Source organism: Aotus nancymaae, unplaced genomic scaffold (assembly GCF_030222135.1).
Source record: "Aotus nancymaae isolate 86718 unplaced genomic scaffold, 86718_ANA_hifiasm-v0.15.2.pri h1tg000022l_1, whole genome shotgun sequence".
Classification (NCBI taxonomy): Eukaryota; Metazoa; Chordata; class Mammalia; order Primates; family Aotidae; genus Aotus; species Aotus nancymaae.
In genome coordinates, this window is record NW_026988435.1 from 20,699,595 (window position 1) to 20,987,952 (window position 288,358).

The window sequence follows — 288,358 nt, forward strand, 5'->3', positions numbered from 1 at the left end:
TCCTAGGGCTCCTATAACAAAGCACCAGAAGTCAGCTGATTTAAAACAACAGAAATCTGTTCTTTCACAGATCTTGAGACTGCAGCCTGAAACCAAGGAGTTGGCAAAACCATGCTGCCTCTGAAGCTCCTGGGGAGAACACTTCCTTGCCTCTTACAAATCCTGGCAAGCTCAGGTGTCCCTCAACCAAAAGATGGCCTACCAGGAGGGTCATTTGACTAGAAACGCATGTTCACAGGGGTCTTAAGCATTCATTTATCTATTTTCCAAAGTAATAGCATAAAATCACGGGATTGAAAGAACATGTATGTCTCATAACTTTCAATTTGTAACCTACTTACCAGATCATACCATCTATAGTGAACAGTCAATTAATAGTTTCTATAAATTCTGAAGTTAACTTGTAAACAGTAAATTATATTTTCATCTTGAAAGGATTAATCTGTTTAATGTCAATGGGTAAGATAGACTAGAATTTTACTAGCAGTATTTTTTTAAATACCTTAATTTTTTAATATAAGTGTCAAAACAAAAATAAAAATAAGTGGCCTGTGCCTCTTCAAAATTCTAAAAAATATAAGGATTTACAAGGTTTTTGTTTCTGAGTCTGGTTTATTGGGGAGTGTGTGACAGGTAGCCTTTAGGATGGTATCACTTATGAACCTATGAACCTTGCCTCCTGGAATTCACCCATTGTGTGTAATCCCTTCCCCTTGAGTGTAGGCTGGACTTCTTAACTTGCTTCCAAGAAGAAATTAGGACAAATGTGATGGGATATCACTCCTAAGATTAAGTTTTAAGAGACTATGGCTTCCATACTGTTTGTTCTCTTGTGCTGTCTTTCAGATCATTTGCTCTGTACATGCTCCTGAAGATACTCATGTGGTTAGGGAACTCAGAATCTGATTCCCCCTCAAGTTGAGCCGTCAGATGAGACTGCAGCCCCAGTCAAGAGCCTGGCTGCAATCTAATGAAAACTCGAGCCATGCCCTGGATCTCTGAGACACAAAAGATGATAATAAATGTTTATTGTTTTAAGCTTTTGAACCACTAAATTGTGGAGGAATTTGTTATGCAGCCACAGATGACTAATAATGGGGAAGGGGAAAGGCCAAGGATTCTGTTATAATACAATCATTCTAATTGAGATCATGTGCTTAAGAATCAGTTTTTCCAATAACTTAAAAACATTTTATTCAAGTAATATATTACTTTTGCTGGATGAAAAATTTCAAATACCAAAGAGATGTAAAGAGTAAAATTCAATCTCAAATCTCCTTTCATTCTACATCCGTCTCTTGAGTTAATCAAACAGTTATTTTCCCATTTTCTCTCCATTTACATTTTCATATATGATTTTTTATTTCACAGTAATGACATGGAATAGTCTACAAAGTTTTTTTTAAATTAATCTGTCCTGAAGACCTTCCCACAGATGTACACAGATATCTAATTTTATTATTTTAACTTCTGTTGAAATCAGTAACATATTTATAACACAATTTTATTTCATCTACCTGTGCTGATATATATTTGGGTTATTTCTAATATTTTACTCTGACCAAAACTGTTGCAATTAATAGACTTGTACTTATCATTTTGTGCTCATGAACTAGGTATTTCTAAGACAGACTTGTAGATGTAGAATTTCAAAGGACATGGCAGTTTTTGATAGGTATCTCAAATTATCCTTTTTAGCACAATAACAATTTACATTGTCACAGCAATGTATTAGAATACTGGGTTTTCCCACACCTATGTCAATACTAGATTTTTAAAAATTTTTTGAGCACGTTCCACCCACTTCTACCCCACAGATGAATGACATATTTTACATTTCTTCTAATTTTCATAATTTAGTTATGAAATGGTTTAGATCTTTAAATCACCTGGGATTTTTTCAGTGATGTTTAATTGACCTATAGACTGAGTTTGGAGAATATTATAACAATAACAAGGAAACTCTTAAAATCTGAAAATAGCTAATATTGTCAGTGGACTCTAAATTAATCCATTGAATGTAAACCTGTTGAATTCCTCATTTCCTTCTTATCAGAATATCCTGCAGTTCTTCTACTATATAGTTTGTAATCTATAAATATTGACCGAATTGAATTGATTAAATTGCCTGTGGGGTTTTGGACAACTGATTAGATAATAGAGTGAAATGATAACTAGAAACCTAGTCTACAATCTAAGTACTGTTTGATAGTACTTATTGTTAGAGAATACATTTCAAACTTAGAATATTTAGGATACTAAATAGTTTCCAGTTGCCTTTTCATTCTCTGATTAGTTCACAGTTTTATCAATGTATGAAGTTGCTGTTTCTTTCACTAAAATGAGTGTCATGATGAGGCAGTATTATATTTCTATATTAACAGTAGCGTTTGTGTTTCAGTTGTGTTTTCAGAAAGTTATGATAGAATCATTCTGATTCTTTTGTAATGCCTTAGCTTATTTGTGAGTAAAGGCAAGTACAGGAAAGATGGCCGAATCCAAACTGCTGTCCATTAAGTGAACTTATATATGGAAGAAAAGTATTACTTTAGCTACGACCATAATGTTCTTTCATAAAATGGCCTAAAGACAATGGCAGTTGCCTGATGGAGCAGCTTTCTGTATAAGAGGACTGCTTAACTAGAACTTATATGCAGTATTTAATGTGTAGAGTTGCATTTTGAATCCAAGAACTTCACTCCCCTTCCATGGCTACTGCTGATTCAAGCTACTACCACTTCCTCCTTGAACTTATGCAATATTTTGACTGATATCCCTACATCTTCTCTTGTTCAATTAGAATTCATTTTTACATGTCACCAGAGTAACATTACATTCCTGTTCAAAACCTTCCTGTGACTTACAATTGAGCTTAAAATTGAAATGTACATGATCTGACCACAACCTCTTTCTGCTGCTTTTGCCCCCCTGGCCCTCTTTCTGTTTTTCTGGTAGATACAGCAATATGGATTCTGTCTTGGGTTCTCTGCATTCGTGGTCTCCTCTGCTCTTCTACCATCTCTTTTCCAGGCATGCTCCTTCCCATCATTCAGATCTCAACCCAAAGGTCTCCTTTCCAGATCTGCCTTCTCTGTAACTGTCTCAACACACCTTTGTATTGTCTTCATAATATTTACCACTATCTGCCATTATCTTGTTAGTTTATGTGTCTTCTTTCTTCCTAATGAAAATAAAAACTCCATGAGTATAAGGATATTTGTCTCTAGAAGACTGTCTGGTGTAAAGGAGAAACTCAATAAATATTTGTTTCATAAAATTAATCTTCAAAATTGGTATCATTTTTCTTCTTTTGGATAGGAACTGTTACTTTTGGTGAAACTCTGAAGTCTCATAAAGTGTCTCTTGACTGTAGACTAATAAACAATTTCTTTCAGGCTAAGCTGGAAGTCATTAGATTTGAGTTTAAATTGTTTAATGCTTATATTTTAATTTTTTTTAATTAAAAAAGGTAAAATTCTATTTTGAGACTTTAGTAAAAACATCAAAACGTGTGCCTTGTGTTCAAATCCAAGTATAATTGAAATGTTATTATTCTAGTGTTATGAAGTATGTAGATATTATTTTCCTTTAAGCATTTACATAACGCAGATTCTGATCATTGTTGGATTTGCCAACAACACTTAATTGAAAGAAGGAAGTGGCAAAAGGCTATGTCTTGCTTCACTGCAATGAAATCATATCTATCATTCTATTGTTAAAACACTGAGCAGGCAGTCAGGTCTAATTCCTGGAAATAACATGAGTCAGATTCTAAACATGCACTGATTGCATATTCTCCACTGTAATCATAGGATCAGACACGAATGAAAACTATGTACAAACCCCTCTCTGGTCACTTGAGCACTGGACAGTCAACAGGAGCTCTTCACTGGGTTCAGCTTCCCAGCTAGGTCTATATCTATACCCCCAGCACCTGGCATAGTACATGGTAATGAAAATAAAATGAACAAATAATATAGGTGAAAACTGATCAAACTACTATTATCACTCATCAATGAATGAGAAAGATTTGCTCTAAAACTTTATTTCCAAGCCAGGCATTTTTCTTTTTTTTTAATTATACTTTAAGTTCTGGGATACATGTGCAGAACACGCAGGTTTGTTATATAGGTACACGTGCCATGGTGGTTTGCTGCATCCATCAGCCGTCATCTGGGCTAGGCATTTTTCTATGAGAAAATAAGTCCCTGATTCTAATGTTAGCTATGTTAGCCCATTTAAAAGCAAATTTTATGTTCATTTTTCATCAATATTTATTAATTTTTTTTCTGTGCTAGGCAATATGGATATAATGGTGGAAAAACAAACATAGAACCTGTCTTCAGGGAACATATGGTCATCTAGAGTCACAAACATGATCACACAATCACCCAATCATATATCAATAATTATGAATGTGATAAGTACATTTAAAGAAGCTATGGGAGTATATGGCAATAATATATGAGTTAGTCTGAGGGGTCAAAAAAGGTTTTGATGAGAAGGTGACTTTTGAGTTGAGATCGGAAGAATGATTAAGAATTAAATAAACTGAGAAGTTTGAAGAGAGTTGTATTTATGGAGAGAAAAGAGCATGAACACAGACCTGAGGTGGGAGGGAGAATGGAGGTTGAAAGAACTGACAGACCAGCAGCGTGGCTGGATGGAGATGAAGAAAAGAAGGGCAGAGACTGGCACAGATGAGACTGGAGAAGTGAGCAGGAGATAGATCACGGGGACAGTGAGCATTGTAGGCATCGTTAAAGGGCCATTGGTATATTTTAAGTCTAGGTAATAGGATCAAATTTGTTGTACTGTTGCTCCTGCAACACGCTGAATATGAAACCTAGTCAAATGCAAAGCTTTCATTAAAGACTTGGAACCTCCCTCAGGTACGTCAGTGATGGAAAAGGGAGCAAGCTAATGACATCTGACCTCTTAATCCTACCTTATACTAGTACACAGATGACCAAGCTAGTAGAAACCTATTTTGAAATATATGCTTGATGTACACACTTAGGGCAACACAGAGTTTGCCATGATTACAGAGTTATTGGAGTAGAATTATACCATCACCGATTGTAAGTAAAATTTATAATCTTAGAATCTTGCCACAAAAAGTGTTTTAATTTTAAATAATAATTTTAAATAATTTTCCATTTGCTATACAAACTGAAACTTTGTGAGCATGTATTTTTAATACATTTATTTTATTGATGTATAGAATTCAAGCATTAGATTCTACTATGACCCTGAAGTTCTCCTATGACTTTGCTACTTGAAATATGGTCCAGGTACCAGTAGCATCAGCAGCAACTAGAAGCTTATTAGAAAGTTGAAATCTCAGTTCCCATCCAAACTAACTGAATTAGAATCTGCATTTCTAAAAGATCTCTAGATGACTTGTTTGCACATTAAAGCTTGAAAGGAATTGCCCTAGAACTTTATTCTACCTCTTTAGAATAGGAACTTGATCCTACAATCTCTATTTGAAAAATTGAAAAAGTATAGTTTAATGCTGTTTTTGTTCAATCTCATTGCACATAATATCTTTGCATTTTCAAGTATGTAGCTATTTAACACTAAGTTACAAGAGTCAAATTGAAAGAGTTTGGCAAATCAACGTTTTAAAAAATTTTCTATTTCTCAAATTTGTCCTCTCCCATCCCTTCAATGGGTACATATTTATACATTCTTATTTAAAATACACAGTGTGGTAAACACCAACATATATGTAGTGTCTTCCTGGAAGAATGTTATTTTTAGACTCATTCATTGAACAGGGTATTTATGATAGAAACAAAAAATGTTGTCATAAATGCAGCAAAAGGATTGGGCATGAAATAACTATTTTTCCTTAATCTTAGGGACAAATGGCTATTTTTAAAACAAAGTTTGTTATTATTTTTTTTAATTTGCCAAAAGAAAGTTCCAGAGCTTAGGTTTGAGCAGATTTTGAATGAACAGAAATATTTCACGTCATATAATTTTTGAAAATGGATTTGCTGTTTGGGTCCTTATATCAGTATTCTATTTGCTGCTATAAAAATTATTATAACTTACCAACTTCAAGTAACAGAAGTTTATTATCTTACAGTCTGGAAGTTAGCAGTCCAACATGGGTCTCAGTGGATTAAAATCAAGGTGTCAGGAAGGCTGTGTTGCTTTTTGGAGGCTCTAAGGGAGAATTCATTTTCTTACCTTTTCCAGCTTCTAGAGACCACCATCATTCTTTGGCTTTTGGCCCCTTCCACTTTCAAAGCCAGCAACGGCAGGTTCAATCTTTCTTACATTGCATCACTCTGACATGAGCACTGATGCCTCCCTCTTTACTTTTAAAGACTCTTGAGACTTTATTGGATTATTGAATCCACTTCAATAATCTAAAATAACATTCCTAGCTAAAGGTCAGCTGATTAGCAGCCTTAATTCCATTTGCAACCTTAATTCTCCTTTGTCATATAGCGTATTCACAGGTTCTGAGGATTTGACCATGGACATCTTTGGGGGCCATTATTCTGCCTACCATAATCCTTGTAAGAAGGAGTGGGTGCCAGGGAATGTGGGGAAAGTAGAGAAAGAATTCTCATGAGTGATAAGGAGAAGGAAGCTTCTGCAAAAGGTGGCACGCTGTGTTCACAGAAGAAAGACACCAGTGAGAGTTTCTCTGTAGTAGGAATTGATTGTCAATGAGACTGCAAACTGATTTTTATCATGGTTCTTAATAAATGGATGATTCTTGTTCTGCACATTTCTGTAGTTCTCCATCAAGCCCTAACATCTAGTACAAAATCTGTTATTTAGGGTGACTTTTTAGAAAGAAGGAAGAAGATGGGAGACTATGTTTTTCAAGCCTGGAGGAAAGCCAGGTTCAGAGAGAACAACAGCTGCAGAGTGAAGATTATTAGAAGGGATTGTAAATCAAGTCAGAAGCAGAAATTCCCAGCAAAAGAGAGAGGAAGGGAGATCACTCCATTCCCATGCTCCAACACTGATAGGAGTTCAGAGGAGGTTGACATTTTATTTGAACTAAGCAGAAGTGATCATTAATTAGATAGATACAGATGGAGTTCCATGTATGGTTTGGGCTCTGAGATAAAAAGGCAAGTAAGATATATTGCTGCCTTCAAAGTGCTTGCAGTCTAGAGGAGACTGAGAAGTAAATGCCTATTATAGGACAAAGTTTGCATACAGCAATGCACAGGGAGCTTCTGGGAGCCTGGGGAGAATTTTCTAAAGCGATTGTGCATGCCAAGGAATGCTTTCCAGAGATGAGGTCTGAGTCTGTATGGAAGTATGACTGCTGCATCAGGGATCTTTTTCCCTGCTTGAGTCTTTTTATCTTTCCCTTTCTTCTTCCCCTTTCTTTTCTTTATTCAGACAAGCTCTCTAAGGTTCCTCATTTTTAATAGTTTTGTAATCCCCCTCCCAGTTCCACGTGTCCATTCTGTGGCTGCTTCCGCTCTGATTCTTTCCCCGCCAGACTTCTTGAAAGGACTATCCACACTCATTTTTTCTAAATTCTACTATCTTGTTTACCTCCATTCCACAGCTGGCTGGGTTCCAAATGCTGTCTGCAAACCTGCCTAAGAATGCTTTCTCCAAAGTTAACAACAACTTTTTTGTTGAAACGAAAGAGGCATTTTTCAGTTCTTAGTATTGTGAACTCTCTGACACATCTGACACTGCTGCTAACCCTCTTCTGGAAATACTCTTCCTTTCTCTTCTGGGACGACAAGATTCTGATCTCCTCCCACTTTCCTGGCCAAGCCTTAATCTCTTTATCTGCTGCCTCCTCCTCTAGCCCACCAATAAGAATTAATTTTCTAATGTACATTCACATGTTTTTGCTTGGCCTGAATGTTTGTGTAAACCCAAAATTCATATGTTGACACTTAGGCCCCAATGTGATGATATAAGGAGATAAGGCTTTTGGGAGATGATTACATTATGAGAACTTCATCCTCATGAATGAGATTAGTACTCATGCAAAACAGGCTTGAGAAAGACTGGTCACCCCTCTGCCATGTGAGGATGCAATGAGAAGGCACCATCTATGAAACAGAGTGAGCTCTCCCCAGACACCAAATCTATTGATGCCTTGATCTTGGATTTCTCAGTCTCCAGAACTGTGAGTGATAAATTTCTGTTGTTTATAAATTACTCAGTCTATGGCATTTCCTTATAGCAGCTCTAATGGACTAAGTCATTTTTTTATTTGAAAGGGTATTCAATAAAATGGATACTTTATTTTTAAAAATTGAAATGTGCTATAATTCACTCTAATAAGATTCAACCTATACAAGTTTGCCTCAAATATACAACTACTACTTTTGAGGGCTGTCACTGCCGTTACAAAAATAAAAGAAGTCTACAGAGATAATAAATAGCTTTGTTATAAGGAATAGGGTATGAGGAAATATGATGGCTTATGCTGATTTCCAGCTACATTTTCTTTCAGACATTTCTGCTGTTTTGTGAAAGCAAATACGCCAACTTGATTTGAAGTTTTGTTCAAGAAAAGTGTGGCAACAGAACAATGTAAAGAGCAAAGGGTAGAAAATAATTATGGTTATGAACTTCACTTTAAAGGACTTAAAGTGGCATGAAAATATCAAAAGTAATAAGCTAACAATGTTTAAACACAGTTCCCACACAATGGGTTTTTTTTTTCTTTTAGTTTTGTTTCTAATTAGTGGCCACTTTTCAGAAGAAAAAAATTAAATTTTCAACATCAAATAAACTACCGTCCCTACTTCCACTCAAACTACTGACACTGATTTTTTTTTTCTAAATAGAAAATACTCTATTTAAAAAGTCAGTAGTATTTTTCTGGTGTTCAGAAATATTTCATTACTTACAAGCCTCTACCCCGCAAAGAGTGGTTTTGAAATAATAGTTCATTTTCTTAAGAAAAATAAAGTGCTTATACAGAGCTAGCCATAACAAATATCTAAAAATTAAACAGGTTTCATCTTCAGGACCATTGGTACTCCAGATTGCTTTGCACAAGAACACAGTGTGAATGAATAGTGACCCTGGGGATGGGCAATGCAGCAATGCTCTGATGGTTATAGAGTTATTCCACATATACTATAAAAACTTGACTCCTAGACTCACATCTTATTAGTGGAGACGTTATAGTCAAAATGGTATATTAGTACCCTTAGTAATATTAAGTACACTTTGACTTAAAGTCTACAGAAATGTAGCAATCACACTAAAGATGAATGGTACTCTGTCTAACTGGTGTATTCCCTCCAAAATGTGTCAGTAAGTTACATTTATTTTGTAAAAGTTTTCATCTGTTAAATGTTCCAGATAAACACAAACTTTATGAAAACATTGGCTAACTCTTTTGGTATTTGATGAGTTATATCTTAAGATATTTTGTAAGTATGAATTTTTTTTATGTCTGACTCAAACAAGACTTCTCTTTCGAAATTTACACTAGTGTCAAATTTTATTAGGTTGGTTCAAAAACAGTTGAGGTAATGAAATTGAAAGTAATGGCAAAAACCGTAACTACTTTTGCACCAACCGAACAGTTGAGGGCTTGGTTCTGGGGTCAACTTGTAATGTGAATAATTACATACAGTCAACATTGTCTTTGAAAATCCCCTACATTGCTTGTAAAATACAGTTTGTGGTATTTCTAAACCATATTTTAATGTAATCTACCATCTCTAAGAGTCCAATACAACCAGTCTTTCACTCAGCCTTGCACTAGGCTTTGTTCCTTCTGGAACAGATATTATAATGTGCTTAAGTTTAGGACCACATTGAAAGAAAAAACATGTATATTCAAATACTAGAATCACAACTCAATGGGGAAAGTGCTTATACCATGAGAGGCCTTTAAGAACTATTGAAGAACAAATGGATAAAGTCATCCAAACTGTTCTTTCTTTCTTTCTTATTTTCTTTCTGTCTTATTTTCTTTTTTGGGGATATAAACTGTAATTGGACAACTACTAGTTTTCTTCCCAAAACAAAGCCAAAAATGAGAACAAAAAACTATATTCGTGTATAGCAACTATATTGGTACAGCTTCACAAATTCTCAAAGAAGGGTCTTATATTTAATGAACAAGAAATATTTTCAAAATTGGAAATTATTCTCATTTAAAGAGAAAGTTTCTCACTTTCCCATGAATTTCATCATGAAAGAGTGTGCTTTCCTACACAAATACTATACATATAGTCATGTGAATATTCATATTCATAAATGGCAAATTATTGATGACTATTTTGCTTCATATTCATATCACTATTTTGCTGCTTCATATATGAAGCAAAATAGTCTTAAATAATTTGGCATTGCTGTTTATACTTACACCAAAATATTTTTTTCATTATCCATCATTGCCGTAATATAGAGACTGCAGATTCTAGGAAGCAAAGATTTTTTTCTGAAACCAATCTTCAGTCAAAGGAATATAAACATGGCATGAGGCTAAATTTGTGGATCTAGTGTATAAGAGAGTGAGCACCTAGGAAAAGTTATCTACTATTCAATGGAAGAAATAAAGACCTCCAAAGGTTGCTTTTTGGTTGTATAATAGTCTGTGCATTGCATAGATGTGCAATATTAATTTAGGTGGACAAAAATTCCTTTTGTCCCTTCACTATTTCCTATATCTATCCCTTCCCACACCAAAATAAGTTAGTTGGCTATTATTTAGGGCTACTTAATACTATTTACTTTTACTAAGTTATGAAGATTGAGCCCATATCGTCGTAGATGGTCCAGGGAACAGTTAGTATAATACACTCACTGATGTGTTTTGTGAGGGGAAAACACAAGTCTCTCCGGAAATCCTGATGCAGTTGACCTTTCTTTAGTGTCTTTCCTGGGGGAGATGCTCGAATGTGGTTTATGCACACTTTTGCCTCATTAGCTCCTCCACTGCCTCTTCTACCCACTCCTCCACTAGTTTCTAGGATTAGTCCATTTAGCATTTCCATAAATGTTCCTGGTGTTGGCTAATTTGTACCAGTCGTTGAGGAATCTCTTGACCTTTTGAAGTAGCAATACTGGAAGCAGGGACAGATTCTGTTAAGTGATGTATCTTATGTATTGAAACTTAGGCTGATTCCATCAGAATTCAAGAGCAGCTCCTCTAGAAGTTGCTGCTATAGTTGCTGCAGCTGTAGCCTCTGCTGAATATGGAGAAGTCCAGTACCAGCCACTTAAGGGGGTTCAACTATAGCCTTTCTTTCTATTTTTCCAGGACTTCCTATTAAAAGATATCTTGCAGACAAGCCACAGTCTGGGAGAAGACATATGCAAAATACACATGGGATAAAGGACTTGCACCCAAAGTATACAAAGAATTCTTTAAACTCAGCAATAAGAAAATAGACAATGCAATTAAAAAGTAGGCTAAAAATCTGAACAGACTTTTCACCAGAGAAGATGTGCGGCTGGCAAATAAGCCTATGAAAAGGTGCTCCACATCATATGTTCTTAGGAATTGCAAACTAAAACAACTAAATACAACTACACACCTGTTAGAATGGCAAAAATGCAAAAACACTGATAAAATCAAACGTAGGCAAGGGTCTCTCCTTCATTGCTTGTGGGAATGCAAAATGGCACTTTGAAAGACAATTTGGTGGTCTCTTACAAAGCTAAACTTTAGTGTTGCCATACAATTCAGCAATAGTGCTCCTAAGTATATGGCCCAATAAATTGAAAACTTATATTCACACAAGAACTTGCACATAGATACTTAGAGCAGCTTTTTTTTCATAATTGACAAAAATTGTAAACTATCAAGATGCCCCTCAATAGTTGAATGGACAAACAAACTGATATGTCAGTAAAATGGAGTATTATTCAGTGATAAAAAGAAATGAGTTATCAAGCCACAAAAAGATATGAAGAACCTCGAAAGCCTATTGCTAAGTGAAAAAAAAAAAAAAAAGCCAGTTGGAAAGGCTACATGTTGTATGATTCCAATTATATGACATTCTGGAAAAGACAAAACCACAGAAACGGTAAAAATATCAGTGTTTGCCAGAGGGAGGGAGTTGAGGGAGGAATAAATAGATGGAGCATAGAAGATTTTCAGGGCAGTGAAACTAATCTAATGGTGACTATATGACATTATGCATTTGTTAAAACCCACAGAACCGTACAACATCAAAAGTGAACCCTAACTACAGACTTTAGTTAATGTAATGGATGTATCAATATTGTTTCATAAATAGCAACAGATATACCAAACCAGTGTAAGACGTTAACAATAGGGGAAACTGCTATAGTGGGGAGCAGAGGTATATGGGAACTCGCTGTATTCTGCTCAATAACTCTGTAAACCTAAAAACTCTAAAAAATGAAGTCTGTTAGTGATGAAATAATTTTTAGATATGTGGTAAAGAAAAAAAAAAGATAATTTACTGTTCTGCCAGGGTTGTTGAAACTAGTTTTGAGAGCTGTAATTATTTGTTCCTGTTCACAGCATATTGACAGGATCTCATTTCCATATTTTTATAAGGTCGATCTGTCATTAACGTTCTTGATGCATCTTCAAAAAGGTTTTTCATAGAAAAATCTCCTAATATGCTGTCAGTTGATGTTGGGCTACTAGTCACTGATGTCCCCACTGACTTTTCTGCAAGTTTCTCTTGTTTAGTTGCACTACGAAGTGCAGGTCCAGAAGATACTGTCTTTGATGCTGGAGTGAAGGGTACAGGCACACAAGTGGCAAGCAAAGCAGAGACGGCTGGGACTTGAGCTACAGCTGCTGTTGTGGCGGAAACAGCTACGGCAACAGTGGCAGGATTCAATCACTGAGTTGTAGATGGGGCTGGTGCTGCTACTGCCTTGGGATATCATCATAACCATCACAAAGCTTTTTTTTTATTAATATCATGTTCTTTGAAGGCAGTATCATCATTAGAATTTTGTGTGAAGCAATTTATTTTTGTCCCACTACCTAAAATGCATTATTCACCTTCACTTATTTTACTACAAAACTACAACCAACCCCAAAGGGTTTAGTCTCCTGCATTAAGCTGAATTTTGGAACCCAGGCCCTACCTGAGCCTGGAGCCCACAGTACATATCACATCCTCAGAGCCAGACTTTTACTCCTGTTACTTCTGCCTGGGGTTCTTACAGTCTACCAGGATAGAACTCAAGAGAGATTACCAAACATAACAGAAAGGAAAGTTTATTTCAACTTGTGCACAAGGGAGCCAGCACCAAGAAAGAAAGAGGAAAGCGCTTCTCCCAAGTGTAGTGTGTGGGTTAGTTTTATAGGGTCTTTGAATACGGAAGAGTTACGTCATGGCATGTATAGGAGGGGGTTTTCTAGTGGTTTCACAGGGGCTCAACATGCTTCTTCATATGTTTTATGTAACATTCACAATTTAAATGTCTACCACTTGTATGAATTTTAGTATTAAAAGGAGGAAGGGATAAGTTCAGGTTGGAGTTGAAGTCTTACCAAGCATACAAGGCTCCAGGAAGTCCCTAGTCCCCAGTCCCCTGAAATGGAAGCTGTTGGTTAATAGATTCTTGGGTCTTTCATTACTGATTAGCTGGGAGTTTAGATATGATAGAGCTGCAGTGAGGGACTTTTGCCTTTTTTCTCCAGACCATCTTAAAATAGGGAATCAACCAACCTGCCTGTCTCACCCCCTACTGCCATGTCACAGCACATTGTCCAGGCCTCTAGAACTCTCTTCTTTCCTAAGGAAGTCAAATTATCTCCGTTTGCAGATGACATGATTGTATATTTAGAAAACCCCATTGTTTCAGCCCCAAATCTCCTTAAGCTGATAAGCAACTTCAGCAAAGTCTCAGGATACAAAATTAATGTGCAAAATCACAAGCATTCCTATACACCAATAATAGACAAACAGAGCACCAAATCATTAGTGAACTCTCATTCACAGTTGCTACAAAGATAATAAAATACCTAGGAACACAACTTCCAAAGGATGTGAAGGACCACTTCAGGGAGAACTACAAACCACTGCTCAAGGAAATAAGAGAGGGCACAAACAATGGAAAAACATTCCATGCTCATGGATCGGAATAATCAATATTATGAAAATGGCCACAATGCCCAAAGTAATTTATAGATTTTAATGTTATCCCCATCAAGCTACCTATGACCCTCTTCACAGAATTAGATAAAAACTACTTTAAATTTCATATGGAACCAAAAAGAGCCCATATAGCCAAGACAATCTTAAGCAAAAAGAACAAAGCTGGAGGCATCATGCTACTTGACTTCAACTATACTACAAGGCTACAGTAACCCAAACAGCATGGTACTGGTACCAAAACAGATATATAGAACAATGGAACAGAACAGAGGCCTCAGAAATAATACCACATGTCTACAACCATCTGATCTTTGACAAACCTGACAAAAATAAGCAATGGGGAAAGGATTACCTATTTAATAAATGGTGTTGGGAAAACTGGCTAGCCATATGCAGAAAACTGAAACTGGACCCCTTCCTTACACTTTATCCAAAAATTAACTCACAATGAATTAAAGACTTAAAGGTAAGACCTAAAACCATAAAAAACCCTAGAAGAAAACCTAGGCAATACCATTAAGGACATAGGAAAGGGCAAAGATTTCATGACTAAAACACCAAAAGTAATGGCAACAAAAACCAAAATTGACAAATTGGATCTAATTAGACTAAAGAACTTCTGCACAGGAGGAAAAAAAAAAAAAAAACCCTAGCATCAGAGTAAACAGGCCACCTACAGAATAGGAGAAAAATTTTGCAATGTATCCATCTAACAAAGGGCTAATATCCAGAAGCTACAAAGAGCTTAAACAAATTTACAAGAAAAAAAACCAACTTCATCAAAAAGTGGGTGAAGGATATGAACAGACACGTCTCAAAAGAAGACATTTATGCAGCCAATCAGCATATGAAAAAAGGCTCATCATCACTGGTCATTAGAGAAATGCAAATCAAAACTACAATGAGATACCATCTCACGCCAGTTTGAATGGCAATCATTAAAAAGTCAGGAAGCAACAGATGCTAGAGAGATGTGGAGAAATAGGAACACTTTTACACTGTTGGTGGGAGTGTACATTAGTTCAACCATTGTGGAAGACAGTGTGGCAATTCCTCAAGGACCTAGAACCAGAAATAACATTTGGCCCAGCAATCCCATTACTAGGTATACACACAAAGGATTATAAATCATTTTACTATAAAGACACATGCACATGTATGTTTATTGCAGCACTGTTGATAATAGCAAAGACTTGGAACCAACCCAAATGTTCATCAATGATAGACTGGATGAAAAAAAATGTGACACATATACACCATGGAATACTATGCAGCCATAAAAAATGAGTTCATGTCCTTTGCAGGGACATAGATGAAGCTGGAAACCATCATTCTGAGCAAAGTAACACAAGAACAGAAAACCAAATATCGCATGTTCTCACTTATAAGTGGAAGTTGAGCAATGAGAACACATGGACACAGGGAGGAGAATACCACACACTGGGACCTGTCGGGGTGGGGGTGGGGGGATGGGGATGGATTGCATTAGGAGAAATACCTAATGTAGATAACGGGTTGATGGGTAGAGCAAACCACCGTGGCACGCATATACCTATGTAACAATCCTGTACAGTCTTCACCTGTACCCCAGAAATTAAAGTATCAGAATAAAAAAAAAGAAAGCTCTTCTCTCCTAGACCCACTGCTACACCCTGCCCAAATTATCTTTTAAATGACTAAATAAAATCAGTATGTTTTCCACTAGTATGAATTCTCAGCACCCTAAAATAAATGTTAAAGAGGTACAGTTCATACTTAGAAAATTATATGATGCTGCATTTTTAAAAATAATTTTTAACTCTTATTTTTTAATCCCCTTTTGCTTTTCAGAATTTATGATCTAGTACCTGGCCATAGTAACATTCAAATGTGTTAATGGAGGGGCTTATGGAGGAATAGATTTAATCAAGAGTTCAATTCTGGAAAATGTATATATGTCTGAGGTGCTTATAGATGTATTAGTCCGCTCTTATGCTGCTAATAAAGACATACCTGAGACACTTATCTTTCCTTCCACCATGTGAAGGAAATGTTTACTTCCTTTCTGTCATGATTCTAAGTTTCCTGAGGCCTCCCCAGCTATGCTGAACTGTGAGTCAATTAAACCTCTTTCCTTCACCAGAACCTTATCCCAGTTGGTGGGAAGGAATTCTTCCTACTCCACCTGCTTCAGGATTGCTGTTTTACATAAAGAGTGGATAAGGTGAGGGAGTCTGAGGGGGAGACATAGTCCACAGGGGTAGGAGCTTCAAGGAAACAGATTGCAGCCAAGAGAGGGAGTAGAAGGCCATGAGTGGGAGAAACTATACTGCTGGAGAAACACCAGTAAAGGTCACAGTCCAAGAACAAAGGCCCACTGAAACACTGAAATTTAATCAAAAGGTTATAGAATGCTCCCCACTCTGCCATACCACACCACACTGCTGTTGTTTAAATATTTGTCTCCTGCAAAACTCTTGATGAAATTTAAGGCCCAATGTGGCAGTATTGAGATGTGGGGCCTTCAAGAAGTGATTGGGTCATAAGGGCACTGTCCTCATGAATGGCTGAATTCATTAATGAATGAATGGATTAATGGGTTATCATGGGAGTGGCACTGGTGGCTTTATAAGAAGAGGAAGAGAGATCTGAATGAGCACACTTGGCCAGTCCCCTTGCCATGAGTTGGCTTGTGCCATCCTGGGATTCTGCAGAGAGTCCCCACCAAAAAGAAGGTCTTCATCAGATGCAGCCCCTTGACATCAGACTTCTCAGCTTCCATAACAATAAGAAATACCTTTCTTTTCTTTATAAATAACCCAGTAATCTGTTAAAAGCAACACAAAACAGACTAAGACACACACCAACAAAGCTAAAGTGTGATGGTGGACTACACCTGAAAGAGCCACAAGGAGCAGACTCTCTCTGAGGAGGCATACTTAGGAGATCCTGAGAAGCAAAACAAAAACAAGGACACTAGAAGAATTTAAGTCTTTTAACACTTATAGCTATAGTAAACATTAAACACCACCAAGCTAAAGTAAATTTCCACACTAAAGGCCTATTTTTCCTCAATTCATATAACTCATATGTATCATTTGCACCTATCAGTACAAAATTACAAGGTCTGATGATAAAGCAAGAAAAAACAATTTGAAGAGATAAAGCAAGCATTAGAACCAGACCCAGATATGACACAGATTTTTGAATTATCAGATAGGGAATTCTGAATAATTATGATTAATGTGTTAAGAAGTACTAACGGAAAAAGACAACATGCAAAAATAGATGACTAATGTATGCAAAGATAGAAAAGCTAAGAAAGAATCAAAAGGAAATACAAGAAATCAAAAACACTGTAAGCAGATATGATGAATAATGAGTTATGCACTCATCAGTACACTTGACTTGGCCATGGAAAGAATCAGTGGACTTGAAGATAGGTCAATAAAAATAAAGAATCTAAGAACTAGAAGAGACATTGAAAGTTGTCTACCATATCTATTCATTTAACTACTGGTTTAAACACACATTCTCTTTCCTGATGGGATGCCAATTATGTCAATAACCATCTAATTCTTGTTTTAAAAATTATTGCAAACAGAAGCATGTGATTTTAACCTGACTATCATAGATAAAACAACTTTAGCCATTCAAATACCATTTGGCCATTACTGAGCAATGTAACATACCAGTTATATACAATTATAATTTAATTAGAAAAATTAAAGAGATTCTACATTTTCCCCACTATTTGTACAATATCTTGGCCAATTTTTTAACATCTTGTATGGTGATTTTTTTACTAAATGCCCTATATTTTTCACACTGTACCCTTCACACTTAGCTATTGCTGCCTTGACACTTTCTGGAACTAAGGATAAGCTGTCAAACATTGTAACTAAGAGTGCTTATTTATGGCCTTGCTTCCTTGAACTCAGTATTTAGCTTCACTTCAGTCAGTGTCAATTTCAGTTCAGCTGTTCATGTTTGAGTATTTAGGTTACTTGCTTCCAAATACTCGTGACACTGAACTACTGGAGGTCAAGTTACTGCTAAATGGACTTTTTTGTATATTATAATAGCAGAGGAATATTATAGCAGTTTCTTAAGATTATTAGCTTTTCCTACTTTCACAGACTATAACTGGTATTTAAGCTTATATTCATATACCCCATGCCCATAACTCTCATTTATATATGTGATTCTGTGCTGTTACAGAGAGGGCTAAGAAGAGGTGGCTCAGGCCTTTAAGACATAATCAGACTATATCTGTGAAAGAAAAATCTCACATAAATAGCTTTGAAAATGATAGATAAAAATGTCTCAAACACACACACACACTCCCACTTTCTCGCTCTCTTTCTCTCTCTCTCTCTCACTCATGAGATTTCAGAGGACTGAGATAACATATCCAATAAAAGTTAGCAGCAGAGGCTTCTGATCGTAAAGGACTGCAAAGGTTTTTGACAGGAAGACCTGACTGAGTGGAGGCACATTCCTGGCAGAGGGACACTGTGATGGAAGGAAGGCAAGCCAATACACTTCACAAAGACTTTTTTGAACAACATCAAAAAGAAAAACCCAGAAGAGAATACTACAGGAAATTGTAGAAAATAAGATGAGACAGGGGATCAGGGTCCCATATTTAAAAGACATCAAACTTACATTTTAGGGTGCTGTCATTTTAAAGTGTTTCTAAAATACTGTAGTTTTCATATTATCTAAATATCCAGAAACTTAAACCTATGGTCCTGTTTCCCAGTGATATAGTTTTCCTGTGTTCCCACCCAAATCTCATCTTGAATTCCCAGGTGTTGTGGGAGGTGATTGAATCATGGGGTGGGTCTTTCCTGTGCTGTTCTTGGGATAGTGAATAAGTCTCACAAGATATGATGGTTCTAAAAAGGGGGAGTTTCCCTACACAACTCTCTTCTCTTGTCTGCTGCCATGTGAGACGTGGCTTTCATCTTCCTCCATGATTGTGAGGCCTCCTCACCCACGTGGAACTGTAAGCCCAATACACTTCTTTCTTTTTTCAAATTGCCCGGTCTTAGGTATGTCTTTATCAGCAGCATGAGAACAGACTAATACACCCAGCTTAGAAAGTAAACACTATTAATGCAGTTGAAATCTCCTGTGTTTTCTTCCATAATTATAAATAATTTCTCCCTTACCAGAGATAATTATTATCCTATATTTGGCATTTATTATTCTTAGGCATTTCTTAATACTCAAGTGCATGGATATTACTTAGATAATAAATAGATGCTTATGTTCCAAAACAAAACAAATATTCCAAGTTAAAAAAAAAATTATGAAGTTTAATAGAAAAGACATGGAATCAACCTACATGCCCAACAATGACAGACTGGATAAAGAAAATGTGGCACATATAAACTATAGAATACTATGCAGCCATTAAAAAGAATGAAATCTTGTCCTTTGCAATAACATGAATGCAGCTGGAGGCCATTATCCTAAGCAAATTAACACAGTAATTGAAAACTAAATACCACATGTTCTGACTTATAATAAGTAGTAGCTAAACACTGGCTACATATGGACATAAAGATGTAAATAATGGGCACTGGCGACTACTAGAAGAGTGAGTGGTGGGGAGAAAGGGCTGAAAAACTACCTACTGGGTACTATTCTTACTATGCAGATGATAGGATCATTCATACTCCAAACCTCAGCATCACACAATATACCTGTGTAACAAACTGGACATGTACCATTTGAATCTAAAGTAAAAGTTGGAATTATAAAATATATACAGATTTGGCTGGGTGCGGTGGCTTATGCCTGTAATCCCAACACTTTGGGAGCCCAAGGCAGGTGGATCACTTGAGGTCAGGAGTTCGAGACCAGCCTGGCCAACATGGTGAAACTTTGTCTATACCAAAAATACAAAAATAGCTGGGCATGGTGACACAGGTCTATAATCCCAACTACTCCAGAGGCTGAGGCACAGGAATCGCTTGAACATGGGAGGCGAAGGTTGCAGTGAGCCAAGATTGCACCACTGCACTCCAGTCTGGGCAACAGATTGAGACTCCATCGTAAAAAAAAAATATATATATATATATATATATATATATATAGAGAGAGAGAGAGAGAGAGAGAGAGAGAGAGAGAGAGAAGTTTTGAAGAGAATAAACATGGCATAATGAAAAAAACAAGGTGTTTCAAGAAGTTGAGCCTAGTTGTAACATACAGTACAGAAAGTTTTTGTATCATCTAGGAGTATTTGGACTAGCATGTAAAATTGGACCTAGAGAGAAAAGGATGGATATCAAAAAATGGAAAAGAAATTTTAGTGTCTTAAATATAGAGAATGAGGAAGCAGGATGAGTCAAACCAAGATACTAGGCTTTGTCCCCGAGGGATTAAAATAACAAAGTGGTGTTGACAGATTCAGATTCAATGAGTCACAGTGGAAGGACTGGTTTCCAGGAGTAGAGATTGTTGTGGAATTTGGCCCTGTTGACCATTCCCTCATCGCTGAAGCACTCTCCTCCCTAGCCTTCTGCCACCCCTCTCTTTTGACTTTATTCCTACCTCTCCCATTGTTCTAAGTCTTCTTTATGGTCTTCAATTTGTATCTAATTTTTCTTACAGCTAATACTCTCCTGGATTGACTCATTCATTTCCAGGGCCTTAATACACAAATGCCAATGACTTACAAATTCTTATGGCCAGCATGTAAAGGCTCCTCAGCTCCATATTGCATTTCTAATTGCCTATGGGTATTTATCCCCACAGCCACTTTTAACATGCCCAAAATTAGTTTTACACCATCTTATTCCCTTCTAATTTTATCCATCCCTTTTATTCTTACTTATTTCTCCTCCTTTATTCTCTATCTCTGCAAATGTTCCCCAAGTTTTATCTCCTTACCAAAGCTAGAAAACTGGGAAACATCCTTACACTTCTCCCTGAACAGAGCTGTGCCCACTATTTGATGCCCTGACTTGCCAAATCTCGCCAAATCAGCCTCCTTAATTGTGCTTATATTGTTTTCCACTTCCCAGCTGCCTCCACTGTCTTAATCTCAGGTGGTTTTAAATCTCTTCTGTGGCCTTACTCTGTAAACTTTTCTTTCCACCCCTGGTCTTGTCCAATTCCTTCTCTCTGCCTCTCTTCTACTATGAGTGATTTTCTTAAATATAAATTTGATCATTCCCTGTTCTTAGGTGGAGGGGAAATTAGGACTCCTTATTACCTTCTACAGAAGCTTTTCATCTTGTTTTTTTTAAATCCTAATTAGTACTCTACAGAGTTAACTCAAAGACAACCAATGATACCAAGTTAGACGCTGAATGACAAATAAATTCTTTGGTGAGACATAAAAGAGTTGAGTTCAAAAGCACAGACCCTTTTTCCTCCTCTCATTTTGCTGCCAGGAAATTCATTCAGCAAATATTTATTGAGTATCCACCATGTGCCAGACACTCTTCTCAGTGCTACTCTATATAAATTCTACTAATTCTTATAAAAACCCATGGATTTCAGTAATATTATTATTTCGATTTTACAGATGGAGAACTGAGGCATATAGATGTTAAATTATTCAAGGTCCCCAGCTCAGTGAAGTCCAGAACCGGGATGTGAACCCAGATAATCTGACTCTAGAATTTTGCTACTCAAAGTAGAATGGATTCTACAGAAATACACACCCTGTGCTCCTACCCTAGACTTAATCATTATGTAAATTGTTGCGAGATTTCCAGATGATGTGTGCATTCATTCATGTTTGAACAGCTTTGCCTTCGAGTCTGGGTTCTAACCACTATGTCAACCCCACATAACAGTAGTTGACTTGTTTTTTCTCCTTCAGACATGTGGGTTGGCTCTCCTTTTTTTTTTTTTTTTTTTGAGGTGGAGTGTCGCTCTTGTTACCCAGGCTGGAGTGCAATGGCGCGATCTCGGCTCACCGCAACCTCCGCCTCCTGGGTTCAGGCAATTCTCCTGCCTCAGTCTCCTGAGTAGCTGGGATTACAGGCGCGGACCACCATGCCCAGCTAATTTTTGTATTTTTAGTAGAGACGGGGTTTCACCTGACCAGGATGGTCTCGATCTCTTGACCTCGTGATCCACCCGCCTCGGCCTCCCAAAGTGCTGGGATTATAGGCGTGAGCCACCGCGCCCGGCCTGGCTCTCCTTTTTATGTACCTGTCAAACACAAAATAACAAGCCTTAAAACCTTGCCCCTGATCCTTTTGCAGTTCATGATGATTGGGTGTTCACACACATAAATGAAATGTGCCAGCCTCAAACCTTCTGACATCGGCACATGACTCTCCTGGGACCTCTGAAGTGAGGTCCCAGCAGGTGAGCTGCGCCTCCCGACCACTCCCTCCACTTATATGACTGCTTCATCATTTGTCTTGGATCTAGCATCTATGTCTCTGAACACAGAATACATTAAGTATCTGGAACTTTTCTGGTTAGAAGAAATATGAACCTATATCTCTAAGAGTTATTATTATTGATGCAAGTCAATTTTATAGGTCCTGAAGAGGAACTAGTGCACCAATGTTCAAAATGACTTCTGGTCAGTGATGGTTGTTCAAACACACACACACACATACACACACACACACACACACACACACACAGTGGGGGTGGGGGAGTCACTGTGTTACCCAGGCTGGAATATGCAGTGCCTATTCACAGATGTGATCATAGCTCACTGCACCCTGGGACCCCTAGCCTCAAGTGATCCTCTTGCCTCAGCCTCCCAAGCAGCTGGGACTCCAGGCACACACCACCATCCCTGGCTCAAACACTTGATATTAGTCTAATATTTGTACCCAGACAGGCTAGATGGGGGATGAAACCAGCTATGACTTCTAGTCTATGTAATAGGGAATGTTGAGAATCAGATACCATTACAACCCTAGCTGATAACACAATCAGCCATCACAGTCTTTTTTTTTTTTTTTTTTTGAGATGGAGTTTCGCTCTTGTTACCCAGGCTGGAGTGCAATGGCGCCATCTGGGCTCACCGCAACCTCCGCCTCCTGGGTTCAGGCAATTCTCCTACCTCAGCCTCCTGAGTAGCTGGGATTACAGGCATGCGCCACCATGCCCGGCTAATTTTTTTTTTTTTAGTAGAGACGGGTTTCACCACGTTGACCAGGATGGTCTCGATCTCTTGACCTCGTGATCCACCCGCCTTGGCCTCCCAAAGTGCTGGGATTACAGGCGTGAGCCACCGCGCCCAGCCCAGCCATCACAGTCTTAACAGTGACTTAAGGTAATACATATCTTCTAAGTTAATATGGGAGAGAGGTGAGTTTCAGGGTAAACTGTAAACCATTTATCCTTATGAGACTCACTTGTGGAGACTTCTAGACCAGCCTCCACCGTGGCTCTTCACTCACATGGAAGTTGTCTCCAGCACTTTGTAAAGTCTCCCATAAAACATGTGAAACTCCATCAAATAGTAATAAGAAATGGATGGTTTACAGAAGATTTTGCAGAGAGAGGGAGAAGACGCCATATCACACACCACACAGCAGAAATTTCAGCAAAATCCTCATTAGACATAAGGATTCTTAAATGTTTTTCTTTCCCGAACACTTTATTCCCAATCTAAATAGCTTTTCTTCCTTTTTCTTTCTTTCCTCCTTTCCTTTGTCACTCAGTATCTAACAAACTGCAATACTGTTACCAGCATCAATTTTAATGCTAAGCTTAAATAATGTAAGCAAAGCATAAACTGTAGAGTTCAAAACGGTAATAAATCTCCTAGCAGGTTTCACTACCCATCACACCCACCCAACCTCATTCTCAGGATCCTGTAAAACGAAAGCAGGTCTCTTCTAGGTGGGGATAGAGATAAGTATTGTTAATAACTGTTTCCTCATCCTGCCACATTCTCCTCAGTGCTGGCACTTCTTCGTATTTTCTATAGAACTAAGAATAAAAGCTTTTATTCTGGTGGCTAAGGGCTGAATGGACAATGCTATCCTCAACATTCAAAAAGCAAGGTGCCTGCTTTTTGGATGAGTGTATGTACTTATTAACGTGATAAGCATTTAAAATAGGTCTTTTTCTTTTCTTTTCTTTTTTTAAAGATGGGGTTTCACCATGATGGTCAGGCTGGTCTTGAACTCCTGACCTCAGGTGATCCACCCACCTCAGCCTCCCAAAGTGCTAGGATTACAGGCGTGAGCCACCGCGCCTGGCTTTAAAATAGGTCTTTAAGTTGTGTATATTTATAGGCCACATGTCATATTTTGATATACACATATAATGTGTAATGACCAAATCAGGGTAATTGGGAGATCCACCACCTTAATCATTGATCTTTTCTTTGTGCTGGGAATAATCCGTATCTACTACACTAGTTATTTTGAAATACGCAAAGAATTATTGTTAACCACAGTCTCCCCGTTGTGCTGCTAAACGCTAGATCTTATTTCTACTATCTCACTGTAATTTTGTACCTATTAACCAGCTTCTCTTTATCTCCCCTTCCCGCTGCCTTTCTGAGTTTCATTCTACTCTCTACCTTTGTAAGATGAATTTATTTTAGCCTCCGACATATGAGTGAGAACATGTGATATTTGTCTTTCTGTGCCCAGCTTATTTCACTTAATGCAATGCCCTCCAGTTCCATCCATGTTGTTTTAAATGACAGGATTTCCATTCTTTTTCATGGCTGAATAATATTTAATTGTGTATATGTACCACATTTTCTATACCCATTCATTTGTTGATGGACACATAGGTTGATTCCATATCTTGGCTAATGTGAATAGTGCTGGAATAAACATGGGAGTGTGGATATCTGTTTGATACATTGATTTCCTTTCTTTTGGATATACGCTCAGCAATGGATCATATGGTACTTCTAATTTTACTTTTTTGAGGAAACTCCATGCTGTTTGCCACAGTGGTTGCACTAATTTATGTTCCAACCAACAATGTACAAGCATTCTCCTGTCTCCACATCACCAATATCTGCTTTTTGTTTGTAATAACAGTCATTTTAACTGGGTTAAAATGATATCTCATTGTGGTTTTCATTTGCATGTCCCTGGTAAAAGCCATTTTAACTCCGGTGATAATTTAATTGATGAAAGATTAATAACCAGAATATATGAGAAACTCAACTCAACAGCAAAAAAAAAGGACTCTACATAATTCAATTTAAAAATAGCAGAAGATCCGAATACACGCATTTCTCTAAAGAAGACTTAGAAGTGGCCAATGAGTATATGAAAAATTGCTACACAACATCACTAATCATCAAAAAAGAAAATCAGAGCCTATATATATTTTTAAATATTGGATTTCCACGATGTTTCTTAGAAAATGGAGTTCCAATTTTAAAAGTAGTTTTCAAAATATTGAAAACATATAATAGACAATATAAAGTCTTATGAACTCAACCTTCTTTGCATGGTGCCACATGCTTACCCAAGGTTCCAGGTTCCAAGTTATCTGGCCTCTTCTATCCTTCCTAGCTTTTGCTCCCACTATGCTTTCCTTACTCCCACCGTTACAGTTTTTTTGCCATTTTAGTTTGAAAATGACTATTCAAATGACTATCTTTTCAAAGATTCAAAGTTTATTTACTTTCATCAGGCACTAGCTTAAGTTCTCGAGTAAGTGAATAGTACATTTAAAAAAAGAGTAGGTATTAATAAAACAGTCCTTGCTGTGATAAAGCATATTGTTTACTAAAGCTAAAACACACACGAATCATATTGAGATAAGTGAGATTATCCCACCATTCCCTGATGATCCCTCCCAGCACTCTTAAGGTTCCCACAAGGCACATGATACTTCAAACTTCTGTGCCTTTGCTTGTGCTGTTCTCTTCATTCCCCTTGGGAGCACTCACTTACACAGTTTGAGTAACTTGTCACAGCTTGTGTTGTTTCCTTGGGAGCACTCACTCAGGCAGTTTGAGTAATTTGTAACAACTTGTGTTGTTGCCAGCTATAAAGACTTTACTGATAGCCATTGAAATTGATCACATCTGTGTTTGTTACCCTGCATATCAAAGCTATAAAGACTTTACTGATCTCCATTGAAATTGATCACAACTGTGTTTGTTACTAATCTCACTTATCTCAGTATGATTCATGTGTGTTTTATCTTTAGTAAACAATATGCTTTATCATAGCACGGACTGTTTTATTAATATCTACTCTTTTTTTTAAATGTACTATTCACTTACTCGAGAACTTAAGCTAGTGCTTGATGAAAGTAAATACTTTGAATCTTTGAAAAGATAGTCATTTGAATAGTCATTTTCAAACTAAAATGGCAAAAAAAACTGTAATGAAAGAAAAATCGTGTAGATATGTAATCTGCATTAAGGCATACTCTGTTTAAGAAGAGTCAGTATGTCATGCATCTTTTAAAAAAATTATTGTATTCTATCCTTAAAGTGTCTTGGGTAGGCATGTGGCATTAATAGTTTAGTCAGAACTAGTGACAACTCTGTCTCACAATAATAAGGGATAAAGATGTGATTTTTGGCCAGGCACAGTAGCTCATGCTTGTAATACGAATACTTTGGGAGAACAAGGTGGGGGATCATGTGAAGTCAGGAGTCGAGATGAGCCTGGGCAACATAGTGAGAACCTGTCTGTACAAAAAAAAATAGCCACACATGGTGGTGGGCACCGGTAGTTTCAGCTATTCAGAAGGCTGAGGTGGGAGGATTATTTGAGCTCAGCAATTGGAGGTTATAGTGAACTCTCATCATGACATTGCATTTCAGCTTTGGGCAACAGAGCAAGACTTTGTCTCCAAAAAAGGGGAAAAAAAGGAAAAGGAAAAAAGTTGCAATTTTCAACTACTTCATAAAGTCTGAGATGAATCTTAATTTTTTTAACATTTTCATTCCTAAAAATATCTGCTCTGTTGAACAACAGAATTGTTTCTAATTAAGAAGAACTCTAGCCAAGTACAATGGCTCATGCCTGTAATCACAACACTTTGGGGGACTAAAGTAAAAGGATTGTTTAAGCCCAGGAGTTCGAGACCAGCCTGGGTAACAAGGTGAGACCCTGTCTCTACAAAAAATAAAAAATTAGCTAGGCATGATGATGCATGCCTGTGGTCTCAGCTACTTCGGAGGCTGAGGCAGGAGGATCACTTGAACCTAGGAGGTTGAGGACGCAGTGAGCTATGATTGCACCACTGCACTCCAGTCTGGGCAACAGAGTGAGGCCCTGTCTTAAAAAAAAACAAAAAACAAACATATACTTCCATCCACAGTTTCTGCTTTTAAAGAAAATAAGCTTATTTCCCCACTTTCAAAGTGTTTACAATATTGTTGTATATATGACACATGATATTTAGCTGGCAACTGAAATCTAGAAGTGTCATCAGTCATCATTTCTAACGTAGCATCAATACATTTCCACTTATGCAATGGAAATCAATGTAAACTTTAAAAATATAGTTGGCATGCCTTGGGAATTTTCATAGGCAATAGGAAAGATTTATAAATTAGTTCCCATGCTAAAAAGTAGAACATAAATTTATGTGTGAATGTATGTCAATAAAATGGAATGCCTCACAGCACAAGAATATTGTGAAAAATCATCACTATTTTTTAAAAATGAGCATACTTTGAGGATTAGGGCAATAAATAAATGCAGACCAGACCACTTATACTCTGAAATCAGCATAGACTTGAATTAAAACTTTGAAATGGTTAAAGTTCTTTCTGAATTGTACTGAAATAGGAGAATTCTATTTCTAGCCCTGTGATTTATTCATATTCATTCTATGACTCATGTTATGATTAAATTTGGGGCACTGGCTGAATATACACATTAGATAGAAAGAAAAGAGAAAACGTGTTTATTACCATAAGAATAGAATTAATAAAAAAACAAAGATGTGGACAAATGAGCAACTATTAGTATGACACTTGATCCAAAATATAAAAGGTAATTATTAAACTTTGGAAACCCAAAGAATATACAGTTTGAAATGCAAACTTTATGTCAGAAGAGAACAAAACCCAAAAAATCTAAAAATGTTTTTAATCTCCAAAAAGAGAATATTTCCTATGTATGTTTCACTTGTATTTCACAACCATTTAGTCAAAAATGAGAAATGTTACTATTAAGTTTGCACTTAATTGAATTCATAAATAAAATTATATAAAATTCCCTAGACTTTTAGGTATCAGTATCAAGTGCATATATTTTATTTCTGGCTTTGAGAACATTCTTAAGTGTAACTTTTTTGTCATTAAGTTTTCTTTCTTGCTTGTTTCCAATGAGAATAGCAATATTGCAACCAAGAAACCAATTTCAATTTGTTTTAGTGCATGTGTAGAATCAGAGAAGTTTCTATTTAATATTTAAACACATTAATTAATATTTAAATAGCACAGTACTTGTGCTGGGTAAATTCTAACTAAAGTAAAATGGAAACTAGTTTGTTCTTCCCAGGTTTATAACCGTAAGTTGCTGACACTCAGTTATGAGGCTTTGATGTGTGCGTGCATGTGTGCGTGTGTGTATGCGTGTGTGTGTGTGTGTGTGTGTGTGTGATCATTTTCAGTCTATTCAATGTAATTTCCAAATTAATCTTCCACCAAGTTGAATGGGCAATTAAACTGGTTGAAACATTAAATGACTGTTAAACTCTTAACTGTGTGCTCTTGAACAAAACAAAATTTTTAAAAGGAAAGTAACATGTTTTTCCAAATGCAAGTTCACAGCTGTTGGTATATAAATATGCCTTTTCTTTTGCTTATCTAGATAATAGATTAATACTTGTCTTAAGAAGTATACAGTTTAGAATCTTTAGAGTAGATATATTTCCAAACAAATCCCTTTACAATTTTTTTTTTTTTGAGGTGGAGTCTTGCTCTGTTGCCCAGGCTAGCATGCAGTGGCATGAACTTGGCTCACTGCAACCTCCGCCTCCCGGGATCAAGCGATTCTCCTGCCTCAGCTTCCTGAGTAACTGGGATTATAGGCGCCTGCCACCGTACCTGGCTAATTTTTGTATTTTTAGTAGAGACAGGGTTTCACCATCTTGGCCACGCTGGTCTCAAACTCCTGACCTCGTGATTCACCCGCCTCTTCCTCCCAAAGTGCTGGGATTACAGGAGTACATGACAAATATCAAAAGTGGAGGGAATTAGGAGGCTAAAATTTTATGAAGGATGGTCATTGTCTAGGCCCTTAAGGTTTGTTGATAGAAAAAATTTCCTGATGTACTAAGCAGTCCCATAAGGACTCTGTACTTTAAATGACCGAAAGAATTGTAAACTTAGACTGGTAGGTAAATTTGGTAGGTAAGGATAAAAAGAATTTGGATTTGATGGAATCTTTTTAAAGCAGTCTGGTTCTAGCATGGAACTAACTCTAAAGAATATTGGAAGAGGCTAATATATGTGGAATATTTTTCCAGTGTCTTCAATTTATCGAAACACTTTGAGAGCGTTTTTAAAGTCATGGAATAATCGCCAATGTATGTTATTAAATGAAAATACAGCAAGGTAAAGACTAGAGAGTATATGATGCTTTTTTTCCCCTCTGGTTTCTATATACTTGTATATGCACAGAATATGTCTCCAAGGATAGAAAAGAAACTTGCAAGTATAATTGGCAGTGGGGAAGAAAACAAGGGAATTGAATGAAAGAAATATTTTCATCTGTATATCCTTTTGAAATTTTGCAATTTATCTCTTTATGCATGTATTATCTATTTTAAAAATCTACACAGATGCCAGGGACCTAGCTCTACTGAGTCAGAATCTCTGGGATCTGGCTGAGGCACTTGTATTTGTAGGAGCTGTAACTCCCATTTGGCACTTACTTCCTTATTTTAGGGGATATCTACATGAGAGCATAAATTTTATCCCATCAACTAGACAAGCACATGGTGGAAAATGGGGATCTTATGCTCCTGTTAACAAGGGTAGTGCAGAGGTTTAACTATGATTCTTCTATTGCCTTCCATTATAGTGAAAAGGGTTTTGGAAATAAATTTCAACATACTAGGATTATGAGATCATTAAAATGTTTCACTTTTGATTGCCCCAGGCCAACTGTCAGTAAGTGCCAACAATATGATGTTCACACCAACTCTTATTTTTTCAAGGGCATAATAATGGCTTAATTAAACTCTAGATACCTAAAAGACAGAATAAAATCCAAAGCTAAAACTGCAGTCCTTGGGGATGTATGGTCATCAGATACAGAAGTCACATTACATTGCAGACAGGTTCCCTATCTCTAGGATGATAGATGTAGGGCAACCCAATGGTTCTTAGACGTCTCATATGTCATCGTGTCTCCAGAAAACATAGGTTTTGCAAGGAATCCATGAAGATCTTGTGTCTCACTATTTTCTTTTGTATACAGTGCTGCAATTCAGACCCTTTCCAGCCTCATGGCCAACCTATATTGTACACAGCTGGAGCTGGCTTTTCTTGGTTCTGTTTCTGTCTCCCTTCACTTGGTACATACACATTACTTAAATGTTCTTTAAATGAATAAATTAATGGATGAATCCCTTTTTGTGGTTCCCTGGGTCTTTTTATGTTCAATTCTTCTGCTAACAAACTGTCCTTCCAACCTTTTAATTTTACTCCTTCCTCTAACTGACCCCAAGTGGTGAGCAACTTGTTACCAGCTAACCAGCCATGTTTGAGTTGTAACTCGCAAGTTTTAGCATTGTGTAGCCCAGTGAAAGTTCACTCCCTTGGATTTAGAGGTTCATGTGTGCTATTCAAATTAATGTGTCTTCCTTCATGTTTAATCATAAAGACATTTTTCTTTGGGGTGCTATCACCTGTCATTTGGCAATTATTAAGACATTCTCAACATGCATTTCTCATAAAACGTATAAAATTAGAGGTACTACAAAATACAACTGCATGATACATTCTGTTACTTAGGAAAAACTAGGTCAGTCAGGCTTCATTGTTTTAAATGACAAAAATCAATTCTGCCTTTAAGAAAGAAGTGCATTGGAAACCTACCTGGCAGCTAACAGAATAAAACAAAAATGGATGAATAAATTGGCTTGGGAAAAAAACTCCAGACAAATAGATGACCTTTAGCAGCCAATGCAGTGTGTTTTACATTCTTGGCTAGACACTGGACAGCACTCATGAAGCCCTCAACACCGCCACGATGCTACTACCCCTCACCGCCATTCCAACAACCGGAATGAATTATAACCCTCTGTGTTTCTTTGCCTCACTAAGTAAAGATTCAGTGGGCCTTGGGGGGCTTTGAGAGAGTTCATTGAAGGGATCAGAGAGAGCAAGTATCTAGAATTTTTTGTTTCTTTGGTAGTAGATGGAGCTCTACCTCTCACCAAAAGTCACATAATGGCCAATTGCCCAAACATGGGGTTCAGAGAATAGGCTACCCCACACACAACCCCTGATACATCCTCTACAAAGTGCAGGCACCTTCTAGAAATAGACTTATTTTGATGGTATTGTGGGAAGAAAACATGCAGTAGATAAGAGTTTCTAGGAAGACTTGAAATAAAGCAGATATATCTAGAACATCAGAACGAGATTGTTTAATGGCCAAGTATAGGGTCACTTTTGGCAATGGTTACATAAAGAAGGAGATAACAAGATATATGCACAGCTGTGGATAATTCTGTTTAAGTGGAATGCGAATTCTGCAATGTTCAGGAAGTATGATTGTCATTCTTAAGGCATTTTCTTCAATGTCTCCTATTTCCTGGCTTGACTTTTGCAGAGACTCTCACATGCACATAATTAATTCAAAATAATACAATAGGCTCATGATCATTTAGTCTAAGTTTCTGTGGACTAAAAGCAAGCAAAGGTGAAGTGAAGGTCAAATTTTTAGTACCTTTCTTCTACAGGCTGGGAACTGAGGCTCGTGCTGACTATTAATTCTACTTCATTCTTTATCTACCTGAGGATTATGTCAGATAATACCTTCTCTGTGAAACCTTGACTTATTTTTCTACACTGGGCCCATTTCTCTTTTCTATGAATTTCAGTAATTTTATAAAATAATTTTGTTTATGAATGTTTCATATTTCATTGTCTATATTCTGATTCTCTCAGAAAATTATGATCTATGTGAAAGACTGTATTATTTAGGCAAAGTTAGACATTTCCTAATCCTGGTTTCCTTATTACTTTGTCCATTATGACATTGTTTCTTTAGCTGATTTCCCACAAGCCTGTATGCTCCTGGGGATAGAAATAGGTTACTTTAACCACAATGAGATACCATCTCACAGTAGTTAGCATGAGTATTATTAGAAAGTCAGAAAATAACAGATGCTGGTGAGGCTATGGAGAAAAGGGGACAGTTATACACTGTAAGTGGGAGTGTAAGTTAGTTCAACCATTATGGAAAGCAGTGTGGGTTTTCCTCAAAGAGCTGAAAACAGCACTACCATTCAACCCAGCAATCCCATTACTGGGTATATACTCAGGAGATATAAATTATTCTACCATAAAGACATATGGACACGAATGTTCATTGCAACACCATTCACAATAGCAATGACATGGAATCAACCTACATGTTCATCAATGACAGACTAGATTTTAAAAATGTGGTACATGTGCCCCGTGGAATATTATGCAGCCATAAAAAAGAGCATCATGTCTTGCAGGAACATGGATGGAGATGGAGGCCATTATCCTCTGCCAACTAATGCAGGAACAGAAAACCAAATACCGTATGTTCACACTTATAACAGGGAGCTAAATTATCAGAATTCGTGAACACAAAGAAGGAAATGACAGACACTGGGTGTTGTTACTTGAGGGTGGAGGCTGGAAGGAAGGAGAGGAGAAGAAAAAGTAACTGTTAGGTATTAGGCTTACTACCTGGGTGATAAAATAATATGTACAACAAACTCCTGTGACATGAGTTTACCTACATAACAAACCTGCACACGTACTCATGAATCTAAAATAAAAGGTAAAAAAAGAAATGTAGTAGGTTTTTTGTCTTTGTCCATGGTACTGAAAATTGAAAGAGCCAATAGGAAGAGACCATTTGTTTATTGTAAGTGAACTTGACTAATCCAAGATGTGGACAAAATTTCCATTTACTTGGCAAAATTATTATATTTTTGGAATTCCTATGAAACTTATGTGTTATTTTGTTTTTTAAGTTAATCCTAACGTGCCATGTGAAAAAGAGAGTTACATCACTTACTCTTGAAAGATGGAAACATAAATAAATTTAAAGATTGAATGCAAGCCCTTACTATAAGAATGCATGCCATTCTGATTTATTATTACTCTCCTAACAAAGATCTGCAGAAGGGAGCAGTATTTATAAATAAATACCATGGTGTACCTTTTCCAATTCACTTCAAATAATGATGGTAAATGAAACACTGTTGCAAAATCCATTACTATCATTTAAGTCAGCGAATGCCAGAAATAAGACACCGAACTAGGAATCAAAAGTCCTGGGTTCTTTATTCTTTATACTCAATAAATATTCGCTGAAGCATTATGATAGATATAAGTTTTAACACAACCAAATGCTTGCTGTGTGATATTGGCAAATGACTCAACTACTCTAAGACTAGGTTTCTGCATTTGGAGAATGGAGAGTATGCCCTTCCTTGTCTCATAGCATGGTTAGTGAGAGTCAGATGAGACACACTGTATGTTGAAGTAATTTATATATGGTAAAGCGCTAAAGATATTATATTAGTTATAATAAATTATTATAATCGCTCAGTGCAAAAATAATGGCCATTCCCTTTAATGGTAAAAACCACAATTACTTTTGCACCAACCTAATATGTAATATAGTTATTGCTATAGTTCGAATATTTGACCCTTCATAACCCTGTGTTGAAATTTTATCCCCAGTGTTGGAGATAAGGCCTAGTGGGAAGTGTTTGGGTCATGGGGCAGGGTGGGGGAGAGTTGGATCCTTCATGCATGTATTGGTGCCATTCTCATGCCAATGAGTAAGTACTTCCTCTATTAGTTCCCCTTAAAATTGGTTTTAAAAGAAGCGTGGCACCTCTCTGCCCTCTCTCCTGGTTTTCCCCTCTCACCGTGTGATTTCTGCATAGTTGGCTCCCTTTCTCCTTTCATCATTAGTGGAAGCAGACTAAAGTCCTCACCAGAAGCAGATACTGGTGTTACGCTTCTTGTACAGCCTGCATAACCATGAGCTAAATAAACCACTTTTCTTTATAAATTATCCAGCCTCAGTTATTCCTTTATAGCAACATAAACAGACTAAGACAACTATAGTATATTAGTGCCATAACATTGTATTTATTAAAAAGCACTATGGTTTTCTATCAGAGCCAATTCCTAACTTTCACAATTTCATTACTTCCAAAATAGTATAATAACTCATAGCAATATCATACATTTGAATTGTCCTTTACCATTTTCAGAGTACTTGCAAATAATTCATCTTTGAATCTACCAAGATTAAAAAGTGAAACAGACCCATCTTACATGCAACGATACACAAAGACTCAAAACAAAGAGAAGGAGGAAGATTTACCAACCAAACAGAGAGTAAAAATAAACAAATAAATAAAAAGCAGGAGATGCAATTCTCGCCTCTGGTAAAATAGACTTTAAAGCAACAAAGATCAAAAGAGGCAAAGAAGGACATTACATAATGGCAAAAGTATCAATGTAACAAGAAGAGCTAACGATTCTATAGATCAACGAGACAGAAAATTAACAAGGACATCCAGGACTTGAACTCAGACCGGAACAAGTAAACTTAATAAACATTTATAGAACTCTCCACTTCAAACACACAAAACATACATTACCACCTCACACCTATTCCAAAAGTGACTACATAATTGGAAGTAAATCACTTCTCAGTAATCGCATAGCATTTCATAGGTTTGAATGAAATATTGGTTGGCTGCTTGTTTGTTATTTTCTTCCCTTATTCCTTCCTGTCTACATCATTAAGTATAATTATTGGTATAGAAGAGGTTTTCAATACCCATTACTAAACTGCATTCTAGCCTGGGCAAGAAAGCAATACTCCCATTCTCTCTCTCTCTTTCTCTTCCTTTTTCTTCCTCTTCTTCATTCTCTTTTTTTCTTTCTTTCTTTCTTCCTTAAAAAAAAAAAAGTGAAACAACATTCTTTGCTTTATTTCTTCATGCACATATTTCAGGATTATATTTTCTATATAGCTACATAATTATTTCTAACCTAGAGCTCAACTAGCTTTTGAATGGTACTTGTATAAAGATGAAATTTTGATCCAATGTATTTCTACTCCAGTTTCTTGAAGGCTCACTATAATGATAAATGAAACCTGAGAGACATAAAGAGCTGTCAGATCAGTTTTATTTCTAGTTCTTGCAAAATGTCCAATGACAACAGAAGTGTATAGCAGTGGCTCTCAACTTTTTTGGTTTTAAGACTGTTTTATACTTTTAAAATTTATTGAGTACCACAATGAGATTTCATGTCTGTAGGTTATATCTATTATTATTTATTGACTTTCTAAAAGATGTATTTATTACTTTATTTTAAAATAACAAGATACCTATCATAATATAAATAATGTCATTAAAATAACACATTTTCCAAAACAAACAAAAAATAGCTAGAAGCATGACAGTGTTGTTTTTAATTTCTGCATCTAAAACACCTGTTAAATTAAGGCCTGGTTTAACAGAAGATAATGAAATCATCTAATCTGCCTTCACTGTAAATCTGATACCATACGTTGTTTGAGTTGAAGTATATGAAAAATATCTAGCCTCACACAGATACATGGTCGAAAGCAGTTGTATCTTGCCAACTCTCTGAAAAGGTTTTGGCTACTTCCACAAATTCATCAACCAAATTTTAGAATGGCTGCTCTCTGAGTCCATTTGTGTTGCTATAAAATAATGCCTGAGGCTGAGTAATTTATAAAGAAAAAAGGTTAATTGGCTCATGGTTCTGCAGGATGTACAAGAAGGCTGATGCCAACATCTGCTTCCTGTCATGGCAGAAGGGGCAGGGGGGCTGGCATGGACAGGTCACATATGGCAGAGGAAGGAAGCAGGAGAGGAGGAGGTACCAGGCTCTTTTTAACAATCAGCTATTGTGGGAACTAAGAGTGAGAACTCACTCACTCCCTGGAGAATATCCCCAAGCCATTCATGAGGATCTGCTGCCATGACCCAAACACCTCCCATCAGGCTCCCTCTTTAATACTGGGGATCAAATTTTAACAGACCTGGTGGAGGTAAAAGAAACCATATCCAAACCATAGTAATTCAACTCTGGCACCCCAAATTTCATGTCCTATTTACATTGCAATATATAATCATCCTACCCCTGAAGTCTTAACTTGTTGCAACATCAACTCCAAAGTCCAAAGCTCATCTAACACTCAAGGTGAGTTCCTTATTGCTATGAGCTTATAAAATCAAAGACACATGATTTACTTCCAACATACAATGGTGGTACAGACATTCCATTCTAAAAGGGAGAAATCAGTCAAAAAAAAGTGGTAACAGGCCCCATGCTAAGTCTGGAGCCCAGCAAGACAAATACTAAATCTTAAAGTTCCAAAATAATCCATGACCCCACGTCTTGCAACCTGGGCACACTGGTGTAAGGGGTGGGCTCCCGAGGCCTTGGATGGAGACTTGGTGGTTGCAATCATGGGTTGGAGTCCAGTGACTGAGGCTTTTCCAGGCTGAGGTTGTATGTCACCGGTGATACTATAATTCTGGGTTTGGGGAGTGGTGGCCCTGATCCTACTGCTCCACTAGGCATTGCCTGAATACAGGTTCTCTGTGGGGCCTCCAACCCACATTTTTTGCTAGGCATTGCCTTAGCAGAGGCTCTCTACAGTGGCTCCACCTCTGCAGCAGACTTCTGCCTGGGCACTCAGGCTTTCCAACACATCCTCTGAAACCTAGCTGCCAAGCCTCCATCATGCTTGCATTTTCTATGCCTGCTAACTTACCAACACAAAGCAACCAAGGCTCATGGCTTGTGCCTTCCAGAGTGGCTTCTCAAGTAATATCTGGAACCCCTTGAATCTTGGCTGAAGCTGTAGCAGCCAGAGTGCCAGGAGCAGCATGTTGAGGCAGCAGAGGGTAGCAACACTCTCAGCCTGTCCCCAGAAGCCATTCTGTTCTCCTAGGCCTCTGGGCCTGCTGGGCCTGGGAAAGGAAGGGTGGCCTCAAAGATTTTGCAAACACCTTTGGGGCCTTTTCCCCATTGCCTTTACTATTGGCAGCTGGCTCTCTTTTATACCTGTTAATTTCTCTAGCAAGCTGTTGCTTCACATCAATTTTGGATTTCTCTCCTGAAAATTCTCTTTCCTTCTATACCACATGGCCAGGCTGTGCATTTTCCAAATTGTTACACTCTGCTTCTCTTTTAGTCATAAATCCCAACTTTAGTTCATTCCTTTACTCTCATATCTGATCATAAACTGTTAAAATCAGCTGTGCCACTTCTTTAACGCTTTGCTTAAAAGTTTCTTTTGCCAGATTCCTTAAGGTTATCATTCTTAAGTTCAGCCTTCCACAAAACTCTAGGGCATGGACACAATGCAGCCTAATTCTTTGCTACTGTGTAACAATGATGACCTTTGCTCCAGTTCCCAGTAAGTTTCTCATTTCCATATGAGACCTAGTTAGCCTAAACTTCACTATTCATATCTCTAACAGCATTTTGGTCATGACCACTTAACCAGTTTCTAAGAAGTCCCAAACTTTCCCTCATCATCCTGTATTATTCTGAGCTTCCAAACTTTTCCATTCTCTGTTCTTTACCCAGTTCTAACGCCACTTCCACATTTTCCAGTATCTTTATAGCAACATCTCTCTCCTTGGTACCAATTTTCTATCTTAGCCCATTCGTGTTGCTATAAAGGAATACTGAGATTGGATAATTCACAAAGAAAAAAGGTTTATTTGGCTCATGTTTTTGCAGGCTGTATGGGAAGCATGGTGCCAGCATCTGCTTCTGATGAGGGCCTCAGGAAGTTGCCAATCATGGTGGAAGGAGAAGGGGAGCCAGTGCGATAGATCAAGTGGCAAGAGACAAGCAACAGGAAGGTGCCAGACTCTTTTTAACAATCTGTTCTTATGGCAACTAAGAGTGGGAACTCACTTACTCCCAAGAGAATGACACCAAGCCATTTATAATGGATCTGCCCTCACCATCCAAAAACCTCCCACCAGGCCCTATCTTCAACACTGGGGATCAAATTTCAACATGAGACTTGGTGAGGGCCAAAGAAACTGTATTTAAACCATTGCAGCTTGTTTGCAGTGTAGGGGATATAAGTGCAAAAACTTTCAAGTCACACAAAACTCCTACTTTGGTTCAAGCTGGTTTAACAGGTTTGGATTGTGTGCCCTAGGTCTATTTACTTTAACTATAAACCACAGCTTCTGTTTCTGTAGAAAAAGTGTAATAACTCCAACTTTATTGGATTATTATAAAAACTAAATGATAAGTATGAAGTGCCTAGCACAGGTACTGGCACATAGCAAGTATACGAAAAATAGTATCTGTCCCTAAATGTATCACAGTTTCCCATATTTCCCTCAAAATAGAAGGCCTGGAATAGCCATCTCAACTCACCTAGAGTAAGACCAACCTTAGAGAGAAGGTTCTGAAATTAAAACTCATGGGATCTAGTTTTAAAATATTCTATTATATTTTCATATATACAGGATTTATTTCAGTCAGCATTCCCATATATTTAATGGTATTTATAATACCGTAGTCCAACCTGAAAGCTATGGTAGATTTGAACAGAATTATTCAATGAATCTTAACATTAAAGAAATTTCATGAGTTGTTCTTGATGACAAACAGACCAAAGTAATAAGCTGAGGCAGTGGTAGATTATTATATTCATATCCCATTTTATGAATTGATATTAAATATACTGAACATGCTGAAAATGTTTTCTTAAAGCCTAGAAAGTAGTTATTTTGAGGAAGGAGACCCAAGTATCTAAGATCACCTCCCCCTTGACTTCCACGCTGTATTTCAATAGAAGAAAAGGTGGCCGACTGGTGCCTCCTAAATAACCTTCCTATAGATAGAAGGCATAGTATGGGAAAATCTCTCCAGAAGGCATTGTTTTTACTTAAACAAGATCAAACTCCCACCCCACTCCTCCTCCATTGAATTGACCAAGACTCTTTCACATGTAATTTCTAAAACTGTAAACCCAAGACCCTTTCACATGTAATTTCTAAGGCTGTAAACCCAAGACCCTTTCACGGATAACATCTAGAGCTGTAAGCCTATATAAACGCAGAGCTTCTCTGTTAGAGGAGCTTGGCTGTTAAACAAACATGTCTCCTTGCTCCCGGCCGAAATAAATAACCTCTTCCTTCCTAGTTCAGTGTCTGAGAGTTCTGTTTCTTACGGCCACTCCTGCTTCATCTTATTTCAAATTATTTCACATTATAAATTCATTTCAAATTAATTCAAATTAAAAATTCATTTCAAATTATAAATGAATTATTCATTTCAAACTAAAATTTATTTCAATTATACTTAGTGAGCACCCATGCTACTAAATGTCATGCAGAATCCAAAAGTGACAGTATTTCTGCCTAACGTTTAAGTTTTTTTCTTTTCTTTCTATTTGCTAATAGCATGGTTTGCCTAGAAATACATTTTTGATTTCCCATGCCTCTGATATGTATTTTTAAAAAATTAAAGACATTGACACCTGAGCTTTGTGTCTTTTCTACTATCCAAGAGAGAATACAAGTAAGTACCAAGAGTCTGAAACTAAAGTAGCTGCCTAGGAATTACTAAGCACATTCTTTTGTAGGTGATCTGATATTTTGAATTGTAAGAAATATCACTGGAATAGTACCCTCTTAGACTGGCAAATTTTTGACCTGACCTCATTTAACACTGCTTTTCTTGTCTTGTCTTCTAGACTTAGAACATTCAATCCCAACTAATTTTTCTTGGTGCTCAGCTAACAGTTTTAACTTCTCAACTTATAAGTCACAAGGAAGTCCTAATAAAACAGCAAGAATGTGCTGACATTTATTTAATACCTTGTGCCTTAAAGTATTCTAGGAACTTTACATGTACTAAATCATTTAGTCATCAAAATAAACATATGTTATCATTTTCATTTTATAGATGATGGAACTGACACAGAGAAAATAGGTCAGGAAGAGTTATGTCAGAAAAACAGAATACTCCAGGTAGTGTTGGGGCTGAGAAAACAACACCCCAAAATATGGCACTTGGACATGCTGAACTGAAGAAGCCTCCATGTCTCTCTGACCACTCCCTTCCCCTATCTCTCATTCTCTGTGTCTTCCAAGGCACAGAATGAAGTTGTTCTCTGAAGTCTCCTTCTCTCTCTAAAGTACAGACCCACCTAAGAAAAAAAAAAAAAACCCTCTGAACCCTTCTCTGAGTTTTCATTAACTGAACTCGTATCATAGAAAGACAGACTGAAGTTTGTCAGCACACTTGAAAAGACATGTCACAAGCTGTTGTCTTCTCTGTGGGCCCAACAGGCTTTAAACTGGCCATTGTATGTCCTCTAAGTTCACTGACTTCCTCTAAAAATCATTTTCTATCCCCTTAAAAATATCTACACTTCCCAAACTCCCTTTTCACTTAGAACAAGCATATATAACCCGCTGGACCTTATACGATTGGGAAGTAATCACTGTGATTTTCCCCTGTGCATACTAATACAAATTTGTATGCGTTTTCTTTTATTAATTTGATTTTTGTAGGTTAATTTTCAGCCAACCTTCCAAAGATGAAGGGGAAGTTTTCCCATTACCCCTACAGTGGTTAAAACAAGGAATATTTATCCAAAGAATTTGTTATACAGGCAATGAGGAGCTGAAAAGTCGAACAAGGGCAGTGAGTTAAGCCAGAGTTTTGCAACATCAAGAAGGCATTACTACCCTTAATTTGGAGGGAGGATGTGAGGATGCGCAGTTTCTAAATATACAGAAGGCTTAAGTAACTTGCTCAAGATGATAGAACTAACGGTTCCTGGGTTGTTCTTCAGGATCATGTGCTCTGAACATGGGAGAGAGGTCTTGGAAAATGACATTAGTCACCTTCTGACATGTGGTTTCCTCTGCCTATATATATCATAGGATAATTTTAGGGAAATGTGTGCCTACCAATATGGAAGGAGAGACTTTGCCTTTTGAGTATAGGTGAATAGACAAGAAGTGATGAGAAAAGGTCTGAGGCTTCCAATACTGGCAGAAAATGTATGCAGGTACTATCCTTTTATTTTTTTAATGCATCTCTCACCAATCTAAGAAGTTACAGGATGGGGCATGAAAAAATATATTTGAAGGCACAGATGTATGAAGCATAGGATTAAGTAAAACAGATTGAATATGACTGTTATGGGCTGAATTTTCTCTCTCTAAAACTCATACGTTGAAGTCCTAACCCCTAGCACCTCAGCATGAAATTATATCTGAAGACAAAAATCTTGAAAGGGGTTATTAAGTTAAAATGATGCCAGCTGGGTGGGGCTGAAATCAAATATGACTTAGGTCCTCAGCAGAAGATGAAGAGGCACTGTGGGCACACACAGACCATGGAAAGAGGCAGCGAGAGGGTGGCCATCTGCAAGGCAAATAGAGAAGCTGCAGGAGAAATCAATCCTGCTGGCACCTTAATCTTGAGCTCCCAGTCTCCAGAGCTGTGAAAAAATAATTTCTGTATTTTAAGACACCCAATCTGTGGTATTTTGTTATGGCAGCACAACTAATACAATACCAAAGAAGCAACTCGAGAAATCCTCAGAAGGTGAGACACTAATGAGGGCCAGAGGAACTAATAATGACACACTTTGTCATATAGAACAATATGGCTGGGCTGCCAGGACCACAAAGCTATCCTCTTGGAATGAGAAGTTAGGGTTAGATGTGCACTGCGAAAGCACTCATAAATTTGTTTTCTCTCCTTCATGGTTGCCCACTTAATTCAATAAGTATTTTATTGTGCATGTATTATTAGGCATATAGTACTCTTATGGGTTCAAATCTATGAACACCCTGTTGCTAAATAGTACCATTATGACATCATAGAAACCTCCTCTTTAAATGATTGATTATTGTTTTTTCTTTTCTTTTCTTTTTTTTGTTTTGGGAGAGTCTTGTTCTATCGCCCAGGCTGGAGTGTAGTGACACATCTTGGCTCACTGCAACCTCCGACTCCTGGGTTCCAGCAATTCTCCCTGCCTCAGGCTCCCGAGTAGCTGGGATTACAGGCACTTGCCCCCACATCTGGCTAATTTTTGTATTTTTTAGTAGAGAGGGGGTTTTGTCATCTTGATCTCAGGTGATCCGCCTGCCTCCCAAAGTGGGATTACAGATGTAAGCCACCACACCCAGCCTACTTATTATTTTCTTATTGGGGGAAATAAAATTATACCAGAATGTCAACACATCTAAAGGAGGAAAATTATTCAGATCCTCATTATAGTAGATTTAAGACCACTCTTTTGTAATGGAAATTGTCTAAATCTGCTCCATGAATTCAACAGTTCTCTGCTGAATATCCTATAGTTGGGCATAGTGGTGCATGTGTGTAATCCCAGGTAGCTATTTCAGAGGCTGAGGCAGGAGGATCTCGTGAGCCCAGGAGCTCAACACCAGTTGCGGGGGAAGAAAAGAAAAGCCCTACAAATGTGTTTTAGCAATACGGTAAACTTTTGGCATCCAGAAATGGATTTTTAAACCCTCTCTAAAGAAACAAGGTAGAAGAATACCAGCTTTTTTGGTTGACATACAAAATACAATAATGAATATTGCTAGAAACAACATTTTGATCCAAAATAGAAAAATAGTCTTGGGGTTTGTGTTAGTCTATTTTATGCTGCTACAACATAGTACCTACGAATGGGTAATTGATAATGAACAGAAATTGGTTGGCTCACCGTTCTGGAGGCAGAGAAGGTCAAAATGGAGGGGCTGGCATCTGGTGAAGGAATGCCTTCTTGCTCTATCACTGCATGGTGGAAAAGCTAAGAGAAGGGGACAGGAGAGAGGGAAGGAAAGACAAAGAGAAAGCGTCAAGAGGGAGCCAAACTAGTCCTTTTATAAGGAAGCCACTCTTTTGATAGTGACTGCCCACTTGTGATAGCACCATTAATTAATTCATGAGGGCAGAGCTCTCGTAGCTTAATTACCTCTTATTAGGCCCCACCTCCCCACATTGTTGCATTGGGGATTAAGTTTCCATCACATGCTTTTTGGGGGATTCATTCAAACCATAGCAGTGTTACACACAAAATATTTCATATTATATGAAATATGTCACTCACCATTTTTACCTGAATGTCAACAATATGGAGTAAGGCAGCAGTTTAGAAGTTATTAAATAATATCTCGAGAACATATAATTCCAACAAACATGCATACTAAAGCTGACTCATACAATATAACTGTCATAGGACAAATTTTAAAAATGAATTAGGAAATCCCAGCGATGGGTTTTGTGTGCCAATTTATCTCAATTTCTCAAATTTCCATTCTCTAATTATTCATTCCAATCATAAGCTTTCCAAAAAGGAATGCCTATGAGGAAACTTGAAATTTTCTTCTTAACGTTCTTCAATACAACAGTTAAAAATATTTAAAGAAGTGCTGAGTAAGTAGAAAACAATCGGAAGTAAGCTGAAAATGAATGGTCTCAGTGGGCAAATACGCTTACCTTATAAAAGCTCTATTGGTGATCATCTATTAGGTTCTAGTAAGATCATTTCTAAAATTTTATTTTTGGTATGGAACTAAAAAATTTAACTCAGAGAGATGTATCGACAAATTCTTAAAATTAAAGTTTAGTATTTGGCAATATACCCCCCTAAATTTTTAGGTTAAATTTAATTTTCTTAAACTCAATTGTATGAGCCAGATTTCTTAAAAAAAAAAAAAAAAAAAACCAAACCAAAACCCTATAATATGGAGAAACATGAAGTTAGTATATAAACAAGGAAAAGAAGAAACTTTGGTCTATAAATTAGGAAAAATGGGTTCTAATAAGCTTTCTTTGACAGGTCACCCTCCTTGGGTTTCAGAGTTATAAAAGAAGGGATACATGGGATTAGAGCTGTGACAGTATTCTTACATTTCTGTTTCCAACCGTTTCATGATTTTTTAAAGTCTGCAATTTGTTAAAAATAAAATGTGTCAACAAATATGAAGATTCAAGGAAAAGATGACAACAGGTGGTTCAAGATATCCAAGCTGCAGATCAAAAGTGGTTGTAAAGTGAATAGAACTGTTAAAAAGCCTTAAGAGCTACTATAATCCATGATTATTAAATAACACCAGTGCTATTTCAATTATCATTTAGCAAGTGTTGGAAATAGATGTTGGAAATAGATACTGAGTGCTGCAAAGAAAAATTAGCACTGAGATAAAGGATCTTTCAGCAACGCAATTTTTACTTCTCAGATTGCAAGAAGGGTACATTAGCTAGCCATTGTGCCATGACAGTACAATGAACAAAGGAAAACACACAAATTTATCCCTTACACATTTGGGGTCATCCTTACTCCTGTGTCTGATCTCTGTTGGCTGGAGCCAGACCTCACAATCTAAACTAAAACTCGATTGGCTAATAACTTAAAACTTTTCTAAACAGGTAAAAGCAGTGGAGAGCTGGGACATGCCTGCGAGTGCGTCCAGCACAGATATCTTGGTCAAAGTACAAGGACAAAGAATGTACTACTGCCTATAAGCATGGCATGTCTAACAGCTGCATAAGATAGGGCTTAACAAAGTTATTAGCACACTTATTCTTTAAAAAGAAAGGAAACTTTAAAAAGGAACTTTTCTACTATACACACCAAGCTTGCTCTCCTTGTCATTGGATTAAAAATTATACCTGGATTTTCAAGTGTATTCTATTTGTGACAATATGCATTGATAATTTCTCTCTTCACACTGCTCCACTCTCACCTCAGTCCCCAGATTAGCTCCTGGAACTTGAGATATTTTTGCCGCTAGAGATTGCTTTCTTAACGATAGGTTTTCCTTACAATTCCATGTATAGTCAAGTATTCCATGCACCGTAGTTAATTGTTTGTTTAATTTGGCAACTGGGATATTAGAATTGTGTATTATCTAGGCAGTGATATTTTTGTAAGGTTGTTTGCTGCATAGATCCTATTTCATTTATATTTAGTCTTGGGAAAATAAACTTCATTTTTTCCAGAGCCCAGCAGTGACTGACACATATTCAAATGAATGAAGTAGATATATGTCCATATTCATTTATGTAATGATTAGTTAAGGAGAAAAGTACTTCCCACAATAAAGATTTCTGGCAGCCCTTTGCTTACTTGACTTTTCCCTTCAGGCAAGTTCACCGCTTGTGAAATTCCTAGAAAGGCGAGGAAGAGAACGCGTGACATAGAAAGGGGCCGGAGTTCGGGACCCTGTGTAGTTTTGGGACGTTATGCACATGCAGGGAAATGTTTGCTTTGGAGGCTTTGCGCAAGCTAGGGATCCGACAAGCCCTGGGCACAGGGAGGAACGCTGTCCTCCCCTCCGGCCTCCAGCCGAGCTTCGCGGAGCCCAGCGCCGGCGTCACGCAACCTGCCGCAGGGGCGGCTCCCGGGCCCAGCAGCCAGGCGCGCCCTCGCCCCATCCGGGAACGCCGGGCCCGCGCTGGGAGGGGTGGGGCTCCACGGTGGGTCACAATGTAGGGTTAGGGCGGCCGGCGGGCGGGGCTCTGCGGGGGAGGAGCCGCCGGGCGGGGGCGGGGACGAGGACGACGCGTGGGGGAGGGGAGGGGAGGGAGGAGGACTCGCGGAGGGAGGAGGACAGCGCCATTCCGGGCGCCGCTCCCTCCGTCCCCTCTCTCCCTTCCCTGCAGCGGCCCGTGAGCCGCCGGCCAAGGAGCGCGCGAACGTGTGACGCTGCCCGGCTGGCTCGCGCCCTTCTGCGCCCCGGCGTCCGCCGCCCGCTCATGGCCCCGGCCGCCGCAGACGAGCAGCGCTGAGGCGGGCCGCGTGGAGACGTGGGGCGGCCGCCGTGGCCCTCGCAGTCGGCGCTTCGCCGCTTGCCCGCGCTGCCCGCTCACCCCGGCCGCCATCGGCTTCGCGCCTGGCTGGCGGGGGCGCTGTCCTCCCCTGCCGTCCGCGCCGCTCCCTGGAGCTCGGCGGAGCGCGGCAGCCAGGGCGGGCGGAGGCGCGAGGAGCCGGGCGCCGCTGCCGCCGCCGCCGCGGGGGCCATGACCGTGGAGCAGAACGTGCTGCAGCAGAGCGCGGCGCAGAAGGTGAGGCGAGCCCGCGAGCCGGCGGGCCCCACTCCTCCTTCCGACGGGCTGTCCTCTCCCGCCGCGGCCGGGCTCCCGGGCCTCGCCGCCGCCGCCGTCCCCGGCTTCCTCCCCCGTCACCCCCGGCCCCTGCCCACCGCCTCGGGGGCGTCGCGCCCGGTGCCCAGCTGCGTGTGGAAGGCAGAGTGTAGTTTGCGGGCTTGAGTCCACTTCTTCTACTGATTGTTTTCCCGTAGCAGACGGTGCCAGGTATTGAGAGCGACCCTCACATTCCTACAGTGCTCTTAGTGGCTTCTTAATGAAACTTTATTCTCTCCCCTTAAATAAAAAAGAATAGCCGGTTGTCATCCTTTCTGAACCCATTTGTCTTTCTAAGGTGGTAGTGTTCCAGGCCTGCTATTTTGCAAAAACGGTCTCCACCAAAATCGAATCACCTGCCTTGCGGGGCAGGCGTGTTGACCAGGTGAACTCTATTTGGAAGTAGGTGGTTTGCTTGGTTTCTTTTCCTTTTAAGGTTTCCTTTTCCTCCTCTTCTTTTTATTTTTTTTCAATGTAGAAACTGTCCCTAAGGGAGGAAACCTTTCTGGCTATGTTATTCCAGGAATCTTTTGTCCCCTAAGTTTGACCTTGTTCCTTCCTTCACCCTTTACTCTTGCATCAGTCACACATTTAAATGGTCACTCACTAAAGAAAACAGTAAAAATTGTGAAGCTTTGTATCTTTAAAGTGAATCGTGAGAGATCATTCTACTGTTTTAGATTTTGCTTTCAGAATCTTAAGTGCACTATCATGGCTTGCCCCATATTCTGAAGAGTAGTTGGCCATGACTTAATATCTTTTTTTAATGTTTCATTTGCGTGAAAAGCATTTTGGGCAAAAGGGCGAGCCTTGCCTTAGTCTTGTTGGAATTACGGGGATAATTAGTGTTTACCGTGATCAACCACCTGAGTTGTGTTTGGTTTATCTGGGTGAGTAATGAATGCCCCACCCTGTTGGAGTTTTGGTGTGGTAATATCCTACCTGTGCTTGACTTGAGAATTAAGACTTACTGTTCTCACATGGGCTGTCTACATACAGCCTGCTACATTTTTGCTTTGAGATTATTTTTAGAATTGTATGATACGGCTTTAAAGTAATTGAAGATACTCAAGAAGTTTGGAAAGCAAGGATAGTGCATTGTTATTTTAGGCAGGTTGGGAAAGTTGTTTTGAGACTTGTATGTCAGTTGATATTACAGATAAAGTTAGACGGATATTGCACACTGCATTTTATTTACAGTGAAATAATTCAAGACAATACTGAGGGTTTAAAAGAATTTACTTCCTAATCTTCCCTATTCTCTTTTGAATACCTTCAAGTTTAGTTTTTAAAGACTTACGGCTTAGGAAAGATTACATGTTCATATGAATACCAAGCAATATTTAATGTGTTTGGTACCATTTGTTTACAGTTGTCTTCAATGTTGGATATTAAAGTCTGTTTAAAAGTGAGAAATGTAAATTTTTCACATCTAAGTTAGAACAGGGAAGAACTTTGTAAGTTTGTGAATTTTTTTTTTCAATTGATTTTGTCTAAACTGCATTGAATGACTATGCAGACTCTATTGCATGGTTCAGAGGTTATACATAAAATTGTAGAATCAAGAATCAAGTTAACGAAAGAGTGATCTTGCCTGTCAAGTCCAAGTTCCTAGTTTAATGAATCCCCTCCCCACACAAAGGGAGTAGTAGTTAATTCAAAATACTATCATTTAGTACGGGTGTGTTTTAGATCATTTATTTTACTGTTATTGGAGAATTCTTTTAGCGAAACTTTTAATGATATTTAGATTGTTTTACAAAAGAAACACTTAAATGTGTTCGCTTTCCATATTAATACACAATTACTTTGTTACTCATATTAGAACTATTTGAAAATATTTACATGGATATAAATAAGCCATGTACCTCAATCAGTTGAGAGATTTAAATCCATCAAGCTAGTAACCAGGAAGTGAACTTAAAGCTGGTAACTAGGAAGTGAACTTCACACTTAGAAGAAACAAAAGTGAAACTCTGTTTTTACTTAGACACTTTATGGGTTATCTGTAAAAGGAGAGGTGTGTAGTGTATATTGCAGAGCGAACATTTTAGCCAGTTTTTTTCTCACCTTAAAAAATTGTACATATGTGTTTTTAAATTTTAAGTTAATAGCTATATTCTGGTGGTCCGAATGGTTTCCTATATTTTCAAGATTTTTTAAAACTATTATTTTGCAGGTGGATGTAGTTTTGTTGTTGTTGTTTGCAGCATCACACCGCACAGAACTTTCATGGGTTTTTTGTTCACCTACGGAATTCATCGGTCATTGTCACAATGTAGTTTGATGAGGCAAGGGGCCACCTTTTCCTTTTGATGTGTTCTTTGCCTGATTGCTGGAGTTTGGCCAACAGGGACTTATGTAGTAAAACTGTAGAAAGCTGCTTTTCTGAGGTTTAGATGTTTCAGGTGAGGTGCAGTTGGCAGCAGATTAGCTAAATCCTGTAATAATTTTGGTCTTGGACATGTGTCTTCAGTCTTTGTGCTTCATATTTACCTAGGTTCAGGAGCCTTAGATCTAAGAAATTTGATACACAGATTCAAGTTCCAAATGAGGATCCTTCCCTCCCCCCTCCCATCTATCTAACCAGATGAACCAAGTGAGGATTCTTTAGGGTAGTATTAGTAGGAGGTTTGCTCCCAGGGACCAAATTAATTTACAGAGTTAAATGAACAGGATACTACTGACAGTAAATGCGTCCTTCTGAGTTGAATACAAATATTGTTTCACTCTAGGGCTTAGAACAGTTCTTTACACATAGTAGGACTCAGCAAATATTTGATGAAGTGAGTGAATGGTTTCCAAAAGGAACATAGGTACAGTACTTAGTTTTCCTAACTGAATCTTGAAATTTAAAAATTAAGAAATGATGAGGCTGGGTGGGTGTGGTGGCTCATGCTTGTAATCCTAGCACTTTGGAAGGCTGAGGTGGGAGGATCCCTTGAAGCCAGGAGTTCAAAACCAGCCTGGGCAACAACATGACAACCTTTCTGTTAAAAAAAAATAATGAAAGCTTGAAAAACTGCTCATGCTAAGAGAATAGGCAGTGTAGTGAAAAGACAGGATATGGGATAGATCTCAACTACCGTGACCTTGGGCAAGTCATTAAGTACCGCTGAAGGTTCTTTTAATGCCTTAACATTAGCATGATGAGATATGAGCAACTTCTTTAGATTGTTTAATGGTCCTAAGCAAGTGTTCGGTATAGGGAGCATAAAAGAGAAAGTATAGGATGTAGGCAGAGCAATCTCAAGGTCTACAGTCCACTTTCACTTAATCCTGGAAAGATGAGGGTCAGGTGGGAAGGTTGTCACAGATTAAGCAACTTCACAGTTAAAACTTGAAAAACAATACAGACTGGATTCAGTGTAAATTTCCTAGTTAAAATAACATGTATTTTCCAATTTAGGATCATCTTAAGTTTATAAAACAATACCATACAGCATTTGGTAGTTAACAGTACTTAAGTCACTTTAAATGTTACATAAAGGGGATATTCTTTATTAGGAATCAGTTTATCTTATTAGTCTAAGTCTTGATTTGGGCACAGAAATAGGATTCCAGCTGCTTATTCCTTTTCTTATTCTTTCCCTTGCACCTAATTTTGACTTGTATACTCACATTGTATCCAGCCTTTTAAATGAATTCACATCATTTCTAATATTATTTTGATTTTCTTCAATATTATATATACAGTCCATATCCTTTACAAATACTTAATATTCTGACGTCTTTCTTGTCATTATTTATATGACTTGTTACTTTAAGATTACAGAATGCTACTATAATTTGTTTCTGTTATATATTGTTTCCTTATGATATGAAAATTTACTTACATTCCTAAGTTTTATAAATGTTTAAAACTAGATTTAAATGTTGACTATCATGTCTTTTTTTGCAATGAATGATGTGATATTTTATATGTCATAATACAAGAACCATTTGTATGTAAGATATATGAATATTTACTATATAATCTGTGTAAGGCACTGTGCTAAGTCTTCTTACAAACCTTTTTCATTTAATCCTCCCAACCACCTTATGAAGTGAGTACTATTTTTTTCCCATCTTATTGAAGCTGAGGAAACAGTATTGGAGAACTAAAGCTGTATTTCATCTCTGGCATGTATTAAGGGTCAGATTTAAACTCAAAAGTCATATGATGGACAACTCCCTGCTCTTAACTGCAATGCCATATCGGTTTGGCTGTCCTTGAATTTCTGATAAAACCCCTTTTGGTAATGTTGCTGTGCTATTTTAATATATTTCTATATGTAATATAATAAATTTAAACCTAGAATTTGGTATACAGTTGGTCTTCTGTATCCGCAGGTTCTGAATCCATAAATTCAACCAACTGTAGATTGAAAATATTCTGGAAAAAAATAAAGCATTGTTGCATCTGTACTGAACATGTACAGTCTTATTTTGGCCATTATTCCCTAAACAATACAGTATAACAACTATTTATGTAGCATTTACACTGTGTTAGTTATTACAAGTAATCTAGAAATGATTTAAAGTATATTGGAGGATGTGTGGATGTGTAAGTTACATGGAAATACTACATCATTTTATATAAGGGACTTGAACATTCAAAGATTTTGGCATCTTTGGGGGTCCTGGAACCAGTCCTCCTTGGATTCTTTAATGAGATTAGTTATAAGGTTTGCTGTGTCCATGAGGGCTATTAATATAAGGTTAGCTCATAAAATGATTAGGAGGCTTTCTGTGTTTTCCTGTGCTTTTGGAATTGTTTAGGATTAGGTAGAGTCATTCAAAATTGATAGTCTATAGTCCTTTTCGATTTGAAAAATTAGATATTGTTCAACTGAAGTACATGTTACTTTGAAGATTTGGTGAATGTGATTATATCAGGGCTGAGCTGCTCATTTACAGCAAATTTTAGGCAAAGTTTCCAAATTTTGCTCGTTGTCTTTTACATTTTCTGTGTTTTTTAGGGTCAAATTTTAAAAGTTTTATAGTTTGAGAAAATTTTAAATTTCATTGAGGTTTCTGTATGTATCGGTCTAAAATTTTCTCCTAATTCTGTGCACGTGTATATAGACATGCCAATTTTTTTAATTCCCTGTTTGTTTTGTTTTCAGTAGTGTTTGCCAGATGCTGATCTTATTTCTTTGGTCTTTCCAAAATTTAGTCCTTTATTTTTTTCTAATTTATTAATTTTTACTTTTCATCTTTAATTTTAGATTTCTACTCTTTCTGGTGTTTATTGTTCTTTTTATAGCCTGAATTCAACATTTACATGAATTTATCATATTTAATAATGAAAAACGTTTTGAGCTGTGAATTTTCATCTATTTTCTTTTGGATTTAACTTCCTTTTCCTTTCATTATTTAAAAGTTTTTTAAAAGTTTGCTTTCCAAGATGATATTTTTGAAGTATTCTTTTAATGGTTGATATTTAGTTTCATTGCACTGCGTTTGAAGACTCTGCAACAACAACCTATATATGATATATAAAATTTCTTTTGTTAACCTTGCTTTATTGAAAAATTAATGCTCTCTCGTAGTGAATTGATATGCCATCTTTGTCATATACAAAAGTTTAATGCAAAATGTTTTTTTCCCGTTTCCTTGACTCACTCTTTTTCATCAATCATTTTGTGAATATCATCCTGTCTTTATAGTTGTTGCTTTAGAATAATCTCTCATACTGGAAAAGACAGTTCTTTGCCTTTGTTCCTTTTTTCTGGAGGTGACAGTTTTCCTTAGAAATTTTAGCATAATCATACCAAGTTTTTTCAAATCATCTGGCTTTTTGATTAATTTCATTGAATCTGTGGATCAAATTTGGGATTATTAACATCTTTATGATACAGGATGAGCAGGATATACTTCTGTTTTTATTAGGTCATGTTTAATATCTCTTTCATGGTTTATAATTTAGCATGAAATTCTTATACATCTTTTGTTTTAGGTAGTTGATAATTTCTGCTAACTGTTATATGGTGGTGCTTTTAAAAATTTGTTATTAGTGTATTCAAATGCAGTGGTCTTTTGTATATTAATTTTACATTTAGCCACCTTGCTAAATGTTTCTTATACCTTTTCCAGAGACAATTTTGCACTTTCTGTGTAAAAGATCATATCATGATTAAACAATACATTTTACTTATATATAATATTTTCAATTTTTGTGCCCGTACTTTCATTTTTTTCTGTACTATCAAATACTTCCATTAAACATTGATTAGAAGTGATAATGAGTATTTTGTTGTTGTTGTTGCTGATTTAAAAAGGCAGTCACCACTTTTGTACCTCATGCATTTCTGAAATATTTACATGTATTAGTTGTGCAGACTTAGAAAATAGGGTCTGTTTACAAGATACTGTAGTATTTTCAGTTGTGATGCTTGCATGTACTTTTTCTTTGGGTCCTGGTGACCTTTGGTTAAGCTTTCACTCTAAGTATCCTGGCTGTGGTGGGGGAAGGGTGCTGGAAGTTTGTCAGTCTCTTCTCTGTCATCCTATGTTCTGTGAAGTCAGGTAGGGGACTTTTTTTTTCTTTTAATTTGTGGCCCTTGTTTTCTTCTTCAGGGGCTACTCCACAATCATTGATTTCTGCCCTGATGTGCTTAGAGTAAGGGTGGTTACAGGGTCTTTCTTCCCCTGGCACTGAGCATAATTTTACTCTCTAATGTCATTGAATTACTTTAAGCACTGACCTGCAGCAGTGGCCTGCCATTTTCCTATAAATGTAATCATTGATTTTTATAATGTATGAAGGACCAAATTTGCCTTTTGAAATTGAGTTTAGGAATGGCGCTAAGTAATGTGGGCACGTAGATGATGTGAAAGTTGAGTTTATAAAAGGATGATGCCTTGCATTTATTTTGACAAACTTTAATTTCCAAGAACATCATCCTTGTCATGACATCTTGTTTTATGTATATGATAAGTAATTTTTCAGTTTTTTCTTTTTTGCCTCTTGATTAACTCTGCTTCAGTACAGACCATCTGCTTATTTTTAGTTTTTGGTTCTCTGAACTGCTAGATATTTTAAATGTCTAGCAATATTTTCCTTGTTTCCTTAGTCTTGTTACTATAGGTTTAGATCAGAGTTTTTTGTAGTATAGTTTTTGTGGACCGTCTTAATTATCTGTAGTGCTTGCTAAAAGTACAGATTTCTTTGCCTCACCGTAGACTATTGTTTCAAGACACTGAGGGTTGGGCTAAAGCATGCTTTCTAAGAATCTCAGATTATTATTCTGTACTTAATGTTTGAGGATCACTGGTCGAAGTTAATTAGTATTCTTAAGGATAAAAGTGTCTTTAGCACTGTGTAAATTGACTGCAGGGGTCCTTTAGGGATTGAATTATCACAATACACCAAATTTAATACGGAAGCAGAGTCTTTTAACACACATTGATTCTTTTGTTTCAGGTGTTTCTCTCTATTAGCGCCAGCAACATGTTTCATTGTAGAGGAGCTGTCTCCTCCCACAGGCTTTTCTGGTCAACATGTCTATGGAAACCCAAAGCCTCAGGTGGCTAGGTGGGAACTTATTTGCCCCTCTTACTCGTGGGGGGCAAATAAGTTGTTGAATCGATGCATTAGGAGTTGGAAAATGATTGTATGTGCTAAAATTGTAATCTTCCTGTCTCTTTATGGCTGTTTTTGTTTTCTTTTTGTGTGTATTTGCGTATGAATAATTACTGAAGGATTTTTTTTTGGAGGCTAACTATAGCATATGAAAACTTACGTACAACTTAGATAAATATATTAAGATTATTATACTTAGTACCATTCTAGACATGAAATAGAATATCTTATTTTCCTGAAAGTTTCTTTTGTTCCTCATTTATACTGTCCCTCTTTTCTACGCACCGCCCCCCTCAGCTGCCATATTGACTTTTTTCAAGTTAATGTTATTGTGGTATGATATACACTGAAAGTGTATAATTTGATGAATTTGGCCATACAGAACATTTCTGTCACTCCAGAAGAGGAAGAGGAATTTGTCCTGTGTCACCTTTCTCATTCATTATCAACATCTTCATTATTGCAGGCAACTGTTGATCTGATTTTTATGACTATAGATTAGTTTTGGCTATTCTGGGTCTTCACATAAATAGACTTGTTTATACAATTTTTTTTTTTTTTTGGCCTCTGGGTGCTTTTGCTCAGTAAAATGCTTTTGAGATTCAGCCATGTTTTATTGCATGTATAAGTTTGTTTCTTTTTACTGCAGAGTAATATATTCTCACATCTGTGTATTCACATACCTTTTGATGTGCTTTTTTATGTATATATAATGTTACGTGTACATCTGTAAGCTGGTTTTTGAGTAGACTTATTTCTGTTTCTCTTGGGTAAATGCATAGGTGTATAATTGTTATAATACTAAATTGTTACCGAAATTGATTGTACATTCCCATTAGCAACATAGGAGAATTTCAGGTTGTCTACATTTTTGTCGACACCTGGCATTGTTAATCTTTTATGTTTTAGCCATTTATTGTTACCTCATTCTGGTAGCAATGTATACTTCCCTAATGACTAATGATTTTGGACATCTTTCATGTTCTTGCTGGCCAGTTTAGGATGATTTTTTTTAACATTGCTTCTTATACATTATCCAGTTTTAACACCCTTATATATTACCAGTCGCAATAGCTACAATTCTTCCAAGTCTTAAAATGATAAAAATGTCAGAGATGTGGCTAAAGGTAAAACACTCCAGTACTAAGTGCTAATACATTCACAAAACAAATTGAGATTGCACAATTTTATGTTTTTTTTGGTTAAACACCTGTTAAAACGGTACATTGCTGAAAAATGGGAACTCATTTCCTCATCATACCTCAAAGTAAATATTAAATTTATCTCTTTAAAAATTAATTACACACATAAATGAGAAATCTTCATGAAGCATATTTTGTTACACAGGGTACAAAAATAATTTCACATATTAGTTGGTTTGGAAGTTTGAAAAGAACATGGAGGAGCAGTTGCAGGGGTGGGATGAACTGTGGTGAAGCAAGTAAATTGGGCAGAAAGATACCTTTAAGAAAATGTTTTTTTTTATAGTTTTTGGTCTGTCTGAAGACAGGGAAGAAGAGGAATCTGAATTGGAAAAAACCCACTATATATGTTGGGTTTTTGTTGTTGCTGTTCAGTCTGGAAGTGGGTGGTGTGTGGTGAGGGCATTAGGTCATCAGGGCAGAATTGGCTGCAGAGCTGAGAGCTACGTCCTCACTGAAGTGGGATAGATGTTTTGGGGAGGGGTATGCAGAGAGGAGCCAGGAATGATGTACCATTAATGGCCAGGACCTGTTGCTATGGTAACACCAATGTGCAAACCAACTGTGCATTCACATATACAAAAGTTTTGTGTATTCATGCCAGAATACATGCATAATTAAGTGTCTCAGCTCCTTAAGGTGGAGCTGCAGAAACATTGGCTTGAAGGTCTGGGGTTTTCTGTTTTCATGCGAGGCCTCTGGGCTGGTGTCTCATCAAGAAGGCCCTGAAGTTTTCCTATGGGGTTTTGGAGAAAGGCTTTGGAGCAGGGCCGGGCTGAGAAAGAGGATGGAAAGAAAGGAAACAAGAAATGATCCACTACCTCAGGTTTTGAAATCCTCAATTTTGGGAGGAAAGAAGTGACACAAGATTTTCTCGGTGCCACATTGCCAGCCGGAAACCTGAAAAGCCAGCAGGGCCTCTGCCCGGGTTTTGCTTGCACCCATTGGGCTCCTTCAGCTTGCTTGGCCCAGCAGGCTGCTCTGGGCTGATCCCCAGCCCACATTCAATGACCACTGCTACTCCCCACGTGCTCACCCCACGGAATGACCAGGCACACCACATGTGGCTTCCACAGCTGGGCTCCAGCGTTCAGGCAAGGGGAATACAATGGAACTCAAAAACTCAGAGACACCAGCAACCATGGAACTCCAAGGAGGTGTCGTAGCTTCTGCCTGGGCAGTCCTGAGGTCCGAGCCACCAGGGAATGCCACAGCTGTCTCTCGTTCCTGCTGCTCACAGCTCAGTGAATGGAGGTGTGTTAGAGCTTGTTTGTTCCCACTGCTTGTGACTTGGTGAACGGGGGGTGTGTTACAGCTCTAGCTTGGGAAGTTCTGAGGTCTGGGTCCCCAGTGGGGTTGCAGCTTGTCACTCCCATAGTCCAGCAAATGGAGGTGTATCACAGCTCTTTTCATGCCCACCGGCCTCAGCTCCACGAGCCGGCCAGAAGCGCGTTATAGCTGTTTTTGTTTCCGCTGTTCTGCGAGTTCTGGATTCTTGTCCCGCGACCAAGAACAATGAGGTATGCAGACACCAGTGAATGAGCAAGGCAGAGGAGAATTTTATCGAGCAACAGACAGACTCTTGACAATGAGAGGGGATGTGAAGTGGTTAGCCCTCATTGTGAGAGGGGCCCCGAAAGCTGGTGCTGTCTGTGTCACTGAGTCCAGGGTTTTTACAGGGTTGGAATGAGGAGATGTGGGCTGTAGGTAGCCTTGGAAAAAGCAACGTTCATTTGGTTTAAAAGCATTATTCAGAAAGAACCCATTGGGAAAGAGTAGGCAAAAAGAATAGAAGTTATCACTCTAGTCATGGACTCTATCTGTGTCTAGAACCGGCAGCTCGGTTTTCAGGCTTTAAACTGTCTTTGGTTTGAAGGTCGGGTTTCACCAGGGACTTGTCCCCGCCTGCCTAGGACTTTGTCTTCTGCAGCTATCAGAAGCAGCTCTGCACAGGCCTCTTGGGGTCAGTGGTTACTCTTTTTGCCAGTTTTGGTAGTATCATGCAGATTCACAGAGCTGGCTTCTGGGCTTCTTCCCAAGTGAGTCAGGAATTGAAGTCACATAAAACAGTGGAACTTATAGAACTGAAAGTATTTCCATTCTTGCTGGGTGGCAGAAGTAGGAGAGCACCAGTGCACTTGAGCATGTGGAACTGCAGCCCAGTTGCTGAAAGCAGCATATAAGATGACCCTGGTGAGCTGTGCAGTTTCTGTGGTGTAAAGTGGGTAGGGGATCCAGACCTTTGGGGTTACAGAGATCAGAGCTGCTCCCTCAGGTCATGGAGTCCTGTGCTAGGTAGGAGGTGTGGTCCTAGGACTGTGTGAACGTTGGTGGGGTTTGCTGTTGCCATTAGCTTGTTTTTGTCCATCTTGTTGTTGGCTTAGGCAAAACTTAGGGTCTGCAGGGTTTTTTTTTTTTTTTGAGATGGAGGTCTCACACTGTCATCCAGGCTGGAGTGCAGTGGTATAATCTGGCTCACTGTGAACTCTGCTTCCCTGGTTCAAGCGATTGTCATGCCTGAGCCTTCCACGTATTTGGGACTACAAGTGCATACTACCAGGCGTGGCTCATTTTTATGATGGGGTTTTGCCATGTTGGCCAGGCTGGTTTTGAACTCCTGTCTTCAAGTGATCGTACTATCTTGGCCTTCTAGGGTCTGCAGTGTTTTGAGATGGAGTTTTGCTCTTGTTGCCCAGGCTGGAGTGCAGTGGTGCGATCTCGGTTCACTGCAGCCCCCACCTCCTGGGTTCAAGTGATTCTCTTGCCTCAACATCCTGAGTAGTTGAGACTACAGTTGCCCACCACCACACCTGGCTAATTTTTGTAGTTTTAGTAGAGATGGGGTTTCGCCATGTTGTCCAGGTGAGTCTCGAACTCCTGACCTCAGGTAATCTGCTTGCTTTGGCCTCCCAAAGTGCTGGGATTACAGGTATGAGCCACCACACCGGGCTGGGTCTGCAGTTTTTGGATGAAAGTAAATGCTTTTCCAACCATTTATTGCATGAGCAGAAGAGTGAGTAGAATTCTCTATCTGAAGCTGGAGGGCTGACTAACCACTTTAGGGCCACTGCCCCTGCCCCACCTCCACCTTCTCCCTCTTTTTCTCTTCCCTCCTATTCTCCTCTCCCTTCCCACTCCTCCTTTTCCTGAGTGCTGATGCTGTTCTGCCTTAAGCTTCTAAGCAGGGAGGGAGGGGGAGTCTTTTACAGTGGGGGAGAGGAAGGTGTGGGAGCCAGGCAGGGGATATTGCAGGAGTGCTAATAGGAACCCAGGGCCTCTGTCTTTTTCTTATTGACCATTTTTATGTCTTCGTTTTAACATGTTAAGATGATTTATCAATTTCTTAGTTGGATTATTGTATTGCTATTGAGTTGTAGGAATTCTTCACATATTGGGTATCTTTTGTCATGTATATGGAATTTACAAGTATTTTCTCCCAGTGTGTGGCTTGTATTTGCATTTTCTTAGGTTTCTTTGAAGCTGAAATATTTTAATATTGATTGTTTAATTTACTTTTATGGTTACTACTTTTTTCTTGAACCTTAGTTTTTAAACCTTTTTTTCTCCCTGTGTTTTGTTGTAGAAGTTTTGTCATTTAGGTTTGTGATCCATTTGGAATTCATTTCTGTGTGCTCTCTGATGTGTAAGAGTCAAGGCTCATTTGTTGCATGTGGATATCTAGTTGTTCCAGCACCTACTTTTGAAAAGCTGTCCTTTCATCACTGAATTATAATTGGTATCTTTATGGAAAATTAATTGACTGTATCGGAGTGGGTTTATTTTTGAACTCTGTTCCTTTCTATCCTAATGCTGTGCCATACCGTCTTGATTACTGTGGCTTTGGAATGTGTCTTGAGGTGGGTAAATGTTAATTCTTCAACTTTGTTCTTGTTAGAAATTTGTTTTGGCTATTCTAGATCTTTTTGCATTTCCAAATACAATTCTGAAGCACTTACACAGTTGGACAAAGAGCCTGCTGGGATTTTTGAATGGTATTATGTTGGATATATATATTAATTCTGACTGTTTGGACATCTTAACAGTATTTTATCCTTTCAATCCAAGAACACTTACGTTTCTCCATTTACTTAGGTTTTATTTTTCCAACGTTTTCGTTTAAAGGTCTTTGTATATCTTTTGTTAGAGTTGACATTTTTTGATACTATTATAAATGATATTTTTTAGTTTTATATTCAATTGTTTTTTGCTGGTATATAGAGTATGGTAGATTTTTCTGTGTGAAGCTTTTATCTGTGACTTTGCTAAATTCAGTTATTCTAATAACTTTCTTACTTTATTTACCACCTTTATTCATTTTAAAAATTGTACTCTTTGAAGTCTTCTGTAATATGTTTAATAGAAGTGGTAATGACAGACATCTTTGTCTTGTTCCCAATTTTATGTGGAAAGCATTCAGTCTACTATGATTTTAGTTGTTGCACTTCTTATTGTAGATGCCTTATATAAGGTTGAGAAAGTTTCCATCTATTTCTGGATATCTAATATTTTGGTAAAAATGTGTTATAGTTCATTTATACTTCTAGATACACTACAGCTTAACCATTCTACAGTTAAACTGGTTATCTTTTTATATATTTATGGTCCATTGTGACTTTTTTCTGTGAAATTGACGTTTGTTTCTCTTGCCTGTTTTTTCTTTTGGGCTGTTTTTCTTTATGATTTGAGGTAGCTCTTTATAGTTTAGATACTACTTTTGTTTTTCTATTTACAATAGTCTGCCTTTACCCTCGTGGAATATGTTTCAAGACACTGAATGCTTGAAACTGTGGCTAGTATTGAACCATATATATAGTGTATTTTGAAAGAGACTACATTCATATAACATACTGCATATATTTTCAAAGCACTTGAAATAGTATACTATATATAGTATGGTTCAATACTATATAGTATAGTTTTTTCCATATATATACCTACCTGTGATAAAGTTTAGTTTATAAATTAGGCACTATATATATAGTACATACAGGTTTTTTCCCTATATATACCTACCTGTGATAAAGTTTAATTTATAAATTAGGTACAGTAAGAGACTAACAACAACTAGTAATGAAATAGAACAAGTATGATAATATACTATAATGTTATGCGAATGTAGTCTTTTTCAAAATACCTGATAACTGAGATGGCTACTGAGTACTAAGTGGGTAGTATACACAGTGTGGATATGTTGGACAAAGGGAAGATTCATGTGTGGGTGACATGGAGTGAGATTTCATTATGCACAGAACTCAGTCACAGTAGTGCACAATTTAAAAAATTGATTCTGGAATTTTTTATTTAATGTTTTTAGACTGCAGTTGACCACTGGTAACTGAAACTTTAAAAAGTGAAACAAGAGATAAGGGGAAACTACTGTGTATGTGTTGCAAGTATTTTCTGTTTTCATGATGTCTTTTTATTCTCTTTATGTTCTTTCATGAATAGAAATTTTTAGTTTTAATTTAGTTTCATATATAGTTTCCTTTGTTATTTGAATTTCCATGTCCTGTTTCATAAAAATAGTCTCAATTGTTGCCTTCTAAGTATTTTCTTATTTTGTCATTCAGCATTTAAGTTTCATTCCACTTGGGTTTGATTTGTGCAAGTTTTTAAGTAGATGTCCAAATTTGTTTTTCCCCTCTGAAGAACCAGTGACTTAACTAAACAGTTTCTCCTTCCCATTAATACTCTACCTGACAATAGTATATATATATTTTTAAATTCTTGAGTTGGGACCATTTTAAAGAAAAATAGGTGTCAGGAACTCTCTCCCTTGAATTAAAAAATATATTTTTGAGACAGAGTCTTGCTCTGTTGCCCAGGCTGGAGTGCAGTGGCATAATCATAGCTTGCTTCAGCCTCAAACTCCTGGGCCCATGCTATCCTCCCACCTCAGCCTCCCAAGTAGCTGGGACTATAGTTCTTTTGTAGAGATATGGGAGTCTCACTCTGTTTACCAGGTTGATCTTGAACTCCTAGTGTTAAGCCTTTCACGTTGGCCTTCCGAAACATTGGCATCACAGGCATGAGCCACTGTGCTCAGCCAAATTAAAATATTTTTATTATAGTTTTACTGAAACTTGTTTAAACATAAACTAGGCATAAATTTATTTCATTCTGTTGGATAGCTCTTATGTAATAAGATGAAAAACCAACTGGTAACTTAGATGTAACCAAAACTACATAACTGGGGAAATTCAGATAACAAGGTTAACTTAATTTGACAGATGGCAGTGTTTTGCAGAAGCTAATTTGGCATTTGTGACTTCAACTAAGGAAATTAGTATATGTATTTCAGGATATTGTAATATGTTATTAAGCTTTTGGGAGTAAACTTTATTTCTGTTGTCATCCATACTGCATTTCTGACTTGATACCTAAATAATAATATTGTAGAGTGAATGGTGTTCTTGGCCTCAGCCTTTTTATTGTAAAACTGTAACAGGTATGCTCCTGAGTTTTTTTTTTTAAAGCTATAGCTTGGTAAATGCTGATATTTCCATGTTGAACTGAACAGGTTGTATGATTTAGTATAGAGCAGGATACACTTGTTGTGAATAACAGGTAAGAATTGTAGCTTACTTTTAAGTTAGTGGCAAATAATTATCAGAAATTGTGAGCACTTTACCTCATGTACATATTTGAGTGCCTGGGCAATCAACAGAGGGACATACTGCTGTGCAGTGTGATAACTGCTTTTGTAGACATTGTGAAATAGTATTATTATACTGAAGTAATAATTGTATTATTGCTTTATTGCTACCTGCCCCCTCCTTCTCAGAGTTGTTACACTTTGTTGTGGTGAAGATTTTAAACCTTTTTAACTGTGTTGCCAAAAATTTTAGTATTTGAAAGTTTATTACAAACACAAACATTGAGAATTTTTGAGTAAGCAGTAGCAAGTAGGCATAGCTATTGGGCAAGAATTCTGTGAGCTCTCTGGCTTTTGCGGTGTGAACTTTAAGTACTTATGTTTAAATGATTTACATATGGGATATGCTAGAATTTAGCTACTAATATGTGTTTCCGCTTATCTGTGGGAATTTTCCAAGGTTTGTCTTTGATTTTCTGATTTCTTTGCAAGCTTCATCTTTGAGAGATTGTCTAATTTCCGAGTCTCATATTTTCATTCCTATCAAGCACATGTAATAAAAGTAAATGTCATGTTACATCTTAACATAAATTCTAGTTTAAGGTTTTCAATTGCATGTCTACATTTCTGCTTAGACAGACATCACACAGTATCATGCCCGTTCATTTATTTATTCTTTGTTTTAAGCAGATTGAGAAATAAATAATATACAACTTGAGCTAGGAGTGCATAGATGATATTGGAAGTTAAAGTATCTGTAGGTAGAACTAAGAGGATATAAGAAGACTAGGAAAGATCTTATAAAGGATATAGTAGCTGAAATAAACTGTTGAAGATTTGTAGGCAGGTCGAAGTGTTATTCCACGTAAAGAGAAGTCTGTGAGCAAGGACAAATAAACCTTAAATGATTTAGTGCCTTCTGTTCTCTACACGTGGCTTTATTTGGCTGTGTGATATAATAATATTTGGTCTCTTCCCCTTGTTCCTGGCATGGAGCCATAAAGCCTTTGGGATTTGCTATTTAGTCTGTACCAGTCAGATGACTGGCATGGGTCTGGGGTTTCTGGGGAGGAGAGGCTATATAGCTTCAGCTTCAGGATGGGTGCTCTTAGCCACAAAAACTAACCACTGTAGTTAGAGGGTGAGAAATTTCAACCCCTCTCCAACATCCAGGGAGGAAAGAGGGGCTGCAGATTGAGTTCATTCACCAATGGCCAATGATTTAATCAGTTATACCTTAATGAAATCTCCAGTGCCTTATATATTATATGCTTTTTTTTTCTTTGAGACGGAGTCTCACTCTGTTGCCCAGGCTGGAGGGTAGTGGCACAATCTCAGCTCACTGTAAACTCCATCCCCTGGGTTCAAGCAATTCTCCTGTCTCAGTCTCCTGAGTAGCTGGGACTATAGGTGCACACCACCACACCTGGATAATTTTTGTATTTTTAGTAGAGATGGAGTTTCACCATATGGGTCAGCCTGGTCTCAATCTGACCTCAGGTGATTCCCCGCCTGGGCCTCAAAAAGTGCTGGAATTACAGGCATGAGCTACCATGCCCTGTCCCTTATATGTTTTTAATAAGTGTTCAGTAAATAGTTCTAAGATAGAGCTCAGCATATATAGTTAACTTTTTCCCCTAATTGTTTTTATGTTTTTTTCTCTTAAAAATATAGAATTACATTTTAATATACTGTTAGTACACAAAAATTACTTTCAAGGAAGTTGTATTGGGATCCAATGAGGACAAAGAAAGGACAAAAATTAGAACAAAGAAGATTTGGTATAAAGAAATATTGACTAGGGACAGATTATTGGCTGCTAAAGGGTAAACGGAACTCTAAGAATAAAGGAAGAAATAAATTTGGGAGAGGCCCTCTGGAAGCCCCAAGACTCTGAGAGGCTTGGTTCTTGTTGGAGAGGTTGTGAATGAAGCCCACTGGATGGTAGAGCACTTTGCAGAAGTGCTGCAGCTTGGGGTGTTCCTGCCAGTAGCTCTTTTGAAGTGGTGTAGAGCATGTACTTTGTTTCCAAGAGACCATAGGACATGTTATATAAGTAATTAGTGTGATCAAAACCTGTATTTGCTTTAAGGAATTGTGACAAATAGAACTGCTGGGAATTATATAGTATTCCAGTTTCAGAGTTCTCCTTAGAGCACGTTTATTTTGTTTCATTAGTATAAGGAGTTTATTTTTGGATTATAAATTAATTATGCAAACTTAATTACAGAAACTAGAGATAAAGATATAATTGGACAAGAGAGCTATAATAGGAATCTGATTATTCACATAAAAAACAAGTTACATACATATTTGAAACTGCAGACATGGTGATTCAAGGATATGATTTGATTCATAAAAGTTTTGTTTACCTACTTATTTTCCAGAATATAGGCACTCTAATTTAAAAACAGACTGCGTTCCAAAAGATTTTGCAAGTTGGGTTTTTGGAACTGAAAATACATGTTCCCATAGAAACCATGTTTTCTGGTATTGGGTTCTTACTTGGAAATGTATTTAACTCTGTATGAACTTAGCTTATGTTGCTGTATAACAATGCTTTATGGGAGAATTGCATTTAGAGTTTCTACTCATGATGGATTTCTTTTATCTAATTAATTGGGGTGGGGAATATTCTTTTAATTTTATTTAAAAAAAAATTTTTTTTATTATTATCTTTTGAGATGGAGTTTCACTCTTGTTGCCCAGGCTGGAGTACAGTGGCTTGACATCAGCTCACTGCAACCTCTGCCTCCCGGGTTCAAACGATTCTCCTGCCTCAGCCTCCCAAGTAGCTGGGATTAGAGGCATGCACCACTACGCCCGGTTAATTTTTTTATTTTTAGAAGAGATGGGGTTTCACCATGTTGGTCAGGCTGGTCTCAGACTCCTGACCTGAGGTGATCTGCCCACCTCAGCCTCCCAAAGTGCTGGGATTACAGGTGTGAGCCACTGCGTCTGGCCAGAGGCGGAATACTCTTCAAGGTCATAACATGATGCAGATATAATTGAAAGGTTGGGTGACAGGTTGGAAGAAGGACTCTGCGGCAAGGGAGGATGGAAACCACCATTTATCTAGGACTAGCTATATCCATTGTTCTTTGCTAGTTGTTTCTCATAAAGTATCATATTTATTTATTTCTTGATTACATGGATGCTTAATGTTTTAGCTCTGGAGTTCTATAAAAAGTAAGGAAGAGATTTTTAAAATTTAGAATTCATGGCATTTTTAAGATTTATATCTTCAGATTTATATGCCCATAGAGATACATGAATATTTTAACGCTAAAGTGCTGTTAATCCAAAAAGATTGAGAAAAGCTTCACTGTGACGGTAGGATATGCAGAATACCTGAACCATTTGTTATTCCCCAAATACTTGAAAACCAGGATTTGTTGTCTAGTGAGTAGTGAACTACTTTTCAAGAGAATGCAGATTTTGATCAATAGGAGTTTTACTACTTGTCACAAATAAGTAGAATACTGGGGGTATTCTTTAGAGCATTGTCTCTTCAAGGGAAAGTGGCAGGAAGGTTTTATAGAGTAACAGATGGGGAGAGGGTGTGACATCACTTGTAGAGGAGGGGTCCCAGTGGTGTAGATGCAGTGAGTCACTATGCTAGCAGGTAGGTCACATGTTATGGTAATGAAACTATAGTTCCCCCCAGAGTGGTTACTTTAGCATGATAATGAGGAAAGTTCACTCAGGTTCATCTGTAAGTTGCTAGGGTCTGTCAGGAGTTGACTCCAACTGACTAGGTGAGCTCATTCCCCACAGGGTTTGGGAAAAAACAGGTTGTAAGGCAGGATGCTATAAACAGGCCAGTTACTCAAGTTGATTAAATTCCTATAGTCCCTGGGGACCCTCCTTGTCTGCTTACACCTTCATGGGACTGTTATATAGATTATTTGCAATTAGGAATTTCAATAATAATATACTTTATACCAAACTTTAAGTGAGATTGACAGGACCAGAACTAGGAAATTCTAGATGGAATGTAGGAGGGAGTGGGCCTGACTTATGTATGCTTCTTGCATTTGGAAGAATTAGACAGTTTGCTTATTAGTGTGCTTCTTGTTCCTGTGTGGGAGGAAAAAAATGGCTTCTTTTTACCTTTCTATGTTCTTTGGCTGGACTAGAAATTAAATTGACATGAGGCAGATTAACAGGAGAAAAACCATTTTAATTACATAGGTACTTACAGGAGTCCCACAAAATGAGAGACTTGAAGGGTCACATGATTGAAGCTTATGTAGCATCTGGAGCTACAAAAAAGGATAGGGGTTTGGGGCTTCTGGGAGGGGCGGCAACACATGTTATGAGAGGGTGAGGGGAGGAAATGTATGGTGAATGAAGGGTCTCTGTGCAGATAAAAAGTCTCTCAACAATAAAAGTTGTTGCAGCCCTTTCTGATACAGATACTTTTTCTAACGTAGATTTCCCATAAAGATTTTTTTTAACAAAAGGACAGTTTTTCAAGGCTACTCTTGTGTCCACAGTTTCTCAAAATAACTACCTCAAAATATGCCAAATAAGTATATTTTGGGGTGGCATATTCTAGTCTCCTACAGTCTTATTTGGGGGTGTGTGTGTCCTGCGCCCCAGCATTCCCATCTCCAATAATTAGTCTCTCTTGTCTGTGGATAAGCTTGTCTTGTGATATGACTTGTTCCAGCTCACATCTGCAGGCTCTGCTGTATTCATTTATTCAATCAATATTGATTGAGTGCTTTCCATGTGCCAGGCATTATATGTACGTACCAGGAGTACAGTGATGAACAAATTAATCCTCTCATTGATATCTTTGAAATGATTACCATTTGGTGCCTAGCAGTGCTTTAGTACACATGCTTCTGTTGTCTTTGGGTTTTACCTTCTTATGATTAATCGTAGTATATTATAATTTGTGATGAGTCTAACAGAAGGCACCTACATGTGTAAAGATCTTTGCATCATGAAGGAGAATGATATTTCCTAGACCCTGAATGAAAGAGAGGGAAGAGGAATGCCAGGGGGAAAGCAGTGCAAGGTAATGCTGGGTGTGAGGTAGGGACTCTAGGAAGCAGAGGCCCTTTAAGGTATGAGAAAGGCTGTCCTATAGGAAAATTCCTCAGACAAGTCATAGAATATTACATTTGAAGGGAAATGAAAGATTAGGTTTACAGATAAACAAGAAAAACATTACTCAGGATATTTTTTTCTTCATTGTTTTTTAGGTATGTAGAGGCAGGTTTGGACTTACAAACATGAAGGATGTGTTACGTACTTCAAATTCTTGGACAGTGAATTTTAGAGGTTTCTTATGATAAGAGAACATGAGCTATAGCAGTTTAGTGTTACTGGGTAGATGCAAAAACAGATGTGTGTGTGGTTGCTCACTTTAAAGACAGTAGAATGAATTAATCCTGTCATTGACAGGTAACTTTGAAATGCTTTCCATTTGGTGCTTAGCAGCGCATGTAATTCTGCAGTTTAAGAATGTCTTTGGAGTTTCTATCAGGCTATTTTTTCCCTCTATTAGAAAATTTGGAAGATTTTTTTAGAGGTCATTCTAAAAGTTGCCTCCCCCGTCCGCCCCACCCCCAAGGATGGAAACCTTTGACTTTCTTTTCCTGAACCAAGTTTCATTTATATTTGGAAATTTAGCTAAAGGAGCCAGGGACTGACTTAATGAGTCACCCACTGCTTAACACAATTTTTTTCTCCCTTGTAGTCAGTGGTGCTTTAGTTTTCTTCTACAATTTTCTAAGTATTTTACATCAACATAATAGTGGATTTTTGCACTGAGTTTTCATTTTTTATTGAATCTTTAATCTCCAATGTTAGATATGCTAGAGTTGAGAAAATATGGCAAGTACATGGAGTTTGAAATGCCTCGTTTCAATCCTCTCTGCACTTACTAATGTCTTGAAGTCTCTATCAGCTATACGATGAGAGGAACCTCCCAGAGGGTGTGTGTATGTATGTGTGTATTAAATGAGATTATGTATTGGAAACATTGAAAACAGTCTAGTATAGGGAAGTTTAGACTTTCCCTATGAAAGTTTGATTGAGTGCTGAAATAAACTGACAGTAAACAGATTAACAAGATAAAGTGCATAAAAATTTATTGACATGCAAACATGGGTGGGGGCTATAAAAAAACAGACTCTAAAAAGGGCCAGATGGGTGAAGCCTAAATCCCCACTTCATAAAGGGAGAAGTGGAGGATGCAGGCAATTTTAGAGGAAGAGTAATGATTTCAAGGGGAGTTGAGTGTGCCTGAAGAGCAGGCAATGACCCAGTACAAAATTCTTCTGGGCTTTGGGAGAAATGGTGACATTTTTTGAGAGGTGAGGGGCAGAACTATACTACAAACAAAAGTTGCCTTTATTATATAAAGTCTCTGAGGTAACGAATAGCCCTTAGAAGAATAGTCAGAAGAATAGTCAAAAAAATAGGTGAAAAGTCTGTGTGGGAATGGTATGCCCAGGGGCATGGCAATTTTTAGTTTTCTCTCCTGCTATAGGAATTAATCTTCTCTGGTTTATATAGATTCCAGGGAATTATCCAAGACAATTTGATTCCTTCTGGATGAACATCCCTTAGTCAGATAAGGGAATTTCAGAGAAAACTTCTCCCTGTGCTTTGGAAGGGAAAGCGGGGAGGCAGGAGAATGTCAGAGACAGACTTTGGTTCTGAGTCTTATTTCTGAGTCCTTTCAATTGCTTTTGTTCAAAGCACTCAGCAAGCCAGAACACCATACTTTGGGGCATTGTTTTCTTAACCTCACATTGGAATATAGCAAGAGTATAATAAATTGTATTTTCTTTCCTTGTCTTGGCCCGGTGATCCTTTTTTTTTTTTGCATCCTCAAAACGTTATACTGATGTTAAATATGCTCTCTGTACTGAAACTGATTAAAAAAAAAAAACAACCAGCATTTAATGTGGTCACCTGAGAAGGGAAAGAATATCTGTGAAACTCTCAGATTTTTAATGTATATTGAAATTACCAATATTTCCTTATACCTGAAGTGCATAGTACTATATTTTGCACATAGTAGACACTTAAGGATGTTATTGTACAGTAAAAATAACAAGGAATCTAAAGTCCCGTGTGTAATCTTGACTTCTTTGCTTATTGACTTTTGTGATGTTTGCAAGTGACTGAATCTCTTTGGACATTGCATCTTGCTCTTCTGGTTTATCCGTGGGAACAGGTTGAATCCATCTCCCTGTACGTTACTAGATTAAAAATCCCTATAAGGAGCATCTCAGAGCTCAGAAAAGGAGTCGAGTCTAGATATGGAAATGGATTGAATTGGAACCACCTTAGATTTGGAATTGCTGGTCAAGAAGAGGACCATATTTCGGACATTTCCAGTTGGGGATCAGAGTGTACCACAGATCACAAGTTTCGTAAATGGGAAGGTACAAACCTTGAAAAACACACTAGGGTCTTAATCACAACAAAAATGGCAACAAAAACTCCACATAATTGCAGGAAATGAAGGTGCAGATTTTCAAATACAGGAAAAACACAACTGGATGATGCCAGTAACAAAGGGAGAAAACTTTACAAATGAGGTGGCTTCTCTAATTTAAACTTAGAATTTTTCTCATTGCTCACTTCTTCCCATTTCTTTCTACCTAGGTTTAGCTAAGAAAATTCTTTCACCTTTTTTTTTCTTTTCCACCTAGCCACCTCCTCCATCCCCAGTTCTATTTATTGTTTCATTTTCAGTCACGATTTATAAAAACTATGCTAGAGATATACCTGATTTTTTTTCTAGGATATTTGCTTGACTTTGTATTAAAAGATAAAACAGCAAAATAACAATTTCAAAGACCTTGCTCTTCTCCGTAAGATACTCAGTATTCTTATTACACTTTATCAAACCACCGTAACAAACCACCTCAAAACCCAGTGGCATACCAAAATATTGTCACTCACACTTACAGATTTGTTGGTTGGCTGGGGTGGCTTTCTTCACATGAACCTCATTCTTCTTAGGCAAGTGGGCTACCAAGTCATGTTCTTCTTAAGTAGGTTGCAGAAGTTCAGCAGGGTAAGCCCAGCCATGCAGGTATGTTTCTTGTCTGCTTGCATGCTGGCTGCTAGCATGCCATTGGTCAAAGCCCATCATCCATACCACAGGGAAATACATCATGTCTCTAGGGGAGGAAGTGAAAAGTGGCAAAGAGTATGGATACAGAGATGGGAGAATTGGGAGTCTAGCATAGGCAGTGTAATCTTTTCTGGGATTTATATCTGTGTTCACATTTTACCTTGTAGTCATTAATTTATATATATACTATTTTGTATTCTGCTTTAGCTTAATACGATTTTCTAAGGATAACTTCTGTATGGATTATATATTTTTCACCTAAGAATAGTTGTATGTTTAACTCAGACTCTGCTTCTAAGTTGATCTGCATCAGAATCATTTGAAGGGCTTATTAAAATGCAGATTCTTAGACCTTAACCCAGACCGGTCTCTCTGGAATCAGTCTTTGGGGATGAGGCCTGGGTATCTTCATTATTAACAAACTCATGAAGCCATCCTTCTATACATTAAAGTTTGAGAACTACTTTCTTAGTGGAAGAAGATACATATTTATATTAGTCTGTTCTGTGCTATAAGAACATACCTGAGACTGAGTGATACAGTTATACTTTGTGTCCCCATCCAAATCTCATCTTCAGTTGTAGTTCCCATAATCCCCGGTGTGTTGTGGGAGGGACCAGGTGGAAATAACTGAATCATTGGGGCGGTTTCCCCAATCCTGTTCTCATGTTAATGAATAAGTGTCACAAGATGTGATGATTTTATAACAAGTGGTTCCCCTGAAGATGCTCTCTTGCCTGCTACCATGTAAGATGTGCCTTTGCCCCTCCTTCACTTTCTGCCATGATTGTGAGGCTTCGCCCACCAAGTAGAACCCTGAGTCCATTAAATCTCTTTCCTTTGTAAATTACCCAGTGTATTAGTCTGCTCTCATGCTGCTAACAAAGACATAACCGAGACTGGGTAATTCATAAAGAAACATAAGTTTAATGGACTCACAGTTTCATATGGCTGCAGAGGCCTTGCAATCATGGCAGAAGGGAAAGGAGAAGCAAAGGCACATCTTACACAGTGGCAGGCAAGACAGTGTGTGCAGGGGAACTGCTCTTTATAGGACCACCAGATCTCATAATCACTTGCTATCACAAGAACAGCATGGGAAAAACCCGCCCCCATGATTCACTTATCTACTACCAGGTCCCTCCCACGACACATGAGGATTAAGGGAGCTACAACTCAGTCTGAGATTTTGTTGGGGACACAGCCATTTTTTGATTTTTATAATTAATGGCCATCAGCACTTGTACAAATGACTAATTTCCTTGGGTACTCAGTAATTTTTTTCTGAGCCATGATTGAATCATTTTCAGTTGAGGAAAATAATACTTTATGTGTGAAAACAGGTATGGAGTGCTGGTAGCAGTGAGATTACAGGCTTATAAAAATAAGGATTTTACAGTAACTAAATGAAGACATTGAATAAAGATAATTTCTGTAAAATTTTTATCCCTTTAATTCATAATATTGGGTATTGCATAACTTAGTCATGATTCCATTGCTAGTTATTGATAATTTTCTAAATGAAAGTAGTATAAGCCAAAAAGTATCTAAGACAAGTATCAATCAATTTAGAAAGTTTATTTTGCCAGGGTTAAATATGTGACCATGACACAGCCCCAGGAGGTCCTGACAACATTTGCCCAAGGTGGTTGGGGTACAGCTTACTTTTATACATTTTAAGGAGCCATAGCAGTCAATTTGTAAGATTCACATTGGTTCAACCTGGAAGGGTGGGACAACTTAAAGTGGGGTCTCGGGGTGGCTTCCAGGTCATAGGTAGATTTAAACATATTCTGACTGGCAACTGGCTGAGTTATTAATAGAAAGGACTGTCTGGGTTAAGATAAAGCGTTGTGGAGATCTACGTTTTTTATCATGGAAATGAAGCCTCCAAGTAGCAGGCTTTAGAGAGAATAGACTGAAAATATTTCTTACTGGACTTAAGGTCTGTGTTTATGTTAATGCTGGAGAGGTATAATGAGGCATGTTCACCCCCACTTACAGTCATGGCCTGAACCAGTCTTTCAGGTTAAATTTTAGAGTGTCTTGAAGTTCATTCAGATGGTAGGGGGTTGGTGCAGGACAGGGAGGGGGCTTCAAATTTTATTTTTGGTTTTCGGTATAAAAATTAATAGGTTTAAAGAGAATTTTAGTTTTCTCATTGCAGGTCTGTAAATTTGGCAGTTCTTTTATTCAACATTTTGATACTTCCTGGTATTTTATATGTCTCTGTGTACTTTATTATGTATTGTTAGTCTTCATTATCCCAGCTCTGTAAAAATATTTTTATGGAAGTGAAAGTTCTTCGATGGTGTGGCAGACACTGACAATGCCTGTCCAGTAAACATGCTTTTCTTTTTGATAATATAACCTGATTTCATTTTCACGGGCAGCCTTTGCCTATCCAAAAAATGCATTTCCCAGTCTCCTTTGCAGCTGTGATTTGCCACGCAACTGTTTTGTGCTTTTTGAGGCTTTTATAAGTGGAAGTTTGTAAGTGGGGCTTGTTAAAGGAGTCCCATTCATTTGGCAGACACCTTTTGTCCTTTGCCCTTCCCTTTATCCTACCTAGAACTTGGACAGACAGGATAGTGGAGGTGGAGACCATGGAGTGACAGACATATTCTGATGAATGTTCTACATAAAGACTTCATGCTGGGTGTCCTTACTAGGTCTGGAGTGCCCATTGTGTCTTCTAAGTTAGAAAAGAAAGACACTCCAGAGTGTTGGAGCTGCAGTTTAGTTGGGAATCTGTTAAACGTAGCTGAATGTAGTTTCTACCTAATACATATGGTTTCTGTAAAAGATACTTAGGTTGCATTAGCTTAAACCTTTCATATAATTTGTTTAGGACTTCTTAGACTTTTTAGACTTCTAAAAATATATATTTTACAGTATTTAAATTGTCAAGCATGTTTTGAAATGCACAATTTACAATTTGATGTCAACAAAGCTGAATACAGAACATTTAGAAACTTTTTATTTTGAAATTTCAAATTTAAAAGTGCAAACTTAGTACTTAGAACTTTGTAACTTTTTTTCTCCCCAAAGCATTTGATAGTAAGTTGCAGGCATCATGCCCCTTTACCACTTAAATTCTTCAGGATGTATTTCCTAATAAAAAAGATACTCTCTGGAGTTACTGTACTGGAGTTATCAAATTCCAGAATTTAATATTAATAAAATGTCATTACTAAGCTGTCCATATTCATATTTATCCAGTTGTTCCAACAATATTCTGTATAACATTTGGTATGGGCTACAGTCAGCTCCCCATTTGGCTGACATGCTTTTTTAGTCACCTTTAATGTGGAGACTCTACCTGTTTTTCAAAGCGTAGCCATATTTGAAGATAATGGAGTAATTATTTTTCACAGTATCCCTCAGTTTGGGTTTGTGTGATGCTTCCTTAAGATTAGATTTAGGTTGTGCATTTTCGGCAGGGCTATATCATAGATTATAGAGTATCAGGAGGCACGCACTGCCATTTTATCCCATTATTGGTAATACTAACTTTGATCTCTTGGTTAAGGTGGTGACTCTCAGGTTTTGCATTATTGTTACAGTAGATAGCTAGTCAGACATGAGCAAGGCAGGAGAGGGCCTCCCCACCAGGAATGTCAGGCAACCATCAGGCGATGGTCAGGCTGTTATTAACAGTCTCTCTAAAATAATAATTGGTCACAGCTGGTGCCAGCCAGTCTCCCAGTAGATAGAAACACCTGAGGCCAGGCGTGGTGGCTCATGCCTGTAATCCCAGCACTTTGGGAGGCTGAGGCGGGCAGATCACCTGAGGTCAGGAGGTTGAGACCAGCCTGAACAATATGGTGAAACCCTGTCTCTACCAAAAATTAGAATATTAGCTGGGCATGGTGGTGGGCGCCTGTAGTTCCAGCTGCTTGGGAAGCTGAGACAGGAGAATTGCTTGACCCTGGGAGGTTGAGGTTTCAGTGAACGAGATCGTGCCTCTGCACTGCATTCACTCCAGCCTGGATGACAGAGTGAGAATCCATCTCCAAAAAAAAAAAAAAAAAACCCCAAAGCAAAACAACTGAAACTGGTGATCAGCAGCTTCCTGATAAGATCCCAGGATTTGGGTGAATGGGCTCAAGCATATATGCACTAAGAGGCAAAATGGTGGAGTTTAATTGACATATGCTCTTCCTCTAGGAACACCCAACTGGTAAGGGAGAAATGCCTCAAATGAGCATGTGCACGATTTCAGTAAACACACTGTGCATGCAGCCCCTCCCCAGTACTGGCAGGCCACTGTGCCTGTGGACAGCCCACCCCATGGGAAGAATTAGGGGAGAAGAAACGAAACCCTGGAAGTATGCCAGTGTATAAAACCTCAAGTCAAAGGTCAAACTGTTCACTTGATCTTTAAAGTTGCCTACTTGGTCCTCTTCCAAGTGTATTTTACTTCGTTTCATTCCTGCTCTAAAGCTTTTTAATACACTTTCACTCCTGCTCTAAAAACTTGCCTTGGTCTCTCACTCTGCCTTATGCCTCTTGGTCAAATTCGTATGGGTTCGCTGCTGTTAACACAATAAAGTTATTCTTTCTCCCTTTATAATTTATAGGAATAGAATTTAAAGTGATGTAAATATTCTGTTCCTGATCAAACTTTCATTCAGTAGTTTTAGTATCCATTGAAGATTCCTGACTGAATTGTTATTGAGATAAATGTAAAACATCTTTTTAAAAAAAATTTCAGTAGATCCTAATCTATTCTATTGATTAGATTTGCTTCTCCTATGCTATCCATTGTGATTTCTGTATTTCATGATACTGTTTTTTAGTGTTGGGAAATTTAAGAAATACAGAGATGTGAGGAGGAAGTTGGTTTTTATTTAGAGGCCATCAGGGGAGAGTTTGATAGTGAAATTCTATCTCTCTACCTCTTTTTCAAAACCTCCAGTGCAATGTAATATGTAATCACTTATATAGGCCAATAGCATATAAAGAACTGAAGCAAATGGGGACAAAAGATCTATTCAGTTTATAATCTTTTATGACAGATTGGACAGTGAAATGATCCTCTTTTTTAAGTAGATCTGAGGATCTCCATGGTATAATTATGTCCTACCCAAAGCATGTCTTTTTCAAAGGTGTTTCTCTCCTTGTGCTTAACCATCATGGATATGACTGCTTTTCTTGTTAGGTGGCATAAATGAGGGGGTGAAGAATAGGATGAAAACTGCTAATTCAGTAAGACTTCTTGGGGAGTAATGTAGGGAAGTTACCTTTCAAAACATGAGAATGACATAAGGGTTCTCCACAGCATGATTCATTCTTTCTAGAAGGAGGAAGTTGTTTGGTGTTTCTTAAGTTCATTTTCCTTTTTTAACCTAGTTTATTCTGTTTGTTTGTTGGTTTGTTCGGAAAACCAGAGGTCATTTGTTTTCTTTTCCTTGTATGTTTTCAGAGTTGAGAATATAATGATTTTGGTTTTTTCCTCCCTCTAGCACCAGCAGACATTTTTGAATCAACTGAGAGAAATTACTGGGATTAATGATACCCAGATACTACAGCAAGCCTTGAAGGTATGGCCTCTGTTTTATGATATACAGTTTGTGGTATATGCTTATCTCTAGTATGTGTTATATTTGATAGTCGAAGTTTTTTATTTTTTATTTTTATTAAACCATATGGTAGTTTTAGAGATATGGGAATGGACTTTTGTAAAGTAAAATCCTCAATTAACTTATTGCAGTTTTGAGCAGTTTTTAGCAGTCTGATGTCCACAATACCTTAGAGTGACAGATAGTGTCTTTCTATATATGAAATGCTTTTTGTGCAGAATGGTTTTACTTTTAAGAGCTATGATTTTAGAGTTTAAATGAGGGTGCAAGGTGGGGTGTATTAGAGGAAGAGGTGTAAGAGAAGGGGAAAACAGAAAATTAATAAAAGGCCTAAAGTTTACATTTTTCTTCTCCTGAGAAGCAGAAATATAAATATGCACCTATTTAGCTAATTACACCCTAAGTTAAAAACATTCAATTTCAAACTCTTCACTATAGGCAACAACTAAAATGCATCATTTTGGTCATATCTTAGTTGTACCTTCATTTTCACACAGACATCCAAATGAGTCATATCACATGTATACTCACTTTGAAAAAGAGTGAATGAAAGCTATTTAAGAAATAGAACTGTACAGTATTTTAAGCTTATTTGAATATTACCACTATAGGCTAAACATAATACAGCATTTTTGCCATTACAGTCATATACACAGCTCCAATCCTTTGGAACTTGGTTTCAAGCCGGAAGTTTTTTATCTGTTTTTAGAAATATCTATTAGGTGATTGTAATAAAAGTCATTATAATAATAATTAGTACTGATTAAACTTTTAGTACTACCAGGCAGTATTTTAAGTACTTTATGTGGGCTAGCTCATCCTAATAACAACTCTATGAGATAAGTATTAGTTTCATCCCCCTTTTGAAAAGATGAGGCAACAGAGAAGTTGAGGTAACTTGCCCGAGATCACACAGCCCGTATGTGGAAAAGCTTGGAATAGAAACCAAGGCAGCCTGATCCCAAGGTGGCAGACTTAATTTATGCTTCTTTTACTAGAAGCTTTGCTTCACCTTATTCCCCCATCAGGAATATCATGAACTAGTAGTTAGTATTAGAGCTTTTATGCAGGATGTGTATGAAGCCACTCTAAGGATTTGGAGAGGATGCAGAAGTGTTCTACCTCAATTTTTATGATTATGACATTTAGATAATTGCTAGTCTTTTTTTGTTCTGATAAATACCATCACTAAATTCCATGTCTGTTTTCAGAAACTACCTTTTTCATATATATTACTGAGTGTGAGGCCATAGCCTATCACCTTGCCAGGATAAATTTGGGGAATTCGCTTTTTTTTTTAAACTTAGGAAATATATAGCTCCAATTAAGTCTTATCTTCATTTCCTGTGATGTAAGTTGTGTGTGCATAGGTTTTTTTTTTTAATTTTTAATTTTAATTTTTCCAAAATTTTTGTTTCAGTTACCAGTAGCTTTGGGAAAAGAGTGTATTTAAACCTTAGTTGTTGACCATTATAAATTTCTAAGATGTTTCATCATGAGTTGACTGTCTTAGTAATAAACTGACAAGAAGTCTCCTTTTGGGCACCATCCATGACATCATTGATTAATTTCAGTACTTTTAATTTGAGAACATATTTTAGCTCTAAAAAGTAAATGAACTTAAATTTGTGTAAATTCTTGCTGTGTTAGTTTTTTTTTAATTATTATATGAGAAACATATTTCTTGGCATATGGTACGTGCTCAATAAATGTTAGCCATCATTGAGATTTATAATTGGTTTACTTATTTAACAATAGCATATCTTACATTTTGGATGAGTCACTTAGGAATCTTCTAATGCTCATGACAGATAGCATACTTGAAAGCGGTGGTACTTCTGAAACTGCACTCTTACTTCTCTCATCACTGACTGCCAGAATTGGAATTAGGGTAGGTTTTGGGGACTTTGTTCTGCCAGCTGCTCAGTCCTTAAATTTTGGAATCATCCTGATCCTACTGTCATGTCCCACATTTAATATGATAGCAATAATATTGGACTCTCTTCTGCCCTTTCTCTCCTGTAGTCTATTCTTAATATATAGTCAGAGTGAACCTTTTAAAATGTCATACTATGTCATTCCTTTCCAGAACACTCCACTGGCTTCTTATTACACCCGTGTGCATGTCTAAGTTCTTAGGAAACCTACAGAGCCTTTTATGTTCTGGTTTTCTGTTACAAAGATAGCTTCGTTAAGAATATCTGGGTTTCCTGTGTTGTTTCAGGTAATTGTCTTAGCTAGCGTTTTTTGGTTGTCAACCAAAAATATAAAGATGTAACTGGGCAACTCCCTTTTCATTTTGCTGTTTTAAAAATTCTTTTTCTGGCATCTGCTATCTTCTAAATGAACTTTAGAATCATTTTATTCAGGTGTGCTTTTGATGAGAACTATGTAAAATGTGTATATTTGGGTAGGATTGTCATCTGGACAGTATTGAGTATTTCTGTCTAGAGTTCTGTGTGTCTCTCCATATTATCAAGGCCTTCAGTACGTTTTGCCATTTTCTTCCTACGAGTCCTTGACTTTTGCTTGTTTGCCCCTAAGAATGTATCCAGCATCCATATTAAAAGGAGTATCTTTTATTGTCCTTGTTTGTAGAAGTATTATTTTAAATACTTATTTTGCACTCTTTCATATGGCAAGTTCCAGAAGACATTTTTCAGTTTTTTTGTTCAAGAGTATAAGTTTGTGATTGACTTTTATTAAGCAGATAGGAAAGTAATGAAAGACTAAGAAATTAGAGATGGATTTTTACATTGTATCAGTTTTAATTAGTTAAAAGGGTATTACTGTTGATATAGTATACTTTATGATGCATTTACACTATAAAATTAGAATCACATATAGATTATTTTCAAATCTAAAGCAGTTTTGTTCTAGAGTATTAGTTATGGAGAATATTGTATAAATTTTTTGAGAATGTATAAAATTATTTCAAAACAATTGATATTCCTTTCTTGATATTTGAAGGATAGTAATGGAAACTTGGAATTAGCAGTGGCTTTCCTTACTGCGAAGAATGCTAAGACCCCTCAGCAGGAGGAGACAACTTACTACCAAACAGCACTTCCTGGCAATGATAGATACATCAGTGTGGGAAGCCAAGCAGATACAAGTAAGTTTTCTTTCCTTTCTTATTATTTTAATAGAAATATACTGACAAATTTTCCTTGGTGTAATATATTAAGTTTGCTTAACCAAAGGTAAAGAACCAAAAAAGAACTCTATTAACCTTAGTTCTTTTTAGTATAGTTGAAAGGAGCATATATTATCTTTTTCAGATTATAAGGAAAAGATTTTATCTAAGTTATATAGTTTTTTCATAGAGCATTTCATATAGTATTTATTGTTTTGAAATATGGAATAGCTGCAGATATATTCATAAAAGGAAGAACTAGAATTTTTAATGGGGACAGTTACTTTGTAGATTTTAAGTGTTGGTAGAGGTTTTAGTATTACTTTTGAAGTTAAAATATTATTTCTAATTAGTGATAGGTTTACCATTTAATAAAATTTTCCTTCCCTTTCCCCCTGCTTGCAAATAAAGCTTTGGTGAAGAAGTTTATTATTGTGTAACAAAATTGCCTTTCATCTCAAAAAAGAAAACTAGGGAAAAGCATTATTTTGGAGATACACACAAATACATACATGTGGAAGATCGTATGTGGGACTTAAATTTTTCTTCATAATATGAATACTTGTGTAGCACACAGTTTTTCAAAATATGTTCAGTTACCGTCATATCTCATAGATTAATAATTGTGCTACATAAAAAATAGTTATTTTTATACATTATGGATTTGCAAAGTTTGATTATTAACATATTTGGAGAGAATTTCTTATTTTGTTTATAGACGTTCTCAAAGTTAGGAAGCAACCCGTAAAGAACTCATTTACATAGAGGCTTATTAATGCTTATTGATAAAATATTTTAATTTCTAGTTTTCAGGATACACAGATGATCTTGTATCAGAGGAAACTAGAATATTTCTATCTCAGTTAATAGGTGATGGGATAATTTTTGTTGCATACATATGACAGACCCGTTTAATGTTTAAGTTCAAGGCAAACTGTGACTTGGCCCCCATCCACATTTTTAGCCTCATTTTTCACTGTTTTTCTCCTGTCATTCAATACTATGATAATACAGAATGGCTTGAAGTTCTCATATACTCAGTGCTATTTAATTTCTCTGTCTTTACCTGTGCTGTTCCTTCTGTTCGAATGCACTCCGGCCTTTTCCTCCCTAGCCTAATAAATTCTGGTGTTGAAAGATTTAGCTAAAGAGCTGCTTGCTGGAGAATGCTTTTCCTGGCCTCTAGCTAAGACCAAGTGCTTTTCCAGCATCCAGGACATGCTTCTGTCTTAATGAGTACTCTGTTATTTTGGAATTATTTGCTTGAACAATATTGGTGCTCAAAAAATGTTCATTGAGTTATTTTTGATAATATCTGCAGTAAAGCTCTTTGAAAGATAATGAAGTTGAGAAGTTTGTTGCAAAAAGTTGAAAGAGAAGTGGTATAAATATCAGAAAAATGAGTAAGAATAATATTTCAGATCTTTCAAAATTCTAAAACTCGAGGGGAAGAAGAAACTAGATAGGTGATAAAAAGGAAAAGGATAATTTTTGCTAAAAGGCTCCTGGTTTAAGTTATACAAATAGGAAATTGACTAAACAGAGATCATTGTTGTTGTGAACTCTTAATATAGGTGTTATACTTGGTGACGTATATTTACAGAAAAGAGGAAAATTAAGATTATATGTGTCATACACAAGATATTTGCTGTGCAAAGTGAGAAAATATTGCATAAGACTGTTTAAGATTTTAGAAAGGAAACAGTGAAAATGTTATGGATAGGTTCCCTTAGGGAGAAGGCAACCTAATTTCAGAAGGCATTTGTTGATAATTTCAGTGTCGCATTTGTTGATAATTAAAACTTAATTTTGTTTGTGGATCTCTTGACAAATATTCACAAAGTAATTTTATTTTCCACTTGAAATAGAAGGTCGAGAAATGAAGTTTCTGATGTCATCTCAACTGATTGTCATATTGAGTAACTTGCATGCTGTTGTGGCTTCTTTATCCATAAAATATATAGTACATAATATGTGTTAAGTGCTTTCCTTCTAACCAGGATGCTAATTGGGATAGTGTGTCCTTAAAGTTGGTTTGAGATTATTGACAGCAAACTGTTGTAGGAATTTAATGTGGTGATTGTACTATGATAGTGTCAAACTGGAAAAAAATTAGATGATGGAATAACAGTAATACTTTTCCATTAAACATTTGTGCCAGTAATGCAGTAATACAGTGTTACATGGTTTAAAACTGAGAAAGTGAGAAGATGTCATGCATTTCAGCAGATACTAAAAAAATACTCTTTAAAAATGACTGTGCAGTTACTGTTGAGAAGAAATGAAGTTGTGTGTTTTTAATTCTTGGAAGATGTGGTAAAACTTACATGTGGGACAGAAAGAGAAAATAATTATAAATGGATATATATTCAAATGCAGGCCTCTATTGGGGAAAAACAAAAAAGAAACTACCTAAGTGCTGTAGAAATGAAGAATAGACCAGAGTGTGAGAATTTTCAAGGGATTGTTATAGATATAAAAACCCTTTTGAGCACTTTGCCCATTTTTTATGAAATACATTTTTACTTAAAAGTTGACCACAGGCCAGGCATGTTGGCTCATGCTTGTGATCCCAGCACTTTGGGAGGCCGAGGCAGGCGGATTGCTTGGGGTCAGGAGTTCGAGACTAGCTTGGCCAACATAGTAAAACCCTGTCTTTACTAAAAATACAAAAAAAAATTAGCCTGGTGTGGTGGTTTGCACCTGTAATCCCAGCTACTTAGGAGGCTGAGGCAGGGGAATTGCTTGAACCAGGGAGGTGGAGGTTGCAGTGAGCCGCGATCATGCCACTGCACTCCAGCCTGGGTGACAGAACGAGACTGTCTCAAAAATAAATAAATAAATAAATAAAACAATAAAAAGTTGACCACAGTTTCACTTAATTCTTTCAAATATGGCAGGGATTTTTATTTTCAGTTATTTCCATTCTTCTTTTCTGGTATAAAATCTCTTAAAACCAGGGTTCAAGCATAAGCAAAGTCATGCTAACTTTAAGTGTATCATCTGTTGGTTGCAGTGCTGACAAAACATCTGTCTTCTGAAATAAAATCTCTAATACCAAATACTTTATACCCCTTTGTTGGTACTAGCTAGAATATCACTGTTTACAATGGACTGTTTCTTTTAGAAGGAATGAAACTTTTTTTTTTCTGACTAGAAAAATTTAGTTTTTAAACTAATATCACATGGAAGTTATCTTTGGCGCATATGGAGAAATTTTTGTTTATGCATGCCTGGTATATCAGAGGCTAAAGTAAAGTATGTCACTTGATTTGAAAAACACATTTGTGAGCCTTCTTTTAATATTGAAAAAGTAAATATATTTTCAATAGTAGGACAAATCATATGCCTTTTGTGTGTATTTTTACCTTTCACTTTTAAGAGATAAAGGAGACATATCAAGGAAAACTTGTGCCCTGCATGATAAAGAGTTTAGAAGTCATAAGGCTGATGTCTTTGTATTACTTCATTACATTCCATACTGTAATGCTATTGAATTCTGGGAAAAAGCCCAAATCATTTGTACTATAATAAGCAATAATTCTAGTTAACTTTTTGTTACTTGGATCTCCTGTCTAGATAGAATATTATAGTTTATCAAATGAGTGCCTCTTGTCCCTGGCTTAAATTGAGAATAAAATTGTTTTGGAGTTTGGTTGTCAAAAACACAAATGAAAAACGAGACTAGGACACAATGCCAGATATTGAGCATTATAGGTCTGATTAATAGGCAGAGGAGAGATTCCGCCAAGTTTTTGTGTCGTGGCAAACTCTGTCATAGACATGACCATACAGGGCTTTTGCCCAATTTGAAACCTAATAGAAATACTCTTTATTTCAAGACCATTAAATTCTTTGGAACTTTTTTAAAACAGAAAAAAACAGTATATGCTTCCCAGAACAAGATGTGCTACAATTGGGCAATCAAAATATGGATCCAAAGATAAGAGGGATTTGGGTAGGTAATTTTAACACAGAAAGTAATGCCACATATTGACTTAAGTTTTAGAGAAACTGGTGTAAGATTTGGAATGAGTGTTAGGTGGTAAGACTTCAAAAATTTATAATCCGTGTTTCTTTTTTCTAAAACACCTTGAATTATTTGGAAAGCTTGCATAGAAAGGAAAAAATTTGAGGTTCTGTTCTAGAATTCTAGTTATGTCCATCTTGCTTGGCCACATTAATAGTGATTTAAACTGTGATAAATAGATACAATTCTGAATGTGCTTTTATACTTAACGATAATTCACTTACGCTAAACAGTTTAGAATTTTATTAATTGAACATTGATACTTTTCCCATGGCCCAAGTAACTTCATTTAGAAAAAAAATTAATGCAATAAAACTTGAATCTCTTTTGCCCTAGGAATTTCTGATATGTAAAACTATTTTGACAGCTCACAAAAAGTCAAGATGAAGCTTAAAAAATGAGATGCTAAATGATGTGAAAATTAGTTCCAACTGATAGGTGCAATTAGGTGCTTCAGATTGATTAGATGCATTTCATTAGATGTGAACTATAGAATGAGTCATATAACTTGATGAATTTTCTTTAGTTTTGGGTTGGAATGATAGCTATGGATCTTTGCACTGTTGTTGACTAATATGGGATATTAATTTTACTTTTTTTCACAATCAAAATGGAAAAAGTAGTAGAATTAATGATAAAACTCTGGGATGAGTCCCTTACTACTCATTTTCCTTACTTGCCAATGCTGCCGCTGTGATTTTAGCAGCTATTATTAAAAACAGAACTAGACCATTTAAAGCTGAGCTGTTTGATACAGTTGCCACTAGTCACACGTGGCAATTAAAATGAAATAATAATGAAATTTAGTTTCTTAGTTGCACTTTAAATGCTTAGTTCTAGTGGCTACCATGTTATCAGTGCAAATAATGGTGTATTTCCATAAGAGAAAGTTCTAATTTACAACACTGTGTTAGAGAATCTGAATTTAACAGTGAGAAAATTGGAAAAATAGGAACATCTGAAGGAAGTTGAGAGCAAGGGAGAATGGGGGAGTGGAGTGGGAAACAATTTACTTTGTTTATGTCTTCTGGCTTTTTTAACAGTTCTTTCAACCTGATTCCTTACTATGCTGTTTACTCTTTCACTTACTAGAGAAAATTTTGAATAGATAGAGAATATGTTCTCATCTTCTAATTAGGAAGATGACTCACTAATTTTTATCTGTATTCCATAGTCTAGGTGTTCATCTTTATTTCTTTAACAAATATTTATTGATTGTGTAATATGTGTCAAGTATTCTCAGTCATGCAGAGTCTTTGTTTACATAGAGGGAAGACAGACAGTATACAATAAACAGTGTCAGATAGTAATAAGTAGTTCATGCTGAGCAGCGTACCTGGGCACAGACAAAAAAGATGATGGGGGTGTGCTTGTCGACTTGGCATAGGATAATATGTGATTTCAGGTAGTGTGGAAGAGCTCACATTTGTACAGATACCTGAGTGAAGTGTGAGCATGAACTCTGTGGCTCTCTGAAAGCTGTGCATCCAGGCCAGGGCCTGATGCAGCAGTGTGTTGGCCCTGGAGATAAGTAGTGAGGACACAGCCTTGTTGAAGCTGAGTGAGTGAGGGTAAGAATGGCAGTATTCTAGTTTCTGATCTCTTGCTGCACATCCTGATGTTCATATTTGTCTTTCTTTCTTAAGGGTATTTCTGTTCTTCTGGTGGTCCAGGTTTTTTTTTTTTCTTTTAATAGCTCTTCTACCAGTATCCCAAAACAACCATTTGGTTTGTAGATCTGTCAGTTTTTGTATGTAGATTTTTCCCTTCAGTTGCTCTGTTCCTGCTACATATTCTTATTTCAACTCTTCTCAAACTCTTCACTATCAAACAGTTTTTTCTGCTTATGTTACTCTCTTACTTAGAAATCTTTGCTGACAGTAAATATAAACTTGGATTTTTTTAAAAAAAAATTTCCCCTATGTTTAGCCTGTGTAGATATTTTTCTTCTGAATTCAAAATCTTTACATATGTAATAGTTTAAATGGATAATGGGCCAACTAGGCTTTTGTGAACTTGCTTAGAAGTCTTAGGTTCAAGTAAGATTCACTTACATAATTCACGTTCCCATTTAATATATTTTCACGGGAAAGTGAATTATGAGTTATGAACAATGCATGTATTATGTTTGAAGGCTTAATTCATTGATAAGTTGATGAGTAGCATGTATTTTGGAGTTAGCAGAGAAATGTTTAGTAGTTGGTAGTTTTACTCAAATGGTATTTTATTGAAAGTGAAAGATTTAGTAGGATGAGTGTTACGTTTTGGTATGTATTTCTGACTTTACAGGAAAAGTGTTTTAATTTGGACTTTCTTAAAAATGTAGATTACTGCTTAGATGCATTTGTAATATGTGATTTCATACAGTGGGACGCAGCTAACTCTTCCCATGTGTGTGCTACTGAATTGTGTTCATGCTAATGCTAGAGGAAGGGTTAGTTAAAAGGAATGTTTTTAGTGTTTACCAAGGTCTTGCCTTGACACAGATAAGAGAATATTAATAATGCTCTGGCATTGAGATGAAAGTTTTACAAAGGCTAACTTTTTATAACTGACTTTTACCAGTTAGAAGTTATTTACAGCCAAGCTTATTCTGTTTTTGTAAGCATATGAGAATATCTGAGCGCTAATTTTTATTACAAAATTGATAATTCATTGCATGTTTTAAACAAACCATTATTCCACTAAGTCCAGAAAAAGAAGACATTGGGTTTAACTACTCTGTTGAAATAACATTTTACTTTTTTAATATTTGGTCTTAAAAATCATATGAATTTGGTATGTTAAGTATCTTTCAGGATTTCTTTTGATATGTGAGGTGTCTTTCAGGATTGCATGTGAAGACTATATGTGAAGTATCTTTTAGGATTGAGCTATTTTTCAGGATTGTCATATTCTAAAATACCCTGTGAAAAGAAGTAGCTTTATGGAGTAATAGGAAGATCATGGAGAAAACTGTTACATTTACAATGAAATTAAAATAATAAATAAACCTCCTCATTGCTTAAAGGAAAAAGTCCAGGCTTTTCAGTTAAAGACTGTTAGTCTCTGGTCTCAACCAACTTTTCCAGCATTAAAGATTACTATTCCTCTTACCAGGGATTGGAGGCTTAAATTCCCAGCTATGGTACAGTTGTGCCTATATTCTGAACCCCTCAGCTATTGGAGATGCTAGGAGAGGCTGGAGTAGCTTGAGCCATTTAGTGTGGCCATTCTGCCACAAGCAGCTTTATCCTGTTACACCCATGTAAGGTACAAGATATAAAGATTCCAGGGTAAGGAAGGTAATATGAATGTGTGTGGCTGGCCAAGGTGGGGGTGGGGGCAAAATGGAGAGTGAATATTCTATCTAAAGAGCTGCTACTACTGCTGCTACACTCTGGCTTTGCCACGATGATTATTGCCATGCAGAAATCATGTAATCATGTCTTCTGATTTTTTTTTTCTCCTAGAGAATGAGGGAAGAAATACTCATTGTACATATACAATCTCCTGATCTTTTTCTTTTGCTGTTTCTTCAGAAATTTTAAAACCACATTGTAAAAAACAAAACCATTTTCAAATATGATTTGTTTCATAAAAAGCATTTATGTCTAAGAACATGAAGTAGATGGTGATTCTTGTTAGTTTTGCTCTCAGTACCCCTTTACACTCATAAAAATTATTGAGGACCTCAGAGCTTTCGTGTACATAAAATAATCTATATTAGAAATTAAAACTGAGAAAAGCTTAGGCTATTCATATTAAAATATCAATCTGTTATGTTTACATAAATAACTTTTTATGAAAAATACATTTTCTGAAACAAAATTGTGAGAAGAGTACATTGCTTTTCATCGTTGCAAGTCTGTCATGTTAGAGGAGAGCTAGCATCTCCAATGTGCCTCTGAAGGTTTGCATTCTATTGTACTAAGTTGTTTTGGTTGAAGTTTGTTAAGAAAATCTGGCTTAACACAGATAATTTAGAAGAGAGAGGAGTATTTTAACTGATCAATCAGATTATAATGGGTATTCTTTTTTTTTTTTTTTTTTTTTTTGGAGACAGAGTCTCTGCCAACCAGGCTGGAGTGCAGTGACATGATCTCGGCTCACTGCAACCTCTACCTCCTGCCTTTAAGCAATTCTTCTGCTTCAGCCTCCTTAGTAGCTGGGACTACAGGCGCATGTTACCACGCCTGGCTAATTTTTTGTATTTTTAGTGGAGAAGGGGTTTCACCATGTTGGCCAGGCTGGTCAATCTCGAACTCTGACCTTGTGATCCTCCTGCCTTGGCCTCCCAAAGTGCTGGGATTACAGGCATCAGCTAACTCACCTGGCCAATAATGGATATTCCTTTTAATGCTATACCCAAACTTAACAAATGGTAATTTCTTAGAAATTAGTTGCAATGTGGAATTTAAAATCACATCATTATTCTATGGTGGTATCAATGACCTTTTCATATTATGTTGCATTAAAATCCATTAATGTTTCCTGCTTCTTGAATGGATCTTTTAGTCATGGATGATTTTGTAACACTGCATTGGTAATTTGAAGATACTTCTTTTTAAATGCTTGAAGAATATATACTGTAAGAAAAAGTTGCATTTGTTACTATCACCACTCATAGACAAGCCTTTAAGTATTGAGAAGATATCAAGCTCACAGAGATAGAAACAAGTTTTTCAAAGTTTAGATTTTTGCTTGAAAATTCTATATTAATCATTGGCAACATATACATTTGTTTTTCTTAAAGCGACAGCCTCACTTTTTTTTTTTTAAGACAACATCTAAATTTCAGAGTCTGAATAATTCTAGTTTGTAGTTTGTTCTTTTAAATAAAAATTGCATTCCATGGGAAAAAATCAGTATAGCTTGTAACTCATTTTGCACTAGTGTATTTTCTTTAGCAACAACATATTTTGGATATAGGGCAGAAGTACTTCTTATGTTAGAATTAAACACAAATCAAGGTTTGAGATTTAATAAAATTAGGTTTAGTCTTTTCTTCAAGAACGTAATTGTAAAAGAAACTGGCTTGGCCTCTTTAAAACAGTGAGTGTGTGTATTTGTAGCTAATACAATGAATTACACAACTTAGTGCTGCTGCCTTGATTTGTGCTAAGATGCAGCAGTTTTATTCACTATTGTTTTGCATCATTGGTGCAAATGTGACTATGGTACAAAAGGCAAATAATATCTCAGTATTATTACATTTTTAATTTAAGGACCGTCTCTTTTTTCAGAGGGGCCCTGGGGCCCCCAAGGATCAATGGACTATATTTGAAGAACTGCTAGGAAGGCAGAAAGACCACTTTGGATTTAAGAGTTAGAATTAAATTTTGAAGCCTATGTACCATTCTCTCTTCTTAAGATGTGCTTCATTTCTCAGAACTTCAGTTATCTCATTTATAAAATAGGTTGGAGGAGGGGAACCCATCTTGTTCCTTTGCTTTTTGTTGCTTGAATTACAATTGATAAATTAGGAAAAGCTGTAAGTGTAAGTGGTTGCTACTTTTAAATTAGTTTCAGCTGTAGCACATTCGTTTTACTTGTCATGGTACAGTAAACATTCTAGATGTTTTCAAATAAGGAATTTAATACAAGGGATTAGGTTCTTTGAAAAATCACTGGAAGGACTGGAGGAAAGCTCTAGCTCAGCCTTGTGAAATGACTACCACATCATTGCAGGAGTGCTGGTCAGGGAAGCTGCTACTTCTGTCACAATTAGGAAAGCTGCCTCTAGGACTGCTGAGTTCAAGAACATACTTCATAGTTGTAGCCCAGGAAACAGGAAGCCAGAATTAGGTAATTGCCAGTGAGCTCTGTCTGGATATTGGAATGCAAAGTCTAGTTGCCACTTCTGTTCCATCTCTTGACATTCCTAAAGCTGGAAATTGGAGCCTGGAATACTGCTGTGGAACAACTTAAATCTTTTCAAGCACATTAGAGAAAACAGCCAAAGGCAGCAGAATAATGCCCCCCACCTTCTGCCTTCCAAATCTCATGTTAGTGCATCCTAATGGATGTAGCCTAAATTTCATCCAAAACCCTAACTGCCAGGGAATAAAGAAGATAATTTTTTTGTTTGTTTTTTAAAAGAACTGTTTAGTTACTATAGTTGAAGAAAAGAAACTTAGAATGAGATAATGGAATCTGACTGCCAGTCACATATCTAAAACCTGTTTTTCTGCTTCTCTGTGACTCTCAAATTGTTTCCGCTTTTCATTATCCTGTCTTATCTAAATTTTGGCCATTTTAATAACTGAGATAGCTTTCATTTTTATGAGGCATTTTATACCTTTTTAGTCCTTGCTGCTGCTTCATCAGTATTTACGCTCAACTGTTCAGTTCCAGGTTACACTCATCTTTAGCTGTGGTCTGGGTGGACTTGGATTTTGTAGCCGTACTTATAAAACCTTTGGCCTGCTGTTGTCTGTAAAGTGATTGACCATTTCAATTTCTGTGCTACATAAATCTTTCACATTTTACTTGCTTGAATTTTTTGGGGCCCTACTTATTAATACATTTTTGTGAGGTTTTATTATACTCTCTAAAGACATTTTAAAAAACACCACCACTTCCTTCCATGATCGGCTATTCTTTTTAATATTTTACATCTCCTTACAGGCTACTGTTGGGAGGACGTGTGGATAAAAATAGAAGCAGACTCTGGAAACCATCAATATACATTACTTTTTTTTCATTAAATATATAATATGGTTTTCTGGCATCTATATAAAACTGTTTAGCCAGATGGTAAAATAAAGACACCTTATCTTCCATCCTCTATCCTGTTTTTTTTCCTCTTCTAAAATTGTATGATTACAAAAGAAAATATTTTTAACATGTCTAAAATACACCAGCCTGGGCAACAAGCAAAACCTCCTATTTATAAAAGATTAAAAAGAAAATCAGCCAAGTGGTGCATGCCTGTAGTCCTAGCTACTCTGGAGGTTAGGGTGGGAGGATCACTGGAGCTCAGGAGTTTGAGATTGCGGTGAGCTATGATCATGACACTGCCCTCCAGCCTGGGTGACAGAGTGAAACCTTGTCTCTAAAAAATAAAGAAAATTTAAATTACACGTAAGTAAAATGAAGGCAAAACATGTCCAAAATACAAATAAGCATAATCCCAACCATGCAAAGATAATAACAGATAGTTTCTCTTTCTGATCATATTGTTTTATAACCTGTTACCACTTTGTTACTTAACAATATACTGTGGTTTCTATCATTGTTTAAATGTTAATGGGAATATTTATCATTGGCATCTTCTGGGTTAAGGAAATTTACCAATGTATTTTGGGAAATTGGATTAAAAGCCTTTCTGAAGGCGGTATTAGTTGTAACTTTTATTCTTTGGGAAAAAGAATTAATACACATAGCATCATTAATACTCAAAAGCATCTTTTTTTAGTAGAGGGCTAGTTTCATTCACTTGTATCTTCATTTTTGTGAAATGAGAATCTTGTTTTAAATGAAAAGGATTGCATGCTTATTAAAGAATTCAGATATATTTTAAATAGAAAGTGAAAGATCCTTATACTTCCTCCTCCAATAACTCCTTTCCTCAGGGTTAACCACTGTTAATAGTTTGGCACATTCTTCCAGAATTTAAAAAACGTATACATCTGTGGTCAGTTTCTGAAACATCGATTTTTGAGGGCTCGTTGTTAATTATTATAATTTGATAATGTCTAGACAGTAGTAGTAGAGACAGAATGTAATGTGTATATGATTGGGTTAACCTCAGAAAGCAGAAATGTAAATGTTTAATTGCGTTGATTTCAACTTTTGTTGATAAACTGTTCTCAGCAGTCTTTCTGCTTATTAGCTTTTAATAAGAGACCTCATAGTAAATACACAGATTCTTTTGCAGTGAAATATATTTCTGCTTACTGCTTTAGGTATATTTTATTGAAAAGAACATTGAGTTACCGAGTATAACCAGTTAAAAATGCGTTTCCATTTATTTTTAGATAGGCTTTTAGAAATATAAAATTAGTTGAAACTGACTGGTTTAAAGAGTTTATTGGGTATAAAATCTCCATAATAAGAATTACCTTTCATTTTGTTTTACTTTTAATTTTGAGAAAGATAGTTTTGCTTTTCAGATGTGATTGATCTCACTGGAGATGATAAAGATGATCTTCAGAGAGCAATTGCCTTGAGTTTGGCCGAATCAAACAGGGCATTCAGGGAGACTGGAATAACTGATGAGGAACAAGCCATTAGCAGGTAAAAACATAATTTGTATAAAGCAGATATAAGTACTTTTAAAAATAGAATTGGCTTGAATTAATTTTAATAGGTAATAAGATATACTTTGTTACTCTAAACTAGTTGTATCCTATGTATTTTTAAATTTTATGTAACCAAAAGCTTCATATTTAGTTTTGATTGCAATTGGGTTTAGATTTTATAAGATTTTGGGATGGTGTTATGAAGGATTACATTTAGGTGCATATTTTAATATTTTTTTCATTTTTTTCTTCTCCTAATCTCTTTTGGATACGCTGTCCAATTTACAACAATTTATAGCAAGGGTCAGCATCCTTTTTTTGTAAAGTGCTAATAGTAAATATTTTTGGCTTTATTGGCTATAGGGTTTCTGTTACAGCTATTAAGCTCTGGTGTTGTAATGCAAAAGCAGCCATAGCTAATACATAAAATAACGAGCTTGGCTGTGTCCTAATAAATCTTGATTTATAAAGACAGCCAGCCAGTTGGATTTGTCCCCTTGGCTGTGCTTTGCAGACATCTGATCTATAGTATGGTCAGATGTTTATATATATTTTTCAAAGAAATAGGCAGGGCTCCAGGATGTGTGCTAGAATGCAGTTTTTTATTTAATAACCAAAACGTTTTAGTTTGAAACAGTTTGATTCATCTAAGGACTAAATAAACACATTTGATTTTTATAATAGCTCTAAAAAATGTTGATTTTAAAAAGCCATGACATTATAACTAACTGTAATCCTCTAAACAACTATTTGAAGGCAGTGGTAACTCTGTTACTAAAGAAGAAATTTAGCTTGTAAGAGGTCAAATGCTTTTTCTAAAGGTACACAACTCAGATGTATCTTACGACTATAATTTTTTTCCCTGTAACATAGTTCTTTGGTAGCAGAATGTACCAGATTTCTCAGGTATTTCTCTTGGCACAATATCAATAGGATATTTCTTTTCAAATAATCAGAGATTTCTGTATGATAGGAAATGTCTTAAAATGCTGTTTAGCAAAGGCACATAATTTTTTTTCTTAGTGAGACTGTTAATGTCTCTCAGTGTTACTTTGGAAACTACTTTGTAAGACATTATATCATGTAAAGACTTAATTAAAATCTGTTGTCCCCCTCATTAGTTGTGGCTAATATTTATTGCCAGGTATTTTAAATGAAAACCAAAAAAAAAAAAAAAAAAAACCATAGTTAGGCTTATTTTCTGAAGTATTTGAGAAATTATATGAATTGGGCTTTTTCTTTTTCTTTTTAAAACATGTATTGCAATGCATAATTATCTTGAATAATTATAAAACTTACAGTACTTAAACTTTGAGAAATATTTTAAATACAAAACACGTGAGTTGGATTTCAAATGTAAGGGGCATAATGATTTATGTGAAAAGGGTTATAAAAAGAATGTATACTTGATACAAATATTACTTTTAAAATTATGTTTTTTATATGAGCATATGAATATAAAATATCTGTGAGCTGATATACCCAGTTAGTATCAATAGTTTGATTGTTTTCTAATTAAAACAACATGTACTAATTATATAATAAAAGTAAAATACAAAAGTATGAAGACTCTTCCTAATTTGATATTCAGCTCAGTGTATATGTTATATATTGTTTTGGATAGTTGTTTTTATCCAAATTGGCAAAAGAAAAGATCTTCAGATAATGCTTTTTTTTTCATTCTAGGTCTTTTACGTTTTAATATAATTTAAAAATAGTAAATATTATTGTAGATGACATAGAGATTTGTCATAGTGTAACATGCCATAAAATTATGCTCTCTAGAAGTAAAAGAGTCATTTTAATTATGTGTAAATTCAGTAACCCTCAATGAACAAAGGAGTATTCAATGCGAAATATGCATTGAATAAACACGTATGTAAATCATGTTGTATTAGAAAAAGAGAATGTGGAGAGTTCTAGCTAAACATTATCAGCGATACATTTGCTCTTATGGGTTTATTAAGGTATAGAACTCTAAATTCAAAAGAGAAAATGATGCATTTTAAAGGAAGACATTTATGTATTATGCTTCAAAGTAAATTAACTCCTTCTTCATTACTGAAGTTCATATAGGGAAAATCTTTGCAAATAAAATTCCAAAATTATTTGCTTATTATATTTTAGAAGACATAATTTAATGTGAAGTTACACATTTAGAATACAACCTTGGCCGGGCGCGGTGGCTCAAGCCTGTAATCCCAGCACTTTGGGAGGCCGAGGCGGGTGGATCACGAGGTCAAGAGATCGAGACCATCTTGGTCAACATGGTGAAACCCCGTCTCTACTAATACAAAAAATTAGCTGGGCACGGTGGCGCGTGCCTGTAATCCCAGCTACTCAGGAGGCTGAGGCAGGAGAATTGCCTGAACCCAGGAGGCGGAGATTGCGGTGAGCCGAGATCGCGCCATTGCGCTCCAGCCTGGGTATCAAGAGCGAAACTCCGTCTCAAAAAAAAAAAAAAAAAAAAGAATACAACCTTGTGTGTATTAGATGACATAAAGCCTATCTTTTTACATCTTAGAATCCTGTGTTTAGGCATTTCTAAAGTTCACGGTTGAAATTTCTTAAGAACATTTTGAAAGTATTTCTTAATATACTTTTTACTGTCAGAATTGGCTGTATTTATTTTCTCTTGATTATCGTTGCCAGGACACAAGTGGAGTCTGGAGAGTTGAAATTTGTTAATAAACTACATTGTGACTGGTGTCTGTCTATGGCATATTTATTGTGAAAATGTCTTGCCTCATGAAATAACATTGGAGTGCCTCATTAGAAGATAGTGCTAAGTTTTCTAGCTAAAATTGTTACTAAGAACATTCACCTTCAACTATTTGAAGAAATGGTAGACTACAGAGTCTCTTTTTTCTTTATTACATCTGTGTTGCAGCTAGTTATTTCTCGTTATCTTCAGCTTGGAGTTGCCATTGGGGAAAGAAAGAAGGATCGTGTCCAGGAATAGTCAGGATGGAATTCTGAATTTTTAAAGTAGCTCTGTATAACTCCTTTTTTTAAAAATCCTTATCATTACTGCGGAAGCAGCTGTGAAGGGGAACTGCCTAAAGATGGTACGTGAAACAGGAGTGGATGAGGGAGGCAGATTTAGAAATCTTTTAAAATTGATATTTGAGGAGGATTTCAGTGCTCAATATACCAGATACTTGTGGATGCTAAGGAGCATGGAAGGGCCATCGAATAACCATCATTCCATTTTTGAGTGGCTTTTATGATAGAAGGTGCATTATGTCAGATTATAGATGGTCTGGAGAAGTAAGACATATGACATCGATTAGTTTTAAGGGCCACAGGGTTGTGGCTGTCAGTGACTGATGAACAGCAACAGTGTAACTTGAAAAAGTATCAGCAACAGTGAGGTACCACTGATATCCTCAGGAAGAGGGATCAACTGGTCAGTGTAGTCTGTCTGTCCATGTGGCAGGAGTCACATCCCATGCAATGTGAGCTCCCTTACTGCAAGATACACAAGTCAACTTTTGATAGGAGTCACATGTCTGACAAGTAGTGGTAGCCTCTGTATTAGAAACAGAGTTTCTTAATTTGTACTTTGTATATGATTCCATTGTGGGTATCATAATTGTGGATGTGATTCCATTTTTGGTATCATGATTGTGGATATGATGGTGATCTGGGTGGTGCAAACTTGATCAAAAGCTTTATTCTGTTCATCTCATTGAAGAATACATTAGAGCTCTCATACATCACAGTGGCTAAAACTAAAAAGACTGATGGGAAGTGATGTCAGCAGATGGCTGACTAGAGTTGCTTGGCACTCATCCCCCTCACAAAAAGGAACCAAAACAACAGGTAAGTTTATTTTGTCTGGAGTGACTGAGGAAATGGACTGGAGAGCACCCGGGGAACAGCAAAGTCCCCATGGAGCATAGAGTCAAGAATTGCTCCATAGGGAGGAGAGCAAAGCATCCTGCCTCTGCCATACTATCTCCCCTACCAGGATTGAATCAGAGCCAGGGGGTTCCTCTTCTTACAGGAAGAAGGTAACCTGGGAATCATCAGTCCTCATCGCCACCACAGATGCCAGCAGTCATTGCTGCAGGAGAGTTCCCCAGTCCTCACAGGCCCCAAGTCCAGCATAAACAGTTGCTGAAAGCACATGTGGCTGCATTCCCCCAGAGCAGGAACCCCTTTGACACCCCTTACCCCTGTGACCCAAGCAGCTAAAGAATGGTGCAACTGTGAAACCAAGCCCATATCTGGAGTGCATTCTGACTTGGAGGCCAGTAGCCACCCTGAATCCCAGAGGCATTGCCTTCATTCCACAAAGTTCACACAAGTGCCTCTAGTACTAGTACTGTGGCTACTTGGAGCCTAGGCTCAAAGGCACTACTGGGACCCTGATACCTAAACCCACAAGGCTCGCTATTACCCAGGGAAGCAGGTAGGCCTGCATGGCAGGGCAGCCCCATGCAGCCACCAGGCTAGTGTACACTTGTCCCTGGCTCAGTAGCTGGCCTGAAAGTGGCCCAGCCCTAAGGGAGAGAATAGCATACAACCAGTGGGCCTGCATGAACTTGCTCCCAGCTTGAACATCTGGCCCAGAGGTTGTCTGCCTGTACTTACCACTGGAGGATTCTGCACAGTCGCTGGGCCACAATTGCCTGCCCTTAGTCCAATAGCTGGCTTGGAGGCAGTCTGTCCACAGCTCAACCCTACATCACCAGTCATGCACAGCCTCCAGTCCCACATGCATCTATCCCTGGCCTGACAGCCAGCCCAGCAGTAACCCTGACATGAGAGACTATCCTACAACTTTCTGGCCTGCTACATCAGCATGTGACTGGCCAGAAACCAGCCTGGCACCCCCAACTCTGGAAAAACCATGCCATCACAATCATGGGCTCCTGCATACCAGATAAGATAATTACAGACATCGCAGGTGAGGATTCCAGCTGAAGAATCTGCATGGAGACCACACTGCTGACTTCACCCTGAACCAAAGCCAACAAACCATTTCCAGTCAGCACCCTAGGACACATCAACAGGAAAAAACCTCTGCCTATGAAAGCTGCTCTTTAAAATGGGAAAAAGCAGTTGTCCATTAGATGCACAGAAACCAACATAGAGACAGAAGAATCGTGAAAAAGCAAGGAAACCTGGCACCCTCAAACCTGGTGTCCAAACCTGGCACCACAATATATCTTCAGTAAAAGAATCCAAGGAATATGAAATGCATGAAAAATAATTCAAAATGATAATATTAAATTCTTGAGTTGAAAGAGAATACAAAAATTTAATGAAATTAAGAAAACAGTTCATGAACTGAGTAAGAAATTGGACAAAGAGATATATATTACAGAAAGGAGCCAAACAGAAATCTTGGAGCTTGAGGAATTCAGTGACTGAAATTAAAAAAATAAATACAATTGAGAGCCATAGTAATAGACTAGAACAAGCTGAGTAATGCATTTCTGAATGTGAAGACAGATCTCTTCAAATAAAACAGTCAGAGGAAGAAAAAAAATAACAGAATGAAGAAATAGGACTTACCAGACACCATTAAGCAAACCTAAATTCATATGGGAGTTCCAGAGAAAGAAGAAGAAAGGCATAGACCACCCATTTGGTTAAATAAGTTGTTTGTGTCTTTCTTCACTTCTTGGGAGAAAGTCTTGGCAAGTTATGGACATCTAGGAATGCAAAGAGATCCCCAGTAAAATTCAGCCCCCCAGAATCCTCTCAAAGGCACATAATTCTAAAAGCTATAAGACACGAACATTGGGTCACATATACAGGAATTCCCATTAGACTATCAGTAGATTTCTCAGCAGAAAACTGTATAAGACAGGAGGGAGTGGGATGACATATTCACAGAGCTGGGAAAAAAAACCAAAACTGTCAACCAAGAATATATCTGGCAATGCTATGCTTAAGAAATGAAAAAGAAAGAAAGACCTTCCCAGACAAGCAAAAGGTGATAGAATTCATTACCACTAGACTGGTCTTAGACAACACTTAAAGGAAGTAATAGGAAACGAAAGAATGATTAATATAATGAAAACGTGAAAATACAAAACTCATCAGTATAGGTAAATCCATAATCATATTCAGAATACCCCGGTGCTATAATGGTGCTGTGTAATTCCTTCAGTCCTCTAGTATGATGGTTTAAAATTAAAAAGATCAGAAACATCAACAGCTACAATTAGTGGCTAAGGAACACATAAAAGATAAAGATGTAAATTATAGCAATCAAAACAAATTGTGGTGGAGTAGGGAAGTGAGAAAAAGTCTAGATTATTTTTGTGTGACCAAAGTTAAGTTGTTATTAGCTTAAAACAGTGTTGTAACTATAAAACTATAAAACTCTTTTTTTTTTTTTTTTAAAGACGGGGTTTCACCATGTTGGCCAGGCTGGTCTTGAACTCCCGACCTCAGGTGATCCGCCCGCCTTGGCCTCCAAAGTGCTTGGATTACAAGTGTGAACTACCACGCCTGTGGTAACCACAAGAAAAATTATAGTAGATAGACAAACGAGAAAGGAAACAAAGCTTAGCATTGTAGAAAACCACAGAACCCCATTAGTAAACAAGAGGGGAAGAAGCAAACAAAGGATCTTCAAAATAATGAGAAAACAAAATAGCATGAGTGAATTATTACCTATCAATAGTAACCTTGAATGTAAGTGGATTAAATTCCACAATTAAAAAAAATATAGAGCAGCTGGATGGATTAAAAAAAGACCCAACTCTATGTTGCCTGTAAGAGACACACCTCATCATTAAATATAAACACAGAGTGAAAGTGAAGGGATGGACAAAGATATTCCATGAAGATGCAAACCAGAAATGAGCAGAAGTAGCCATACTTGTAGATACAGTAGACTTTAAAAAACTGTAAAAAGAGACAAAGTCATTGTGTAATAATAAAAGGATCAGTTCACCAAGAAGTAAAACTAAATATATGAGCACCAAACACCAGAGCATCCAAATATATAAAGCAAATATTATTAGATTTAAAGGGGGAAATAGACTACAATACAACGATAGGAACTTCAGCCATCCCCCTTTTAACAGTAGACAAATGATCTAGAAATATGAGACTTAAACTACACCATAGACATTTATGAAACATTTTCTCTCAAGCTACAGAATACACATTCTTCTCAACTGCACATGGAGTATTGTCCAGTCAAGAACATACGTTAGAGATGGTATCAAGTATTTTACTGGATCACAACTGTATAAAACTAAAAATCAACAACAGGAAAAACTTTATAAACCAACAATTACATGGAAGTTAATATGCACCTTAATAACCATAGGGTCAGTGAAGAAATTAAAAGCGTAATTAGAAAGTTTCCTGGGACAAAGGAGCATGGAAGCATATTATACCAAAACCAGTGGGACACAGTGAAACCTGTTTTAAGTGAGAAGTTCATGGCAATGAATGCCTGCATCAGAAACAAATATTTCTAATAAACAGCTTAACTGTGCAACTCAACAAACTTGGAAAGGAAGAACAAGCTAAACCCAAAATTGGTAGGATGGAAATAATAAAGCTTAGAGCAGAAGTAAACAAATAGAGACTAAAAAAGCAATTCAAAAGATCATTGAAGTATTTTTTTGGAAAGATAAGCAGACTCAACAAACCTTTAGCTAGACTAAGGGGGAAAAAAAAGCCTGAAATAAATAAAACTAGACATGAAAAGTGAAATATTACAAATGATCAGAATTAGAGGATCACAAGAGACTATTATGAACAACTGTGTACTAGCAAATTCTAGAATATAGAAGAAATGGATAAATTCTTGAACACAACCTACCAAGATTAAATTGAGAAGAAATGGAAAATCTGAGCAGACCATAATGAGTAAGAGAAATAAATATTCAAGTCTGACATAAAAAAGCCCAGTTTCTGATGGCTACATTGCTGAAGTCTATCAAACATTTAAAGAACAACTAATATTCTCAAACTATTCCACAAAATTGAAGAGGAGGGAATACTTCCAAATTCATTTTATTAAGCCAGCATTACCCTTATTCAAAACTAGACAAGGACACAACAAAAAGGAAACTACAGGCCAGTATCCCTGATGTACCTCAATTCAGAAATTCTCAACAAGATTCTAGCAAACCAAATGCAACAGCATATTAAAACATCACCCACTGTGATCAAGTGAGATTCATCCCAGAGATGCAGGGATTTTCCAACATACACAAATCAATAAATGTGATACATCACATTAACAGAGAACAAAAACCATGTATTTTCAGTAGATATCGAAAAAGCACATTTCAAAGTTTAACATCCCTTCATGATAAAAACTCTCAAAATAGATATAGAAAGTATGTACCTCAACACAATAAAGCCCATAGTTGACAAACCGACAACTGGTCATATACTGAATGGGGAAGAAATGAAAGCTTTTCCTAAGATCAGGAACCTAACAGAGATGCACACTTTGACCAGTCTTATTCAACATAGTACTGGAAGTCTTAGAGCAGTTAGGCAAGAAAAAGAAATAAAAGACATCCAAAATGGAAAGGAGAAAGTAAAATTGTCTCTGCAGATGATACGATATTAAATATAGAAAACCCTAAAGAGTTCACCAAAAAACTACTAGAACTAATAAATAAGTTCAGTAAAGTTGTAGGACACAAATTAACATAACAAATCAGCACTTCTATATGTTAATGTGATTTATTTGAAAAATTAAAAAAAAATTCCATTTGCAATAGCTACAAAAAATCAAGATACCTAAGAATAAGCTTAACCAATGAGATAACAGATCTATACACTGAAAACTATAAAACATTGAGGAAAGAAAGAGAAGACACAAACAAATGGAAATATATATATATGTTCATGGATTAGAAGAACTAATATTACTAGAATGGCCATACTACCTAACGTCATCTCCAGATTTAATGCAGTCCATATCAAAATTCAGTGACCCTTCAGAGAATTAGAAAAGACAATCCTAAAAATTCATATGAAACCACAAAAGTGCCCAAATAGCCAAAGCAGGCCTGAGCAGAAAGAATAAAAGCTGGAGGCATCATTACCTGACTTCCAAATATATTGCTAGAATATAGTAATGAAAAAAATGATATTGGTATAAAAACAGACACATAGACCAGTGGAACAGAATAGAGAGCCCAGAAATGGACACACCTACAGCCAACTGATTTTTGACAAAAACTATTCAAGACCTGGGATAAATCTAAGATACAAGAACTTCCATGAAGAAAGTGATTAAATATTATTAAGACATGTTAAAGAATACATAAATATTTGGAAACATGCAGTTTCATGAATTGGAAGACTGACATTGTCAAACTGGTCAGTTCTTCTTAAATTGTTTTGTGGTTTAGTTTGATCCCAATTAAAATACCCTTAGTTTTGTTTTTGCTTTTTATGAAACAGATGTTTCATTCCTTTCTTTTTTTTCTTCCGGTTGATCTGTATAGCTTAAAGTATATGCATGTTTTTCAGTGAGTGTAATACTTCCTAAAAAGGAGCTTAGGTGAGCTAAAGTGGGATATTTTTAACATCATTGCTATTGGGAGTTTAACAACACAAAACAAGATAAAATAATAGCACCCTCTCACCTCCCCCAAAGAAAACCACTGTGTAATAAAATTTAATGAAAACATAAACATCTACCATATGTAAGTGCTTTAAACATTAAGTGTAGTGTATGGAAGGAAAAGAGGCAGCAAGACATTTTGTCGTCTTTTTGTATTGCTTAATGCCAAGGTCATGACCAATGTTGAGAAGATAAAGCAAAGTGACAGGTCAGGCTGGGTTTTGGTTTGTGGCTTATGAGTTTACCCTTCAACATGCCACATTTTGTTATAGCCTATATCTGAGCTCTCTGAGATTTGCTTGTATTTTATTTTATTTTGTTTTATTTTTATTATTATTTTTACCTCTACCAGTGGGTAATACCTGGATTTTAGCTATTGCATGCCTTATACTTAAGAGCTTGGGTAGCATCATTGCTAAGGCCAGGGGAGGAACGCTTATGCAGGATTTTGCTTTACAAAAGTTTGGATTTACGGCGCCAGTACTAGATTATATAAAGGGATCAGGTGTAGCAATAGAGCAGTATATGGGCTAGAAGTTGTTTTTTGCAATCAGTCAATTCATAACCAACCAAGTCAATAACCAACCAAGAAGTAGCAGCATGTAATATCTTAATCGTCCATTTACTTTAAAAACTTGTTTTGCCCCCATTTATAATGTTTGCTCTAGAGGTAAGGCAGATTATTGTTTCTACTTTCAGACACTGATTGGAGACACTGGTTGGTATTTTTGGTGCAATGATAAGTGTTTTTATAAAGATCTTTAGGAACCAAGTGGAGATGGTAGGAGGAGACCTACTGAAGCATTTTAAAACTCTGGTGATAAAATTGTGTTTAAATTCAGGGAATCACGAAATTATGGCATTCCCCTTTTACCTGCCATCTTTTTTAGCACCATAATTCTACCATGTGGTATGGTTAGGGTGTATTATAATAAATCTATTTCTTTAAAACCCATACTTTTGTTAAAATGAATGATGATATCTACCATATGACTGAATTGAGCTACTTAGGAAATGGTTATTATCTTTAAGTCTTAGGTGACTTTGAGGAGCAATGAGCAATTATATGCATCTCTGAAACCTTAGTCAAAGTTGTTAAAGTTTGTACCTCATTTGACCGCTGTAAAGAAAGTTATATAGGAGTGCCGGGAAGATGTCGCCTTGGTTTGTATTCCTAACTTTCTTGCCTTTCTAACTTCCTTTATGGAATAGCAAGCAGGTTGCTTGCTCCTAGAAAGTACCTTTGAGGCCACACATTCTTGCAAGTCCTGTGTGGGGAGAGAGGAGGCAAAGGAACTAAAAAGCTTACATTATCTCAATATATTAACGTGATATTTACATTACATATTTTGTATGTAAACATAGGAATCAAGTGGTGTATATTTTTTGCTAGAGCAGAAGAGGGGCATAAAGCAATTGAGTATACTTAAAACATTTTGAAAGACCTTCTGGGATTTAGTAATCTTAGCCTAGATCTGGAATATAAAAAATATACTCAGGGTATATTGTGCAGAAGTCAGATGTCCTAAAATTTTCTGTAACTAATTTATATTTGAGTCATTTCCCGCTTACTATGATACGTATGATCTGCTCTGTTGCCATTACTAAGAAGGATTTGTTTCTTGTTATATAATGATTGATATTTATCTGCTATAGATACAGGATTACATCTGGTTCTTTTAGACTTTTGACCAGTTTATATTTTAGAATATGCTGTAGAATTCTCTTTTTAAATAATTATTGTCTACCTGCCATGGTACTAGTCAATTACTGAGTACCTCTTCTATCTCTTACATAGCATCACTGGTACTAAATTTCTTTATGGTATTGTTTTTATCTACCTTTCTCAGAACTTATTCCATGTGTTAGTCTATTTATTTTTGATTACCAAGATATGAATGTTTGCTCTATCTAAACTTATACATGTATATTACAAAAGGAAAAAAATTTCCAAATGAGAATACTACCATTTAAAAAAGTCAATAAAAAGTTAAATATGCCCTCTATATGTCAGTCTTTTGTATTACTTTTTATATACTGTGCCATTAACCTTTCTTTTTTGAGCATAAACTAGTCTTGTACAAATTCATTTTGTTCTGCTTATTATTATTGTATTCTGCTGAACTGCAAAATTTAACTGTTAGAAGGTCTTTAGGACCTCCTGGATCTCCACTAGGAGAGTCAAGTTGACTCTCTTTATCTCTTTCTTGTATTTTTGAAAGCTTGCTTTCTGGTAACAGTAGAATGTTAGAGATATTCCCTGGTTTTCTGCCCCAATTCATCTAACCAACTATCTTTCAGAGAGTTCTGGTATCTTTTAGGGAAAAACACCTGGAGTCTGGGGTTGCCTGTGAGAGTTCATTTTTGGGCAGAGAGTATTGCTGCCTAGTTGGGTCACTCTTTAATGTGACAGAAGTGTAAACTGTTTACTTTTAACCACGAGTTTACATTTTAACATATCGTGTTGTTACCCATTTTTTTAAGAAATGTGTGGTTTTATTGATTTCCAAAGATTGACTTCTGTAGTCACATGGTATGTTTTAAGTAATGATACTTTAGATTTAATTGTATCTAATGTCTTGTGATAAATACTGTTGTTAAGGATAAAGGAATATTATTTTGACATTAATTTGACAGGATAAAATCTTTAGGGTAAAAATGGTATAGAATGAATGAGATTTCCTTGACGAACCAAAAAGTTGAAAAAAACTATATCTTTGCTGAGATTCTGGTAATTAACACAAACTGGGCTAAGATACCTGAATGTTATTTATGCTGAGTTAGAATAGTAAGTAACAGGTTTTTTTTTTTGTTGTTGTTGTTTTTTAGCTGAAGCCAAGTAGCAGGTAACACATTTCTTGAGCAGGCAAAATGCTTGGTTAGATCATATTTGGGAACCAGGGTTTTTCAGTTATGATTATATGTTGTTGCATGCTAAGGAGCAAGAAACATCTTTAAGCAAAGTAATGTTACTTTTGCTGTGTTTAGATACACTTAAGATATTCTGTAGGTGAGATTATTTTGGAAAGATTAATCTTTTGTTATTCTAATATGTGTTCTAACATTTCATTAATTTTTTCCAAAGGTGAACTTTTGGGCAAAGCAGTGAACATACCAGTTTTATTTTCCTTTATTTGGCTGTCATAGAGACATAGATTTCAAGAATTGAAAGGAATCATTAAGTTTAACTCCCTTAACTATTTTTTTTGTAGAAGGGGAACTAAGTGGTTGGTGGCAAAAGTGCAACGTGTTCAGTTTTTAATGTTTTCTTGATTCAGAGTGATTGTTATAAATAGTAGTCATTATGTTATATTGTAAATAAGTACTTTAATAGTTATTTCTCAGAAAATTCATCTAGGTGCTATATTCTTGGTACTAAATATCTTTTTGTTGAAATGTAATTTACTGTACTTTGTATTATATAGCTACTATTTTATGGTTGAAATTTCATTTTAGGAAGAGTACACTTCTCTATGTATTGGCATTGACACTGCTAAAACTAAGCTCTATTTGAATAAAGCTAGTATTAAATATTACTTCTTCAAATACATTATTCAGATCTTATGTAATGAAAGTAGAATGTGTGGTATGCTATTGCCTGGGATATACCGTTATATAATGCAATATATTTTTTTCCCACCATTGCTTAAGAGTTCTTGAAGCCAGCATAGCAGAGAATAAAGCATGTTTGAAGAGGACACCTACAGAAGTTTGGAGGGATTCTCGAAACCCTTATGATAGAAAAAGGCAGGACAAAACTCCTGTTGGGCTGAAGAATGTTGGCAATACTTGTTGGTTTAGTGCTGTTATCCAGGTAAGGATCTTTTTTTATTCAGTTCTTATTTGATATATATGATAGCAATGGAAAGTGGGTTGGTTGTGTTTAAGCTGTGTATTTTAAACGTAAGTACAGAGAAGTTTTTAATATACTCTTTTGTCTAATGAACTAGCTTGGGGATTTCAGTATCCTTCCATCATGCTTTGTTTTTAAAGTATGTATTTTTAACAGTATATCATTACTTATGCCTTTCACTTATTTGGAATCAATGTATCCTCTCTTTTTGCTTTTAGGAATTGTTGGGTGAAAATATTTTTGTGTATATTTCTCTGCAAATTTATGGAAGCATTGTAACCAAGTTTGAAATCAGAAGTGGCTTTTTGTGGGTCAGATCAGATTTATTTGTATATACTAGACAATGTAATTTATAAAATTATAGACATTTAATATTTTTAACAAGAAGGGACATTTGAGGTTCGTATAGATTTACAAATAATTCTCAGTTTGCATATGAAATGGTGTGAATAAAAATTGATAAATCAAGAATAACACATTATCTTTTTACTAAGAAATCCCTTAATGTTATGTTTCTTGATCTGCTTATTTAAAATAAGAGAAATTTGTATGTGTAGATATCCATCTTCTCAATTTGAAACATTTTTATGTGTTAACAACTATTATCAAAACTCTGTCATTCTCAGTTGATATTGTTATTCATCAGATTGCAAAACTTTAAAATTTATGAATAATATGTCCTTAATTTTTATTATTTTTAGGAAAATTAATATTTTGTGTTTATTTTTGTAAGAGAGTTGAATTATAGCTTCTTATTTCATGTTCCTGATGAATGCTTTTTACTTCATTGGACATGCATGCTATTTTTTATATTCGAAATATATCTTCATTTTGTAACTCTCCAATCCTGTGTGTATGACAGCTTAAACTTTCGTAAGATATTAAGGCAACTAATAGGTTATTCGGCTCATTATCTACAAGTTAATTGTTTTTGCTAGTTAATCTGTAATTTTAACTTTTTTTATACTTCAATGCTATAGTTTTCACCTTTTTCTTTGTTTTTGCTTCTGGTGGATACTACTATATAATTTGATTTCCTTTGTTTTCTAGATTTACCTCACTCTTTAATAGGATGTTGTGCATGCTAATAAGTAATATTCGATGTTACTGGATTTTCCAGGACATTAAGATGCTAAGAAATCTTAACATCTTAACATAAATCTATAGTAGTATCTTTGCTTCTAGCCTTGATTATGCATTCTTTATTTACTTATATGCCAAAAATAATATCTAAAATTTTGATACATTAGAGTTTCTTAGATCATCTTATCACCTATTAAGAGATCTATTTGTTAAGAAGGTTTGTACATGTTATAATTTAGACATCATTTTAAAATGTGAATTATAGTTTTAAAGTTCTTAACCGAGTATTCATGAACATGTTTTGCTGCCTGTTTTGGGTCAAGTAGATGCTGTCTCAGCACTATTATGGCAGATAAATGAGGGTCATTGATTAGAAGCTTTTCTTAGAAAAGTATAAGAAGAAAGAAAGTATTTGTAAATAATATTTGTTGGTTAGAATAGTCGGTTTTTATTTCTCCATCCTGTATTTGTGGGGAAGATCTGTTTGAAATGATAATATTGGTATAGGGATAATGACCTTTTGTTTTAATAAGATAAACTTCTTTCAGCAGCTCAGTTTAAATTTGATACAGTTACAGTCTATTTCTACCCAAAGGTTGCTGATCTTAGCTTTTCTTTTTAGCTTAGATTTGTTTTTTGTTTTTTGTTTTTTTTTGAGGTAGAGGGAATGGGCTAGAAAAAAGTGTCTTTCAAATAAATGCCTAGCTTATTTAAAAACTAGTTAATAGTTTTAAAGTTTAGTGGCTGCTTAGCTCTTAACATAGGCAAGTATAAAAGGGTTTGGGTTATTTATTTTTTCTTTTGGTGAAATCTAAACATCTAGGAGAAGTAACCTATAAGCTTAAAAATTCAGGTTATAATGGCCTAATAAGATACTAACTTTTGAGGGAGTGGAAAACATTAAGCATCAGATTGTAGAAAATGGTAGGTGACAGAAGCATTTGTCTAGAGATCACCTGAAGTTTTATTTTTTATGGTAATTTTAAAGTCTATTAAACTATTTTAAGTAGCTTTTAATTTTTATCTTTAGTAGAGTCTTTTAAAAGATTTTCCACCATTATTGCTTAACTCCTAGATATAAACAGAGATATAATACTTTGCCAACTTTATGAAAAGTTGGGCCAAAAGTATACCTTCGTGTTGGAGGTTTTATTGTTTTCCAGAGTGAGTTGGAACTTATTCTAATTGTTAGGTAAATTTACTTAGTTGATAGGGCATCTGGAAGGAACAGGCAGCATGAATTATTTGAACTCTTATCTCCCATTAGGTCTTTGTTATTAGTGAGAATCTAATCAAACTTCATTTTGTAAGTGCTTTTCAAAATTGACATATTAGCTTTGGAGTGAATAAAAGGATGCTTATTTTCAGTGTATCAGTCAAAAACGCTCTTTAGGCAGTAAAAAGTGAAGAAAAATGACTGGTGCGGTGGCTCATGCCTGTAATCCCAGCACTTTGGGAGGCCAAGGTGGGCAGATCCCGGGGTCAGAAGTTCAAGACCAGCCTGGCCAGCATGATGAAACCCTGTCACTACTAAAAACCGAAAAAATTAGCCTGGTGTGGTGGTGCACACCTTAGTCTTGTCTACTCAGGAGTCTGAGGCAGGAGAATTTCTTGAACCCAGCAGGTGGAGGTTGCAGTGAGCCAAGATCACACCACTGCACTCCAGCCTGGGCGACAGAGCAAGACTCCATCTAAAAAATAAATAAATAAATAAAAGAAAAACAGTTTTAGTCAACAGAAGCTGAAATAATTCTTCACCAGCAGACCCACACCAAAGGAAGATCTGTGTCCAAGAATAAGGAAAATATTCTACAATGAGCTCAGAGAATAGAAGTGGTATTGAGATTCTTCTAAAATGCCATTCTCTTTCCTCTTTAAGTTCCTCAAAAGAGTAGTTCATGGTTTGTCTCCCCTACTTACAGTAGTCCCCCTTATCTTTGATTTCACTTGCTACTCTTTCAGTTACCTGCTGTTAATTGTGGCTAAAAATATTAGAGTACTGAGAGAAGGAAAGGGAGACCATATTCATGTAACAACTTTTACTACAGTATGTTTTTACAATTGATCTGTTTTGTTATTCATTATTGTTAATCTCATATTGTGCCCAATTTATAAATTAAACTTTATCGTAGTTTTGCAGGGAAAAAAAAACATAATACATATGGGTTTCAGTACTATCTGCAATTTCAGGTATTTACAGGAGGTCTTGGAATGTATCTTTCTTGGATAAGAGGACACTACTCTATGCCGCATTTTCCCATTATTTAATGCCTCTGTTCTTCCTCTACCACTCAACTGAAAACATGACTTCCCAGTTGCCAAATCCAAAGGTTATTTCCCTGTCCTTACTTTATTGGAAGAATGTGGCAGCCTGTCATAATACTGCTCACCTTGTTCTCCTTGAAATGTGCCAGCTATTCTTTGATGTACAGCAGAATCCTTTGTGGAAATTTGTATCTTTATTGAGTCTCCTGACATTGCTTTTTTTTTTCTTTTTTTGAGATGGAGTCTTGCTCTTGTTGCCCAGGCTGGAGTGCAATGACGCCATCTCAGCTCACTGCAACCTCTGCCTGCTGGGTTCGAGCAATTCTCCTGCCTCAGTCTCCCGACTAGGTAGGATTACAGATGTATATCACCACAGCAGGCTAATTTTTGTATTTTTAGTAGAGATAAGGTTTCACCATGTTGACCAGGCTGGTCTTGAACTCGACCTCATGATCCACCTGCCTCGGCCTCCCAAAGTGCTGGGGTTAGAGGCGTAGGCCAGCACCCCTGGCCTGACATTGCTATTTTTTAAAGCTCCACAATTTATTATTCCAATATACAAGTATGTTTGAAAGCCCTTGCTTTCTCCATTCCTTTTTCTTCTGTGATTTCCCTTAGTATTCTTTTCTCTTTCTCAAAACTCTGTTTTTTTTCTGTGACTTTTAAATGGTGCTTTCTCCCCAAGGTTCTGATCTTGGGCAACTGTTAATGTATTCATATCCCTTCTGGTTTATTACATCTACTCTCATTGTTTTAACCAGCAGTTACAAGACTATAATCCCCACAAGGGCAGAGACTGCTTTCTTAGTATCTGGTATATAGTAGGTGCCCTATAAATATTTATTAAATGAATGAATAAATTATTTTATGTGCTTATATTGTTTAGTAAATCTTTCTAGATCACAAGATAAAATATTTTCTACAGTTTCTGTTACCAGCTTTATGGTTTTACCTTTCGTTTTAGGTTGTTAATTGATCTCTGTAATCTGGCTCTATTTCTTTATATGTAGTTTTCTCAGTACCCAACTCTTGATCAAAACCTTGTTTCCCCATTGATTTGTGGTGCCACCTTTATCTTCTGTCAATTTGGATGACTCATCTTTTCTTTTTTTTTTTTTTTGAGACGGAGTCTTGCTCTGTCTGTCAGGCTGGAGTGGAGTGGAGTGCCATGCCATGATCTTGGCTCACTGCATTCCGCCTCCTGGGTTCAAGCGATTCTTCTGCCCCAGCTTCCTGAGTAGCTGGGACTACAGGCACGCACTACCTTGCCTGCCTAATTTTTGTATTTTTAATAGAGATAGGGTGTCACTATATTGGCCAGGCTGGTCTTGAGCTCCTGACCTTGTGATCCACAAGCCTTGGCCTCCCAAAATGCTGGGATTACAGACATGAGCCACCGAGCCTGGCCAGCTGACTCATTTTTCTAAGCTTTAATACATTTTCACTTCCTGTATAGTAATTTTCAAACTTTATAAACTGTAACCCAAGAAAGGAATATGCTGTATATTATAAAACATTGTACATGTCATGTTTGTAAAATATCTACAATTAAAATTTTGCAAGAAAATACTCTGAATTTACTGAGTATGATACATTGTGATATTTTCCATTGTATTTTATCTAATTTTAAACAAATGTTCAGCATGATGATAGTAAATGGTTGCAAACTACAGTTCCAAAGACATACTCTAGGAAGCCTTTCCATGAGTATCCTTCGTGTGCTCTCATTACATTCATGTGTAATCATTGTCACTATATTGTGAAGTCATTTTTCTATTATAATTGTATGTCTGTCTCCTTTCTAAGTTTATTTCCTTGAACATAGAGATAATATGTAATTTCTTTGTTTCTCTATCACCTAGGATCTGATGAATAAATTTATTTATACTCTATTTTCTGGAATTAATGATACATCTAGATAATTCATGGTAAACATAGCATGTTTGAAAAGTTTTAGAGTTGACATTTGCTTACCCTTAATTTTGAGGAAACTGCTTAAGTGCATATAAAAAGAGCTTTTAATAATGAGTAGTATTTTTAAAAAGTTGTCCAAATATAATCTTGTGCAGTATCAATTATCAAGAATAGTATGTCAAATACAAGAAATTTGACTTTTTCTTAGAAATGTGTCCATTTTGTGCTAGTTGCAACGATTCTGTGTGTAAGTAGTACACAGTTGTCAAAATTAAATCTCTAAGACTAGTCATTTTTACCTTCTGTTAATGGAATTTTCCCTCAGGTTATCTTAAATTGTTGTTCTTTTTCAGTCATTATTCAATCTTTTGGAATTTAGAAGATTAGTTCTGAATTATAAACCTCCATCAAATGCTCAAGATTTACCCCGAAACCAAAAGGTAAAATTTTATTTTTTTAGCAGTATCTATACTCGATATGTTCTCTTATATGTGATTGCTTTTTGGGCATTTATTTGGCTCATCAAATCTGAAACTATCAATTTGAATGTCAATTCATTAATCTCAGTTACGATAGCAACTACCTATCCTTCATTAATATAAATACGATTTTTTTTTTTACTTGTCTCAGTAATATGCCAGTTTTTGGTGTCACTTTAGTAATTTTTTTTTTTTTTTTTGACTATCGAGTTTCAGTAAACTTTATAGGCTACAATTTACAATTAAGGTCTTTCCTCAGTTGTCTCCTGAAAAGTTTTGGGGAAATCAGAATTTCTTTTCAGTTGATTGTCTTGTGGAGCCCTTTAAAAAATGAGTTTTGCATTCTTGTCTTTGGAGTACAAATCTGTACCTTCCATTTTGGAGGTAATATCATAGATAGGTAATATAAAGTGACAACACACATACCAGGGCCAGATTGCCTGGGTTCTAGCTATGGACCTAGAGCAAGTTACTTGATTTCTCTGTGTTCCAATTCCTATCTGTAAAGTGTAAATAATAATAGTAATTATTTCATAGAGTTGCTGTGAGCATTAAATGAGGTAAAACATGTAAGGGACTTAAAAGTGCTTGGTACATAGTTAAGTTCTAGGTGTCAGCTGTTGTCAGTTAAACAATAAGAAGTTTTTAAATACTTAATTTAAAAAGGACAAATTTGCACACAGAATTTATACCGAATGAAAAAAAATTATGGAGAGGATGTAGTTGAGTGTAGGGGTTTAGTGATTGATCTTTTCATAAACAATCTGTAGTCCTAAAGTGGACTTGTTGCAAAGACAGCGAAGTTAGTTTTAGGTTTCAGGTAACTGCTGAACTTTTTGTGACCTGTTTTTAGTAGGAGTGATAAATTATTATGTTCTCCTTTTAGCATTTAATTTTTAAAACCACTTATTCTGTAAACTGTGAAACATTTGTAATGCACACTAGTGGGAAGATAACTTGATTTATAACCAGTTTTTCAGGTTATAATCTCTGGACTGTAAAGTGTCAGGCTGATAACCCATTTTCAAAAAGGGAGTCAGGATCGCCTGACAACCTCTTATGCCTCGAGAGAAATTAAGGAAAATCATCATGGTTTTTATATGGAACTTTTGAAGTATTGCTTTCTGTCATTGCAACTTGTGAATATCACAGTTCTTCTCTCTTCTCATATCTCAATTAAAGTATATGTATAATTTGTATGAAATTGTTTAGAATTATCATTTCTAGTTATGTATGTATGTTTATGTGTCTTGACCATTTATGCTCCCAGATTTTAATGTTTTGCAGAGCTTTAATTTCTTCTTCACAGAGTTGAATGAGACCATGTTAGTTTGTAATCTTATTTTTAAAATAATTGTTATATCCATGCTTATATATCAGAACTAGTTGTGAATACTAGAGAAATGTATAATTCCAATCTGCAGCACCTTTCTAGAGAAGTTTGTTTCTTGCAATGGGTCATCCTCTCCATGTATTCTTAAGTAAATAAAAGAATTTCTCATTTCTGTTCTGAGACAATTACTTAGAATACTGTGCAATTTTATATGATTATTCCACAAATGTTAACTCTTCTTTAATTTAGTATATTGACAGCAGTACATGCTGTACCTTGACATCTTTGAAGCAAATGTGGAATTTATAGGTAGTTACCAGCCACTGAATGGTCCTGTATTCACTTGAGATGGTAACAGAAGGTTTTATAAAAAGGTATCAGTGTAACTTGTCACTTATTTAATAATGAATTCATCTCCAACTCATGACATATCTACAGCTACATTCAGTTTGAACACTTCTGTGTTAAGATGCAGAATACATTTGGGATTACTTTGATCCATTCACAGAGATGCCATTTGTATGCACTTTTAAACAGGATTTTTTTTGCTGTCAGAATTTGCCACAAATACTACATACATACTGAGTGAGAGAAAGAAATGAATTATTTGTAATTAGTTTGTATTTTAGGTAGACTTGGCTATTGCTTGTAGAAATTGAAAGTAATTTTAGACACTCATAGTTATTTAATTGTTTGTAATTTCAGTGTCTAGGAGAATTGTGAGGTGCCTGGAAATATAATAATAGATCCTCAATGTAATCATACCCTCTCTTCTCACACATATACTTTTGACTTAAAATGTTACAAACTGATGGCAAAACATATTAAATGTTGAGAAAACAAAGATGTACATGTATAATATTTAGTGGAAATCATATAAACAGCTAAAGCCTTATTAATTGGAAGGTTAATTATTTAAAGTCTTGATTTAGGGCAAATATTTCAAGATAAATAATTATCTCACTTAGTGAACGTCATCAGAAGGAAATGGGTTTAGTTGAGTACCATACTGTATTCCTGCAACAAATACCTGAAGGAATTTTGAATTTTGCAAATAAAAGAGGCATTCTGAGATTTCTGCCATTAGTCATGAAGCAGTAACAGGAACTGGATTTGCAAGTCTCAGTACATTTTAAAGGATTCAAAACATACAAAATATCTTTTCTGACTAAAATGGTAGAAATCAAAGTAGAAATCAACAACAGAAAGATATACAGAAAATCCCCAGATAGTTGGAAATGAAGTAATTCATCTCTAAATACCCCAAGGGACAAAGAACAAATCAAATGAGAAATTTCAGAATATTCTGAATGGAATGAAAATTAAAACATGACAGCAAAATTAGAGGGATGAAGCTAAAAACAGTGATTGGGGAAGATATACAAACCAGACATCTTACTAGAGAAGAAGAATGGTTTTCAGTTAATGATAGCAGCTTGTATATCAAGACATTAGAGAATTAAGAGCACATTAATCTCAAAGCAGAAGTAAGGAAATAATAAAGGTAATAGAAATCCATGAACTAAGTATCAGAAAAACAATAGAGAAAAATTATGGAACCAAAAGCTGCTTCTTGAGACGATTGGTGAAATTGATGAACTTCTAGGTAGACTAAGCAAGAAGGAAGAGGGAAGACATATTACAAATATAAGGAGTGAAAAAGGGAAACATCACTACATATTCTGTAGATAGTAAAAGGAGAAGAGTGAAATATTAAAAACAACAGATAAATATCTTGAAAGTCATAAGCTATCAAAGCTCACTGATGAAGAAATAGATAACCTGTGGTAGCCCTACATTATATTAAAGGAACTGGAACCCATCCACCAAAAATTCAACAGCTAGTTTTACTTGTGAATTATATTAAGCATTTAAAGAACAAATAATAACAATTTCCTGTAAATTTGTACAGATACTTGAAGAAGTAAAACTTCTCAACTCAGCATTACCCTTAAACTAAAAGTAGGAAAATATATTTGAAGAAAAGAAAACCACACACCAATATTTTTCAAGAATATGGAAGCAAAAAGTTGTAGCAAATTTTTGAGAAATTAAATCCTGCAATCATATATAAAGGATAATACCTCATAGAGAAGTGGGGCTTATCCAGGAATACAAAATTGGTTTAGTTTTCAAAAATAAATAGGTATAATTCACCATATCAATAGAATAAAAGAGAAAAACCATATTATCATCTCCGTAGATGAAGAAAAATGATTTGACAGAAAGCTATAATCTCATTTATGGTAAAATCTTCTCGAAACTAGGAAACAATATATTTTTCAAATATATTTCTCAGCAGAATCCCCCTTATTTCCAAAAATTATTACTTCCAACGTTGTTACTGGGAAGGTCTCAAAAAACTGCGTTGACTTAGATGCGGTGATAAAGGGATGAATCTCAGGAAATTAAAGGTAGTTTTGGAAGTAATTTTATGGATTAAAACTCATGGTTTTTGTACTTTTAAAACCTATTTCTGTAAGGCAGTATTTGGAAGCAGTTTTATTCCCTCTTACCTATTAGGACTCTTTTTTGGAATGTATTCTAGAAGCAGTTCATTCTATGTAGATTATATTATTCTGGAGAGCAACTATATAAATATACACCCCCATCCCAGACCCCTAGAATTTGACCCTAGAATTGTACAAATGTGTTGAGAATGCCAACTATGTAAATTTGAAATAAAATTATCGTATTTAAATAGTACATTTAAATTTCATATGTTAAGATTGTTATTATAAGAACTAAATATTATAAGGATTGCTTGCCTGGTTTGTTGTCATAAAACATTTCACTAAGTTATGTGAGTTAAGTTATTTTTTAAACTTTCCTTCTTGTTTTAAAATAGTGATTGATAGTGTAGGTTGTTTTAATTTTTTTCTGGAGATTTTGCCTTAATGAACCAGTAAGAATTGAATGCCTACTTTGTGTAGTAAAAAGTTGTGGAAGAGATATGGAAATTCTTGTCTTTGAGGATCTTGTACTCTGATTGAGAAACAAAAATAAGATTTCAAAGGAATATTTGGAGGAGGATATATTAGTCTCCTGTTAGGATCTGGTCTAATTATTAATAAATTTAAATGTAATTATGATTGAATTATGTTTAATATAATGTTTATAGCTATTAAAATAGATATAAAATAAATGAGTATAAATAATTTTGTAAGTAATTTTTAGTAAATACATAAACATATAAATAATTACTATTTGTTAAATTTCTAATAATAGGGCAAGGTTCTAATATTAGTCTAATAATTAAGATTGTCAGGCCACAGTGATGGTGATTCATTGCTCACTGAAAGGCATTTATTTCAGTAGATGTGGAATTTGAAGGGATCGTTGACTTGGAGGAGTCTGGAAAGGCTCCATGGAAGAGTAGAGATTTTTGCTTAAATGGGTTTATTGAGATAAAGCACTTAGAACAGTACCTGGCATGTAGTGAACACTCATTGAATGTTGCCTGTTATTATTGCTCTCAGCAGCAGCAGCTGGGCCTTGCTGAATGGCAAGTATTATAATAAACAGGCTTGAATGAGGAAGATATTCTTGGCTGAGTAATGACATGATTTGCTGTGAATATGTGGCATTCATGCTGAAATTGTGAGCCTATACTAGGTCTTCTGCTGTTTATGTGCTTGACTTCTTTGAGGCTCTTAGATTTAGATGGCACCAACACTCTTCTTTCAGTTATGATAGAGTGCTAATTCATCCCTAATCTATATTGGCTAGTTTAATTTTTGGTTACTGTTAAAATGAATATCTATTTACTAGTAAAAATTTTTTAATCTTCAGTTAAGTTTTTTTTTTCTTCCTTCAATAGGAACATCGGAATTTGCCTTTTATGCGTGAGCTGAGGTATCTATTTGCGCTTCTTGTTGGTACCAAAAGGAAATATGTTGATCCATCAAGAGCAGTTGAAATTCTTAAGGATGCTTTCAAATCGAATGACTCACAGCAGGTAGTTTTGTTGTGCTTGTTTATAAACCATTTGTATTTTATTTAATCTGAGCAACCATTAAGCAGCTTTCACAGGAATATGAGACTATTTAAGACGCACGATTCTGCTTTATTAAAAATAACCTGGAACCGTTTAAAACATTTGGAGACTTACTTTTAAGAGGAAAGTGATCTTGAAGGTGTTAAAGTAAACAAATTTTTAATTTATATTATGATTAAAATGAAAACAATGGATAAAATTAAGATTATTTACAAATACATAATTAAACATCTTCACAAATGTGTGATAACCCAGATAACCCAGGATCATTATTGTACACATGCTTTTTGATATTCCTGTGTTTGCTGGCAGGGAGTAGTTTTCCTTAATGACCCAGAAATGGTTTTTGAAAGACATTGTCTTTGTTATGTTGCTTTCATTTTTTGTACTTTATATAGTGTATTGTGGTAGATTTTTAACCATTACCTTAAAAGAATATTGGGAATTTTCCTATAAAAATACAAAATATCTATAAATAAACCAACATTTTCACATATAATTGGAAAAGTTGGAGAAATTAAAGAAGGAAAGCAGAGGAACAAATACAGTTGCAAAGAATAGTAAGTGTTCAAAAAGATGACAGCAAACACATAATGGGCAGAAGTTTCAAAAAGCCACTAAGCTTGCCCTGTCATTTTTTTAAAGTACTTACTTAGATGTGTCTCTGTTTTGTAGATGTATGGAGAGGGAGTTTGGAAGAGGAAAATCTGAGATTCTGTCACCATCTTCCTTGTGCTTTTTCTTTCTGTTTTTAATTTACCTTGTATGACAAATGTAAATAAACCAAAAGGTCACTGACATCAGAGTTTTTTTAATATGTTGTTTTCATTTAAAAAAAATTTATAACAATGCTCCAGTGCTAACACAATTAAAAAGAAATAAAAATAATTCTACAATTGATCCCAAACTACCATTTTAGAGCATTCGGCTTTCCTTCTGGTTCTAAATGTGTTTTACTTTTTCTTTTCTTCTTTAGTATGCATACTGTCTTTTCCAGTGACTGAGTATACAATTAAATTTTTAAAAAATTACTTCTGTTCTCTGACTTATCTTTTCTTCTGGATGGCCTTTTCCTTGTCTTTTTCTTGGTTTCTTTTTTCTTTTCTAGAAATTCATAGTGATTTTGGGGTATCTTTTCACATTTAAAGATGAGGCAGTATAAACTTCATTTGGAGCCATGTTTGTACATAGGTGGGCTTTTCAGTTTGAGTTAGAGTTGAAATGGTTACAACTGGGCAAGACTGTTAAGGCCACAGTATGAATGCTTTTGCTTCAGATAGGCAGTGTAGACTAACTTTGGAAATTAGTGATTCTTTTTCTTTAGAAGCCTTTTAAAGTAGATGTATATCAATTAAGGTTGATAAGTTTGATTCTCCTTTGTTCCCTAAACACTTGAGTCTGAAGTCTACACTGGTAATTTAGTGAATCCGTAAATGAGGTAAGCATCATGATTTCTTTAAAAGTGAATTTATATTTTCATTGTATCTTCTTCCTAAATATTTCAAATATATCATATTTTGAAGTACACAAGAGTCTTGGGATACCCTTTGGTATGTGATACTGTTAGTTTTTTCTCTTTCTTTTTTTTGAGACATGGTTTTGTTTTGTCACTCAGGCTGAAATACAGTGGTATGACAATGGCTTACTGCAGCATCAACCTCCTGGGCCCATGCCTCAGCCTCCGAAGTAGCTGAGACCACAGGCGCATGCCACTGCACCTGGCAAATTATTTTATTTTTATTAAGATAGGATCTCCCTACGTTGCCCAGCCTGGTTTCAAACTCCTGGACTCAAACTATCCTCCTACTTTAGCCTCCCAAAGTGCTAGGATTATAGACATGAGCCACTGCACCTGGCCCTGATCAATACTGTCAATTTTAATCATACCTTTAATTGTTTCAGCTTAAAACTAAAATGCAGTGAAGACCTCATTATTTTTTTTTCTCTTGGTGGATGCAGGTAGAATTTTTATTTTATAAATGTTAATTTCGGATTGATTTCTAAAAAAAGGGATTAACTTCTGAAAAATATTGTGATTGCTAGGAAACTTTTTTGTTTTTTGTTAGATATAACCTTTAGGTGAATTAAAGTTATACAAAAGTATCAAAAGTTGTTTTAAGGAGTTACAGTAGTTCCTAAGGACGGTTGTTAACGAATTACCACAAACTGAGTGGTTAAAAACAAGAGATTGGGCCGGGCGCGGTGGCTCACGCCTGTAATCCCAGCACTTTGGGAGGCCGAGGCGGGTGGATCACGAGGTCAAGAGATCGAGACCATCCTGGTCAACATGGTGAAACCCGTCTCTACTAATAGAAAAATTAGCTGGGCATGGTGGCGCGTGCCTGTAATCCCAGCTACTCAGGAGGCTGAGGCAGGAGAATTGCCTGAACCCAGGAGGCGGAGGTTGCGGTGAGCTGAGATTGCGCCATTGCACTCCAGCCTGGGTAACGAGCCAAACTCAGTCTCAAATAAAAAAAAAAAAACAAAACGAGATTATTTTCTCATGGTCTGAGAGGCCAAAGGTCCAGAATAAAGGTATTGGCAGGGCCATACTTTCTCCAGTGGCTCTAGGGGAGAATCCTTCTTTGCTTCCACCATACTCTGATGGCTGCTGGTGTTGCTTGGCTTGAGGCAGCATAGCTCCAATCTCTGTCTCCCTCTTGATATGGCTTGCCCTCATGTGTCTGTCTGTCTTCTGGTTTTCCTGTTTCTTTTAAGAACATTCACCATTGGATTTAAGCCCATCCCTAATCCAGGCTGATCTCATCTCATGATGCTTACCTTAATTATATTGACAAAGACCATTATTCCAAATGGTGTCACATTTTGAGGGACTAGGTTGACATATATTTTTGTGGGCTACTATTCAGCCCACTACAGATGTTATGAATGTTTACAGTTGGATTCTTGTGTTGAGTTTAGTCCTGTTTAACTCTACAGCTTTGGAGCAATTTGCTTAAGCTTCCCAGACCTTAGTTTCAACATTTTTTTAAGGTTAATAAGTTGGCCTACATGCTCTTTAAAAAACTTCTGGCTGAAAAAATATACAGTAGTAAGTTTGTTTTATATTTGGGGCTATTTTGTAAGTAAGGGCAGAATGCTTATTACTGATTGATCTGTCTTTAAGCAGCCTTAGTAGAGTTAATTTGTTTTTCCCTTACGTTCTATTTATTATTTTCTATGTTCCAACTCATGTTATTGAAAGAATTATGGTAGTTGATAACAGCTGCCACAACCTATTCCTGTTTTTGTATGTTAAGAGAGCAAGGACCAAAGAAAGGAATGGTGAATGGTGAATGATGAGCTGGTTCTGAATGGTAGTAAAGGTATATATGGCTTAAAAAGTTATATAAGTTGAATTAAGAAAATGAATTGTGGAAAAGGACTAGTCTTCCTTCTAAGAGAGAAGTCAGTAATAATTCTTGGTAAAATGAAGAACTGTTCTGTAAGATGAGTTCTTCATTTTATAAAGGTTCATTACAGAGCTCTTTTGGAGGGGAGTAATGATTTTTTTTTTAATCTTATTTGTAAACCACCATGGCACGTGTATACCTATGTAACCTGCATGTTCTGCACATGTACCCAAGAACTTAAAGTATAATAATAATAATAAAAAAATCTCATTTGTAAGTTTGGGTTTTGGGGGCTGTGTTTGTGTATTTTTTTACCCAAATTATTTCCCAATAATTGATTATCGATATAATGCTTGTTTTTTCAAATATCTTGTATCCTGGTTAAATTATAAAAGTTTCTTGCATTTTATGTGAAACATTTCACTTGTTATCTTTGTAAGGAGTTGGTAATTATATATTTTAATAACTGGCTCTAGGTTTGATGTTACAACATCTAGTATTTTCTTAGTAGGCTCAAATATCAATAGGCTTTTTTCTTTCCACAGCAAGATGTGAGTGAGTTTACACACAAATTATTAGATTGGTTAGAAGATGCCTTCCAAATGAAAGCTGAAGAGGAGACGTAAGTTACCATGAAGTTTGGAGATGGGGTTTTAGGAATTATTGGATAGCATGTCAATGGGGAAATAAGAAACTAAGACAGACTTATGGGAATCCCAGTATTTTCTGTATTATTCACGAGCTGTTTAGAATTTGCAGGCATAAATAATGGTCTAACCAGAAACTAAAAAGTGATCCCGGAAAGAGCTAATCTTACATGCCCAGTTCCTTTTCTTAGATTCAGTAATCACTTTTCATGAGGAGGAATGAGTTTGAGGTGGAGAAAGATGTCAGGAATGTGAATTCTGACAAAACCCTTTTACGTAGAAGCATGAAGGCTAGGGACATGAAGTAGCAGTCATGTGAACAAGTGGCTCTGTTTATCTGTTCACTCAGGGCCCCAGGGTCACCTGGGTTTCTGGGATCTTGCTGGCAGTGAAAATTATACGGGTTCTTCAAGTTTCTGCTCAGAAGTGACACACATCACTTCTCACATTTTGTTGGGAAGAGCTATGTGGTCTAACTTCAAAGTGAGTAGGAATATCTCACACTAATTAGAGGGGTGGCTATAAACAAAACAAAACAACCCCCTAACCCCCATTGCCCCAAGAAAATAACACGGGTTTGCAAGGATGTGGAGAAATTGTGAAACCCTCGTGCAGTGTTGATGAGGATATAAAATGGTGCAGCCACTGTGGAAAACAGTTTTGGATTTATTAAAAGATTGAAACTAAAATCACCATATGATCCAGCAATTCTGCTTCTTGGTGTGCTTCTAAAAGAATCGGAAGCAGAGTTTCAAAGAAATATTTGTACACCTGTGTTCATAGCAACATTATTCACAGTAGCCAAAAGGTGGAAGCAAACCAAATATCCATTGATAGGTGAATGGATAAACAAAATGTGCTATATATACGTAAAGTAGAATATTATTCATCCATAAAAGCACAGAAGTTCTGACACATGCTATAACATGACCCTTGAAGACATTATGCCAAGTGAAATAAGCCAGTTACAAAAGGACAAATACTGTAAATCACTTATGTGAGGTATCAAGAGTTATCAAACTCATAGAAACAGAAAGTAGAATGGTGTTGCCAGAGGCTGCGGGAAGGGGGAAATGAGGAGTTGTTTAATGTATATAGAGTTTCAGTTTTGCGAGAGGAAAAGAATTCTGAGATTGTTTATACAACAGTATGAATATTCTTAACATTACAGAACTGCTACAGAACTGTACAGTTAAAGGGTTATGTGCGTTTTATCACAGTTTTAAGAAGTGAGTAGGATAGTGTATCTTACCAAGTATCTGAACGTGAAGGGCCAGAATTTTTTCAGTAGCACTAAAGACTACCTAATGGGGTTGTTTTAAAAATTAAGTGAAGTACATATTAATGTTATTCTAAGGATTAAATGATGGCCCATTCATCAAGAGAGATAGTATTTCCTCTCCCCCGTTTTGAACAATACTTAACAAATCAATTATTATAAAGACAAATTAGTAATGAAAAATCTGTATACAATTGTGGATACAACACATTTCTAAACAGCAAGGCCAAGATAAACTTTGTCTTTTTAGGTTACACAAACCACAACATGACAACTTAAAATTACCAACCTTTGTTTATTTCAAGCAGAAAAGAAAAAAATGAATTTTTTTTATTAAATGACTTGGAAAATTTGTAAATGATTAATTCTACCAGCAGTGTGAAACTTCAGAAAAGGATGGAGTAGCTCTTTAGCTACTTTGGGTCAAAAACTGATACCTTGTTTCTTCCCTGGTGAGGGTTGTTGTTTTTGGATTATTTGTACTCTTCCATGTAAATACGGGAAATAACTTATCAAAATTTTGTGGAAATCTATTTTAATTAAAAGTGGGTTTCCTTCCTTCCCAAGTCCAAATAAGCATGCAGTATACAGACTAAAAGTATGAGATCGAAATATATAATGATGATGGAAAGAGCAGGCACTATATCAAGCTGAAACAGACTGTGTCAGTTTCTCTTAGAAGTTCATTACATATAGTAACTGATTTTAACCCTCTGAGAGTCCTGTGAGTGCAGCTATCATAATTATCCTCAGTTGGTAGGTGAAGAAACAGAAGAATAAATTTAAGTACCTTCAGCAAGGTAACACTGTAAATAACAGAGCTAAATGCAAGTGCGCGATAGCCACATAAGTGTTTCTGTCTTGTCATATGTTATAGTTCTTTTAATATTTTCTCTGTTTATAGGTCCAAAAATTATAATTATATTTACATTTTTTGACACACTTTAGGGATGAAGAGAAGCCAAAGAACCCCATGGTAGAGTTGTTCTATGGAAGATTCCTAGCTGTGGGAGTACTTGAAGGTATAGTTATGCATTTACTTTTTATTACAAGTGAAGAGATATTATTATTCATTAGTTCATTTGTCTCAGTTACTTTTTTCAGTGAGTTTTAGTTTTAATTTGATTTGTTCTGTCTAGTAATTTTTGTTGGATTGCTACTGTTACTTGCATATAGTACGGAAGTGAATGAATGAAAAGTAATGTATAGAGTGCATTATCACATATTAATTGAGACTTTATTTTATCTTAATGTTTTTTTTTTCCAGTGAGAGGGCTTCTGTGATACTGTTTTGTTGGAATACAGGGATTAATGGGATGGTTGGTAGATCCTTTGAAGATAATATTGGAGTTAGATACTGGGCTTGGTATGATGCTCACTTTCTTTTTTCCATGTTGAAAATGGAATTTAGCAACTTAGCATAGAGTATTACAGAGTTCTCACTTTCTGAGTGATTATAAATGTAGATAGTAGTTTTCAGGAAAAAGTTGTATTCTATCTTTTGAAAAATCCGTTAAGAGCGATTCTACTCCGTTTAAGCTAAATACCTGTTTCTTAAAATTTGGCATAACCAGTTTCTGTTTGGTTTTCCTGATAAGGGAGGAGATTCTTTAGATGTAACTTCATGTAGTAATATTAGATCCCGAAGCATAAACTTTTGAAAAATTGTTTTTCTCAAATCACCCAATGCATCAACTTTTGAAAGTTATCTTTTTCCAGATCAGCTAAAGTGTAAAAGTTGAAAAAATGTTTTTTTCTTCACCATCTTAAGTAGTGGATTTCCTGAAGTTTTTGTTTGAACATAGATGATTTGGGAATCAGAAAAAGACAGTTACTAATTCAGATATTGGGCCTTTAAAAAGTCTTATTGAGGTGTCGGTACATTTTTGTTTGCTTCAAATGCTAACAACTTACATATAAGTTATATATATATGTGTGTGTGTGTCTGCACTATATATGAGTTAATATATATAAATATGTATATATGTAGAATATATTGCACAGTACATTATGTTGGGTCATCCATCTTAATCATTCTGATTTATTTGAAGTAGAACACTGTATCTGATGTAGTGAGTAGGTCTGATCAGGTTGTGACTAGGCACTGTTTATAATACCCTGTATGAGTATTTCTACCTTTATTATATTAATTCCCAAAAGTGGTTGTTATTAAAATACTTAATTTGTCAATCCAGTGTTGAAGTCTTTGTACTTGGTATTAGTAGGTTGCTTCAGTGATTGTGCTGTATAAATGTGGCCTTAATACGTTTTCACTTGAACTATGTGTTTGCTTCAGTAAAAATAATTTATTTCAGAATTCTTTCTTACTTTGTACATATATCTTCCTAATGTTTTCTTTTAAACCAATAGTACTACATTGGGGATGATTTTTAATTTGTTTGCCAAAGTACCCCTACTGCAGAAGTACCTTAGCTTTTTGAGAACTTCTAGTTCATTGTCTCCTCTTACCCCTTCTCTGTACTTTACTCCTTCCTTGTTCATCTAAATACCTAAAACTCTCTTTCCCCCATTCCTTTCTGGCACCCTGTCCCTGTTCTCTGACCTTCATTAAGCTGTTCATCTTTTCTGCATCTGTACTGAGTACCTGAAGGTTGCTGGCAAAAAGTCATAGAAATGGGCCAAATATAGTGGATCATGAATTTGAGTTTCACTGCTCCCAGTCCTGTAACCTGACTTGTTTTGTGTAATCACTGTTCTTTCTCTCCTTTACTGCAATAAATATTTTCATCTTTTCCACTCATTTTAAATCTAGCTTATCTTTTCATTCTGTGAGAAAGATCTTACCTCAGATTTCACTGATTTACGGTCAAGTTAATGAAACTTACTTACAGGTTTTGCCTAGTCCCCGAATCTAATTTTACCTTTAGTTTTGTATCATATTCTAAAAAAACAACATCCCAAATATATGAGTCTCAGGCTCCATAACCCAGATCTATCGCTATCTCTACTGTATTTTTATCTGCCCCTATATATTAATTATCCAGTTTTATATTAAAAGACTGTTCTTTATGTGTGCTCAGAATTCCCTTCCTTCATGCTGTCACCTCAGACCTTAGTTTATTTTTTTCTTGGATTTTGAGCTTCTCCCTCTCCACTTTCTTTCTCATCAATATTTAGACATGGTCTGGTATCTCAAACCTTAAAAATTAAAAAAAGCTATCCCCTCCCATACTCTTTTTCAGTTAATACCCTCTCTTGATTCCTATTCATAGTTAAGCCCTTTTAAAGAGAAGAGTTGGTTTCAACTGATTACTCCCCATTTATTCAAACTAGCCCCAATTTAGCTTCTGACTCCAGAACTTGTCTAAAAGGGATCTTGCTAAGGATATTGATTTTCTACATGTGGATAAATCCATTGGATCCCTTTCAGTTTCTGGCTTGGTCATGTTCCCACACAAATCTCAACTTGAATGATATCTCCCAGAATTATCACATGCTGTGGGAGGGATTCAGGGGGAGGTAATTGAATTATGGGGGCTGGTCTTTCCTGTGCCATTCTTGTAATAATAAGTCTCACAAGATCTGATGGACTTACCAGGAATTTCTGCTTTTACTTCTATTTCATTTTCTCTTCCTGCTGCCATGTAAGAAGTGCCTTTTGCCCCTCACCTTGATTTTGAGGCCTCCCCAGTCGTGTGGAACTCTTAAGTCCAATTAAACCTCTTTTTCTTCCAATCTCAGGTATGTCTTTATCAGCAGGTTGAGAATGGACTAATACAGTAAATTGGGTCCAGCAGAGTGGGGCATTGCTGAAAAGATACCCAAAAATGTGGAAGCAAGTTTCGAACTGGGTAACAGGCAGAGGTTGGAACAATTTGGAGGGCTCAGAAGAAGACAGAAAATTGTGGGAAAGTTTGGAATCTCCTCGAGATTTGTTGAATGGCTTTGACAAAAATGCTGATAGTGATATGAACAATAAAGTCCAGACCGAGGTGGTCTCAGATGGAGATGAGGAACTTGTTGGGAACTGGAGCAAGGTGACTCTCGTTATATTTTGGCAAAGAGACTGGTGGCATTTTGTTCCCTGCCTTACAGATTTGTGTAACTTTGAACTTGACAGAGTTGATTTAGGGTATCCTGTGGAAGAAATTTCTAAGCAGCAAAGTATTCAAGAGGTGACTTGGGTGCTGTTAAAAGCATTCCATTTTAAAAGGAATTTTGGAAAATTTGCAACCTGATGATGCAGTAGAGAAGAAAAACCCATTTTTTGACTAGAAATTCAAGTTGTCTGCAGAAATTTGCATAATAACATAGATCCAAATGGTAATCTCTACAACAATGGGGAAAATGTCTCCAGGGCATGTCATAGGTCTTCCTGGCAGCCCCTCCCGTTACAGACCCAGAAGAAGCCTAGAAGGAAAAAAATGATTTTGTGGAGTGGGCCCAGGGTACCCATGCTGTGTACAGCCCAGGAACTTGGTGCTCTGTGTCCTAGCTGCTCCAGCTATTGCTAGAAGGGGCCAGGGTACAGCTCGGCCCATGGTTTCAGAGAATGCAAGCCCCAAACCTTGGCATCTTCCACATGGTGTTGAGCCTGTGGGTGCACAGAAGTCAAGAATTGAGGTTTGGGAATCTCCACCTAGATTTCAGAAGATGTATGGAAACACCTGGATGCCTAGCCAAAAGTTTGCTGCAGGGGTGGGACCCTCATAGAAAACCTCTACTAGGGCAGTACAGAAGGGTAATATGGGGTTGGAGCCCCCACACACAGTTCCTACTGGGGCACCACCTAGTGGAGCTTTGAGAATAAGGCCACTGTCCTCCAGACCCCAGAATGTTAGATCCATCCATAGCACCTGGAAAAGCTGCAGACACTCAACACCAACCTGTGAAAGCAGCCAGGAGTGAGGCTGTACCCTGCAAAGCCACAGGGGCGGAGCTGCCCAAGACCATTGAACGCACCTCTTACATCATTGTGACCTGGATGTGAGACCTGGAATCAAAGGAGATCATTGTGGAGCCTTAAAATTTGACTGCCCTGCTGGATTTTGAACTTGCATGGGCCCTGTAATCCTGTAATCCCTTTGTTTTGTCCAGTTTCTCCCATTTGGAATGACTGTATTTACCCAATACCTGTACCCCAATTGTAACTCTTCTCAGGAATGGAATCAGTCAGTGTTAAAATTTTCAGGTTCAGGTGAAAATCCTTACATAATCTTTATTTTAGTAGCCAGAAGGCCATATTGAGGATTATTAGTTTTCTCTCCTTATAGGAAGTAACTAGCTTGCTTTTGATTTTACAGGCTCATAGGTGGAAGGGCCTTGCCTTGTCTCAGATGAGACTTTGGGCTGTGGACGTTTGGGTTAATGCCAAAATGAGCTAAGACTTTGGGGGATTTTTGGGAAGGCATGATTGGTTTTGAAATGGGAGGACATGAGATTTGGAGGGACCAGGGGTGGAATAATAATGGTTTGGCTGTGTCCCCATCTAAATCTCAACTTGAATTGTATCTCCCAAAGTTTCCCACATGTTGCGGGTGGGATCCAAGGGGAGGTAACTGAATCATTGGAGCCAGTCTTCCCTATACTGTTCTCATGATAGTGAATAAGTCTCACAGGATCTAATGGGTTTATCATTGGTTTCTGCTTTTGCTTCCTCCTCATCTTCTGCTGCTACCATGTAAGAAGGGTCTTTCGCCTCCTGCCATGATTCTGAGGCCTCCCTAAGCATGTGGAACTGTAAGTCCAATTAAACCTCTTTTTATTCCCAGTCTTGGGTATGTCATTATCAGCAGCGTGATAAGGGACTCATACAGTTTCCATATTGAATTCTTATCGCTTATTAATGCTGATGACTCTACTCTCTTAACCTCTTCTTCCTCCTTTTCCCTATTCTTTCCTTAAAAACATACTTCTTTGGCTTTTGTAGCACCATATTCTTGTGACTTTTTTCCTGACTCTGTGGGTACTTCTAACAAAAATTGTATTTATAGTCTCTTTTTGCATATAAAGGTAGCAGACCTTTAGGACTTTGTTCAGGCCTATTTCTTCTTCCAGCCCCATCCCCCAGGCATCTCATTTACTGCCTTGATTTCCTGCTGTCAGTAAGTCAGCAATTCTGTCTTTATTTCAGAATACTAATCTTAGTTATAGAATCATATTCAAGTCTCTTTTTAAATTGAAATCTCATGGGCCATACTGAACCAATGATTTCCACTGCTAACTCAAAACTAAAGAAAAAGAAATCCTCTGTTCTTACTTAAGTCATGCCATTTTCAGTACATTATCGGCCAGGCATGGTGGCTCATGCCTGTATTCCCAGCACGTTGGGAGGCTGAGGCTGGTGGATCACTTGAGGTCAGGATTTTGAGAGTAGCCTGGCCAACATGGTGAAGCCCTGTCTCTACTGAAAATACAAAAATTAGCCGGGTGTGATGGTGGGCTGTAATCCCAGGAGCTAGAGACGCTGAGGCAGGAGAATTGCTGGACCTTGGAAGGTGGATTTTGCAGTGAGCCGAGTTGTGCCACGGCACTCCAACCTGGGCGACAGAGCGAGAGACTGTCTCATAAAAATAAAATAAGATAAAATAATAACAATCTAGTTGTTCATGCCAGAATTCTGTCATTCTTGATATTTTCCTTCTTACCTATCTCTTGTCCTGAATACTAATCTTACAAACCAGCCAGTCAAGTCCTGTTGGTGCTCCTCCTCGTATATATGCATAAATGTATGTGTATATAATTTTATCTCTTTTCTGTATTTTATAATCCACAGTACCTTTATTTCTTGATGGATTCTGCAATAGTCCTTTAACAGATAACCACTCACTTCACACAAGGACTTTAAAGGTGTTTCAGAGACATAAACCTGAACTTGTTATTCTTAGATTTAACTGTTCAGTGATGGTATTAGTCCATTTTCATGCTGCTGATAAAAATGTATCTGAGACTGGGCAATTTACAAAAGAAAGAGGTTTAATGGACTCACAGTTTCACCTGGCTGGGGAGGTGTCACAATCATGGCAGAAGGTGAAGGGCGTGTCTCACATGGCAGCGGGCAAGAGAAGAGAATGAGAGCCAAGCAAAAGGGGAAACCCCTTAAAAAATGAGGCTTATTCACTACCATGAGAAGAGTATGGGGGAAACCACCCCCACGATTCAGTTATCTCCCACTGGATCCCTCCCACAACACAAGAGGATTATGGGATTTACAGTTCAAGATGAGATTTGGGTGGGGACACAGCCAAACCATATCAGTGACTTTGCATTATAACCGGAATGTGGTGGCAGGGAGAAGAAACTTCCTAATAGGAACACAAGACCTTGTAGATTTTAAACTCCCTGCCTGACTTTTCATTGTGATCTCTCCTTGGTTCCCCAAGCTACACTACCTTCTGTTAGTTCCTAAATATATAAACTTCTTTACTGCCTTAAAGTCTTCATCATGTTATTCCATGGCCAAGAATACTCCATAGTTCCCCAGCACTCTGGCATTGCTAACTCTCACTTACTATTCAAGTCTGAGCTTAAATGTCCTTTGCCATGGAAGTCTTCCCTTCTTTCCCTGCCACTGCTAAGACTAGGTTAGCTCTCATTTTTACACATCTCACAACACTCTGTCTCATCACAACTTTCTTTTTATGACAATTATAATAATTATTTCTTTACATGTGCAAGTTAATGGGTATAATGTCTTTGAAATGCGGCTGAGAATTTTCTCAGCTCAGGTATCATCTCTCTCTTGTTCACTGCTGTATATATTCCCAGTGTTCAGTACACCTTAGAAGATGCTTTTTGCAAGAAAAAAATATACATACATATGTGTGTATATAATTACATATATGTGGATTTGTAATATCTATGGCTGGGTATGAATGTACATTTGCACATATGTAAGTAAACCAACAGAAAAATTACACTAACGCTTCTCAGGAACAAAATCAGTCAGTGTTACAGTTTTCAAATTCAGGTGAGAATCCTTACATAACTCTAATTTTAGTCACCAGAAGGCCATATTGAGGATCATTAATTTTCTCCCTTCTTATAGGTAAAAAATTTGAAAACACTGAAATGTTTGGCCAGTACCCACTTCAGGTCAATGGGTTCAAAGATCTGCATGAGTGCCTAGAAGCTGCAATGATTGAAGGAGAAATTGAGTCTTTACATTCAGAGAATTCAGGAAAATCAGGCCAAGAGGTGAGTTTTAATGTTTTCATTGTCCCCTTTCTTCCCTAGGTCTTTCTTACAATGCCATAAGCACAATTGAAGGTTCTAATTATATAGCTACTTAATAATTGAGAGGGAATACTCAGTATGTTTGGGTTTAATTGGTAATTTAGACATTCAGGGAACCTGCCCAGTCAGTATGGCCTATAATCTATGTTAAATTCTCATTTAATAATTTATCTCAGAACTTTCAGTTAAAAATCTTTCTCGGACATTGTTCAGTTTTTTTAGACCTTTCTGTCAAGATACCTTTCAATCAAGATACCCACCATTAGCAACAAGCTAGTTCCTGGATATAAAGAAGAAAAATCCTGATATTACAATGGACTTTAAAACAGATGTATATTACTTATCAAATACTGAAATTCGTTCAGGCTGCCCAGATTCCTTTTTTTTTTTTTTTTGTAAAATTGCTGTGTGATTGGATATGGTCAGATGAAAGAACTTCCCTTCTCAAGGAAGAAATAATTTTTATAAAATATTGTTAACTTACATGTCTACCTCCACTAGTTTCTTTCTTTCCACCCATCTCTGTTTCTTTATCCATCTCTGTAGCTATATCTGTTTAGCCATTCATCCATTCATTTATCTGTCAGGGAGTCTTAGTCTTGGCACTTTAACAGTAAGCAAAGGACATATCATGTGCTGCCCAATCAGATATTGTTAAGCAATTGCTGATAGTTGTCTAGCTGTTAAGCTCCATGAATGAGAGTAGGGGCCTTTATCTGGGTCAGTCATTACTATATCCCTACTGGTAGTATAGTAAATGCATACATAATATTTATTGAATGAATGAATGAAATGTCTTAGTGCTTATCAAACAAGTTTCTGAGGTCTTTATTACTGAATAGGTGCTTAATAAATATTAAGTGATGTCTCTGTGTTTATCTAAAAGGAGACTTTGTTCTTGTGTTTTTCAGAATATATTGCTTTTATTTAAATTTTAATTTTTTTTCCTTAAAGATGCAGTTAACCCTTTCCTGTTTCAGGTGCACACTCATGTTTTTCTCTTCCCCTGCACACATAAACAAATGAAAATATGCTTTTCTTGTTAAGAGGAAGAGATGTATTTGAAGTAGTCTTTCTCTCTACTTCATGGATCATCTATTTCAGTGATTCTCCATAGAGAATAGCCATACTTCAGAGTTATCAAAGTAGAGTCTAGGAGAGGGATGTGGTATATGGACACAAGAGCTGCACAACTAATTCTGATATAAACCTCTAAATAAGAATGTGTAAATTCAGCTATTTTATTGCCTGGGAAACAGGTCTCTAAAGACTGTGACTTTAATAATATCCCACAATTGGGATAAGAAAGCAGGCTCCTTAAAATTTGATCTGTTTGCTGTTAAATAAAAGGATGATTGGGGTAGGAGGGCAGGGGTGGCATGTTTTTTATATTGTCAGAGTAGCCGAAATACACTATGGTTTATTGGTAGATAATCTTTCTCACATATTCCCAGCTTTTAAAAATTGTTTATTCTACATGGAATCAAAATTTCATTGTTTATATAAAATGTCTTATATTTTTTTCCCATCTTATTATTGGTTTTATACTCTGAATGCCTCTATGCTGCAATATAAATGTTCTGCCTAGGTTTTTCTCATTTAGCCTAGGGAATATAATGATTTGTGATCTTTTATATATTTAGCAGTTTCTAATCAATCTTCACAGTAGCAAATTTGGTTATTGGTGATTCCTGTTACCAGTTTTCTTTCTAAATTTGCTGGAGACTATAGTTTAAATAATAATTCAGCTTGGTTTAAGAGACTATCACTGACTAAAATATAATATCACTTTAAAAAAAAATAACATATTTAAATTATAGTCTTACTGTGTCCTTCAGAAAAACTATACTTGAATCTCTAAAAACCAGTAAGTAACATTATAGGCTGTTACCAGATTGGCGTAATCCCTGATAACAATAGCTTTTTCTGTACTCTATTATTTACTAAAAATTGTTTATTTTATTTTGGCCCAGAAAACATCTCATTTGCTGAAATAGCTGTGGCCAACTAATATAGGAAGACCCCCAGTCTTCCACGTTAAAACAGCCAATTGGCTATAAGAGTTTAAATTTAGGGGTTGATATACTGAGAGACAACTAAATAAGTTAAAAATGATTATATCCAAAATAACTACTTACAAAATCTTTTTTAAATGATACAGTTTAAATTTTAATTAAATGGTATACAATTTGTAGATGAGTCCGACTCTCCAGGAAACATGGAGATATTTTTTTGATTGTCTACTGTAGGAAAAAAATTTCAGGTAGTAAATACTTCACTTGTGGTGTGAGTATTCACTCCTACCAATATGTACTGTGTGTTCTTTTAGACTATTGATATGCACATGTCAGTATTTGCATATGTCCATACTGCCCTGAGAGTTGCATTTTTCACTTAGCAGTATATCATGAACAAGTATATAGATTTACGTCAGTGTTTTTAAAAACTACAGTGTCACGTAGTGTATATTTATTAAATTAAATTGATTTAATTCTCCTGTAAGGCAGTAATGAAGAGAAACAATTATTTTGAGGACTGTCTTGCTATAAATATCCTTGAGCACTTCAAAATGAAATATAGTTAGAAGTAGAATCTTTGGGTCACAGGCATACTCATTTAGATGTGTTGGTACTGCCAAATTTCCCTTCACAAACTTGTACCAAGTTATATTAAAGTTCTAGAAGGAGTTTTTATAAAGCTTTAAAAGCAAAATTAGAGAAACAATATTGACATGTACCATATTAGACATCTGTAGAGGTTATATGCTGAACTTATCTTTTAAAATGACGAATGAGTTAAGGCAATTAAATGTCTGGAGCCTAAGTTTTGAAATGGAATGAAAAGTTTTTGCTTCTTTTTGCTTCTTGTGCATAGTTTACATCCTGGCTTGGTGTGGTATTCTGTGGTGAATTTGAAGTGATAGGTGTGTTTTTTATGTTTATTTTTTTCCTCTGCATTTGTGTAATCCTCTCAAAAGCAAGGTATCTTCTACACTTTAAGAGGAAAACCAGCTATTAAAACTCATAAAAATGACATATTCTTTAGGAACTATTTTTGTTAACAGGTGAGATTTCTAGAATTGTGATGAATTTAGAAGCACTCATGCTGCCAATACTGTTTGTGTAAGTTCTTTATTCACTAACTGCAGAAATCTGTTCCTCCTGTAGTTTCATTATATAGTAAAATAATAATAATATGTTTAGAGATACAGAGAATGACCTCTGTCTCACAAGCATGGCATACTAGTTAGATTATAGAGAAGTAAATGTAGTTTTTTGTTGAATGGAAATAAGATTTTTTTTAAAGAAAAATTTCTCATGTTTTATATTATTTAAAATTCAAATTATGTACTGCTGTACTACAATCCAGATATTACAGAGCTAGACATACCATTAATATTTTAAAACATGAATTTACAGAATGTCTGGTTATCTCATCTTGTCCCCATCAGCTTTAGAATGAGAAAGTGAAATCCTTCCACTCTTGTAGTAGGAAAAACCTGCCATCGCTGATAGAGGAAAATGCATTCATAACAGAGACATATTACATAACATTTTTGAACATCCTTTTGTAAGGTATGGAAGCTATTTATATTTCCTGGACTTTTCATGGTCTACAGAAAAGTACACCCCAATTTGGGTCATTTCATTTCTTGTGGCCATTGTAGATTTCCATGAATTAAAATATGTAACTATTTAATTTTAATGGTGACATTTAAAGTATTGCAGTAAAATATGAAAGTGATAGTTTTTGAAATCTACTTTCTTGTTTGAGTATCATAAAATGGAACAGAGAATATTATCCTAAAGAATCAAAAGTGTTCTTTGTGATATGTCTGGGGTAATGTTTTAATTCTTAATAATTTTATATGTGGATTAGAACTAACTCAAAAATTCTTGCCAGTTCCATGAGATCAAAATGAGTAAGCAAACTTTGCTCATCCAATTTTAAAACTTGAGATGTTTCTGATATTTTTCATAACTTTATTTAATCAAACATTTCAGGTATTATCCATATAAAACAAATTCCTTAAACCTTAGCTTTCAGTAAAAGATAACCATCCAACTCAGGAAATCTCAATTCAAGTAATCATCAGCATTTTGAGAGAGAAATAGTATTGAATACCATTTGCTTTTATTTGCTTTAGAGAAAAGTAGCAACTTTCCAGATCTTCGTCAAATTCAGTTTGCCAGGTGTGTGCCATTCTTGCTTTTTTGGATGTTCAAATTTAAATTTAGTATACTTTTAACTTATTGACAGATGTGTGGTGGCATTTTGTGGCACTTGAAATTATCACACACAATAGCATATGCAGCAATTTCGCATATTGCACATTTTATATAAGCACTTCAGAAATATACTTCTGTTATTTGTTGATTTACGAGTTTGTTACCTTTTCTTTCTCTTTAAATACATATGTTTATGTATAACTTGAGGTTGTATATGAAAATAATTTTCTTTTAAAAATGTTGAATTTCATGCTTAATTGAACAATTGCCAAAGCATATATGGGGATTAGGAGCTGGGTTTAGGGGAAGGAAATTATAGCTATACTCATTATCATAATTTGGCTCATAGCAATGAGACATTCAGTTCTTTAAATGCTAGTTATTGTGAAAGATTTTAAATAAATTAAGTATTAACTTTTTGTTAGCCATACGTCCTTTTCATAAGTTAGTATAGAATCCAGCAGATGAGCTAAAGTTAAAACAGGAAAACACCATTTTTTCATTTTTAGTATGAGAGTTGTGATGATTTATAATGTAATTATTTTTTTAAATTTAAGTACAACCTCTTACAATTTACTTTGTCACAGGAGATTATGATGCTATGGTTAAGTACCATTCAACATCATATTGAAGACAGAAGAGTTGAGCTACTAAGTCATGATTTTAACCAGTGTCTTTTTCTTTAGTCTAGAAATTCTAATGTAAAGAATTATTTTCAAAGGACACTTGTGAGATTTCTTTTTTTACTGATCGTGTATTACATCCACTCTTGGAATTTTCAAGAGATGTGGAAAACTTTTAGAAAGAGGTTGAGTTTTAACTAAATTGTGTATCCAATTACTTGTCAGATCAGGTCAGCATTGTGGTGATATGAATACAAATGTCATTGCCCACATCCTATGCCTAAGATTGCAATGAAGAAAACAAAGGTGATATTAAAGTTTTTGTTATTGTTTTATTTCCTTTCAGCATTGGTTTACTGAATTACCACCTGTGTTAACATTTGAATTGTCAAGATTTGAATTTAATCAGGCATTGGGAAGACCAGAAAAAATTCACAACAAATTAGAATTTCCCCAAGTTTTGTATTTGGACAGGTATGGTTTGGTATACTACGTGACTTAGTTTAAAACAGTTTAGTAACTGAGAAAATATTGTTAGGAGGAAAATTCTGCGTAATTTTCTTAGAATTAATTTTTACTTTTGCATAAAATGTCTAATACGATTTGTCAAGGTAAATGAAGTTTACTTTGTATTAGAAAAGTATAGTTGTTGGGAATAATGTTATAAGAAATTTAAAAGTTAGATTAATTTTGTAATCTTAAAAATCAGAATTTAAAAAAATATCATTTTGTATTATCTACCTTATATCTTACACAATTTTGAATGAATTGATGCTTTGTGGTGATGGCTACACTTAATATTGTATCTACTTTTTTTTTCCTTTGAGATGGAGGCTTGCTCAAGCTGCCCAGGCTTGACTCACTGCAACCACCGTCTCTCGGGTTCAAGTGATACTCCGTCTCAGCCTCTTGAGAAGCTGGGATTACAGGCACCCGCCATCATGCCCGGCTAATTTTTGTATTTTAGTAGAGACAGGGTTTCACTATGTTGGCAGATTGGTTTTGAACTCCTGACCTCAGGTGATCTGCCCGCCTCGGCCTCCCAAAGTGCTAGGATTACAGGCGCGAGCCACCGCGCCTGGCCATGTTGTATCTACTTGTATTATATTTGGAAATGCTAATGATTGCCTTTTTCTGATAGATACATGCACAGAAACAGAGAAATAACGAGAATTAAGAGGGAAGAAATCAAGAGACTGAAAGATTACCTCACAGTGTTACAACAAAGGCTAGAAAGGTATTTTAACTTTTATGAAGTTAGGAGATAATTATCAAAAACCATGTATTTGGTGACTAGATTTTTAATTATAAATTTGCTTTTAGTGATTTATAATTTTAGAAGTAGATAATATTGTGTGAATAGTTCTGAGTTTTGTTTGAAACTAAAAATCTATAATTGACTTTAAAAAATTATTCTAGTGGTTAAAATTAAATATTTCATTGTCAACAGGTAATGTTTGAACTACTAAAAATAGATACAAAGTTAAAGGAATATAGTTTTGACCTTTTTTTTTGCATGAAACTAAAGATTACTCTTGAGATTTCCATTAAAATGAATGGTACCTGAGTTTTTCTCCTTAAAACAGGATACAAACTCAGCTGCCTACCAGGCCTTCTCAGCAGCTTCATAAAGGAGGAAATTGTCAGGTGTAAAATGGTATGTGCAGGGAGCCTAGATGAATGCCATCCCGTACCAGTGGATGGTGCCATGTATGAGTGTAGCCTCACTGTTGTCTAGTGATTTGGATTATTTCTAAAAGAAGTCAGAATCTAGAATGAGAAATGTTCTACAGGCCAGACAGAAGTTTAGAGGCTGAAATGTCACTTAAGTCATTTTAGTTTGCAACCTCGGATGTACTCTGTATTCACCTATTTTAGGAATTTACAAATTAGTAGTGTAAAACCTCTTATATCAAATAATATATCATATTTAATGATTTTTATTCTTAAGTACCAGTAATTATATTGAAAAATGATTAGTGATAAAAGATAGGATAGTATATGTCGCCGTCTTGATAATGAGACCAGATGCCAGACCTAAAAATAAAAACAGTCTCAGGAGATATCAGTTTTCATCTTCCTATTGAGTTACAATTTAGAACAGCATTTACAAATTGTAACAGTATACACTTACATTCAGTCTCAATCAGCCTTGGTTTCCTGTCTTTGGAGAACGTTTAATATGTTTTCCATAAATGTATATTCGGTTTTACCATCTTCATTTTAAAGCAAATGAATTTTGCTGAGGAAGTTTTATTGAAGTTACTGTATCATGTTTATAATAATAATTAATAAAAACCCAAATATGCTGTATACAGAAATAAAAGCATTTGTACATTTTATGATTGACAGATATTTAAGCTATGGTTCCGGTCCCAAACGATTCCCCTTGGTAGATGTTCTTCAGTATGCATTGGAATTTGCCTCAAGTAAACCTGTTTGCACTTCTCCTGTTGATGATATTGATGCTAGTTCCCCACCTAGTGGTTCCATACCATCACAGACATTACCAAGGTAAAAAGTAATCTTGATGCAAGAGACAGTTTTGTTATCTTTATTACATAATGAGGACTGCTGCCTTTAAAGATAGTTTTTGTAAAATGTATGCTTTAATTTACTTTAGTGAACTCTTAAGAATATATTCACTTAGAAGATTCTGTATCCTCTGGGAGTTTTCTTATTTCAGTGGATTTTATGGCTATGGATTAAAATTTTAATCACATTTGCTCAGAATTATAGTTTAGAATGTTTTGGTATGTATTTATATAAGATTCGCCATTTTATGATCCATAAAAATAGTACTGTCAAATTAGAATTTGCTTCTGTAATGTAAGCTGATAAGCAAGGGAAAATTCTCATAATACCATGCATAAGATTTTGTAGTTTTTAAAAAATAAATATGAGTAAGATGTTTTTACTCTAAAGCTACAACTTCATCCTAAAATAATTTAGTTCTTACTGATTAAAAATCTCATTAGGTTATTAGATCAATCTACATAATTCTTTGTTAAGAGTTTTTCTTTTGAATTATAAGCCAATTTAATACTTTTGATCTGGCATGCTCTTTGTCGGGAGCTTCAGTTTGAAAGGTTGATAACAAATACTCTGTGCTTTAAAAATACAGCACCACAGAACAACAGGGAGCCCCATCTTCAGAACTGCCAAGCACATCACCTTCATCAGTTGCTGCCATTTCATCGAGATCAGTAATACACAAACCATTCACTCAGTCCCGGATACCTCCAGATTTGCCCATGCATCCGGCACCAAGGCACATAACAGAAGAAGAACTTTCTGTGCTGGAAAGTTGTTTACATCGCTGGAGGACAGAAATAGAAAATGACACCAGAGGTAAGAAGCATCTCATAGCATGGTTACTGTCACTTCAGATGGGTATGTATAATGTTAATATTGAGAAGGGAAATCACACCTGGATTTTATATTTAAATATAGTCATTTTTCTCTTCTAGAAAGGATGTTATATAAGATAAACTAGACTGGCTCCCCATTTTTATAATCTCAATGTCAGGTTCACAAGGACCAAAAGATTTTCTCCGGATTGCTTAGCTGATTAATGACATAGCAGATGGCCTGATTTTCTAGTTTACTGCCCGGAATTTATATCAAACTGGTATTGATAGCTACTCCATTGGAGAAATGTCATACAGCATCATTGTTTGTACATATCAATTAGATACTTAATCTAAGTTTGAACTGAGAGTTCCAGTGATAAAATATTTTCTTTAGGCTTAAGAATTAAAAATGTGGATTTTAATTTTTAACCTACTCTAACAGATTTCTAAATATCTATGATCCCATTACTAGTCTGTAACAGTTTTTACTGGCATGCAGCAAAATAAGAAAAATAAGGACAGTGCTCTGGGTGGGGGGTGTGTGTGTGTGTTTTGTTAAGTTGCCATCTGTCCTTTCTTGGACGGAACTCTCTTTTATTTTTTTCTATTTTTTCTTTTTTCAGAATAAGTTATTCTGAACTTTTCTGTCTTCTACTTTGCTGCTGTTAAAGTGTACTTTAAAATAATGGATTATGGTAGATTTTATTACATTTTCTTTTCTTACATATGAAAATATAATTCCCTATTATCATTCCCCAATTTTATGCCAGTTTATTGCTTTATTTAAAAAATGAGGAACTATTTATGTGACATGATAGGAATTATATTGAACAATATTGATTGTTGTACTTTAAATGACCGACTTAACTCTTTATAGACAATATTTGGAAAAGAACGGCCCTAATTTTAATAAGAAGTACATAGGATATGATGATGACTAACAGCATTAGTAGCTGTCAAGACTTTTTAGTATTTTTCAAATAAGAGGGAATTTTAAAAAATATTTGAACTCATTTACAAACATTAATCAAGCATATAATGTTGATGAAACACTATGTTAGGTATTGGATAATTTTCTATTCATCATGGCTGATTGCTTTTAAAAGATTACATTCAGGGGGTAGAAGCTAGGAAATTTTTGTCACCTAAGTAGTGGCATTGAGGGAGGGAAGAAGTGAATATAGTTAAAATTCTCTTTGGAGACCACTGACTGATGGGAGTCATTGGCTAGAGGTAAGAGAGAGGGAGGAATCAAGTGATTCTCTTAGTTCATTATGGGATGAATAACCAAAGAGAAATTATTTTGGAAAAAAGGTAAACCAGTGGGATAAGAAGTTCCCACTCAGGGAAGGAAAGAGAAATATGAGTTCTCTTTTGGCCATTTTAAGTTTGAAGAGCTTGAGGGACATTCATGTGATAAGGTTTTTATATTTAATACTATCGACCCAGAAAGAAGGTTTTCCTCAGGAAATTTGTTTTCTTTGTTTCATTCCTATTGATATTAGCAGTTAGCATTATTTTGTAAACTATTGTGTAATATTCCAACACATGGGTATGATATAATTCATTTAATTTCCATATTAATATTCACTAAATAGTGCTGATCTTCTGCATATATATTTATACACTTCCATAAGTAGGATATATGATAAATTCTTTTTTTAAAACGTTTATTTTATGTTTAGGGGTACATGTGCAGGTTTGTTAAAAAGGTAAATTACATGTCTTGGGGGTTTGGTGTAAGATTATTTCATCATGCAGGTAATAAGCATAGTACCCAATAGTTACTTTTTCAGTCCTTACCCTCCTCCCACCCTCCACCCTAATGTAGGCCCCAATGTCTATTATTTCTTTATGTCTACTATTTCTGCTTCAGAGTATGTATATTTTAAATGTTGACGACTGTTTTAAAATTGTAACTCCAAAACATTAAGACAATTTGCATTCCCACAGTGTAAGAAAGCCTGCTGTCAGTATCATCCCTAGCCCTGGACACTTTTTAGTAGTTTTTTATAGTTGAAAAATGGTATTTTAGTGTTTTGATTTGTATTCCCTTCATTATGAGTGAAGTTGGATATTTATATTTTTCTGTAAATTTGTTTGTGACATTTGCCCATTTTTAAAATATTAAGCCATTTGTCTTTTTCTTATTGCTTAATAGAAAGTTTAATGTATTACTAATATTAGCCCTTTGCCTGTAGTATAATGTATGCTACAGATAATATTTTGCCAGTGTTCTGTTTGATTTTCTTTATGTTGGTGGTGTTTTGTTATTACAATGTACATTTTTTAAAGTGTTGGGCAGTGAGGATCTTATCTTTTCCTGTAAGGTTACTGGATTTTCTGACAGGCTTAGACAGGTCCTTCCCTACTCTGAAGTTTGCTTATATTTTTTTTATGGTTTTTCAAGGTTTCTTCCTGATTGGTTCAGCAGCTTCACAATATAATGTGGTTACACTATAACCATTTCCTTACTGACAGATATTAGGTTATCTTGTTTTTAAAAATTACGGACAGTATGACTGTGAACATCCCTACTTCTGAACAATTTTGTAGGATTATTTTCTATTAGAAGTAGAAATAATTGACTTGAGAGTGCCATAATTTTATTCTCACTGGTGATTATTGTCGATTTTTATTCAGTTACATGTGTGTATAAGATATGTGGTTAACATATTTTACTTTGTTCTTAAGTTCACCTATTTTATAGAAGTATGTAAGGAAGCTTAGCTCTCATTTTCATTGAAACTCACCTTTATAGATTTGAACAAATTTCACTTTTATTGGCTCTGTACATTTTCTAGAGCATATTTATTTTTTAACTATGCATTTGTATTGTGTGTTTTATTAAGAATAACTATAGTTCATTTTGTACAGATTTCAGATAGTAATGTTTTTTAAGAAAACTTTTAGGAAATTTTTTCTATTCTTCTATCATGTTTGTAGGAAAACCATTTGTCCTTATCTTATAAGTCTCAGTAGAAACACATTTGATGTTAATCGTTAAATGACACCTTATATCCTTAGATTTGCAGGAAAGCATATCCAGAATCCATCGAACAATTGAACTAATGTACTCGGACAAATCTATGATACAAGTAAGTGAAATTGTGAGGTAGTAATCATTGTCAAAATTATTTACATATATTTTAATTTACCTTTACATTATTTATCTTAATCTAATTTTTCTTTACATGTTTTCTTTTAAAATGTTGGTAAATCTTATTGTAAAATAATAAGGGCATGCAGTATGTACAATGTGACAGTTCATCTGAATGGGGAAATTTTAAAACAAATTTATAACAAAATCTATGACAAGTTTTCCTCATTCAATTGTATTCTCACACCATGTGTGTTGTGTACCCTTCTTAGTATTTTACAGTAAAATTTACCAAAATTTTTCAAAAGACTATAGCATTTTTAAAAAGTCTTGTGGGAGAAAAATCTATGGTTGTTAAAGGATATTAAGATTTGGGAAGAAACTTTAGGACTCTGTTACATTTTAACTTCTGGTGTATCTTGTGTAATCTATTTTGTTAACCATCAGTTTAGAATTCTAAAGATTTAGACACATTGTATAGTACTGTTAACTATAAGTTCTTTATTCAAAAGAAACAATCCAATGTACAATAAATACTTTTAGTTTTTCAAAAATCAGCTTTAATCTGTATACCTATCAACTTTACATATCTTTAGCTTATTTAGATTCCGTCTTTTTAAAGTTTTGTAGTTTAGTTTCTTCACAATTTTAATCCCAGACAGTTCTCCCTCATTTAAAAAAAGAAAAATGCTCCTATGGTTTTCTCCAAACAGGTTGTTTGTGGGTTTCATGAAATGTGGTACAGTAGCCTACATAATTGTATTTTAACTCTTCTTTTTTTTCACATTTAGGTTCCTTATCGATTACATGCTGTTTTAGTTCATGAAGGCCAAGCTAATGCTGGGCACTACTGGGCATATATTTTTGATCATCGTGAGAGCAGGTGGATGAAGTACAATGATATTGCTGTGACAAAATCATCATGGGAAGAGCTAGTGAGGGACTCATTTGGTGGTTATAGAAATGCCAGTGCATACTGTTTAATGTACATAAATGATAAGGCACAGTTCTTAATACAAGGTAAGAACATATAGGGTGGTTATATATTTTTAAATAGTCATAAAAGTGACTGGTCTGTGGTATGATTAGTTATGCTTAGGAAATGCTACTGCATTTGATGAGACTGAATTGAAAAGTAACATCAGCAGGGCTAAGAATTGGCATGTATTTTGTATTCAAGGTTAACTATTAAAGGTAAATATGACATTTTTTGTTCTTGCTAAAAACACTTAAATGACTGTTTCACACATTGACTCATATTTAACTCCTTAGCCTAACATATATGGCCTCTGTTCTTGGCCTCTGATTATCTCCCCACCTTCACTGATCTCCATTGTTCATTTTGAATTTATATACTTTACTGAACTTCTTGCTGTATCTGCTCATTTCAAACCATTTCACACATTTATATCTGTATGTTCTTATATATTTTATTTTTTGCTAGTAATTCTTTTGCCTAATTCTTGTGTATCTGTCAAGATTGAATTCAGGTATCATTTTCCCTGCAAACTATTTCTTTATCTGCCAGAAAGTACCTTTCCTTATGCTCTCCTAGCACTTGTCTACTGGGCATTTACTGTTGTGTACTGAAATTGTGTCACGACTTATTTTGCACATTTCTCTCTCATCTGCTCAAAGCCAGAGACAATGTCACACTGTGTCTGAGTCTCTTTATTTCTGATATTCTGATATATGCTTTGCATATAGAAAACAGTAAAGGTTGATTGAAACTGATAAAAATTATCTCTTTGTATTTAGTCATTTGGCAAAATCAGCTAGGCAATCCACTTCTTATTGAAGAAATAAAGTTTATTTTTTTGTGTGTGTAGTAGAAGTTGAGTAATTCTTCTAAATGCTCTTTATGTAGTGTTTTTAAAATCTTGCTATATTGGTTTTCATAATTGCCTATTTAAGTCTATACTTAATTTCTTCATATGACAAAGAATTTTAGTTTTATTTTGAGCTAATAAGGTTAACATGGTTATGAGTTGTTTACATTTTGTGAAAAGTTTTACTTTTTGAGTAATCAAACATCTGGTATTTCCCAATAATGGCAAACGTAGTACTACATCATTGTTAGAGTAGCAAAAAAAAATTGGTTTTGTATTTTCTCTCCTTTCTACTCTTCAGATAAAAAGAAAAAATCAGAGACCATTACCTGTGATGGATTATTAGATATTTTTATCATTGTTTTCTGAGCACTTGTTTGAGTTTTAAAAAGTCTTTAATTTGCTAAACAGTAGTAATTCTTAAGTAATACTGATTGGTTAAGTGGTAATAATTCATAGTTTAAATCCTATTTGAAATGCCAGCTGTTTTGAGCTTTGCATTTTCCCTTTAATTCTTAATTTTATACTAGTTTTTGAAATATGATTTGCAGAGGAGTTTAATAAAGAAACTGGGCAGCCCCTTGTTGGTATAGAAACATTACCACCAGATTTGAGAGATTTTGTTGAGGAAGACAACCAACGATTTGAAAAAGAACTAGAAGAATGGGATGCACAACTTGCACAGAAAGCTTTGCAGGAAAAGCTTTTAGCATCTCAGAAATTGAGAGAGTCAGAGACTTCCGTGACAACAGGTTTGTCCATTTTTATTAAGTTGTATTTGATTATCAATATTATTATATTATTGTTATGCTAGATATGCTCATTAGAAAAAAGGTTTAACTATCTTAAAGTGTGAAGAAATCAGTGGAAATCATCTCAAATTCCATCACTCAGATTATCACAGTTAGCAGTTTACCCCTTTGCCATACACCACTGTGTACATTAATATGTTTTTCAAGATAAATAATTCTGTTTACTTTTTCTCTACTACCCTGCCTATGTTTTGTGGGCTTAAATTTTCTTGGCAAGTAGCAGAGAAAATTGTGAAATCAGCAAGAAACCCAAACCAATTCACTAAAGCTGTCGAGAGTAGTAATTTCAAAGATGACCAAAATAATATTACTGGTATATTCATATATACTTTGTGTATTAGTGAAATACCACCATTAATAACTATTTGATTTTTTTCAGAATACTTAAGAGAAAATTGACCAAAGGTATTTAGTGTATCACAAGTAAAAAAGTATATAGGCTTGTAAAACAAAGACATAAATGCATAAACATAAATATTTGAAAACACTATTCTTAAATGAACTGTTAGCTGATGATGTCAATAAAATAAGTCAAAGTAAACACTGTATAAGAATTAAGAAAATAGTTTCTAGTAAAATTGAAAATATATTGTCTTTTTTTTTTTTAAAAGATTAATCATCAGTGAGTTGCAAATATGTTTTAGGGCAACATGTTTTTTGGTATAGAAAATGCTATTTCTCGGTACAAGTTGGGGTAATGAGAAATTAGGTCCATATACTTTTCTCAAACTCATTTGTCTCTTTTTATAACTTCTAGTGGATGTTACTGAATAACCTCTTTTTCTTTTTGCAAGAGCTACGTGTTTTGTTTTTTAAGGAAGCAGTTCCAGTTTTTGTTGTTTTAGTTTCATCTTTTGCAGACAGAGATTTCCTTGCAGCATTACCTGGTTGGGTTTCAGCATTATCACTTGAACTTTAGAAGAAATTACTACTTCAATAGAAGATTGTTTTACAGTACTACAATGTAGTATTGTGACTGATGCAGGCATGCACAAATCTGACCAGATATGTAACTTGTTTTTATGTAGCTCAAATAGTTGTCATTGATTTTGATCCTGAGAGGCAGATAATTCAGCATTTTTAAAAAAGATAATGGTATGACACCAACATTTTGATATTCCAGTGTTACAGAGAATACCACCATTATAGTGGCTGGTGAGCTCTACCATTATGAAGGACTGCATATTATTCCCCCACATGTAAAGGGCTATTATATAGAACAGGTGAAGCTATGTGGGTCCACAACAATGTAGTTTTTAGTAGATAATCAAGAGGTACCTAAGCTCAAATCACAGGGTAATAACTGTATTATACTTTCTTTTTTAAAACTTTTCTGTCCCTTTGTAATTTCCTGCTTTGCGTTCTGTACATATTCTTTCCAAATCACTCCTCAGAACCTGTCCCAAGATGGAGCTGCTATATTATTCTTCCCTTAACATTTACTTATTCCTATCACATGTGACTATTCTTGTTATTAGTAGGAGGAAGGGGCTGCATAATTTGGTATAAGCAGTATATTACCTAAGCTCCCAGACACAGGTGAATCATCCATTTATTGATTGAGCTTCAGTTTTCTTGGCTCACCTATATTTTGTGATATCAAAATATTAAGTTTTATTATCCTTCCCCTCTTCATCTTGTCTGTTTCTTGTAAGTCTCTCCAAATTTACAGTTAACATATTTATTTCTGCTTTGTCAAAGTAATACATATTTCCAACTAATATTCCTGTTTGATAAGGACTAGCTGTGCCCCATCCCCATTTTACATTTGTCATCTTTTTTTCTTTTTCTGTAAAAAGGCCTTGTCTGTATACCTACATCCATTTTCATGATCAGTACATCTAATTATACACTTTACAGGGTATTTTGTAATTTTTTTAAAATGTAATACTAGGTATCAGATATATATTTTCATGTCTCTTTATCATGTAAAATAAACTTGAACAGAATGTTGATATATATCTGGGAGGAACCAGAATAACTAAAAGAGATGGAAATGGTCAATTCCTATTCGTAGATAACTGTTAAAATTATCTTCCAGTGTGGGTTTTTAGAAAGCAGTAGAAATACTACCTCTGTAGGAAACATTGTGTCCTCTATAGACTTGATGGATATATGCACTTGATTTGAGTTAGTAGAAATAGAATGTGCCAAGTCCATAAATTTATTGAGTGAGATTGTTATTTAAAAGTTTGGTTTCTATTAGTATATTATCTTTGAGATTATATTAAGACATTTGTCCTCTGTTCCAGGATAGTTTCACATATCAAAATTAAACAAGGCTAATATTTCATTAGAACCATTTATTACTTATTATTAATAGAGGAATTTTATTTTAATGCCCATACCATCTATTTCTGATTCTTCTCATAGTTTTCAAAGTAAGTAGTTTAATTTGTTGTAATAATTCCAGGATCTCAAAGCAAACCTGTATTTTAAACTCTCAGGTGTTCACTATTATTATGAGTGACTAGTGGAAGTAATAAAAGGAAATCTTGTTAATAAAATCCAACAGAATGATTTTTGTTAAGATTTCTGGCCAGCCATTCTTTGCTATGAATGTATGCATCAGAATTACTAGGAGGATTTTTTTTCTGAGTATGAACAACACACCCTACCTAAGACCACTTAAGACATACTGGAATCAAAATTTCTGGAGAAAGGATCTGATATGGTCCTATCTTAAAGAGATCTTCAGATAATTCTAAGGTATACTTCTGGTTAAGCAGTATTACTCCAGGCTGAATTTATAAAACAAATTATTCTGGAGAGAAGAGCGTTGTCTGAGTTACTATTTTACTTACGTTACTCTTGCCTTATCCAAGAAGTATCTGAAGTCCTTACAACATAGCACACCCAGATTTTTTTAAAAATAAGGAAACACTAGTTAAGATTGGTATGAAATGTGTTACATAAGGTTTTATAAATTTGTCTAGAGGCAGAAGGTAGAGTTGGCTCTGGGACTTTGCTACAAACACTGTCTACAAGTTAAAAATATGTTGAAGTTCCAGGAGAGTACAGTTGGATCCTGAGAATAAGACCTGGTAGAAAGAACAATATCTTCAGTGTTCTCAGGTTCCTTGAAAGCAGGAAGCAGGAAGCAGGAACTGGGTAATACTCTTTTTTTTTTTTTTTTTTGGAGACAGTTTCGCTTTATCACCCAGCATGGAGTACAGTGGCAGGATCTTGGCTCACTGCAACCTCTACCTCCCGGGTTAAAGCTATTCTTGTGCCTCAGCCTCCTGAGTAGCTGAGACTACAGGCGTATATCACCACATTGGGCTTTTTTTTCTTTCTTTCTTTTTTTTTTTTCGTATTTTAGTGGAGTTGAGGTTTCACCATGTTGACCAGGCTAGCCTTGAACTTGAACTCCTGAGCTCGGGCAGTCCGCCTGCCTTGGCCTCCCAAAGTGCTAAGGTTACAGGCATGAGCTACTACCACACCAGGCCTGGTGGTATTCTTATTTATATCTCTAGTGTCTAGTATAATAAATGACATATGGTGGATGTTTCTTGAAAGTTTTCTATTTATAAATTAAATTCATTCCCTATGGAGATTCCAGTAGTGAATTTACTGTGTGATCCTCAGTGTAGGAGAACACACAATTTTAAAGTAGAAACAAAATAGTCACACATGAAGGAAGCGGGCCAAGTATGTGTAGTGAGGATGTACCTCTTTGTTCTGGATAAATTTATAGTTTGATTCTGGTTTCTAAACCTCTCTTCCCTGCATCCCTCAGATTTTCTTTGGAATGGAGCCCAGGAATCTGAAGTTTCAAAAGCTCCACCACTGATTCTATGCAATCACCTTATCATGGCGCTTTGTAGGCTCTTATAGGGTATCGTGGACTTTTAAATACATTTCTAGAAATGGATGGACTGTATATCTCTCAATCAGTCCCCTTTAAACCTTTTTCAATGTGGATGTAATAAGTATGACTTAGTTAACAAGTACTTCTGAAAGATATCAGAGCTGCTGGTATTATTTTTATAGTTAAGAGCAGATCCTTACTCCTTAATAGAAAGCCAATTGGTAAAGTTGATCTTAAAATATTGAAGACCATAACCAGGAAATATGCATACCTAAACCACTCCCAAACCTCCTTAATCCCTGATTTTAATATGAAGATGGACAAAAGGAGCAGGCTCAGAGTTCCCTCAGGATGTTGAGTCGTCTTCTATAACAGCTAGAGAAGCATGGCTGGAAAATCCCTTTTGTGGAGGCCAGTCATTTGAAAATCCTAGAGAAAAAAATGGATGACTTGAAAAGAAAATCCATAGAAAAAAATGGATGACTTGAGAGAGACTTTAGGAGTAAGGATATTATTTACCTCCCTAGAGAACGGGTTATTCATGGTGAAATGAGTGCATTAAAAAAAAATTTTTTTTTTGTTTCCAGTCTCCCAGAGTTTCAAACCATTGTGTGTGTTCACCTACTTGTGACTAAAACGCCACTAGTTCCCTATATACATAGGGAAAACCCTGGAGAAAATTGTCCTGTCTGACATTTAGCCAGTTAGGGAATTTATAGCTGTAGGCCACTAGGGATGATGTTTTTAATAGGGTTAGAGGATGAACAACAATTGTATTATACGGTAAAAGCAAAACTTTTTGTTCTGCTGTTGTTCCTAACAAAGAAACAGAAATAGCTAAAGTAGATGGTAGGGTATCAGTTGTGTGAGCCTTTCATACAGAACAACACAGTATAACCAGTACATGTTATGTTGATATAGAGAGTAATTCTTTTTGTTTAAAAATATGGGTAGGTAGGTAAAGTCTGGAAATAACGTATTAGAAATTTTAATAGTGCTTATCTCTGAGTAATGCAAAGAGCTTTTCATTTTCCTCATTTTTTCTTGTTTGTTCTATAAACATTTTCTTTAGTGTAATAAAATGAAGACAAAACTTCTTTTTTGTCTTCTTTGAGGATTTTTTTTATAAGGATTTTATTTTACAATCTGATTCCCTTGTAATTCTTCCAAGCCTACTTCCCTGTGAGTAGCCTATATTTTATCTACACCAGATTAATCCCCATTTCTCTTGCATGTAGGAAATTTTCCTGTCATTATGGCATTGCTCATGAAGTATCCTTCATCTTTAAAAATGTTTGTCATCAGTGCTCATTAATTTTTGCATATTCTTTAAGATCTTCCTCATATCCCAGAGTCTTTATGAATTTCTCTGAGAGCACTTCTGTAGCAGCTATTATCTTTTTCCTCTTAATTCTCACCTCACTACCAGTTGTATTATGTTCTTCTCTATTGTCCTTACATTTTAGCTTGCCTTCCAATGTAGAGACTCATACATAGCAGGGATTTTATGAATCTTTGATCAGACCTTACAATGTGCTATTCCTTCTTTACAATGTGCTATTCCTTCTGCCTAGAATCTTTTCTGTTCTTTCTCCAAGATAATCCTCTACAAATTCATCTAGACTTACTAAGTTAGCACCTCTCCTAGTAAGTGTTTCTTAACAGGCAGCATTATCTCAAGTGTGTGTATTGGGTCCACAGTGCTTTTATAAAAACTTGTGTGTAACTTTTATTGCATTTATCACATTGTATATTAATAGAATGTATATTAGATTTTACTGAGAGATTCTTAAAATGCGTGACATATGTAATTTTTTTTTTTTTTACATTTTTAATGCCTAATACAATACTGAATATAGCACAGGTTCAATAAACATGTTGGGAAGGCAATTTGAATTTTTTGTTTCCCATCTCCCAGGATGTCAAACTGTTGTAGGTTCAACTATCATGGCAACAAAACCACTTACATAAGTTCCCTGGGAGGTATATAGATAGGGCAAACCCTAGAGAAAATTTTTCTGTATGACATTTAGCCAGAAGCATTCACTGTTATTCATAAGGTTTTTGCACTCAAACTCTTTTATGGAAGAAAACCTTGGCCCTGGTGACATAAGGTGGATTTTACTTTTGTTGATCAGATGAAATTACTCTTGCTGCTAAAGACCAATTTTACAAAGATTCTAGGTTTCAATGGGTTATTAGGCCAGTGTCAAACCAGATGGATTTATTGGTCCTCATTGCTTTAAGTTTGCATCCAGTTATTAACCATTGACATTACCTACTGTGGTGAAGAGAGGAAGCGTGGCAAACACCGGGACAAGTTTTATCAACAAGGAGTTTCTCTCTGTTAAAGCCCTAAAGAAACTGGCATAAGCTACATATCATGAAATCTTCCAGAAGCAGAATTACTGATAAGCTGACGGTAGCCAAACGTTTTCTTTATCTATTACTCATGGGCACTGAAAGGCTGTTGCAGTCCAAAATCAGGAAATTATTTAATGAGAACATTAAATTTCTTTTAACTTCTCTCCTTCCTTTTTTTTACACATTGTAAGCATTATCACCTCTAGTTTTCCTTATCATATAGTCAGTTGTACCTCCATCAACTTAGTTAACTCATGTCACAAACTTGGTATGTTCATGTGTAGTCTCCACACTTTTGTGTCCAAAATCTAGCCAATTTTGTGTCCCTCTGCTGCTGTCTCTGCTATCGGAAAGCATATTCATTTCTTTTTCATACTGCTGTACTGCCTTCTACTACCTTCACTGACCTCTAGTTTTATTTTCCTCTCTTAATTCATTCTTCACAATATCCTCAGAATAATTTTTAAAAAACTTGCTATGTTGCCATTGTCTTAAAAAAGTACTCACTTCCAGTTGCCTGATTTAAAGTCTGTTAGTGCTTTTGTCCCTACCTGCATCATTTCTTGCCATATCTCCACTTTTGTACTATAATCCAGTCATATTATTCTTTTTTGAATCTAGCCCATGTTGACTGCATGGACTCTTCATTCTTCCACCTGGCAAAGCAGCACATTCATCCTTCATTTTATAGGTCACTTTCTGATTTCTCACAATCTAAATTGCTCACATCACTTCATTGTTATTTTAGTCCTAGAATGTGTTATATTGTCAAAATTTATATGTATGATTATTTGGTTAGTGATATTCTCCACAGATGATTGAAAGCTTCATGGAGGCAGAGACTGGCTGCTTTGTCAGAGACTTACTGAGAGACACCCTTTAGGTCATGTCATGTAGAGCTCATTTAGTCTAGGAAACACCTAGTGGGATGTTCGTTGTACATCTGGAACTCAAAAGATGGGTAGGAGAAGTCATGAATTTTTATTGGTACTAGTTTGCCACGCTGTGAATACTTTTCCTCTGATAACACTCAGCTACCAGAGGCAAGTTCAGAAAAGATGGAAGGTTAGGTTCATTCAGGGTTAGAATTTTGTCAGGAAGTGTGAAAGAGGATACTGTGGCCAGAGAAAAATAGCTCCTGTGCACTGTGTGGAAAGTCAGCCCAGGATTGCTGTTCAGACCAAATTCTTCTTTTGGTAAAGTGCTGACAATTTTCCAAAATAAACTTTTGGTATTTCTCATGGCAGAAAAATTTACTGTGAATTCCTTACCATAAACTATAATGAGGGCTTTCCTTAATAATTGTTGAAGTACTCTTAGTTCTTGGTTTTTGTTTTTTAATAAATTCTGGAAGAAGTGCAATACATGGAAGGATATATTTTACTTTAAATAGAAGACTAAGATTGGTTCTTATATAACTTCAGATATAGAAATGAATAAAAGATTTATCTTAGTATAGACTTTATGATTTATATTAGATATACAATTGATTCTTTTCTCATGAAGCGCAAGCAGCAGGAGACCCAGAATATCTAGAGCAGCCATCAAGAAGTGATTTCTCAAAGCACGTGAAAGAAGAGACTATTCGAGTAATTACCAAAGCGTCACATGAGCATGAAGATAAAAGTCCTGAAACAATTTTGCAGTCGGTAAGAACTTTTCTTTTGGCTCTCTGAACATAGCCATGTTCATGACATTTCCTCCACTATAGTGGAGAGAGACATGTCTGGGAGTCAGGAGATACAGGGCCCGGTAATGGCCCAACATGGGCATTATCAGTGACCATGGGCAAGTCATCTGATGCTCAGACTGGGATTTCCTGTATTTTTAAAGACACTTTTCTCTTAAGTTTCTGTCTTTCTGTTAGATAATTGTAATGAATCATAATCATAGATTAAAATGGCCATTTGATTTGGAACTTAAAAAGAGAAGTGTAAAATTTACCAGTATTTTTCCTGTCTCACTCATTCCTCCATCTGTAATCTGATTACAATGGAATATTTGGGAATTTTAAGATACATTTGTCGTAATTTCATGAAATGTGTTTAACAATAAAACTACTAGATACCGATACTATGGGTTAGAATATTATTAGAAGGATAAATATGATATTGCAAAACTGTTAATGAATATTTCAAGAATGTCCCTATGCAAAAATGTAATTATTAGTCTAATGAATTGTAGTTTTCAAATACGTTTTTTTATAACAGTAAATTGAGGATGTTGGTATTATACTATGTTATCAATGAATATGACATTCTGAGGGAAGCTATTTCAAGAATTTGTTACTATTAAACCTTTCAGTTCCTGTAGTCATTTATCTTTTATTAGTGAGCATAAGCAGCTCTAATGCAGATTTTATGGTAGCTCCTTTTAATATTTGAAGATTTGCCTCAAGAACTGGAGAGTACCACATATAATTTTACAACACATAATTTTCTGCTTAGTCAGGGAATTCAATGCCAGCAATAACCTGCTAATTGCAATGAGGCCTTGAATGTATAATAAGACTTCCTTCAGCTAAAATGTTCAAGAGATACGGTACTCTTTTATTTTTGTTTTGATGAACTAAATAACAAAATATTATTTTTTGTTTGAAACATTTTGAAAATGTATTAACATCATCTTCTTAAAAATGTATTAATTTAAATAGATACTCTTTGGTGATTCTAAATTTTGCCAATGCCTTGGAAGCTTTAAATGAATTTGATATGAACATCAGTAACTTGAAAGCTTTTCATGGAAAATGCTTTGTTTAGTGGATCTGGGATGTCTGATTCTTGGGTGATGGTAAGAGGAAAACCTAGCAGAAGAGAAACAATAGAGGAGTAGGTACAAGGGGGAACAGTTTTGCCTGACAAAGAAATTGCATTTGCAAGTCCTCTGCTAATTAGAACTTTTATTTGTTAAAGCCTAAATTATGATTAATGTGTCACTTTTTAAGATGGTGTTAGAAAATCAAAAGCATTACTTAGCTTAATTTAGAATCATGATTTTAAGTTTGGCAGATCATATAGAATTTAAATTTGCGGAAATTTTGATTGCGCAGCTTCCTAATATGGATATAATCTTATAAGGTAGCAACCTACTACCCCGTCTTTACTTCAGAAAGGAGGATGACAGGGAGATAATAGGATAGACAAATACACTATTTGTCTGTTTATTTCATTGTTATCTGGAGTGTCTGGAGTGTCATACACAGTTTAGCCTCATTGTGTGTATAAATCCTGAAGCAAATCTAAGAATTCAGTAACCGTAGCTGTCAGAAGCAGCCTGTGATTCTTGATCTTACTGTCATTTGCTTAGCATCATGGTAAATGCTTCATAGGTGTTTTCTCATTTAAACTTAGCGTACATTAAAAGATAAATTGCACAGGTGAAAAATATCTTCAGACTTTGGGATTAAACATTTCTGGGTTTTAGAATGTTAGTTTTACTTATTATTAACGTAAACTTGAACAAATTGCTTAATTTCTCTAGATAGCACTCAGTTTTCTTTTGCATAAAATGTAAGTAATTGTAGGATTCGTCGAGAGCATTATTTGTAAGTGCTTGGTATGGCATGTAGTAGGCACTGAGTATCTGTTGGTTTCCTTCTGTTACTTCAGTCCTAACCACTTTCCAAAAATAAAATATATTAAATTCAACCTTAGTATAAGAAGAATTCCCTGGAAAGCTTAGAACCATGGAAATTAGAGTTTCCAAATGTTTAGGCCCCTTGCTTTTTAGAAAAATGTCTTTAATTTTAAATGGAATAGTTTAGAATATTTTCAAAATACAGAAAAGTAGACCCTGAGAGTCATGCATAGTTCGATCACTACTTAAAGTTAATTATTGTAAATATGTTGGTATTTTTTTCACTCTTATTTTCATATGTAGATTTAGGATTTATTTTTATAGTTGCATACAAAATTTTGTCTTGCCTCCTTTTAATCACTTACCCTTTGTAACCATTTCCTCATGTTATAAACTCAGTAAAAACAATTAATGGCTATTAGTCCATTGAATAATTAACTTCTTGTTTATGTACCTCCTCCTCCATTGTATATTTGTTTCTGCTTTTACATTATAAATAGGGTGCTAGAAATAAAAACTTTTTTCATATTTCAGGTTATTTCCTTAGAATAGATTTCCCATTGAATTACTAGGATAAAAGGTAAAGGCATATTAATGTGGCCATCGGCTTACAGTTATATAGCATTTTAGCCACCCTTCTTATGAGACCACTTTTTAAAAAGTCATATAGTTAATGGATTTCAGGCAATTCATAAAAATCTTTGTATTTTAATTATTTTTGCAATGTATTAGCTGAGAAACTTGTTTTTAACTCTTTTTAAATTTAGCCTTTATTAATGTATTCATATAAGACCTGAAAATAGTAGAAGAAGATAAGTAAACATACATTTTACTTCAGTGAGCCCTTAAATTCTTTATATGAAAAAATTTTATGGTACTTTGGGATATCTAAATTTGATGAATGATACTACAGAATTATTATATGTAGCAAAGTTTCTTCCCTTTTTCAACTTTTACCCATGTATTTAATCAGCATTATGCTGTTGAAACTCTTCAGTAATAACTGACAAGGCTTATAAAACATTTATTTTTCCTGAGTGCAGTTTTTTTCCCCCAAAGGGAATGTGTTTTATAAGGATTAGTATTCTATGTAATAACCATTTGCCTTAAATTTATATTTTCCTTTCCTAAGATAGTATTGTTTTGGATTGGTTTGCTAATGAAAAATCATCACCACACATTCCAACAGATTTCTGAATTTACCTGTTTATATTTCACTTTTGTGTATGGAGACCTAGCACATTTCTTCTCTTATATGCTAGAAAGATAAAAAATCCTTAATTAAAATGGACCAAGCATATCTTTGTAGAATGTGTGTGATAATAGTATTAGTTTAAAATTATTCAAATATAAGCAATTTAAAGTAGCATAATGAAATGGTATAATGACTCATAGTAGCTGTCATTTTCTAGAACAACTGTTGCATACCAGGTGTTGGCTTAGCTGCATATTATGTCTCATAATCATGATACCTGCTGAGGCCAATCGTTTCTTCATGAAAAGATGTGGATTTTGGTAAATTAAAGAAATGTATTCCAAAAATGTTGTGGTCAGAAACACTTTTTTTTTGTTTGTTTTTTGAGATGGAATCTTGCTCTATAACCCAGGCTAGAGTACAGTGATGCTATCTCAGCTCACTGCAACCTTCACTCCTGGGTTTAAGCAATTCTCATGCCTCAGCCTCCCAAGTAGCTGGGATTACAGGCATATGCCACCATGCCTGACTTATTTTTGTATATTTGGTAGCAACGGATTTCACCATGTTGGCCAGGCTGGTCTCCAACTACTGGCCTGAAGTGATACACCCATCTTGGCCTCCTAAACTGCTGGGATTATAGGCATGAGCTACTGTACCCAGCCAGAAATAACATTTATTTTAAAAGGGGCAGTACCAGCTGCAGCTGTTCATTTTGTTTTATTGTTTAATTAAAATCTTTTTGCATATATGCTGTTGGAAAGCCAGAAAATGTTCACATTACTAAAATTTACCCATATTTCAAGTGGAAAAAAAAACCTATTTAGTTGCTGTTATTAAAATGTTTTTTGAAATATCAAAACAGTTTATCCTTGTTTATGAAAACTTACACAATTCCATTACTTAAGTTACTTTCAAGCACCTTCAGCACTTTTGACTTTTTAAAATAGGGAAATAGTGGATATGCTAGTTATAAATATGTTCAATAAAATAAATAAGTATGTAAAATCTGTGCAGTATTTTGAATGAATCATATTAGTGTCATAAAGTTTTGAATGAACTTTTCTGAATTTTACACTGACTTCTGTATTAGTATAGATTAGTGAAATACAAAGAATTTGTTAATAAAAAAAGGAATAAATCTGATTGAGTTGTTAAAAATGGATATCAGTTTCCAACAACTTTTTATTTTCAGCAGATGTTTGTTGAACACTTAAGATGTAAATATACTGGAGTTTCATAGGTTGTATATAGTAAGTTAAACAAAATAGAATATGGATATTAACTGGATACATAATTGATTACCAGAAAGAATAGATGGATAAAATCATAAGGGAAAAACCCTATAAATTCTAATGAATTTAGAGGAGGTCATATCTTATTTTGGTTGAGATATCAAGAAAGGTTTTCGGGAGCTATTGGACTTTTAAAAAAAAATTTCAGCTATACAGACAATAATAGAAAATACAACTCCAGTATTTTTTATCTTAAGTACTTGAAGTTCTAAATACTTAGGGGAAAGATGTAATGATATTGGTAATATCCAGTTTGAGGATGTAAAGGGAAAACTGTCGATTTTGTATTACTACTTGATGAATGCATTTGATTTTGATGTTCAATTTTAAGTGGTTTCATTTGATACCAAGTAAATGCAGGTATTTTTAAAAAGATTTAAGGGTATGTGCTTAAACAGTTTTATAGTGTATGTGCATTGGAACTTTTGCAAGTAAGTCATATGGATACAGGGCTGCTGTTTAGGGATGTGCAGGTTGTACAGTTGTACAAGGATGCCATTGTTCTCCACTGTTCTCTTTTCTAATGTTTATATTGATGATTTTCTTCTGCAGAAACCTGAAAATACTACAAGCCAACCACTTTCTAATCAGCGAGTTGTTGAGGTGGCGATCCCTCATGTAGGGAAATTTATGATTGAATCAAAGGAGGGGGGGTATGATGACGAGGTACCTTTTATAGCCCTTTGCACCATTGCTACTTAGTCTTTGCTATTTAATACAAATACTTTGGGCATGCCTGCACCCTCATACTTAATGTCTATTGCTGCATAACATACAGCTTTGCCACCTCATAGTCCAAAATTACTTTACCAATTATTAACAGAACTTTGAATTGAAAATGAAAATTTAAGTAGAAAACTTAAGGAATTTGTAAAAAAAATTTGTGTTTCTGGAGTTAATTCTTTTATGCAGAAATAGTACCAGTTTACTCTCAGGTTGATAGATTACAATAATATTTGTTCAGTATGAAAAAGTTTTTCCTTTGAAAATAATTTTTTATATTCCATTCCTTTTTTACTTGAATTATAACATTTGCCCACCATTTCCTACCAGAAAATCCCACAGCATGATTGCAGGATGGATAATTGATATTTTTGCTACTACAACGTCTCCATATGACTGTGAATGGAATAACTCATCAAGATTACTGAGTGCCTGCCGTTAATAGCTCCTCCATCTTTATACTCATCTCTTCACTGTTAATTCTCATTTACTTAGTTTTCCAATAGTATGGAGGCATTTTTGTTTTTCATGATTTAGTTCTTTGGAATCCAGATGAAAATGATTTTTTATCCTATTCTATCAGATTATTTTCTCTCCTTTTTCAGTTTTCTCTTGAGACTTGGGCGAGCAAAGCTGTTTTTGAATAGTAAGAAGGCCATAACTATTGAGAAGTGGGGTGATTTGGAAAAATGCTTGTTGAGTCTATCATTTGTTAGGTTCTATGGGTTTGGATAAGAATTGCATATATATAAGTTTTCTCCATGTAACTTTTTTTCTGAGTTACTCCAGTGTTACAATTACTATCATGCTATAGTTAATCACCAAAGTCAAAGTGTCATAAAGACATATCATTTTGTCAGTGTAAGAAATTTCGGGCCATAAAGAGAATGAGAAGCAGATTTGTGAGATAAACTGGTCAGAGGGTTTTCTTAAGCAGATGTTAGATATATTGCAATTCTCAGTGTATAATCCAAAATAAATACAGTGAGTAATAGGTTCAGGGAATCAGAGGTAATGGTCGCAATCTCTTGATTGCAATAAGATAGCTTCACAAGGCCTTGAGTAATTTCACTTGGTAGATATTTTAGAATATAAACAGCTGAAAATAATAAGCTATTATGAAAACAAAGAAATGCTTAAGTATTTAGTACTATGATTCTACATTGTTCCAGTTAGCTATTTTATAAACATGCTGGCTCTTGAAAATTATGGAGCCTGGCATGTTTTTAATAAACATATCAATTTATTGATCAAGCAGTTAAGTGCTTGTTTTAGGGTGTGCCTTCTCACATCTAAAAAAGTTGAATTTGATTAATCATTTAACACTATCTTTTGTACAAGCGCTTATGCTATTGACAAAGTTGTGTGTTTTGTTGTTTTTAAAAATTTATTGGAGTGACAGTTTAACAGTGCATGTGCGTTGGAACTTAAAAATAAGTTGTTATGGATACAGGCTGCTGCTTAGGGATGTGCAGGTTGTACAGTTCTGTAAGAATGACTAGACAAGGGGCAGAAGTGGGAAGCAAATGGAGCTCATGCTGAGCTCTCTGAGGCTTGAGGAAGAGGTACTTTTTTTAATTGATAAAAAGGGATGTTGCTTTTTCTAAACAGTTCACGCAGAGGATAGCACATTTTTCTAATTTGCTCGTCTAAAAGCAGCTTGCCTTCTTAAAATTCTCGAATTCAGAGAGGATGCCTTTTTGCAGTTTGCAGAAAGGTACCATAAGAGGCAACTGTGCCCTGAATGGATGATTTTAAAAGATGCTTACATGTATATTGGATTAAATTTGCTATTAAAAATGCAACATTTGATTTATAAATAGTGGAAAACAAAGGAGTTTCAGCTTGCATGTATAAATACATTATTTTAGTTTAAAACTTTTTTAAAATGTTAACTATTCAAAAACTCTTACTTTAAATCTTCCGTGGCAGATCATGATGACACCGAACATGCAAGGTATTATCATGGCGATAGGTAAATCCAGGAGTGTATATGACAGGTGTGGTCCTGAAGCAGGGTTCTTTAAGGTACAATGAACATTTTCATTTTCATTTCTTTTCTTTTTCAAAATTAAACTTGTTAAAATATTTTATTTCTCTGAATTCAGTATGATTTTCTGTATAATTTCCCTTTTTCTATCTTAGCTATGGCCACCAGATGTCCTAGGAGTTTCTTTTATGTATTAATTAAACTAATACTGATTCTTTTTCTCTTAGTCCAGGTAATTCAAGGAAAAAGATCTTTTTATTTGAGTCACTTTAATAGTGTGCTTTTGATTTGTCAGCAGAAATTTTCATTGTATTTTTTATGTGAAGGGTATGAGGACATTGATGAACAATAATAACTGAGTAAATGCTTGTGTTTTTGATTCATAGTTTACACATTACTGGTTGAATTTGCTTCTATGGAATATGAATATGATGAACAATGATAGCTGAGTTTATTTTATCCTCACTGTTCATGCTATTGGTCAGTATTATAATATTCTTTATTATCATGAGGTACTAAATTGCTTTCTTTGTTTATAAAATTATTATATTATTTTAATGTTTCTCCGTAATTAATTTTTGATAACCTAGTTGGTTCAAGACATGTGAGACCATCAGGCTGAACACTTTGATGTACTTACATCTTTTTCTCTCTAACATCAGAGCTTTACAATGTTTCTATTACAATTTTTTGCTTTTACAGATTTGAAAGATGAAAACACTATGCATGTTTTGTCATTTTATTTACATTAACCAAAAATCTTTGTTTTCTTTCACTCTTTTCAAACCCTTCTTAGTGCTTTGTTTAAAGCAGCTTTTTTTTTGATGTATAATTTGCTACAGTAAACTATGCATTCCTTTCTTTTTCACATTAAAAATCTAAAACTGTTCATTCTCTTTATTCTGCCATTATCCAACTTGATCTTTCAAAAGCTGTTTTTTTTTCACCATTTCTTTCAGTATACAGTTCAAAACAGAAGCCTTGTGCATAGTAGTAGACATATCAGTAAGCATTTTTTAATTTGTTAGTATTAGGGTGACTAACTCTCCTAATCCTAGGACTGAGGGATTTCCTGGACTACAGGATTTAAAGTGCTAAACTGGAAAAGTTCTAAGCAAACTGGTCCCAGGACCAGTTGATCATCCTATTACGATCCCATAAGAAAGGCTGAGAATCCATTTCTAAAAAAAGAAGAAAAATACATTTTTTAATAATTTCATGTTTTAATACTTTGTATAGTTTCCTGTTTTCTTACTGGCTTCTTAATTTTTACAATTGCAAATTTATTTTTATGCCCAGATAATCTACATTTTCTTTTCTTAAAAAACACTGAATTTATGTCCTCTAAAGTATTTACTTCTTGTGGAAAAGTTATTTATGATTTACAGTGCCATTGTCATTTCTGATCAGGTTGAGTCTTTTTATGTTGAATTGGAAATCCCATTTTTATTAAACTAATATCTGCATATAAAGAATCACCTAATTGTATGTATTGCAACAGTTACTAAGCCCCCAGTGGATAATGACTTTTAATTATTTTATCTGTTTGGCATTAATTCATATCTTTAAATAGAATGCTTGTGTTTTTGATTCATAGTTTACACATTACCGGTTGAATTTGCTTCTATGGAATATGAATGATGAGCTCTCTTTCTTCTCCTGCTTCACATACATACACTGATAGACACAGCTCCCATCCCTCATACACACACACACACACACACGCACACGCGCACACATATTTGCATGTGTAAAATCTTGTAATTTTGATTATATAATAATTCTGCATGTGTAATATTACTATGTATGCTATATATAATTAAGCTATATTATAAATATTACTACTTCCCATTTTCCCCTCAACTTTCATTTTCCTTAGACTTAGTTGTTTTGTTTTTTGGTTTGCTTGGTTTTTTATGTGTATTACTTAGTTTGAACCTGTCCACCGCTTGTTTAAATCTCCTCTCATTCTGCCTTTACCATTTTATCTTCTTGGGACATCTATTCTGGAGCTTTATGACTGGCCCCAATATGTATTGATTTTTCTTTTCTCCTGATGCATAACTAGTAACTTGAAATCTCCTTTCACCATCATGGGATGACTCCCTTTGCATCTTTTCCTTTGTGTATTTTCTGTATTTCATATATTTTTATTTTTTGATTTGCTCTGTGATTTTGGTAGTACAGCAGGAAAGCATGGGCAAGAATCAAGTTTGTGAAAGAGGGATAGAGCGTTTTCTTAAACAAGTTATGTTATGTTGTTACTCTTAGTGTATAATCTAAATAAATACTATGGTTAATAAACTTCAGTGAATCTGAGGTAAGAGTTTTCAAGTAGCTTTGGAGATGTTTGAGTCAAGTTTGACGTTTTACTCATAGCATAAGAAACTTGTGCTCTTTGTCAGATGTTAAAAATAATTATTACAGTATCTCTATTTCACTAACCATTCTCCTTACTATTATATTCCCTTTCCTGCTTTTCTGTTGGAAAAACACAAGAACAGCTGGAATGTACATTAGGGAAGAAATAGTTTATAGGTTAATATTAGCAACCAGACTGCCTTGGCTGACTGCTTAGTAGCTTTGATTTTGGACAAATTGCTCAATCTCTGTATTTCAGTTTTGTAAGGTGTTAAATTATTTTATTGAGTCATTGGAAACTTTAAATTCTATCAATTTTATGCTTTTAAATTAGTATCTGGTTGATAGTAAATGCTCAGAATTTAGCTGTTATTGTTGTTATTATTACAAAGCTTATCTTATATGTCCAGTTCTGGGTCACATATAGTAGGAGATGAAAAATGAGTGTGCCATATCTGTGTCAAGGACCTTCATTTGCATATATATATATATATGTATATTTTTATATTTTACTCATTTGTTAGAAATTGTCAGTACCATTTTGGAGTAACAAAATGAACAGTTTCATATGGCTTAACCTAATAATTACTATCACAAAATTCTCTTTCTATAATATGTTTATGAAATTTCTAGTTTGTGTCGGTGTACATTTTCACCTATCGGTAATTGAGTAATATATGTGTGTAACCCCATGTAAACATACATCAAGTTGTTTCTAATTAATGCATGATTTTGGTAAAGGTAAATGATTAGCATTTGGACAATTCTAGCTGATAGTATGCCACCTTAAAAATTTTGTCATATAAGAAATGAAAATGATATATACAAAATGCAGTTGTATTCAATAACATAAAGGTGTCTAAAATAAAACTAACAATGACTGTCTCTGCCACTGCCCTATTGTAACCATTCTTAGCACTGTGTACCTTGTTTTTTTCTTTTTGCTTCTAACAACGCACATATATACTTTAAAAAATTTTTTAATGTAGGTTTTACTGTTCATAATATTTCGTTACTTATAGCAGAAATCTATTGTGGACTTTCTTAAAGTTTAGACAGTATCACATTGTCTTTACTAGCTGCATGCATATACACACTTGTGTACACACACACACACACACACACACACACACACAGTATTCCATGGTATAGATGTATTCTCATTTCTTATATCTTACCTGCTTTATGGACATGTGTCCGGTATTTTTTCCCAGTCTATCATTTCTATTTGAATTAGTTTAGAGTACCTTTATCCTTAAATGCATTTTAAAAATAGTATGTTCCTTTTTCTACTTTTTGAATTTTTTTTTTTTGCCAAATTTAAAGATTTACTCTAACCCAGTTATATTAATTATTTTTACTATTTAGTTAAAATACTTTTCTTAGTAAATTTTTATTTTTTAAATTCAAATGCTTACTATTTAACTGATTAGCATTATATTTCGGCTTTCTGCATTCTGTATTAAAAGAATTTAGTATATGTTTTTCTTTTTTGTGCTGTCTTGATCAAGTTTGCTATTACAGTTATGTTAGCTTTGGTAAATGAGTTTGAGAGCTTTCCTGTTTGTTTAATACTTCAACGTATTAGCATAGGAATGATCTGTTCCATGAGAGTAGGTTAGAACTCACTCGTAAGATCATATGAGCTTAGTGCCTTCTTGTGGGGTAGATCTTTTAACACATTTTTTGGTGCCTTCAACAGTTATTCGCATATTTAAATATTCTACCTTTTTTGGCAATCGATTCTAATCATTATCAACATTCAGAATTAATTCATAAAATACGTACACAACCACAGAATCTTAACATATGGTGGCTGCTTCTGTCTTCCTGTTTCCCCTCAATCAGATACTGTGTTTTAAAATTTTTGTTCTTTTTCATGCTTATTGTGTTATAAATTGAGGGAAGAGTGTTTTTGTTTTTGAGATGGAGTCTTGCTCTGTCGCTCAGACTGAAGTGCACTAGCGTGATCTCAGCTCACTGCACCCTCCGCCTCTGCAGTTCAAGTGATTCTCCTACCTCAACTTCCCAAGCAGCTGGACTACAGGCGCCCACCACCACACCCAGCTAAGTTTTGCAGTTTTAGTAGAGACAGGGTTTCACCATATTGGCCAGGCTGGTCTTGGCCCAGCAATCCCATTACTGAGTATATACCCAAAGGATTGTAAGTCGTTCTACTTGTAAAGAGACATGCACATGTATGTTCATTGCAGCACTGTTTACAATAGCAAAAACCTGGAACCGAAATGCCCATCAATGATAGACTTGGATAAAGAAAATGTGGCACATATACACCATGGAATACTATGCAGCCATAAAAATGGAAGACGGTTTTCCTCCTGGTTATGTACATTTGTAGTCTGAGTTTTAAATGCCAAATATTTCAAGTCAATTTTGCATCCTACCTTTAGGCTCTCAGACTAGTACTTCCAACTCAGTGGATTATCACAGTGAATGTTTACCTGTGTGACCACCAACTAGGCCAAGAGGTAGAACATCAGGAATGTTCCAGAAGTACCATTTTTCCTCCTTCCCATCACTGCAGTCTGTCCATACCCCAAAGTAGCCATCATCTGGACTTCTAACAACATAAATTAGTTTTCATGGCCTTTATACACTTGGAATCTTTCACTCTAGGTCCTTTTTTGTCTTGCTGCCTTTACTCAGTGGTGTGTTTGGAGCTTCATCCATGTTATACAGTTATCATTTCTTCCCTCTCATGGTATTTTGTTATATGACTATAATTTTTTTTTATCCTTTTGTTGATAATAAATACTAAAAAGGTATTACCTGTTTATATGCAGGGCATTGTCCTAAACCCAGTCGATGTAGCTAGGATAATGGACTGAGTTCCTGCCTTAATGCACCTCATTTTCTGCTTGGGAAAGAAACGTTAATTAGAGTTAGTATGATAAAGAAGCAGCTTGATGTGGAAAAAGAACATAAAATGAGAAAACAGCTAGTACCTAGAGGACTTTTAGAAAAAGTGTTATGTAAACTAGTAATACATAATCCAAAATATAGAATTTAAATGTTTTTCTCTCATTTCCTAATTCTCACTGCACAATGAGCTTCTAGTGATTGTTTCTTGTATGTCCTAGAGAGATAGATGAGACTGACTTACATTCAGGTATTCATCCATATATTTATAATTTCAATACAAGTAGAAGTATACTCTATTTGCTGCTTTTTTAGTTTATTTTTCTTATATATATAATTATTCAGGATTTGTAGATTTATCTCAGTATTTTTCCTTTGTTTCCTAGAGTTTATCAACATTTATTTAAACATTCTTCCAGAATAGGATACTCATGTTACAGCAAATATGAAGAAAGTTAATGCATATTTAGCCACCATAGAGGCTGATGTGAACAATACATCAGCACACTGATAAATTATTTTTATTCTAGTTCAGGAAGCTCTGTCTCTTACTAACTGTTACCAGCAAGGGCTCTATAGTCAAGGTCTAGGTTTAAGTACTAGCATTATCATTTAATAATTGTGTCACCTTAGGTAATTTATTAAATTATCAGAACTAGTTTGTTCACTTATATGAGGAGCTGTCTTGAGAATTAAATGAGATAATTCGTGTGGAACTTTCAGGCAGTGTCTGTCATAAAGAACACCCAAGTTGTTACCTATTCTTATTACATTCATTAGCATTGTTGTTGCAGAATACTTGAGTTATTTTCAATATTGTGAACATTTTTGTGCATATATTATTGAACACTTATGTGAACATAGCAGACAAGCCATAGTGCTTGCAAATTTTAAAAATGTTATCAAATTGCCTTCAAATCATTATATTGATTTATACTACTCTTGATATTTGTTTAACAAAATGACATTAGAAATGTAATCCCATTTTTTTTAAATGTATGACCTTTGGTGAGGGTCAGTTTTTTCATAAATATTTTGGCATTTGGTATTTATGCCGACTGTCATTCATCTTCTTTATATGTTTATTACACTGAGTTTTTTTTTTAAATGAACATTTGATCTTCTGAAACAATTGATTCATCTATAATTTGAAAATTATGTTTTGTGGTTTATAATTTGTCTTTTAAATTTATTTTTTGTGTCTTACTGTACATAATTTTTTAGATCTTATAAAATATAGCAGCTTTTTAAAAATAGATTTGAGCCTGTGATCATTTTTTAATTTATGCAAATTTTTAATTCTACTGCTTTCATGGTTTCGTAATACTTTTTGTTTTGATTACTAGATAGAAGATTTTAGTTTTCTCTGAACAGAAAAATACCTAAATGGTCAAACATAAAATATTGACTAATGCATCCTTTTCACACTGACTTGACACATATACTAAATCGTACATACAGTAAATCCCTTATCAAGGATTTATACTTAATCATATACTAAATCCCTACTTATAAGTAGCTCTGACTGTGTCTCTGTATTCCACTGATCTAATTTTCTGTTTTTGGACAATACACTTATTTATATTATAGATGATTTGTAATAAATACACTTTCACATTTTGTTAGAAGAACACTTAGTAATCTTTGTTCTTTTATAAACAAAAAGTTTGGCAAGTCTCATTTTTCTTCTAATGATTTTACAAATCAATTGCTATTTCCTTTCTAAAACCTTTTATAATTATATTTATATGTTAATTTAATATGAAGTAGTTTTTTGTTTTGTTTTTTTTTTTTGTATTTTGAGTCTTCCCAAAAAGGAACATGGTATACCTTTTCACTTTTATTGTCTTCTGTTATATTCTTTAGTAAGGTTTTATAATTTTATTTTGTAATGGTCCTATACTTTTAAAATTTATTTCTAGCTAATTTTTTTTGCCTTTATGAATGGGGTCATTTACTTCCACTTTTTTTTTTTAACCAGGTTATTGAAAGGGTAGATGATAGGATAACTAATTTTACATATTTGTATTGTATTTAATTACTTTATTGAACTCTGTTTTCTAATGGTTTTTCATTTGATTTTCTTGATTATTTCCATAAACTGTCTCCCGATAATTATTTTCTATATCTTTATTTCTTTTTTCGTTTCTGGTTTTATTATAGGGATCAGAAACTTTTATAACATATTCTCATTATTGAAATAATGGTAATAGGTGCCTTTGTCTAGTTCATCTACTGAGATGCTGAACAGATTTCTCCTTAATTCTTAATACTTGTAAAGTTCTTAACTTTTATCTATCTTTAAAAATATCATTGTAAACACTTTTGGTTACTATATATATTTTTTGTACACCACATCATTTGTTTACCAAAAGTGGGTATGGGTGTTGGCACATAGGTACATAGACAAAATTGGTCTATAATTTCTTTCTTTATATTTGTCAATTTTGGATAGACAAATTATACCAGCCTTGTATAATCATTAAGGAGGCTTTTTCTTATTTTTCAGGCTCTGTGACAGTTTAGATATCACAGAAATTATCTGGATCCTTGAAGATTTGACATAATAGCCCAGCTCTAAAACAATGTGGGCTTGATTTCTTTTTTGTTACCAGATTTCTAGGGCAAACTTTTAAGTTTTACAGTGTCTCTTCAGTTTTTCTGCCTCTGAACGTAGTGCTGGTAGTTTATACTTTTCTTGATGATTGTTGTTAAGGTACTATAGTTTATTGACATAAAGTTACATGTGTTATTCTTCAAGAAATTTTAAAACTTTTTTTTTTGTATTACCACCTTTCTTGTTTCTACTGGTGAGTTTTCTTCCCTTTTGATCTTCCATCCAACTTGGAAAGAAAAAGTTTTTGACTATCAAATTGTTACATTATATTTTATGTATCCTACTTTATGTTAGTTTATTTTTCTAAATTCTTGAAATAATTTTTTTTCTATATTCAAATTTGATTTTCTTTTTTTTAGGTGGAGTCTTGCTGTTACCTAGGCGGGAGTGCAGTAGCATGGTATCAGCTCACTGCAACCTCTGCACCCTGGGTTCAAGTGATTCTCCTGTCTCAGCCTCTTGAGTAGCTGGGATTACAGGCACCTTCCACCGCACCCAGTTAATTTTTTTGTATTTTTAGTAGAGGCGGGGTTTCGCTGTGTTTACCAGGCTGGTCTCAAACTTCTGACCTAAGGTGATACTCCCGCCTTGGCCTCCCAAAGTGCTAGGATTACAGGCTTAAGCCACCATGCCTGGCCTGGAAATTTTTTTGACTGCCAGCCCAATAAGTTTTGATATCTGATATTCCCATATTAGTATAGTTTTTTATTTCTTTGGCTCAATAATAATTTAGAGCCATGTTTTTAATTTTTTTAAGCATTTAGCTTGGAAGATATATCTATTTATAATTCCTATTTGTATTACAGTGTGGTCAAAGAATATGGCCAATATTATTTCAGTCCTCTGCAATTTGAAGTAAGTTGTCTTCATTTATTGGCACTGTCAGTTTTTAAAAAATGGCTCATAAACATTTTAAAATACATGTAAACTTCCTTAACCAACTTTATTTTAGAAATAAGAGCAGTAAGACTTAGAGGATTATGTACCTTATTTTATGTCACAGTTACTTGTAAGTGATATATCTAGCTTTCTGAATTTTAATCTCATCGGTTTCCCATTAGATTTGACTACCTCCAGAATATAAATGTTTATATATTTGGTATCCTCTAATATATGTATATAGTTACATAAAAAATCAAGTCCATAAGAAGTTATAAATTTAGAATATGGTTTTATAATATTTAGAAAAGTATATTTAGAATATTATTTAGAAGTCATTTGCATCTTTAGAACTGAACAAGGTCTCAAAAGCATGACTTAAACTAATTTTACTGAACAGGTCATCTGTAGGTAGATGGGGAATGAACAAGAAAGGGTATCACACATATGGAGAACTTAAGGAACAAAGGCCTGTATGCATTTGTGAGAAGACAAGCCTAACCTAGATAGAAGGGAGGTCCTTATTGGAGGGTGATAGGAAATATGACTGAATAAATGGCATTGAGCCTGATTAAAGGTCTAGTGAAAAAGTTTAAAAAATTAAATACAAAGCAGTTCTGTCAATGACTAGTATCACATTTCATTTTGCAAATGCATGGTGATTTTATTGCAATGTCTGTGATAATTAATTAGCATAGGTCACCAAAATATATGGGCAAATATAATTCTAGAACAGGATTCTGAGGAGGTACTATGAGGCAAATATAACATATTGTTAACTTTACTCGTAATGGCAGATTGTATAGAACTCTGCTACATATACCAACATGGAACATCTGTTGAGAATTTGAATAGATATGATTTCAGTATATTTTAAAAGCCATACAATTTCTTAAGGAAGTATATACAAATAGGAAATGCATTTATGCTGGTAAAAATGTTTTCTTATGTGTCTGAAAAACAGCTCCAGGAAATTTAGAATTTTAAACACCTATATATTGAAAATTACTGTGACTTTGGCAATTTGCTTGTGAAAATTAGGAGAATCTTAAATTCAGCAAAATCAAGAGTCGGACATATAACCGTAGAGTATAAGAGGTTCTATATTTCAGTTTTATAATAGAAATCTGCTATTTACTAAAACAGCCTCTATTTTGAAAGTAGGTAGGCGAATCATGAACACTTAGTCGAATCATTCCATATATGTAAACCTACAGTAGTATTTTAAGAGACTCAGTACAAATTTGTTTTGTTTTGGTCATGCTATTTTGGACTAAAGTATGATATATAAAATATTAGAATATTCTCAAATTCTATTACAGGTTGAGCATCCCAAATTCAAAATTCAAGATCTGAAATATTGCAAAATCCAAAACATTTTGAGTGCCATCATGATATTCTAAGAAAATATTCATTGGAGTATCCTGCATTTAGGATTTTCGGATTCAGGATACCCAACCAGCATAATGCAAACATTCCAAAATCTGAATAAAATCTGAAATTGGAAACACTTCTGGTCCCAAGCAATTTCAGATTAGGGATACTCAACCTATAGCCTGTGACAATCATTGTCTCAGGTCCATATCAACAAAACAGTAATTGATTGTTTATGTTTTAGATTTATTCTCAATTTCAGTGTACTTTGATTATTGTATATGTGCCCTCCCTATAATAGGAAGATTTTAATGAGTTCTAAGCAAAGTTTGGAACTAATCAGGCACACAGTGAGCCTTAATAATCTTAAATATTAAAATACAGTTGATATTTATGGCTGTTATATATTCACAGCAGTGATAAGGCTTTGGAATGACATATATATCCTCAAAAAAAAGCTTTTTCAAGGGAAAAATATTTTAAACTAATTTGTTCTCTTATTCTATTTATAGTCTTATGCTGCATAGTAATAATCTATTAGCCTTTTAATGAAGTCTGATGTTACATAACTAGAATATTTCATTTAATGTTTATCAGTTACTTTTTCTCCCATCTGTAAAATACAACCATATAGGTCATAAGAATTACTTAAGAAAGGCATGTATTTTTTTAAACTAAAAAAACTCTTTAATGGAATAGATTTTTGTAATCTCGTGTGAAGCCCAAAATGTTTTATGGTTATTAGAGCTAGAATTTGCACATAAGTATAATATAAATGAATATAAAAAGCTTTATCTTAATCATATGAGACTCTTGTACCTGGCAATATTTGATGTGTAAGTCTGTAGATGTTTCTATATGATCAAATATTTTTTAAAATTTTGCTTATGTGTAAAAACATTAGTGTTTGTTATTTCCCATTATTATTTGTATATTATGAAATATTTTTGCTTATAAAGAAAAACTAAGTTTAAACCTCAAGGTAATAAGTGATAATATATAATCATTATTATTCTTACATTAATAAAATATACATACCGTTGAAGTAATAAGTACTTCTTTTTGTGATAATTGTAATCCCAGGGCTTGATGTTGCATTCCTTATTTGTGGGCTATTCAGCTAAAAGTTAATTGCAGTAATATAACCATGCGTTTAAGAGCCATTTTCTTTCAGATTTGAGTTTGGTTGGGAGCTATATATCAACCCTAGAAGTTTGGTATTCAAAACTGATGCTTAGAAAGGTAAAACAGAATGGGAAAACTTACCATCTTCATCTTATGATGTCTGTGACTAGACTGACTGGGCTCTGATAAGTTGTACAAAATTACTCACATTGTAAGTTTAGACAGACGATTTTACCACTTTCATGTGTGGAAACAAAACAAACGTTTATATAGTGAAGGGATAAAGAAGGACCTTTGTGGCTGGGCAAGGTGGCTCTGGCCTGTAATCCCAGCAGTTTGGGAGGCCGAGGCGGGCAGATCACTAGGTCACAAGTTTGAGACCAGCCTGGCTAACATAGTGAAACCTCATCTCTACTAAAAATACAAAAAATTAGCTGAGCTTGGTGGCGAGCACCTGTAATCCCAGCTACTTGAGAGGCTGAGGTGGGAGAATTGCTGGAATCCTGGAGGTAGAGGTTGAAGTGAGCCAACATCACATCACTGTACTCCAGTGTGAGACTCCGTCTCAAAAAAAAAAAAAAAAAAAGAAGGCGTTTGTGGTCAGTTACACAGAAAATTATTTGAGACAATGGAATATGGGACTGTGTTTTTAGATGCACTGCTTTGTTTGTAATACTTGAAAAGCCAAAAAAGAAACGGTTTGAATGCAAGAAGAATTAAACTTGTGATGTTGAAGGATTTTACGTATTTAAATAATTAACCAAAATTGTCATTTTCTTGCGTTTTCTAGGCAATTAAGTTGGAATATGCGAGGTTGGTTAAGTTGGCCCAAGAAGACACCCCACCAGAAACTGATTATCGTTTACATCATGTAGTGGTCTACTTTATCCAGAACCAGGCACCAAAGAAAATTATTGAGAAAACATTGCTAGAACAATTTGGAGATAGAAACTTGAGTTTTGATGAAAGGTAATTTGAAAATATAAAATTTATTTGCTCAAATTGTTCTTTTTTTACCTGAGGATTCCCAGCATAATTTTTTGAGTATTTATTTAACACATGCATGGGCACATTTTTTTAAAAAATGCATGACAAAATTTGAACTCACTTAATGCCTCAAAAAAGGCAACTGTTATGGCCTTTTGAAGTTTGAACTGAAAATAATTTAGATCATTTTAATAAATTTTAATTGTGAATCAGTCACTGCACTTATTACACAATATTTTAGAGACAAAAAATGGGCTTCTCAACCTCTGTACTATAGTCAGTTTAAATTAGATAATTCTTTGTTGTTGGGGCTATCCTATGATTGTAGGATATTTAATAATATCTCTCATCTCTGTTTGTTAGATGACAGTAGCAGCTTCCAAATTGTGTCATATCAGAATATCTCCAGGTATTGCCAAATAACTCCTGAAGCAAAATCACCCTTATTAGAGAATTTTTTAGGACTTTCTGAATATTTTTCTGAATAGTTTTATAGGACTTTCTGAATATTTCTTTATAGAAAGTTCTATAAAACTTATGTTAAAAATCACAATTTAATTAGAATGAATGACACTAGAAAGTAATTTTAAGACCCATATGAAATTTCAGGGTATTGCAAGTTATTTTTGTTTATAAAAACATTTGTGCTATCTTGAAGTTCATTGTAATTATATTTTAATTCTCAAATAAATGATTATTCTTTTATGAATGTCTCTAAAATACTGCATTAAAGTATGTAGCAAAGAAGAATATGAGGGGAAGCAAATTTTCTGGAATCAAGTCCTGCTTTATGTATGTGCTGTGAAATGGGTTCTGTGCGTAATACAAGTAAATAGTTTTAAATAATATCTGATAGATGGTTGAATGCTCAATGAATGTTGGCCACTACTATTTGTATTAGTAGCAATATGAACATCATTTATTTTGATGCACATGACTGCAGAGAGTTCAGAAATAGGGTTGTTGTGACCCTCGTTATCTGTGCTATCAGTGTATTGTGTTCTGTTGGATCTACACTGTTTAATTTGGAGAAGGTATTAATGGAGTAATCACATTGACTTTTCAATCCTTTGCAATTATCTGACTATAGTCAGTCTGTTTTGATAACCTGACTTGTGCTTGAAAGACAGAGTTAGGCGCATGTGGTTAAATGTATTTTGTGGGAATTTCTTTATCAATGATTCTGATCATAAAATCCACTGGAATATTTCCATTTTTACCTGAGATTATAGGCACATTTTTGACTCTAGCATTTCAGGATAAATAATATCATATGGGGGAAAAAGAAGATACAGTGTCTCTTGAGCTTGCTTAGTAGATGCACATTGTTTTTAAAAAGTTTCATTTTTTTCCCGATGGAAACTGTGTTATTAGAATGTAATTTAAAAGCCAAAGCCATGTATCAATACAACACAGTAAATTTGAATTAGAATTATTGCTCCTGTCTTCTTGTTAATTCTCCAACATTGGTCCCAAAAATGTTTTCACTTAAGTTTATTTAGGATTTGTTTCTATAAAAAGGTATTGCTGTTTTTGCTCATTGTTTATGGATTTTGCTTTTGTAAATACATATATATACACATATATTTATAAATTTATCGTATTTTTTTTAAAGGTGTCACAACATAATGAAAGTTGCACAAGCCAAATTGGAAATGATAAAACCTGAAGAAGTAAACTTGGAGGAATATGAGGTAATGTGCTCTTTTAGATGTTAAACTACAGATCTAGAGGTTCTGTAATTCACTGATACTCCTTTTATTTCAGCACAACTGAAGTTGAATTTTTATGAATGATGAGTAAAAAATTAAGTTTCCAAGTCAATGCTCAAGTAATTAATACTTTTATAAGTGAGATAGCATGTAGGCCAAAAAGCTTAAAATCAAAAAAGGAAGATTTTTGGTTTTCTATTTCAATACTAGTTCTCAACTACTTTTTAAATGAACCTTTCTAGCTTAAACACAAAGTAACAAATACATTATTAATTTTGAAATCAACTTAGAAATTGCTGTTACATAATATTAACAAGTAATATTTATCAAGAGCCTGCATATGCCAGGCATTTTTCTAAGCCCTTTGCATATATTAACTGATTTAATTCAGACAGTAACACTGTGAGGTGGGTAGTGTCTTATTCTCATTTGACACATGAGAAAATAAGGCATAGAGCAGTGAAGTGTAACCTGCCTAACGTTTTCACAGCTGCAAGTTTACAGCTTGGCTAACGGAACCTACATTCTTAACTGTTGTACTACGCTGAAGGTGGGGTATATTTTTCTTTCACTTTGATTTATCAGATATATTTTGAGGAAGTTAGAGATTCATTTTAGTCATTATATGCCATACATTTTTGTCATTACGATACAGTGTTGGGTGAGAGAGCACTTACATAGGTATTTGTACCTGTGCTTGTGGGATTTTTTTGTGCACAAAATTATTTTTGTCAACTTTGGCTTTAAAATATTCTTTATTTTAATTGATGAATTCATACACCTAGTATTTCGTCAAATTTTAAAATTTAACCTTATACATTATCTTTTTTAAATGTATAAGTCTAGTAAATTTTAAGTTTTTTTCTTGGGTGCCTTTGCTTAATATTTGGTTCCATTTACGAACTTAAATGGTACTTTAGATTTCCCTCAAACAATTAGTTCGCCACATAAAGAGTAAAGATAGAGAAAACACTCATTATTGATGAAAACCTTAGCTAACTTGGCATATAAGGTAACTACCTTAATTCACTGAAGATTGTCTCTAAAAACAAAAACAATAAAACTTCAGCAAATATATAGAATTGTGAGCATTGAAAGCTTAAAATTTTTGTTATCAAAAACAAGGGAACAAAAATAAGTGAAAAGTAAGACATTGGAAAAGGAGAAAAAAAGATATTATTTGTAGTTTTTTTTACCTTGAAATTCAAATAAATTCTACGGATGATTTATTAGAACTAGTAAAAGAGCTTTGCAACATACAAGCTGTGTCAATTCAATTTTATTGAATAAAATTGACACAAGGTTTATATTTTATTGAATATCAGTTTTATTCCCTTATGCCAGTAAAAAAAAAAAAATAGAAAATGAAATATATAAAAGTGAGACCATTGACAATAGTATCTAAAACTGTGGCATATATGGAAATAAATTTAACAAAAGGTGCACATGACTTCTGTGGGGAAAATTATAAAACTTAATTGGGAGACGTTAATAAAGAAATAAATAGGCATACATATTTGGAAAACTTGATATTATTAATATATAGGTATTACTTTTCCCCAAATGCTTTATAAATTCAGTACAGGCCATATGAAAATTCTAGCCAGATGTTTTATGGAGCTTGATAAGCTGAATGAAAAATGTTATGGAAATGCAAAGATCCCTGTCTACCTCCCATCTCTGTTAAGCAAATTAGTGAACAGTGGAAAGACTTTTTAATAAATGATTCTGCGAAATAAAATTTGATTTCTTCTTCATTCCATATGCAAATATTCATTTCATTTGTGAAAGCCTCCTATGTAAAGCTCTTTAGAAGTCAACATAGGTAGAAGCCCAAAGGCATTCATTTATTAAGAGGCACTCATTGACCACATTTTTGACCAGCATATGTCATCTGGAGCCAGAGATACTTAAAGTCTGTTTTCTCTTGACCATGAGGAGCAAATCAAGTCATCTTTTAGCTTATGATGACTCCAAATCTGTACCCTTCAAATTGATTGATATCTCTACCCTGGTCCCTAGGATTCATATTCATGGAACTTGATTTTTAATTGTGACTTGATTCTGCAACGCTTCCTTCACTTTACTTCAATGGATTGGACTCAGCATATTTTTATTCACAAACCTCATATTCTAACTGCAGGGCCATTAAATCATACAAGTATTTAAATCACTTGTTTTTAAGATTCTGCGTATTCCTCATTTCTTTGTCTTGCCTTAAGTTCAGGGTTCAGCAAACCATAGCCTACAGACCAGCTTGTTTTTAGAAAGGAAGTTTTATTGGAACATGGCCATTTGTATACATATTGTCTGTGGATGCTTTCACACTGCAGTTAGAGTTGAGTAGCTGAAGAAAATGAGGCTTTCAGAGTGTAAAACATTTACTTTCTGGCCTTTTACAGAGGAAGTTTGCCTACTCAAAACTTCCAAGGCAATTCTAATGACAACAAGGAATGACAGTTTCAATACCTTCTCCAGAAAAGCTAACTTTATACTTGCAGGACAAATTTTACCTTTATTTGTTATTAAGATCTACTAATAGCATGAAAATTATGTCTTGAAAATTAAAATTAAGACCGGATGTGGTGGCTTATCCTTATAATCCCAGCACTTTGGGAGATCAAGGCACAGGGAATTGCTTGAGGCCAGCAATTGAGGCCAGCCTGACCAACAAAGCAAGACCCTGTCTATACAAAACACATTAAAAATTAACTGGAACTGGGAGCTTCTATCTGTAATCCCAGCTACTTGGGAGATAGAAGTAGGAGGATTGCTAGAGCCCAGAAGGTTGAGGCTGCAGTGAGCCGGGATCATGCCACTGTACTGCAGACTGGGCAAGAAAGTGAGACCCTGTCTCCAAAAAAAAATGTATATTCAAGGAGAATATGGTTGGCTAATAACTTGTCTGTGTTTCTTATTTTTGTTTATAATGTTTATATAAAAGCCTTAACATTTTTGTTATCAGTATTCTCTTTTTGATTTATCCTATATTGAATTTCAGTTATTTTTCTTGAGTCAATTATTATAAAGTAAGTTAAGAAAATCTTGACTTCGTTCTCTTCAAGAGTTACAGTGTATCACCTTAGAATTATTTAGTTCTATTACATGTCCTATAGTTTTTTTTTTTTTTTGATGGGGGTAGGGACATTGAAATGTGAACTGCAGCTGTTCTTCTACCATATCTCATGTAAATAAACTATTTATATACCTACTTAATCCAATTTTACCACAAATTTCCAAAGTTAAAAGGTTAAATAATCATAACTTTTTTTTTGTTTCTTAAAATTATGTATCAAGTATGTGTTCAAGCTTTGATTCATACTCAGTGTAATAATTTCATTTACTTCCTACTGTCAATTGATGTAGATACAATAATATTTCAATAATGTGATTTTATACTGATGAATTTTTGAGAGATGACCTGATTGATTATCCTGCCTGTATATTTCTGTAATCTGCTAGTAAAGTATTAATTGTTTAATTCCATACCAGTGTCTAACAATTTTTAGATTTAATGTTATATTAATAAATATAAATAATCTTGTGTGCCAGAAAGTAAAATCTTGTTTTAGGTCTAGTGTATCTTAATTTTGAACTCTTTGTTTCTGTTATTTCAAATAGTAGCAAAGCAGTGTGCTACTTTTTTAACAGTTTCATAGTAGTTTTTAAATCTTACTCTGAATATTTTTAATATTTTCTTTCTCCTACAGGAGTGGCATCAGGATTATAGGAAATTCAGGGAAACAACTATGTATCTCATAATTGGGCTAGAAAATTTTCAAAGAGAAAGGTAAGGCAAAGTGGACAAATATGAAAAAAGCATAATTTTTGCACCTAATTCTATTCAGATATGACCTCCTCCATGAAAAAGATTTTACTCACACTCTGTATTTTTAATAAATGTTTTATTTTAGATCAGTTTTAGATTTACAGAAAAATTGCAAAGTTAATATAGAGGCTTCCCATATACCCCACATAAAATATATTTTCCATTTAAAAATAAATCTTTAGGTTGGCATTAGTGTCTGTTTTCATCAGGTCTCAAATACGCTTAAAGCTGAGTCTGCTCTTGATATCAAATCAGAGATAGTGTTTGCAGTCTATCTTTGTGAACTTCCAGATAGTGTAAAATGTGTAGCTGTAGAAAATTTCTGAGTACTATGACCTTAAACAAATTTTAATTAATTTTTATTTAAATTAAAGATAGTCTTAAAGGAATTTTTACTTAATTATACTATTATTTTAATTGTTAATTATTAAGAAGAAAGGATACATTTTGCTTACATTTCAGATTATTTACTAGTTTGCATGTACTTCTCCACATATTTTTTAATTCATATTAACATTAACTTGACTATGATTGTTTTTTGAGAAAATGTTTTATTTTCAATGTAATGTATATTGCAGCCGAGTAAAAGGGATATTTTTCCTTTCCCTTGTTTTTTTAAATGAAGTTTAAGATGCTCTCACTTAGGTAATGACGCTGCTGCTTTTTCAAAAAATGAAACAAAGATCAACATTTAATTACGGAGCTATACAGTCCAACGTAGTGGCCACTGACCTCATGACAAAACCTAACTGAAACTTAAAACTAAAAGTTGCACCAGCCACATTTTGGTAGTTCAGTAGCCATATGCAGCTAATGGCCTCTATTTTTGGCCAGCACAGAACATTTCCATAATCACAGAAATTTCTATTGGATAGTACTATTCTAAAGGACAATACTTCATTTTTATATTAATAGTTACCAAAATTTTTAAAGTTACCACACAAAAGGAAAAAGTAACATTTTACTTAATAATTTATCTTAAGTACAAATTATTTAAAGTCCTAGTCATTATGCTATTCATAAGATGATTTCACTTTGGTCATTGATGTAGAAAACTTACTTTGATCGATACCTTCATTTTATGAGTTGTGTCAGTCAAGATTTTCTTTCTTTTTTTTTTTTCTTTTTTTTTTTCTTTTTTATTTGACGGAGTTTCGCTCTCGTTACCCAGGCTGGAGTGCAATGGCGCGATCTTGGCTCACTGCAACCTCCGCCTCCTGGGTTCAGGCAATTCTCCTGCCTCAGCCTCCTGAGTAGCTGGGATTACAGGCATGCGCCACCATGCCCAGCTAATTTTTTGTATTTTTAGTAGAGACAGGGTTTCACCATGTTGACCAGGATGGTCTCAATCTCTTGACCTCGTGATCCACCCGCCTCGGCCTCCCAAAGTGCTGGGATTTACAGGCGTGAGCCACTGCGCCCAGCCCAAGATTTTATTTCTTTAATAGGAATATTCAAATGTACTATTAAGATTTATAAGATTTGTGCTGATATGAGAAATATTAATATGATTATATAATTCAATAGCGTAAGATGAAAAAAGGCATTTCAGTGTTACAGATAAAGAAATCAGACTTCACAGAGATGTGGTAACTTTGTCAAGTTCACACAGCTAACTAGGAAGAAAAAATTAAAATAGAGACCTCTGTGTTCTTGTATAATTTAATGAAATCATGTAAATATAAAATGTATTCATTTATCTCAGTAAGAATTAAAAAGATGACACTGTCACTTTGTACCTATCTAGATAGCTTCTATATTAGTTGTTCCCAGTTAACATAGTTTAAGGGAATTTAAGATATAACTTGGAAATATGTTTAAATTTTATAATTTGCTTGTCACTTTTCAATTACATACTTACTCACAAAGCTAATATTCTAGTATAGTAAATGCTTATCAAATTAGAAGGATTAACTAGAAAATTAATAATGATGACAGATATTACTTATGGAATATCTTTTAAAGAAATATTGGCTTTATCACTTTAAATACAGCAGTTGTTATAGCTAGCTGTGTGTAACATATTGCCAAAAGGTTCAGTCAAAATTGTTTTTAATTAATATGTAAACATTTAAAGCCTTGAATGAAGTGCTTACTTATGGACCCTTGTCAGTTCTGTGAATAGTGAAGTGAAATCATGGTTGCAAGAACCATAATTTTATAGTAGCACAAGTGGAAGATAGAGTGTACCATGCTACATGATCTTATTTTGTCTTATATAAGAATATAATAATTAGATTTCTAAATCTTAATTCTGAATTTATTTGAATATACATTCGTAACCACTTTAAAGTTTGATAAAATATGGAACATTTTGCATACATCAGTAGAAAATTGGAACACGTTTTGGTTTCAGAGCAGTTCTCAAAGAGGTGACTCAGGTCTAGAAAGCCAGATGTGAATGTCGTTCAGAAGAGATGTTCTTAACAGGAAACCCCTTAGCTATAAAGGAAAAGATAGATGTTCTAGTTACTTATTGATGAACAAACTACTACAACTTAATGTTGTAACACAATATTTAATATTGTAATTTCCTTTGTTTTTCGTAAATAAAATCTTTAGCTGAGAATATGTTTAATTAACCTAATACTGTTTCAAAATAAAATGTTATACCCAAATTAATCTCAAAAACAAATTCTTAGAAAGCCATTTTCAAAAAATGTTTAAAATAAACTTATTTATCATGACACCTTCAGGTGTATAATTTGGTTTGCCATGAATGTATACATTAATTTTTGAATAATCTTACATTTAACATTTGGGGTGTGAAATGGATTCATTTTGTATCTAAGTACATGAATTAAGTAATTATTGGCAGGAGAGTCTAGAGTTTAAAATTGTTTCTTTACAATATTTTATTTTTTAAATTTTACATTTTCCATATTAATCTAACATATTAGAAGGATAATTAGTTTGGAGGTAAAAGTAATTCTTTATTAAATATTTTTCTCTTCCATTTTTGTTTTGTTTTGTATTTTTGAGTCGGGTCTTGCTCTGCTGCCAAGGCTGGAGTGCAGTGGTGTGATCATAGCTTAATACAGCCACTAACTTCTCAGTTCAAGAAGTCCTCCCCACCTCAGCCTCCCAAGTAGCTGGTACTACAGGCATGTACTGCGAGGCCCAGCTAATTTTTTTAAATGTTTTTGTAGAGACGAGACTCTCACTATGTTGGCCAGGCTGGTCTTGAACTCCTAGCCTCAGCTAATCCTCTCACACCACCTCCCAAAGTGTTGGGATTACAGGCATGAGCCACCATGCCTGGCCCCTTTTCTTCCCTTTTTAAAACCTAATTTGAACTTCATAATATCTAGACTTAATATAACACATAGGCCTAACTCCATCAGCTTTTTTATGTTTGGGGGCTTTTTGTTTTTGCTTTATTCCACTAGGTTTCCCAGATTTAGAAGCAGGCTTTCATTTTTCCACTTCCTCTATCTCCTTTAGATATTCTTATTATTATTTTTTTTTACCTTTTTCTCAGTAACTACACCTGTCTGCACATAGAAAAGAACCTGTCTAAGTAGTCATTGAACAAACTAAATGATGTCTGTGATCATAAAACAAAGTAACCTGAGTTTTTACTTCATACAACTGTGACAATGTGTTAAACAAGTAGGTTGCTGGCTTTCACATTAGCTTCAATTTTGAGTTTAAATGGAAGACATCAGGAAAATAAATACCAAGGAAGACAGAACTACCTGAATTTATCAGTTATTGCCTCTTTTCCAAGTTTTTTGCTTAATTTGTAGCTCCTATTTTATTTTGTACTTTTAAGATACAACTGTCTCCTGGTTTCAGATGTTGCTGTTGCTAAAAAGGTGCTCTCAGGCATACATTGCATCAGATGATATTTTTTATTATAAAGTAGGTAATCAAAACTTAAGCTTATACTTAAAATGTTTTATAATTGTAGCTGACTTCGTTTCTACAAAGGTGAAATACTAATGCTGTATGTTTCTTTTTAATTTTTAAGTTATATAGATTCCTTGCTGTTCCTCATCTGTGCTTATCAGAATAACAAAGAACTCTTGTCTAAAGGCTTATACAGAGGACATGATGAAGAATTGATATCACATTATAGGAGAGAATGTTTACTAGTAAGTTGAATGCATATAGTATGATCTTATCATTTTGTTTTACATTGGGCAAATTTTCCAGACTAATATATAAGTGACTGACTCCATAAATTCTGATGGGATAAGCATATGGTGATGTCTATAAACTGGTTCTGTTCCCTTCAGATAGCAAAGTACACTCAGTACTTTATTTTTTTCTCTTCATAAATCCCAAGTCCTGTAGGTGATAAATGAGAAATGTTCTTAAAATAGCATCAATTTGTTTACATTCATATATTTAGATTTCTTCATCCCACTACCACTGCATTTTTTGGTGGGAGAGAAATGGGTGCATACATCAGCCTTAAAAAAAGCTTTATGTAAGTCTATAAGAATATGCATGGAATGTATGAGAGTAATTTCTATTTAACTTAAAAATTGCATTTTGAGACATAAGAATAGTATAGCTGATTTTAAACATAAATACAACAAACACTTGATGGTTCCTCTGAAACATTCAAAAATAGCAAAGACCTGGAACCAACCCAAATGCCCATCGATGATAGACTGGACAGGAAAAATGTGGCACATATACACCATGGAATATTATGCAGCCATCAAAAACGATGAGTTCGCATCCTTTGTAGGGATATGGATGAACCTGGAAACCATCATTCTCAGCAAACTGACACAAGAACACAAAATCAAACATCGCATGTTCTCACTCATAGATGGGTGTTGAACAATGGGAACACATGGACACAGGGAGGGGAGCACTATACACTGGGGTCTGTTGGGGGACAGTGGGGGGGGGACAGCGGGGGGTGGGGAGTTGGGGAGAGATAGCATGGGGAGAAATGCCACATATAGGTGAAGGGGAGGAAGGCAGCAAATCACAATGCCACGTATGCACCTAGGCAACAATCTTGCATGTTTTTCACATGTACCCCAAAACCTAAAATGCAATTTAAAAAAAACGGTATAATATTTCTCATCATTTTTTGTTAATAACCCAGCCACACTTGGTTATTTATTTTTCATAGGAATTTAAATGAAACCTCATCAAAATTAATGTTCCTTTCAAGTTTTTTCATATTACATATTTACAGAGTGTCAGGTTCTGAGGGATACAAACATGAGTCAGATGCACTTCCTGTCCTCAGAAAACTCAGTCTGGTAGGAAACATACAGAAATGATTGTCATGTTCTGGAATAATTGCCATTATAAGAAATATGCAAAATGATATGCCTGAAATATTTGGGAAGAACCTTAAGAGAGAAGATAAACCCTGATCTGGATTTTGATGGATAAATAGGAGTTTTATTAATGATAGAGAAGGGAGCATATTCCAGTACATAACAGAAAAATCGAGATAAATTCATTGTGGCTAGCCAGGTTATGAGGAAGTGGGGTTAGGTAGAAGTAATGAAACTGACAATACTTGTTGATGTCAGATGATAAAGAAACTTATAGGACATTCAAATGAATTTGCACCAGTGTAAGTTTGGCATGATGAGGTTTTCAGAAAATAATTCTGATAATAATAATAGCATACTAGAGGATGGATAAGAAAGAAGTAGATTAAAGTCAGGAACCTTAGAGGGGAAAGTCAAGGGATGGAGGGTGAGGGCCTCAACTCAGGTAGTACAGTGGGTATGATAGTGAAGGAAATGAAATGAGGGCATGTCATAGCTGTTGGGTGAGTGGGAAGAAGGAAATGGAAGAATCAAAGCTGCCAAACTTTCTGGGTTTTCATTTAGTATTGGGTAATCTAATAGGAACAAGGTTGGCTTTGAACATGTTATATTTAAGATATTTCTAGGACATTCTTTGATTCAGTGAATTTAACATTAAACTTACTAAATTTTATATATCTTTTAATGCATACTTCCAAAAATTATAGTAGATACTTGAAGACTTACCTCATTTTATTCTTTTAAACCCTATGGATGGAAGATAAAATAATACCCTATTATTAATGCAAAGAAAGTGAAAACAAGAGATTTAGCTATTTTGTTCAAGATTGGTGTATTAGTCCATTCTCATACTGCTCTAAAGATACTACACAAGTTGGGGTAATTTATAAACGAAAGAGGTTTAATTGACTCACAGTTCCACATGGCTGGGGAGGCCTCAGGACTCATGGAGAAAGGTGAAGGGGAAGCAAAGACCTTCTTCACATGGCAGCAGGAGAGAGAAAAGTGCAAGCAGGGGAAATGCCAGATGCTTATAATACTATGAGATCTCGTGAGGCTCACTCCTTGTCACAAGAACAGCATGGGGGAAACTGCCCCCACGACCTGATTACCTCCCACCAGGTCTCTTCCTCAACACCTGGGGATTACAATTCAAGATAAGATTTGGGTGGGGACAGAAAGCCTAACCATCTCAATTGGGTAATTGATTCATGGCCAAGGTGGACTTATAGCCAAGCCTCTTTCCAAAACCAAAATAAATTGCACAAGAATTATGTGGTGTAAACCTAAATATATAACTTTTGTATTTGAAATTCAGCTTTAAAAGTCAAATTTATCATATATTTATCTCATATATTTCTTATTACATGGATTTCTCTCTTCTGCTAGATCAGTGATCAGCACACTATGGCTTGTGCTCCATCTACCACTTGTTTTTATAGATAAGTTTTATTGAAATATAGCCATTTGCATTCATTTGTATATTATGTATTGTTGCCTTTTACTATAATGGCAGAGTTGAGTAGTTGCAACAGAAACTATGTGGCCTTCAAAGCCTAAAATAGTCCCTGTCTGGCTCTTCACAGAAAAAGTTTGCAAATCCCTGTACCAAATTTTAAGCATCATGAGAGTTTTCTGTATTAAATCACTTGCGTGCTCCTGCATCTGGAAAAATTCTGGCACATGATATGTACTCTGTAGGAATTTTTTGAAGGAATAAGTGAATTGATTACCTTTCTATTTTTATATTAAGGAATATAGTAGTGTATATTCAGTTGACATTTATAGAGATTCGTTTTTCAGAAATTAATATGGAGTCTGCATTTCTTTATTGATAAAACTATTTTGATTGCTTGTAAAATTTTATAATTGGGGGAAATTAATCTCTAGAGAAGAAAAAAATGGCCCATATCATGATGATTGACATAATGTAAGCCAAACATGAATGAAAAACAGTGTTTTCTCCACCACTGTTTGCTTTTGTTTCTTTTGTTGTCATATGCATAGGTTTTTCTAAAGAGAGGTTTTCAGTTCTAGAATAGGTTGAGATTGTTTTCTCTAAATACCATTTGTTCTAATAGTTTGTGAACATATTTGTGTTGTCTTCCATATTAATATTTAACAGATATTTAAAAACGAAACAAAAACCTAGTCTTTTGTTTTTTTCATTGCATTAAGAAATTAAATGAGCAAGCCGCAGAACTCTTTGAATCTGGAGAGGATCGAGAAGTAAACAATGGTCTGATTATCATGAATGAGTTTATTGTCCCATTTTTGCCATTATTACTGGTGGATGAAATGGAAGAGAAGGATATACTAGCTGTGGAAGATATGAGAAATCGATGGTGTTCCTATCTTGGTCAAGAAATGGAATGTAAGTTTAAACAATGGTAGTATGCAACTAAGTTGTTGAGATTAAACACGGTTAGAATTAGATGTTATTCTTGCCATTTTTTATATTAAATATAAGTATTATGTTTAATATTTTCACATGCACATTATTACTCTTTTTCCGTATTGCTGAGCTAAGCTGTGTGCATTGCATTTGTCTCCCCAAAATGGCAATTATCTTACCTATTATGGCAAGTCAATATTAATAAATCATGTTGAGAATGATCATGTGATAATTTCTATCTTTAGTTAAATTGTTTCTATTTGCAGCACACCTCCAAGAAAAGCTGACAGACTTTTTGCCAAAACTGCTTGATTGTTCTATGGAGATTAAGAGTTTCCATGAGCCACCGAAGTTACCTTCGTATTCCACGCATGAACTCTGTGAGCGATTTGCCCGAATCATGTTGTCCCTCAGTCGAACTCCTGCTGATGGAAGATAAACTGCACACTTTCCCTAAACACACTGTATAAACTCTTGTTAGTTCTTAACCCTTGCCTTCCTGTCACAGGGTTTGCTTGTTGCTGCTATAGTTTTTAACTTTTTTTATTTTAATAACTGCAAAAGACAAAATGATTATACAGACTTTAGTCAGACTGCAAACAATAAAGCTGAGAATCGCATGGCGCTCAGACTTTGTTTTAACCGGAACTGATGTATAATCACAAATCTAATTGATTTTATTATGGCAAAACTATGCTTTTGCCACCTTCCTGTTACAGTATTACATTGCTTTTATCTTTTCTTTCTCAACAGCTTTCCATTCAGTCTGGATCCTTCCATGACTACAGCCATTTAAGTGTTCAGCACTGTGTACAATACATAATATTTGGTAGCTTGTAAATGAAATAAAGAATAAAGTTTTATTTATGGCTACCTATGTGTTTGTAAGCAGGTATATTGTATATTAGTGTATCATTTAGTAATAATATATAAATGAATTTTGTTTGGGGATTAAGATTGGGCAGTGAATAGATTAATAGTCTTTTAATTCTGCTCTAATGGTAGCAGATTGGAAAATTTTTAAGTATTTGACACTTAAATTTATCTATATTTTTAACAAAGTTCTTGAACTTAGTATGGCACCTGAACCTGTTTTGAATTCAATCAGGTTTTTACTCAAGTAAGTGGTTGATTTTTAAGTCAAACTACACTGAAACTTTTAACCTTTTCTTAGATTAATCTTTTTAAATGCACTTAAAATATATAGCAAGGTGATTATTTCAAGAGAATCCCAAAGTACTTGAATAAGGGCTATTGTAAAACTTAAAAGAAATATTTATATATGCACATATATACACATACACACATGTATATTCTTCATAATGGAGGGCAATGTTTTGCAATACATGTCATTCTATTTTTGTATATTGTGTATCACTTTAGTTGAAAATGTTCTCTACTAATTAATACTGTGAAACAAAATTGATATTGTTTAACTAGAAGTTACGAGCATCTTAACTGCCTTTATTCCTTTTCAAAATGAAAAAACCTATAGAACATTTTGTAGATGAAACTTACTGTTTAAGATTAATGAATTAATATTGTGAATGAAAATCAAAATCCATACTTTAATCATGTTACTAACAACCTATTTTTTGAATTCATAAAAATTTTTTTATAAATGATGCTTTGTGAGCATAGTAAAATAGACTATTATACTATGTGTATGTTTGATACAGTGTTGCCAAAATTAGTGTTCTTTGTAAGTGCCTCTTAGAAAAGATCCTGGATGGAGGAGTAAGAAAAAATATTATGCTATTGTGTGATGCTCTTTGTAAAGGTGTCAATGTTCTAGTAAGATATTAATGACAAGGAATTGGTACTATTCTTTTTGTAAAGTTAGATTTTGCATATTGTACCTATCAAAATATGTTTGGGTTTAAATTTTAAGTTGTCTACTGAGCAGAATTCTGCATTGGTTTTTCCAGTCCTGTTAAAAGTTTAGAAACTTCATATATGTTATCACAGCTTTTGTAAAGTATCCTTAATATTTTATGTTATTCTACCACAGTGTTGTAAAGTTGTTTGTATTTGTGTGTATAACTGACTGCTGAGACACAAAATGCTCAAACACCATATGGAAATTATTTCTTTCAAAGACACATCCAGAGAATTGTGTCACTCTTGCCCTGAAGGTAAGTATTATTATTGTATTTACTATATACTTAAAAACCAGGCTGTTCATTCCTAGTAATGAATTTGAAATAATTTATTTAAGGTATTTTTTTCTATACCTACAGAAGCAACTTAATATTGGTTTTTAATGTAATTGTCAGATTTAGATCACTGAAATTTCTTTTTTTAAAAAAATTTCCAACTTTTAAGTTCAGGGGTACATGTGCAGGCTGTGCAGGTTTCTTACATAGGTAAATGTGTGTCATGGTGGTTTGTTGCACAGATCAACCGATCACCTAGGTATTAATCCCAGCATCCACTAGCTATTCTAACTGATCCACTTCCTCCTCCCAACCCCCACCCTCTGCCAGACACCAGTTTGTAGTGTTCCCCCCACCATTGAGGCCATATGCTCTAATCATTTAGCCACCACTTATGAGAACATGCAGTATCTGGTTTTCTGTTCCTGTGTTAGTTTGCTCAGGATAATGGCCTCCAGCTCATCCGTGTCTCTGCAAAGGACATAATTTCATTTCTTTATGATTGCATAGTATTCCATGGTGTATGTGTACGTTTTCTTTATCCAGTGTATCATTGACAGGCATTTAGGTTAGATTCCATGTCTTTGCTATTGTGAATCGTGCTTCAATGAACATACACATGCATGTAACAAAACAGTTTACATTCCTTTGAGCATACATCCAGTTATGGGTTTGCTGGGTCAAATGGTATTTCTGGCTTTAGGTCTTTGAGGAATCATCACAGTCTTTCACAGTGCTTGAATTAATTTACACTTCCACCAACAGTGTAAAAGTGTTTCTTTTTCGCCACAAACTTGCTAACATCTGTTGTTTCTTGACTTTTTAATAATAGCCATTTTTAATGGTGTGAGGTGGTGTCTCTGTGATTTTGATTTGTATTTCTCTAATGATCAGTGATACAGAGCTTTTTGTCATATGCTTGTAGGCCACATGTATGTCTTCTTTTGAGAAGTATCTGTTCATGTCCTTTGCCCACTTTTTAATGGGGTTGGTTTTTTTTTTTCTTCTTGTCAATATGGTTAAGTTCCTTATAGATGCTGGATACAAGACCTTTGTCACATGCACAGATAAACATTTTCTCCCATTCTGTAGGTTGTCTCTTTACTCTGTTATTTGTTTTGCTATACAGAAGTTCCTTAGTTCAATCAGATCCCATGTGTAAATTTTTGCTTTTGTTGCCATTGCTTTTGATATCTTCGTCATGAAATTTTGCCCATTCCTATGTCCTGAATGGTATTACCTACGGTTTCTTCTAGGGTTTTTATAGTTTTGAGTTTTACATTTAAATCTTTAATCCATCTTGAATTTTTTATATGGTGTAAGGAAAGTGTCCAGTTTCAATTTTCTGCATATGGCTAGCCAGTTCTCCTAGCGCCATTTATTAAATAGGGAATATTTTTCCCATTGCTTGTTTTTGTCAAGTTGTAGAAGATCAAATGGCTATAGGTGTGCAGGCTTATTTCTGAGTTTTAAGTTCTGTTCCATTGGTCTATGTGTCTGTTCTAGTAACAGCACTGTGCTGTTTTGGTTACTATTGCCTTGTACTGTCATTTGAAGTTGGGTAGTATGATGCCTCCAGCTTTGTTCTATTTGCTTAGGATTGCCTTGGCTATTCAGGGTTTTTTGTTTTTTGTTTCATATGAATTTTTAAACAGTCTTTTCTAATTATGTGAAGAACGTCAATGGTAGTTTAATGGGAATAGCACAGAATCTATAAATTGCTTTGGGTAGTATGGACATTTTCAAGATACTGATTCTTCCTATCCGTGAGCATGAAATTTTTTTCCGTTTGTTTGTGTCCTCTCTGATTTCCTTGAGCAGTGGTTTGTAGTTCTCTTTGAAGAGCTCCTTCACTTCCCTTATTTGCTGTATTTCTAGGTATTTTATTCTTTTTATGGCAGTTGAGAATAGGAGTTCATTTGTGATTTGCCTCTTGGTTTGCCTGTTTTTGGTATATAGGAATGCTAGCAATTTTTGCACGTTGATTTTGTATCCTGAGACTTTGCTCAAGTTGCTTATCATCTTAAGAAGCTTTTGAGCTGAGAAAATGGGATTTTCTAGGTAGAGGATCATGTCATCTTCAAACAAAGATAGTTTGTTTTCTTTCTTCTTATTTGAATATCTTTATTTCTTTCTCTTGCCTGATTGCTCTGGTTGGAACTTCTAGTACTATGGTGAATAGAAGTGGTGAGAGAGGACAACCTTGTCTTATACAGGTTTTCAAGTGGAATACTTCCAGCTTTTGCCCATTCAGCATGATATTGGCTGAGGGTTTGTAATAGGTGGCTCTTATTATTTTGCAGTGTGTTCATTTAATATCTAGTTTATTGAGAGGTTTTAACATGAAGTAACGTTGAATTTTATTGAAGGCCTTTTCTGCATCTATTGAGATAGTGTGGTTTTTGTCTTTAGCTTGTTTATGTGATGAATCACATTTATTGATTTTTATATGTTGAACCAACCCTGCATCCTAGGAATGAAGCCTACTTGATCGTGGTGGATAAGCTTTTTGATGTGTTGCTATATTCCATTTGCCAGTCTTTTGTTGAGAATTTTTGCATTGATGTTCATCAGGGATATTGGCCTGAAGTTTTTGTTGTTGTCATTGTTGCTGTATGTCTGCCAGGTTTTGGAATCAGGCTGATGCTGGCCTCATAGAATGAGTTAGGGGAGAGTCCTTTTTAATTTTTTGAAATATAGTTTCAGGAGCAATGATTTCAACTAACTCTTCTTTGTACCTCTGGTGGATTTCATCTGTGAATCCGCCTGGTACTGAACTTTTCTTGGTTGGTAGGCTATTATTACTGCCTCAGTTTCAGAGCTCATTATTTGTCTGTTCAGGGATTTGGTTTCTTCCTGGTTCAGCCTTGGGAGGCGTACATGTCCAGGTATGTTTCCATTTCTTCTAGATTTATGTGAATAGATGTGGTCATAATATAATCTGATGGTTGTTTGTATTTCTGTGGGGTCAGTGGTGACATCCCGCTTATAATTTCTGATTGTGTTTATTGGAATCTTCTCTCTTTTCTTCATTTGCCTAGCTAGTGTCTAGCTAGATTTTTTTTCCAAAAAATTAGCTTCTGGATTCCTTGATTGTTTTGAAGGGTCTTTTTTGTGTCTCTGTCTCCTTCAGTTCAGCTCTGATACTGCTTATTTCTTGCCTTCTAGCTTTGGAGCTTGTTGGCCCTTAGTTTTCTAGTTATTTTAGTTGGGATGTTAGGTTGTTGAGATCTTTCCAGCTTTTTGATATGGCCATTTAGTGCTACAAATTTCCTTCTTAACATTGCTTTAGCTATGCTCCAGAGATTCTGATATGTTGTATCTGAAATTTCTTTATATAATTTACCATGTTAAATATAACTCATAGCTAATAACTTCAGAATTGGAACCTCATAGAACTCTTGTCCATAGCAGATTTCACTTTGATTTAAATGACTCTTATTTTGGTTACTATGGCACTCCTTCCTACCCCCAAACATAACATTTTGAAATAATTCAGAGTAGAATTCATATAGATAGAACTTCAGACATCTCAGGAGACCAGTGGGCGTGAGTGAACGTGTAAGGACCCCTCTAATACATTTCACATCCATTACGTTACAACAGTGACCATACACTAAATTAGTAGTTCTCCAAGTGTATTCTCCAGATCAGCAGGCAGCTTCAGCAGCTGGGAACATGTTAGAATTGAATTTTTTCTTTTTTTCTTTTCTTCTTTTTTTTTTTGAGATGGAGTCTCACTCTGTCGCCATGCTGGAGTGCAATGGCTCGATCTTGGCTCATGCAACTCCCACCTCCCAGGTTCAAGCGATTCTCCTGCATCTGCCTCCCGAGTGGCTGGGCCTACAGGTGCACGTCGCTATGCCCAGCTAATTTTTGTATTTTTAGTAGAGATGCAGTTTATTCATGTTGGTCAGGGCTGGTTTCGAACTCTGGTGATCTGCCCCCTTGGCCTCCCAAAGTTCTGGGATTATAGGCGTGAGTCACTGTGCCCAGCCCAAAGTGAAAATTTTTTAGTCCCACCTTAGAGCTGCCAGTTCAGAAACTTTTCAAATAACCTGTATTATAACAAGTCCTTCAGATAATTTTGACGTTTACTAAAGTTTGAGAGCCACTTCACTAAATGAAACTATTGATAGCACTTGTGCACCGTAAATTAATGCTGTTTAATTGTCTTTCACTTGCGATCTGTTGTTTGTTGGAAGCTTTTTTTGTGTTTCCCTCACTTGAAATTTCAAGGAAGCATCTAAATTTTCTTTTCTTTTTTTTCTTTTTTTTTGCTTAGTTTTACATTTAACTGAGAATAAGGTAGGTATCTGATTGTCCAAAAGTTCAGTTTATTTTATGATTTAAACTTGTTGAGTTATGCCTCTGGTTCCTGTCATTCTCTCGGGGAACAAAAATGTGGATGCTTGGGGAAGTGGAGGTGGACGGTGAATGTGAGTACTCTCGTGTGATTTTTTATTTTTTTTAATTTACATTGTAAATATGTTAAATACCATTTGTCGTGCCCATGATAACTTCATCCAAAATATATGTATGAGTCTGCTAAGAGATGCCATAACAAAATAACATAGGCTTGATGGCTTAAACAACAGAAATTTGTCTTCTAGTTCTGAAAGCTGGAAGTCTAACATCAAGCTGTTGGTGGATTTCTTTTCCCCTAAGGCCTCTCTCATTGGCCTGCAGACCACCACATTCTCTCTATGTTCTCACCTAGCCTTTTCTCTGTGTGCTGCATCCCTGGCCTTTCTTCCAATTCTTTTTTTTTTTTTTTTTTTGAGATGGATTTTCACTCTTGTTACCCAGGCTAGAGTGCAATGGCGCGATCTCGGCTCACCGCAACCTCCGCCTCCTGGGTTCAGGCAATTCTCCTGCCTCAGCCTCCTGAATAGCTGGGACTACAGGCATGCGCCACTGTGCCCAGCTAATTTTTTGTATTAGTAGAGACGGGGTTTCACCATGTTGACCAGGATGGTCTTGATCTCTTGACCTCGTGATCCACCCGCCTCGGCCTCCCAAAGTGCTAGAATTACAGGCTTGAGCCACCGCGCCCGGCCTCTTCCAATTCTTATAAGGACCCCAGTGACATTGGATTTGAGCCCCATCCTTATGACCTCAGTTATCCTTAATTACCTCTTTAAGGGCCCTTTCTCCAAACACAGTCATGTTAGGGGGTTAAGGCTTCAGTGTATGAATTTGGGGGACAATGTAGTCTAAAATGGTATGTGACAGCCCAGTTTATATACCTGCTTTCCAGAAACAAGAGTATGATTGTTAACGTCTTCTCTTTAGCCTCAAGATATAGTGCAAATATCTGTGGTTCCATTCTTAGATATGCTTTATTTTACTTTTTCTAAAAACTATATTAAAAGTTTAGCAATCCCAGTTAGAAATTGCTTATAATGCATTCATCTAATCAGCTCATTATTTTTAATTGGACAAATTTTTATTTCCATATTTACTCCTGGTCTTGTTTATTTCATCAGTTTCACCTGCAGTTATACCATGGATATGTTTCTATTTTGCTAGTGTTTTGATTCTTACTTATCACACGTCCCATTTTCATCTCCCGTACCACTCCCAGCCTAGAGTGGTACCACTGTAGCCACATACTTTTCCATGTTTGGATAACCTTATGCAGCATATACACCTAAATGGTGGTGGGTTTTTTGGAGGGTGAGGTGATAGTGGAAGAGGGAGAGGGTCATTGTTTTTACAAAAATTAAGTTTTATCTATTTTACATATTCTTTCCCTCTGTCTTCCCCTTGTACTTTCCAACCTGTAGTTTCTTCATTTTCTAATTAGCTTTGTAGGAGTGACTTAAAATAAAAAATAATGAAATAGTGTAGCACTGATAATAATAGAATAAAAAGAAACCACACACATGCACACCAAAATTTCAAATATCTTTATTCATTCCATATACAGTTCTCAATGGGTATTTCAGACTTTCACTACCATCTTCAGCCTCTCCCATTCAATGCCAGCTTCTCTTAACACTGGATGATCTTTCTTTGCCTAATCAAGAAAACTGGAAATGTTAGGTATGATCCTTCTTTCAACTTTGTGCCTCCCATCTATAAATTTACAGGTAATTATTTGTTAGCCAGCATGTAATAAAGGGTTAAACATTGATAACCCAATATGAAGAAAATAGAATCAGAATATACCATAAAATGAGCTTATACATTTAAACATATGTCCACTATTTGGGGAGTGTGTTTGCTCTTCTACAGAAGGAATCCAGACAGCTCACTTTTTCACCTTAAACCTCATACAACATGTTTGTGGCTCTCTTATTTTTTCAGTAATCTAGAACTAGACCAGTATTCTTTTGTTGTTGTTGTTTTGTGGGGTTTTTGTGTATATTTTTAATTGTTTGAGACAGGGCCTCACTCTGTTGCTCAGGCTGGAGTGCAATGTATAGTCTCTGCTCACTGCAACCTCTGACTCTGACTCAAACAGTTCTCCCAGTTTAGCCTCTGGGACGACAGGTGCAACCCACCATACTTGGCTAATTTTTTAATTTTTTGTAGAGATGAGGTCACACTATATTGTCCAGGCTAGCTAGTCCCAAGCTTCTGGGCTCAAGTGGTCCTCTCACCTCCGCCTCCCAGACCCCTGGGATTACAGGTGCGAGCCACTGCACTGACCTAGAGTAGTATTCCTAATCCTAGTTGTGCATCAAAAGCATATGAGGAGCTTTTTTTTTTTCTTTAAAGTGTCCAGAGCTTATGTGTATTAAAGGGATTTTAATGTGAAAGCTGGAGTTGAGATAGTTGCTTTTTCAATTTAAAGATTTGCTTGTGGCCCTACTGTGACGCTGATTGAGTCTAGCTAAAGTAGGGTGGAGGAATTTGCTTTTTTGCAGTACTTTATATTACGTGAAAGGGGAGGGGGCTTCAGATTGCTAATGTTCCCTCAGCCATAGAGCATGCTCATTTTTGACTTGTGCTCTAGCCAAAGCTGCATGAAAGTATTTTCAGTCCCTACTGGAATTCTCTTTTGATTGGTTAAGAGTGCAGGCTCTGGAAACAAAATGCCTGGATTCAGATTCTGGCTCTGCTATTTATTTGCTGTGTGTTGACCTTGAATGAGTGATTTAACTTATCTGCCCCTCAGTTTCTTCATCTATAAAATGGGTGTTACAACATAACACAGTTTAGAGTTTTTTTTTTTTTTTCTTTCTTTCTTAAGGTTTTGCTCAAGGTTTGGTACTTGGCACCTTTCTCACGCTTTTCACTTTTTCTGGTTGTATCTGTTAGTTCGTCATCTTATTCTGCCTCCATGATTCTCAAGTCATTGTTTTCTAACCATACCCATGTGAGTTCTAGACCAATACATATTTGCAGTTGTCTTTTCTGCACATACACCTGGATGTTTCACAGACACTTTTGACTTTGCACATCTGAACTCATCACATTTTCCCAAATCTGATTGTCTTATACTTCCTTGATGAAATGATGTAATAATCCCGAAATGAAGAATTATTCTCAATTCTGCTTTTATTTCCCATTGATTACCAAGTGTCAAGAAGTCAGATTTTTTTTATACTCCTCAGTACTATGGCTGATCAGGTCCCTCATCTCTTAATTTGACTGTTAGATTTGTCCATGAGTAGCACTCTTCGTTCTTGCCCCTGAATTCATCTTCACACTGCTGGCAGAATAATCTTTTAAAGTGGTTTGTTTTACATGTCTGTCTTCCACTGCTGGACTGAGCTGTTATAGGAGATTGTATCTCTCTTTTTTGTAATCCTAGCACATGTTAAAATATCTGGCAACTTAGAGGTGCAGTCTTCTGGTTACCCTAGACCTGCACTAATACAGTTGCCATTAGCCATTTAAATTTAAATAAGATTAAACATTCCGTTAATTAGTACTACTAGCTATATTTCAAATTCTCATAGCCACATGTGACTATTGACTACTATATTGGACAACATTTTAGAACATCTCCATTATCATAGGAAGTTTCACTAGACAGAGCTACCCCAGCAGACCTTTGCTGATAACGGACATCTTTCAGTATCAACATCCTTTTAACATTCAGACGTCTCCCAAATGCTAACCTTAATAGATTAGCCTTCAGCATTTACGTCTCTCTATCTTGATCCTGCAGTCGATAAGTTTACTGTGTCTGCTCTGCAGAGGGCACCACTACCAGCATGTGTCCAATCAGGAAAGCTGACACACATAGTTCAACAGAGGAGATGTGAGTACAGAGGCATTAGAGAGTAACCCAGGGATCACAAATGTAGGATGAAGCTACTAGTCCTAAAGGTAGGAAAACAAATCAGAAAAAGTTGGGGTTACCAGAGCCTTAAAGTCTCAAAAAGGGTCATCATGGCATTAGTGCTCAGACTCTTGAGGAGGCTCACCACCTACCTGCTCATGGTAATTCTGAGGGGTACAGTAATGACAGTTCTAGAAATTCCTAAGTAGTTGAAAGCTGGCATCCACTGCTATTATTACAAAGCTGATAGGACTCATTATCAGAGATGAACTAGATCTTGTTTCATCTTCCTTCCAACTTCCTTTTAGTACTTCCTGCTAGCAGAACCTAATATGCAGCAGTCAGAGGGGTCAGGGAAGGGTAGTTTGCAGAGTCTCAGTCCCAGCACACACAGCAGTGGACAGAAGGGTGGAATTGGAGCTGGGAAACAATAGATGAAGAACACTGGCTTCCTTCAAAGACTCCTTTTTATCTAAAGATACTAGCCCCTAAAACGCCAGATACTCAGGGACACTCTGGGGACCTCAAGAATAAGTGTACTAGTTTGGATTGAAATCTTACTACTATTTTCTATTAAATAAGACTGTAATACCACTATATAATGCTTTATTTTAAAAACTGACAGTGGATGAATCTGCATATTATAATCAGATGTTCATGCCCATCCATTTATTGAGTGCCTGCCACATGCCACACAATCTATCAGGTGATATGTATATAAAAAAACTTAGATAATAAGACAAAAGTAATCCACCCAAATTCATCTATAAATCCATAGTTAGGGACTGTTAACATTTTTGTGTTCATGCCTGTGGGCATCTTTCTGTGCATATGCACATACACACATAACAAAATGTCATAAAAACTTTATAATAAATGAAGATGTGTTTCCAAGAAAGTGTGTTTCCAAGAAAGTATGTATCCATCTACCTGTCTCCTGCTGTATAGTGTTTTATTAAAAGGAGAATGCTCCATCACTGTTTATCTGTGCACATACAGCATAGGCTGCTACATATGTCTATATATGTTTTATGTACTTTGTCTTTCCACTAAAATTTCTAAATGTGTAATTTCTTTGTGGGACACTGAATATGTAGATTTAAAATTTTGTGCTACATTGTCAAACTGCCCTTCACCAAAGCTGTTACAGTTTACACTGCCACCAGTAGTGCATGACACTCTTCTTTCATACACTCAGTAACAGAATTATTGGTCTTTAATATTTTTCATTGATAGCCAAAAGTGTATTCTTCGCATTTTAAAATTTTTAGTGAGAGCATGTTCCAATATGTTAATTGGCTGTTTGTGGTTCTTGTATAGTTAACTACCTGTTTACACCCTTTACACATTTTCTTTTGGGTGTTCATGTCTATATAACTTTGCAGTAGCTCATATTAGGAATCATTCTTATTACATTGCAAATATTTTTATGATTAATTTATTATTGCATTATGACCATTCTTATGTAGTCAAATCTGTTTCTCTTCTATTTCTGCCTTAGGCATAATGCATAGAATTTTCCCTGTGCAGGGTTATAAAAATACTCATGTTTTCTCCTGATATTTTTATGATTTCATTTTTATATCAGTCTTTAATGCAGTTGATAGTTACATTAAAGTAGTGAAGTAAAGAGTCAACATTTTCTGTCAGCATTATCTGGTTGTCATAATACCATTTATAAAATAATTCCTACTCTTCCTCATTGATCTAAAATGTAACTTCCACTAGATAATAATTTTTATGTTTGATATTTACAAGACCATTCAGCTCTATTTTGTCTATTCAGCTACTTTCACTGATTTAATTATTGTTGCTTTTTATTGTTTGAATGTGTATTTAAAATATTTGTTTTATAACTAATACAAAGTTTCATACCTAATACGTCAAGTATTACTTCCCAACACATACTCTCTTACCTCCTTCATAATTCCGGACTCTAACAGATAAACTGTAGAATTAATCTTCCTTCACATACAGATTCCATTAGTACTCTGATTATAATACAGGATACATAGATACATAGGACAGTACATGGTTCATATAGAGAAATTGCCTTTTCAATATTGAATATTATAAGAATATTGTTTGTCCTATTAGGTTCACATGTCCCTCAGTAGAGTTTTTAGATTACTTTTATTTTTCTTTAGGTAATTCTAGATATCTTAATGTGTTTTAATGTCCTTATAGTATTTATGAATGTGCTCTTTTCTCCCTCTTTACAAAAATGTTTTCTAATTGAATATTTTCATTTTTGTAATCTCAGTACCTCATCACACAAATTAGTAAGGGCCTCAAATAACTTTTATTTTGGCAGGTATATCTGCTAATATTTACCACTTCAGACATTAAAAACGTAATTGAAAAGTGACATGTCTGTGTAACATTTATGTTAGCATAATTATTTTAAGCGAAAAATGCTAAATTTTCTGCCTAGCTCTTTTGGAGGCTTGTAGGGAAATAAAATACTGATTATAACTGTCCCTGTGCTCACACTTCCAAGAATAACACATAGAACTAATTTGAAATTTGGACTAGGAAAGACTAAACTATTGATCATCTTAAAAATTGATGGAAATCATTTTTCATGGTAGTCATATAATTTCTTGGAAATTAGATAAGTTCTCAGAAAAGTTAAAAGTAGGGGTGACAGTGTGGAACTTAAGCATTTCTGTTAGTCTGGATACCACCCTTTGACAACTGCTTTTTGTGTGGGTCGTACTTCCTTGCCCCATAGTTTGAAAGTGTCTCCAAGAAGAAAGTTTATCTGGTGTGCTTTACTGCTCTCAAGTATTGCAGCCTTGTGCTGTCCATTGTCCAGACACTGAAAAGAATTGCTTCATATATTTCTATCTAACTTTGATTATTAATGACAGGGAAGTTATTCAGATACCAACTGTTCCATGATGACTAAATCTCAAATCTTACAGAAGATACCATAGGAGAGTGTCTTTAAGTCTTGGAATCTTGGAATAACGATGGATCTCTTACACACACACACACACACACACACACACACACAAAACATGATGGAGACTTTTGATAAATTTAATCACATTAAATGTTCTGTCTATCAAGATTCCCTAAAGACCGTGGAAAGATGGCAATTTATTGGGAGAAGATACTTGGAACATGCAAGGCAAATGACAATGCACTAATAATGAAACTACATAAAGAATGGACTTGGGGCTTGGGTAAAGTATGACATGCTGTCTGAAATGTCCCCAGATAGTTTCATTTAAAAAATGAAGTAAATAGGCTAGCTAAAGAAGAACCCATAGACAAAAGAATTGATGACATAGTTCAAAAGAATTGATGACAGGGCATATTCATAACCCGTAAAATAAAAGTGGATGCAGCTAAACAACTACAATACTTTAAAAAGGTTTTGACAGGTTTAGAAAATGAGCCACAAAGCAGATTAAAATAAACTACCACACATACATTTAAATCAATACAAACATGCCTGATAATTAAAAAAAAAAAAAAAAGGCTTGAACAAGCACTTTACAAAAAAAAAAAAAAAAAAAAAAAGCTGATCAACTAATCAATGTGGAATGATGTTCAGTCTTATTAGCAGCCAGGAAAATGCAGGTTAAAACTACAAGGAGATACCAAACGCATGTAAAATTGAAAAAAAAATTTAGCCATTCTCACTACCAACTGTTGGTGAAGATGTGTATATAGTGATGGGAACACTCATTATACTAGTGGGTAAGTCAGTCCAGCCACTTTGGATTATTTGTAAAAATCTGAAGTTATGAGTATATTATTCAGCAATTCCGAAGTATTTTTTTCTCAAGATATTTGGATACATGTGTACAATTTTACATGTACAAAATGTTCTTGGAAGCATTGTTTGTATTAGCAAAAACTGGAAACATATCCATCAACAGTAAACACATATACTATATTAATATAATGGAATACTATACTGCAATAAAAAGGAGCAAACCACAGTTGCATATATTAACGGGTGAAATAGTATTGAGTGAAATAAGACAAAACACATTATAGTATAATTTAATGCTTCAGAAAACCTTAGGTGAACCCAAAACATACAAGAATGCACTCATGGATGGTAGAACTAAAGACAGAAGGATTGCCCTGTAAGTAAGATTAATAATTACTCATAGGAAGGAGGAAAGATGTATGGTTTGAAAGGGACATTTGGGAGTGGCTAAACTTGCTTCAAATATTCAATTTTGTGTTTTAATCCAAAAGTTTGCAATTGAAGTTCTACACTTGGGACGTAGAGTAGGATTGTCCCTTGGAGATATAAAGATAAATACAAATGTAAATCATCAACTCTAGGATGTATTTATAGCCAAGGGAATTCATGATACCATGTAATGAAATGATAAAGAGGAGAAAAGGGCCTTGACTGAGTTCTGAGGAGCACCGAAAGGTTCTGTGTTGGAGGGAAAATCTGCGAAGAAAATAGAGACAAATAATGAAGTAGCAAAGTCTGTTATCTCTTAGGAGAATTCTTCCAAACGTAAGAAGTAGGCACCTATGTGAAGTGCTTCAGAGTGAAATGAAGATGGATGAGTAGGCAATCTGGACAAGGGTGATTTCAGAGTGGTGGGGACGAAAGCATGTTGGAGTGGCTTCAGGAGTTCAGTGGGGATGTCGTTTCCCAGAAGCATGCATCATACAGCTGGAAAACGCTTCTATTAACAATACACAGGATTGAATAAAATATTAATGTTGAAAGTTTTAACGCATTCCTTAGACTAAGAAGAAAGGAAACTATTCTTAATGGCCAAGAATCAAGAAAACCTGAAATCATTTTGACCAACTAATCTAAAAGAATTACTTTTTCAGTCTTTTCATAGAAAATTTTATGAAATAGTTAATATATAAAGGGGTGTGGCCAAAAAGGAGTAAAATTATAGATTACTGGATTTAATGGTATTTATTGGTATTTGTCATATTTTTGTAATTTTAATTTTCATCCTAAGTAAATAACTTTCTTCACAATCTTATATTTTAAAATTTACCAACCTGTCCTCCCACTATAAATTGGATCTTTGGGCCCATGAAACATAATTCTGGTGAATAAGCAGGTGAAAAAACAGCCGAGGGCCCATGCAGAGGCAAAATTATCAGGAAAAAGGGAGAAAACCTCCTCCCCCCAAAAGACAAGGAAGCAGTGTGTTTTTTTATAGTTTACTCTGGATGAAGGAAGCAATTCACAACCACAAGCTGAGCATTTGGTTATATGGGTTTGAGACTAGAATTTGCATAGATAATCTGAAACATCTCAAAATGAGTACTTTTGCTTTTAAATGGCTCCAGGTTTGTAGTGATCACAGGAACCTGGCAGTAACAAAATTAAATCCTTTGTAAGTTTGTTAACTGTTGGCTTTGAGAAAAATGGCATTTTATTTAATTTGCTATATCTAAGCTGTGACCAAAAGGTAAATATAAACATTTGTGGAAATTTACCAAAAATTATTTCAGATGTGAATGTTGTAAAAGTATTTGCCTCAATTTTGATGGCAGTTTTGCATATGGAAGGAATAAAATTTTAAAAGAATTGAGAGAAATAGCATGATAAATATGTTTATCAAATTAATCATCCTAAAAATGTGACCTAAATTATCTTTAGAGCCTCTCTCTAATTTCATGTTGAGTTGGTTTGGGAGAGGAATCTCCCAGATCCCCTTTTAAGGGAGTGTTTGCTGCTGGCACATCCTTCAGGGTCTGCCTCAGCTGTAGAGGGTCACCAGAGGGCATGCTTTTCCTGTGGTCACCCACATCTTGATCCCATGGATGCATGAATAAGTGGTCAAGCCACTTTGGCCTAAGGCAGGGCCACATATGCCCTAGAGTCCTTCACTGGGTTGACCAGGGCACTGACCATCATAGTTGTACTTCTCTCTCTACCCAATCCTAACTTTCCTAATTCCGTCCACAGATGCTGACTCATCTAATCTCTGTTGTGGAGAACCAACCTCTTCCATACGCTTTCCCAAATAATTTACTGTAATTAGGTTTCTTAGGTATACCGATGCAAAAACAGAATTAAATTCATCTTGCAAGCCGTTGTCCCTCATTATAGGTTAGTAAATGAGTGTTTTGTTAATAAACATGTCTGTTAGTCCAAACTAGTTCCCCTAATAGTACTCAAAGTAGCCAAGATAAATGGTTAAGCGAGAGGCTTCCCTAACATGAAAATTTGCTAATAATTTTGTTAAATTTCTCTATGCTGTCACCAGTGTGTATATATTGGCCATTCTTTTGATCATTTTATTGATATTTTAAAAATATTTACAGTTGAAAAAAGAGTTATGCTCAGATAACTTGATTGCTGTCTTCTAAATTCCCAGTAGGTGGTGTCATAATACTGTATTTAGGGAATAGTTTTTTTTTTTTTTTTAATAAAGTGAAAAAAAGTGCAAATATATTTACTCCAAATATATGTACTTTCATTTTAAAAGTGTTTTGCTTTTATTCTGAGATGACACTGTTATAAACAACTTAATTCCTTATGTTTCTTCAATTCACATTTTTACTAGAAAATATGTACTGACAGTTTTTTTATTTTATTTTCTAGAATGACAAAATACTACATAGTCAAAAGAACAAGATGAGCAAAATGTTTACAGAAAAATATTTTCTCATTATCTTTTTTTACTCTCATATCTGAGACATATAAAAAAAAACTACTTGTCTCCGAAGTCAAATCAGAATCTAGGATCTGTCATTATAATTATTGTAACCTTATTCTACACTCAAAATATTTTCTATTTTTGTCTACGCTTTTCAACTCTCTACATCAGAAATAATTCACCTTTCTGGAAATTTGGCTATTTCTAGTTGAGTTGTAAGTAGTTCTAATTTTTCTACCTTACATTTTAATAATCTTTATGTTTACTTTCACAACACAACATTTGCTCAGATAGTTAGAACTCGGATAGTGTGGTCTCTGTGCAAGGATAACTCTCAACATTCCATGAAACATTCCATGTTTTTAGTGTCTTCCCAGGTGGGTCATAAGCTCTTTGAGTGTATGGCCCTCAAATTAGTAGGTTCTTTTGTTTTTTGTTTTGAAATCACCAAAATGCCTATAATATATAGTAGTATTTGTTAAATACATATTGAATAAAAGTGATGTTCTGTAAGTTTAAATAATTCTCCTTGACTCTCCCTATACTCCAGAAATTAGGTGCCTGCAGTGTAAAATCTATTATTTTGCTAATTTAGTACTTGAAGATCTGTCCTCTCCCTGGGTTGATTTTTAGTGGAATTACGTAAATTGTTTTGAAAAAACTATAAATATTGCGCTCATTTTTTAAAGCATTTTTTCTTTATTTTTTTCTGAAAGTTAAGAAATTAAGTTTCAAAAGTTGTTTTTTGTTTTTTGTTTTTGTTTTAGAATACTGAGACATCTGATTAAATTCAAGGAAATGTTGAACGTGTAGACCTTTGAAAGCGCAGGAGATACGGCAATATTAGGGACTCTAGCAATTAAGATTGAAATTCTTTAGGAAAGTTTTTCTACACTTTGTTACTGAGTGTAGAGTGCAGTGGCTTGAAGGGCCATTTTCTGAAAGCTCTCTGGGAGCTACTGGATTTGATTCTAAACTCTAATGGCCTTCCATGTGTGGGAAAAAATACTTACTGCTGTGAGTCAAGATTCATTACCCCAGGTGTTACGAGCTGAATTGTGTCCCCTTCCCCAAAGAAAATTCTTTCATTGTTTGAAGTTCTAACCCCTAGTACAGTAACTACAAATATAACTATATTTGGAGCTAGGTCTTTAAAAGGATTATTCAGTTAAAATGTCATTAGGATAAGCCCTAATACAATATGACTGGGCATATTATAAGAGGAGGAAATTTACACAGAGACAGAGATAGAAGACTGTGAAAACATAAGGAGAAGATAGACAATCTACAAGTCAAGAAGAGAGACATTGGAAGAAACCAACCCCACTGACACCATGATCTTGATGTGTAGCTTCCAAAATTGTGAGAAAATGTTGCTTATGGCACCCAGATAGTGGTGCTTCATTATAACAGTCCTAGAAAACTAATAGATCTTTTTGGTTTCTTTCCTTGATGCAAAAGTCCTCAGTCTTTTCTCTTTGCCTAAAAATGAAAGAGAAGTTTTGTAAAATGTAGTTGTGGGGGCATTACTAACAGACTGTGTCAATAGGTCCAAGTCAGAGCCTAAGATTCTACATCTCTAGCAAGCACCCCAGTTGATTCTAATGAAGGTTGTCTGTAGTGGCATCAGAAGACCAACATCATGATGTGACATTCTCTTTGATTTCCGTAAAAATTTCAATTATATCCTCTTGAGAAATGACTTCCTTGGGGGAACGGGGCGAATCCTACAATTTAGATTCAAAAACAGTGTCGAGAACTAAAATTTTTAGTGGAGTTTTTATTTCTGGAGATTATACAATCAGTTGCTTTATACTAATACTCGCTGTTTTTTTGTTGTTGTCGTTTGGTTGGTTGTTTTGTTTTTTGAGCAAATGTACAAAATAAAGTACAAATAACTAGTTGAAGGCATTGAAAAACTACCTAAGTGATAAAGATTAAGGCTTTGCAGGACTAGAATGCAGAAAAGAATGGAAGCTCAGATAGATAACCTCAGTACCAGTTACTGCTTTTCTTTTTAACACATTTACTAATTTCTAAAGAGGCAGTTCAGAGGTGGAAAAGCTAAGCAATGCTTTCCACTGACTCATGCAGCCAGGGGACTGGTGGAGAAGAAAACTTGGAATGCAGTACGCATCCATGATGAGAGGCCTTGGAAAACACATTTTGCTGGCGCCATGAAGATTATGCTGTAAAACTTAAGGGTAAACAAAAATAGGCCAGTCCTCAAAAGGACTAAAGCTCAGGTTTGACTCATTTCAGTGACTGCTAAAATTAACGAGCTGGGTTTGTTACTCCCCCAGTAGAGTTGCATGCCAGAATAAAACTAAATCCTGATAGGCAGAGCAAGATGGCCAAATAGAAGCCTCCACTAGTTGTCCCCCTACCTACAGGAACACCAAATTTGCCCACTACACATACACAAATCACTTTCATGAGAAGCAAAAATAAGGTGAGCACTCAGTACCTAGTTTTAACTTCATATCACCAAAAGGAAGGTAGGAAAGACGGTCTTTAATCACTGACGCCACTCCTCCCCTCTCTTGCATGAGCAGCCTTGTGGTGTCGAGAGAGAATCTGTGTTTGGAAGAGGAAACACACAGCAATTGTGAGACACTGCATTAAACTCAGTGCTACCCTGTCATAGTAGAAAGCGAAACCAGGCTGAACTTGGCTGATGCCCACTCATGCTGGAAATGTTTAAGCCAGCCCTAGCCAGAGGGGAATTGCCCATCTGGTGGTCAGAACTTGAGTTCTGGCAAGCCTTGCTGCCACAGGCTAAAGTGCTCTGGTGCCCTAAATTAACTTGAAAGACAGTCTAGGACACAAGAACTGCAACTCCTAGGTGAGTCCCAGTGCTGAACTGGCCTCAGAACCACAGGACTTGGCGGTCGTGGTGGGGTGGGGGTGGGGCATGAAACTTGAGACACCAGCTAGGATGGCTAATGGAGAGCTTGTGCGACCAACCTTAAACCCCAGGCAGCACAGCATGTGGCTCCAAAAACCACTTTCTTCCACTTGAGGGGGAGTGTGTGGGGGTGTAGTAAGAAGAGCTTTCTCCTGCATCTTGGATACCAGTTCAGCCACAATAGGATAGGGCACTAGTTAGTATCATGAAGCCTCATTTCCAGGCCCTAGCTCCTGGGTGACATTTCTAGGTATGCCCTGGATCAGAAGGAAATCTGTTACCTTGAAGGGAAGAGCCCAGTCCTGGCAGGATTCGTCACTTACTAACTTAAGAATGCTTGGGCCCTGAATAACCAGCAGTAATACCCATGTAATATGCTGTGGTCCTTGGGTGAAACTCCGAGACTTGGTGGCTTCAGGTACCAGCTTGGCCACGAGGGAGTAGTGCACCAAATGGGCTCTTGGGGTCTCTGATTTAGGCCTTGGCTCTTGGACAGATGTCTGGACCTGCTCGTGGAAAAGGGAAGGAAGAGCAAGAAGAACTGTATCTCATCATTTGAGTGCCAGCTCAGCTTCAGTACAATAGAATTCCAGGTAGACATCTCAGATTTTTGACTGCAGTCCCTGGCTTCTGGATGGCACCTTTGGACACACCCAAGGCCTGGGGGAGCTCACTGCTCTGAAGGAAAGGACACATGCCTGGCTGGCTTTGCCATCACCTGATTTGTAGAACCCCAGGGACTTGAGTGGACATAGGCAGTAGCCAGGTTGTGGTTACAGCGAACCTTGCATGAGACAGTGCTGTGCTGCCTTCAGGTCTAACCCAGTGCAGTCCCAGCAGTGCTGACCATAGGAGTGCTTGTGTCACCTCAGCTCCAGGTGGCTCAGAACAGAGAAAGACTCTTTGGGAGAAAATAGAACAAGAGTCTCTGTCTAGTAATTCAGAGAATTCTACCAGATCTTTTCCATGACCACCAAAGTGGTACTTCTACAAGTTTGCAAGAACCACAGCATTACTGGGCTTGGGGTGCCCCCTAATGCTGATATGAATTAGGTCACAATACCCAAGTCCTTTTGAGTATCTGGAAAGCCTTCACAGGAAAAATGGGTACAAACAAGCCCAGACTATGAAGACTATAATAATACCCAACTCTTCAGTGTCCAGACACAGATGAACATCATAACCAAAAAGACCGTCCAGGAAAACGTGACCCTGCCAAATGAACTAAATCAGGCACCAGGGATCAATTCTGGAGAAACAGATATGAACCTTTTGGACAGAGAATTTAAAATAGCTGTATTGAGGAAACTCAAATTGAAGATAACACAGAAAAGGAATTCAGAATTCTATCAAATAAATTCAACAGAGATTGAAATAATTAAAAGTAATCAAACCAATACTGGAGTTGAGAAATACTATTGGCAAACTGAAGAATGCATCAGAGTCTTGTAATAGCAGAATTGATTAAGCAGAAGAAAGCTTGAAGAGAAGCTATTTGAAAATATACAGAGGAAACAAAAAAAAAAGCACACCTACACGATCTAGAAATAACCTCAAAAGGGCAAATCTAAGAATTATTGGCCTTAAAGAGGTGATAGAGAAAAAGATAAGGGTAGAAAGTTTATTCAAAGCAATAGTAGAGAGCTTTTCAAACCTAGAGGAATATATTATTATCTAAGTAAAAGAAAATTATAGAATATCAAGCAGATTTAACCCAAAGAAGACTACCTCAAGAAATTTAACATTCAAACTCCAAAAGATCAGGGAAAAAGAAGGCATCCTAAAAGCAGCAAGAGAAAAGAAATAACATACAATGGAGCTTCAACACATCTGCCAGCAGACTTTTCAGGAGAGAGTAGCATAACATCTTTAAAGTGCTAAAGGAAAAATATCCAGCAAAAGTATCCTATCAAGGTTGAATCATGAGAAAATCGAAAACCTAAAGAGACCAATAACAAGTAAAAATAATTGAAGCCATAATAAAAAGTCTCCCAGCAAAGAAAAGCCTGGAATTCAATGGCTTCACTGCTGAATCCTACAAAACATTTAAAGAAGATCTAATACCAAGCTTACTCAAACTATTCCAAAAATTTACAGGAGGAGCGAATACTTCCAAACTCATTCTACAAGGTCAGTAATAACCCTGATACCAAAACCAGACAATGACATATCACCTTTTCAGGGTGATCTTTGTGGCACAAACAATAGCATTTTCAGACTTTAGAGTTTTCTGAATTCCTGCGCCTTCCTGGTGTGAGCCTTGAGCAATCTTCTATGCAGTTCTGCCATGTCTCCCGTTGTGTCTCTGTGTTCTTCGTTACTTGGGTGCGATACCAACTTCTCTGTGCATTCCATCTTTCATGTTCTGTAAAGTTCTTCACTGTTTTCTTTGGGGAGTGGGGGTGAGGGAGTCAGCATGATTATATTTTAATGTAGAAAATGTGACATCTGAATATAAAATGAAAATAAATGTTAAATTAAATGGAAAAAAGCTATAGGCCAATATCTATGATGAATTTTGATGCAAAAATCATCACCAAAATACTAGCAAACTGAATTTAACAACATATTAAATAGATCATTCATTTGGTCCAGATGGAATTTATTCTAGGGATACAAGGATGACTCAACACAATGCAAATCAATTAATGTGATACACCATATCAATAGAATAAAAAAAAAACCATATGATCATTTTAATTGATGTGGGAAAAGCATTTGATAAACTTCAACATCTCTTCATGCTTTTAAAAAAAAGCTCAAACAACTGGCTGAAAAGGGAACATACCTCAGCATAATAATAAAGCATATAGGACAGACCCATATCTATTATATTGAATGGGGTAAAACTGAAAAACCTATCCTCTAAGATTGGAAACAAGATGAGGATTCCCACTTTCACCACTGTTACTACACATGGTACTGGAAGTCCAGCTAGAACAATCAGGCAAAAGAATGAAAGCACATCAAACTTGGAAAGGAAGAAGTCAAATTATTCTTATTTGAAAATGATATGATCTTATGTTTAGAAAAACCTAAAGGCTCTACCAAAAAAACTTAGAACTGATAAATTCAGTAATATTGCAGGATACAAAATCAACATACAAAAATCAGTGGCATTTCCACATGCCAGCAGCAAATAATCTGAAAAAGAAATCAAGAAAATAATCACATTTCCAATAGCTTCAAATAAAATAAAATACCCAGGAATTAACCAAAGTAGTGAAAAATTTCGACAATGGAAACTATAAAACATTGATGCAAGAAATTGAAAAGGACACACAAAAATGGAAAGATACTCCATGTTGATGGATTGAAATAATCAATATTAACTGTTCATACTACCCAAAGCAATCTACGGATTTAAAGCAATCCCTATCAAAATACAGTGATGTTCTTCACAGAAAATAGAAAAAAAAAATATGTTTATATGGAACCACAGAAGACTCAGAATAGCCCAAGCTGTCTTTAGGAAAAAGAACAAAACTGGAGGAATCACATTACCTGACTTTAAATTATACTACAGAGTTATAATAACCAAACAGCATGGAACTGGCATTAGAAACAGATACATAAACCAATGGAACATAAGAGAGAACCCAGAGATAAATCTATACATCTTCAGTGAACTGATTTTTTATCAAGGTGCTAAGAACATTCATTGGGGAAAAGACAGTCTCTTCAATAAATGGTGCTGAGAAAACTGAGAATATCTGTATGCAAAAGAATGAAACTAGACTTCTGTCACCACATATAAAAATAAAAATGGATTAAAGACTTTCTAAGATCTCAAACTATGTAATTACTACAAGAAAACATGAGGGAAACTCCAGAACATTGGTCTGGGCAAAAACTTCTTGAGAAATACCCCATAAGCACAGGCAACCAAAGCAAAAATGTACAAATACGATTACATCAAGTTAAAAATCTTCCGCACAGCAAAGGATATAATCAACACAATGAAGAGACAACCTACAGAATGGAAGAAAATACTTGCAAACTATCCCTCTGAAAGGGATTAATAGCCAGAATACATAAAAAGCCCAAACAACTCTTTAGGAAAAAATTATAATAATCCAATCAAAAGATGGGCAAAAATTTGAAGACATTGCTCAAAAGAAGACATGGAAATAACAAACATAAAAAAATGCTCAAAATCATTGATCATCAGGTAAAGCCCAAATCAGAACTACAATAAGAGATGTCTTCTCAGCCCAGTTAAAATGGCTTATATATAAAAAAAATCAGACAATAACAAAAGCTAGCGAGGATGTGGAGAAAAGGGAAATCTGTGCACTGTTGATAGGAATGTAAATTAGTATAACCACTGTGGAGAACAGTTTGGAGGTTCCTCAACTAAAAATACTGCTACCATACCATCCAGCAATCCCACTGCTGGGTATAACTCAAAAGAAATCTATTGAAGAGTTATGTGCACTGTCATGTTTATGGCAGCATTATTCACAATAGTCAAGATTTGGAATCAACCTAAATGTTCATTAACAGATGAATGGACAAAGAAAATGTGGTACATATACATAATAGAGTATTATCTGGCCACTTAAAAAGAATGAGATCCTGTCATTTGCAACAACATGGATGGAATTGGAGGTCATTATGCTAAGTGAAATAAGTCAGTTGTAGAAACAAAAAATTCACATGTTCTCACTTATTTGTGGGAGATAAAATTTTTTTAAAAAATTAACTCATGAAAATAGAGAGTAGAAGGATGGTTACCAGATGTTGGGAGGGGTATTAAGGAAAGTAGGGGTGGCGAAGTGGGGAAGGTAAATGTGTATAAAAAATAGAATGAATAAGATTTAGTATTTGCTAGCACAACAGGATGGCTATATCAAAAATATATATATATATATGCAATATATAAAGCACAATTTAATACTATCAGCCACAGTTGGTTTAGCCAATCACCTGAAAGAGATTTTTAAAATTCATAATTTAACCCCAAAATTTAAATTACTAAAAGCTCTTATTTGTCAGCTAAGCATATTATTTATAACAAACCATGAAAACATACACATATATTTGATCTTTTTAAATTTATTATACTTTAAGTTCTGGGTACATGTGCAGATCATGTGTATACCTATGTAACAAACCATGGCATGTGTATACCTATGTAATTATATATTTTAAAATAATTAAAAGTGTATAACTGGATTGTTTGTAACACAAAGGATAAATGCTTGAGGTGATGGATAACCCATTTACCCTAATGTGATTATTTCACATTTCATGCCTGTGTCAAAATATCTCATGTAATCCGTAAACATATACACTACTATGTAGCCACAAAAATTAAAATTTAGAAAATATAAATCAAATATCCACTGTGGACAAAGATACGTCATCCAGACCCACATATGGTCTCTTCAAACCCTACACATTTAAGCAAAACAAACAACAAACACTAGTGTAAGAGAAGACATGACTTTGAATTTAAAATGACAGTCATTTACAAAAGATAACATTGGAGATCCAGATCAAAAGTAGACTTTAAATTAAGTGTGATAAATAGGTTCGAAGAACTAAATGGCCAGATAAAAAATTCCTGAGATTACTATGAAATAAAGAATCAAATGAACCTTAAAGAACTAAAAATTACAATTACTTAAAAGCATAGTGAATGGATTTAATTGTAGAATAGACACAGTTGCAGTGATCAGTAGTAGATTACAAGAGAGCTGAGAATAAATGTTCTGTTTCTGATTGAAACAAAAAAAGACACAAGTTTTTTTAAATATAAGAAAAGTTATAAAAAGCATGGAATTTAATAAAAAAGGCAAATATACATTTAATTAGAATACCAAAAGAGGAAGAGAGGCAAGAGTAGATGAAAAACAATACTTGGAGAAGTAATTGTTAGGAATATTTTAAAACTAATGACAGAGATCAAGACAGATTTAAAAGGCACTAAAACACTAAGCATATATAGAAAGAAAATCGCCTCTAGGTACAACATAAACTGCAGTGGACAATAAAAATGAGAAAATCTTAAAAGCAATCAGAGATAAAAAGCAATCAGAAGCCAAATAAGACAGGTAGCTGATTTCTTACAATAAACTCTAAAAGACAGAATGACACATTCAGACTGCTGAAAGAAAATATTAAGTACATAATTTAATATCCAGAAAATATATTCTTTGAAAATGCAGTGAAATGAAAGCCATTTTTAGACAAAAATATCTGAAAAAGATTTTACCTTCAGAAGATTCACACCAAGGAAGTATTAAAGGATATCAGTCTTCAGGGTGCAGGAAAGTGATCTTAAACGACAGAGATTCAAGGAAGAATGAAGGGCAAAATAAAAAGTCTAGGGGGGAATAAGCATTTCTGGAATGATATAGTAAAGACCTCTAAAAATCTGTTTTTTCATAAAAACATTGGAAAAATAATCAAAATCAACTTTTTCAGAACTCTGGCAGTGAACCACAGTCTTGTGAAAATCTGATGAAAGTTTATTCATGAAAAATGACTGAATCTAAGAAGAGCAAGATTAGCGGGATTTTAACTTGCCCTATTTGCAGTCCCCTCTCCCAGCTATATGGTAGCTCTGAAAACCATGGAGATAACCTTTCAGTCTAGCAATGGCTGATGGAGTCAAAATGGATTTGGTACTTCCCAAAAAGCTTCATCTCCAGATAATTGTTACTTTTTGACTTGTCTGTCAGTTCACAAGAAAAGTCCAATTCACAGTGTTTACTGAACTGACTCACACGTTCAGTGGGAAAAGTCCTATGACAGTAGGTAGCTAGTGAGGTATGAGTGGGGCAGGAGAGGGCTCCCCTCACCACACCACCAGGAAAGTCAGGCGACCTTCAAGTGATGGTCAGGCAGTTGTTACACTGCCTCTCTGAAATAATAATTGGTCACAGCCAGCATCAGAGAAAAGCAGTTTCCCAATAGATAAAAACACCTGAAATTGGTAATCGGTAGCTTTCAGAAATTGGGCAAGTAGGCTTGAGCATGGACATCAAGAGGTATGGCCTTCCAGGGGCATTCTACCAGAAAAGGGAAGATCACCTCAGATGGCATGCATACCACTCCAGTAAACACACTGTACATACTCACTTCCCAAGCGCAAGCAGGGCACTCTGCTTTCAGGCAGCTACCCTAACAGAAAAATCAAAGGAAAGCTGGTTCAAGACACCGGAAGTAGGCCAGCATATAAAATCTTAGGTTCAAGGTCAAACGGGGCACTTGACCTCCAGGATGCCTGCTTGGATGTCTTTCAAGTATACTTTCCGTTTTTTCATTCCTGCTGTAAAGTTTTTTGATAAACTTACACTCCTGCTCTAAAACTTGCCTTGGTGTCTTTTTTCTGCCTTACCCTCAGTCATATTCTTTGTTCTGAGAAGGCAAGAATTGAGGTTGCTGTAGACTCATATGTATTCACCACTGGTAACCCGGATAACTTCTACCGCTAACACTACGTCCAGGGCATTTGTGAAAATAAACAAACAAAAAACAAAAACAGCAGCAGTTATTTAACACCTAGCTGACTGAGCTGGATATGCTAGTTAGGGCAAATAAGAGATTGGTCCAAAAACATCAAAGGGAAATTTTGAGTGGAGTTTTTATTTCTGGAAATGGTATAATTAGTTATTTCAGAGTAATACTTTCTAAAAAACAACAAAGACACAGATGTACAAAATAAAGTACATTTATCAATTTGAAGACATTAGAAAACTACTTAATTGGAGAATTAGATGTCCATCTGGGGTTTATCAAAAACTCTGATATTATATACCGGGGGTCTACAAGGCCATACACATGGGTATGGTTGTGGCATGACCAGGACAGACCTAAGCCCTTACTTTCTCACAGAAATGAACACAAGCAGAGTGTTGTGGCTTTGTTAGGTTGAGAAGACAGAGAATAGAGCACAGAAGCTGAAGGCTGGAGATTGTGCTGAAGAATACATGAGAGGAGGGAGCCATGTATCATTTGTTCAGGAGTCAGAGATGTGGATATGGAGTTTTTCCTCTGGTTTCTTCCCTTTCAGATTTTTTTTTTTCAGTATTCTGGTTCCTCCAGGCAGACACACAGTGGAATTTTTCACAATTATCTCTTACACTGCTGGATGGCCTCAAAGACTAATTAACCCTAGGCTAAAACGTGATGGAAACAGTTGCTTCATTATACTGCTTTCACTACCCTGCCTGGAGGGTGCATTCCTCATCTGAGCCTGTCTACTTTCTTTTTTTTTTTTTTTTTTTTATTGCATTTTAGGTTTTGGGGTACATGTGAATAACATGCAAGGTTGTTGCACAGGTGCACACCTGGCAGTATGATTTGCTGCCTCCCTCCCCTTCACCTACATCTGGCATTTCTCCCCATGCTATCCCTCCCCAACTCCCCACCCCCAACAGACTATCCCCCCTCCCCCCCAACAGACCCCCATGTATAGTGCTCCCCTCCCTGTGTCCATGTGATCTCCTTGTTCAACACCCGCCTATGAGTGAGAACATGTGGTGTTTGATTTTGTGTTCTTGTGTCAGTTTGCTGAGAATGATGTTTTCCAGGTTCATCCATGTCCCTACGAAGGATGTGAACTCCTCGTTTTTAATGGCTGCATAATATTCCATGGTGTATATGTGCCACATTTTTCCTGTCCAGTCTATCATCGATGGGCATTTGGGCTGGTTCCAGGTCTTTGCTATTGTAAACTGTGCTGCAATGAACATTCGTGTGCATGTGTCCTTATAGTAGAACGATTTATAATCCTTTGGATATATGCCCAGTAATGGGATTGCTGGGTCAAATGGAATTTCTATTTCTAGGTCCTTGAGGAATCGCCACACTGTTTTCCACAGTGAGCCTGTCTACTTTCATTCCTTCGCCAGTGTCTTCTGGTATTATGTCTGCATTTTACAGTTGCTTCCTGATAGGTGAGTCCTCTGATAGGATTTTACTCCATCATTCGTAGAATCTTTCTGATTGGTGAATCTCAAGAGTTCTGAAAAAAAAAGGATACTGATAAATACCTGTTAGACATTTAATTTTTAAATAAGTAACATCTGTTCTATATTTACTTTGAGTCTAAAGGTGACAATAAAGTTGATGTAAATATGAACCAAGAGAATGTAAGATAGACTGGGTGAAGTGGTCTGTGCCTATACTCCCAAAGCTTTGGAAGGCCAAGGTGGGAGAATCGCTTGAGGCCAAGAGTTCAAGACCAGTCTGGGCAACATAGTGAGAACTGCTCTCTCAAAAACAACAAAAATGAATGTAAAACATATCAAATATGCCCCCATTTCTAGTTGGCATGTAATGCCTAGCCTACCATTCACTGGACAAGAATAACATTATAGTCTCTGCCTCTTTCTGGAGTACATTGGTCTTGCTGGAAATAGTTAAATGAAATTACCATGACCACCTAACACAGCTTGGGATAGAGAATTCATGTGAATGGAGGGTCAGCTCGGAATAAACAACAAGCAAAGGAAATAGAATGATCAAATAATAGCGTAAGGTAGTACATTTCATCCCAATCAGCTGTCATAGCATGTCTGCTTGATTGATTACTTAGCTTGTTGAATGGAAATAACCATATAACAAAAAATAGTGTTCTTTGTCATCTCTCTTAATTGACAACCAGGTCTTAACTGTAGCCCGAGGTAGAATCTAACTTAAAAATGTATGCTTACATTTAATAATTGGCAGTTGCCTTAAATACAACAGTATTGCAACACATGTACTCTAGCCATCCAGTATTTTAGTTCTATTACTTTTTTAACATCCAAAATTAGATATTACTGTTATTAACTTATACAGACAACGTTTTAAATATTTATATGTGTATTTTATTTTATTATGTTATTTTACTTATTTTAGACAGGGTCTCACTCTGTCACTCAGGCTGGAGTAAACTGGTATGGTCACAGCTCACTGCAGCCTTGACCTCCTTGGCCTCAGGTGATCTTCCCACCTCAGCCTCCCTAGTAGCAGGGACTACAGGCACATGCCATCATGCCTGGCTAATTTCTTAAGTATTTTTTTCTAAAGATGGGATTTTGCCATGTTGCCCAGGCTGGTCTGAAACTCCTGGGCTGAAGTGATCTCCCTGCATTGGCCTCTCAAAGTGCTGGGATTACAGGTGTGAGCCACAGTACCTGGGTCATTTATTATTTTATTTGTTCAGTATTTCTTATCTCCCAGCTGTCTTCCTGTAATCAGTTTTCTTCTTTCTGGTGTACCTCTGAAGTTCGTTTATTTGAGATGATAAACTTTCAAAGGTTTGCTTTCCGAAAATGCCTTTACTTCGCTCTTGTTCTAGAAATAGAGTTTAGCTATACACACAATTCTTGGGATATGAATTTTCTCTCAACACTTTAAGAACTTCCCACTCTCCACTCGCTTTCTTTGTTACTCTCGAATTTCCTTTATTTTATTTTTTTGAATGGAGGTATGGCTCTGTCACCCAGGCTGGAGTGCAATGGTGTGATCTCGGATCACTGCAATCTCTGCCTCTGGACCAAGCGGTTCTCCTGCCTCAGCCTCCCAAGTAGCTGGGTTGTAGTTGGCACGGCACCATACTTGGCTAAATTCTATCGTCTATCTGTATATCATCAATCTATCATTAATTACCTATTATGCCTTTGTAGGTGGTCTGTCTTTTCTAATGATTTTAAGATCCTCTTTACAGTAGTTCTTTCTTATCCATGGAAGGGGATATGTTCCAAGATCCTAAGTGATTGCCTTAAACTGCAGACAGTACTGTTCTCAGTTGCTGTCCATTGGAACACACTTCTGATCATGTCTTCTGCCACCCACAAATTAGTCCTTTTTCCATAACTAAACACTTACCATGCAGTGTGGTTGTAGTTTTTTGTTTGAGATGTGACAGCAAAAATAGTATGACTTTTTTTCTTGACAATTCGCAGATAAAAGATTCTTTCTTACCCAGACATTTTAGAGTCCTCAGCGTACCATTTTTTTTCCTTTATGTTAAGAACTTTCACTTCACTCTTGAAGGAAGCACTTATAGCTTCTTTTTGCATATCTAAAATGCCAGCATCACTACTCTTGCACTGCTGAGACAAATAAGGGTTACTTGAATACAAGCACTAGGATACGACAGTCAATCTGATAACCAAGATGGCTGCTATTTGACTAAAGGTAGGCTATGCAGTATACTTACCCTGGACAAAGGGATGATTCATGTCCTGAGTGGGATAGAGGCAGAGGATATGAATTTCATCATGCTACTCAGAAGAGTACACAGTTTGAAACTTATGAGTTATTTCTGGAATTTTTTATTTAATATTTTTAGACTTGTTGGCTGTGGGTAACAAACTGTAGAAAATAAAACTCTGGATAACAGAGAACTACTGTATTTCTTTAATGTTTCTGTCTTCCCCAAAATGTTTCTAGGTCTATGTTTCTTTGTGTTTGTCCTGTTTGGATATATTCACAGATATCTTTTCTCTATGTAATCATTGACAAACTCAGTTTTATAAAATTATTAAAATCAAAAGGAAGTCACTGGTGTTAAAAAATTCTGATAAATAGAGCCAGGGAAGGCCATGGAGTGAGTGTTCTCATGCACAAATGCCTAATAACAAGGACTATCACAAAAGACAAGTCAAAATCTTGAGCCCAGAGCAATAACATAAGGTATCTCTAAAATGCTTCCCCCACCTGCATTGACTAGTCAAGCAAACCAAACTTGCAAACAAAGCAACAATTTGTTGCTAAAAAATTCAAGGCTATTTGGAGACTTTTGTTTTATTATACAAGTCAGCCAACCTTGGCTAAAACATAAATATTTGAATATTTAATTCTAAACTTATTTAAAACTAAAAACAGAAAAAGGGGTAAAAGAAGCTTATTTCAAATTGCTATACTTTATTCAAAATTTTGGTTCAAAGTTTTCATCAGATTACCTATTGGAACAAGTAAAATTCTGTCAGAAATTTAACTTGGAGCCAAGTGTCCTTTTATAAACTAGTGAGGTTGTATTACCATGTTTTACTGTCTCATGACTAAAATTCTACAATGAAAGCTATAAGACTTTTATTGGTGTGTGTATTTATGTGTTTGTTTGTGCATGATGTAAGTTGTATCTACAAGGTAAAATCTGGCAACGTTGACCAGAAATCCTTTAAGAAATTTTATTCACATATCAAATATGTAGTTGTTAACCAGAATGCCTTTTAGTTCCTACGACTTATCAAAGTTTTATTTCTCTACTTAATTTCTCTAAAATTTAGAAAATATCCATGAGTATTTTTATTTTTTTAATGGCAATATGGTTATTTGCATAAGTTCAGCAAGAATTTCCTCTTATTATAAGATACAATCGAAAACACTGATTACATTACCAGAGATTTGACTGGACTGTCATATTTTAAAATGTGCATAGAATGCCTGGCTTTACAGGTTCCTAGCCTTACAGTAAATGAGTGAAAATAACTGTCACTTCATGGCAGGACCAGGATTCTTAAGAATGTAGGTAAAACCTAAAATCTGCCTTGGTTTGGCTTCCTAGCTTCAAGAGGTTTTTAAATCTGAGATTATGTAATCAGTGGATAGATAAAAAATCATGTTTCTAAAGAAAAGCTACAATACAACTGTTAGTAGATTGCGGCCCTGTGCATTGTTTTTGAGTATTTGTTATCTACCTATAGACTAGACTGCATCCTAAATCCTTCTATATTTTTGCAATCTAACTTTCTTCATGGAATTACTAAAAATGAAAACTACTCTTTCCCTTAACCCTTATAAGCTGAAACTAAATTAACTTTAAGAAACTAGCCTAATGTATTGGTCACACAGAAAGTTTACCAAACTGCCCAATACCATAATTAGAGACATTCAAACTGCAAGCCGGATGAAACGTTGATGGTTTCACACTGTAGATAATTTTCGCCACCACATTGAAACAAGACTCAAGACTCCATATTGTAATGAGACTCATATGCCCACTTAATACTTACCTTTTTCACTTGGTAGGATAATGGTATAATTGTAATTTCAGTCGTTTCTGCTGATAACTTGACAGAACCTGACCTAGGAGGTCCTTTAGTCCACCTCCTGGGTAACTTTGGCAATAACCGTAATACAACTGCTGCTCACTCTCTTCTTTAACTCACTCATGGGATACTAGATGATAAAATTGGTCTATATTATCTATGGTTAAATAAGGAAATGTTTATCCTATTACTAATACTAGATGCTATACCTGGATAAATATCTCCAGGAAAGTTGAGATCCATGTACACAAAATAAGAAAACATACTACATGGTTACAACCGGTCTCACCTAATTCCCAGGGTCATTTGATTGACTTAATTGGTTGCCTTTTAGCCTAGGTTCATGACTCAAAACTATTATACAAATGGAGACTATTATTTAACTTTGTAGTTTCCTTTTTAACATTGTACACGTTACTTCTTAAATTTTGACAGAAGTACCATTCCTAACTAAATAATGCTGGCTTGGTACTTTGAGATGATAGCAAATGCTTATGGAGTAGACAAAATTAAACAATAGACTTCAGATAGGTTTAGCCTGAAAGCTGTTCCTTCCAAACCTCCCTTGTTGATCAAATGTGACTAAAAGGGTTTTGACATTGATTGTTAGTTACTAATCACATCTGTCTGACATGGAACTAGACCACAACAAACCAGGAAAGGTTCATCCCAGCACCAAGGGACAATTAAAATTTAGTGCAGAATGATTGCTCAGTGATGCTTTCAGAGAAAGATCTTGATCAAAAGGGGGAAATGTAAAAGTTATCAAAATAAAAATGAAGTCACTTATGTGAAAAACCCTGACGGATAGAGCTGGAGAAGGCCATGAAAGGAGAATTCTCATGTACAAATGCCTAATAACAAGAACTATCACAAAGACTGCAAAATCCACAACCTTGCAGAAAGCTCATTGCAACTTCACACAGAAAAACATATTTCTGCAAGGACATCTGCCCAATAACTGCTGTTCAGTCTCACATGGCACCACCCTTGTTATTGAGACTTGTAGTCAAAGATACTTTAGTCAAAATAATTATATAATTCTCCTCACTTTTCCTTTAAAAAACCTTTGTCTCCCTTTACTTCCCTGGATATACACATAGTTTATCATGGTGCACATATTTCTATTGCAATGCCTTTTCCCAAATAAATATTATTTTTTAAGAAAGTATTTATTTCTCACTATTTGGGTTGACAGTGTTTCATCTGTTTTGTTATATCTCTATGATTTTCTTTTCATATTATTAATCCAACCAGAAGAAGGGCAGAGAAACTGTTGGGAAGGCACACTAGTCTCTTAAATTATTTGGTCGAATGTGACATACACCAGTCATTTTCACTCATCTTTCAGTAGACAAACACTAGACACATGGCTACATCTAGGTGCTAATGGGGCTGGGGAAATACACAACCTGGTTGGGCAGCTACTCCATAGTCAATCCTTTTGTTTTCAGCCAGAGAACACATTTGCCCTCTACTCAAGGATAATAATGCAAATTCTCATTCACTTATATCCACAAAAACAATCTAAGCTCTCTCTGGATGATGTTCAGTGTAGTAGGCTAAATAATGGTCACCCAAAGATATGAAGTCCTAATTACTAGGACCTATAAATGTTACCTTATAAGTAAAAAGCAACTCTACAGATGTGATTAAGGATCTTGACACTGGAGATTAGCCTGGATTAGCTGAGTGGACTTTAGATGCAATCACAAGTACCCTTAGAGGGGCCAAAGGAAATTTGAGACAGAAGAGGAGAAGACAGAAAAGAAGGCCATGTGAAGATGGATGCAGAGATTAGAGTGATGTGGATACGGCAGAGCCTCTGGAGGGAGCACAGCCTTGCCAACACCTTGATTTCAGCCAAGAAAACAGATGTTGAACTTCTGACTCCAGGCTATGAGAGAAAAAAATTTTGTTGTTTGAAGTCACCAAGTTTGTGATCATTTGTTACAGAGCCATAGGAACTGAATGAATGACAAGTGACTCTTTATGATCATTTGAGCGTTTTTGAGTGGGTCCTAAGGACAGGTAAGCAATCACTAGATTTTGCTTTTCCTTCTTGGAAGGGAAAAAAGGACATTTTAGCAGTGGATGCAACATTATCATCTCTGATACTTTTGGTATAATGAGATAAAGAAAGGTTGATATTAGTTCATGGTGAAAAAAGCATTGGAGAACATACAAAGATGGTCTGCCTCTTCAGAATCTTCTTTGATGTTTCCACATTCCTCTTTTAACATAGATACACAAAAGACTAAGTTTATCAGACTTTCCCCCATTACAATCAATTACTGTTCGTGTGTATTTCTTCTGTATGCCTTACCTGTTATCAGTAGTGCTTAAGGAATGAGAGACTTGACCTAAAAGATTTTCTTAGTGACAAGATTTTTTGATCTCCGAATATCTTTTCACTCCACTCCAGCTAATATCATCCTGATTGCTATTGGGTTATTTAACTCTCCCAATTTTTGAGATGGAAAATTACAGTGCTCTTGTCTTCTCTAAGCAAAGAATAGGCATATGACCTAAGCTTGAGATATTGGGCTTACCTTCCGAGGACTTTAACTTTTAAGCAGAGGAGGCATAAAGATAGAGAGTATTTGGATCTCACTATTTTCTGCAGTTATCTTTGGCAGGATAAAGAAGTTGTGCCTGCTGCCTAAAACTCTAGAGCAACTCTTGATTCAGATTTTTCCTGAAGTCCTCTAGACTTCCTGCCAAAGTCTTAACTCATTTCAGTATTAACTCAAAAGTCCGCAGTCCACTGTCTCATCCAAGATAAAGCAAGTCTCTTCTACCTATGAGTCTGTAAAATCAAAAGCAAGTTAGCTACTTCCTAGATACAATGAGGGTACAGGCATTGGGTAAATACAGCCATTCCAAATGGGAGAAAATAGCCAGAACAAATGGGCTACAGGCCACATGCAAGTCTGAAATTCAGCAGGACAGTTAAATATAAAAGCTCCAAAATAATATCCTTTGACTCCATGTCTCAAATCCAGGTCATGCTGATGCAAGAGGTGGGCTCCCATGACCTTGGGCAACTCTGCCCTCGTGCCTTTGCAGGGTATACACCCCTTCCTGGCTACTTTCATGAGCTGTCATTGAGTGTCTGTGGCTTTTCCAGGCACATGGTGCAAGCTGTAAATGCTTCTGGGGTCTGGAGGATGGTGACCTTTTTCTCACAGCTCCACTAAGTGGTGCCCAAGTAGGGACTCTGTGTAGGGCTTCTGATCCCACATTTCACTTCTGCACTAACCTAACGGAAGTTCTTCATGAGAGCCACACCCCTGCTGCCAAATTCTGCCTGGGCATCCAGGAATTTCCCTACATCTTCTGAATTCTAGGAGGAGGTTCCCAAACCTCAGTGCTTGACTTCTGTGTATCCCCAGTCTCAACACCACATGGAAGCTGCCAAGGCTTAGGGCTTCTAATCTCTGAATTCATGGCCCAAGCTGTACCATAGCTTCTTTTAGTCATGGCTGGAGCTGCTGGGACTCAGGGCACCAAGTCCCTAGACTACACACAGCGTGGGGACCCTGGGACTGAACTTTGAAGCTGTATTTTTCTCCTAGGCCTCTGGACCTGTGATGGGAAGGGCTGCTGTGAAGACCCCTGATATGCCCTGGAGACATTTTCCTTATTGTCTTGGGGATTAATATTCAGCTCCTCATTACATATGCAAATTTCTACAGCTGGCTTGAATTTCTCCCAAGAAAATGGGATTTTCTTTTCTATCATATTGTCAGGCTGCAAATTTTTCAAACTTTTATGCTCTTGTTCCATTATGAAACTGAATGCCTTTAACAGTACCCAAGTCACCTCTTGAATGTTTTGCTGCCTAGAAATTTCTTCTGTTAGATACCCAGATCATCTCTTTTAAGTTCAAAGTTCCACAAATTTTTAGGGCAGGGGCAAAATGCCACCAGTCTCTTTGCTAAAATATAACAAGAGTCACCTTTGCTCCACCCAAAATGTTCCTTATTTCCATCTGAGACCACCTCAGCCTGGATTTTATTGTCCATATCATTATCAACATTTTGGTAAAAGCCATTCAACAAGTCTCTAGGGAGTTTAAACTTTCCCATTTTTTTCTGTCTATTTCTGACCTCCAAACTGTTACAAAGTCTGCCTGTTGCCCAGTTCCAAGGTTGCTGCCACATTTTTTGGTATCTTTTCAGCAATGTCCCACTCTACTAGTACAAATTTACTGTATTATTCCAGTTTCATGCTGCTGATAAAGACATACCTGAGACTGTGCAATTTACAAAAGAAAGAGGTTTCTCTGACTTACAGTTCCACAAGGCTGGGGAGCCCTCAAAATCATGTTGGAAGACAACGTGACACATTGGAAGACACATATCTTACATGGATGGCAGAAAGCAAAAAAAAAAAAAAAAAAAAAAAAACTGCAGGGAGACTCCCATTTTTAAAACCATGGGCAATTTACAGAAGAAAGAGGTTTTTTAGATTTACAGTGCCACATGGCTGGGAAGGCCTCATAATCATGTTGGAAGGCAAGGAGGACCAAGTCATATCTTACATGGATGGCAGAAGGCAAAAAATAAATAAATAAATGAATAAATAAATAAAGCTAGCTTGTGCAGGGAAATTCCCATTTTTAAAACCATCAGATCTCAAAAGACTTAGTCACTCTCACAAGAACATCATGGAAAAGACCTGCCCCCATGATTTAGTTACCTCCCACCAGGTTGTTCTCAAAACCTTTGAGAATTCAAGATGAGACTTGGGTGGGGACACGGCTAAACCATATCACCACCCAAATCTCAGGTTGAACTATAATCTTCAGTGTTGGAGAGGAGACATGGTGAGAGCAATTGTATCATGGGGGTGGATTTCCTTCTTGCTGTTCTTGTGATATTGAGTGAGTTTTCATGAGATGTGGTTATTTAAAAGTGTGTAGTACTTCCCCTTCTCTCTCTCTCCTGCCACCATGTGAAGATGTGCTTGCTTCCCATTTGTCCTTCTGCCATACCATGATTGCAAGTTTCCTGAGGCCTCCCCAGCCATGCTTCCTGTACAGACTGTGGAACTGAGTCAATTAAACTTTCTTTCTTTATAAATTACCCAGTCTCGGGTAGTTATTTATAACAATGTGAGAACTGACTAATACAGACATCATAAATGTCTATTGCTTACAACGAAATAATCTTAGATCTCTAGGAAGTTATGAAAATAAGTTCTGATATCTTGAGGGAATTTTGCACCTGGAGGAGAAGAAGGAATAGCACAGTTAAATGGATAGTTTATAAAAAGAAGTATTAACCTACATATTTATTTGAGTAATGGAAATACCTTAATATCTCTAAAAATTATCTAGTTCTTTTGACCTATGTGCTTTTTAAAGGGTCCATATTGATAGTAGGGAGTGACTCTTCATTCTGGTAAATTCATTCTGCTTTGAATTATGTAATCTAACATGTATTCAAATCTACTTCTATTTAAAAAGTACACAAATTGATCTCATTTTCACTTGCCATTTTAATTTATCAATACCTATATGGATATTTCACAGTATTTTTAGTATGGGAAATTTCCTCCCAAACAGTAGGGATTAGACACATGTATTGTATTAGATGGTATATTTATATAGCCATAAGTGGATACTTTAAAAATAATGTCTACCTAAAGAAAGGTCGTGGGACCTTATTTTGTTAAGGTAATATTTTAGATTTCCTACATATTTGTGTCATTATTTTGAAACCAATTTATATGTGTATTGTTAATTATTATTGAATTTAAAATTGTTTGAAGATGCATATAATTCTGGGATCAATTAGTATACAGGATCCACATTGTAATTTTAACAGAGAGAGTTTAATATAAAAAATTAATAACTGCAACCAACCTACATTATCTACCAAGTGAAAAGAGAAATCTAAACAATAGTGGAATTGTAGATATAGGAAACAGCCATTACCTCTAGGCCTGAGGCAGAGCATCAGAGGAAGAAACAAATCTGGAGTAAGAACACTTCTCTGCCATTTGAGAGGCTGGGATCATGGCCATGGCCCATTGGTTAGTGGAGAAGTTCTCTGAGGAATATTGCCAGCAGAAATTGCTAAGAAGTTGCCTTCTGGGATGCTTGGGAAACTACCCATAGGGGAGAGTTGCTTCATGGAATTTGCTGGTAAGCTGCTTGAAGGGGAGCTGTCCTCTGAAGTACCAGGGGAAGCTGCCTGTGAGAAGGTGCCATGCAGCAGAGCTCACTGGAGGGTAGCCCTACTGCATATTCTGTGCACTGCTAGATATTGTGGACCACAGGAGCAAGCAGAGAAAAATGCTGGAAGCAAGCCCTGTTTGCCTTCAGTGTTTTCTAGAGCCATCTGCTGACAACACTAACATTGGGCATCTGACAGAGGAGAAATATTTGTAAGGTTTAGCTCCAGTATCACAGGCAGAGCAATGGAGGATGGACTTGGAGCTGCAAGGCAATACATTGAAAACTGAACAAGGTAGGTAGAATTGCTTTCTCTTCCCTAAGTGAAGACAAGGGGTCTTGCAAGACTGGGAATTCAGATTTATCCAACAAGGGAAACCAGTAGAATGTTACGTATGGCTTCATATAGTTGTTTAAACTGCATAACAAGAATATAGTTAATGTTTAGTTTTTGGAATATTCCTTTGAAATACTTAAGTGCATTTATGCAGTGAAAGTGTCAGAATTCCCAGTTTTAGCCTATGAACATGCTCTGCTGGAAAATTAAAACAAAAAAAAAAGATACTGCCTGGTCATAAGCAGTTCATTCCCTAGGAGAAACATCTGTAGTTTCTTAAAAATTGAGTTGGGATAGTATTTGCATGGTTCAAGCCAAGCTGATTTTGATGTATTGCTGAATCATCTAAGACATGGAGCTGTATTCCATTTAACCTGATTGGATAGGAATAAACATGCCGTCTGTTGAGGCTGTATCTACAATACATTGTAAACCGTAAAGTGCTATGTAAATCTACTCTAGAATTATTTCTGTTTTGACTCTACTTTTTCTAATGTCATTTAACTTTCATAACATTTTAAAAATTCTCTTTGTAAAATCATTCTTAAAAGCTGTTGAAGTGATATCACAGAGCTCATCAAAGAGACCAATTCAAAATACTATTTATAACTCTTTGTGACTATAGGAGTTTACTATAAAATAACAGGTTCTAGATGTCATTTAGAGGAAAACTTTTTTCCAAGTGGGCTGAACATTATTAGAACTTCAGACAGCTATCACCCCTTAGGCATTTCTGCAAAAATCCTGTCATTTCATACTACACTTGTAATGTTCTGAATATTTATTGTGCAGAGTTTGTTTTGCAGTGACTGCAGAACTAGAGAGGAATTAAATGGAAACAATGGCTTGCTATTTCCAGTGTATTACACAGAAATATGATAAAATTCTATCAATCATCAGAATGAATGTTTTATAAAATTGAGTTTATTTTTGTGCTAAGATTTCTGGAGTTTACCTTCTAACATAAGGTTCCAACATATCCTAAATTTAATTCCAAATATCATTACCATGTTCTCCAATCATGCACAATCAATTTGTAATTTAAGCAGAAAAGAAAATACAGCATGAGTAAGGCTGACATGTTGGCATTTGGTATATCTGTCTAAACTATGTAGCTGAAAGAGTGGATATCTCAGATACCACAGGGCCTATAACTCTATTGTAGAAATTGGTTTTTAAAGTTTCTAGAGTAGAGTTGTTATCTAGTTAAGTAATATAGATCCCTCTCTAAAAATTAATCCCCCCCAAATTCCTCATCTCTTAATTAATGTAAATACTGGTTTCATTTTGCTCGCAAGTAATTTTCTGCTTTCTACATTTTTGTGGTTTACTAATGGAAAGAATTGTAATCTGTGTACTCTACTTCATATAACTTGGTAATACTACAGAGTCCAGGGTAGAAAATTTCCATTTTCTGTGTTTTGGTCAATTTTCAAGAACTCTTATTCATAACACAGTCAGACAGTTTATTTGTTTTACAAGACAGTAATTTCTTACAAATATAGGAATTTTAGAACTGTCATTTAAGAGAAAAAAAAGCTTCCTGCCTTCCTTCCTTTATTTAAGTATTAAAATTAGAAAACACCTTTTGCATAACAACATTCATCTCTGAGATTCAGATACCTTCAAATAAAACCAATAAAGGTGGAAAGTGATACATTACCCTTTTATATGTTACTTAATGGAAAAGTTAGTCATCCACAATTTTTTTTCTCTTGAATATAAAAACCAGGTGAAAAATATCATGTTAAGGCAAATGACCGTGCAATTTAAGATATTCAACGGTTGTGAAATCTCACTGGAATCTTCCAATTCTTGCTTTTAAGAGTGAAAAGGTTTACAAGAACTTTTATAGTCTTATCTCACAGGGAAAAAAATTCTATAAAAAAGGCTTGTATTGCTTTTGAATCATGCCATTATCTCATAAACAAACACTCAGTAAAAATTGACTGGAAAAGAGAGAGAAAGAAGAAACAGTATTTAAAGTGAAATGGTATCTTAAAACTATCAAATTCAATAAAATCTTTTTGGGCTTGTTTTTCAGGGACTAGATACTAAGAACTCATTAAGGAAGGAAAATAGTTCAGAGCAACTAGAAATTAATAAACTATTTGACTTAAAGTTTGATGGGCACTTATCTTTACTAGGTTCCATTCTCACAAATAATATTCATAATTATGTTTGACAACATTTGAATAATCCTGATCTACAAGCAATTAGGTATATAGGCCCTTGTAAGTAATTATGGGATGTGTATACAGGGATTGTAAGGGATGGTGAAAGAAAATATGCAAATGAATGGGGACAAATGAACCCCAATCCATAAAACAGTTCACAATAATTGGTATACATGAAGTAGAACATGTATATTTTATGACTCTAATTCTGAAGTTTTTAACCTATATTCCAATCTCATGTTGTAAAAAGCCATTATTAATTGCTGTCATTAACTTTTTAATTTTTTCCAAGATGGAATCTCACTCTGTTGCCCAGGCTGGAGTGCAGTGGTGTGATCTCGGCTCACTGCAACCTCCACATCATGGGTTCAAGTGATTCTCCTACTTCCCGAGTAGCTGGGATTACAAGTGTGCACCACCACGCTCAGCTAATTTTTGTATTTATAGTGGAGACAGGGTTTCACTATGTTGGTCAGGCTGGTCTTGGAACTCCTGACCCCAAGTGATCTGCCTGACTCGGCCTCCTAAAGTGCTGGGATTACAGGTGTGAGCCACCGTATCCAGCCTGCTGTCATTAACTTCTTAGTGATAGTTGGTGCTGGGTGACCATTGTCATAAATACATTTCATTAAATGGGAATTATAATCCATTAGATTTATTGAGCTGTCCAACTTCACCAACGTTTATAGTAAATCTGGTACATAATAAGGATTATTAAATTCTTTGTCAAATAATTCCATCTGTGCCAGTTTGGTGTTGGCATGAACTGATTGCTTTTTGTCCTTCAAGTTGAGATGTTTCTGGTTCTTGGTACAAGGATTCATCTGTGACTATATCCTGGACATTTTGTGTGTTATAAGACTGGATCTTATATAACTTTGTTCCATAAGCCCCTCTGATGCTGGCAGGGGATGTGGGAGGCTCTCTTCATCACTGCCATGTGAGAACAAAATCCAGGTTCCCCAGTAGGCCTCTGTAGACACCATGCTGGATGGAGGTCGTGATAGAGGAGGGGACACCTCATTACTTCTGAGTAGGAGTGAGAATTTAGGCCTCTTATTCAACCTTTGCTGACATATTCCTGGCTGGGATGCCTTCTTATTACTTTCTTAACAGCTTCCACTCACGCTAAATACTTCTGTGAGCAGTGGAACTCTTCATTGGGAAGTGTGCTTTATTGCCACAACATGAGGGTGGAAGTCCAGGCGCCCACGTGCTCTTCACTGACATCTGCCTGATGGAGATGAAATTCCCAAATTCCCACTCAGCTTCTCTGACCGCCCAGCAGGAGTGGAGTGTGCATGGTGCCTGAACAGCTGGGCCAGAGTGGAAATCTAGCATTCCTACTCCACTTTTGTTGACCTGAGAGGGTGTTTGAGACCACAGTTTTTTCTGTGCTATTTGTTTGGATGTGAGCTGTTATTTTTTAGTTGCCTTTTTTTCTTATCCTTTGGGTGGAGAAAAACAGACTTGCGTAGAGCTCTGTCGTTTGTGACCATTACCATCTCCTGATTACTGGCATCTTCAACTTCAAATCCGGAATATATGAGGCAGAAAGAAAACCCACATGTCTCATCATAGCATCATTCCTTGGGTCCATAGTCCTTAGCTAGTCTGTCTCCTTCTCTCCACCTTTGAGAGCCTTCTTCTTATTTTGCTTTATATATGGTGTTTAAGATACTTAGCTTTACTTAGTGGAAGAAATAAGAAAAAATGCCTCTCCATGTTTCTAAACTGAGAGTTTTTAGTGATCCATAGTAGAAATATTAAAGGAAAATAAAGCTTTAGCTATATGGGAATAGGATGGAAGAAAGTTACCAAAAAATACGAAAACAAAACAAAAAAGGGGGGCGGGGAGGGGAGGGAAGACCATTAGGGATGGATTTGACTGAATATGGTGAAACTGCACTTTGGCAATGGTAACAGCATGTTCCTACAACAGTATTTTCCAGCCGCCACCACACTGTCCTCAAATATGCAGACTTACGCCATGCTTGCCCCCAGGATGGTGGCAGGCCAGGTTTCACTAACGCAGGCCTCCATGACAATTGTTTCTGCACTGACTGGGTGGTTAAGTTAAATATTAAAAGCTAAAAAAGCCAGTGCCCTTATTCAAAGGCTGGAATGTAACAAAAGCCCACCAAGAGTTTTGCCTAGGCCTTTCCTGGGCCTTAAAGCATGACAAAATAATGGAAGAATTCTTAACAGGACCTATTTAGGATTAAACAAGTTTTACTGGGGGTCTGAAGAAACTCCTCAGGCCTCCACAAACAGGTTTATTGGAGGTCTGAAGGAACTCCCCAAACCTCTGTGATTTAGCAGGAGACAAGATAAGGGTAATCACCCCAGCACCTGGACCCATTTAGATTAAGTAAATTTACTGGGGCTCCAGGGGAAGGTCTTCAGGACTCAGACCTTAGTTATAGATTAAAAGAAGTTAATCACTTATGTCTTTAGATGGATGCACACTTACACGTAGACATACAGCTTAGAAGGTATATAAGCTCTGAAAAACTTTGTAATTTTGAATTGGTCTGGCGATAATTTCCAGGCCTTCTCCCTGTAACCGGTTACAGAAATAAAAACTCTCTTCCTACCCAGTTCATCTGCATCTTGTTACTGGGCCATGAGAAAGAGCAGCCTGACCCTCAGTTTGTTCTGGGAACAGGATGATGGGACATGAATGCCCAAATCTTTGGAGACAAACTGGCTGAACAATTACGACTCCCTGGATCTTACTCCAGGATTTTTACATAAATGCTGGGTAGATCTGGCACGCAGTGTGACTGCCTGCTTTTATGGTTGTGTGATAAGCGAGATTCATTTGTTTATTTTCTTTTTTCTCTACCCATGTGCAAACTTGTCTTCTCTCATTATGGTTTCAGGCAAAAGCAATGTAAAGCTTGGTGTCACCAGAAATTTTATTCAAGGCAGTTTGTGGTTTAACCAGACTTGTGAGCTCTGAGATTTTATGTTAGCCCACTACTGGTAAACTCAAAATATCCCAATCCAGCCGGGTGCGGTGGCTCATGCCTGTAATCCCAACACTTTGAAAGGCTGAGGTGGGTGGATCATCTGAGGTCAGGAGTTTGAGACCACCCTGGCCAACATGGTGAAACTTTGTCCCTACTAAAAATACAAAAGTTAGCCTGGCATGGTGGTGTAAACCTGTAATCCTAGCTACTTGGAAGGCTGAGGCAGGAGAATTGCTTGAGCCTGGGAGGTGGAGGTTGCAGTGAGCTGAGATTGAGCCACTGCACTCCAGCCTGAGCAACAGAGCAAGACTCCATCTCTTAAAAAAAAAAAAAAATCCAATCCATGAAAATTAAGTTGTTTTTAGAAGAAGGACCTTTTCAAGAAATTTAAAAATCCCCTATCCTTCAGCTTTTCAATGTTCTGGCATTGAAGTCACAATTCCCACATTTGTTACATGAGAATCATATCTGATATTCATTCCATGCTCTCTCAACTTACCCAGCTGGGCTAAGACTTTGTGAAATATGAATTGACGTTAAAAAACAAGATAGGATCATGACAGAGAAAACTGTAAGCACTTATTTTACGAAACTTAACACCAAACATATACCTTCGATCAATGCTGGAATGTACTCTGCATACTTCATCAGGAAACTATAGTTTATTCAAGCATGTGCCAAGTCTATAGTTTCAGTATGTTCTCTTTTGCTCCATTGTAAAAAGTGAGGCAGGCTCTGAAAGAGTTTGAGGCAATTTCATTCATTATCTGAGACCTATATCAGAAAACCTTGTGAATACTCTGCAAAGGGTGATGAGATAAGGGAAAGTGTCTTAAGTCAAGATATGGACTTGAAAGGCTCATGGTATTAATTGATTTCTAGTAGCAATGCAAGGAGAACTACATTTACCTTTTCACCTATCAGTAGGGGGACACCAGTAACTTCATGAGAACATTTGTGAAGAATTTCAGAACCTTGCAATGATCTCTGTCTAGTTTTACCATCTTAGTATGGGTCATGCTTGAAGGACAAGGGTTACCTCCATTGAGTATTTGAATTTTGGAAGAAAATAGAGATAATTGTTATTTTATTATATTTCAACACCTAGATCAGTGACTTGCATGTAGTAGGTGTTCAGTAGCATCTGTGCATTGACTAAATGGCTCATTATAAAACAAAATGATCATTTTCAAGTATCACAGTCCCTAAAATTCTAGATAGGACTCAAGCTGATTGCTGTGACCCTAAGAGATAGTGCAGCGCTTGAGTAATATTACGAGATATTAAAGGATGGGACAGATTCCCTCATCATTGCTTTTCTTTGTACTCTTTGCTTTTCACCCAGTTAGTCAACTACAGTATTGCTTATATACTTACTTATTTCCCAAATATTAAATTATTGGCATTTTAGTCCCTTCCACTTGTTTTTTTTTTAGGGAGTATCTTATGAGTAACACAAAACTTTCTGCCTGTCTACCAAAGTAATAAAGTTTCCTGGAGCTGAAGAAAAGAGGAGTAAGATGGTGAAGCAACAAGTGAATAAATAATGGGAATCTCTTGGAGAAGGGAAACTTCCCCTCTACTGCATGAGGGATCATGCAAACACTCCAGATAAGTTTAGGGGATTATAACAGAAGGAGTGCCTGTGCTTCTTTGCCTATGTACAGCCCATGCAGGCATCAGTCTTACAGAATAGAAATCATAGTTCAACATTCTTAATCAGATAGGTCTGGTCTGTATATTAGATATAATATACACTAGCCCACAATAACAGACCCAATCTAGTAATGGCTAGACAAAAGAGAGAAGTTTATTTCTTGATCAGTATCAGTCCTATTGGGTGTTCCGGAAGATGGCTTTCTAAATCATTCAGAAAGCAAGGTCCTTTCCAGCTTATACAGCTTATATCTCTGCAACCTGGAGGGCTTTGCTTGTGTCATGACAACAGAAGGGGAAATAACACAGAGAGTGGGAGGGAGGTGTGGAGGCCAGGCCTGGACGTGGTACTAATTATTTCTGCTCATACCCCATTGCCTAAAACTCAGACAACTCCCAACAAGGAAATACGGTATCTTGGTCCAGGAAAAAGACAAAATGAATTTAGATGGACCTCTGTTTTTGCTAAACTTAAGGTAACACACTTTCCTCACATCCCAGGATGATACCTGAGAAGGACAAATATCCCTTGAAACTAAGAGGAGTAAGGAAATGAGGAGGGATTATAGATAGCCTCATCTTGTAAGTCTCTGGCTGTGTGATGAGGAACAGGAGGACGATCTTATGGGAGTTGGAACAGAGCATACCTGAAGGAACCTTGTGAATGGGGGACCAATGACTTAGTGACATGTTTGGACAGAAATCTACAGACCAAAATGAATGGTAGATTTCTCAGCTGATGTCATGGGACATTTTCTAGGAGAAAATGCTTTTAAATTTGATGAAGTCTTTTTATGTGTATGTCTGTGATCCCTTTTAAATTCATTTTCCTGCATAGTATGAGATGAACTTTGAGAATAATTTGCCTGAAACTGATATCCAGTTGTTTCAGCCCTTTTTACTGAAAGATCTATCCTTTCCCTGTTGAATTACCATGTTTATTAGTCAGGTTCTCTAGAGAGATGGAATTAATAGCATAGATGTATATATGAAGAGGCATTTATTAAGGAGTACTGATTCACATCATCCCAGTGTGAAGTCTCACAATAGGCTGTCTGCAAAGTGAGGAGCAGGAAAGCCAGTCCGAATCCCAAAACCTCAAAAATACGGAAGCTGAAAATGCAGACTTCAGTCTGTGGCTGAAGGCCTGAGAGCCCCTAGCAAACCACTAGTTTAGGTCCAAGAGTCCAAAAGTGAAGAACCTGGAGTCTGATTTTCAAGGGCAGGAAGCATCGAGCATGAGGGAAAGATGTAGGCCAGAAGACTCAGCAAGTCAGTTCCTTCCAAGTTCTGTCTGTTTATTCTATCCGTGCCGGCAGCTGGTGCCCACCTAGATTGAGGGTGGCTCTGGTCTCTCAGTACACTGACTCATATGTTACTCTCTTTTGGCAACATCCGCACAGACAGACCCAGGAATAATAATTTGCATCCTTCAATCCAGTCAAGTTGACAAGATTAACCGACATACCTTAGTATATTTCTTGAAAATCAATTGATTATATATTATGTGAATCTATTTTTAGACTTTCTATTTATCTGTTCTTACTCTCAATACAACATTCTAACTACTATAGTGTATTATAAGTTCTGAAATCAGGTATAAAAACCTTTTAATTTTGTTTTGTTTTAAAAAATTCCTTTGGCTCGTCTATGTCTTTTACATTTTAATACTAATTTTTGAGTCTTTACATTTTCTGCCTTCCACCTCAAGTTATATTCTATTTGGGATTATGCTGGATCTGTGTATTAATTTGAGGAGAATTGACCTTTAACAAGATTTTTTCTTCTTATACACAAACATGCTATATAGCTCTGCTTATTTTGGAAATATTTATTTTCTCACATCACACTTTTACAGTTTTCAATGTTTGAATTTTGCTCATATGTTGTTAAATTTTTCCAGAAGCATTTTTTTGATAAATACTTCATAATACATTATTATTATTTTTGCTTTAACCAGTCAATTATCTTGGAAACAATTATAATTGTGGTAAAATACACACAAAAATATACTGTGTTAAACAATTTAAAGTGTACAAGTCGCTAATGTTAGTCATTAATGCTGAGCAAAGAATATCCAGAGCTTTTTCATCTTGCAAAACTGAAACTCTACACCCTTAAACAACAACTCCCTATTTTCCTCTCCCTTTAGCCCATGGCAATGGCCATTCTACTTTTAATTTCTATAAATTTGACTATTTTAGATATCTCGTGTAAGTGGAATCATACAGTACTTGCCATTGTGACTGGCTTACTCCACTTAGCATAATGTCCTCAAGGTTCATTTATGTTGTAGCATGTGACAGGGCTTCTTTCCTTTTAAAGACTGAATAATATTCCATCTTGTGTATATACTACATTTTGTTTGTTCATTCATTCATTCATTGGTGGACATGTAAGTTGCTTCCACCTCTTGGTCTTCGTGAATAATGCTGCAATAAACGTGGGTGCACAAAGATCCCTTCAATTCAATTTTTTTTTTTTTTTTTTTTTTTGAGAAAGAGTTTCGCTCTTGTTACCCAGGCTGGAGTGCAATGGCGCAATCTCTGCTCACCGCAACCTCCGCCTCCTGGGTTCAGGCAATTCTCCTGCCTCAGCCTCCTGAGTAGCTGGGATTACAGGCACGCACCACAGTGCCCAGCTGATTTTTTTTTTGTATTTTTAGTAGAGACGGGGTTTCACCATGTTGACCGGGATGGTCTCGATCTCTTGATCTCATGATCCACCCGCCTCGGCCTCCCAAAGTGCTGGGATTACAGGCATGAGCCACCGCACCCGGCCCAATCCCTTCAATTCTTATGGATAAATACCCAGATTTGGGATTGCTAGATTATAGTTGATAATTATCTTTTAAAGACACTTTTTAAATAGCAAAAGAAAATAATTGGTATTTTTCTTTACATATTTAGCATTTCTGGCAGCTTTTCTTCCTTTGTATAAATTCTAGTTTTCATCTGGTATTATTTTCTCTCTGCCTAAAGTAGTTCCTCTAATAATTCTCATTGTGTATATCTGCTGGCAATGAATTGCCTAAACTTTTCTTGCCTGAAATATTTTAGTTTTGTATTCATTTTTGAAATATACTTTTGTACAGAGAATTTCTAGGTTGATGTGTCTTTATTTTTTTCTTGGAATGAGATGTCAGTGGTTATTCTCTTGATTTCCCTGGTTAGCTCTGTAAAATGTGGAAGGGTCCTATACAAGAATGTGAGAACCAGAGTACGAGATCCTTAGAAGTCGTCATGGAGGCTGACTACAGACATCCATCTTTTGGTTCCCAAAGAGCCACATACTCACTGTATGCAAAATACAACCGTGCCCTGCTAAGGCCTCCCAAAAGTTCCATCCATTGCAACATTAGCTCAAAGTCCAGAATCTCATTATGTCAGTCAGATCTAAGTGTGGATCTGATGTTCCTTAAGATGTGATTCCTTGAGGACAACTCCTCTCACACAGTTCCTCTTTATCTGAACTAAAGAGAAGTTATATGAGCCAAATGTGCCAAACATACCATGGCAGGACAGGCATAGAATATTTGCTATTGACCCTCCTGTTCAAAAAAGGGCAAAATTGGAGGCATTTAGGAGTAACTAGTTATAGAATTTCTAATATCCAACATGGCAATAGTTGACTGTTACTTAAGACTCAAGGCCTGGGAATAATATGCCATAGCTCTTAGATCCACACTCTGGGCTCTTGGTTTGCCTTCAGAATCATCCTTTCTATGCAATAAAAAGTTTCTCATATTTGCAGAGTAGTTTTCTCTGTCTACTTTCTGCTTGTAGAAGTCTTGGAGTCCAAAGACCTCTACTCATTTTGTACTGTTTCTGTGTCTTTTCGTCCACACAAGCAGTGTTTCTGTCAATAAACATCTTAAGTACTTTGTTCATTAGATAAAAGCCACTTCCATAAATCTCTCTGAGTTAAGCCATTCTCTTCCTTGGGCTTCTGCTGAGATTGCTGAAGGACAATACCCTTAAGATTTTTAGACTCCCTATTGTTTGACGGAATGGTTCTTCAAGTCATAATCCTTAGTCTTCTAAGTCTTTTTTTTTTTATTATTGCATTTTAGGTTTTGGGGTACATGTGAACTAAGTCTTAATAAATAATTTTACAGTTATATTTTTGGCCTTATATTTTGACCATATTTTACTGAGAGTATCTTAGCTTTGGACTTTACCAGGAAGCCCTTCATTTTATCATCACTTGTCCTCTGGATATTCACATGCAACAATTCCAGGATCCTTATTGTTTAACATCGTTTTCTTGAGATAATCTTTCTCCTCTCACATCTTAACTTTACCAGTAGAAAGAAAGAAGGTAACACTTTCCAAAAAAAATTCAAGGACACCTTCAAGACTATCAAATGGTAAGATTGTCACTTACTATTAATATCTGAAACAACCAGCTATAATTATTGCTTAATAAAGGGAGAAGCATAATTCTCAAGAATAATCTTGATCAATGAAGTAAATTGTTCAGGTTAGGTAGAGATTTCTGAAGGGTTTGTTTTGGGATACACTGATGACAGAGGCAGAAATGAGTTATCTTTAAGATCAGAAGCTTGTTTTGTGCTGGTTATAAAAGACTGATAACGACAGTGAGGTTTCAGTCATTGAAAAGTTTAAAACAAGTTCTAGAATTATTTGTTATTATACGTTTTATTTTCAAACTATGTAAACTCTAAAGCATTTCAGTTCATACCGTCAGTGATTCTAACCTCCTTTTTGTTAATATTTTGATTTAAATCCCTTTACTATCTTACCTTTTCCTTTTAAACTTTTATCTTTTCTTTCATGCACCCAGGCATATTTCTTTAAATTCGTAATATCATTAAACTGTGTTTATTCACTTTTCCCAGCTCTTGTTTTTCCTATCCACTCTTTTATGAAACAAACAAAATCCATAGTAAGTCCTTCATGTATTTGGTTTCTAGCAGCTTAATCCATAATCCTCCTTCTTCAGCTCTGAAATAAGTTTAGATAGGTCTACGTGTCACCGGACTCTATTTTGAAAGAAAAATGTCATGCTACAACATTTTGCTTGAGAATAAAAATGTGATAATATTAATCACATATTTCTAAAGTTTTTAATATGGATATAATACAGGCCAGAGAAACAATGCAAAGAGAGAAAAACAGAGTTCACCAAACTTTCCATAAAAGGCCGTATCATAAATATTTTAGACTTTACAGGCCAAGAGAAAAAACCCTAGGATAGTATATAAGTACTCATATAACACGAAAGAAAAAAAATTTGTAAATTATTTTGTTGATGAAATTTAAAATATAATAATGATCTAGCAAACATTTTTGTAATGTAGGTTTACTAATGGGAGGAATTGAGTTTTCTTGTTGGGGAAGCCACCACTTCACTTAATTGAGTTTTGATGTTAGTGTTTCTGTCTTGAAAATTGATTGCAGATGTCATTTGTAAATGTGGATATGTAATGACATTTTATGTATTTCATCTTTGGAAAGATCTTTTCACACAGATAGTTACTACGAAATACAGATGTCAGTCTACAAGCATATGATTTTAATTGAGCATATTCATCATTTGGAATGCATTCATAAAATCCTATTATATTATTCTCTTGATATTTACCTTTCATCATGTCATTATAGTATGGTCACTTCCAATTGAAAATTATATGGAAAATTCCTCAATTGCACAACTGGAGTTGGAAGTATGGAAGTTCACTTTGCACAGATAATTAAGATCAGAAAAATACTCTTGGAACTGTAGATTGAGTTTGGAAGTTACACATGTTGCAAATTTTTGTGTGCATAGAAGTCTCACTTCTTGTTTTTGACTTTTGGTAAGTGTGAAAAACAGCTGGATATTATTTATGATTCAAACAAAGTTAGTTGCTATTAAAATAATTGTACCACACTGTAAGTGTTACATATAAACACTGTAATTTTAGATTAAGTTCATTAAGACACATTATGAAGTCTGCAGCAAAAGCTAATCTCCAAAGCATCCAGTATTTACTAATGGTGGTTGAGGGCAGTCCTCCTCATTCAGAAAAATTTCAATCTCAATCCTCACCTCAAAAATGCACAATAAAACTTTACCACCATGAAATCATCAACTGATGTGTGGTAGGGAAATTGGGGTATTAAGTTCCTGTTTGTGACAAAAATTCACAGTATGGATGATGATTATGAAAGCAAATGAAGTTAACAATTGAAACTACTCATCAATAACATGATTGACTTAAATATCTTCTGCAAATTACTCATTGTTGACTAATGCAGTATACATCAAGAGTCTTTAAGTACTGTACATTTTCAAAAGCTTTGTAAAATTGTCTTTCTCCACACATATTTTTACCAATGTCAGTAGGTAAAATTTGCAGATTTCACTTCAGTTTGTACTAAGTTTTTCTCAAATTATTTGAAAATATTATTGCCAGCATTTGTTCCACATAGATCATTTGTAGTGGCTAATTCTTCAGTCACTTCAAAGACAGTATGACTCATCCAATGAACAAAGAGTAAACACTGTTAGTAATATTTGCCCATTTATCGAGAGCCAAAGAAAGCCACTCAAAATCATTTACCTTGTTTTTAAATTCAGAATTAATATTTCTCTCAGGGTTCTTCACTCTTTGAGCAATTGTTCTCACCAAAAGTCTAATAGTCTTAATGTAAAACCATTTAATGGAAATGCCATTCTTAGCTCCCAGCCTGTTCAATAACAGGTGATCTCTAGGCAAAAATATTAACAAAAGCAGTTTCTTTTGCTTAAAATGTAGCCAATTACCTAGCTCAAAGTCCTAGAAGAATATGGTTTAGATCAATGTGACTAATCTTTCTTTAAAAATAGTTAAATCTCTTTAAAGAAAGAAATATGTTCACAATATCTGAGAATTGATTTATAATGTTTTTTATGATGCTATTTATGTACAGTAATCAAGGGAGGCATACATTCTTACAGCTCTTCTATAATTACAAAATCCAAAATTTAGCTGGAAATTAAATGGAAACAATATGACAAAAGCCAATGATAATCATATAAAATTAACTTAAAAGCGACAGATGATTTCTTTTCCTGAAACTAAAATGTTGCTTGTTATGAGAGTATAATTCTAACTCCTACAGTATATTAAAAAGTATTTAACATGTCTTTTTTCCATGATAAACAGATTCTCCCAAGGCCTTTCCCTCTTTTCAGAAAACTTAATTCATATGTTATAACTTGATATCATTTGGCTTTTACTTTGTGTTAATGAATCGGTTAAGTATTATGTTGGCATCTGTTTTCTCATGAGCCTATCCAAGTAAGGTGGTATCATTAGAGCTTCCATATAAAGAAATATAGACCAGAGGCAGTATTGGTGCTTGTGCAATTGATGAGTTTTAGATCACAATCAATATGATAATAAAACAGTTAAGTAAACAATCTAAAAACAATATTCTAGAGAGTACACAGAGCTTCTGCTGAAAAACTGATGTAGATTGCATTCATCTCAATTATACATAGAAGGACATAGGCCGTCATTTCCAAAGGTAGTTATCCATGTGTGATGGTCAGTTTTTCCTTGTACTAAGGTAAATCTGAAATAGACCAGTTGCTTGGTAAATCAGTTACTGATCCTTGTTTAGGCAGTGCGGTTTATATTCTAAAAATGACTCACAGGTTTTGAAAATTAAACAAAGAAATACAATTTTATAATTTTCTTTCCATCATACTTTCTCAGCATTTTTGCCATAAAAATTTTTAAAGCTAAATGAATTTTAATCACTGTCCTGTCATTTACTTAGTAAAATTGCTTAGGTATCTGTTTCCTCATTTATTAAATAAAAATAATAAAACCTGGTTCATAAGATTGTTTTAAGAACTCAATGAAAAACATTTGAAAGTTTCTGTAATCTCCAGATGCCAGAGATATGTTTCCTTCCTTTTTTGACACCAGTGAGTATAATAGAAAATAGAAATGATGCTTTAGCTAATTTTGGTTAGAAGTAACCATGACTTTGTCTCTACAGATCTATGAATCGATAGCTAAGTTTTAAAATTTGACTCATTCTTTAAGTCTGTGTTAATTCAATGGCATAATGAAAACCTCACAGATATAAGCCATCTTTTTATATCTCACATTTTGACACTGTATCAGACCCTTTTCCAGGTACCATTTAACTCATTCAGCTGAGAAAAAATGCATGCCTAGATTGCTGAAGACTCTTATTCCTTTCACATACAGTTAACATTGATTGGGAATAAGTACTTCACAATAGTATAGATGATATAGTGTAAGGTAGAATAGCATTTAACCATGGCATAAATTCAATTATAATTATGTCTTATATTAAAAGGTATAATTAGGCAAAAATTAGGTTATAACTTCAGTTTATGTAATTACTGTGTTAAAAGATGTATTATAATGTTTGAGTATTGAGATTTTTTTTTCTGGGTTTTTGCATTCTGATTCTCTGTTACAATTTTTTCTTTCCAAAATTGGTTTTCTGTTCTAGCCTCCCTTTTAAAAGTTGCAGTACACATTTTTAATGCAATTTCTGCATAATTTCATTTACTATGAAAAAGCAAACAGCTCAGCCAGGAAAAGAAAACAATATCGGCTTTTAGATAGTGTGGGCAAAAGTAGGAGTCACTTCCCTTTCAGCTCATCTTTGACTTCAAGTTACCTAAATTCTTCCCGAAAACGATTTTGTGTCATACATTTGTGTGATGTAAAGGTCTTCCAAATTAAAAATGTTAAAGCCTCAATGTCTTCCCTAAGTCTTTGTGAAAATAAAACAAGATACTATTTCTGATTACATATTCAATATTAAGAAGGAATAGTCAGTAAGTATAAAACACTTTGTAGTCTTTGATGAAGAAAAGAAGATGGTAAGTTGAAAGTGTTTGTGTTGTATTTTGAGCCTTCCTCAGATATTGTTCTTACCTACTATTGATTTTATGTGTTATCTGTTGCCAGTGCATATAAGGATATATGTTTTAAATACCTAATATGTTAAAGAGCCATTAAAAAACATGAGTTTGAAAATAATAAAGGAAATTATTTAATACTAGCTAATAAATATTTCAGGGTTAAAAATAAGTGTTGCATTTTCTTTAGTGGCATCTTTAAAAAGTTTCCTCTCTTATTTATATTTCACAGTTTCAACAAATTACTGCAAACTTTAAATAGTCATGGCAGAAAACCAGCATGAACAAAATATTTAGCATGTCTTTATTTCCATGATTAACAAATTCTCCAAAGACCCTTTTCTCTTTTCACAAAATTTAATTCATAGTGTATAACTTGATATCATTTGGCTTGATATGATGTTCTATGTTTGTCTTTTGTGAAGTTTCAATCATATCTGGGTAAACTTTTTCTCTCTTTTAAAAACCATTTGACAGAATTAAATGCACTGGGTTTTTATTCACTTCAATGTATTATCACAATCTTGATTTTAAAAGTTATTTTATATCTATGATTTAATGTCCTTTAAGAATTTCTTTTATTTGTGTTTTTGGTAAAGGTTTTTTTTGTTTGTTTGTTTTTGACTAAAAAAACTTGCTTTGACAATAAAAAGGTTTTTAGTTCTTATTCAAATTTTAAAAAACAAGTTTTGAAGTCAGTCCTTTTTATTCTGTTAGTTGGTAATTATAGCAATACATAAAATTAATTCAGCCTTTATTTAGATTTTAGAGGATTCTTAGAATTATTCCTTTTTTAGAAAGTGTACACTTTTTATAGTCATTATGGCCAATTTTTAATAAAGAAATGAAAGTATGACTTGTTTGAAGTCACATAGTACTGATTAGTGGAAAACAAATCCTTCGATTCTCAACTCACTTCTTTACACAAGACTTCACTGCCACGTCGGACCTCCAACTTGTTTTTCTTGCATGATTTCCTTTTCATGTCCCCGCGTAAGCAAGGGCAACACAGCTCTCTGTGTTTTTGCAGCTTAGGGAAGTGAAATGAAGGGGTCATCTGGGTCAGAATGACAGTGGAATGCTTAGTGCTTTCCTCACCAGGCTGCAGCTCAGCCCTTTCAGCCCTGCTGCCTTTGAAAACACACTTGAAAGTAACTCCTTCCACTCCAAGTGTTCAAAGGTGAGCAAATTTTGTAGCGTTTACTAAACATAAAGGGTCATCAGCTTCACATGATCAGTTTGCAAAAAGAAAAGTGTATGTGTAAGAGGAAAGAATGTGTGTTATCGTGTCTTATGGCGTTCAGAATATGGTAAAAAAGAAAACATGTAATCACTAGTAATTAATAAATATTCAGACAAAGGATATAACAAATGGATAAGTGGGTGACTAATTGTTATCCTATTTTATTTTGTCTGAATTATTGACAAAAATGGTTTATTCATAAATAAATGGAAGAGCATATTAAAATGTCTCCACAATTATTTTCACCCTCAAACTGTATTATTGTGAGTGTTTTTATAAAAGTAGAAAAGGCAGTAACTAGAACTTGTTGACAGAACTAACCTATTTAAAATGAATACTACACAAACATGCAAAAGACATGTGTGTTGTTCTGAAACTAAAGCTCAGGAACAACGTAACTGAGAAACATCAAAGTAAGAAATTTTATCTCAACCAAATATGAATCACTTCCCATAACCTTGCCTACTGGATTTTAGAACTAGGGGTCTCTCATGTTTGTGTAGCAATTTAGAAAGCAGCACTTGTGTCCCAAGAGATTTCCTTTCCAGAAAAATATCATTAAAATATATCTTCCTTAGCTAGGCATGGTGGCTCATGCCTGTAATCCCAGCACTTTGGGAGGCCGAGGTGGGCGGATTACGAGGTCAAGAGATCAAGACCATCCTGGCCAACATGGTGAAACCCCGTCTCTACTAAAAATACAAAAATTAGCTAGGCATGGTGGCACGCACCTGTAGTCCCAGCTACTTGGGAGGCTGAGGCAGGAGAATTGCTTGAACCCAGGAGGCAGAGGTTGCAGTGAGCACAGATTGGGCCACTGCACTCCAGCCTGGTGCCTGGCGATGAAACAAGACTGTCTCAAAAAAAAAAAAAAAAAAAAAGAATTCTATATCTGTATCTATATCTAACTTCCTAGTAGAATCCCTGCTAATAAGATTAGAATATGCCAGATAATTGTAGTAATTAATAAAGTCATATTCCATATGGATACTAACAGATTTCAGTAACTAAAGACTCATGTGCAATTGAAGTCCTATAACTTTAAACTTACACATTTTTAAAGAAAATTCTAGCTTATAGTATTGATTTTATAAACAGTAACATCTTTATACACATTCATGGTACTTTGCAATTCAATTTTTTCCTTATGTAATATTTTATTTGCTGACCTATCAGAATTTAAGTGCTGTGCAAAACAAAAAATTTCTGAATTTCACTTTACAATGTAAGATAAAGCTCACTCCTCTTCTTCCGCACTCTCCTATCCATCTGTTTTTGTCCAAATCATGCAAATAAAAACTGTTTAGGTTGAGCTAAAGTTAAAGAATAAAGGAGGAATGGGTATGACTGACAAAGGCAGTTTCTGTCCCATCATTATTATTCCTCTAAGTCAGCTTTTTGTACTATGCTTTACTCAGATAAATGCCCAAAAATACAATTCCTGGATCACATGATGGTTACAAGTTTAGTTTCATCAACAACTGCCAAACTTCTAAAGAGTGTTTGTATGTTTTTACATTCCCATCAGCAATGTATAAGTGATCCTGTTTCTCCACATTCTTGTTAGCATTTGATGTCACTATTTTAGTCATTCTGAGAATTATGTACTAATATTTCACTTTGGTTTTAATTTATATTTCCCTAATTGCTAATGGTGTTTTCCTATATTTGTTTGCTCTCTCTCTCTCTCTCTCTGTCTCTCTCTAAATATATATTACAATGTGGTCCAATTTTTTTTTTTGTCTTTTAAGTTCAGGGATACATATGCAGGTTTGTTATATAGGTAAAGCTATGTCATGGGTTTTTGTTACACAGATTATCTCATCATCCAGGTATTAAGTCTAGTACACATTAGTTATTTTTCCTGATCCTTCTCTTCCTCCCCATCCTTAATCCTCCAGTGTGTGTTGTTCTCCTCTGCGTGTCCATGTGTTTTCATAATTTAGCTCCCACTTACAAGTTAGAACATTCAGTGTTTGGTTTTCTGTTCCTGCATTAACTTGCTAAGGATAACGGCCTCAACTCCATCCATGTGCTGGCAAAAGACGTGATTTTATTTTCTTCTGTGGCTGAATAGTATGCCATTGTGTATATGTACCACGTTTTCTTTATCCATTCCACCATCCATAGACATTTAGGTTAATTCCATGTCTTTGCTATTGTAAATAGTGCTGCAGTCAACAAATACATGCATGTATCTTTATAAAAGAATAATCAGAATGATTTATATATTTTTTGAGTATATATCCAGTAATGGGATTGCTAGGTTGAACAGTATTTCTGTTTTTAGGTCTTTAATGAATTACTGCATTGTCTTCCACAATGGTTAAACTAATTTACACTCCTACCAACAGTGTATAAGCATTCCTTTTTCTCTGCAACCTAGCTAGCATCTGTTATTTTTTGACTTTATTTTTTCTTTTATAGTTTAAGTTCTGGGATACATGTGCAGAACGTGCAGGTTTGTTACATAGGTATACATGTGCCATGGTGGTTTGCTGCACCCATCAACCCGTCATCTATGTTAGGTATTTCTCCTAATGCTATCCCTCCGCTTGCCCCCCATCCCGACAGACCCTAGAGTGTGATGTTCCCTCCCTGTGTCCATGTGCCCTCATTGTTCAGCTTCCACTTATAAGTGAGAACATGTGGCATTTGGTTTTATGTTCCTGTGTTAATTTGCTGAGAATGATGGTTTCCAGTTTCATCCATGTCCCTGCAAAGGACATGAACTCATACTTTTTTATGGCTGCATAGTATACCATGGTGTATATGTGCTACATTTTCTTTGTCCTGTCAATCATTGATGGGTATGTGGGTCTTTGCTACTGTGAATAGTGCTGCAATAAACATATGTGTGCATGTGTCTTTATAGTAGAATTATTTATAATCCTTTGGGTATATACCCAGTAATGGGATTGCTGGGTCAAATGGTGTATCTGGTTCTAGATCCTTAAGGAATTTCCACACTGTCTTCCACAATGGTTGACCTAATTTACACTCCCAATAATGTAAAGTATTCCTATTTCTCCACATCCTCTCCAGCATCTGTTGTTTCCTGACTTTTTAATGATCGTCATTCTAACTGACATGCGGTGGTATCTCAATGTGGTTTTGATTTGCATTTCTCTTATGACCAGTGATGATGAGCTTTTTTATATATGTTTGTTGGCTGCATAAATCTCTTCTTTTGAGAAATTGTCTGTTCATGTCCTTTTCCCACTTTTTAATGGGATCTTTTTTTTTTTTCTTGTAAATTTGTTTTAGTTTCTTATAGATGCTGGGTATTAGACCTTCATCAGATGCACAGTTTGCAAAATTTCTTTCCATTCTGTAGTTTGGTCTGTTCACTCTCTTGATAGTTTTCTGTGCTGTGCAGAAGCTCTTTAGTTTAATTAGATCCCGTTTGTTAATTTTTCCTTTTGTTGCAATTACTTTTGCTGTATTTGTCATGAAATCTTTGTCAGTTTTTATGTCCAGGATGATATTGTCAAGGTTATCTTTCAGGGTTTTTATGGTTTTGGGATTTACCTTTAAGTCTTTAAACCATCTTGAGTTAATTTTTGCATCTGTTGTAAATAAGGGGTCAAGTTTTAATCTTCTGCATATGTTCATGTCTCCCACTATTATTGCTTGGAATCTACATTTCTTTGAATGTCTCTAAGACCTTGCTTTATGAATCTGGGTGCTCCCATGTTGGGTGGATATTCATTTAGAGTAGATTTTTGTTGTTGAATTGAACTCTTTATCATTATGTAACACCCTTCTTTGTCTTTTTTGATCTTTGTTGGTTCAAAGTGTTTTGTAAGAAACTACAATATCAACTCCTGCTTTTTTTTTTCTTATTTTCATTTACTTGGTAGATTTTTCTCCATACTTTTATTTTGAGCCTATGTGTGTCATTGCATGTGAGGTGGGTCTTTTGAAGACAGCATACCAATGGGCCTTGGTCCTTTATCCAAGTTGCCACTCTGTCTTTTAATTGGGGGCATTTAGCCTGTTTACGTTTAAGATAAGTATTGATATGTGTGGATTTGATCCTGCCATTATAATATTATTGTTTATTTTGAAGACTTTTTTATGTGGTTGCTTTATAGTCTCACTGATCAGTGTACTTCAGTGTGTTTTTGTAGGGGCTGGTAATGGCCTTTCCTTTCCATATTTAGTGCTTCTTTCAGGAGTTCTTGTAAGGCAGGTCTAGTGGTAACAACCTCCCCCAGCATTTGTTTGCCCAAAAATGATATTATTTCTCCTTTGCTTATGAAACTCAGTTTGGCCAGATATGAAATTCTGGGTTGGAATTTATTTTAAGAATGTTGAATATTGGCCACCTGTCTCTTCTGGCTTGTAATGTTTCAGCTGAGAGGTCGAATATTAGTCTGATGGACTTCCCTTTGTAGGTGATCTGGACTTTCTCTCTAGCTGCCTTTAACATTTTTTCTTCCATTTTGACCTTGGAGAATCTGATGATTATGTGTCTTGGGAATGATACTGGTGGCTGGCTGGAATTCTAAGCCAGTGGGAGTTACCCTCTGAAATTCCATGGAAGTAGGGCTTGCACATATATAATTGAAGTATATATGGATATATAAGGATATACACCTCAATGTATTCAATATATATACATATATATATATTCTATTAGTTCTGTCCCTCTAGAGAACTCTGACTAATACAGCATAAATATACTATATCTATTTTATCTATGTATAAGTTGATGGACATTGAGTTGTTTTTATATTTTGTCTCTTACAAATAATTTCTGTATGAACATTTGTGTAGACATGCTTTTATTTCTCATAGGTATACCTATGAGTAAAATTACTGAGTCATATGGAAACTAGGTATTTTCACATTGCAAGGAACTGCCATCTAATTAGCTGTACCATTTTACATTCCAACTAGCAGTTTCTGAGGGTTCCTATTTCTCCACATCTTAATCAGTATTATTATCTGTCTTTTTAAATTATATTAATAGCTATTCTAGTTGATGTGAAATGTATCTCATTATGCTTTTGATTTGCATATTTCTTTCTTTTTTTTTTTTTTTTTTTTTGAGACGGAGTCTCGCTCTTGTTACCCAGGCTGGAGTGCAATGGCGCGATCTCGGCTCACCGCAACCTCCGCCTTCTGGGTTCAGGCAATTCTCCTGCCTCAGCCTCCTGAGTAGCTGGGATTACAGGCACGCGCCACCGTGCCCAGCTAATTTTTTTGTATTAATAGAGACGGGGTTTCACAATGTTGACCAGGATGGTCTCGATCTCTCGACCTCGTGATCCACCCGCCTCGGCCTCCCAAAGTGCTGGGATTACAGGCTTGAGCCACCGCGCCCGGCCTTGATTTGCATATTTCTAATGGCTTATTATGTTAAGCATTTTTTCATATGCTTATTGGTCATGAGTGCCTCTTCTTTGGAAAATTGTCTATTTAGATCCTTTGCCCATTTTTTGCTTGGAGTACTTGTCTTTATTATTGAGTTATAATACTTCTTTATATATGTTAAACTTAATTTCCTTATCAAATACATGATTTGCAAATATTTCATTTCATTCTGTGGGCTGTCTTTTTGCTTTCTTAATGATGTAGTTTGCAGCCAAAAGGTTTTAAAGTCCAATTTATCTGATTTGTCTTCTATCTCTTGTGCTTTTGGCATTGTATCTCTAATTAGGCTTTGATTAATTCAAAGCATGATGGCTCCTATGCTTTCTTCTAAGAGTTTCATAGCTTTCATTTTTAAAACTAAGTCTAGGTCTGTTTTGAATTAATTTTTTTGTATGATGTAAAAAACATTTCAACTCTATGTATCTTGCATGTGGATATCCAGGTGTCCAAGAACCATTTGTTGAAAATACTTTTCTTTCTCTATTGAATGTTATTGAGACCTTTGTTCAAATCAATTTACCATAAATGTAAAAGTTTATTTCTTGATTCTCAATTTAATTCCATTGACTCGTCTGTGTATCCTGAAGCAGTACTGCAGTTTTATAATTAGTGTAGCTTTGTAAAAAGTTTTAAAATTAAAGTGTGATTTTTCCAACTCTGTTCTTTTTTAAGATTATTTTGTATATTCCAGATTCCATGCCGTTCCATATGAATTTTATGATTAGCTTGTTGAATTCTAAAAAGAAAAATAGCTGGGATACTTACAGGGATTGTGTTGAATCTGTAGATGAACTTTTAGAGTATTTCCGTCTTAACAGTATTATGTGTATCAATTGATTTTTAGCAAATCTGCCAAGGTAATTAAACTGAGAAAGTCTGGTCTTTTTAATATATAGTGTTGATCCACAGACTTACATACCATAGCTAAAACTATTTTACCTCTAGAATAAAACACAGGAGAAAATCTTCATGACCTTGAGTTAACCAAAGATTACCTAGATACAACATCAAAAATATAATGAATAATGTAAAATTTGATAGCTTTGTCTTGAACAAAATTAAAAATTTTGATCTTTGAATTATACCATTGAGGAAGGGAAAAGACAAATGACAGTTTTGGAGAAATTATATCTGAACTTTTACAACTCAATAATATAATAAAACACCCAATAAAAATCCTCGGTAAAATATTTGTGTAGATATTTTACCAAAGGAGATATGAAAGTATTAAGTAAGGAAAGAAAAGCAGAAAAGCAGTCCCAGGTTTCCAAAGATGGAAAAGTTAAATAAATGGATTTACGGGGATACTAATGAAGTGAAGTCTGCTCACAGATTCCTGTGGTGCCCCTCTCTGAGCCAATAAGCATTGTCTGTAGTAAAGGAAAATTTACATTCTGTCTTTAGGTGGGAAAAAAGGATAGAATAGAAAGACCTTTTATCTTTGTAACTTTCTGCCCAACATTTAGGCAAACAGAGGGAAGGCTAAGGGATTCCCCTGCATCTTGTCTTCAGGTCAACTATTCTTCATATTCTGGCTTTCTTCAATATTATAGCATCATTTATTCATACTATCCCTCAAGTAAAAAATCCAAATGTCCAACAACTATTGTATGGATAAATAAAATGTAATGGATCAACACAGTGGTATCTCATTATTTGCCAATAAAAAGGAATGAACTGATACATGCAACAACCTACACAAACCACAAAAACAATACTCTAAGTGAAAGAAGCCAAGCACAAAAGACTATGTACTGTGTAATTTCATTTATCTGAAATTCCAGGAAAGGCAAAATTGTAGAGACAAGTCAGATTTTTTTTACCTGGAAATAAGGCAAGAACATGGATTAATTGGAAACTGGAATGAGGGAAAATTTTGGATTAATAGAATGGCTCTGAAACTGGATTGTGGTGATAATTGCACATCTATGTAAATTTGATAAAATTAAACCTCAAAACAGTAAAGAAAGGAAATATTACGGAACAATAGCTTACAATTTATAGGAATTTCAAGTAAGCTCTTTATTTGCTGATAACAGTAAGCAGATTTTCCTTTGGGATGTCTCTCTCTTTCTGTTTTATCTTCTGAACTTTGCTAGCACATGGGGAGTATTGCTATGGATACTGCTTCTTTATCTGTTTTTGCTGATGAATTCTGGGTTTTCATTTAGTATCCCTGAATTAAAAGGAGGTCTAGTTCCTTTATATTGGCTATTGTTTAATTATCTCACTATTCTGTGTTTTAGTCATTTACTATACTTCAATTGATCCTCTACCTGTATATTTTTGGTTGACTCTTGCCTTTGAGTTATTATAACAATGATTAGTTTAATATTAATGTTTAAGCAATGTTCAACACAGCTGTAGCCTAGCCCCTTATAATAAATACACACACACACACACACACACACACTCTCTCTCTCTCTCTCTCTCTCTCTCTCTCTTTCTATTGCTTTTTAATGATGAGCATGGTTTGAGAGGTAAGTGCAATGTGTATGTTAAGATCAGGTTATAATGACCAATTTTCATAGGTGAGTGTTATGTTTCAGATTTTAGCTGTACTTCTTCTCCAAATACCTGTCACTATATTCACTATTCAAATGCCCATCTCCAATGGAACGTGCCTCCTGGGCACATATTTTGCCACAGGCGTTACTTAAAATTACAGCTCAATAAATTTCTTATAACTGCAGAACATTCAGTTCTGTTGGTAACAGTCATTTTCCACCTATTTTGTATTGCTTATATCTGAGTTCCAGCAAATTGCTACACATTTTTTCTCTCTTGTTATACTTACCCATTTTTATTCTCAATGCTAGATGTAATATTTATCCTACTGCCAACATTTTGTATGTCCAACTCCATAGTTTTAAGCTGTTTTCAGATGAGCAGCTACTTACTAATAGCAGACCAATAATAATGATATTCACTGATACTGAGAAGAAGCTGCAGACTGACCTTTTCTTCTCAATAAGAATAAAAAAACCATATATGTAAAAAATATGTCTTTTAGTGTAGTCTTATGATTTAAGATAAATTTGTGATAATTTAGACATCTTAGCTGATTTCCACTGTAATTTTATGTTTAATTTTGGAGGTTAGGCCTTAAAATGCGAACTTTACATGGCAGGAGCATGCCATGACCATGGCTTCAGCCAAAGGTAAGATTCCAAATGGTGGCTCCTGATTATAGATTATTTGCTGTAACTAGAATGATCATGATAGTGAATATTATGATGATGATAAGGAGTATGACAATGATGAAGAAGATGGTTTATACTGTTAGAGAATTGTTATTTATACTGTTAGGGATATTGTTGAATTCTGTCTTGAAAACTCCTTTTTGGAATTAATGAGGCCAGAAAAATATTCTGCAAATTTATGTATAAACTAGGCATCCATCCCCAGAATGATGAAATGTATGCTATATATTATTGCTTTGAGTGGTAACATTTTAGTTGTGTCTTTATATGTCTCCATATATAACAAGCCACATTAAATTTTTACCAGGCAATTAAGTCAATGAACACTGTTATCCTACTGGCTCTGATATGAAGGCACACCCTTTCAGGGTGTACCCTATCAGAAATAAAGAAGAGGAAAAAATGCATAATTATTAATTTTTGATGCTATGCACGTAAATTCTCTACCTCATCATTCTGCCGCTCAACACCTGACTTAGGGTTTGAGTGTCATGGCAGGTTGTTTCTGTTGATGGTACTGTGATTCACCCGCCTTATTATTGTTCTCCCTTAAATCACTTTGGGTTGTGAGTACTGTAAAAACTTCAGTGTTTGCTTGATGAAGAGAAAATGTAAATTATAATGAAAATTTCCAAGATACGGTATTTCTTACATGCGATTCTTACATGTAACAAGGTGTTGAATATTTTGACTCTTGATAATAGTCAAAATATATGAGTTGTTTTTAACTAAGCTTGAAAGGGTAATCTATTATATTTAATATGTGAAAGTAGATTGTGGCAGAACATATTATGAAATTTTATTTTGTTTTTGAAAAAGGAATATTGAATAGAATAATAGATTTTTTAAATCTGCTTTTTAAAGGTATGAATTTTAACTAAAGCAAATGTTCTCAACATATTCCATTCTCTTCTCTATGATGGTGAATGTGCTGGCCAGTGAGGTGGGACTAAGATTTGGGTCTCAAAACTAATAATCTTGAATCTTGTGTTTAATAACAGTAAATGGTGTTGACAATAGCTATACAACATAAAACGGCTAGATGTAAAAAAAAGTTACAGTCAAAATATATTAATCCATATAGTGGGTAATTATTATAGAAAAGTCTTTATACTTACCAGTAACAGAAAAAAAAATGGCCCCTTTTCTTGTATTCCAATCATGAATACTTAATTATTCCCCTATCACATTAAGATGGGCTATAACTTGAGTCCCATAAATGCATACTTATTTCCTTAACAAGGTGTTGCTATGAGAAAGGCTTAAACCAGCAAATTACCTTAGATGATGAGGCTTTATGAAACCATATATATGTAGTAATTAATTTTGAACAGTCACAAATTTTTTATTACTTTGATTCTGTGTCTTATTGCAAAAATAAATATTCATTGTAGAATATTTAGAAAATAAAATTAGGCAAAATGAAAATCCCTAAAATCACTTATAATCCTACCTAGAGACAACCACTATCAACCTTGTCTTCTGTATTATTAAAGTTTAAAAATAGGCATCTAAGCCTCTCTAACAAAACTGGAATTGTAATGCATATGTTATTTTATATCCTGCTTAGAAAACAAATAACAAACTTTCATCAAATTAAGGTATCTTCAACCCCCTTTTGCTTGTGGGTGCAGCTGTGAGTATGGCAACCTCTCTGATTTTTCTGGCTTTTGCCTTCACCTTCCGGCTGGAACCTCAAGTCCTTTTCAGACGTTTACAAAGTTATGTCTGAGAATATTCTAGTCATACTTCGTTAGTTCTCAGGATGTTCTTTTGTTTTCTCTGCTACATAGTCCTTCGTGTCACCATATCCTACAGTTGATACCAAATCCCAGCAGACTGTTACGGAACGTTACTGTGCCCACCAGGCTCCATTGCTCCACTGGTTCATTACCACTAATGCTGAAAACTCATGGGGCAAATTATGCAAGTGGAATAATGGCAGAGTGAAAAAGCCAGCCTTTGCCCTCTTTATGTTACAGTATGTTAGAATAATACTCCAAGAATACTTTAATACCCAATACAAAAAGGAAAACAGTCCAGAGTCAACACATTGAATAAAATGAAGCCTCTTAAACTGATACTTACAAGGACTGTGTTTTCTATAATATTAACCAGAAAAACCATGTGTATCATCATGCTTTGTGCAGTTGGAGGTAACTGCTGTTGAAGAGGTACTTCAGGACATGGTCAACACAACAAAAGACAGTGAACAGAAATTGCCATTTGATGCGAAGAGAGTGACTGTAAATGAAGACAAGAAGACATAAGAAGGTTTGCGCCGCTTGAGTTTTTCCCATAAAATATCTGCCCCATTCTCCAACACTGTGTGGCCCATGTGTCTCTGACCACTCCCTTGTCTTCTTAGCCTTTTTTTGATCTCCACTGATGCATTGAGAATTTTAGGAGAGACTTGAGCTTGTCCTACAATTTACCTTGGTTAATGCAGACCTTAAACCTTGAAGTTCACATTAAATAGCCGCTTTTTTTCCAAGTGTTTTTCACAGATCTTTGCTAAAGCCTTTATGTAGTTACATTATCCTCCCAGATCAGGTTCATGATGACAACTATTATTGAGTTTCTGTTTTTTTTTTAATTTTTTTTTTTTTTTTTTTTTTTTTTTTAATCTATAACTAAGATCTGAGTCCTGAAGACCTTCCTCTGGAGCCTCAGTAAATTTACTTAATCTAAATGGGTCCAGGTGCTGTTGTGATTACCCTTATTTTGTCTCCTACTAAATCATGGAGGTTTGGGGAGTTCCTTCAGATCCCCAGTAAACTTGTTTGTGGAGGTCTGGGCCGTTTCTTCAGGCCTCCAATAAAACTTATTTATTATTTTTTTTGTGTGACAATATTCTCCTGTATTTTTTTCTTTTTTTTTTTTTTAAAGAGAAAGAGAGAGAGAATAGGAAGGAGGAAAAAGGAAGAGAAAGAGAGAGAGAGAATGGGGAGGAGGGAGAAGGAAAAGAAAGAGGGAGAGAGAATGGGAGTATTGCTTTCTTGCCCAGGCTAGAATGCAATTTAGTAATGGGTATTGAAAACCTCTTTTATACTGATAATTATACTTAATGATGTAGTCAGAAAGGAATAAGGGAAGAAGATAACAAACAAACAGCCAACCAATATTTAATTTAAACCTATGAAATGCTATGCGATTACTGAGGAGTGATCCACTTCCAATTATATAGTCACCTCTGGAATAGGCGTGAGGTGGTAATGTATATTTTGTGTATTTGAAGTGGAGAGTTCTATAAATGTTTATTAAGTTTACTTGTTCCGGGTCTGAGTTCAAGTCCTGAATATCCTTGTTAATTTTCTATCTCGTTGATCTATAGAATCGTTAGCTCTTCTTGTTACATTGATCCCTTTGCCATTATGCAATGTCATTCCTCGCCTCTTTTGATCTTTGTTGCTTTAAAGTCTACTTTATCAGAGGTGAGAATTGCATCTCCTGCTTTTTGTTTATTAGTTTATTTTTACTCTCTGTTTGATTGGTAAATCTTCCTCCTTCTCTCTGAGTCTTTGTGTATTGTTGCATGTAAGATGGGCCCGGATGCAGCATACCGATGGGTTTTGGCCTTTTATCCAATTAAAATATATAAAAGTTTAATACCGGCGTTTGATGCTAGCTGGCTGTTTTGCCCATTAGTTGATGTAAATCTTTCATTGTGTTAAAGTTCTTTGCTTTTTGATATATTTTTGGAAAGGCTGATATTGGTTGTTCCTTTATATGTATAGTGCTTCTTTCAGAAGCTCTTGTAAAGCAGGCCTGGTGGTGGTGAACTCTCTAAGTACTTGTTTGTTCGCAAAAGATTTAATTTTTCCTTCGCTCATAAAGCTTAATTTGGCTGGATAGGAAATTCTGGGTTGAAAGTTCTTTTCTTTAAGGATGTTAAATATTGGTCCCCACTCTTTTCTGGCTTGTAGGGTTTCTGCTGAGAGATCTGCTGTAAATCTGATAGGTTTCCCTTTATGGGTAACCTGACCTTTCTCTCTGGCTGCCCTTAGTATTTTCTCCTTCATTTCAACCCTAATAAATCTGGCGATTATGTGCCTTGGGGTTGGTCTTCTTGAAGAATATCTTTGTGGTGTTCTCTGTATTACCTGGAGTTGAATATTACCCTGCCTTGCCAGGTTGGGAAAATTTTCCTGAATGATATCCTGAAGAGTATTTTCCAACTTGGTTTCATTCTCTTCATCACATTCAGGTACACCTATCAAACGTAAATTAGGTCTTTTCACATAGTCCCATATTTCCTGGAGACTTTGCTCATTCCTTTTCATCCTTTTTTCTGCATTCTTGTCTTCTCGTTTCATTTCACTGAGCTGGTCCTCGACTTCTGATATCCTTCCTTCTGCTTGATCAATTCGACTGTTTAAACTTGTGCATGCTTCGCGAAGTTCTCGTGTTGTGTTTTTCAGCTCCATCAATTCACTTATATTCTTCTCTAAATTGTCCATTCTCGTTAACATTTCATCAAACCTTTTTTCAAGGTTCTTAGTTTCTTTGCATTGGGTTAGAACAAGTTCTTTTAATTCACAGAAGTTTCTTATCACCCACGTTTTGAAACCTGCTTCTGTTATTGGAACACACTCGTAATCTATTAAGCCTTGTTCCGTTACTGATGAGGAATTGCAATCCCCTGTAGAGGGAGAGGCATTCTGATTTTGAGTATTCTCTACCTTTTTACGCTGGTTTCTTCCCTTCATTATATATTTGTCCGTCTGTCATCTTTATAATTACCGACTTTCTAACTGGGTCTCTGACGTCCAACTTGTTGATTCCCTGTGCCGAAATCTGAGCAATCCACTGAGCCGGCCAAAACAGCGGTGTTAAGATTGATGGTGCTTTTCTGCCCGGGAATCTCCGGACTCTGCACCAAGAACTGGCGTGCTAAGGCACCAGCAAAACCGCCACGCCGGCCACAAGAGTCGCCCTGGTGACCCGTGGAGCTCCTCCACTGGGAATCTCCTGGTCCGTGAGCAACTAATATTCGTCTGAAAGTGTGGCGTCCTCTCGTTCTTTACACTTTCACTGGGAGGTACGTGCCCGAGCTGCTAATCATCAGCCATCTTGGATCTCTCTCCAACTTATTTAATCTTTTTTTTAATTTTTAATTTTTGTGGCCACATTGTGGGTATACATATTTACGGGGTATATGGGATATTTTGATACAGGCCTACAATGTGTAATGATCACATCAGAGTAAATGAGGTATCCATCACCTCAAGCATCTATCCTTTGTGTTATAAGTAATCCCTTATACTGTTTTAGTTATTTAAAAATTTGCTCTTTCACGATACATGTCCAAAGCTTTTCTCTGAGATTGGTGCATCAGTAGCTTGGGTATGTGTTAATAAACATTCTAAGAGACACTAATTATTATCAGGCAAGTTTAGAAAACATTTTCTCACAATTCTCATTACCTTTCCTTTTCTTGTAGACCTCAATTTATAGCTCTGGACTTTAGAACCATCTGGACCTCACTCCCAGAAATGCTAGTTTAATTGGTCTGTGTTAGGGCCTATGTCGCATAGATAATTCTAATGCTCAGTGTTGGTAACTACTATCTTAGGAGAGGGAAAAATCAGATGCTTTTGTAATCACAGCAATTGTTCTACTGAGTATTCTTTGAAGTATCTAATATTAATTTTTCAGACTGTTAAGATTACCTTTAGAAATAAAATTTGTTGGGTGAATTTGAAGCTTTTTAAAAAATGTCTTTTTCTTATGCATTTCTGAAATAAATTGCTGTTTTTCTTTTCTCATGCTTCAACATGTTGGATTTCAAGCTATCTTTGCTTATCTGCTGTGCTTCCGGCTTTTTAAAAGAAGATTGGTTATGTTTGCTTATTGTGCTGTTAGTTGGGAATTTATGTGATTAGATTCATTTTAGGATTTTTAGGATGAAAACATGTCTATAATAGTTGTTATTTAGGTTGCAGCAGCAGGCATAACTTAAGACATGCAAAGCCACAATGAGGTGATTTGAGGACTGATTTTTTTCCACTTGCTGTTGTTGGGATCCAGTCAAAATTTGTCAGTCATTGAATGGGCCCTATGGATGTATTTGCTCTGGCATGGATAGCAGAGTGAAGTCTAGCACTTGAGCAAAAAGCTCACTATATTTATTCTTACTGGTTGACAGTTTTATTTGTGGTCCCTATTTAAAATGGAGAAATTGAGCCCAGCCCTTAAACTTTTGGCTTTGGCAAAACTGCTTTGGACAAGATACAGAAAGCTAAAGAAGGAGCAGCTGAAAATTTTTCCTTAATAAACCTTTCCTCTGTAAAGTTGGCAAACTGTAGACTACTAAATGGACGAGTTTAAGCGTGTTGTTCGATGCCAGCATGACCTAGAATTTCTTTACTGGTAAGCACACTAGCTCCTTGTCACAGTGTTGGTACTTTTCAGCCACCTATCCCAGAAAAAAAAAAACTTCTTACACGTTTAAAGTTTTATAAATATCAAGTTGTGGCCTTGGTGCATGTTAGAGGAGCAATGTGTGGCTTTATAAGTGCTTAAAAGCTATTTGCAAACTGTTTTCTTCTTGGGGCAGCTTAGAATAATCCATAAGCAATTAGAAAATGTTAAATAATCTCAAAGTGAACGACTTGTATTTGAAACAATGAGAAGGTTTTCTCTACTTTTTACTACTTGTCATCTCTGCGTTTCTAGAATATGAATACCAGTGTCAAAACGGTTTGAGAAAAAAAGACAAAAGATTTAAGTCATGAATTGAAAGTTTCTTTTCAGAAAGGAAACTATAGCCAATATAGCTTTAGTGGAAAAGTAATAAATATTGCATTCTATTACACATTATTTTTATGACTTTTCAAAACTTAAAAAGACAGGAAAAGGAATTTGTGAGTGAGCCTTATTAACTGACCTATTTTCTTTTAGGAATTTGAAAGGTGTTGATTTTTGGTAGGATTTTATATATACAAGGTTGACCTCATTTCACCAATACCTATCGAGCAATACTTTATTTCCAGACCAGTCCAAGAAGAAGATTGGACATAAGAGACACTCGACAAATTAAAAGTCCTAGGCCCACTTTCTGAGCTGAGCAAGGTAAATTGTGGACTTTTTAGTCATCCAATTTACACAGACACCTACTGGGTTCTGCCAGACTCTATCTTATGAATAACTTTTGAAAAAAATACGTGGTCTTAATAAGATTCATTCAGTGCTTTACTAATATTGATAACATGTCTATTTACTCTGAGCCAGGTGCTGTTCTGAGTTCTGGGATTCAAACAAAATCAATGAAACTCACTTTCATTGATTGTGAACAAAATCGATAAAATTCACTTTCTTGTGAAGATTATGTTTTATAGGGAAATAGAGTGATAACACCCAACAAATATAATACATTCACCAAGTATATAAATAAAAAATATAGTGCATTAGAAGTTGCTAAATGTTATGGAACAGAAATTGTGCAGAAATAAGGGTGATCAAGAATGCGAGAATGGTGGTAGTTTGCAACGTTCACTAGAGTGCTCGAAATTAGGGGTCTTTTAAAGAGCAAAATATGGCAAAGACCAGAAGAAGGGGAATGAGAGAGGCATATGGATATCTAGGGAAGATGGGTTCTAGCCATACTTGAGGTGTGAAACTGCAAGCTCCAAGTCTCAATGGAATGAAAGACAATCAGGGGCTTAAAAAGCAGTGGGTTTCATGTCTAGCTGGATCTCAGAGGACAAATGGAGAATGATAGGCAGAAGCCGGATGGTAGAACACTGTGTATGCTCCTTTAAATTGTTTGCACTTTATCCTATAGAAGCCAGTTTATCTTTCACACAGGATGGATTCACAGACAGGGTACTCTATCTGCTGAAGACCTGTGGATATAGGAGATGCTCGATAAATGTCCAATGAATTAAAACATGCTTAATTTTAAAAAGCTTCTAGTAGTATCATGGAGGCAGGAATTATAGGAAATAGTTCTTTTTCACAAAAAAATGGTATGAGTAAATTTTGTCTGTAATACTTTCCTGTTGCCACCATGACAAATTACCACAACATTAGTGACAACACAAATTTATGATCTCACAGTTCTATAGTTCTCATGGTCAGGACTGCTTAGTAGGTTTCTTCGTTTCAGCTTTAACAAGGCTGGGATCAAGATGTCAGTGGTCTGGGCTGTTGTTCGGGGAAGAACTGGCTTCTAGGATCTTGCAGGTTGTGACAGAGTCTAGTTCACTGGTTTTAGGACAGAGATCTCCATTTCCTTGCTGGTTGTTAGCTGGGATTTGCTCTTGTCTCCTAGAGGCCCTTCTCAGGCCCTTGCATGTGGGCCCCTCTATCTCAGACCCAGCAACAACTTGAAGTCAAATCCTTCTTGGGATTAGAATTGCTCTGACTTTCTCTTTTCTTCCTCTTCTCCCATCGCTCCATCTCTCAAACCAATTCTCTGACTTTCTTTTCTGATTGTAAAGGATCATGGAATTTCATTGAGCCTACCCAGATAATCCAGGATAAGCTATCTATTTAAGGTGATTAGTAACTGTGATGTTGTGAAATACGTATTTGGTCTTCATCCTATTTCCTAGACATACAGCTCCTAAAATCCTTAGAATCTCCAGAGTGGTAGGAGTGTCCTTTTTATGCTAATGAGATGCCTGGTGCCTGGGGGCAACTAGATCGCCTCTTGATTGAGGCTGATCACAAGAAAGACCTAGCCATGACTATGGAGTTGGAACTTTCATCCCATCCCCAACTTCCAGGGATGGGAGAGAAGGTAAAGGATAAGTTGATCACTAACGGTCAGTGGTTTAATCAATCATGCCTATATAATGGAACTTCCATTAAAAACCCAGAAGGACTGAGTTCTAATGGCTTCAGGATAGCTGAATATTTGGAGGATTTGGGAGGGTGGTGCACCCATGGAGAGCATGGAAGCTCCGTGCCCCTTCCCAAATGCCTTACCTTATGCATCCCTTCCATCTGGCTGTTCATCTGTATTCTTTGTAATATTCTTTTTGATGTTACTGTAATTTTGTATCATACAATTTTGCAATAGCATACTATAATATTACAATATCACTTGAAATATTATTTATAATAAACCGGTGTATGTGCGTCCCAGAGTGCCATCGGTTGCTGTAGCATATTAATAGAACATAAGAAAGGTGTTGTGGGAACCTAGTTTGTCAGAAGCAAAGGTAAAACAACCTGAGGCTTGTAATTGGCATGAAAGGTAGGGACAGTCTTGTGGGACTGAGCCCTCAACCTGTGGGATCTTGGGTTGCTTCCAGGTAGATAGTGTCAGAATTGTTTTAGAGGATACCCAGCTAGTGTCTGCTGAAGATTCATCTGTGGAATTGCTTGGTGTATGTGGGAACACCCCTCCTTGCTCCTTCATATTGATGTCAGAAGTATTGAATGAGTGAATGGTAACAGGAAAAACACTTCAGATTTCTGCATTCTTACAGTAACCTTAATTGTATCTGCTAAAAGTACCTAAATTCATGTTTGAATAACTAGAGGATGGGTATCTTGTTGAAGACATCTTTGGAATTTTTACCTACCACAATGCCATGTCTTGGGGTGACTCATGCTCAAATAATGATTTTTTTTTTTCTACAGCAGGATACAGTAGAGGGGAGCTAGGTGGCAGCACAGAACCTATTCTCTGGGGAAGAACTGACAGAGGAGAAGTGACTGAGTCGCAGTTGACAGTAAAGGGGTGTTGAGTTGGGGGGCTCAGTTTTTGACGAGTGTTGCAGTCTAATTTACAGTGCAGAAAAATGTCATTTTCCAATTAAGTCAATAGTGAGTAAACCAGAAACAGGGGACGCCGAGAGCCAAGTGGACAGGTGGTTATCATTCATAGAATTGATCTGTCTGTAGGCAAGTGGGCAGGTGTTTATCATTCATAGAATTGGTCTGTCTGTAGGCAAGTGGGCAGGTGTTTATCATTCATAGAATTGGTCTGTCTGTAGGCATAGGTCTCCTTCCCACGTAGGGTTCAGGACAGGACTTCAGTCTTCAGGTGGTGAAAAGCGATGGGGTGAGCATGGGGTTTTAATCTGTGGACAAGTCAAAACTAAATTATAGGGCTAAAATGAAACAAAAAGACAAAGAAAGCAGATCTGTAACAAGGGCAATTTAGGGGCAGGATCCAGCTGTATGCAATCTTTGATGACACCAATTTCTGGCACTGACTTGAGGTAAGTCATTTTTACAAAGAAGCCTAACAGTTTATCAATAGTGCTGTATAAATACAAATGTCTAATCTAAATCCTTCTGCCTTTAGAAAATGTCCCATTTATTCTCTTGTAAATGCAGTGACATAGCTGACAATATATAACAAGAATTGGTAACTTACTATGTTTCAGAAGGGCAAGCGGGCAACATCCCTCAATCAGCTTTTCTTTTGTTCTATTGACTTAAAAACATTTTTTGTGTGGGGTGGGGTCAGCTGGCTTACTTTTAGCACGTTACAAAAAACTTCAGAGAAGAGAGACAAAATATGAATGCAAACAGACATTTACAAAGATAGAAGTAACTTTTTTCCCCCCTTTCCTAGTTTTAAATACTTTAAAACATCTGTTTTTGGTCTGAGAAAAGAGAGTATTTCTTGGTAATCTAGAAGGTTTATTGGATCTGAAAGGAGAAGCTTAATTAGTCCTTTGGAGAAGACATCATTGAGACCTAGGGAAGCAAAGTGAAGTTTTTCAGAGTGTTTTTAGAGTTCTTTCCTAGGCTACATTTGCTGGACTCTGCTTGTTGTCTTGTGGCCAAAGACCTTCATGCCAGATATCCATTTGCTATTAGATGTGAGTGCATGTGTGTCTGGTCGGGAGAAGTTCGGGGAAAATGTGGTAATTATTGAGTAGCATTACTGTGTTTTTAGTCAACTTGCACCTCTATAATAAACAAGTTTCTACTTCACATTTTTCCTCCAACTAGCTGACCCGGCTAAAAGTGAATCCAGCAGATGATTGAGCATGGCATTAGCCGACACCATACTGCCTCCAGCTTCCTGTCTAGGTTTGTTATATTTCAAGTCTGGTTCTTCTCCAGATAGTTCACTATCCCAACAATTGCTTTAGTTATGACATGAGAGGGCCGTGTGTGAGATAAGTATCAGAAAGATTAGAAATGCTTTCCTTTATCTATTCACTGATAATCTCTGCAAGTTACATAACCAACTGTATTTGAATCTACATACTTGTTTCAGGCAAAGGGAAAATAAATGTGTTAATTGGTATGAACTAATCTTTTAGATCATCATGAAAATATAAAATGCTGTGCATTTTGCTACAGATTATTGATGTTTTTACTAAGACCAACATAAATTGGTGTAGCAATGGCTATAATTAGTGTAGCAGTTAAAAAAATATCGATAATGTTTTTCTGATCCTTTCAAGATCTAGGAAAAAAAAAAAAGGGAGGACCAGTGACATAACTTGCATATTCAGAGGACAATGTGGGATATGAACGTGAAGGGATAAGAAAGACAAGTGCAGTCAGTTCATGGCAGCTTGCCTTTTGGAAGTTTTCCGATAGGGTCACCATATTCTGATTTGGAGGGTCAGAATGTATATGTTGCCAGTTTTCTAAGCTAAGCTAAATTCACAGAAGTCTGAGGCATATATTAGAATGCCATTTTAGTTTTTAAAACAAAAAACATACTGGAAAACCTCCTTGACATTGGTCAATGGTTTTTTTAATGTGACACCAAAAGTACAGGTAATAAAAGCAAATGTAAACAAGTGGGACTACTTCAAATTGCACAGCCAAAAAAAAAAAAAAAAAAAAAATCAATAAAATGAAAAGGCAACCTACAAAACAGGAGAAAAGTATTTAAGTATTTGCAAGCCATATATTTGATATGGATTTACTATCCAAGAATATGTACATAACTCACACAACTAAATAGCAAAAAAAAAAAAAAAAAATAGTAATAACCTTATCAAAAAGTGGGTAAAGGATTAGAATAGATATTTCTCCAAAGAAGACACACAAATGGTCAAAGGTACCTGAAAAAGTGCCCAACATCACTAATCACAGAAAAATGCAAATCAAAGCCACAGTACGATATAACCTTATATCTGCTAGGATGGCTGTTATCAAAAAGACAAGGGATTACAAGTATTGGCAAAGGTCTGCAGAGAAAGAGACACTTTCACACTGTTAGTGGGAATGTAAATTGGTACAGCCACTATGGAAAAAAAGGTGGGAGTTCCTCAAAAAACAACTAAAAATAAAACTACTGTACAATTCAGCCAGCCCAATTCTGGTTATATATTCAAAGGAAATGAAGTTAGTATCTCAAAGGACACTCCCATGTTCATTGCAGCATTACTCACAATAGCCAAGATGCAAAAGTAACCTAAGTGTCCATAAATGGATGAATGAATAAAGAAAAAATGTCTGTATATAGATGTATATGTGTATGTGTGTATATTGTACATATATATGTATGTGTGTATATTGTACATATATATGTGTATATCTATATACAGATAGACATATTATTCAGCCCTAAAAGAAAGGGAATCTTGCCATTGCAACAACATAGATAAACCTGGAGGACATTATGCTACATGAAATGGTGGAGGCGGCCAGGGCTTACTTGTACACTGACTTGAGACCAGTTGAACAAAAGTGCACACCAAAAAAAAAAAAAAAAAAGAGATACCAGATGATCTCACTTATATGTGGAGTCTAAAAAAGTTGAACTCGTAGAAACAGAGAGTAGTTGCTAGGAGCTGGAGGTGGAGAAATGGGAAGATCTTGGTCAAAAGGTACATACTTTAAATTATAAGATGAATAAGTTCTGGGGATCTTAAATACCATGTGGGTAGGGACGGATTTGTTAATTAATTTGATTGTGGTAATCATTACACAATAATATGTATAGCAAATTATCACTTTGTACACCTTGAATAGATGCAATCTGTTCACCTAAATATAGAACTTCCAAACAGACAAGATATGATGTTGGTAAACTATTATGTTCCTTACCTATGGGTACCTGGAGTTAAATCCTAATTAGAGGGTGGCTTGGTGAGTAGAGAGTCAAAATATGTGATTTAGCCTTGAAAAGAGAATTGTAAGTACTCTTTTCAGTAGACAAAGCCTTGCTGGTGTAGCACTAATGCTCTGTCTGAAGGACAAGACTCTCCTAAAGAATGTGGGATAACCCTGAATCGGGTTCAGTATCTCTTACCCAACTCTTTTAAAAAACACATACTATTTTGGCTAATTTTTTTGTTGATATATTTAAAATTATGTTATCTCTTAATTGTGTTGTTGATATTTGGCAAATTTCTCAGTTACCCATTTATAAACTGTTGCTTAGTTTGATAACTTATGGCCAACTTCATATGTTGATTAATTTAGACTATTCTGAGCAGTGAGTGGCCTCACTATGATCCCTACGCTTAAGAGGACAAGCAAGTGAAAACTCCTGACTTAGAAGATTTTACGTAGCTTCTTTGTGACCATACTTTTTACCTTTAGAAATGTATAGAAATCAGAAGAATCTGTCCTTACATGTTTTATCTAATTGCTCCAAGCAGTGATAGTATTAAGCAAAGGAGCCTCTATGTTTTTCAGAGTTTTAGCACATTTCAAAAATGATTCTATAAGCAGCTATACAATAACATTCAAGACAGAATTCATTACACAACTCTAATAGCTCCCAAATAAATCAAATCTATTGAATCACAGAGTCACTGAGAGTTAAAGGGATGAAAGTAAATAAAAATCCTCTTGAGACTGGGAGACAGAGATTTCTCTTTTAGTTTTTTCCATATAATTTCTATAACTTCATATAATGACTTTTTGAAGTTGTGGTGGAGATGTATAGGATAATATTCTATTTCTTAGGTCTTCATATCCTTATTTCTCTGGTGGCTGTGATGCTGAGATTTCCTGATGAAGATAGGAGCGTGGCTATTTGTGTGTTCTCTTGATCCCTCATCAATGATCGGTATCAGTGTCTTTCTGGCATTTGTGAGCCCCACGATGACCTTATAACAGCACATTTTCCCCTTTATTCTTATGAGTAAGAAGTTAGAGTTGTTTTTCACAGTGCTTATAATTCAACTTTGTAACATTTAAGTGGTTCTTCTTCCTTCTGTAAATCCATTACCACCTTTTTATTTGTTTATACATAAGAAATAACGGTAGATTGTATTCCAAATATGGAATAGATTCCTTTTTTTTTTTTTTTTTTTTTTTTTGAGACGGAGTTTCGCTCTTGATACCCAGGCTGGAGTGCAATGGCGCGATCTCGGCTCACCGCAACCTCCGCCTCCTGGGTTCAGGCAATTCTCCTGCCTCAGCCTCCTGAGTAGCTGGGATTACAGGCACGCGCCACCGTGCCCAGCTAATTTTTTGTATTAGTAGAGACGGGGTTTCACCATGTCGACCAGGATGGTCTCGATCTCTTGACCTCGTGATCCACCCGCCTCGGCCTCCCAAAGTGCTGGGATTACAGGCTTGAGCCACCGCGCCCGGCCAATAGATTCCTTTTGTACATAGTTACTGAAAGTACTAGAAATCAGGCTAGACAACTTTTTTGATGAAATTGATGAACATTTCTCTAATCAAAACTTTCCACTCTATCACCGTTCCTTTGGTCTTTGTCCTGTTAGGAACATTTTGTTGCATTCAATAGATTTCATGAAATTGTTACATGATACATTGAATAAACAATATGTGAACATGTTGGCAGTCATCCATAAAGAATAACATAAGTTTTCATTTTTTCTTCTCGTTTTTAGTTTTACCTTTAAGGTTATTTTATAATGAATAATTTGTAGTCACTAATCAGTAAGTACAGCGGCTTATTCAATATCCATTTACACCTTGTTTCTCTCTAGTAGATGCCCAATCTTGTGGAGGATGGCATTGTTCCCAGTCTCAGGTATAAAATATAATTCATCAAAGCCATACAGACCATTCCTGTTCTCCTTTTTCATACATTGCATTTTTAGCTTCTGTTGTATATAGAAGAGACCATGTGACCAAATTGCATTAAAGAAGGCATACGGAAAATTGACTGGAGGGATTTATGGAAAGACTGATGAAATAAAGAGCTGCATCTGATGCCGCTCTCCTTTCCCTTTTTATTGTCTCAAATGTGAGCATGACGGTTGAAACTGCAACAGCCATTGTTTTTTCAGCATTAGGCCACATGCACAAGGTCTAATCTCTACCAAGGATAGGAGAACAAAAAGATGGAAGGAGACTCTAACTTTAATGTTGTCCTGGAGGAGCCAGCCTAACTCTGGTATTGACTCACCTATACCCTTCTGTGAAATGGAATAACTAAATCTCTATTTCAGACACTGTGTTGAGATACTGTCCCCTTCCTGCCACCACCCTTCATTATATTCCTAATTTATAAACTAAGCCAGCTATATAAACCTTCAATATGGATTGGTTATAGGGTACTATTATTAGTTTTCACTTCGACTCAAAGTGTAGAGAAGAGCTGTTGACCAAATTATCAAGAAACTGGTTGAGTCTTTATACCATCTATTATTCTGTAGAGATTTAAATAATAAGAAATTTTTAAAGTCTTTCATATTTACACACATAGCTATCATTTGCAGTGCTCCTCATTGTTTTGTATAGATGCGTCTTCATTTAGTATTATTTTTCTCCCGTCTGAAAGACTTCTTTAACATTTCCTATAGTATAGGCCCATGTTGATCAATTCTTTCAGCATTTGTATGTTTGAAAAAGTCTATATTTTACCTTTGTTTTTGAAAGATATTCTCACTTGGTATATATTTCTAGGCTGACCATTTTCTCTTTTGATACTTTAGGATGTTGGCCCACTGTCTTCCGACATAAATCTGCTAACATCTTTAAATTTGGTTCTCTGTATAAAATAAGCATTTTGCCCCCACTCTGGCTGCTTTCAATATTTTATTGTTATCACCTTTAAGCAGTTTGATTGTGATATACTTTTGTATAGTTTTGTTTATGTTTCTTGTTCTTCAACTTTATTGAACTTACTGGATATGTAAATTTATGGTCTGAATCAAATTTTAAAAATCTTCAGCTGCTTTTAAAAAAATATTTTTCTCTCTTCCGCACATATATACATATGTGTGTACATATATATTTATATATATTTTTTAAAAATTTAATTTGATTTTAAATTCCGGGACACATGTGCAGGATGTGAAAGTTTGTTACGTAGGTAAACGTGTGCCATGGTGGTTTGCTGCACCTATCAACCTAGGTATTAAGCCTCACATGCAATAGCTATTTATCCTGATGCTCTCCTGTCCAGCCCCGCTAAGAGGTCACAGTGTGTGCTGTTCCCCTCCCTGTGTCCATGTATTTTCATTATTCAGCCCTCACTTATATGTAAGAACATGCAGTGTTTGGATTTCTCTTCCTGTGTTAGTTTGCTGAGGATAATGGCTTCCAGTTCCATCTATGTCCCTGCAAAGGACATAATCTTGTTCCTTTCTATGGTTGCATAGTATTCCATGGTATATATGTACCACATTTTCTTTATCCAGTCTATCACTGATGGGCATTTGTGTTGATTCATGTCTTTGCTGTTGTGACTAGTGCTGCAATGAACATATGCATGCATGATATATATATATATATTTGAGTGCTTGAATTTGTCCTACAGTTCACTGATACTGGCATTACTCTCTGATCACCTGTGAAGGGCTTATGTCCTCTGAAATCACTTCTTCGAGGCTTTCTTGCATCCACTTCTCTTTGATAACGCTATCAAAAAGCATGGTTTTTAATGATATATGGGCTTTTCTTGTTATTACAATGGTATAAAAAGTCTTGCAAATCCTTCAACCTACAACTGAAAGTGAAAGTCCATTAGTCAGTCTTAATATTGCCATTTAATATCACTCATGCAAAATAGCAGGTAGATGTTAGAATATAACATATTTTTCCTACCTCTGATAATTATTCATATTTAGGCAGGTTTATTACCATAACATTTCTGTACCCATCTGTGCTGTTCAGAGAAGGAAGAATGATATTTTATGAATTTGAAAGAAGGGACCTGGGATGTGATGTCAAGACTCATCCCTTTTTCTTTTAGGATCCACTCTCATTCTCCTCCAAAATGCCATATAATTAGTAAGTCCAGAGCTTCTATAACTGAATGGGTAATTTATTTATTTAGTTAGTTTTTTATTATACTTTAAGTTCTGGGATACAGGTACAGAACATGCAGGTTTGTTACATAGGTATACACATGCCATGGTGGTTTGCTACACCCAACAACTCGTCATCTACATTAGGTATTTCTCCTAATGCTATCCCTCCCCTAGTCTCCCACACCCCAACAGGCCTTGCTATGTGACGTTCCCCTCCCTGTGTCCATGTGTTCTCATTGTTCAACTCCCACTTATGAGTGAGAACATGTGGTATTTAGTTTTCTGTTCCTGTGTTAGTTTGCTGAAATGATGGTTTCCAGGTTTGTCCATGTCCCTGCAAAGGACATGAACCAAACAAACAAACGAACAAAAATGACTCCATCAAAAAGTGGGCAAAGGATATAAACAGACACTTCTCAAAAGAAGACATTTATGTGGCCAAGAAACATATGAAAAAAAGCTCACCATCACTGGTCATTAGAGAAATGCAAATCAAAACTGCAATGAGATACTATCTCACGCCAGTTACAATGGCAATAATTAAAAAATCAGGAAACAACAGATGCTGGAGAGGATGTGGGGAAATAGGAATGCTTTTACAATGTTGGGGGGAGTGTAAATTAGTTCAAGCATTGTGAAAGACAGTGTGGTGATTCCTCAAGGATCTAGGACCAGAAATACCATTTGACTCAGCAATCCCATTACTAGGTATATACCCAAAGGATTATAAATATTCTACTATAAAGACACATGCACACATATGTTTAAGTAGCACTATTCACAATAGCAAAGACGTGGAACCAACACCCATGCCCATCAATAATAGACTGGATGAAAAAAATGTGACATATATACACCATGGAATACTGTGCACTATGCAGTCATATATATATTTTTTTTTTACGAGACAGAGTCTCACTTTGTTGCCCAGGTTGGAGTGCAGTGGTGTGCTCCCAGCTCACTGCAACTTCCACCTCACAGGTTCAAGCGATTCTCCTCCCTCAGCCTCTGGAGTAGCTGAGACTACAAATGCACGCCACCACAGCTGGCTAATTTTTGTATTTTTAGTAGAGATGGGATTTCACCATGTTGGCCAGGCTGGTCTTAAACTCTTGTCCACAGGTGATTTACCTGCCTCGGCCTCCCAAAGTGTTGGGATTACAGGCATGAGACCCTGACCCAGCCACTGAATGGGCAATTCTATCTAATTTTTGAGTGTGGGTTTGTGACCACTTAATCCAATATGGGCTTTCTCAATGACAAAAATTATGTTTTTGTCTTTATGGGCTACCTCCTTTGCTTATTGTTCAATTAATTTAAAACTTGGGCAGCTGAAAACAATGTTAGTTACTGGCCTTTCCTGAAGTTCCAATTAATTGTTAGGCATTAAAAATACCTAAACATGATGATTTTGTGTGGAGTACAAGAGCATAAACTAATTAATCATTTTCAATTTATATGAAATAATATTTCAATGTAATTTATTTTCTGCTTTAACATTGCTGTTGAAAAGCGCATAGATGCCGCCATAGTAAATTAATTAAAACATGTATTTTACTTTATGCATTTAATAACTTCCTGAGATATAAGGTCAAAGTTATGTTAAATTATGTCAATATATAGTGGCTTAAAACAGCAATTAGTTTTGCCTGCTCCTATAATTCTGAGGAGTTGACTGGACGTAACTGAGTAGTTCATTTGCTTCACATGATGGATTGGCAACATTCAGTGACTTGAAAGGCAAGAATGTCCAAGATGGCTGCCTCATGTCGGTGGAAATTGTTGTGGTTGGTAGCTCAGCTGGGGTTGCCGACAAGTGTGTTCCTGTTTTCCATGTAGCTTGAGCCTCTCACAGCAGGTGATAAATTAAAGCTGCCATTTTTTTTAAGGCCTCAGCTTGGAAGTCCCAGAATATCACTTCTGGTGCATTTCATTGGTTAAAGCTAGTCCCAAAGATAGATTCAAGGGGCAGGACATCAGCTTCTCCTCTTGATGTGAAGAGTACCATGTCCATACAGGGTGGGAGAATTTGTTGATGTCATTCTTGGAGATTAGCTTATCTGAGCAGGAAGAATTTTAATGCCTCATTTAGATTATTTCAAAGAAATTAATTCTCACAGTGTGAGAGACATTTCACTTTAGATACTTTAGATGATTCAAGCTGCATCCTGGGATGGAAAACCTCATATCCCCAACCAACAGACAGTGAGATCATGGCTTCTCTGTCCCCACTGCATCCCAGCAGACACCTGATGGAGAAAAGCCTGTGAAAGTAGGTGACAGAAGCTGCAAAATTTATAAGATACTGAAGGGCAAGTGGGATTTCCTCATTGTCTCAGGACATGATTGGGATTCCTGGAGAATGTGTGGTACATGATAACCAGTTATCTGGATCATGTTGTTTTTGCTAATCTTACTTCCATACTTAGACTCTGTACAGATTTCAATGAAGAACAGCTTAATCTGTCATTGGGAACTACTATGTATTCTTTTGGGGGGAAAGATGGGTGAAGCGATACTAAGGTCATGTAGAGGAGATATATCTCTCCTCTTTGTTCAGCTATCATCACCATCATCAACATCATCCACCACATTGTAAATTGTAAGTGGTGAGGAGTGTGCCTACGGTTTGAATAATTACATGATCAGTTCCTTTTACTTCTTCCTCTCCAAGTCTATATATACTCCTTGTGTAGGGACAGAACAGAACCCTAGATTACTTGACTATAGAACCTTTTATACCTATAGAACTTTTTTAGAGAAAATTTTGTATTCAGGGGAGAGCCAGGATTCAACTAAGGTAAAAAGAGAGTTTATGCCAAGTATTTCAACATGCAGGAAGGTTTTATTTTAGATGAAAAAGCCAAGGAGGCGTAATTGCAAGAGAATGCATCTATAATATTTGGTAAGGCAGAGATAGGATATGCCAGATGTGAGGGAGTAGGTTTCAGTAAAAAATATATGTAGCTGAGTTGGGCACAGTGCCTCAGGCCTGTAATCCCAGCACTTTGGGAGGCCGAGGTGGGTAGATCGCTTGAGGTCAGGAGCCTCAAGATCAGCGTGGTCAACATGGTGAAATGCTGGCTGTACTAAAATTACAAAAATTAGCTGTGTGCGGTGGTTCATGCCTGTGATCTCAGCTACTTGGGATGGTGAGGCAGGAGAACTGTGTGAACCCGGGAGGATGAGATTGCAGTGAGAGAAAGATTGCACCACTGCACTCCAGCCTGGGCAAAAGAGCGAGACTCCATCTCAGAAAAAGAAAAAAAAAAGCATATGTAGCTGAAGAAGGTTGTCTTTTATTACATGATGAAGTCCTCAGGGATAAGAATTATATTTGGGATGGCCGTGGCATGCTACAAAATAATTTTGCATAAGCCTTGGCCAAAGAATCATTGTGTAAAATAGAGTCTGAACTTGCAAGCTGTTCTTTTATCTGATTTGTGAACACATATTAACATGGCCTTATGTACTAGAATGCCCTATACAGACAATCAAATTATCAAAATCAATGCTTTTCATTTTCAAAAGCTGCCTAAAATGCCACCCTCTCTAGACAAACACCCCGGAAGTAGTGGTCTCTTCTCTGAACTATCATAAATTCCTGGTTCTTTTGTCATTGCATTACTTACCATATTCTACTTTGTTTTTTGTGTTATCTATATGCACATCTTAGTGTTCTATCTAAATTGTAAATTCTTTTCAAGGTTAAGAATATGTCTCCCTCACTTTATATCTTCAGCGGGGACCATCTCAGTGCCTGGCATGTTATAGGTCTTCACCAAAGTTATGAAATAAATGATGAGCTATTGGGGAATTTCTTTAGGTAACCTTTCATATATTGCAAGTAGTTAGAAGTTAATTTGAAAGGGCTAAGGTGTTTTACACAACTTTTTCCTGGACATTTGCATTAAGAATTATGTTCCTCTAACTTAGACTAATTCTTATGATCACACTTTCAGGCTTTAAGATTGAAGGCCCAAGTTCACAGTCTGCCTTTGTACAACAAGATCTTTTTCCTTTCCTAGGTTTACAGAGAAATGACTCTGATCTGTATTATCTGTATTACATGATCTGCTCAGTTTGTGTGAAGGACAGTGGGTTCCAGGAAGTACTTCAGGTCTGGGTATTTGGAAACAAACAGACCTTTCCAGTAGCTGATAACTTTCATCATTAGTGTTTGTATTTCAGTGTATTTGAATGCATTAAATTATTATTTTAAACCATTAGAAACCATATTTCTGTCATTTCCAATCCACTAAGTTTGTTTAGTAACTTTCAAATTGTATATTCTTTGGCCTTAAATATTTAATTTGATTCTGTTTTAGATTTTCTGTTTTTGTTTTTGTTGTGTTTTTTTGTTGTTTTTTTTTGAGATGGAGTCTCGCTTCTTCACCCAGGCTGGAGTGCAGTGATGCTATCTCAGCTCACTGCAACCTCTACCTCCCAGATTCAAGCCTCCCCAGTAGCTGGGATTACAGGCATGTGACACCACACCCGGCTATTTTTTGTTAGTAGAAATGGGGTTTCACCATGTTGGCCAGGCTGGTCTCGAGCTCCTGACCTCAAGTGACCCTCCTGCCTCAGCCTCCCAAAGTGGTGGGATTACAGGTGTGAGCCACTGTGCCTGGCCTAGATTTTCTGTGTCTTTGTTAAGATTCTTTTCCCGTTCATACATTATGTCCCTATATTTCCTTAAGTCCTTGAACATATTTATAATAGATATTTTGAAAATTTTACCTGTCAATTTTAGTATCTGGCTTATTGGAGTGGAGCATTAATCTGTTTCTACTTTTTCCTCTGGAGAGGCTCTGGTTTCTGGAATCTTCTGAAATGTGGTGATTTTTCTTCTAGGAGGCAGTTAACTTGACTAGATTTAAACTCCAAACTCCTCTGCAATAGGCAGCTGCTGAAACTGCTCAGTTCTTTCATCCTTCCCACAAAGCCTTGAGATTTATCCAGTTTTCACGCAGCACTTAGCCAGGGATTAGCTAATTTTCAGTGGCAATGCAGATTTAGGGACCCTTCCTGCCATGGTATCTTTTCTTCAGTATTTCTTCTCTCAATTTTCAGCCATCTAGCATCCTAAACTTCACTATTTGACTTTTCAAGCCAGCAAGCTGGATTTTGCTTGAATTTTAGCACTCTTCCTCCCCTCTTCTCCAAGGGTTGCCTGGTGGATATTCTCTATGAAAGCTATGGAAACACAGATTTTACCTGATGGAGCTCTTTCCTTACAAGAGAGTCAAATGCTTTCCAGCTTCTTTCTGGTCTTGATTGTTCTCAGGGGTCTCCTCAGAGTTACTTTTTATATTTTGTTTGAAATTTTGAAGAGTTATCTGTGGATGGATTCTCATGGAATATATTTAATTATGGAGGTTCTCATTATGCTTCATACATGAGCAGTAATTCCGAAACAAAAAAAGTAAAATGCCTTAAGCTCTCTATGAGTTGCTTTATTAATGAAAGAAGATATACAATGAACCCATTAGAAGTACTCTGCTTTCTCTAGGGGGAACTTAGTTTTACTGTAGATTGGGATGTAAGTTGAAATTTGTTATTTTCTTAGTTTTATTAATATATGTAAAAAGTAATTGAATATTTGCAGATGAGAAAGAAAGAAGCAATGAATCAAGCTGAGCATTTATTGAAAACATACTTGCTCCTTTAAAACAATTACACTCTAGTTTATATAATGAGAATGCAGAAATGTTTCCCATCTTTCCAAGTCTTCTTCATCCTTCAGTTTAAAAGAGACATCAAGTTGAGATTTTGGGAACATGGAGGCAATAGCTTATATTTGATTCTCGCTAAATGTTTCTGTTATACAAATACAGAGGAAGAAAACCAATTGGAAGTGTGGCAATGTTCTGAGAATAGCACTCAAAGCTGGAAGGGATTTCTCAGGATCTAATTTGCTGGTTGGTTGATGGAGACCACAGTAAGGCATGGATCCTAAGAACTCTCATACTATGAAACAGAAGCTCCCTTCCAGGTCAAAGCTTTGAACTAGGAGATACTTTTAGGCCTATAATTCAAACTGACCAGGATAGTGGCAGCAAGCTCAAAGAAAAATGTTGGTCCTGGCCTCAGGAGTTGGCAAAGTTTTTCTGTAAAGGTCCATAAAGTAAGTTTGCAAGCTCTATTGGGGTCCACATGTGGTCTCTTATAACTCTTTTCTGCCTCTCTCCATTCTTTCCTTCTTTTTTATTTTCAACTTTTGAAAAGCATAAGAAAGTTATTAGCTTGTGAGCAATAGGAAACAGACCCAAGGTTCATATTTAGTCCATGGGTTGTAGTTGCCTCTCTTGAACTTCATAGACATGAAAAAGGGAAGCAGAGAAAGCAGGTCTCAGAAAGTGAGACTCCCTGTAGTCTTTATCACTTTATGAAAGCATCAACAGAGGGCGCTTTAGAGCCACAAAGTTGGAAGTGTTAGCAGGGCTCATCACTCTTTCCTAGAAGGACGTGAAAACTTGTTTTACCTAAAACTGAGCGATTGAAAAAGGTGAGTCAAATCTTAATACCAATTTAATATTGGGAAAAAAGGAATAAGGAGAACCAGACATCCTTACAGATTAAAAATACTCGAGAGATGTACTCTTAAAGAAATAAACACTTTAACCTAATATTTCAAAACAAAATACATTAAGAATATACTAAAAAGTGTGAGTGACCAATATGCATTAGAATAATGAAAACAAAAAATATACTAAAATATACTACTCTGAAGAAATGTTTGCAAAGGTTTTTTGTGTACATGCACGCATATATAACATAAGTTTATTGAATGAATGCTGATTTCCACTATCAAATGTGAGCCTAAAAAAGTAACCCTCCCTCTTTATACTTTTGTACCTAAAAGAAGATCTCTGGGTTTTGTAAAGCATATAATGAGATACTGTCTTAATTCTCTGTCTCTCCTCTTACCAGGTATTTTGTCAAAGAAAGAATTTCCTGATTTTTGAAGCCATCTAGTAACTGGAGTATGTACTAAACAGGTAGGAATCTATTTTGTGAGGAATTTTATTGAACAGGTACATGATAATAGAAATAATATTTATAAGTTCAGAAGTTAGAATAAATTAACCTGTTTCCAATAAGCAAATTATATGGGTGAGATGGATACTTTCTTACATTCATTTCTTCATTGTTGTTTTGATCAAATCTCAAAGGATGATTAAATCTGCTGAAATTTATCAAATTTATCATTTATCTGAAAGATGACCTTTTCTAAACTACATGGTGCACTTAATCCATTATATGAACGTGAACCGTTCCAGGAGGAGAGGATTTCCACTTTTCTAATATTATACTTCTTGTAATCAATGCTGTTCTCAGGAGGATTTTTGTTTCATGGACTAGATGTTCTTTGTAAATTCTCAACATGACCTAATGTAAAAATCAATGCATCTTTAGGTAAGTTCATTTCTATTATTAGATCTGGCTGTAGCTTCATGCTAACGTGTTTCGAAATATAAGCAGCTCTCTACTACAGGACATGGCTTTTTCCTGGTAATGTATTAAATTTCATTATGGTAAAAACCATTACAACAACAGTAAAATCCACTACAGTCTCCCAGCTCCAGCAGATTGCCAGCAATGTGTGTGCTTTTATGTTCTCATTACAATATTTATCTTGATTAAAGCAAAAATGCTTTTGTCCAGGCCGTATCTCTTTTGGCGATCGATCTCTCCCCACAACAACAGAACATGGGGTTTCTGGCTTAGCAAGGACTGAAGGAAGCACTTTCCTGTGACACTTGAGTGAGGATGGAGTGATAAACGACTGGGAGCTTAGAGCAGAAGGAAGGAAGGCCGTGCACCCAGCACAGGTTACAAGATAGATTAGCATGAACAATGTATTTCACAGACTAAAAGATGATGATTAATTCTACATTTGGTCTATTCTTGAAGAAACATCCCCAAATTGAACAAAAGGTGCCAAAAGAAGTCCTGGGGGCATTTAAGTCTGCTTTATTTTATTCCCTTTTTGACCAGGGAGGTGATTAAGTACATTGTGACTAGGTTTTTTTTAGCCATAATTAGCGCATTCCTGCACAAGGAAAGAATTTAGAAGCTATTTGAAGTGGTTGTGGAGGATTTGTGTTGAACTATACTTTCCAGAATCTACAGTATGTGGAATACTTCAGTGATTGAGGTTTCTATTCATCCTACTCTTCCATCAGAGCACAACTTTTTGTAATTCTTGCTTGTATTTGGATATGTGTGGCTTTCTGTTGGTCACCCACATTTTTTATTATCTATTAACAAATCTCATTCATATTCTGGCTTCTTAATGATGTGTTTGATTGAAATAGGCTATGTTTTTCAAGTTTAGCATAGTGAAAAGAGAGACACTTCTGAAGCAAAATCATTATTAGGCATATGCAACAGGGCAGTGAATCAGCAAGTTTGCAGAAATTCTTGGGGCCTGATCACAATGGCAGTGTGAATGGTGTTCTCCAGGTGAGTTGGATAGGGGTGAAAGGCCAGTTATGGGACACAATGGAGAAAATCAATCTTCAAAGCTTCATGATAAAATTTCAATATTTAGTTTGAATTATTTTCAGAATAATAGACATTCTCAAAATAATTCCATGTAAAAATAGTCTTTAAAGACATGCAATCCTTGGATTGTCTGCCAGTTGGGGTAAAAAGAGCTCTCGTGCTCTTTGATTAGCACTGATAGTTTTATTCCATTGTTTAATATAATTCTCATGTTGGTGTCCCATTATTAAGATTTTGTAACATCACCTTGAATCTTAAAAGCAAAATTATACAAAATGGGTTTTAACATTCCATTGCTGTGTGCTATGAGCATTTTTTTGACATTTCATGTTCTATGCCATTTAAGGGGAAAACATTATGAAAATCATCATCCTAATGTTATTATCCAACATGGCTGCTCACAGGTAAGGAGGAAAACCTCCAGGACTGTTGTAGGGAGATGCTGAGTCCCCTAGTGAGGAAGTAGACTAAAAGTTGAGAGTTCAGAGTTGTTCTTTTAATATCTTAAAGAGTTCTTTGTATAAAGCTTCTTTTTCTGAGGAGTGGTGAAGATTGTAATGACAGTCCCTTCTTGTACCCTTCACCAGTTTTGCATGACAATTGGCTAACAAATTTGTCAATATGGTGCAATTAGTCTTGATCCTCGTGAACAAATAAATGAGAAATAAAAAAGCATATTGAAATCAATTATAAAACCATAGTGCATGCAAGATTGAGAACGATGGCCCATCCAGTGAGAGACCTAGTTGCTACAGGACTGGTGATAATAGCTCTCTAGTTGAGTGAAGCTCTTATTCAGTGGAAAGAAAGTGGGAGTAGCCTTAAGTACCCAATGGTATTAATCCTAATCTGCCAATTACCAGTGACATGAGCTTGAAAAAGACCCTTAACTTTTCTGGATTTTCATTACGTAAATGGCAAAAAAAAAAAAAAAAAGGATTTTTCAGATGACATTTCATTATAACATTCTGTGAATGTTTTTTATTCATTACATTGTTATAAGATTTGTATATTTTGGTTTATAAGAAAAGATCTCATTTTTATGTTATGCAATTAACCTAAGGAAATACATAAAGGAATGAAGACACAGCCAAAAATAGTTCTAGAAAGATCATTTCTTTCCATGTCTCTTCTGGATTCTTTATGGATGTATTTAAGAGAATAAAAAGAAAAGATCAAGAAGAAAACAAAGAAAATAGTGTTATTCAGTTACATATCTTTCAGTGTCAAAGAATTATTTGACATCTTGAAGATACTTTTCACTAGGATTCTTGATTGGTTAGAAAAGATTATTAAATACAACATTTTTCTGGGAAAAGAATGACTTTTATAATAATCAATGTTCTTTGTTCAATTCCTGGACAAAAATCTTAGCTCTTCAATAACAGGCTTTTCTAATTCTGTTTTGTAATTGCAGTAAGGCATCTTGGAGGATTTATCTCTAGTGATACAGGCCAGCAGTATGTGGCCTTTTCTTGAACCCGTCAGAATTGTGACTTTTCTTTGAACTCTTGGCTGCGTGGTGCTACTGACCTTGTTGCTCATTTATAACTTGGGTGCCATTTATCACTCCCAGACTTACAGATATTGTTGTGGAAAGAGACTGAATGCAATCATTCATGCCATTGCCTCTTTCTAGTGGTGCCTTCCAGCTTCCTTCCTTACAGGATAACTGATAGGGAAAGATTAGTGACAAAGCTGTAATTCTATTGAGGGATTGTGATGTAACTGTATCATAAACCATGAAGTGAGACTCCAGAGATTTGAGATCACCAGAATGCTGAGATTAAGTTACAGCAGCCACAGTCAATCTCTGTCAATATGTGTTTTGTGATGGTTTGTAATCTGCCTGTAAAATACTAGCTACCTGTAGAAAATTCCTATTTTTATAATATTGACTTTATTATGTAGTTTCTGTAATTTCAGAGCTTAAAAGAAATATTGATTTTTATTTTTACAAATACATACAGGCGTTTTAGAGACCATGAAGAAAGCTGGCTCTGAGTTGGTAACATGTTTTAATTCTGTGAAACTTTTTGCTAGTTTCCCATAGACCACTTGAAATATTTAGGTTTTAATATTTTGGAATGAAATCCTTCATATATGTATAAAATTTAAAAATATACTTTACTGAGGTGAAATCTACATAGTAAAACATTTTAAAGTAAAAATTTAATAGCATTTCTTGCATTCACAATGCTGTAGAATCATCACCTCTATCTAGCTGCTAAACATTTCTATCACCCCAAGTTAAAACCTTCTACCCATCCAGGAATTTTTCCCGCTTGCCCTTCTTCCTCATCCTATATATGAAATTTTCAAAATAAAAATAAATGAATTGACTTGATATTTTCTTAACACTCCAAAGGAATTAATGACATTATGTTTGATTGATCATTTCAGTAAACTTGTCCCTCTAGCCACATTTTCATAAGCCATTTATAGGGTGGGGCTTGACCAAGCAACACAAGTCTTGGGAGGTATTAATAGATATGATGTATTACATTTGCTACAGAAACAGGAGACACTAATATAAACAGATTTCCTTACTGGAGGATTTTTTTTTTGGAAACCTTTCATCTGTCAATTAACTCTCCTTCCCTCAAGTCTACAGCTATAGTGTACAGCACTTCCTGAATTAATTGCCTCCTTTTTTCTGGAGTATTCTGAGTCTACTGCTAAGACTCATTCAATGTAAAAAAAATAATCTAGGCCTAATTATGACATTGTTGGAGGATAGTACCAGGAAAAAGGAGCTTTCTACTAAAGGGATTAAAAAAATATTAATCAGACTTTTAAAGCTTGTGTTCATATTACATTCTTCTTTAGAAAGAGCAAAAGGCCTGAGATGCAAGGTGTCTGAAATTTCTTCTAAAATTAAAATAGTGGTTAATATTTTATTTATTTCTATTTTGTTTTATACAATTTAATTTTAACTCATTTTATTTTTAGAGCTAGGATCTTGCTCTGTTGTGGTTAACTTTTAAAAAAACTTTATATACATTTATCTACATTTCTATCAGTAAGGCTGAAAGTCCAATTTTATGGATGAATAAACTGAAGTGCACAAATAAATTAATTAGCTACATCAAAATATCTTCCTCTAGGGTTAAATGATTTGCCCAGTGTCCATCCCACAGTTATAAATGGCGTAATGATTTGAATTCAGATGCCTGTGCTTCCAAATCCTGCAGTCTTTGTACCCTGAAGCACTGCTGTGTAAGCATGAGTTTGGAGTCCAGTTTTTTGGACCTTCGTTTTCATATTTATAAAAATGAAGAAACTGAATCATCTCTAAGGTCTCTTCCAGCGTTGAAATTATATTACTTAAACCCTGTACTATTTCCTAGTCTGTCTAAAGGCTTTAGAGAAAAAAATTATATTCATATATCAAGAATCCCAAGATCTCAATAAAAATGTTAAACTACATTCTTGAATAAATGAACAATGACAATAACTGACCTTTATATAAACCTTCCAGAACTCAGACTGAATTATAAAATCGAAAGAGGAATTCTGCTTCATTTTTACAAATATAGTTAAGACCAATATAAACATATGACTTGACTTAAACACTAGGAATTCTTAGACATAGATTAAACTTGCAAAGAAGGTATGTGTGTGTTAGCCTCTACCCGGCCATCCTCTATCAGATGAAGAGTTAATATTGGAGCCTAGGCCTGCATTCAGGTGGGAGGGGAATGTTAATATAAATCTACCACCTTTAAAACAGCACAGTTGTTGCCGGGCGCGGTGGCTCACACCTGTAATCCCAGCACTTTGAGGCTGAGGCGGGAAGATCACCTGAGGTCGGGAGTTTGAGACCAGCCTGACCAACATGGAGAAACCCCGTCTCTACTAAAAATGCAAAATTAGCTGCGCATGGTGGCACATGCCTGTAATCCAAGCTACTTGGGAGGCTAAGACAGAAGAATCACTGGAACCTGGGAGGCGGAAGTTGTGGAGATTCCCGCCACTGCACTTTAGCCTGGGCGACAGAGCTAGACTCTGCCCCAAAACAAACAAAAACAGCACAGTTGTTATTTTATTAGAGGAAAAGGTGAGAGGGCATAGATGTGGTCAAATGGATTTTATTATTTTTTCCTCTGCTACCATTAAAATATTTTTCTTTCTGTTTATAAAGACCAGGGTTTTTCTCTCTTTTTTAAAAACATGCATCTCAATTCCCAAATTTTCCTTCTTTCTGATTGTTATAACCCTCTTAAAATCACTGTATTATATACCTATTACCACCTATGAAAAAAGATGTTATAGCTTTATTTTCTGTGGTTTGTATTATTTATTCCCATGGAACTATGAAATATTTTGTTTACTTTGTAAAATTTCAAATAAATCTTAGACTAAATATGGTTCTCAAATTATATGTCTCCCTTTTGTTCATCTTTTACCCTGATATTCTGCTATCTCTTCTCAATCTTGTTGTATATTTTGAATTGTGGTTGAATGGACCCCTTTGGTTATAAAGTAAATTTTCGTTCTTACTTCATTTTCATGAGAAAGACTTCGCTCCATTTTTGAATGAGGAAGCTGAAAACAGGAAATCTGCATAGGGGAGAGTTATTTGGTAACTAAGGTTGCTGTAAATTATCTGGATCACAAAAGGAAAGGGAATAAACTCTTAGCAGATTATATTTTTTCAACATTTATGGCTACTAAAAAATAACAGACTTTTTTTGAAGACCCAAGTGGGTTTTAACTTCACATTTGACTTTTATAATTATCAAGAGAGTCATCTTGAAAAAAGTGGAAACCATAACTTTTCCCCAAATTCACTCTTAATCTTTTGATATTTAGCATTTGCTTTTGGGACAATTGTCTTTTCTTCAGTTGTTAACTAGTATAAGCCAGCTTAATTGTCACTGCCAGTTTCTGTGCATAAAATAAAAACAGTCCTCCAAAATCACTTTCATGGACTTTATGAAATCTCACATCTTATGCATAACTTATAATTTCAGTTAGCAATCAGTTTCCACTGTCAGATGTTTACAACTCCTGAGGAGAAACTGATAGTTTCCGCTAAGTGATAGATATGATGAGCAGGAATGGAAGCTAGCATCAGGTGGAAAGGAAAGTTTGAGTGAAGTCTAATTGGTTAAGACAAAATATTTATGTTGAATTTATTCATGTTATGTGGCTTCATGACAGTGAAGATAATAAATATCCAGGTGTCACAGACCACAACCTTCTGGAAAAATAACTTTATGCAGTATAGTTTGTTCTTCGTATTTGAACATTTTACTCCTAATAAAATTGATTTTCTTCTTAGATATCTCACTACCACCCAGACTGAGCATTTGATTCCATTTGTGAGCCTACCCACATTTATCCCTTGGCCATCCACAAAGAGAGAGACATGAGAAGTGAGCATAGTATCACCTGTAACTAGCTCCCGTAATATATCCCAGACAGCTTACTCACCACAGAACAGGTCGAATACTTCCTATAGATAATCTTGGATATTGACCCCGCTGTCTCTGGACAAGCAGAACTGCTGCTCAACAGCACGTGGAGGTCTATGAAATCCCCTTAGGAACATGTGGCTTATTCTGACATAGCAAGCAGATCTATGCAAGGACTCATAAAAATCTAACTGATTTATCCTAGGCAAACACTAGGATATTGCCCCCTCTGGTCCATTCTATGTATTGGGGGCACATAACAGGCTATTCTCACTTTTCATCAGTGGATATTCATGGAAATTGTCATGACTTATTTCATTGTCAAAAAGATTGATTTTTCCCATAGGAACAATTGTAAGAGGTGGTAGATGTTATATTTCTGACCAAGGACAGGGAAAAGCATACAACTATAAAAGTCTGCAATAATTTAAACTAGGAAAATTGTGTTCAAATTCATAGACTGGGGAAGAATTCATTAAACATACCAGTTATATAAATAAAACTTTTGTTATACATTTGATAAAGAAGTATAGCTAGTTTTGATAAACACTTGAGTAAATGACTGTTTATTTTGCTTTCTTAGAAATTAAAATGTTTTTGAAATGATTTTTTTTTTTTAGCTTTAAAAGCTATCCAGGGAAACTGAATAAATGTCTTATTTTTTCTTTCTACATATTTTATGAAGCAAGCAGATATGTTTTGCAAAAATAAAAAAGTTGTTATTTTATTTTACTTTATTTTTATTTTTGCCAAGTTTATGTATTATTAAGTATTGAGTAAGACTTCTAAGAGTGTCAAAATTGAATAGAGTTAGTGGTGAAATTTACCAAAAGCAGTCAGCTGATGGACCCTGGAGGCCTTATCTAAAAATATCCAAGGAAAATATCTTGAAGCGAACTTTTGTGTTACTTCATAATGGAAGTGTTAGCTTTGAGTATGGCATGTGCAGGTTTGCAGGGCCCTGTCTGAAGATGAGACTTAAAGAGGTTACCAAGATAATCCTTTCCTGCAGGCCTTGGCATTTCTTTCCCAGCTCTCCTTGCAGTTGAGCAAGCTGGCACCATCTCAGTGTCTATTCCCTTCCCACCTCAGGGTGGGTTACAGAGGGTTCTCTGTGACAGATGCTCATAAGCCACAGGCATTCTTCTCTTCTAGCCCTTCACTGCTATACCTCTTTCTAACGCATAAACATGTTCCTTATCTAGGCCAAGAATCTGGCTAATTCAGTCAAACATATTCATTCTAAAGAAAGCATTGGTACACAATAAATGAAGTGGGAAGTATGAGTTCGCTTCAGAGATCATTTTATGTGTTAACCACTGAAGCATGGAAGAACCCATGCGAAGGATGGAACGCTAGCCTAGAACTCAGGAAAGGTGTGCTATGAATGATCCTGCCACTTACTTGCTGTGTATATTTGAGAAAGTTTAAACTCACTGCATTTCAGTTTCTTTGCTGTAAAGAGGACCAATTTTAACATTCCTAATTGTATGTTTATAAATGAGATTTGCCTTTATTCCTTTCTGCTATATCTAAACTGGCAAATAGCAAACATACAGACCAGAATAAGTATGTGGGAATATTCATTTGATATGCTCATCTTAACTAACTTATAAAATTCAATCTTGTTTATATCTGGTTGTATTGATCAGGGTTCTCCAGAGAAACAGAACCAAAAAAGTTCAGAGAAACAGATCCAATAAATCATATATGATTAATATTAATATATACAAATCATAGAGCATATATCATGATATATTACATATTAATAAATTTTTATTATATATCATATTACTATATAATAAATCATATGGTATATATAAATAAATTATATATTATGTATTATGATATAATATATAGTATATATATAATAAATCATATAGTATATGTAATTAACTATATACTGTAAGAATATATAGTATATATAAATATATAATGACATGTATATGATATATGATATACATATTATGTATATACTCCATATTATATATAGTATATATGTTTATATATATTATATGATATATCATAATGTATACCAAATATGATAATATATAAATACTATATATCATTATAGTAAAGAGTATATATAGTATATATATCATATCATAATATATATACTATATGATTTATTATAAGGAATTGGCTTAGATTATGGAGGCTGAGAAGTCCTAAGATTTGCAGTCATCAAGCTGGAGACCCAGGAATGAAGATGGTAGAGCCATCAAGCTCAAGACTGGAGAAAAGCCTGTGTTTCAGGTTGAGTCTGAAGGCAGGAAAAGACCAATGTTTCAGCTCAAGCAGTCAGGCAGGAGCAATTCCCTCTTACAGAAAAATTAACAAGTCACTAGTCAGAAAGGTAGATATGTAAGAGGTATGTATTGGTCTCTAAGCTTTGGGGTTAGCTACTGATGTTTATTGTTCAAGGGGCTGTAAAGATGTTTGAGAAACTAAGAACACTAAAATCATATGGTTCATCCTAAAAGCTCATCCAACTCAGGAGCCTCCAACTTTAATAGCATCACTTGTGTGGAGAGGATGGCAGCATTTTTTTCTTTGATCTGTATCACAGAGTAGAGATTGAAACTCAAAGATATAACTTCCTTTTGACAAGGATCTCTCATCTATGATGTCATCTACAGTTTTCTTGAAATTCCTTATCATCTCTATGACCTTTCAGGGGTTTCAGGTTGATGATGTCCACTGAGCAGAACTATGTGTTCATTTTCCAAAAAAAAAAATATTTTCTTCAAGTTTCTAGGACATGCTTCCTTTTTGGCTCATCCTAGATTTGAAAACGAATACGTCCTTCATGTTTATATATTCTTCTCATGATCTTTACTTTTACAAATGAAAAATCTTAAATTGCCTTTATTCTGTTTTCATCTAGAACTTCATTTCATATGGATTATTTCAGTTGCCCTTGTGTTATAATAGCCACAATTTCTATTGTACATGAATAGGTAAAAATAGGAAAAGGAGGATACTGGATAATTAGTGGGAAGAGAAAGATAGTGATGTCAGGGTCAGAACCTTGGGCCTTCAGTTAGTGTTGTGAGGGTTTAAACTTCTGCACAAGTTCTTGCCCACAATCCTCCCTACCTTGTAAATATGTAAATATTACTCTTTCAAGAGTCAGAGCCAATATTCATGTGCCTTATGATGCCTTCCTTCATCTTCCTCAGGCATAGTTTTCCTTTTCATTTTTCTATAGAATAGATGCATATTGATTATGAAGCTTTAAAAGATAGTTCAATTGCAATTAGTTATGATTTGAGTCTCATTCTACTCATTGCAATTACTAGAGTGTTTTTGGGTTAAGACTAAGGGGAACTATTATAGCTGTAATTTGAAAATGCTTTTTGGAGTGTTTTGATACAACACATAAGAAATTTTAGACTCTTGACTGAGACATATATTTTAAAAAGGAAACAAATTTACAGAAAAATTGATTAAGCATGAAACAAAAGCAAAAAAGGTCAGGAATAAATTTAATTAGTTTTTTTAAATAATGAGAAGCAAATTGTATCAAAACATGTTTAAATCATACCTAAACCAATAGTTCATGAAGAGAGAGATTTATTTTTTCAGGATTATAGAACTGAACAGCTAGAGTATTATGAGACAATCAAATTAGTGAAAAGGAATGAGTCATCTGAACCCATGGAAAAAGAATTAAATTTATTGCTGATTAGATGTGGTTATTTACTTTAATGAGGATAACATGAAACTCCTAATGACATCAAAGCAATGAAGAGATATATGGCAAACTGGTTAATAAGTGTTGTCAACTCAGTATGTCAACTAACTCAACTTAGTTTCATACTCACATACTCTGACATTTGACAACTCAGTCAATGCACAGGAGGAATATTTGAAATACCTGAAATTTATTTATATGAAAGAAACTTGATTACTTTGCCAAATTGGAGAACAATCACAAAAATTTTCATAACTACCAATAAGTTGTGAAGATGAAAGTTCCCTAAACTGTCAATAATTTTAAAATTTCAAAAATTATGCTGAGAAAAGACTGAGTTGGCTGATACTGTGATGTTTGTGATATTTTCAGCTTTTTAAATTTTGCAATTTGTATGATTTTTAACATTCTAAATATTCACATACATGTGTAACTTTATATTTGTAAGTTTATATTCTCTTTCTTGAAGGAGGTCTTTTAAATTCAGTAAATTTCAGGCCCACCAAACTTGAATCAAACTCCAGAGCACATTTTGCAGATGCTAGTAAGCATTTATTTTATTTATTTTGTCTGTCTGTTAATTCCTTATAGAAGGAAACCAGGATGTTTATTTTTAAAACCTTTGTGCCTAGCACAGTGCCTGATAGACTGTAGTTGAAATTGCCTAGTAAATTATTATAGGATGCAAAAGTATCTAATAGACCATAAGACAGATATGAGAAACCCTCTCAAGGATGTTCTGAGCCCCCTGGTTTTACAAGCAGAATGCTTGAACTATTCAGATGAAAACTATTATATGATAACCATTTATCATTTTAGAGACTTTGGAAAATAGTACTTTGAGTAGTCCAATCATCCAGTGAAAGTGTAGTATCATTTGGCTTAGAAAAAAATGTTTCCAAAGGTGTCTGATTCCATCTTTCCCTAATTGTGAACACAAAATTTATCCCAAAAGTAATGATGATGATTTTGAATGTGAAAATAAATATTTATCAAAAAAGTCTTACACTTTAACTTTCTTTCAACTTTGAGTGCAAATTACAAATAAAATGAATTCCAATCAGATCTTCATTTAACTTAAGAGTATGTTTAGAGATAGCTATTATTAGTGCTATAATTGATTTTTCTACGTTTTGAATATATCTGGAGTATACAATTGAATGGATCAATACTTTAGTTATGGAAAGTTAAAGAACAAAACATGAACTAAAGACTGACTCTTGTTTCAATAAAGATGTGATATTTTTATTTAAAAAAAAAGTCATACTGTGAATAAATTTAGTTTATTCTGTATGCAAGTAAGTTTTAGGAAAGGAATGATGATAAACTCAAATATGTTTGAACTTCATTAACAGAATAATGATATTTTATACTGCAATGAGTAATAAAATGTGAATTTTTGTTGTAGATGTATAATTAAACTAAATGCGTAACTTTTCTTGTCATTTCTTTTTCTTTTTTTTTTTTTTTTGAGACTGCGTCTCATTCTGTTGCCCAGGCTGGAGTGCTGTGGTGCAGTCTCAGCTCACTACAACCTCCACCCCCTGGGTTCAAACAATTCTCCTTCCTCATCCTCCCGAGTAGCTAGGATTACAGGTACATGCCACCACGCTCAGCTAATTTGTATTTTTAGTAGAGACAGGGTTTCACCATGTTGGCCAGGATGGTCTCCATCTCTTAACCTCGTGATCCACCTGCCTTGGTCTCCCAAAATGCTGGAATTACAGGCGTGAGCCACTGCACCTGGCTTTTTCTTGTTATTTCTTAAGATTAGACATACAAATAAAATGAAGATTCTTTGAAATTTGTCATGTACAAAGTTATGTCTTTTTCTTTACTTTCTTTAAATACTGTGACTTAGAGTATCCAGTTAAAGTGATGTTTCATAATAGGTATTTTCTAGTTTGTTTCTCTTTTTAAAAAATATTAAAATCCTAAAATGAGAAGTTCAAGCAAAGGCTTTAGGGTAGGTTCTCATTTACTTGGGCAGATTTTAATATGCTTCTGCCCTTGTAAAAGAGACTGCTAATTTCTTAACAGTCCAGTAGAGGACATGACTACTTTTGCAATTCCCCAAGGAAAACATTAGAGAGAAGAAAAAAAAAAAATACTGCTTGTGTTTCAAGATTGAAGAGTGAAAAATCTAAAAAAGCTCTCAATAGCCTACTGTAGAAATGGTCTCCAGTGGTTCATATTGCTTAGCTAGATGTAAAATAAATAAACATTCTCTTTTTCCCAGCATGCTGGTCCCCCAAAAATTATTTTATACAAGTCTCATTCATTCAGTCAGTAAATATTTATTGACTAAGGCCATGAGTGCCAGACATCATGACATATTATCATGAGGATATGAAGAAACAGATAAAAATATCTTGCTTTTGATAAACTCTTAGTCTAATTTGGGAAAATACATTATAACAAATGCTCATGTTATCAGCAAGTATAGCGTGCTGTGGGAGCAAGGCGGGGGAAGGGGATTTAGAGGTTATTAACTCTCACATTTGGTGCACATGTTTTTTTAAAGGGTAAAGGATCCATTGCAGTCAAAGGTGAAACTTTTCATTGATTTAGTCAACAAACAATTTCTGAGTAATAGGTACCCAACATTGTTCTAGATGTTGTTGTTAAGACTGTTGAAAACAGCAGCAAAAATTCTTGCTCTCATGGCAGTTACATTTTAGTGGCAGTGACAGTTGCACAACTAAAATTAACCTGAGACTGGCATTGAGCACTACATAAGTACAATAACTAGAAAATAATTAATAATGAAAGTCAAAAAATGCACCAGGGCATATGTTTTTACATCTGTGTCTCAGCACAATAGAAGACAAAGCACGACCACTGCTTCACTGAAATATCTGCAAAGTCGCAAGTCCTGACTCATTTAATTTCAAAAGATAACCAAATAAATAACATTTATTTTCATTATGGTAGATTTCAAGATATTTGCTGCGTCCTTGCAAATCAGAAGAGGGGATGTCTAAAGAAGTAATAGGCAGTAAATAGACAAATCTGGGCTGGGCGGGGTGGCTTATGCCTGTAATCCCACCTCTTTGGGAGGCTGAGGTGGGCGATCACCTGAGGTTTGGAGTTCGAGATCAGCCTTACAAACATGAAGAAACTCCATCTCCACTAAAAATACAAAAAATTAGCCGGGTAAGATGGTGCATGCCTATAATCCCAGCTACTTGGGAGACTGAGGCAGGAGAATTGCTTGAACCTGGGAGCTGGAGTTTGTGGTGAGCCGAGATAGCGCCACTGAACTCCAGCCTGGGCAACAAGAGCAAAAGTTTGTCTCAAAAAAAAAAAAAAAAAAAAAGTCAAATCTTCTGGACAACTATACTTTGCAGTAGAGAAATTAAATTGAAAGATCTTTATTTGGAAGGCTGACTAGAATAAAGGAGAACTATATCTGTGTTATAAATGGACTCTCCTATGGAAAAGATTTTGTGACTCTATATAATACTATAATTGCATGGAGTATATGATGTATATTTGTATAGAGTATATGACATATTCGTATACAATAATTTTGCATAGAACACACAATATATTTGTATACTCTATATTTGTATACAGTACACAAAATACTTATATACGTTATACAATGTGTAAAATGTATAATGGTACTATAATTGGTTAAAGATTAGCTACACTTTGGGGGAGAATCTAGTTTATAAACTGACCATATTTTGTCATTTATCCTTTTTATAGAAGTGCTAAAACCTAGGCTCAAACACAAAACTTGATCCTCCAACTCTGAAACCTTTGCTCTGCACAATTGTCGGCTAATCTCAGTAAGCACTAGTTGAGTACATAGGAACTTACAAATTATTATGAAAGCCCTTAACTTCTCAGAATTACTGAATGGAATTCTTTTTTTTTTTTTTTTTTTTTTTTGAGACAGAGTCTTGCACTGTTGCCTGGGCTGGAGTGCAATGGCTCAATCTCGGCTCACTGCAACCTCGGTCTCCCAAGTTCACATGATTTTCAACTCCTCTACATTTGTGAATAAAAATTTCTTCATATTCGAAAATTAATATGCCATAATTTAAAAAATCATAAGGGTATGTTGGCTTTCATCAGTGTGTAGTTTGGATATAGTTTATGAATCTAGCAAAAGTAATGTTTAATCTGTGGAGTTCCTAGTTTTCATACATCAATGAGGAAAATATTCAAAGGTGTTTGAATCATTCAACCTCTAGAGATCAATTCTGACCATTTTCAAAAATTTTTTTCTTCTTCTAGTTGATTTTTTCTTCTCCTTGGAAATATCCGTTTCACAAGGGCACACTGTTTTTTTTTTTTTTTCCCTGTAATATTCAGGTATTCCTTTCTTTTCCCATTCTCTGCTCCATTTCCTTTTTTTCTCTCTCTATTTCTCCATTTTCTTGGGGAGAATATTTTATCCCTATTGTTTTCTGTTACGCACTGAGGTTCACACTATAATAGTAAGTTGCAAAATTAATTAACTGGTTCTCAAATAGCATTTTAAAAATTAAATAGAAGAGAAATAGGAAGATAATATCAGATTATCTACTGCATGTAGTAAGAACAGACTTTTAAAAATAAAACATTATGAATCTGTTATGTGTGTATGTTTCTATATATGATATTAAATGAATTTTTTACTGGGAGTCATAGTAAAACATTAAAAAACCACCAGAGTAATGCGTGTTAAGGACTTGATAAAACTGTACAGAATTATTTCAGGTAACATATTTTAAAAACTCAGCGGAGTATAAGCCATAAGCCAGGGCTTATGACTATTTTCCCTATGGTGATTATTTGTTTTAAGATTTTTGTGGTAGCAGAATTTGACCCTGTTAACATTTACTATAATGTTCATTCATATTAAATATATTCAGGTTGGAATGGATTCAGTTCACAGAACAATCTGGCCCTCAGGAAAAAGGTGAAATGAGGGGATTTTTTTTTTTTTAAATATTCATACCTAAGATCCGAGATAGCTTTCTATTTTGGGATTTACCTTACCCCTTCCTATCCAATATACTCTTCTACACAAGATTTATTTTAAAAGTCATTTTCCTCAAGAAAAGTTTTCTGACCAATAATTCATGTACCAACTTACTAATAACACATAACATTAAAATGACAGATACAGTCTTATATTAATAAAATCAGAGGCTTGCCTGCTCTTGTTTTGGGATTAAAATGTTTTATTCTTTTTTTTTTTTAATCGTTCTTTTCCAGTAATTGCTGTGGGAATAAAAGTGAGAATGATTTGTAAAATTCTTATTTGTATATAACAAATCCATTTCAGAGTTTTGTCTGAAGTAGAAAGAGTAAAAACTCCATATGCCAAATAATTACTTGGTTATTTTTAAGCTATCACAGACAGTAATCAAGAAGTTACTGGGAACTTACTATTTGAGTAAGAATAAGAGGCAGAATAACAGAATGATTTTTTAAATTTATGCAAAATAAACATTAAAGGATTAATACTAGACAATACCAGTTATAGAAATTTATATATGTGTATTCCTCATTTGCCCTGGTTGACCATTCCCATTTGCTACCAACCTTATAAATCCT

The 288,358-nt window shown here is 35.5% G+C and overlaps 1 protein-coding gene and 1 pseudogene across 2 annotated transcripts; both read left to right on the top strand.

Annotated features, from left to right (window-relative positions):
* Positions 1-22,261: 22,261 nt before the first annotated feature.
* Positions 22,262-22,356, top strand: LOC135276435 (small nucleolar RNA U13; annotated as a pseudogene).
* Positions 22,357-45,837: 23,481 nt separating this feature from the next.
* On the top strand, positions 45,838-183,963 carry USP25 (ubiquitin specific peptidase 25). Of its 2 annotated transcripts, XM_021671977.2 has the most exons (26): positions 45,838-46,284; positions 75,305-75,382; positions 78,392-78,536; positions 90,684-90,807; positions 104,032-104,194; positions 109,849-109,935; positions 115,128-115,265; positions 119,203-119,279; positions 121,532-121,605; positions 128,592-128,740; positions 133,978-134,105; positions 134,773-134,868; positions 135,984-136,145; positions 136,756-136,982; positions 140,012-140,082; positions 140,876-141,104; positions 142,465-142,665; positions 150,407-150,549; positions 155,519-155,632; positions 157,622-157,717; positions 169,706-169,884; positions 171,518-171,596; positions 175,325-175,404; positions 179,417-179,540; positions 182,874-183,069; positions 183,357-183,963. In XM_021671977.2, the coding sequence occupies exons 1-26, from the start codon at positions 46,240-46,242 to the stop codon at positions 183,527-183,529; spliced, it is 3,378 nt and encodes a 1,125-aa protein (XP_021527652.1). In that variant the 5' UTR covers positions 45,838-46,239; the 3' UTR covers positions 183,530-183,963. The 2 variants fall into 2 exon arrangements, with proteins under 2 accessions (XP_021527652.1, XP_021527655.1); XM_021671980.2 differs by lacking the exons at positions 155,519-155,632; positions 157,622-157,717.
* The last annotated feature ends 104,395 nt before the right edge of the window (positions 183,964-288,358 follow it).

Coding starts and splice junctions, on each gene's coding strand:
- USP25 (XM_021671977.2), top strand. CDS start 46,240: ATGACCGTGGAGCAGAACGTGCTGCAGCAGAGCGCGGCGCAGAAG. Junction 134,869..135,983: donor TTACAACAAAGGCTAGAAAG/GTATTTTAACTT, acceptor TATGATTGACAG/ATATTTAAGCTATGGTTCCG. Junction 142,666..150,406: donor AGAGACTTCCGTGACAACAG/GTTTGTCCATTT, acceptor TTTCTCATGAAG/CGCAAGCAGCAGGAGACCCA.